This window comes from Ammospiza caudacuta, chromosome 5 (assembly GCF_027887145.1).
Source record: "Ammospiza caudacuta isolate bAmmCau1 chromosome 5, bAmmCau1.pri, whole genome shotgun sequence".
NCBI lineage: Eukaryota > Metazoa > Chordata > Aves > Passeriformes > Passerellidae > Ammospiza > Ammospiza caudacuta.
The window spans coordinates 7,305,920-7,594,277 of NC_080597.1; the positions used below are offsets into that span (position 1 = coordinate 7,305,920).

Sequence of the window (288,358 nt, forward strand, 5' to 3'; positions counted from 1 at the left end):
CAGGCTGCTCCCAGCCCCATCCAGCCTGGCCTTGGGCACTGCCAGGGCTGGGGCAGCCACAGCTGCTCTGGGCACCCTGTGCCAGGGCCTCACCACCCTCACAGGGAAGAATTTCCTCCTAATATCTAATTTAAACCTCTTTCAGTTTGAAGCCATTCCCCCTTGTCCTGTCACACCATGTTCTTGTGAATAGTCTCTCTCCATGCAAGTCCAAGCTGAAAGTGTCTTAACAAAAAAAGTTGAAATAACCCCTGCAGATCAAGGCACTGTGGCAGAGAAGTAGGTTTTTACTTCAGCAGTGATTTTAAAGGAGAAATAAACCAAATTCTGAAATTGTTATTAAACCACTTACAAAACCACATTTTCGCAGACATGGGATGTAGAGTGGCTGATATTTCTGTTCCTTGCCCCCTTTATTCTGCACCATGCATTTCTTTTCTTATGAACATCACAGGCTATGCCTACTTTTGATTAGAAGTGAGGCTGATTTACATACACAAGGGGGAAAAAAGGCAGTGTTATGTGTGCAATAAATAGGAAAACATTGATAAGGAAATAATAGATGAAAATGGCCAGTTATTTTCTGAGGGTAAAAAGCATCCTTAGTGACTCCTTTGAGGAGCCTCACCCTTAACTTTAAGTCTTCTAAAATGGGCCAGCAGGCTTGAGCACATAATTTCTGCCCCTCACCAAGGGTAAAGTGAGTGCATAACACTGCAACAAATCACCAAGGGATCTTACTAATAGTGTAATTAAAATTACAGCACATCCCTTGTCACTGTAAACATTTGTGTGTCATGTAACTGTTGGCTTCACTCTCTTCTCCTTGTCTTGCAAACTCTTCCTTAGTGGAACTGTTTATTATTACATTTAGACAGACCTTGGCACCTCCAATCAACTGCTCTCTAGGCCAACATTAAATTTTGTTTTAGAAGCAGGTTTTTAAGCCACATATTTTATAAAGTGGTGCAATTCCAGTCTTTGCCCCAAGCCCATGTTTGATGATACCAAGATGTGTCTGGAAGAGTTTCCTCCTCAGTTCTGTGTATTTCTCATTGCCAGGGCTTTTTTTTTCTAAATTGCAGCCATCTGTTGCGAGTCTGCACTGCATGGGTTAAAGTTTATTTTTATATTAAGACAAGCTTTCATTATGTTTTCCCTCTTTCCCCCTTTCTCCCCCCCAGTTTGGAGCTTTAGGCTTTCTAGTGAAGCTTTTATGGTGGCCACAAACAGGTGCGTGCTTCACACAGGGTCTCATTCTGCAGCTCCCACTGGCATCCCTGGCCTCCTGAACTCCCTTTTGCTACCTCCTTCCCCCTCAATAATTTTTTATGAATGATAGCTTTTCAGCACCCTGGGAACAGCCTGTTGGGAAGAGCACTCTTTGTGGGGTGCAGTCAAATCCTACACATTTCTCTGAGGGTTTTCTGTGAAAAGGCTGGCTCTGTGCTGCAGGTATGACGTACGTGTGGACTCCCCCTCCCACCTCCCCCCTCTGTGGTTCACTGTGATAAATCTGCTTTTTAATAAATGCTGGTAGGCTCTCACCACAGGTGCTTCTCAATTAAAATCCACTTTGTTTAAAAACTGCAGCCTTGTTTAACTGAGCCCCTGGGGAGAGTTGTCAGATCCCAGGATAGGTGACACAAATGGATTGGTGACCCTCTGGAGCTGCATTGAAAATACCATATCCTGGGGGACCAGAGGGCAGCACCACTCTGAAAACAAATCCTCACATTTGAGGAACCCTGGGACTTGTCATTTCAGTGTGGGGCCTTTTTAATCCATCTTTTAACATTTTGTTTTGTTCCCTGCTACCCTTCTCACACCCCCTCCCCCCCCCCAAGTACTTTCGCCTTCTTTCTAGTACTGATTTAGCTATTTGGAAAATACAAAGGTAAAAGGAACATTTAGTTTTTTTCCAAGAACAGCCTCTCTTTTCTAAAGATATTTAAAAATTCTAAAGATATTTAAAGTATTCTAAAGATATTTAAAGATTCTAAAGATATTTAAAGTATTCTAAAGATATTTAAAGTATTCTAAAGATATTTGCAAGAAATTAATTGGAATGGCAAAGCAGGGTGTGGAAAAAATATTTGGAAAAAAAAAAAGAAAAGGAAAATTGAAAAATTTTTTTATTTTCTTTTTAAAGAGAAAGGAAAATGTACTCTTGGGTGATCTGAGCTTTTCCCTGCCTTCTTAGACGTGTATTTTTAGCATTTTGAGTGCATGTAATGTTCTCAGATATTGCTTACCAGAGCACTTTGCAATAACTATAGAGGGTGGATGGGATGACTCAGGGGACGGGTAATTGAATGCGGAGCCTTTTCACCTCCAAGTGCCCAGCTTGAATCGAGCCCAGGCTGAGAGGGACCTCGTGGTTACCCTCAGATGGGTGTTTAGTGGCCTGTCTGAAGTGAGTTGGTGGTCTCAGTCCAGCTCCTGGCAAGCAGCTCCCACATCACAGCAACCACGGCGCGGTCGGTGCCAATTATCAGCCGGGCTGGCAGCGAGGGCAGGGATGGAATTAGTGAGGGCTGTGCTGCTGTCAGAGGTGGTCCTGCTGCTCCTGGAGCCCTGCAGCAGCAGCAGCAGCTGGGCTTGGTGCTGTTGGCCCTGTGGGACGCGTGTTCCTGCTCTCTGGGGTGATGGCAGCTCCCGAGTGCCGAGCTGGGTTTGGTTTTACTTTGTCTCTGCAGGTTGTCGGTCCCTCGGTTCAAGGGCATCTCCGTGCGTGGGGATTTCCTACACACCCTCTGACATCTCTGCGAAGTGTGCCAAAAAGGAGATTGTTCACATTTGTGAGTCCAGAGAAAGGGATGGAACTGGGGAAAGGGCCTGGAGTGCCAGGAACAGCTGAGAGAGCTGGGGGGGCTCAGCCTGGAGAAAAGGAGGCTCAGGGGGGGCCTTGTGGCTCTGCGCAGCTCCCTGACTGGAGTGGGGTGGTCAGGGTCTGCTCCCAGGGAACAAGGGACAGGACATGCAGAAATGGCCCCAAGCTGTGCCAGGGGAGGTGCAGGTTGGGCATCAGGAGGAATTTCTTCACCAAAAGGGCGGCCAGGCATTGGCAGGGATGGCCCAGGGAGGTGCTGGAGCGCCCATCTCTGGAGGTGTGCAAGGAATGTGTGGGCATGGAATTCAGTGCTCTGCTCTGGGTGACAGGGTGGGGATCAGTCACAGGCTGGGCTCCATGGCCTTGGAGGCCTTTCCCAACCATGAGTCTGGGATTTCAGTCCCTTTGTTTAATAACAGCAGTCACACTTCTGGTAACTCTCAGCTCCCAAAATTTCCATACCACCCCATTAGTTTGCAGTACTCTTACTGGAGTTGTTTTACATTTTATCTAAAGTTTTCTTTTTTTTCTAAATCTAAACTAAAATTTAGTCATTTTGAAAGTGTGAGGACAAAATAGATAATTCTTACCCTTTAAAATCCCTTATAGCTGAAAAAAATCTTGCATGAATTTCTTGCATTTTGGGAGTTTTAGAGTATAACCCTCACAGAGATTCTGGATGGAGCTTTAATGGATTCCAAAGGCCACAGAGGATCCCTCTGCTGACAGTAAGATTTTGGGTTGATAAACAAATCTTATCTGTGGCAATCTGTCTGCAAAATCATGACAATTTTCACATGTTAAAGAAAAGTTGAAGTAAATATGGTTTGCAACGTTTTATGCTGAGAGACAATTCTTTCCAAAAATGGGGAGTTCATTTTTCACACTCTACATTTCATTCAAGGGAAGGAGAGTAACACAATTCTAATCAAAATAGAGTGGGTTTTCCCCAAGTGCTAAACTAAGTCCCTTAGAAACCCATTTTTTATTTTTTGCTCCTGACTCTTTATGTTAACTGTGGTTTCTGTAAAAATAAACATTTCCTCAAGGTATTGGCAGCCCAAATAGAGATGCTGAAACCGAATGTAACAAGAGTGACCTTATGAGGATTTTTTACCTCTAAATTGAGACAGATGACTCAAGTGAATAGCACAAACAGAAACAATGAAGATTTTAAAGCTTTTGATTAAGCTTAAAAATTTAAGCTGGTATTGATAAAATGGTAAGGAGGATTTTGTATAAAAGGAGATATAAGTATTGGCTGTTGAGGAGGACAGGGATGGAACTTTTGGAATCTGTAGTTTAGGTTGGGGTAACTCCTGCTGTACACATCCAAGTAACCAGTTAGGTTGATTTCCTCATTTCTGGTCACTCACTGACAGATCATTTGGCCAGGCTTCACTGGGAGGGGATGGATTTGGGCTATCTTTGCAGAATATGGCTTATTTTTATCCAAGAGTAGGATTTAAGGAAGCAGGTGGGAGGCCAGCTTTCTGGCTGGGAACAGCACTGCTGGAGATGAAGGCAAGCCTGGCTCAGGGCTTTCTCTTGTCTTTTGGACAAGCTCAGGAAATTACCTCTAGGAAGGGTCTACGAGGATAATCCCATGCTTGGTGTCTTGAGCAGTCCAGAAAGGAGGCAAAAATAATTGCTCTTTGCAGGTTGAGATTAGTGGGCAAAGCCAAGAAGTTGTTGTGAGTGATTTGCCTCAGTTGAGAAACAGACGTCTCCCTCACCTGGAGCTGATGGTGGCTGAGCTTTCCCTCTTTAAAGCTCAGGCAGGAAGGAGGACTGTGCATAAAACTGCCCTGAAAACTTGTCTTGGAGCACGTGTTCATGGTGAAAGTGCTGTAAGTCTGGAGGAGATGAAGTCTTCTAAATAATGATGGTTTTATGGAGGAGATGATGCTTTCTTCCCAAAAGGAAGGACATGGAAAAAGCTGAAGTGGAAACAATTGGCAAGGTTACTCTGTCTTGTCTCAGAATATCAGGAAGGAGGCCTCCAAACAAGCCAAAGCCCTAGGAGTGGGGCTATCACCATTTCTTCCTGCTCAAACAGAATTCTTGTTCAAGGCATTTCCAAATAAGGGTGAGGAGCTGAGCACTGCGACCGCAAGATGACAGTGCAAGGCTGTTAAAGCCAAGTCTCCTTTTTCTTTCTACTGAAAATAATCCATGTCCAGCCATGAATCAAAGTGCCTCTGTAACCTGCCTTGCTCCAAAACAGACTGACAGAGACATATACAAATCCTCCTGGAAAAATAAATGATGAGAAAAGCTTTAGTTGGAAACTCCGGAGTAAGAATGATTAGCAAGTTGCATTGTTGACTTAATGTGATTTTAATCATGGGCTAATTGTTCGTCTCAAGGCTAAAAATGCCATGATGTATGAGGTGAGAACAAGGCACATAGAAATTACATGGCAAAAGTTTGCATAATATGGTAACAGTAGAAGCAAAAGAAAAAAAAAAGAACAAGGGGCAGAATTTCCTGGCTGGTATGAATTAGCCTGAAATCAGTGGAGCTTTACTAATCCACACCTTTGAAACCCTCCCCTTCAGCATGCCAGTGCTACAGCAGCAGTGAGCCATGGGATGGTTGTTGAGATGCCTCACTGAAGCAAGAATCAAACCACTGTGCCACTGAGGGAAGGAAGGAAAGAACAATTTTAGCATGTAAGATTAGGGCAGTGCTCAGGGTGGGACCAGCCTGGGGTTTGCCAGTGCTTGAGCCCACTTACACTTTGAATAAACTTCTAAATATCCGGGAAATCTTTCCATGATGTTTTGATTTCAAAAGCTATCTGGCAGCCTGAGTACCCATACCTAACAATTACACCAATAAATTCAGAGGCCAGTCTTTAAAGTGCAGAGCTTCAAATGCTCTCACTAGTGCATTATTCATGGGCTTGGTTTTTTCCTTTGATATCTCTCTATGGTGTGATCTGTATGGCAGAAGGGAACCCACATCTGTCTGTTTACACCACCCTGGAAATTCTTGTGGGCAAACAAAAAAGCCAACCACAAATAACTGCTGGGCTACCAACAAACAGAGTATCTGGAGAGCCTCCACCCACCTGCCATCAGGCAGACTTCTAAATCTCATTTGAAATGGGAAAAGTCAGATCAGGGTGGGAGGGAGAAGTAGAGGGACGGCTGGGGGGAAAAAGAAAACCAGGAATTTTGGTTGTTTTTTTTTTTTTGTTTTTTTTTTTAACATGCAGTAGGTCACATGTGGGCCCTGAGCTGAGCATCAAGGCATGGCACAGTGGATGTCCTTCAGTCAGATCCTTTGGCTCATTGTGGGTTGAGGACTGAACCCATTTGTGCTAAAAGGTGACAGGTTCTTCTGAGCTGTGTCTTGAGGAAAGGTGAACAGAAAAGGTAAACCATTTTAAAATTCATGAAAGATTCTCCAATAGGATGCTGGGAAAAGCTGCAAATTCCTGTTTTGTTTGAGCCACCGGGGACTCTGGTCATTCCCACTATATCTGCAGAGTCTCTTTACGTTGCTGTGGGTCTTATTGGAGGGAGTTACAATTTCCATTGGCTTGCAAAGCTTCCCAAAGCTTCCAGTGATGACTTCCTTACCAAGGCTTTCACCTACCCAAATATTTTCATGTACCTGAACTGAAGCATTGGGGTAGTGTTCTCAAAATCAATGGAAGTAGTTACATGCTTAAAAGTAGACATCCACAAAGCTGGATCTCATCCTATGACCCTTTAATTCTTGAGAAGTATGGAAGAGACTGATTTATTAAGCTGATCCTACATGATGCTTCTCGATTTGCAGCATTCAGAGAGTTTTAATTGTTATTTATCTCACACTAATATCCAATGACTTGGACGTTTCACCTTAACTTGATTTATGACCAAAAAATTAAAGCCATGGTGGACATGAGGATTTCATTGTCCATAAATAGCTTTTCAGTCAGGGGTTACATCTATTTCTGAGGCTTTAATTCTTGGTGAGGTAATTTCTCCCCAGTGCAGATCATCTCATTGTGCTGGAGTACACCACACTGATGTTGACTCCCCTGCTTGGAAGTTTGTTCACCTTACAGCTTTTATTTTCTGAATCTGTGGAACAGTTTTTCCCCTTCCAGTTGTGTTCATTTTCTGAGAAAGGGGTGCTTTTTTGACTTGTCCTGACTTTCTCCCTTGTTCTGTTTATCCTTGCTGCAGAAGATGGCCTCAATTCCTCCATTTCGTGCAAGCTGGAGGTAGTGCTGGGGTCCCTGGCAAGTTCCCAATACAGGTCTCAGATGACTTAAATGCTTCCCATGGGTACATTGACACATTATTGAGCAATTACATTCTCTTGTGGCAGTCATCTGTGGAATAAGCAAACTGCCTGTGTGAGCCCCACGGTGATATCATGCACCATAAATGCATGCTTGGCCTCCATTGTGTCAACAATCCCTCACGTTCTCAAAGGCAGAAATGCCAGTATAATTCTCAAACTACACTGGCTAATAAACAGGTTAGTTTTATTACTTGTTTCTACCTTGAAGGGCAAGATTAAATTTAATTTATAAGGCTACCATAAAAGGAGAAGGCATAAGGGTAAGCATGAAGTGATTGTTTGTTTATTCGCTCTAAATTTATTAATTTGGGGTTTGGGGAGTGAAAAGGGAGGCCAGCAGAAGAAAGTGACTTGCATTTAAGTCTGATTTTTTTTCTTCTGGCTAGGGGAAGGTTGGTCATGAAGATCATTTCCTCATCAATAACTTTGGCAAGACTATGGCATACATTACCGATAACTCCCAGATCTGCTTGCAATATTTATGCAACAAGATGTCAAGTAACGCTCTCCTGAAAATTAGGATGTCTTTGATTACACAGTGTAGTGTAAAGATAGTGGTGTAAGGAGTCTTTTTATTCCCTTCCCTTCAAAAAACTTGTGTCTAAATATTTTGTAAAACTGAAAATTCCCAAGGACAAAGTGTAACTAAAAAGGTGTCATAGCTGCCTTTGTACTCATTAATAGCTATCATTAAGGAGCTAGCCTGTGCTTTGGTGCTTTCTCCAGCCTTTAGTGTGTCATTCAGTGATGTGTGGTTGAGGCTGATCACGCTCAGCCCAGCACAAGGGGAGTTTGGGGTCCCAGCACTCACAGCTGGGGCACATCCAGCTCTCACCCATTACCACCCCCCAGTCCTTCCCTAAGGGCTGCTCTGCATGACACTGTCCTCAGATAAATTTTATGGCTACCAGGATTCCCTCTTTCCAAAAGGGAAGCCCAGCTCTCCTGCCTGAATCGCCCTGAGGTGGATGTGCCAGCACAGGGTGTCCTACACACGAGGCCAGTCGGGTTGTTTCCCGTGGATCTTTGTTGTGGCTGGGGACAGAGCGCAGATCCCAGTGTGCTTTTCAGGGTTGTGCAGAATTATTCAGTCTGGTTGAATGACTACCCTCTGCTTTGTCATCAGAGAATATTTATGACCATCGAAGGAAGGCCGGGTTCCTGGAGACGGGATAACGCACGGCTTCCTGCTGCCAGACACAGAGTTCCTTTCCGTGGTCACACCAATGTTTGTTCATACTCCCACGGACACCACAACTTTTTTGGATAAGGAAGACGATGATGGAACACAGATGAGGGAGAGAAATGGCCTCAGAGAACTTGGATACGTGGGGGTATTTTTACCCTTTGGGGTTTTTTCTTCCTGAATTTCAATGAGTGACTTATTGGAAACTTCTTCGGGCTTGAAGTGTTTTTTCTTTCTTGTTCCACACACACGAAACTGTTTTGGGTTGTTTTGTTTGTCTTTGTTTATAATGCAGCTGAGATAGGGTGACTTGATATTTTTAAAATAGAAAACTGATGCCTTCTGAGGGAATAGGCGGAAGAGAGGAGGACTTCACTAGCTGGAAAAGTCCTGTGGGTCATACCAAGGACAGCTTGCTACTGTGAAGGTTGTGCTGGATGTGGCAGGGAGGATTTGGTGAGAGCTGGTGAGGAGGCAAGAATAATGCTACTTCTCCTTGGGTGCCAAATCCACTGCTGGTTCTCCAAATGCCAGATCACAAGGATCCCTGCACCACAGCCACATATCTCTTTGATTTATTAACTGGTTTTGCCCTCTTTTGATTTATTAACTGTTTTTTCCCCTCTTTCTTTTAAAGTAAATTCTAGATTAAACTTTTCCAACCCATGGCATTAGAAACTATCAGGCACTGAATGCCAAGCAGGTGCCTTCAGTTTCCCTCACTGACATCCTGCTATTCTCAATCATTCAATGAAAATAAACCTAAAATAAAAAATATCTTGTCTTATTGGTGAGGTAAATGAGTGGGATTACAGATCCAGTTTTTTAATTGCTAAGATGCAGAACCATCACAGAAAATGCTCAGCATCTTGTCCCTTCTCATTTTGATCATTGCCAAAGCCTACAAGGCACTGGGAGTTCAGGAGCATCTTCTGGAGCTTGTTATGTGCTGGAGGCTGCTCAGCACACCCTGATGTGAAAGCAGGTATTCAGAGAAAGAAATAATCAGTGAACAGGAATGTATGGCAATGACAAAGTGTCTTCCAGGGATTACCAATCAAATGAACAGTGTGAGTCTCCACAAGAGCCCCTCCACTTGATGCCTGTTGGGAAAAGCACTGTGCTGTTTTCCATGTTGTGCAATTAAATTAGTGAATAGTATAAGGTATTTCACTTTTTCAAAGCCATCACCCTGGGGATAACTTAATATTTTGAAAATAATATTTCATATTTCCTTGTCATTTCCATGGATATGTTAGAAGTATTATGCATATGCTAATATTGGCAAGTGATCACTGTAGGGTTAGTCCCTGTGATGGTAATCCTCTTTCCCTTCTCTGCTGTCATTGCCATTTCAAAGCTTCCAGAGCTTGCTGTGGGAATTATTCCAGCTGGAGACAGGGGCTAGAAATTAATGAAATAAATGCTGTTGTTCTGAGATTTCTTAAAAATATATTTGCACTGCTGCTGATGGGTTCAACCCCAAATTTGGATATGCTTTGCTGACTCCTGCAGGTGGACTGGGAGAGAGGGAGAAGGTGGCTTTGGTTTTGCATATCTATTATCACCTAATTTTGACTTTGTTGTTCTGAAATACTTGAGGGTTCGTATATTTTGAGAAGTTCAGCAAAGGTCCACTTTGTGCAGATGCACTTCAAGCATCAGCAGATGAGCTCCAGGAAATCATGTTGGACAGGGCACTGTTACAGTCATCCTTTCTACCACTTCCTCTCAAGCTGATATAAACAGATGCATGTTTTTATGTCCTTTCCCTTGGGAAAGGGAGAACTCAGAGCACAAATGATCAATATGTGGCTTTTCCGTGGTCACTCGGGAAACTTCACCCCTGAAAACATTTTTTAATCACAGGACAGAATCCAGCTTTTTGTTTTTCATCTGCTGTAAGTTATAGAATCTGGACAAGAGGAACAAAGCTGAATGAGCTGGTTTATGCAACAATAAAACCAGGTATGTGTGGTTGTGAAAACTAAGGAAGTGTAAAAAGGGAAATAATCACTGCTTTTAAAATAGTGATTAATTTTAGATTTTTGATGTACTGTAGACTTCCATATTCATTTACTGCTCCTTCCAAACATTTTTCCTTCAGCATTTTTAGCAGATTTATGGGAGTTGGATTTGATGGCTTCTAGAACACCATGATTTATCTTCACTTAGGAGGGCCCTAAGTGAGGCAGTCCTGTGTGAACATGAGGTGCAGTGGCTCTTCTGTGGTGATCAGTGCCAAGACACAATGGTGTGCAATTCCTAGACTGTATTTCTGGTTGTATTGCAGCTCTGGACAAATCACACCTGAGGAGTTTTGGAGGGCACATTTCTGGTATTTATTTCCCACTGACATGCAGTAACATGAGTGGTTAACAGCTGGTTCAATTTTTCTGAATCCCTCCCATACAGCCTTTCAGTTTCCATGTTCTCAGTTATCCCAAATAAAAGGTGAAGGCTTTGGGGTTATCTTCTCTGGAAATGAAGCTCTGCAAAAATATACTTGCAAAAGTCCCTCCAAGAGCAGCAGCAGCTCATTCCTACAGCTGGAGCTGCAGGGCACCAGGTGAGCATGGGCATCCCAGAGTGGATGTGAAAGGGGCTCCTGAGCCACAGTGCCAGTGAGGACAAGCACTTTTACAGGTACAAAATAACAGCACTAGTCAAAAGGCACAATAATTACCCTGTGGTGCACACAATGGAGAGGAGCTGGGAGCTCTTGGATCAGTTTTTGGCTTTGCCACAGAGCTCCAGTGTTACTTTCAGGCAGTCCCTTCATCTCTGCATCCACGCTCTGTGAACCAGCCAGGCTTGGAACAGTTTGTGTCTCTGGAAGCATGGATCTAATTCAGCTGTTATTGTCAAAGTTAAATATTAAAGAATTCTTGTGTTATCATAGGATAAAGCCATGCCACACCATTTTCACTGTGAACTTTGTTCTTTTGCTATTACATTTTCTTTACATTACATTTTTCAGGAAAAAAAATGTTTTCACTGCATGAAAGTAAATTAGGCAGAAATTCATGATGCACGTTGTGCAAGCTAGATTGTAGATTTTATGTCTGACACTAAAATAAGAGATGCTTGTTAAATGCCACTAGGAAGACTTCAGGGCTGATTGTTCAATAAAATGAAGCACAAGTCTGGGCATTGAAAGTAAACAAATAATATAGGAATTGGTAGAGATCAGCCTTCCAAAGCTGTTTGGAAAGTTCCATAGCCTGGGTCTCACTGTAGGCACTCCTCATCCCCTTGGTGACAGGCATGCTGCTCTGAATTTGTTGCTCAAACTTCCACTAATATTCTGTGTCAGACAAGGAAATAACTTAGATAAGATCAATTCTCAAACATGTTTCTTCAGGAAGGAACTAAAGAGCAGTCCTGAAAAATATCTGCTGGAATGGAAAAATTCTGATCTTTGGGAAAATAAAGGAACTGGTGTGTGAGAGGAAAAATGTCAATACCTTAGGAGGACAGGTGAGTTTTTTTGCCAAACAACCTTCAAGTCTGTCTTTGAAAGTGCATGGTCAGTTTATGAGGAGATGCTTTCAGTTTTAGGAAGCACTGGTAAATGTCAAAACTATTTACATTTTTAATTTAATGGAACACGGAAGCTTCCTGTGACAATTGGCAATTTGTCCATGTGGGGGAGAGGACGAATGGCAATTTTTGAGAAATTAATTTTGGGATTAGTTGTGTTTTTCAGTATTCATTGACACTATGCAAGGTGGTAATTGCCTAGCTGAAGTCTGGCTAGTGTAACTCCCCAGCAGACACCTGCAGCACTGTCCCATGCACCCAGACAGGGAGGGATTTGGCCAATTTGGGCCATCCATGTGCTCTTCTACCCCAGTCCCACCCTGCAGTGTCTTTGTTGTAGCTGATGAGAGGTTTTACAGCATAACAGCAGCTCCTGAGGGATGGAACCCTGAAAGCCACATCTTTTCTCACCCCTCCAGCCCTCAGCAGAGTGTAATAATAACCCAGAGGTTTTTACAGAATTTCAAATGTTTCACCTGTGTTGTATCTACATTGCCACATGCGCCATCCCTGAAACATTTCTACTGCCCTGTTAAGCATCCTGCTTCTGCTATCTCAAAACACCTTTTTTTTTTTTCTTTTAAACCACTTAGTATTTAAAATGATCCACAGACTATTTCAGATTGGTTGTGAACATCTCCAGAACAATTTTTTGAGCAACATTTTTTTTTTTGTGTTATTGTGGTTAAATCAGCACATCTGGCTGTGCTTTGTATCATTCAGTGTCAACTTGAGTCTTTGAAATCTAAAATCCTTGGGGATGTCTTTTCTTTCTTTCAGTGAAATTGTCAGGAAGAAAACACTGTTAAAAAGGAGGCATAATTTAAATTTAAGGCTGCAGCTGAGGTGTGCTGCACTGCAGTTTTTCATGTTGAGTTGCACAGCCATTTCAGCCACACAGAGCCCTGCAACAAGTTAGACAAGGAGCACTGAGGCCTCTCCTGCAGAAATCCCATTGCAGAGAAGCAGGAACCTCCCAAAGATGTAGCAAAGTCACTACTCGTTGGTAAGGGCCTGCTAGACTTTATGTGGTAGGAGTGTAATAGGCCTTGGAAATACATATTATACTGTATTATATAATTATAATATAATGTATAATTATAACAAAGTTATAACATTATGTATAATATAATTATAATATAATTATAAATATATATGGATCATGTGTGATCTAGTAGGTCCTTTCTGCCTCTTTTCCCTTATACATGTGCTGAACCTTAAATACCACATGACACTTTATCAACCCTATCAGGCAGAAGGCTTCCTTTTATGTTACTCATTTGAAGATCAAACTATTTTTGTGCCTGATAGTGTCTCTGACAGTGAAAGGTCACAGAATAATTTAATTAAAAAGCTAAAGCAAAGCACTAATAATACATGGTATTTCACCAAACCCACAGTCACCTCCCCTGCAGCTGCTGGATTTGCAAAAAACAAATAAAAAGCCATCAGATAATGAATTAAGGATGCTTTCCAGGCTGAAAGGTTTAAGTAATACGCCAATATATGATTCTTAATAGGAATATCATCATCTAGAAACCCAGCCAGCCAGCATTGGATGAATCTGTTTGTGTTGTTATCCTTGCAGGCTGGCAGTTCTTCTCTCCAGATGTACCATTTGGCACATTAAGCAATTCTTTTCTTAGAAGGGGAACCTATGTTTTTGCCATGTAATGCAAAACACCAATGGAATCACTACATAAGCAAAATGCCAGTAATGGTACAGTGGTCCAGCCACAAACATTGCTATGTTAATTTTGTTTTATTTTTCCTAGTGTGTCATCTGTAGTACTGTATTTTGTATCAGGACTATGGCTGGGCTGTTTAGTATCAGATTTTAAAGTGTGTTTTCAGCAAGAGATTTAAGCTAGGAAACTAATGGTTGGGGGGGTTTTTTATACTTAATATGAATGTAACTATAATTTTTGCTTGATCTTTGAGACCAGGCCAAAATTTCCCCTCGATTATAGCTGTTCTATCATTCAGCTGTATGCATCCACTTTTGATAATGGTACCCAAACACACTGGAAAGCAAGCAGGCTACACTAAGGCTGTGGCTTATATTTGCCATTGCTTCCTTAGATTAGCTAGGCCTTAAATTTTTTTCTCAATTCATTTGTAAGAAGATTATTTAAATTCTGTAATTTAAATAGTTAGCAGGTTTCTTTCTGGTTGATATGACAGGTGCTTATTTTTTTCCTGCCATCCACCAGAAATCTCACCTTTATTCCTCCCATGTTAAATAAATCAGTTCTGGCTTTTGCCTGTCATGCAGTCAGAAAATGGGACTTTCTGATTACTCTCCCCCTGCCTAAAAGCAACAGTGAAAAAAAAAAGGAGTGGTTTCTCTCCAAGTTTCTAATTAAATGGGGTTGTGTGGTCTCTCTAGTTTGATTAACTCTGTAATTAATAATGACCAGATGAGGCAGGGAAGTTATTTTTCTTTGGGTTTTTTCTGCCCCATGAATGCTGGGGAAGAGCCCAAGGAAGGCACACAGTTGTGAGAACGCTTTCCCTCTCCTGTTGGTACAATTCCTAAAATCTGGCCATGTTTTAAACCCCTGTGAAAAACAGAATTTCATTCTTTCTCCTCTAGAGGATTTCTGCGAAGAAGTTAGTCCTTGGTCCTGCTCAGCCCCTGAAGGGAAAGGGACAGTGTTAATGCTGTGCCCTGTTTTGGTTTTTCTATTTTTTTATTACTCTTTGAAGCAAGCAACCCAGGGCAAAATAAGGTTTTGAAGGTTTGCAGCCACCCTTGGGGCTGAAGTGGAGAGAGCAGCTGCATTTTTAAAAGATCCTGGCTAAATGTTTCAATGTGTATTTAGTCTTTTCCCACTCCTATTTCTGGAAGTGATCCTTGCTACCTCTGGGGTACCTGGGCTGGGGGGATTGAGGTAGACTATGGGATTACCACGGGACTGTTTCTTCTTTAAGGAAAATATGTTAAAGTTTGAACTGGTGTGTGAGTGTAACTCACCAGTATGTTATCATTAGGAGTCCGCGAAAGAAATGTGGATTAGGCAATCAGCCTGTGTAAGGCTTTTCCCTGTGGCACACCAGCTGCTCTTCATGTTTGCTGCGTTTTCATAATAACTGTGCTTCACATGCTCTCCATTCCAAAGTTCATTCCATTTCTTAGTGCTTTTCTGTTAGAGGTGGCTTTTCACACCTGGCTGTCATCCAAATTGCATGTTGAAGGCATTTTTGAGGAAACTTGAAGCTTTAGAGCGTTAATAAAGTGCTGCCTGCTAAAATAAAGTCAGATTGGTTCAATGTTAATGTAAAAGAGTGGGTAAATAGTAAATACAGAAACATCAAAACAAATATAGATAATTAAGAAATATCAAAACAAATAGAGATAATTTTAAAACATCACCCTGTGCTCAAGGTAGGTTGGTGACATTTCATGACCTATTTTATTATTTTTCACTTAAAAATTATTCACTGCCACATGCTGAATATATTAAGCTGCCCTTCTACTGCTGCTGTTCGTATATTAGAGGATTCTTCTGTAGTTTCAAAATGTCTTGAAGCACATATAAAATTCAACTTCACATCAGTTTTAATATGCTTTTATACTACCAGACTCCACTTTAAGTCAAAAGCAGCTCTTGGGTGAAGTTGGATTTGATGTAAAGAATAACATTATGTAATCACATAGGAAAGTGCTGCTTAACCACCAAAATATATTTAAAATACTTTTCTGAGTAGATTTGTTGCTAATTATACTATATAAGTTTAAGAGTGGAAACTTTGTTTCTCCATCACCATGGCTTGCATGTCCAATATTTTGCACTGAGCTTTGGAGTGCAGCTGAAGTGCAGCTCTCCTTGTAAATCTGTTTTTGATCTAATCCCATTTTCTAGTTAAACATTCCAAATGAAATAGACTGAGCAAGAAAAAGAGGGCTAATTTGTTTGGGGTATTCTATAGGCAGAAGATTGCCTGAGGACTTCCTTGTTGACTGTACCTTATCTTGCTGTGTATCCACTAACAGATCAAGTTGAAGTGTGGGTACCTCAAGCTCTGTTTAATTTTCTTTTTCCTTTTTCCTTTTTTTTCATCTCTAAGTACATGGATTAGAGCTATAAAGATGTTGGTCTAAGTCACAAGAGTTTTGGAGACCGGAAATGCTTGATTTCAGTAGTTGAATTTAAAGTTATCTGAAGGTAAATATTTCTTATCTAGATGGTGTGTAAATTGTGTATTCATCTGATTTCCTTTCCTCACTGGTTATCATTTTCCTCTGGTGAGTGGTTCGTTTGGCTTCCTAAGCAGAACTAGACAAACTCCTAAATCACTCCAAGCTTTCAGTGAGCTGTGTCACCTTTCTTTTTTTTTTTTTTTTTTTTTTTTTTTTAATTTTCTTTAATCATTCTTTTCATGCTTCCGGAACGAGCTGAAGTGTTGTGAAAGATTTCCTATCATCTTCTGTGTGCCTGTCTCACACCTCATACCTCAATATTCGGTGTGTTTGATATTCAGCTACCTTCTCTGTAATATTGCATGCATGGGGGGTTGGGATTTCCAACATGACTGCAAATTTCACCTTTCCAATGATTTTTTGTGTTGGATTAAAAGGTGCAAACACATAACCCCAGTATTCACAATTCTGGAGTTATGTGCCCTTACCACTCTGGGGACCTGTAACCTCCTGCTGGAAATTCTTTTTCAGGTTTCCCAAAGATAATACCTTGCTGGAATTCTCTGATAAATGGCTATTGGGTGTTGCTAAATAGTTTGTGTAGAGCCCAAATCTGACTAAATTCCAGTGATAGTTCCAGTTTTCAAAAAGGATGTGTGTGATGGATACTGTAACTGTGTGGGCATTTTTGCAAGTACCATATGTGGATATTTGTTCTAATACCAAGTAATTATAGCAATAAATTCCATTAATAGATTAGTTAATTCAATGCTTTCTGCTCTGAGAAGTCATTTGGAAAAAATGTCACCTTTCCTCTATACCATTATCGCTCCACAACACACCATTATCAGCAAATACCTGATAATATATCCCTACATGCTTGCTGTTGTGAAAGAAATTAATATTTGTACTTTATTGCCTGCCAGAGTGTGTGGATGTCTCAGTTTTCTATATGTCTTGGCATTTTAAACTATTTTGCTACTGTGGATGCAAATCCTGCCTTTAGCTTAGCATTGTTCTGCCTTGTGGGAAACAGGGAGTTGTCCCCATTGAGCTGAAAGCAGGGTTTGACTCCTGGAATTTCTGTTCCCAGTGGTGCCATGTAGGCAAAATGGAAACCAGCTTGGCTCCTGTCAGTGTCCAGGTGAGCTTTTCTCAGCTTGGCAAAACATCAGGGCTGTGTTGCACAACAGATTGGCATGAGGAAGGATTGATGCACTAATGTCTCTAGATTGTATACTTTATGGTCATACAATTAAAAATGTTTTTTAAAAGAAGAATATTCTCCCAGAAACACTAACTGGATCTTCTTACAATCCCTACCTGGTCCCTGCCTGTGCAAACCTGGTGATTCTGCATTTATCCCAGCAAGTCCTGTATGGAGACACTTGTTTTCATCTCAACTCTTGATGTCCTTCCAGAGATATTAAATTAAGGGGCTGACCTGGTCTCCTTTGAATACCCAAGTGAGACATGGAGGAAGGAGGTGCAAGTTTGGTACCATCCACATACATCTCAAATCATTTAAAAGCCATTTTGGAGGGATTATAGCAGCAAAGAATGTAGGTGCAGTCTTGAAGTCACGTGCAAATACCACTGCTTTATAGATCTCTCTCAAAACTCTGACCATGCTGAAGTATTAATTTACTGGCTGAGAAGCTTTGAAAAACCTCAATTTCTATGTCAGCTACATAAAAAGAAAAATAGGGTCTTGTCCTCTGGTTCTGTGGCCTTTTGTGCTATTTTTTCTACATGTTATGGATGGTCTCCACTGCTGCATGACCTTCCTGAGCAGGAATATTGATGCACTTCCAGTTAGGCTGAGGTAGTGATTCACTTTCTGGTGGCATTTTTGCATTCTCCCCTGCCAAAGCTGTGCAGCTGCTTTGCATTTCATCTGGGGAGCAGCGTTTCCTTGAAACCAGCCTTGAGGAATCCAGTGTGTAACTTGGAGAGGGGGAGGGTATCCTCAATTTCATCAAAATTATATCCAGGACTTCTGTGGAGGAAAAGTCTCGGAGAAAGGGAAGAAGCCAGCATGCTATTAATGAAACATTAGATTCCTTGCAGAACACCACTTTCCTTGCAAGGCAAACCCCAAAAAGCGGAAGAAGTCCTCCTTGAGTTTCTGATTTCTGTGGCCCTTTGAGCTGATTTGCAGCACTGAGAAAAGGTGCCAATATCTCTGTATTGTTTGGCAGAGAAAAGATTGCCTTGTAACTCATCTTGTCTGGCTATGGCCTGGCACTGGATCACGACCAGGTTGATGGCAGCGGGACAGTTTTAAAAGAATATGTTGGCATTTTATGAAAAGGGAAGTTATTACACTTGAAAGGAAGTAAAAACAAAACCAGAAAACCTATGCTTGTCAGTTTTATGGCAGAGGGGCTGTGAAAATTCTGGCGTGTTACTTCAGCCAATCCCTGCAACAAATTACTGAACTAAATTGATTACAAAATCAAAGATGGATTTACATAAGCATTTGTGTTTTAGTTACCCTGCTCTTAAAATGTGTCAGACGCTCAAAAGAGTCAACCCATGCCCCTAACAGTTAAAATTAGTTTACAGCCTAAATTTAGATGTGTAGCAGCAAGAAGGGAGCATGGAGAGAAAAGAAGAGCATGGGAAGGGATGAGACCTCCTGGGTCACTGGCTCCAATCCCTCCCAGTCTCAGGAAACCACATTGTCTTACCCTCTTTCAGGCTGTGTTATGGTCTTCTGACATTCTGTTAGATAACACAAAAGATGGGGAGTTAAATTTACAGATTTGTCCCAGCTCAGTATAGTTTTTGTCTGTTTTTAACTGCAGGATTGGACCCACACTGAGACTTATCACAAGTTTCTGCTGGTGGGCTCTGTTTTACTGCAGGAGATGTGCCAGGGAGCTGGGGACTGTGGAGACAAAGGCAGCAGCAAAGTGTGAAGAACAAGGAGGATTCAGGGTAGCTCTTCCAGCAGCCATGAAGAGCATAAACTTGGGAAATAAAGTTTCCAAACATTTTCATTTCTCTTTCTGTTCCCAAGCTGCTGTTGGAGTAGTGAAGCAGATCACTTCACCTTGGGGTGAGCCAAGGAGGTTTTGGTGCTGTGGACAGGCTGAAGAGATGCCTGAGGAGACACATCTGGGTGGTATTCCATTCCCATGCTAGCTCAGGTATTCCTGTATTCTGCACTACAGGTCCCTGGAAATTCCTCCTCATGCCATCCTTTAAAACCCTTTATTGATCATCTTCATGCTCTTGAGGGAGTTCCCTGTGTAAGTGAGGGCTGCAAAGAGGGCTTGCTTGGTGAGTGCCATGGTCTCAAAAGGAGTTCTGAGTTATTTTGCTTTGTCAGTCAGAACTGCAAAGTGCAACTGCGTGACTTTAGCTCCAGAGAGGGCTGCATGGAGCTCCTAGCATTATAGCATGCTTGTAGCCAGGCCACGTAGCCAAAGAAAACGATGAAACCAGACTTCTTCTTGTGGTCAGAAAGAAACAAACAATTTGTTTTGATTGAAGGCTCGGTGCTGTGGAGAGGCCTGGAGCTCTGAGCAGCTGCACAGGAATTACAGAGATATGGGCTGGTGGTTGAGAGCACAACTCACCTCTGTCACAGCTGAGCCCACGGCACGACACGGGGATGGAGAGCTGAGAGACACAGAGAGAGCTGAGAGCAAGGCTTGGAACTGAGTGACACAGATTTCTCACTTCTGGCAAGGGAGGTCTTGGCCAAAGTGATCTGCTCTTCTTAATGCCAATCGAGATTTTTGTGTACCGAATGCAATTGCCTGAGTAGATGCAAATAATCTGGGGGGAATTTTCTGCAGGAGTTCTGGCTCCTGTGTTGGGAAGGAGCATCCTGATGGAGGGAGCTTTGGGTCAGTAACATGTGCTATTACACCTGTCTGTGGCCAGAGAATCTTTCTTCTGTCACTTATGGCTCCATCCCTACAGTGCCTGTATCTCCTGGGCAATGCAGCCTTGTGTGCTGAGGCTTGCAGATTTTTTTTTCTTCAGCTCAATGCAGTTCTTGCCCCATCACAGTTATTCAACCCATTAATTCCAATGTCTCCTGTTCAGATAAAACTGAACAAATTTGAATATTATTTGAGCAATATTTTGAATAATAATAATCATTGAATAAATATTTGTATATTTATTTGAACAAATTTTCTTTAGATACTGAAGACAAAGTTGGTGGGTTTTGGGATTGAACTCAATATAGCAAGGACATTTTTGGTATGCTCAGATTCCTTGCAGGTTTTTTTTTTTCTTCAGCTCAATGTAATTCTTGCCCCATCACAATTATTCAACCCAAGTAGGTCCAATGTCTCCTGTTCAGATAAAACTGAACAAATTTGAATACATTTTCTTTAGATGCTGAAAACAAACTAAGTTTGGTTTGGGATTGAACTCAGTATAGGAAGCATGTTTTTGGTATGCTCAGATTCCTTCAAGGATTTTAGACCTTAAGACTCCTCCTAGTATGTAGCTCCCAAACAGGTTTTTCCATGAGATAAGAATAAAACCTATTTTTCCTGCGGTTTCAGAAAGTTTTCACTCTTGTGCAAGTGTAGTGGGAAAACCTAATTATTACTTAATAATTATTACTCATACTTACTTATTACCTATATTACTTATTTATTGGTTTTTTACTGAAAAACATTTTGTCTAGAAAATGTGTTTGAGAAAGATGTGCTCAAATTTAGAGTCCACATTTCACCTTGAGGACATTGGATGCTGATGTTCAGACTTTGCCTTTTATTGTGGGTTTGTTGAGGAAGGTTTCCTAATTCCTGTTTTACAGATGGGAAATACAAAATGCCTCTTAACCATTCAGGGGTATTGTTAAGATAAATATTTGAGAGAAAAAAAATGGCATGGTAATATAGAGTCACAGCTGACATATGGTGAGCACCCCAATGTCAATTGTCAAAATCTCTAGTTGCTCCAAGCAAAGGTGAGTAGAAGAATGAGAGCTGCCATTTAAAAATGAGATTTGCATAAAGCTGTGTTGAAACTGCATCTTGGAGATTTGTGCAAAAGGAATTTCTGCAGAGCTTGTTGTTAAGGAAATCTTGTGAGAAAATGTGATAATTTTTGCTTTGAAGGCCTTGAGAAGAACTAAACCATGAAAAAATGAAGTTTAGAGTCTGGGTTTACTTTCAGAGCTCCACCATCCACCAGCCATCTGTCTGTAAGTCTGTCAGGCAGCTTTCTGTCTATGCCCGTGAATTTATGTGGTGAAATATGGCCAAGACCAGCAAGAGCTTGGTGGTCTGTGGATGAGGATGGGAATTGCCTGGCAGGGCTGCCTTGGTGCTCCAGAAATCCATCCAGAATACCATTTGAACATCAAGCTGTTCAAATAGACATGAGCTGGGACAATGTCACAGCTGCCCAAGATGAGCATGGGAAAGAAAATTATGGTGACAGAAGATACACAAGTGACTGACTGTGCTGGCATTCCTTTCTTTTCAGGGTAAAAACATGTGAAAGGGCTTGTCACTTACAGAAAGACCCTCTCACATTCTGTTGTGGTAAAACTTTCATCTTCTAAATAACACCACGAGTTGTATGTTTCAAGGTGTAATTTGTGTACATGTATTCTTACACCATGGAATTCAGCATTGTCTCCTCACCCCACAGCCTCAGCAACTCAGAAATCTGCTGGTTTATTTGGGCAAAGGGTTGGGGTTTTGCTTATTTTTTGTTTTTTAATACATATGTGGTAAATTGCATTTCCTTCTAATGTTAAACTCTACGCAGGCTGAGATCCTTCTATTGTGCTTGATTAACTGAAACTCACAGATAAATCTTTAAAAGGAGGAGGTTTTCTAATTTCCATGGAGTGATTGCACTAGGGGATTAGGAATCTCATCTTCCACCTCTAAGCCTCTAAGCTCAAACTTTCAAGTTAGTGTAAATGACGCTAATCCTGAGAAAAATTGAAACTGAGGAAGAAAATAATAGTATTTCTAAGGAAAAAAATGCAATATACAGTGGGGGAGTTTATCCATCTGTATTCAACATGAAACCCTGTGTTGATTAGGGGCTTTGTGAAAAGTTGATTTTCCAGTTCAGCAAAACTTATAGAAAAAACATTTGCTTCAGGTCAACTGCAGCTAGTTGCCCTCCCTCTCACTCATTAAAATGAAAAGCAAGTGCTCTCACTTCATTCAACCTTTTTGATCTAAAGCAGAGCTTTAGGGCAGAGCTTCTCCCAGAGCTTGGTCCTGGCCACTGGACTCAGGAGGATCCTGAATTTCTGTGGTTACAATGGACCTTGAGGTCACACATAACCAGGCCCCCAAAACAAGGAACAAAATCCAGGGTCCCAGCCCCTGGTGGATGTCCAACCAATGGAATGTCATGGCTTGAGGAAAAAGTTTTCATGAGTTCCTTCATGAGAGGAAGAGCTTCATTTTGTTTGAGATGGAGAGATGAGAGGATGTTGATCTGTAGCCGATGGAAAGGGAAAGTGTCGCTGTGCTGGCACTGCTGGGACCCTGCAAATCCCGTGGGCAGCTCTGGGCTCCCCACTGCAGGAAAGGCACTGAGGGGCTGGGGAGTGTCCAGAGAAGGGAATGGAGCTGGGGAAGGGGCTGGAACACCAGGAGCGGCTGAGGGAGCTGGGAAAGGGGCTCAGCCTGCAGAAAAGGAGGCTCAGGGGGACCCTTCTGGCTCTCCACAACTCCCTGACAGGAGGGAGTAGCCAGGTTGGGATTGGTCTGTTATCCCAAATAACAGGAGACAGGACATGGGGAAATGTGGAAACCCAGGAAATTCCTCTGGCTGCCCTGGAGAGACCTTGGCACAGAGCCCAAGACCCCTGTGCCTTTGATTTAGCCCTTGGAAAAAACAATTACCAACCTTTTATGAAGAATTACAAGCTGCGAAAGTTTAAGTAGAGTGATAGTGAATTTATCACGGGGTGAAAAATAGATTTTTGGGGTTTTTAGAATGGGGGTTCAGGGGGCAAGATGGAGGGATCTGTGCATGTCCAGCCTTTCTCCTTCTTCCTCCTGGCCTCCATCTTCTGGGTCATGTTGGCACTTTTAGATTGGTTTAGAGAAGAAGCTCACTGTCTAACATAGGTGATAGGTATTGGGAAGTTATTGTAGATAATGTACACGTAGGTTTTAGTACAAAAAGATAACACCACCCAGGGGCAGGCAGAGTGTCTCTGTCTGTCCTGCTGAACAGACCTCGGCAGGTCAGGAGAAAGAATTTTATAGATAAGATACAACAAACCACCTTGAGACCATGAAATGAAGAGTTCTGACTCCTCCTTTGACCACCAGGCTGGGAAAAGAGACTTTCTAACACATCTTGGGGTCACTCTGAGCAGCTAGAGAACCCAAGACGGAAATGACCTCAGGCTGTGCCAGGGGAGGTTCAGTTGGCCATTAAGGAAAATTTCTTCATAGAAAGGGTTTTCAAGGATTGGAAAAGGCTGGCTAGAGAATGGTGAAGTCATTATCCCTGGAACATTTAAAAGTCATGGATATGGCACTTGGGATCATGGTTTAGTGGTGGCCTTGGCAGTGTTTGGTTAACAAATGGTCTTGATGTTTTTAGAGATCTTCTCCGGCCTAAATGATTTTGTGATTTATAGAACAGACCATTGCCAGATAGCACTGAGATGCTGTATTAGCTTCTGAATTGGTAGGAAGCAGCAGTAGACTGGATTGGCTGTTGGTGGAATAACTTTTCCACATGGCCATAAATTGACAGTTTAATCACAGTGTTAAGGAGAGTTTATTTTTTCAGTAATAACTTTGGTTAATTTTATCATGTGTTTCACTTTTCAGTCCAGCAATCTTCAATGCAAAAAAGAGTGGCTTCAAAAATAGAAGGGAGAAGGGGCAGTGTATAGCGAAGTGTGGAATAGTGTCCTGCAGTGTCAGATCTTACAGAGCAGGCCAACCAACATTTTTATGGTTGTTTTTGCAAAACCTGCCTTCTGCAAGTTTGGGAAAGAGCTCTGCTCATCCTCACGGTGAAGCAGTGGTGCTGAGATGGCCTTGTCACATGCAGATCCTTTTCTCTGTGTGCTTTGGGGTTTGATGCTGTGCCTGAGAAGGTATGAGATCATAGCCTGACCTCATACCATCTGTGCAGCAGATGGGTGTGCATGGCAAGGCTAATGGTTAAAAACCTGGCTCCACTTAGGTCAGTGGTATCAACATCTTACCCACGATTGGAGGGGGAGGAAGAAAAAAGTGTTCAAAATAGGTCTCCTAAATCACTGCTGGGAAAGCCTGTAGGCTTTAGAGCCTTTTTTATTTACCCTGCTGTCTTTGGCTGATAGTTATTTGTGCTTGGCCCTTGGACAGAGGATTTGATCTTTATGTCTGTGTGTTTGTTGGTGCAGACTATTAATACATGTAACTGCTGAAAGATATGGAAAAAAGTGCAGATTTTATTTCTAATCAAACTGAAAATTATAAACTTAGCTGGTATTGATCAGAATCCTGTTTGTCCATAGTGTTGTGTAATGAAAGTAGCCCAAGTATCAATCATGTTTATTGGTAATGCTGGGTGTTCTGTTTGCTGCACCAGACCAGGTGATTAGGTTGTTTTCTTCTTAGCTGAATTGCCCTCTTTTTTATTTTTTTTCTTTATTTTCTTCTCTTTAAACACCCAACACCACATAGATCATCCCTGGATTTCTTTAACCCACAGAATACAATTTTTCTGCCCTCACTGAAATGTTAAAAGCCTGTGGACTGGAACATGGCTGGGTGGGGCACTATTCAGTTTCCAGCCTAAAATACAGCCCCTGACAGATTGAACCCAGCTGCTGCACAGGTGCACTGAGGCTGTAGAGCAAGGAAGCTTGCCCACTTATAAACTTCTGCCTGTGTGCGTCATTAAACCAAGATATTTTTGGATCTCAACTATATACTTTTTGTTTCTTTTTTTTTTTTTTGATTAGGCAAGGCAAGTGGTCTTCATTAAAGCCACAGACAGCGGGATGGTTTCATCTAAATTCTCCCCTGTAATTGCAGAAAGACAAACACAAGTCTCATAACGCTCCAGTTCTTCCCCATCCGGCTCATTCAGCCATTTCTATAATTGGGAGTAAAGCCCACAGAATCTTAATTGTTTGTCTAATCTGACACTTCAGCATCCAGTCTGAACTGAAATAGTGCAGAAATACATGGAGTTATATTTTAAAGATTTTTCTCACTGATTCTGAAAGAGCTGTGATATCCCAGTAGGAATATAGTAAAGGAGCAGAATTAGTACTATATGGAGCAAGTCAGGGAGCTGGGGGGGCTCAGGGTGAAGAAAAGGAGTCTCAGGGAACCTTCTGGCTCTCCACAGCTCCCTGACAGGAGGGTGCACCAGGGGTGTCAGGCTCTGCTCTCAGGGAAGAAGGGACAAGACAAAAGGAAATGGCCCCGAACTGTGCCAGGGGAGGTGCAGGTTGGGCATCAGAAGGAATTTCTTCACTGAAAGGGTGGCCAGGCATTGGCAGGGACTATGCAGGGAGGTGGTGGAGTCCCTGTCCCTGGTGGTGTCCAAGGAAGAGCTGGACATGGCACTCAGTGCTCTGCTCTGGGTGACAAGGTGGGATCAGTCACAGGCTGGGCTCAATGGCCTTGGAGGTCTTTTCCAACCTGAATGAATCTGTGATTCCATGGAATGGCCCAGGGGGTAAATGTAGTAGAAAAGTTGTTTTGAAGAAGTAGCACGGTGTATTTATCTGAGTGAATTCATGTGCAGAGCCAGACTTCCCTTGCCTTTGCAGAATTCTGTAAATAATCTGCAATAAACAACTGCCCTGCAGGCAGGAAAATGTGACCACAGTGTGTGACTTACCCATGCTGGCTGCTGGGGGAGCCCCAAGTAGTGACAATCCCATTTGTTCCTACTGATTCCAGCTGCAGGTGGGACTGATAGGCAAGGGGAAGAAAAACCAATTAGTGCCCATATATTTTTGTTTTATAAAGACAATTCTGCTAATGTGTGCAGCCAGTAATGATGGGGCTAATTGTAATCTCTGCCATAACCTTTCCTGGCTTGAAGACAAAGCTTGTCACTTGCAGTGACCCTTCCTCAGGTGACAGCTATGGTCTGGAGGCAAAAAGTTTAGCATTTCCATAATGATTAAGAAAGGAGAGAGGCTGCAATTTTATGCAACTCTTTCCATACCACAGTGTGCTGCCTTTCTGATTCTTGACTTGCTCCTGAACAGGCCAGGAGGAAAACCAGCATGTCTCTGCACAGGAATCCCCTTGAAATTTTGCATTTTACTTTAAAAACTTCTCTTGGTGCTTCTCCTGGCCAGAGGTTCAGTCTGCACTCCTGTTTTTATAGCTACTGACATATACATTGTCATTGTGCTTCTCTGATGGGATTTTTTATCTCAATCCCAAAGCCTCCTGTATCAGTGAGGTCTACAATTTAATTATGTGTTTTGGAAGAAAGCATTTCCTCTGTGTTTTTGATCTTATTATCTGATCATTGCATTAGATCTACATTTGTACTGTATTTGGAAGCAGGCTGCCCTTGTAAGTTTGACTTTAATGGGCTCCAAACAGAAGATTACCATGCTGATTCCATTACTGCATGCTACAGAACGTTGCAGGTCCTGAATGCTCAAGAACATTTTGCAGCTCCTGAAATGTCTACTTCCAAGCTGAAAATGGCAGCACAGCAAGGCATTGGCAATAACATTTCAACCCAAAATTACACCTAAGTGTTCAAGCTGCTATTGTCTGAAATGGAATTTGGTGCAGAAATCCCATCTGGTAATTTGTATTCTTGTAGAAAAAGGCACCATGAGGAACTGAATGCTTCAAAGAATCGAGGCTCCTATTACTTTTCATTCAAAAATAAATGCTTTAAATGTGGTTATGGAGCAGGAGCTCACTGCTGGGGTCAATCCTCTCCTGGAAAGCTTGAGGCCTGATTAGATTCAGGCTCTGAAATTGTGCACACAGCTGATACAGCAATTAATGGGATTGTGACCATTGGCTTCAAATGCATCCAGCTGATCCCTGATGTTTCTGAGGTGGACATCAGCAAACATGGAACTTGGGCTGTGTAGAACCTTCACTTTTGCTGTGAAGAGGCTATCAAGAGCCTTTCATTGTAAAGACAGTCCACTTGTTTACCAAGGTCTGCTTTCTTGTGTTTCCATTTTAAATATGTATGTTTTTTAACTCTTGTTACATTTATGTTAATTTTTATTTCACTGTTTGCATAGATCCATCAGTCTTATTGCTGAAAATGCAAACTCTTTTACCTCTCCTCAGCTGATATGTGGTTGAATATCTGTTGTCCCCTTCATAAGGGACTGCAGAATTGAATTTTGATCCAGTCCCACAGCTGACAATCTGCTATGGGCTGTGGGTGTCAATAATTTAGAATTTAAAAAGTAGATGAAAACTATTGTAAGAACATGTTTGTTAGGGTTACTGTATGATGCAGTAGATTTCACTGTATGAGAAAGCTGCTGTCAAGGTGGAATGTATTTTGAACTTGAATTCTTCAGAAAATAACCTATAGATAAAGCTGTGATAGCACCAGAAAAATAGATACTTTGAATTCATTTTTGTAAATGAATGCTAAAATCAGTGCCATAGTTCTCATAGGGATTTTTTTCATGTTTTCAATCAAATAATGATTGAAAGATGATGTGGGTCACTCTAGCTTCCCTCTTATGGCTGATATTCTGGTGAGATGCATGTGACTTTTCACATGACTCCAGTCTCACTTTAGGCACACCACAAACTCCAGAAAACATTTTTTTTACTTATTTATGGTGTCCTCTAAATCACAGAATCATAAAATGGTTCAACCTTAAAGATCTGAATGATTATATACTTTCAATCCCCTGCCATGGTGGATATAAGCATCTAGTGCAACTGTGGTAGAAAAAAAAAAAAGAAAAAAAGCACAATTTTTCTGGGTTTTTTCTATTAAAAGCTGCAAGGTCCAGCACAGGTGAGTGAATTATTGAATTCCCAGCCTTCTGCCAGTGCCTGAAGTGACATCCACACTCACAGCAAAAAACTGTTCATTTCTATTTGGTTTTTCCTCAGATACTCCTATGGGGAGAAGAAACTCACCATCTCTAGTCCAAAAGCACTTGAGAACTTTTTTGAAAGCTGGTGGAAAATCCTCTTAGTCCTTTGGGTCACAGGACAGAGAGCTCTTTCACAGCTTTGGAACACCTGAGCTGGGAAACCTGTGCTTGGCATCTGCCTATAAACAAGAGTGCTTCTACTTCTTTTTGTGTCCATGTGTTTGCAGAGCAGCTGAGAAGGGCTTCTGTCTTTCTGTGTGTGTGTGACTGAAGGAGAAAAGGGCAACTTGGAGTAAAAGGTAAGGAAGATATTATTTGCAATTTTTTATTTTACTTTAGGCTTATTTTTTTTTAGTATGGTAAATGTAAAATCCATACTCTGATCTACAACTCACCATTTTCTATGATCTCCCTTATTTTTTGTATTTCCCTTGAGATCAACGGTATAAAACTTTTAAATTTCATACAGAAACTTTTTTGTTCAACAAATCATTTCTCTAGCAGCTATTTTCTGTGGGGATGATGGTAAAGCACATTCCAAGCCATTTGATTTAAAGTGCAGTGCCTGAGATTGCTTTCCTTGTCACCATTGCTCAGTATGAGGTTCTCATCAGATTTTTTTGAATAACAGGTAAAGTTATTGTTTCAAAATGAGTTTGACAAACTCATTGAGTTTGGAAAAATGATAAATATGTCTCAGTGTAAGCCAGCAATGAATTTATAGTGCTTGTCCCTGGGCTTCTTTGTGTCAGGTACTGTTCCCAATTCTCCATGCAGTTTTGGCATTACCCTTTTATCCTGACTTTTAAGGACCTCTGATATTCCAGTCCAGGCTTTCTCTTCAGCAGAGCTTTCCAGTGGTGCAGGATTGTATGGTGGTTTTTCACTGTTGACAGAAGTCCTCTAGGATGCAAACCACCAAACTCTCATTCTCACTGTGACCTAAACCAGGATTTAAACTGAAGTCTCTGGAGGTGCAAAACCAGGATACCAACAAGTGATGGGAGAGCCTTACATAGCTTGGTTCAGATAAAAATCTTAATGTTTAGCTTTTCTGAAACCATTCTGGTCCAGAAAGCAGCATTTCAGTCCCATGAGAGTAGCTTGCCTTTTCTGACTTATTGCATAATGAGATTGGCACTCCATCTCTGAAACACCAACAAAACCACCTTTTTTTATTTTTTTTCATAACAATTTTGACTAAAACCAGTGAGAAAAGACATGCATGCAAACATTAAAACAAAGAAATAAACATTCAGAAGGCCTCGTGTTTTGCAATCTCAAACACTGGGTTTGTTTTCTGGAAAACAGTCTGGAAATGTTTCCTCTTACTTGAAATTTTGTTTTACCATAGTAGGAAGTCTCAATGGGAGAAGCAAAACTGGTGGTTATGCCAGAGGGGTCTGGAAGAAGGACTGGATTTAAATAGACATTAGAAAAAGAAATTAATGGTAAGAATCTGAATCTCTGGGACCAGACTGCCTAGGAAATGGGTGTCATTTCTATCACTCAGTATGAGGGGCTAGATAAAGGTTTTGGAGAACTGAAAAATTTAGGGCTGCTCCTAGGACAGGAGTGTGCATTATAAATTGTCTTCAGGTGGCTTCCAGGTTTGTGATTCTGCAATTATTTGTCTTTAGGAACATTATTTCAAGATAATTAAAAGTAACCACCAGTTAGTTATGGTTACTATAACACAGCATGGAAAAAAATCATTCACATTTCCCTAATAAAATAATTATACTTTGAAGGTTCACCAATTCTCAAATCATGGCATCCTGGAAAACCAGTAACATCCAAGTTTCAGTCCATCTTTGTGAATGCGGATTTCATTTTGATATAAATCATGCATAACAAATATCAACCCATCAAGAACTACATTGTCCTGTATAAGAGGATATACCCACCATCCCAATAAATACCAAGTTCCTCCTTTTCTTTCTAGTCACAAACAATAAAATAGGATTTAATCTTAAAATATTCTATTAGCTGTAGAGTCTAGGTCCTTCAGCAAATACTTTTAACAGCTATAAAATGTGCTGCTGTTACTGTTGTCTTTATGTGAAAACATCATACTGAAAAATCCCTATATTTTAAAGATCATTAATAATATACTTTATTTGGCATAACTTAGCAAAGACTTCCCTGTTAAAATCATGGCGGCCTTTGGTTGCTGGGGCTTCATTTTGGTCTTCCAGAAAACCTTTGCACAAAGCACCTGGGAGATGCTAATTGACCAGTAACTATATCCTGAAATTGCTGTTCTGATTTTAACCCCAAAAGAGTGGTTTATTTTGTATCCTGAAATGAATAGGGTGTTTTCACTTCCCTTATTCTTGATACTCAGAAGTTTAAATATGTGTGGGAGAGACAGGCAGAGGAAGAACTGATGATGTGAGAAGTGCTAGATACAACTACTGGAAACAGTGGTTCCAGTAGATGAGACCCACTCAGATAATAAAAATGTGAGTCAGCTCTCACTCATGTGCTAACAGAGAAGTCAAATTTTCTCTAACCAACTGTTTTTAAATTTTCTACATAAACACAATGATGCATCAGGACGTGTCCAAAAATAGTTCCTCCTCCCATGAGGGATATATCCACAAACCCTGCACAAAACCACTTGTGCTTCTCAAACACAACTACTGTGCTGTGAAGCCGTGGGTGAGTGAATGGGCTTGGTTATGATGAGTTTCAATCAAACTTTAGTTAAAGATAAGAAAAAAAAAATTTATAGAATGTCTGTTCTGAAGGCAAGCAATGAGCTGAATGTGCTACCATGGTTTCTCCATTTAAGTGGGTTTGTCAAGTCTCACACTGCTCATTGGTGTGATGAGCTTCTCTGAGTTTCTCCTATTTTTGCTAGTTTCTGGAAGTGCTGTGTCCTTTTTAGCAGAGCTTTTTGCCTTCCCAAGAACTATTAAAAGTGCCCCTCATCCGAGCTGCATAGTTTCATACAAAAATTTAATTCAGCTGAATTGACAAATGGCAAAAAAGAGCTGTTAGTTCTGCTGTGGTCAGCTCGAGTAGGAGCTGGCTGAAAGGGCAAGATAATATTTGAATGGGATGTAGGGAAAGTCGTGTAACACTGGAAGGCAGGAAACAAGTTCATTTTTACATTTCTGCTTTTGCTTTTTAGAAGTCAGCTCATAAACCTGTATTGATCTGCTATCAGATCAACCTTTATCTATCTATCTGTGATCTTTAAGATATAGGGATTTTTTTCAGTATATTTTCACATGATGATTAATACACTTGAGAATTTTGTTGCATCAGACAAGTAATTACAGAATCATAAACCTGGAAGCCACCTGAAGACAATTTATAATGCACACTCCTATACTAGGATCAGCCCTAAATTTTTCAGTTCTCTGAAATATTTTATCTGCTCTGTTATATTGAGCAGCTGGTATGTAGCTTGGTGAGAGATGTTTTGATGTTCTGTCCCCTCTTTCTGTTGCAATGTTAGCTGATTGAAATGCACACAGGTGGTGATGCTGCTGTTGGGGACTGTGTGGCCAGGAGTTTTAGGGTTGGCTCTGGAGCTGGACACACACGTGGGAGACACAAGGATGGAGAGGATGTGACAGGGCAGCAGGGAGGTTTGTCATGGTGTGGAAATTCTGCTTTCTGTGAATCACTGGAGTCAGTGACAGGCCTCATGCTCTCCTCTCTAGGAGTTCCTTCTGGGAACCATCAGGATATCAAAATCATGGAATCACAGAATGGTTTGGCTTGGAAGAGACATTAAACTCTTCTCATCCCACCCTCTGCCGTGGATAGGGGCACTCCCTGTCCATGGTTGCTCCCAGCCCTGTCCACCCTGGCTTTGGGCACTTCCAGGGGTGGGGCAGCCACAGCTTCTCCAGGCAACCTGAGCCAGGGCCTCACCACCCTCACAGGGAAGAATTGCCTCCTAATATCTAATCTAAGCCTATTTTCTTTCGGTTTGAAGCTATCCCTCCTTGTCTTGCCATTCCAGGCCCTTGTCAATAGTTTCTTTCCATCTTTGTACCAGGTTCCCTTCAGGTACTGGAAGGCCAAAATGAGGTCACCCCTCAGCTTCTTTTCTGCAGGTTGCAAACACCAAATTCTCTCAGCCTTTCCTCACAGCAGAGCTGCTCCATCCCTCTGGTCATCTTGGTGCCTCCTCTGGACTGGTTCCAGCAGCTCCCTGTCCTTCCTGTGCTGGGGCCCAGGGCTGGAGGCAGCTCTGCAGGTGAGGTCCCACCTAAGGGTACCAACTGCCCCTGAGTGACATAAACCACTTAGTAAATGATAGAGATAAATCTGTAAATAATAGAGGTTCTTCTAAGCCTGACACAAGGAGCTCAGCTGCCATAGCTTCACTGAAATTTATGTCTCAGAGGAGCTGTGTTTTTTACACGTGCTCAAAACCTGCCTTGTGAGCTCCAAAGCACCAGGCATCTGTCCTGCAGCTGGTCTCTCACACACAGACCTGGGTGAAAGCCCCAATGTTTCTGGGCTTTCATAAATCCAGATGTCAAAGTTCCATCTTAGGTTCCTCTTGAGTAATGGAAAGCTGCAGTCTTAAGAGGGTTAGTTCAGTACCCTGCAAAAAAATGAGTTGTTGTGGTCTAAATTAAGTAAAAATGGACATCAATTTTGGACTTTCAAATGTCTTCTGAAATTACATAATCCTGCTCCCATTTAAGCCACTATTGGGATTGAGCTGGACTAAAGTTAGATGCAAAAAAAGTGCTTTCAGAAATCCCATCCTAAGTACAGAAGAAGAGTTAGGGGTGTCAATGTGATGCATTCTTGAAAAGAAATAAAATACAAAGAAACCCATTTGAAGTATGACTTCAACAAATCCTGTCATTTTATGCAAAGAGGTGTTTCACAGATATGCACAGTTCCTAAAAAGATAACTTCAGCTTTAAAATTTGAAAGATTAACAGTAATCTTTTACAAGTTAAAAAAAATTCTGGCTGGGCTTTTCAAAGCAGTTCTAAATTTTAAATATAAAATAGTAAGTTTGCATGGGCTGTATTTTGCCTTAATCCTCAAGTGCATAATCCTGAAATAAATTTTGAGCTAAGTCCCCTGTGAGCAGAAATATTCCTTTAAACTCTAGGGACTGAGCAAGGCTATAGTTTCATTTTATGCCAACTAGCCAGATGTATTTTAAAGAAATAAAATTCTATTCTAAGAAAAATAAATTCAAAACTCTTTACCATAAAGTCTAAAAAATAAAGCTGAAAAACAACATAGACTTTATTTCCACAACAGCTTAGAATAAATATGAACAAAATCTGTGTCACATGGGATAAGAATTGATGTTTGTGCATTGCAGGGGCATTGCCTGGGCAAGGACCAGGGCAATTGCCTGGAAAGAAATTGCTGCAGGGGTTTTTTTATATTTGATAGTGACATCTTTCTTATAAAGCACTGAAACCTTTTGACCAAAAACCATGGAAATTTTTGCAACTTTATTGCTTGGCTGAGTTTCAAGGAGCTTTGCTTTGACTGAAAAGCTCTAAATAATGAAAGAGAAGTGCAGGACTGGGCAGGGTCTGATTCTTAGAGCAGTGAATCTGAGTGCAGGGAGGCTCCCCTGGGTATTGGGATCACACACACAGCTGACTCCTTGTAGGAATTTACAAACTGGGGCTTGGAACTGTTCTGAAGTTGCACCCTCAAATGCATGCTGGTGTCCTGGTTTTCTCCCACTCTCCTCCACCATCCTTTCCTTGCATTCCCTTTACTGCACTCCTCTGTTGTGAATATTCCTCCATTCACAACGCCTGCTGCCTTTTTTTCCCTATTTGCTGCCATTTAGCATTACACCAACAGAAAATTACTGCAGGAGGGACTTCCATAAAGCAGCAAGTAGAGTTGAAATCAAGGAACACTTTCAAAGATGGGGCTGTAGTGTTCCTGTGAACATATCATAACTGTAATGATGGTTTGCAATACTTTGACATGTGCCATAGGAGTAAGCTCATGGTTACCCACCCAGAGTGACTCTGATCTTGAGTGATCTCATTCCATACCCTCAGCACAGTTCTGGCATGTTCCCTCTCTATGGAGGGGGGAATACAGAGTGACCTTCCTTTGAAATCCTAGATGTATTTACACGAGACCGTGCCAAATGCCTTAACAAGTGGTGGAGTGGAAACCCTGAGTGAGTAAACATGGGCAGCCCATAGGTAAATACATCTAAAATTTTGCAGCATATCATGCTTTGTTTTACACCACAAACTATTGGAGGAAATTCCAGGCCAGTGAGAATCTGCTCAGTTAATTTATTTTTAATTGGTATTTGGTCATGGCATAACACGTCACACCCTCAGGGGACTTTTAAATCTCCTCTTTGCAAAGTAGACTTGGTTCAGGTGACAACCCTGTTTTGTTGTGACTGACATGGCATTTCCTCACACACAGCAGCAGCTCCTGGTGGTGGTTATCACTCTCATATCCCTCTTTATCTGCTGCACTCCTGCTCAGAGAAAAAAAGAAAGCTGCTGCTAAGCTTGGGGTAGAGATTTGGCCGAGTGCTTCCCTGGTTTTGGACAGGCGTTCCTCCTTGGAGCAGCATGCCTGGGCTTTGAGAGGCACGTTGTGATGAGTGAACAGCTATATGAGGAATTTTCAAACTTTAAATTGTATCCAAGGAACCTCCAGTAATAAGGGCTTCAGCTTCTACCCACAAGTGGTCCTGCGGGAAAACTGGTCTTTGGGTTTTATTTCCTGAAAGGAAGGATTGTATGGCAGGGCTGGGGCTTCTGGGTCTGTGTAATCAAGGCTAGGCATGATGAATTTGATGTACTGGCATCTCTTCTGTGTGCTTTGTAAGGCTTCCAATAAAATATGAATTAAAAAGAAATATGCTTCATATGCCTATATGGGACATATGGCAGTTCAAGCTTTAGATATGGCATTTTTTTGAGTTAAAAAGGATGTGTTAGAACACACATAAGTTGCACAGTGCTTAAAAAAAAACCAGAGAGGCAGGGAAAGTTTAGGAAGCCAGTCAATGCAGACATGACCTTCAGTGTGGGGGAATTTTCTGGGGTGCCAGGGTTTGCTTCAAGCTTAATGTACCTTTGAAAGCTGAGGCTGCAGACTGCATATAATCCTTCAAAGAGGGCAAGGTGTGAAAACAAGCTAATAAATGTATAAGGGCTAAAGGAGGAATTTTACTGATCAGAGTCGAGGTTGCCAACCTTTCCCCACCACAAAACCCCAACATCCCTCTCCAGGAACTCAACCCAGAATATTAGTTTTGGATGACTGCCTTTGCAAGTCAGTACAGTGCAGATGAGGACCCTCCCCCATTATCAACTTCCAGCCCTTCTATAAGTGCAGAAAAGGCAAAAATAAAAAACGAAGCTGCAGTTTGGGTGATTTTGGTCTGGGATTGATTATTCAGCACTGTCAATGTGCCCTGTCTTCCCATTGTGATAATTAGAAACATGATTAGGTAAATCAGTTGTTTCCTATCTTGCTTGTGCAAAAGCAAAACCAAACAGTCACTTTTTCTTCCTTGAGCTTTTTTCTTCAGCTCCTTCCCCTGGCTCCTCCTCAGGGCTGCCTGCCAGAGCTGCAGCCCAGCCCTGATGTGGTGCAGACCAGAGAAGGAGCCCTGGAGTCGTGCCAGGAGCCTCCCCAAGCTGGTCAAGGGTGACATCTCAGCCCAGCCCTCACCCTGGTGTCACGGCTGTGGGCACTGCTGTGCTAATGCCTGATCCCTGTCTGGGAACAGGGAAAGTTTTGGCAGCCCCTCTGAGAATTCCTTTGAAATGTTGGGGTTACACCCCTAAAGCAGAGGGTTCTTAGATCTTGCTGCACTTGAGTTCCTCCAGATGCTGTTTGTAGGTTTCTGAAGGAGCTACAGAGCTGAAAAAGAGAGTGCTCTTCCCTGGGAGGTGATCCAAGGGAATATTTGTGGAAGATACTTCACAAGCAATGGGTAGCTTATGAATCCCCTGCCTCAAATTTATGAGAGGCACTGAGCAGAAGATGAAATGCTTTGTAACCTGATTTGGTTTCAGTCATTCAAGCTGATCATGAGCTACCCACTGTTCAGATTGGCTGCTTGCAAGGGGAAGATATTGCCCTTGAAGAGTTTTTAAGTTCAGTGCACTGGACTGACAGAAAACAATTTATCCTCATCCTGTGCCATGTCCTTGGAGAGCTTTCTCTGGTCCCAGCACCATGTGGTCTCTTCCACGTGGTGTCTGTGTTTCTGCTCTTCCTGAATACCCCAAAATGGTGAAACATCTGTGTTTGCTCTGTTTTTCTCCTGGCCCAGAAATGTCCTTTCCTGCACCTCACCTGGGACATAACTCAGCATAGCAGCACTAACCCATATTCCACAATTGGGAACAGTCTCCTGGGGACCAAGACCAAAGGCTGCTTCTGCTTCTCAATCTTCTTCAGCATATGGGTGGGCTGGAGCCAGAGACCTTTGAGGGAAAATGTCTGAGATGGGAAAATGTTTGAGAAGGACCTGAGGCCTCTGCTGGATAAGCTGAGCCAGCCCTGGGGGACAAGAGGGGCAGTGGAACCCTGGGGTGCATCAGGAAGAGCAGTGCCAGCAGGTCAGGAGTGATCCTGCCCCTCTGCCCAGCCCTGTGAGGCACATCTGGACAGCTGTGTCCACTCTGGGATCAGCAGCACAGGAGGGACATGGAGCTCCTGGATTGGGGCCAGCAGAGGCTGCAGAGATGATTTCTGTATGTTGATATGAGGACGATGAGAATGGATAAAGCGAATGATCCTAAGTAAGCTTTGATTAGGCCGGAGATACTAGGTATCTCCCCTAGGTATCTCCCTGGAGATACTAGGCCCAGAAGGGTCTAGATACTATACCTGGATAGGCCCAGATACTATACCTGGAGCATCTCCCTGGCAGGGAAAGGCTGAGGGAGCTGGGGCTGTGCAGGCTGGAGAGGAGCCCCAGCTGAGAGGGGCCCTCAGCCCTGGGTGTCCCTGTGTGCAGGAGGCTCAGAGCAGGGCCCAGGCTCTGCTCCAGGGCCCAGCAATGGCACCAGAGCCACGGGCAGGGACCGAGCCCAGGAGGTTCCACCTGGACATGAAGCAGAACTTCTGTCCTGGGCAGGGCCCAGGCACTGAACGGATTGTCCAGAGAGGGTGTGGAGTCTCCTCACTGCAGATATTCCTGACCCTCTGGACACAGTCCTGTGCTCTGGGATGGCCCTGCTGGAGCAGGGAGGTGGGACCAGATGAGATCCCTTCCAACCTCACCCAGCCTGTGATTCAGTGTTAAAAGAAAGTAAACAAAGAAAGTGCAACGACTTTCTAATAGTGCAGATGTAATTTATGGCAATGAAATTTCTGTTTTATATCTGTAAACAGAGAAGTGAAAAGCTGCGTGAGGTGAACACGAACTCCACATGAAGGAGATTAGAAGATGCTTCAGACTGCTAAATATCAAGGCAGAATTTTGGGGGTATGTATATATTTTGGGTGCCTGATGAGAGGCATGTGGATGCCATCACAGTGCATAAATTGTTATATATTATTATTTAATGCACACACATTTATTACCTGTTCTTTCCCTGGGACAGCTCTCCTCCCTGCAACCTTCTTGCCAGAGGATATGGTAGCAATGACTCCAGGCCTTGCCAGGCACAGCTCACTATTGCATACATATGACCCCATGAAACCAAAACATACTCTCAAAGAGCTCTTGTACTCCAGGCCTTCCATTTCAGGAAGGATATTCAATTTCAAAGTATATTTACATATTTACTATAGCACTTCCAAGAGCAAGGGTTTTTTTAAAAGGTTATAGCAACATCTGTTTGCCTTTGATGGAGACAATTCCTCTTGCTTATATTCCCTATGTTGTTGAACTTCTGAATCTTACAGAAATCTTCAGCATTTTAAATTATCTAAAGGTTTGATAAGTTTTGGAGTAAATGGTTGGGAGCTAGTTGGCTTCAGACTATCCATAGGTGAAACTAATGGTACAGCACTTTTAAGGCCCTGTGCTTCTTAAGTGTGTTGCATTTGCTAAAGTTAAAGAAAAAGGCAAATCTGACTCTATCTGTGGCTCATACAATGTAGTGTGTGATACATGGCAGCACAAAAGTGAGTTTTCTGGTTGCTCCATAGCAATGAAGTGGGTGGAAGGTGGGGAAGAAATTCAACAGTCAAGGAGCTTTGTGAATCCTTTGTGGAACCTTTAGTGTTCAGGACTCATGAGTCTAACAATAATAAGATGATTGGATTAAAAATGTGAAATGAAAAGTATGAAACTGGCAGGGTTGAACCTTGGACATAAACACTGGCTACACTTTTTAGCTATTTTTTGCTCCTGTCTGGTTTGGCAATACATTTTTCTCTAAAAATTCCTAGTGGCTGTAAAATGTATCGATATCAAATACTGTGAGATGTGTCAGTGCAATTCCATAGAAACAGGGTAATGCCAATTAATTTTGTTTGTTTGACTGTCAGCTATGCAGTTGGTGTCCACCTGAGTATAGGAACACAATTTATTGGAGTATGCTAAAATGAGAGATGATATTTCTATGTGATTAAAGAGTTACAGTAATAAAACCGGACTCTAGTCCCAGTCCTGACTCTAACTGCAGATGCCCAGAGGATGGATTAAGGCTCTGCTCTTCACTTTAATGAGAATACCTTGGTATAAAAGTATGATCTAGACTCATGATTCCTCAGGCTTTCCCAGCTTTAAAAAGCATATGGCTACCAGACCTCAGGGCTCCTCCTAGTTTGTTCTTCAGGCAAGTGTAAAAAGACTTAAATATTTTGTTTATTTGTTTTGCAAATTCTTTCAGTGAACATGGAAGAATGTAAAAATTGGAGAAATGCAGAGAATTAAGCTAAGTCCTCCCAAATATTAACCCATTAGTGAAATTGCAAGTATGTTGGTATGAGCTAGAGTGAAAGCATAGGTAGAAGTGGAGACAACAACCATGATTTTAGGTTTATTCCTGAAATACTTGTGTTTTCAAGAGGCAGTCTAGAGCCAAGGATTATGTTTACTCCAAGATAAATGTTGGAGGACCATCCCTACCACACAAAGAGCATCTCCCTGGGTTGCATGTTTTAGCTTGCTGGCTGGGCAGTTGGATCACTAGCTATCAGCTAATTAAAAAATTGGGGTAAAAAAAATTAATAAAAGGCCTATTCTCAAAAGGCAGCTCATCCAGGCCTATTAATACACTTATCTAAGGAGAAGGAGGATGATGATGTTCTCCTCTTACTTGTTCAAGGCATCTCTTTTTGTTTCTTCCTGTATCCTTGAAGGCAGTACAGGTGATCCTGTGTCTTCCAGAGAGCTGTAATATCTACAATTAAGATTTGCTGGACTTCTTTGTCTTTGTAATCATCTCTCTCTTCTAAAAGGAATGAAGGGGAGAAGCAATTTCTGGCAATATCTGAATGAAGATCATTTGGTACAGTGAAAGTTCTTTATCCCACAGCTGCAATTAGCTTAAATAAACAAAACCTTGTGGGTTTGTCCCATAAAAAGGATTTTTCTGATTTTCTGTGTGCTAAACCATCTCATTTGAATTATACCAGGGATTAGCCTGGGAAATGTAATGCAAATGGCTGATTTTTTTTTTAATAGATCAAAACGCCTTTTCAGTTTATGAAAGCCTTTTTCCCATAATTGATATTATTCCTTCTATTTTTTCTAAGTCCTTAGAGGATTATGAATGTCAGTATTAGAATAAAAGAAAGATTGCTTTAGATAATTTTATGTTCAGGGCTCCGTTCCAAAGGAACCAAACTCACATGGAGATCTTTGAGAACACGATTAAAAGGACATGATGAAAATAAGGTGGGGGTGAAGAAGAAAAATCTACAAATCAGACTCAGCGTAGATTTCTAGTACAGCTGACTGTCAGAACAGCTGCACTTTGGGTCATTACAATCCATCTGGAGCAGCTTGATGCTGTAGCACAACATTGATTCAATATTGTTTCCACTTAACACTGGTGATTCTTTTCCTGACTTCTGTGAAGCTTTCCAGTAATTACCATGTAAGTAATTCCAAGTATCATGATCTTGTCCTGGATTTACACAGGACATGGCTGCAGGGAACCAAAGGCATGGAGACCATGTCCCTTGGCTGCAATTTGTAGCACCACAGTTGGTTTTGGACTCAGGAGCAGAAGATGCAGCTTTGAAGGACAATTCTTGGGGTATAAAGCCATATTACTCCAGTTCCTATGGGAGAAAGTGTTATTCCATATCATAGAGATAATAGCAAACCTCTCACCTACAGCTCAGACAGAAGAGAGCAGTGGCTCTTTTAAAAGTAAAGTTTTCTTTTCTTTTTCTATTATGTAAATGTTAATTAATTAATTTTAAATGTAAATGTAATTATGCAAATGTTAATTAATTAATTAATTTTGATATTAAATACAATATGGTTTGAAATCACAGCTCGCATCAAAAAACCACAGTGAATATGCCTGTAGAAGAGCTTTTGCCATTAATTTTAGTAGGCATATGGGAAATGTCCTAAACTTGTACCAGTCAGCCTACAAGTTTTTGTTGGCAGGCAGAGATCAAGATTAACATTTCCACCAGATTCTTTGTGCATTGGCCTTAGATTAACAAGGAGAAAGGTAGGGATGTGAAGGAAATCTAATCAGCTTAATGCAGCTTTCTAACAACTTAGAGCCTTCATCATAGATTATGACAGGGTTACCCCCCAGGGTAAATTTTTGGGGGTGTTTGCAAAGTTTCTGCTTTTTGTGGGGAAAGTTGTCAGGTTCTTATGTCTAGTTTTATGTAAGTTCAAGACTGAGTGACAACAGTAGCACAAAAAAAACCCCACAAGATTTGAGTCTGTTGACATTAATTTAGGCTTTGGCTGCAAGGCTGCACTGCACTGGAGGAGTGGACCAGGCACACAGTGCTTGCTGGACTCCAAAGGAATGTTCCTTTTCCTGGTTGATGTTGCCCAGTAGGACCTTTAGGAGGGCAAGCCTCTGTTTGGGGTCCAGTTAGAAAGTGAGAGAGTTGGGTGGGAGCATCTCAGTTCCCATCCTTATAAAGGCTCTGCTGGCTGCATCAGGAGCCCTGGAGCTGCAGGACGTGGTGCTGTGCAGGAGGAGATTAGAGGAAGGATAGATCAGAAAGGAGGACACTGGCTAAGAAGTGACATAGGTGGTCTCCAATCATTACAAATTTATTCTGTAATCCCAAAAGTCCTTATCAAGGTACAGTAGTCAGGTTAGTCCAGGGAATTATCTCCTAAATTAATATAGTCCAGGAGGAGCATTTCCACAGCAAAGCTTTTGCCTGCTGCTACCCTATGAGTACTGGGCCATTTTTTATTTTTCCCTAAATGTCCATAGAGGAAATTGTGCCTCAATAAGGCTCAGATGATTTAGCCACTTCAAGTTTTGATACCATTAAATCTGTGGAATACCATTGGGTTTAGAAGCTGGAGAACTGCCAATACAAAAGAGGAATGAGTTTTGCTCTACAGCCAGGTTAACAATCCAGGCTAACTCTAAAAGTTAGTGTTTCACAGAGTTAATGGCAAATATATGAAATATTTTAAAAAAGATCTTATGGTGGTGAAACACACAGATGAATGAAAGTTTGGAATCCCACTCTAAAGCAATTTGCTGCAGTCCAGAAATACTTAGAAACTGAATGAAGTTATGGAACTGTGATGTGGCACTCACCTACTTCTGGTATCATTTAGAGGTCTTGTAACTCTATTTATTAGCTTTGTGGACTCCTCTTCACATCTTGGTCCTGCACCATCTGATTTTACCCAGCTACTTGCTTTCCAATGAGCAAATTATGTGACTGGTGAAAATTTAAACTGCTCGTGGCAACTTGAGTAATTGCTGCCAAATGATGTGGATTGCCAAATGATGTGGGTCATAAACAGTGGATAGGCATTCCTGTCAAGATCTTTGAGCCCACAAATGAAAACCTGTAATTCTAATGTGCTATTTAGGAACATGAAATCAACATCTATGTTTTCCATAAAGCTGGGCTTGCACCTGAAAGCTCCTGTCAGAAGAAACCTTTTACTCCACATCTTTGAAAACCAAAAAACCAAAGTGCTCAAATAAGAATTTAGGAAAGGAGAATTGGGCACCACTTGGGGAATTTCATCTCTGAGCAGAAGGAGCTTGGCATAAAACCACACTTCCAATGACTCAGTGCAGTCTTTCCCAAATGAAGTGAAGGATGGCATGGAAGCTGGCCAATGTGAGATCAAAGCAGCCATAGCAAGGCTGCACAGAAGTCAGCTGCAGATGAAAAGCAGAGATAAAAAGCTTTGCATATTTCTTGTCTGAAGTCCTATGAGCTTGCATTTATGTGGGTGGGTATCACTGATTTTATAATGAGTCACTAGAGCAGCTGAAGGAAATTATTAAATGAGGAGTAATTGTGTGTTGCAACTAGAGTCTGAAGGAAGTGGTGTGTCCCCAGTCTCCTGGTGCCTTCAGACAAAGCTTCTCCTGAAGGTGAGCACTGAGAAGATGTAAGTTACAGATGCAGGTGCTGAGCATTTCAGGGGTGTTTGCTGTGCCCTCTGGCCTTGTCCAAACAGCTCTTCCACAATTTTTCTGATCGTAGAACAAGCTTGGATAGACTGTTACAGCCACCAACTGGATGTTTTCCAAAGCTATGTTGAATTAAAATTCTACAGGACTCACCTAGGTGGTGGACACCCTCTAAGACTTCCAGTTTTACCCCAGATGAGTGAATGGGCTCTGTTGCTTCAGAGGGTTGTTTTCATGTTCATTTGCTTTCCTGTAGCACAGCATAAGTGACTTCCCCTGCAAATCTGTCAAAAGTCTGACAAAATTCAGAGTATATCAGTCGGCACTTACTTTATCCCACTGGTAGAATTGGTTCCCATTTTATTCAAGCACTTTATTTCAAAGTAGTTTTGCAGCAGTTTGACTGGTCTGTACTTCAGTATGTGCATTTCTTCAGTAAGGAGAAATCCTGAATAATCTACAGGTGTTTCATTACTGTACCTTTACATGCAAGGAAAATTGGATAAATCTGCAGGGTTGTGGGTGAGAGGTTGTTTTCTTTTATATGCAGCTTTCAGCAAATTAAAAATGAAATTCACTTGAGGACTTTTTCATCTCCTCTTGTTGAATAGTGATATTCATTTTGGCAACTGGAAAAACTTAGATTCAGTGCCACCATGTAGATTTTCAGTTGGACAAAATGATGCCATTGCCTTGTACATTATTATAAAACAACCACATCAAACTATGCAAGTGTCCTGTAATGTCATGATTACAGTGTTAGGCTCATACCAATTGAAAATATGACTAATTGAATATTCCTTCAATTATATATTTGGTTGTCCACATAGATATAGGCAATCTGTGAAATTACTATGTCAATTTGTATTATGGCAAGCTTGGAAGTTTCCTGAGAAGGGAAGGAGAGGATGGAAGTGCAGGTTTTAGCATGTATTGTGGTATCACCTAATCCTGCCACCTCATCAGAGCCTGCTCATGGGGAAAACTATGGAAAAAAATCCCAAAGAACATTCAGAGTGATGCTGGTGATCATCAGGGACATGGCTGCTTTTCCAGGGGCATGGAGTGGCATCCTGTGGCAAGAGGAGCCAATTTTGGATGATGGGAAAAACTATGGAGAAACACGGCATGGCTTCTGTAAGTGTCTTTTTGTGAGAACTTCTAAAATCATAGAATCATTTGGGTTGGAAAAGACCTCTAAAATCATCAAGTCCAACCATTAATACATCATTGCCAAATCTACCAGTAGACAATGGCTGTAAGTGTCCCACCCACACATTTACAGGGACAGTGATTCCACCACCTCCAATGCTTGATAACGCTATCATTGAAGCAATTTTTCATTATATCCAAGACAAACATTCCTGGCACTACTTTAGGCCATTTTTTCTTGTCCCTTGCTACCAACCTCTCACCTTGCTGTAACCTCCTTCCAGCCTCTCTCTGCAGAGCACCCAACACTCCCTCAGTACCCCTGGGTGATCCCATCTGGCCCCATGGCCTTGAAATTCTTTTTGAAAGAGTGTGATTTCTACTGCTAAATTGCAGCCTCTATAATTATATTCTGGTTGCCTCCAGCAATCCTGCTATTTCAATTAAATGCATAAATAAATAAATAACGTGCTTTAAAAATACTAACTGGACAGAATGGCAGGAGGCTCAGGGGTGTGGCCGTTTTGTTTGAAAAAGCATGCTTTATTTTTTGATACTTTTGCCTGAAATAGCCTCGTATTTTCAGGTCAACTTACGGCCAAGAAAAACACAAGTCAGACCAAAGCCCACAGGAAACTCTAAAAACTCTAAGAAACGCCAGCTAATGAAGGTTGTAGAAGAATCACTGTGAATGATATCATTGACCACTGGCAGTGGGAAAGTCTGAGGACTTGTAGCTGATCATGAACAGGGATTGGGAAATGAAATGTTAAAATATTCTGAATTTTTTATTTATTTGTCTTCTGTTTTCTAAGAATCCTGGGAAAAACAACTTTGTTATGATTACCACCCATTGCTTTCTGACTTTTAAGGTCCCACAAATGCAATTTATGCCTCTGAGTTGCTATAGATACAGGACATTAAATCTGTTCCTGGCCTTGCTAAAGTTGCTGGGAGTTTTGCCATTCAGTAGGGGACAGATTTCACCATAGATTTTCCGTGCTACAACCTTAGCTCCTGACAGAGTCAAAATGCTGCCCCTTTGGAGAGCAGCACTTTGCAAAAGAAAGAAGCCCCCATGCAAATGTTTGTAGAATTCCTTCTGTGACTTTATTGGCATGGTGTGTGCTGGCACAATGTGAAGAAAGTGCATGGGATAAGAATTTAGGTGGCTCATTTGAAACAGCTTTTCTCAGGTTTTATGTGGACCTCTTGCTAGAAAGCAAAAGTGAGGAAGCACAGAGGCAAATCGAGAGTGCTCCAGGTGATATTGAGCTGAACTTATTAGATAACAATCATCTTCTGATGCCACAAAAGGGCTTTGTGCTCAAGTATCTTTGTGTGACTGGCCCTAATCTTTTGTGAATGCATCTGAATGCCCTGGTTTGTGGGCTAGGGTTGTATCACTCTCCTCTCCTATCTTTCAGAGACTTGATTGCATTCGTGTGGTGGACTACATTTTCACACAAAGCTTGTATCACAGATCACCTTTCCTGCTGCTTCTGAGCACAGACTGTGCTTCTGTAGTATCTGTTGCAATGATTTTAACGGAAATGTGATACTGGGAGAGCAGGAAAGATATTGTATATATGGTTTCCACTGCTCAGAACTCAAGAAGCAAATGCCACATGATGAGGCAACTCTCAGCAGACCTCAGCCTGGGGAATATGGAGTGTAGCTGCACTAGCCTGATGCTTTCCCTGTAGGAGAGGTGGGAGTTGGTTTCTGAGCTATTCCTGTGCTTTGGCGTGAGGGTTTCCTCTGAGCAGTTCATGGCACAGCCTGTCTGGTGCTTTGCTGCTGCTGTTGGCGTTCAGGGCTGCAACACACACCAGCCCCAGCCTGCCCCTGCAGCTGCAGAAAGTCCTACAAAACTGTGCTGAGAGATCACCAAAGCTAAAACTGGAGCAGAGGCAAAGTGAACCAGGGCCAGGAGTGAGTGAGCCCAGGACAAATCCATAGCTCTGAGTCCCAGCTCAATGTCCCAGTTCAATCCATAGCTCTGTGACCCAGTTCAATGCCTTTTTCCACCCCACTCGGTGGCTTGGGGCACCTTTCCAAGCTCCAGCATCTGGCCAACACTGGAATTACCTGGCTGAATTTCAGTCCAAACAAACTGAAGGTGACATAGGCAGGTGTTGGTGTGGTTCATCTCATGGTGAAGGAGCAGAGTCAAATACCACAGTTTCCACAGTTGTCTCCCTGTCATTGTTCCCCAGAGTCCAAAATACTTTGCAATGTTAAATTATCTGTATTAAAACAGTCTCTCCAATGCAACTGGAGACCACCCAGAACTGATCCTAGATACTACAGCATTCTCTCCAAGGAGATAGGCTGAAATTATTTGGAGTTCACTGCCCATAGGGCATACTCTGAGCTGGATTTATGCACGCAGGCAGTGCTCAGGGGACTTGTCTCAGAGCACTCTGTTTCTGGCCTGCTTTGTTTCCATTTGTGTAATGGAACCATTTAAAAAATAAATAGCAGTTTAAAAATAAGTGAGTGATCTTCATAGCTAATGTTTATCTAGGATAACTGGCATCCATGTCCATGCTAAAAAACCTTTGCTGCCTTCATGAATCTGTTTATTTAAGTATCTGTATTTGAAATGAGGCTTATAATATTTGCATGTTGAGTAGCTTAGAATTTCTTTTATCAAGGAAGCTTCTTCCCTATATAATTCTATGCTGAAAAGAGGAAGTTGTGCTTTATAGCAAAACTTACTGACATAACAAAGAAAATGAGACCTGTCAGATTCTCAGCAGCATCGGTTGCTCCAGTTTAGTTTTGCTCTGCCTTAGTCTTTTGTCATAGATTCCAGATGTGGTGTTAAATCGAATCAAGAGCCTGAATTGGAATTATTTTGTTCAGCTGTACCTGAAAAAAGTGTGTGAGACTGTCAGCAGAGGACTTTAGAGAGAGTTTTCTGTGTGATTTTTAGCTGAAAGACAAATGACTTATCACACATTGATTCTGTATACGCAGGTTTTATGGTTGAAGGCAATGTGGAATGTTAGAGGAGGGTTAATAACAAATTAAGAAGGTAAGAAGATGTGAGACTTTTATCACCTGTCTGTTTTGTATATCTCTATATGGATTGTCCTTCAATTTTAGATTAGCCATTTTATGAATTTCCCATATAGTCCCAAATGTTCACTTCCTCAATGGAACTGGCTCCATCCAGGTCCCCTTTTGGGCTGTGAGTGTTAAATGTCCTCCCGCTGAAATGTACCTGACACTCATTTCAGCTGTGTTAGCTGGTGTCCATGGTGCTAATAGGAAATACAACAGCACAAGTGATGTAATTTCATTATCTAAAGCCATTTTGAAAAAGCTTGGATCTTTCTTAACCAGCCCTAGTGTGAGTTACATTGGAGTGAGCTTACTGAGGGGATTTGAAAGACAGTCACAGGGATCAGACACCGAGAGTTCATAGCCCTACCAAAGGAACAGAAGAATTACAATGCTCTGTGGAGCTTTGATTAACTGTCTCCAGAGTAAATACAACCTCTGGAAACAAAAGCTTTCTCTCACACCAGGCCCCAGAATTGGCAACTTTAGCACATTCTCTTTGTTCACCTCCAGGATGGCTGGCAGGTTCAGCCAAAGGAGAGGGACTGTAAATTACAACAAAAAGGGAATTAGAAGATGTTATTTTAATCAGACTACTGAATGACTTAACTGCCGAGCTAGTGCACGGTGTGCACAGTAATCAGACTTCTGTGGGCCCAGGCAGGAGCTTTCTCTGTGGGGCTGTGCTGGAGGAGGCTCAGAAAGAAATCTTTCAGCACACCCTTACGGTTGAATGATCAGGCAAGTCCTGTATCCCTTCCCTTGTACTTCTATTGTATCTGCTTCAGACCACTCTTGCATAAACAATAAGGCTGGATTGTTTTAGCTGGCATATCAGGCACCAATTTTGCAAAACATGATCTACTTATGTAGACCTGAATGCCCACAAAGAGTCCAGCACCATTCCGGAATGATTCAGGGGATCCTTGCTAGGAGCTGCTGTTGAATGATTAACTCTCACCCAAGCCCCTGCATTATTTTGAACTCTACCCTTGTTCTTATAGATAAATGCAAAATGTTAGAAAGTTCCTTGTGCTGTGCTTTATGTTGTCAGAGCTATAATCTCACTGTTAATTACTGTGTGTTTAGCATCCTGGTCTGACATAGCTCTCCCATGAAGGCAAGCTGAATTTCCTTGCAGTATTTCAAGTGAGATATTTACTGCCAGTGCTAACCAAATAAAGGATTTTTGAATGCTCCATTATTTTGAATTATTTTCTCTTTTCTTTGAATACTAGGCTACAAACAGCTCTCAGCAAAACAACCTGCCTTTCCCACAGCAAAGTTCAGGAGTTGTTCCCCAGACTCTGTTCCTGAGAGCTGGCATGCTTGAAGCAATACCAAACTGCAGGATTGGATTTTTCCAAGGGAAGATACCTGCCATTATTCAAAAGAAAAGCAAGTTTTCCATTGAACATTGCCATCACGTAGCTGGCAGCTGCATGAGCAAGAGGGAGCAGGACTAACAGACTGTGCCATACTTAAAAACATGGTTGAATTTAAATTGGCAATTGTGAATCTGTTTAACAGGATCTTTTACAGAAGAGCATTAGTCACCTAAATGTTTCTGCAGAGCTTAGTGGAGTGGGTAACATGACTATTTGAATTTCTCTTACAGGAAGGAGCAACTGGTGGTGCAAATTTGGAATATTCTTCATTGTAAGGCTGTGTTTTTGGGGAAAATGTGTGTGCACTCCAGGTGAAGATGCACACCACTGTCACCAGAGGAGGTCCATATTGCCTCACTCAATTTTCTAAAAGCTTCTCTGCTCAGAGCAATCTCCACGTTTGTACCTCTGTCATCCACTTCCTTTTCCTAAAACCACTGACACATGTCCTTGCCCTCAAACTTCCCCAGTTCTCTTTGTGTCACGAGGCAGGGCAAGGATAATTTCACAAAATTCAGCCTCAGCATGTGCAGGTGTGTGCTGGGGTGCCCTGTGTGATAGAGTGACCACCTGAGGCTGTGCATGTGCAGGTGTGCATGTACAGATGTGCATTTGCTGTGCCTGGGCAGCAGTCGGGGTTTGGAGGCTCCTCCATCGCTTCTCCAAAGACAGCATAAACATTCCCCCTGCCTGGTCTTTTGGGGCTGTGTAGAGAAAGTCTGGAAAATTCCAGATAGTTTTGTTGGATTATGTTTAACCCACTCACTGGATGAAGGCTGGGACTTCCCCTATGCTGATTGTCCTTCAGCACCTTAAAGCCAGGCCAGTTGTCTCAGACATTAGGAATTCTTGTTTTACCCCTTCAAAACTCACCCGGGCAGCCATCTCTTGCAGCACATAGTTTGCTATTGCAGGCATCATGCTAGAATAAAAAAAAAAAAAACACTATAAGAAAAATAAAATACTACATAAAAGAAAACCCAAACCAGAATTCAAGATTGTTCCTTAAATATGTGACTTTCTGTTTCTTGTATGAGAGAAATTGGGGACCTCGGTTTGTTCCCTCTCCCTTGGCCCTCTTGAAAGTAAGTGAGACTTCTGCTCCTAAATTACTCCAGCCTTTTGGAGCGCTGCTCAGAGTCTTTGCCATCTGTTTGTCCTCCCACCTCTCCTCCTTGCTCATGCTGCTCTCTGGAGCACTGCTGCTTCTTGCTGCTGCTCCTGTGCATGTTCCTTTGGACTAAATGGTGGGATCCTGGTCACAGCTCACGGTGACAGCACCTCAGAGCAAATAAGTGCAGGACCAAACTGGAGCTCCCTGTGGATGAATCTAAAATCTAGGCTGGAATTACCTGAGCAGGGGATGTTGATATTAAATGTTCCTCTCTGTTAATCAGTTATGTATGGTGGCCTGAGTAAATGGGTGTATACAGGGCTGGGTGCAGCAGTTTAACTTCCAGGAGGCTATGTCTGCAGGCTGGGGTCACAAACAACGAGGGTGGAGGAACCAGGAGCCTTCAGCAAGCCCAGAAGATGTGGATGAGTCCAACACACATGGACAGGGCAGCAGCTGCTCCTCAGGGCTTGCAGACTCCACACATCCAGGTAAAAGCCCTGATCCAGACAGGCAAAGCAACGCTGCTACAGCCACCCCCAGAGCAAGGAATCAGCAGCAGAGGCCCTTTAGCTGCCCTTGATACATCTGTGCTCTGCTGTAATGTAAAGGAAGGTGTGGGTGAGACTGCAGCCTAGCACAGTTGTTTGAATTTCTTTTTAAATCTCATTTTGGTTGAGGAAACAGAAAATTCTGTTCTGTAAAATATGAAAAAACATTATTTATTTTTAAAAAAGCCCCAAACCAATAGAAATTGACAGGGAGTTTATTCCTCCAGCATATTCATGTAAAAGTTAAGATATCTAAATCAATGTTTTAAAGAGAGGAATTTAAAGCAGGAAAACCCAAGACATAAGTTTACCTAATTTAAAGCAGAAAAGCCAATATAAGTTCACCTAAATGAATGACAAGCCTGCATCAGTTCCATCAGAGGTTGATGTGAGGTGCACAGAGATACTCTTGGATAGTGGGAGTTGTTACTCACTGGGCTGTGTCTTTGCAAGTGGGAGTTTGGGGTCACAACTTTATGGCTCTAAATCCGGTATCACATTGCCCAGTGGAAAATGTTACAGCCTCTGCACACTGAAAGTATTCTGTGCCACAAGCCTCAAACTTTCACCACTTGACTGTTGCACCACCTGGGTGTAATTAGCAGTTTGGCATCAGATGGCAACTAGAAAGATTAAAATGGAGAACCTAAGCAACCTGATTTCCAGTTTTCACTTTATGCAGATAAGAACAGACACCACAAATGTATAGTCCCTTCTGTGCACTGATTCTCTCAAACACTTCAGAGGCTTTTTTCTTTTAACCAAGGATGTAGCTGGCTGAATGCACACGAAATACATTGTTATTAATGCAAATATATTCAAATTAGAAGCTATTGTGGTATATTTTACAGAAGCTGTTTCAGTGTCAGCACAGCACAGCCACATGAAACCCACCTGGCCACCTGTGAGGTTTCTGGTTTCAGAGCCAGCTCCACTGAACCTGGCCCTCGTTGCAGAGCTAATTGGAAATATTTGTCCAGGGAACTCGCCTGGCAGATTTTGTGTGTTGTTTGATTTCCTCATTCTTGGTGTTTAATCTGTCATATCACAATGTGTGGTTTGGTGCAGTTGGTTGGTACCGTCCAGAGGAGGGGATGGAGCCAGAGCAGCTCCTGCTCCTGCGGATCCCCAGCAGAGGGTGAAGAGGAGAGGGACAAAATTGAGGGCAGGGAATTTGGAGGAGGAGGAGGAGGAGGGCTGATGGACAGCTGCCTGCTGATAGCAGGCTCAGGCTGGATCTTTGGCACTCAGCACAATGCCCTCCTTAGGGCAGAAGTGATAGCAGTAGGATATCTCTGTGCAGGATCGCTGGCTGAGTACCCCACTGTAATTGCCAACTAATCCTAATTGTGTTTGTTCTTTAATCCAAAATTAATCTCACCTAAGTCATCTGGACTCTTAAAAGTAAAAGCATTTGTTTCATTACTTCTCTAAGAATCGGTAAATATCTTCTTCCTTGCTCTTTTTAAACTTTTGAGAAATACCTTGCCTTTTTTAAGCCCTTTGGCCAATTTTTTTTTTTTCTTAAACACCAGTGACAAGAATATGAAAGGAATTAGAAAATTTTTATGGGATTAAGACTCATGTACAAAAGACATGTTGATTCCTTGTCCTCCAAAGAGGGCAGCATGGGTTTTGCAATCAAACCTGGGGGGTTCACCAGGGGTTCATGTGCCATAATGTACGTGGTAGGTAGGAAAGTAATTAACGGAATTATCTTTGATGAAAAAACCAAACACCTCCCTCCCCTTGACAGGGTAAAAGGGGATAGTCAAAAACCTCTTTCAATTTTTAGAACTGGAAAAAAAAAAACGTATTCTTCACTTTTGGGAAAAAATGTTATCTGTCAGTGGTAAATAGCAAAGTGGGCACACTTCTGACTTTACTGATTTTGTAATATGTTATTTCTATCCCTTTCTCATCAGCAAAGAGATGCTTTGCTGCATGGACAGATTTTTTTTCTAATTCCGTATTAAGTTCCCATATAGAGTAAAATTAGATGGGATACAAAAATTATTTATTTGATATTTATTTGAGAATTTTCCTCCCCATCTGCTTTTCAGCAAATGGAAATGTCACCATCTATATCCTCTTCTTTCTAACCACAGATATGCCAACAGTTTTCATAACAATGCTGAGAGGCGGAAAAGTGGTTTTTGAGGAAATTTATATACAACTCTCTGTATGCCTGTTTGTTACAAGAAATAATCACTTTAAAACTTTACGGTCTGGACTTTGGGCTCTTTGGAACTCCCAGCTAACTGAGGGCCAGTCTTAAACCATGAACTCTAAGCTTAGTGCTTGGAAACCATAAGGGTAACATCATTGGGAATTTTGCACCAGTGAGGGCTTCAGGATGTGGCTGTGTGCCTTTCCCTGTACCTTACCCCAGTTCCTGTTTTCTTCTCCCTTTGAAAGCCCTGTTTGAAGTTGCTCCTTAATCTCCTCAGTTGTTGACTTGAAAATGCAGCAGACCTCCTAAGCATGAGTCATGCCAGCCCTCAATCATCAGCATTGTCCAGAAATGCTCTGTTTCCCTTTTCATCTCCTCTTACCCCTTAACTAAGGGCAGCGATGATTCATAGCGTAAAAGGACTTGATTTGCATTTGATATGAGGCAACAACTAATTCAAGATGAAGAAACAGCATCAAACAGGCCTTGTAAAAAAAGGAAAGGAAACTTTCTTATTTAATGTGGCCAAATCAAAAGTACAAGCATAGATATTATTCTTGAAAAATCAAAATATATATTACACTGGCTTGAAAATTCCCTCATTCAGATTCTGCAAATGTTTGAAAAAATCAATGTGTGGTAAAATATACTGTGTTCCAAACAAATCAAAATCTTGTTTCTCTTTTAGACATCTTTGCAATGAAACACTTCTGCTTTTTTGTTTGTTTGCTTCTTTTTTAACAGAAATTTTTGTGCTAGGCACTTTACAGGAGAGCAGAGCAAGATGAAAAAAAATCTCCCTTAAGAAATCTTTTTAGGAATGCACTTTAAGTGCACAAATCTCATCTTTATTTTAGACATAAGTAATTATGTGCTTACCTGCTATTGATGTCTTTAGGCATTAATCCCATCTTTAATGTTAAGTATATTTCTAAATTATTTTCCTCCATTGAGGTCTAAATACACAAAACAGGGGGAAAATCTACGGAGGGATCAAGACAAAATGGCTATAATATCACATGCTGCTAATATTGATCAGCTCTGGGTGAGTAATGCAGCTGAGCAGGAGCAGACTTTGCAGGACAGCTGCACCCCAAAGTCTTGGGGCAGTTTCCTGTGAAGCAAATTATTATTTATACTACAAATATTACATGTCTCTTGCCCTGTCTTTTGCAGAACTCAGTTTGCCCAGAAGATGGCCTGTTTCTTTAAACTGCCTTGAAAAATTCTCTGGTGGAGATGGAAATGGAAAATTTTGGTAACATACTGAAGGAATGAGATGGTTTCCTTTCCCTCTGCCTGTCTCTTGACATTCAGCTTCTGTTGCTTCCCTTTTCCCATCTACCATCCTTATGGTTGTCTACCTGAACTCCAAGTTCTATGAGGCTCATCCTTTGTCTTCAGCTGGTGGCCAGAAAAATCAAAAAATCACTTGGCATTTCAAAGTAAGCTAACAGCTGCTCGAAGGAAGAGTTTGGGGAAAAGGAGATGGCACCCAGAGCAAGGTCAGGCTGCTTACATTGGGAGGTGTAAACTAAAATAAGGTCTTGGACCTCACTGAGGACTTAAATTTCTCCACAAAGAGGGGACAAAATTTACCTGATGATGCAGCGAATTCTTCAGAGCTGTCCACTGGACTGAGCTGGTGCTCCTTTGGTTGGAGCTCTCCACAATGCTTTGTTCACTTCTCAGACTGGTGTTGGCCAGTCCCCTCTCCATTTCTAGTCTGCTCTGATTAGGATCTTGGAGCCTCAGGATGTCTGCTTGCCCTCTGTCTTTTGTGCAGCTTTAAAGGGGGCACTATTTGTGTGGACCTTCTTAGTAATCTCAGAGAAATGAATGAACTTGTTTTACAGGACACGAGTGATTTTCATAACTGTGTTTGCTGTCAAATATTTTCAGTGTGTTATTGCATGCATAAAAAGACTTGTAGTCATGTGATATATGCCATAGTGTCTTCTGTATCAGTTTGTTTCAATATATGTATACAAATTTACAAAAAATGCATTAATACCATCTTTGGTTCTCCAAGGCAAGTGACTTCTATGCAAACAGAGATTTTGTATGGGTGGTCGCAAATTTCACAGTTGAGTATGAATATGATCATTGACCTTCAATGATCATATTTCTGGAAATTAGGAATAACCATATAATCACAGAATTCTTAAGATTGGAAAAGACCAATATCATTGAGTCCAGCCTGTGCCTGATCCCTATCATGTCACCCAGACCAAGCACTGAGTGTCACATCCAGCAATTCCTTGGACACCTCCAGGGGTGGAGACTCCTCCACCTCCCTGGGCAGCCCCTTCCAATGATTAACATCCCTGTAGGTGAATAAAATCTTCCTGATGTTCAACCTAAACTTTCTCTGGCACATCTCGAGTCTCCATCTGCTTGTCCTTCCAACCAAAACATGAATTTTTATTTGTCTATGTACGTAAAGGTCTAGGGGTCTTATGTTGTTTAAAATTACAGTTTAGCCCCCACCCTTCTAGTTTCTGAATATTCCTATTTTTGGCATTTGCTATTGTATTGTTAGGGCTTTATTCTCCCCTGAATCTGCATTAATTTGGAATCAAACACCTTATGATTTTAAACCCTCCATTCTTGGTGTCCACAGACCTTGCATGTACTCACTTTTGTATTTCCTACGTTACAATTTTACGCACCAATGATAGAACCTCTGAGCAGAGTGCTGTGTGCCACATAAATTTCTCCTTCTAAGTTGTTAAGAGGAGTAGGTTTACACTCAGAAGTCAGCCTTAATCACTGGCATTACCTTTGGCAAAGTCTCATTTTTGCATTTTTGTCTCTTGCAGTGACCGATCACATCCTGCCTGAGACCCAGAAAATTTCTTGAACCCATTTACATGAGCAACATCAGACTCTGGTGTTTGCACTGCCTCTCTTTTACTGAAAACTCAGACAGAGTGTCTGCTGACACAAGATCTTTTCCAGGTTTATATTCTGGCTGTAAATCATCCATCTGCAATTGAAATCACTTTTTCTGTTTGTGAAACTCTTTTCTCCACCACTGGCACAAGCGGTTTACAGCCTGCTTTGGCAAATGAGGAGCTGGAGGGTTGTGCATGCATAAGCACTGGAAGTTTTAATTATTCTGTCCATATTTGCTGGCATTCATCTTTTTTTAGGTTTCCTGCAGCATTACCTACAGCCTCTGATGATTTCTGTAGTTGTAAAAATGTTGTTGCAAGACCACATGTAACAGGTCCAGATTCTGTATAGCAATTACCACCAGACAATAAAAGGAAGAGTGTCTTCTTCATAAGCTGCTCCTAGGCTTATTCTTATTATTCTTATTCTTATTCTTATTCTTATTCTTATTCTTATTCTTATTCTTATTCTTATTCTTATTCTTATTCATTACTACTACTACTATTACTATTACTATTACTATTGTGTTTTGTACATATTTTTTGCAGATTAAGGTTTTTTAGATCAAAGTTATGGCAGTGAAATTGGATATAATTTTTTTCCAGCCAAATTTATCATTCATGTGTACTTTCCTTCTCTGTAAGTAAAGAAATATTGATAGCCATCTCTAACCCCCCCAAGGCCTAGCAGGGCCCCTAGATCAGTCCTGGTTTTCCTATAGAAGTTAATTATTCACTTCTACCTTCACATTGCTGTCTGTTATGTTCCAAGCTCACAGCCCCAACTCCCTGCCCATGATACCCTTCTAATGTTTATACTCACAGCAAAATACCATCCCTAAACTTCAGTGTATTCCCATGTCTGGATATCCTTTCAGGAAATTATATGGGTGCAGAGCACAGCCTAATATTTACAGGGAAGCACTGTATTTAGAGGGTCTAAGTTAAAATTTCACAGACTCTAATTTTCTTTCTAAAGAAATTTTCCACCACCCCACTGAACTTACTAGGGTGAGATGAGAGGAAGAAGGGGAAAATGCATTTATTAAGAAACGCTCTTCCTGGTAGATATGTGGAGATCTGTACAGGCTTGGTCCCTTAGGGGATGTGTAGAACATGAAATCACAGAAGGGTTTGTGTTGGAAGTGGCATTAAATCTCCTCTCATTCCACCCCCTGACATGGACAGAGGCACCTCCCAGGTTGTTCCAAGCCTTTTCCAGCCTGGCCTTGAACACTTCAGGGATGGGGCAGCCTCAGCTTCTCTGGGCACCCTGTGCCAGGGCCTCACCACCCTCACAGGGAACAATTTCTTTCAAATATCCAATCTAAATCTACTGTCTTTCAGTGTGAAGCCATTCCCCTTATTCTGTCACTCCATTCTCTTGTAAAAAGTCCCTCTCCTTCTGTCTTTTAAGCTCAAAGTGTGGGTAAAAGGTTTCTGCTTCCTCTTTTGGAGCTGGTAGACAAAAGACCCATTCTAAAAGTGTATCAGTATTCTTCTGGATTCGGAGCAATAAGTCTAATTTCTTCCTTAAGTTTTCATCTAAGTGTGCTTCTAAGTATGTGTTGGCACACGTGCAAGAGGGAATTTGAATTCTGCTAACTCTATTCTGTGTTCTGTTGATAGCATTTCTATGCCATTAAAAACATCTGAGAATATATTTTTTAGCTTTTAATGGCTTCTGTCCTCCTACTGTATTCACTTTCTTAACAGCATAATATCTGGCATTTTCACCCCTTGAGTAAGTACTCCTTTTCCTGAAAATGTTTTATAAGAAAGCAATTACAAATGTTATTTCTTCTAGATTTTGTTTTACTTTCACATGAAGTTCACATTCACATGGTATGGTTTGATTTTACCCTAGTGTCATCAAAGAAAGATTTTATCAATGCTTTCCCTATAAATAAGTTTTCCTTTCAAAATTATTTTGGTAACTAAGCTGACTAGTATCCTGTACACACTCTCTGGGTGTGAGAATCACTTATGCACCCAAATCTAACCTAGAAAAACCTGTAGAAGGAAAAGATTGAAAAGAGTACGATAACATTTTATTCTTTTTTATTTCTCCCAGTATTGGCGTGCACAATCTCTTGCTTTTTGTCTTGGTACTTGGCTAAGGCTATGGCTAAAGTTTTGGTTCTGTGATCCACAGAGCTAAATCAGCATCTGATTACAGCTTTAATCAGTCACAGTGAAAAAAATGGTGCTAAATACATCAGTGGTTTTTACATCTTTTTGTCTCTTCTAGGAAATTGCTATCCCCATAGCTTGATTGTCCCCAAAACTGCAGCATTATGATTTTTGTAATTTAGAATGGCAACTAGTTTGCTCTTCTCTTAATAAATGGAGTGTTTCTGACCTAGTTCTATGTAATAATAGCTTCAATGTCTTCACAAAGAGGAAAATATTGCTTGGACCTCTTCCAGTTGTGTACAGATGTAGTGGAGCAGTGCTGTGGTTGACGAGAGCCCTGCCCTTATCCCCTTATCTTCTCCTCAGGTTCTGGATGTTGCCTCCAAATTAATGGCACCACATAATGCTCATTCACCACCCCAGGGAGAACCTTGCATTGCTTACAAGCCATGGATGGTCTTTTATGGAATAAGCTAACTGTGAAAAGAGGGAATTAGTGAGAAACCCAGGCAGAGGGGCTCTCCACAAAGTCAGCAAACATCTAAGGACAGGATGAAATGAAATTAAATGCTCCATGACTTTTAGATGGCCAGTTCTCTTGCAGCTTGTGTCCTCTTTTGCCCTAAGCCACAAAAAACATTGCCATCATGCTCACAGGAGCAATAACATGGGGTTTTTTTATCATGTTCCAGTTGCTCTTATGCATGATCTGGAAAGGAAAATACCTGAGGCCAATACTTGGGAAACTCTTTTTGTGTAGCAGCTAAGATTAAATAAATCTACTACTGAGCTAATAATCAGAGCAAATTTATACCCTAAACCATTTCTGAAAATATTTATTCATTAAAAAAAATTCAAACTAACTTTCCTTCCATAATTTTTCAAAGAAACTAAAGAAATATTATAAAATACAAAGAAATAAGAAGGATTATCTACAGTGCATAGATTACATTTTTCATGTTTTTTGGGGCATACATTCTGAAAATTATTTTATTCCAGTATTGAAGATTTTAGAAATTAATATTTTCCCAAAACACTTCATTGAATTACTCAAAAGAACAATTGAGTAAAACTCAATTTAGCATTTCTAACAAGTTATTTACTGTTTATCTCAACCACTTCTGCAGTGGAGAAAAGGAGAGGCTTCAGGTAAAGCCAAGAACCTGTAAAAATTCATCTTTTACTCATATAGGATGATTTAGATTCCATTCAGTTTCAGAGGAATGACACAGAATGGGTTTTGCATAGTTTGTTAGAGTCAGACTGATTTTAAGTCAAATAAATACAAAGGAGAGCAGGTTGAAGAAGGAGATCAGGGAAACTCAGAGCAGGATTCAGGATTTGCAGTATATATCTGTTCTGATGGCTATGGAGTTATGATTATGCATATCCTCACAATCTCTTTGGTCTTCCCACTCTAAGGAAGTTTACAGTAAAGATTTGGGTTATTAAAATACTCCTAAGGTAAACTAATACCTTGAAAAGCACCAGGTGAAATAGCACTTTCCATGCTCACAGTTGATTTTCCTGTGTTTTGGAGTGGTGTAACTCTAAGCCAGGATGTCACAGTACATGAAGTTCCTGTGAAAGTTGGTTGGGATATATCCTGAAGGATTGTTATGGAGCATGCAAGCATGAAATATGGATCCAAAATATAAAAATGGACACAGAAATCTGCAGCTAGTTTGGCATATGCAAGATAATGAAAAAAAACTGCATGAGATTTGTTTAGTTTGAGGATTTTTTTGAAAATTCAGAATAAAAACTGTGTTTGTCTGAAGCTTTATTCAAGTCCACTAGCTTGTCTACTGATTCTGAATTCTTCTTTCAGATAAATCTGGGCTGATTTATAAATTGGTATCAAAATCTCACTAAACCTGTGGTTTGGAGCAGTTTAAACTGGCCATGCTATAAAATCGAGGTAGCAGCCAGTGGTTTTGGCCGGGTTTTCAGTGGCTATTTTGAGTTCAGCAGAGCCCCAGGCTCAAGATGGAAAACCTGGAGGTGCCAAACCTGTCCTGCTCCCTGCCATGAGCTTTGGCAGGGCTGCAGGGGCACACAGGGGAGCTGGGCCTGCTGCTGCATAAAGGACTCCAAGTGGAGGAGTCTGCCCTTTCTCCCGCAGCAAATCTCCCCCAGCATTCTGAGATGTGCTCAGCCACAGAATAAAGTGTGAGACTGTGTCTGCAAAAGGCTGAAAAGCTGGCCTGGGCAGGGAGCACTCAGGAAGAAGAGTAACTGCTGCAAGTTCAAGACTTTTGTCCAGTTGTGAGTGGAGAGTGTTTCTACTTGTGTTATTATGTCTATTATTATTAACCTCTTTCTTCAGCTCATGCTGGATTTTGTCAGCAATGTGTGTTTTGAGAGGCAAACAGCTCCTTTTGGAATGGGGCTTGTGCTTCTGTGACCACTTGTTTTGCATCTGTCGTGGATGATTCAGGAGCAAATTCATCCACTTGTCTCCTCTGCAGTATAACCCTGCTGTGCTTCTATTACGTGCACGATTTCACATATTAAATTTATTTCTTCTGCTGCATTTATTTTAAAACTTTATTCAGCCATGTGCCTCTCGGTGCATTTAAAAGGAGCCACAAATATTTATGAGGCAATTTTAACACTTACCAATTACTTTTGCGGTGTTTGGTACTTTAATAGCTGTAGCTGTATCAGCCTCGGCTGATATTTCCTAATTATTCATATCCTGACATGTTATCAGCCATCATAGAGCATTACCAGCATCATTTTAAGCTCTCTTCACCTTCTTCAGTCTGGGTTTTATTTGAAAAGCAGACATGCAGTCCCCAGTGAGAATTAAAGTAGAAGCATTAGCTTGCAAAATATATGCCAATGACCTAATGATTCTGACATTTCCACAATACAAGCTTTACAAGAAGGCATGCAGACAGCAAAGTCTGTTTTTCTATCTCATATTTTTTTAATGGCTAAATGTTTGGAGGAAACAAAATGGATTTATTCTGCTCAATCCAGGGTATAATATCAGGACTTATCCGGTTCCGGGCCCCAGGGCTTCAGACAACTAACAAAACACATCTTACTTCTGCTCTGCTAGCTCTCTGTTATGCTTTTCACATGCAGGAAGAAAGAGTAAAAGCATAACCCAATTGAATAAAGCAGCATGGCCTGCTATTCTTTGCTTATGAAGCATCACATGATAGACACCAAATTAAGAAGAACCCCCCCACCTGTGGTTAAGTATGTATGCAACTGTCAAGTTGTTTTATCTAATACAGAGGGAATTTCACCATTCCCTTCACTGCCAGAGCACAAGAATATGTTTAAAATGTTAATGCCTTACCAAAGCATGCTTCATTGTTTTTGAATAATCCAGTGATTTTACATAATTTAAATAAAAATCAAAGCTGCTCCCTGATCTATTTTTGAAATGCTCCCACCTTTCAAAGCCTTTGCTCTGATATATGGAGAGAAGGCTAATCTGACATGGTTCTCCTTACAGAGTTTAAGTTGCAATTTGTTTTTTTGGCTCTTCCGTCGCTGTTTATGTAAGGATGTATTGGGATAGGGCTGTCTGCCATGATATGGCAAAAAAAACAAAACCATCTTTCCTAATAAAAATAAGATGCTATTTAAACAAGAGGCTAAAGGAAATCTATCCTCTCTGTTGACCTTTCAGACTGTGGTAAGCACAGAACACACAGTGCCAATTTTATGACACAGTCATGTCAAATAGATTGTATGTGACACATTTGAGCTGTGCTTTCAAAGAAGGTTTAGATGTAAGAGTCAGGAGGGAAAACCCATTCAAATATGTTCTTGTTGCTTTTTGTGCAGTGACTTCATGGACCAACCACCTAATGACTAAGACATGCCGTTTGCAAGAACATTCCCTTAACCACAGATTTTTCTGGTTCATTTGCTTGAAGAACTCCAAAATTTTCCTGTCATTGCCCAGGAAATCACAAGCAAACCTGGTGGTGATGTCAAAGACTTAGAGGTGCCTGGCATTGGTTGGGGTACTGGGCTGCTCATTTCCTCCTTTGTGTTTTTCCTTTCTCTCTTTTGCAGCCTTTACCTTCTCAGGCAATGAGCTGGTTACAGGAATTTCTCACACCTGCAGAGATTGGGATCCTTGCAGCAATAGGGCTTAAATGTCAGAGGTGGGTTTTGGACATTAAAACCATGTAAACCTGGGTTGCTTTCTTGTGATGCAGTGTTCAGAAAACAAGCCCCAAAAGAATAATTTCAAATTCAGCAGAAGGAGTCACACTGCAGTTCTCATTGCTGAATTCTGTGACAGAATTATTCCAAATACCTGTCTGTAGACCAAGGACTTGCAAGTCTCAGAAGTGTCTTCTCACTGGGTGCAAAACCCCTCAGCAGTCCTTGCTGAGCATAAGAATCATTAGCTGCTTTCAAATAATTCAGGATTTAGCCTGGAATTTACATGACTCCTTTTCTTCCCACATTTTTTCCCTGCAGTTGCTGATTCTCTCTGTGCACTGGTAGGGTTGTCATTAATGTACAGTACCTCTTTTCTTCTTAACATTGGCTTCTCTTTACTGCAGAGGTGAAAGCTGTGGAAGCCTTCTGCCTTTGAAGAACTACTTAAGATGAAATGGTTCTGAAGTGCATTTAAGGGTGTTTACTTTAGGCACTTTATTTTTTTTCTTTATTTTTATTCCTATTGGAACGGGCTAATGTTATTCATTAAACTAACAATTTCTCCCCTGCCTGTTCTTAAGTGTGACTTGTGACCTTGCAATCTGTGTATTTTGTCATCACAATGTGTTACCATGGAACTGATTTTGATGTCATGAATAAGGGCATTGTGAGTTTCCACGTTCCCAAGCATATTTGAGACACAGGTTTGGAAACAAAAATGACTTCACCAGTTAAATATTGTTAGATCCTATAGTATATCAAAGGTAAGAACACTTGTGCCCTATATTCCTTTACATAGAAGAATCTGAGGTTAGGAATTTCAAAGCAGGTATATACAAGAATGACACTACAAATAGCATTTCACAAGATTAAATATTTTGTGAGAGTATTGAACTCTAACCCCTTTATGTTACTGTAGACAAAAATCTTTCATATTGTTCATGGAGCCTCCTCAGACTGTCTAGTAGGGATTCTGTCTAAAGAGGAAGAAATGCAGTGTGCTGAACAGCTCCAGGATGCTGCTGGGACTTAACTCCTTCAAGACAATAGTGGCTGAAGGGAATTTTCCACCCAAGATCACTCACAGGCAGGCAGAGGGCAATGCGCCATTGCTGCTTTTGAAGGAGTAGTAGGATTTTTTCAGAAAAGAGCCTTACACAATCCACAAAGGGAAAATACACTTTTGTTGTGCGGCAGAATACATGTATTGCATGCTTTAAATTGAAAAAAAGCAAGTTCCCTCAGTGATCTACCTACCCACATGAGGTTAAAAGTGTTCAATGGAATCTCTTGTCAAGCTGTTCCCTAGGGTGTTTAATTCATCACATTTAAAGTCTTGATAGCATTCTCTTATAATGGAGAAGTTTGAAAAGCCTCAAGTGGGGTTAAAGTCATGGGTTGCAAAAAAATCTAGTTTAGCAGGAACCACATCTATAGTTCTGTTTACTTCATCTGCAGGGTTTTTTTTCCAGATGAGGCTTACCCATCCATTGCATTTTTCAATCTATCTCAGCAGCATTTTTCTCCTGGCACCAGGCAAATATGTCCTCATTAAGTAAAATTTATGCTAATACCATTCTGATTAGCAGCAGTCATTGATATTCACTCTCATTAGCTAAATTGGTTCACTGGAAGACATCCCGTTGAGGGGATTTTTTCTGTTTTAAATGGAATATAAAATGTATGGATTCACAGAGAAGACAGATGATGATAATTATACCCTGTGTTTACTTCAGCCATTTTTTTATCCTAAAGCCTCCTGAAGTACTTTGCAGCATTTAGATCTGCAAGGAGGGAGAAGATATTTTTTCCCCCTTAGAGAAAAATCTCTGTCAGATATAAAGAAGCCATTCTGGTTTTACTGTTCTTAGCACAGATGACACAAAGGAGTGAATGTAGGTGCACTTTTTGATGACACAAAATGCAGGACATTTCATAGGAAATCTAGCCTGATTATAAGCTCAATTCATGGAGTAATGGGACTTTCTCCATGCAGTCTTTTTGGAGTAACCTTGTGATTCTGAATTACCATCTCTTTGAGTTGGGCCTGCACTGATATTGCAAAATTATCAGTGTGAACCTTTTGCCAAAAATACAAAGATCCTCATCTTTATAAATCTGTTCCTCTTTATAAATCTTGGTTGAAGGAAATGATGATTTCAGCTGAGAATTTTATTCTATTTTCTCATGTTAAAACACACATGATCAGCTCAAGCCATGGTTTGATGCAGTCTGGTGTGATGTTGTGATGAATTACTGTTTTCTCTTAACTCTCCTGAAGGGCTCTTATTGGGCAGAAAAGACCAAGTTGGAAGCTGTTATTGCCAAGGTGTGATAATCTTGCCATTAACACTGTTAGGTCCAAAACAGATTTCTTTGTATCATAGCCTCCAATTCAAGTGCAAGAAGGAAAACAGTGCTCTTAATGCCTTATATTCTTACTCATATTAACAAAAAAACCCCAGTTAATGTCTCTCTCTATATGCAGACCTATCTGTCCTTTACAAACTCTGCCTCTATAGTAGTTTGATAAAGTTCTGTTTACCTTTAAATATTGACTCTGCACATACTCCATTCTCTTTAACGAGGAAAAACATTTCTCTGGTCCGTCCAACCCTTGACCTTCCTAGAAGGATTATAAACAAGGATGTCTCTTTTTGCTAATTTTTTACCTTTTGGATCTGCAATCAATCCTGCTGCTTCATGAGGCTGCTGAGCAGCAAACAGATGGCAGCAACCACTGACCACTGGCAATGGTGAGATGGGAAACACTGGCCTACAGTGACCTTTGACCGGGCTTGAAATTCCTCAGTTTGCCTTTGAATTCCCATCCCTGAATAGCTCACATCACTCCTGAGCAATAATTGCAGCCTTTTCACGTGTGCGCTTCTGCTTCAAACCTCTTATATTGATCTAATCTTTCTCCTTTAATCAAAACTAGTTCCACATCCAAAAGATGCTTTGGAGGGGAGATCTGTGGCCACAAGCAGCAATGTGAAACCACCCAGATGCAGATAAATTGCCATTCTCTCCCACTGCACAGAGAAATTGGGTACTAATGGTGTAGCAATTACTTTGTTTCCATGGTAACATGTGTGAGCGCTGTAAATAATGTTTGCTGTTTATAAACAATTCAGTTTACACTGAATTATATACACTATTTGTATGCTAATATATGGGATGCACTTCTAGTTGTTTCACAGCAATAGGGGAGCAAATAGAAAGCGGTGAGTTTGGTGAGCACTGCACTGAGCCATGTGATTATTATTTTTTCCCATGTCTATGTCCAAAGGAAAAACTGCATGAGCTGAATGTATTTCCTTTCATAATGTATACACTCAATAATGGAAAAAATCCTGGAAAGAAAAACTTACAGAATTAGCAGATGGTTTTGCTCCCCATCATCATTACTGTACTGGAGGTTTGTCCCAGAAGGTAAAAACTATTTAGGTTGCAATTCAGCAAAATGCTTCTGTGCATGCTTATTTTTAAGCTTGTGAAGTGATAAAATATCTTAGTTTGATGTTTTAAAATTGCTTTCTTTTTTCCACCTTTTATTATGTAACAGCAAAATATTTTCTCTGTTTAAGATTTGGCTATGAATTTTCACCTTTTTTCACAAAACCAATAGGGAGCTGCTGGTATTTGTTCAAATAACATATAAATTCACTGCATTAGCAGTTTATTTGCTAGTCACAGGTAGTGGTCAGGGGGGAAAAAGGGCTACTACAAGTATTTAATGGGGTTGCAGAGAAGGCAAATTTTAAGAAGGGGCACGTGAACGTCCACTGGCAGCTGGAAACCCCAGCACAGAGGCACAGCTCTGGAAGGATGGGAGGCAGGAAGGGAATTCCTGCTCCCTCCTCCTGCCTGGCTGGGGAAGCAGAGCTCCCTGGAGCAGCTCCCTGGCCAGGGGCCAGCCTGGCTGGAGCTCTGCTCCTACCTGGGCGAGCTCTAATTGCTGCTGCTCACTCTCTGAGCTCTGTTTGTACTTGTTTGGCTTGGGAGCTGGGATAGGCTTTAGCAGCCAGGCTGGAAGAGGGAAGCAAACAGGAGCAAAGAGATTTATGTTAGCAGGCTGTGAGTGCTCACAGGGCACAGCACCTGTGGGCAGACACGTAGACAGCAGTGGGTACGCCTCTGGAACAGCAAGAGAGTGCCATTTACCCATTGTTAAGCAGTAAATGAAACACACTGCATTAAATTTGTTCCTTGGCAGCCATCCCAGTTTAACTGCCATGCTGGTTAGCTGTTGGATACCCCTGTATTTACATTAAAATAGCTCAGAAAATTTCACCTTTATTCATGCCCTGAGTATGCAAACTCAGTCTCTTCAGGCAAAGCATGGAAGTGTGCTGGAGGCTGAGATCTCACCTCTCTGGTTCCTGGTTCCATGCCATGGCTCTTTGCAGGTGGCAGGGCAGCAATTCCAGCCCATTCCCCTGAGCAGATGATTCCCCTCTGCCTTTGATTTCCTGACACAAGCCACAGTCAAAATGACACCAATGGAATATTTGCTTTGTCATCTGGGCAAGACTCGTTTGTTTGCGTCACCCGCGCTCAGAGTGACTCCTCAGCCTGCGCTGAAGCTGTCTAGCAACAGGCAGCATGTTTATTTTGCACTGTTTGGTTGCTGGTCTGGAAAAGAAAGACACTTGGCTTTTGGGAAAACACCAAGAAAACAAATATGAGCCAAATAATAAGGTTAAATAATGTGGGATTCAGTCAAGGGCTGTTATCATTGTGACAGGGCTGCAGGGTCACTCGGGAAGCTCTGCTTGGGCACTGACTGCATCCTGTCCCTCCCTGTCTTAAATAACTTCTCCAACACTGGCCTCCAAGTGTTCTCCTGAGCTGGTTCCATGATGAAGAAACAACCACGCCAAGTTTCCCATCAGTTTTCCTGTAGCTCTCAAAGTCTTGCCCTCTGCCCTGCTCTCCCCCAGAGGATGCAGAAGCAGTCATTAACCAAGAAGTGCAGAGAAGCCAAACATCTTCCACTTGGAAATATTGAAAATGACTGAAAATAGCTCCAGCCATAGATTGCCTGTGGTGTGGCTGCTGGTAGGAGTGTTCCTGCGTTCCACAAATAGCTGTGGGGAGGTTTTCAAGCCCTGCTGAGTCTGAGCCTTGCTGCACCTACCGTGTGCTCCCTGACCTCCATGCTCAGTTTGATCTCTCCAAGGTGTCCTCTGCTACCCCTGACCTTAGCACTGAATTTTACTGGGGTCTGCTGAATGAAGGAAAGGGGAAACTACCCCAGGCTTTGGGGAATGTTTCACCAATGACATCCCAGGTCAGGCCAGTAAACTCCTATTTAATCACTTGTATTTATTATAAAACTATGACAGAATATGATAGCCTGGCTTTGTTTTAATGGTAGAATTTGACTATTTAAATTTTGGTTTCTGTGTTTTGGAGTTATCTTAATATCTTTTTAAAATACTTTTAACACCTTTAGGCTTCATATATTTCTCTAAGATAAAGATGGTGGTATACTCCAATTTTGTTTGATTTGCATGTTTCCATTTGGAAGAATAACAATAACAGAATATATCTGAGAAAGCTTAGAGAGAGGGGAAAAATACAGGACTATCTTCTTTTGGAACTGAAATATGAAACTCCATACCGTCACCCAGTCAAGGTTTTTACAAAATTTGGAGGAAATTAAGATTATCAACTGCATTGGGACAGAAATGTTCAAAAAGCTAACTTGCTCTTTAACTAGGAGTACAATGATTTCCCCATCAAAAATATAAACACACATACGCACAAGAGAATCCTGAAAATTATTCTCTTTCCAAGGAAGCACGAAAATTTATAGTTCCCTTGATTTAAGACAAGGTCTGGTTTGGACCAGCCAACTAATTTCAGTTTGATATTTGTGAAATCCTTCTCTATCTTGTTTCTAATGTTTTTTCAAGGTTTTAGATTAAATATATTAAAATAATGCAAAAACTAGGACACTGAGGAAGCCTGCCTTAAAAATGTCCTCACTCCCTAGTCTTCTAGCTTTATATTGAATTTGAGAGATGCATCATAACTCTATTTTGGTCTTGATTAATCTGTCTTTTGTCCCCAAATAATTTTTTTGCGAAGTTTGAGAGGCACACCAGACTTAGAAGATTTCCTTGTTTAGTTCATAGCATCCTCTAGTCTGGCTTTGCTTAGTGTAGAGTCAGAGCTGGATTTGGTGAAAACCATCACCTTGGAGAGGTTTCAGGCCAGGAGCTGAAGCTGATTTGATTTATTGCTCCTCAGGCTGCTGTGTCTCACCTTGCAGTCCTGCAGAGTGGAAGGGGAAGCTCAGCTCCCTCCTCTTTCAGCTGGAGATGATGGGAGCAGGCAAACACTTCAGTGCTTTGAAGTGCCAGCAGAAAAGCTTTCAGGATGGTGGCCAACACCCTCTGCAAGAGCCTTTTGGATCTGTCTCAGCTTGAGTAGAGACTTTTGAACAGGTATCAGGCTGGGAGGGAGTGTAGCCAACTAAAAAGCTGAAGTGGAAAAAAGAAGCTCAAGTGAACCCACCTAGGGAAAAGAGGCAGCTCTTGAAGGCAAAAGGCTTTAAACAGAAAACTGAGGGTACTGTTTTTAAAGGAAAGCAAATGCAGGTCCTTGGGAAAGCATTCATTTAGCTGGGTTTTGAAAAATTTTATAAATCTGTTTATTCTCTTTGCTAGTGGGTAGTTAAGGATAGGGAGAATGTTTCAGGGATTTTCAAACCCAAAAATTGACAATGCTGATACTTTCACTAAATGTGTTTGAAGTATACATGACTTTCTAATGCAGAATCAAAAACTACAAAAATGGTTCAAGTACTAGTAGAAGGCATTCAATTCACTAAATCTTAACTTCCATTTCAGGAAAACATCCCCAAAGGGATGTATTGACATTATCTGCTTGTAAAATTGCAAATAATCACAAAGAGTTCTAGCTCTCACTTTAATAAATAATATTATTTGAAAAATATGCACTGATTAAAAATTAACATTTTCCGCATCTATCTTCTCATTTTAAATTTACAAATACAGCCAAAGCATAAAGTGGCATCACTGGGGATTGTTAAAGGTTCATTGCTTCTTCTTCCAGGTCTTTGGAACTGAAAGTTGATATTTACAGATAAAATGGGGATACCTCTGGATAAGTTAATGGGAGCATTACAAACCCAGGAGTTTCTAGTTTATGATCCTGAAGGCTAGAGAAGCTGAATTTGAATAAGATACTTGGGAACAAAGAAATTTGATGTTGTGGCCTGATTGTCCTTTTTGCTACATTTTTTCCCTTTTCTAAAATTATCTTTATAACTCTTATTGAGAATCTCAGTGATGATTTCTATTTCATGGAAGCATTTCAGCAGAGACTGTAGGAAGTGTTGCAAAGAGTTTGGAGATGTAGAGTGCTAGGAATGTAGTTAGCCAAAATTAGTACTGTTGAAAAAGTCCAAGATATTCAACTTCTGTAAAAAGACCTTCAGCTTGAATAAAAAACCAGAGGCTTATACCAGGAACATTAATGCTTAGGAGTGGCTCTGTTTGACTAAGAAAATGCCATCAGAACCAAGTATTTATGACTAAACACACTTGAATAGAAAGCATGCAGAGAAAACCCTTGGTAGTTCTTTTGTCAAAAGCGGGCTGAACTGTAGCCCTGTAATAATTATGTACTGGATATCACAGCCAGAGGAGCTGGTAACCACAAACTGACTTCCTCATTCCTTCTCCTTCCTCCAGGAGTGGTTTGGGCCAGGTAGTCAGCTGAAATTTCCAAAGCACGTATTTTCTTACCGTGCTGCTGAGACCCATCTCCAGGTACTTCTCGCTTGGATTATCCCTAACACCTTCTTCTTTTGTTTCTTTCATGAAAAGTAAAGTTTATTGATGCATTGGCTCAGTAAATCTTTCCCAAGTCCCTCTGCATGTGTGCACATGCACAGAGAGTAAAGCAATTTACCCACTAAAAAAAGACAACTGGGCACTGTTGAACACAATCCAACAACTCTGTGGTTCCTCGTCCTGAACAACAGACATTCTATATCACCTAATATTAACAAACAAAAGACTTTTTCCCACGCCATTATATATTTACTTTACCCTACTCTTCAAGCTTGGCATGTTGGCTTCCTTAGACTGTTTCATCCCAGATGCAGCTCAGTGCCAGAATTGCTGGAACAAAATGCAGTGGGTGGACAAACCTGTCCTGCTGCATTGCTTCTGGCCTTTTAAAAACAGAAAGCATTCATCTGACTCATTACTGTAAATGTGCTAACAGAGCATACCAGTGATGGTTTTCTGACTGAAAGTGCCTGCATCTGCTCAAAAGGTTAACACGGGTGCAGATCAAGTGCATATCATGACACATTTGTTGATATCAGCCAGGGGCAAATATTAAGTAGCTTATCTCTTAAGGAGAGAGATAAGGAGGAAGGGTTGTGAGGTGCTTGCCAATAAATGTATATTCATCACAACTGTCGCTCCTGTGCGCTGCAGGAGCCACGGCAGGTGGGGCCAGCAATAGCCCTGGAAAACAGGAGCTCTGAATTCAGCCCTCACTCTTGGCCTTTGCAGGGCCTTTGGCAAGGGATTTAGAATGGAATTAGGCTGCCTTCTGTTCCTGACTGGGTGTAGGGAGAGTGGTTTCACACACATCCCCTTTTAGCAAGTGCACAAGCATAGAATCACAGCACAGTTTTGATTAGAAAAGGCTCATAAAAATCATCTAGATCCAATTCCCCTTCTGCTTTCCATCAAGACCTACTAATAAAAAAAAAATCTACAAATAAAAGAAGGAGGTATTATCAGAAGTTACTGGGTGCTGATGACACAGATATATGGAAGACAATATAGAAAATTTGTATCCCTATATTTCAGTAGGAGGCAACAAAATCCACTCCCCTTGAAAAAGGAAAATTGGGGAAGGAGCTTATAGAAATTCTTCTGAATATCTGCAGTATTTTTAGATATGCACACACATATGTATTTTTATGCATTTATATGTATCTGTACGTGTGTATGGAAATACATGGATAATGTACATGCATTTTAGGCTTTTTATTTGGGCTACAAGATGCAATTTGAGGATTATCTTTTCTCTCTCTCTCTGGGTATGCTAATTCCTTCAAGTATTATAGAATCATGCACAGACACCCCAACAATCCCACCCTGTGCATCCCTGAGAGCATTTTCCAAACCCTCCTGGAGCTCTGGCAGCCTTGGGGCTGCGACCATTCCCTGGGGAGCCTGGGCAGTGCCCAAACAGGAGGAACAACTTTTCCCTCATATCCAGCCTAAACCTCCTGTTCTGTGTATATTTCTGTCTTAAAAGAATGTAATATTTACCTCAGCAAAGTGCTGAGATGATGTTTAACACTGTGGAAAATTCTGTGTTATGTCTAGCGCTACTGAAAATACATGATTGTTAAATTTCACTGCCCTTTGAACAAGCCTAACCTGGAAGCTGGACTCAGCTGGGTGCAATGGCAGGGTGCAATAACTGGGATGCTGTTGCTGTGATATCCTTTCAGTGCAGCCTGGACCCACTCTGGTGAAAGAACCAGGAGAAGACTCCTATGAACATCCATTCGGATTGTCCACAACCAGTATCATGGCACTATTAAATGTACACCCCTTGAATAAGCGTTCTCTGGACAGGTTATATGTTTAGAAGAATTCAAAATCATAAATAAGATGCTTTGTAGGAAACTGCTTACAATTCTCTTTGAAATAATTTCTGCGGGGAGATTGTCCATGCATTAAACCAGGAGTTGGAGATTGGTTGGAAGAGAGGAGAGGGTGGCAGTAAAAAGCAAAAGCAAAGCAAATTTCACTGATGGAGCATCTATTCCATAACATATAAAATAAAAAAGCTTGCACTGAAGAAAACCCTTGGGAAAATGGAATTGGTGCCCAAGAGCCATTAAGGCAAATGGTAGAGCGGAAACGGAAATTCATTCCCGTGATACAATTTTTGCTGTTTAATTTCAGCAGTTAAATTATCCAGCGTTGTCTTCCTAGAGTTTTTCTCCAGATGAGAGGGAGAAGGTCTGTCAGAGATGAACTGAGGCCCCCCTGGAACAAGATTGCTCTCCCTATTGTAGAGGGACTCCGGAGAGGCTGTCACTTCCCTCAGCCTGTCTTTTAGTCCTTTAAGTTGAGTGGTGTGAATAGCCTTCAAAATGCCTTTGGGTTTCCCTTTACCCAAAGATTGAGGGAATGCTCCTTTTCATTCTCAGCCACAGGAATTAAACAATAAGATCAAAATCTTGTAATCTTCTTGGGAATTCCTTTTAGTTGTATGGGACCTAAAATGCAGGGTTTTCCCTAAATTGCTGGGCAAATGAAGGCAGAGGCTAATCATACAGCTGGCTTTAGATGCAAACATTTCCAATGTCTGGTGTGGTTGCCAGTTGTTTGGGATGCCTATGAAACAAATATCGCAATCGTTTTTATGACCTATGCAAGTTTAAGTCTCATTAAACTGTTTTTTTATTGATCTGAGGATCTGTTTGCATCAAGAATAAGAGGACCTGGAAACAAAGCAAACTTTAATATTGCAATTTTTTGGTCTTTCATACCACTAACTTCTGAAAAAGATGATCAAAATAGACTCACACGGGGGTCTCCAAACAGCTAATAATTAATATATTGCTTTTAGTAAAAAGAGCAGGACTAAAGATTTTGAGTTTACAGTAGTACTATTCCCTCTGTCTTTATGCTCTATGGAACACATTGCAAACAATTACCATGTATTACGTGAACTGCCATTCTTCACTGAACAAATCTTTTAAAGTAAACATATCTGTTCTGCAGCATTGTGCAGGGGGGAAAAGACTTAAATCTTCATTTTAAAAATGAGATGCAAATTTTAAATTTGCGGCTATACATTCCCTGCCAGAAAATGATCCCCTACCATTTCCTAATAGCAGATTAAACACGAAAAAGGAAATACTTGCCAACCTTTGGGTAAGCTTGTTGAAGTCTGAATGTGTAGACATGCAGACAGGGACTTTGGATTTGAGGGGAAATGAGCCGTGGGTGAAGTTCAGCCTACAATGCGGTTTGTTTAGCACACAGGAGGTTTCTTACAATATCAGTAACACAAACTGAAATTGCTTACAACTTCCCCTGCCTTTCCAACTTTGATGGGTTTTTTTTCTTAGGCATAGTTTTTTGTTTGTATATCCCACATCTTGTTGTGGCCATCACTCAGAGAGAAGAATGTTGGGTCTTTGCTGTACCATTTACTGCACCGCCTTCGCTGTGGGAACTGTCACTGCAACAAAAGCTCTGAAGGGCTGGAAAGGAGATGTGCAGTCATTCTTGTCCAGTTATGAAAATTGCTATGAATGCAAATCAGCTTTATAGAAAGCATTTTCTGCTGTATGCCAATTTTGCCTTCAAGAATGAAAGCCACACTGAGTTATTTGCAAGGGAAAGCTGCTATAAGGGAAGGTCTTGATTTGTTATCTTCTGTCTCACTTTGGGGTTTTAGTCTTCAACTAACAAAGAGACCCAAGGAAATATGTTTAAAACTTTAGGTGACCTGCTTACAACATGCTTTAGATTTGTTAAAAAGATTTGCAAAGCTTTTGATGAGTTTCATCTAGTTTCCAGATGTCATCGTAGAAACAAATGTAATATTACCATGTGCTATAAAAACTTCCTGCAGCTCTACTAACAAGTTTCCCATGATGTAATTAGAAAGAAGGTGCAGTGTTTTCTTTGGCATGTGTGGGTAAAATACTGTACATACTTATGCTACTGTAAAACCCAGGCCAACTTAGTTCCTTTTAATGAAGTTATTTTGGACTCAGTTCATGTAGAATTTCACTATAGCACTATCTGTATCTGGATACCTTCCCTGAGGGGTAAATACAGCAAAAGTTGTATAGTTTCTTTAGATTTTGTATAGGAAGACAGAATTCTCAATATCAAAGAGGTGGTAACTATTCTAGCCAAAGTAAATGCAGTAGAATCCTTCAGATTCAGGTAGGGTTTTCACATGTGTCCATAGCTGGCTTAAGTAAGCTGGAACTTCTTCAAGTGCCCAAGTCAGGACCTTCAACCTTGTCCTCTACAGCTCTTATTCCTCTCTGTTTGCTGATCTGTTATGTGAGGTTCATGGTCAAGAACCATTTTTGGGTTAGATGCCAAATTTCTATCACAAAACATTTATTTTCTTCCACCAAAAAATTCATTTTTTACTGTAGCCAGCTAAAGTCTCTGGTAGCAGCATTGTCAGGGCTGGTGTCTCTGCAGCACTGGTGTAGGTAGATGGCCAAAGACTGATACCACACATAGTCATGTTCATTACTATTTTTCCTGAAACACAAAAACTGTTTAGGACTTGGAATTCACCTATCATTTCTCACGTGGAGGAGCCTGTACACAAATGGTCTTTTCATGAGGCCCTGTTGCCTTTTTTTTTCCCCTTAACAAAGAACAAATAAAAGGAAAAGGAACTGGAAGGGGAAAAATTAAGTTTTAATGGAAACACATTTCATCTTTTGTTTTCTGCTCGTCACAAAACATTAACATAGTAAACAAGTTGATCTTTGCTCTTTAGTTCTTTAATAACATAAAGTATTTTGAGTTTTGTCATGGCTAAGGTATGGTTAAACCACATGTGTCTGGTCGTGTTCCAACCTCTATTGTCACAGGTCTTTGACACCAAACTACATTTTTAAAAATAAAAGCTGTGTGTAACCCACTTCTATTCACAGACACCTTCGTTAGAAGTCGTCACTTTGGGGAGTGTTTTGTAATATTAGTGGTAGGTAGTGGTATTTTCTGACCAGAACTGCTTTTCCATGGGACATCTTTCAAAGTCCAAGCATTCCCACTGCCAGCCCCTGCTTTGTGCCATACAGCACCTTTTGGAATGCTGCACCTCCTCATGAGCAAAGCTTCTGCAGGATGCTGTGAAACTTTACATTCTAGACTGCTCACCAGTCATGGGACTGTTACAGTGGTCTCACAGTAGCAGACAGAGCTACTTCAACTAGGGCTGTGGAAGAGAGAAAGTGTCACTTTGGTCCACTTTTTGGAGTGGTTGGTGTTATTATATATAACCTTTTTTCCTTTTTTTCTTTTCTCTAACGCAGTGTAGTTCGCAATAATTTAAAATACTCTATAGACATTTAAACGATATACAATATTATAACTTAATTGGATTCCTCAATTGTACTTAACAAATACTATTCTAATAAATTTACAGTATCTAGTACCATAAGACTGTGCATTACTGTGTTTGGGAGCTTTATTTGCTTCCTGTCAAGAATGTAGTGAAAGTACAGTATCATCACTATAATTCAACAACAATACCCATGAGTCCAAGGGACTTTAAATTACATGGAGTGAATCGAGTATTTTGGGGGCCCCTGTTGATTTCTGTGAAGTTGCACTCATTCATGCCAAGGCTGGTATTTAGAAATTAACAGCAAAATCAAAAGAAAAAAAAAAAGGCAATTTTACATTGCTCTGTGAGTCATCAAAGGGGTATGATTTTTAGAGGATAAGTGCTTGGGGTCAGAAAGTGTTCAAATGAAGGTCCCCAAATCATTAGTTACTTTTGATAATACAGGTCCACAAACTGCAGAGGTAATTCTGGCTCATTCACATATCCAGCACGGGAGTTGGTGGAGCTCCAGGTCCCCCTTGCCCCAAGAGCACCATGTGGATGGACAAGTGCTTCCATGTTAGGTGGGGAGGGCTCATGGCTCTGCAGCCCCTCAAAATAAGGAACAAAAATTAAACAAAAGCTAAAAATGTAGATATGCAGATGTAAGGAAATTTTTAATCCAACTTTTCAGAAAATCAGGCAGGGACCCTTGGGACAAGCAAACAATTACATGGTTAAATGGGCTGTGTTCTAAGTGGGCATATCTGGGCTCTTGGGGTTAAAACACTAGATTTTACAGCAGTAAAATATCTGAGGCTGTTTTTAAAATCTCTCATAGGGAAAAGGTGTGGGAATTAGGATTGAGTGCTTTAAGTGAGCTTCTTTCTTTTAACATTCATGTGCTTACCAGGAGGTACTCTATTGCCAACCTTAAAATAATGGTGACACAGACTAACCCAAATTTTGGCTTTCTTATGCTCTTGAAGCCATGACAGCTCAGAGGTTGCAGCAACCTAGAGCTCAGCTGCCTGGCTTTTATCGTCTTCTGAGTGCATACTGAGCATAAGTTTCTTAAAAGTCTTGTAAATACTAACTTTCAACCATTAAAGGGAAAACAAAATGCCTGGAAGACCCTGCCAGTGCATTCATTGTCAAAGCAAAACCTTTGATACTTGTTGAAGCACACCTTTCTATCCTAAAACTCCCTATGAGGAGCTGTGAGCAGGTGCTCCACACCTCAGGCCTGAGTCTGAAAAAGTCATTCTTATTCAGGAGGCAAGTGGTAAAAGTCAATATCAAACATTGGTAACCAAAGTTTCATGTTTTTGCTCAGTTCTGGCAATTGCTTAAGGCCTACAGTAATTCAGCTCTCTAATAGTGGAGTGACAACAGATCAGTAGCATTGAAGAACTTAGGCAGAACCAAATACAAAAGTCATACAGTCAGAGTTCCAATAAGTTTACATTTAGTACAGAATTAAGACATAGCTACCCGTTAGTGCTTAGAATTTTTTGATACTATTAAAACCATAAATAATTCTTTTTAATGTTCATTCAAAGAGTTCCAGTGTCACTGGCAGCTGATGTAATTTTGTGAATGCTTGTTGGGATTTTATTCCAAACTGATAGTGGAGTATTTCTGACATACATTTTGCTCCCTACCTGTTGTTTTCTCTCTCTCTGCTTTTTTAGAAATTTTGGTTTTTGCAGAGAGAACGCTGTGTTCTAGGCAGTGAAGATTTCATTTCCTTAAAAAGTCTTTGTTTGCACAGGGCCAGACAGTTTTGTTGCTGCAAAATAGGAGAAAATGTTGTTTTCTTTTAAATGTCATGGGAGCTGCAATGCAATCAGCTTCTCTGATATGTATAATTTAAAACACTAAGAGAACTCTACAACATCCAGATTGTAGTTTCAAAAAAAAAAAAAAAAAAGAGAGAGAGACAGAGAGAAAGTTTCATGTGGTTGTCAACATCACCTTAATCCTGTTGCCCTTGTTTCCAAAGCAGTTACAACAGCCAGCCAGCCAAAATGCACCATCCTTAGAAGAATAGGTAGTTGTGGGGAGGGAGTGGTTGTTGTGGTGTTGGCTGGGGTTCTTTCCCCCAAGAGGATCAGATGTGCAAAATGATGCTGTCGTTGTTTGTTGTACTCCACTTTCCTCGCTCGCGGCGCTTCGCTCTGCGCGCACGGCGCCGCTATTTGCAGGTGAACACCTCTGTCCTCTCGCTGCACGTGTTGCACTTGACAAAGCAGCACCAGTGGAATTTGCAATTGCACTGCCACACCTTGGTGTACTGGTGTGTGTTGTAGCCCCTGCCGCAGCACATCATGTCGCACCCGTCCGCGTTGGGAGAGGTGCGGTTGCACAGCCGTCCCTGGGTACCGACGCTCCCCGTGGAAGCGTCCTCCTCACAGTAGTTGGGTGACTTTTCAATGTACACTAAATCCGTTTCCATGGGTTTCTGGTAGCTCTTAATCTGCTTGATCTTCAGGAAGGTTGGCTGCCTCAGTCTACTGGCTCTTACCACCTCCACTTGCACTGCAGCGTTGTATTTCTCTTTCAAAATATATCCAATCTCTCTGAATTTAGGGAGTGTGGTCCAGCAGGTCTTGGTTGTACAGGAACCTGAAACTCCATGACACTTGCACTCCAATTTCATTCTCTCTTCAAGAACCTATGTGTACAGACATTTGCATATTGTTACTGCAGGAAAATAATGTTGCAAGTCTGCCTAAACCTCAGTCTGTTTAGTTCATATGAATACTCGTTACTGCTGGTTGAAATTTTTCAAATGCTTCTAAATATGCTTTATAATGCTTATATATGCTTTCTAATTCTTTATAATGCTTATAAATCCTCTCACCTCCCAGCACAATGCTCATAACATTTTGTTTCAAGTGGCACCTTGTTGGAAATACAGTGTTTTGTCTTTTTTTGGGGAAAACGTTTCCATTCTTTTTCCAAATGCTGGAGAATATTTACTTACGTTTTAGGAGACATATCTTTAGAGCCACAGGGGACTTCAAATTTTTTTCAAATCATTTTCATTTTGAAAACAGAAAACAAGAATGGGTTTGGGGGTTAAGTGGTATAAGATTCAAAATATTTAATTGCTTTAAGTAATGATGAAAGAATGCTTAAGAAGAACAGTATCTACTGTGTGACCAAACAAGCCTACATGCAGAGAGCTGGAAACTAGATGATCTCTAAGGTCACCTACAACCCAAACCATTTTATGATCCTATATTCACTGCACAATTAAAGATTTTTCCTATGTACCTATAGCAACACCACCAGTGGTAAACTTACCGACTATTCCACACACAGAATGTCTCATCTCCTTAAAAAGCAGCACTTATTTTTGCTGTATTTAGTCCAACTATTCAGCAAACAATCAGCCACAGATACATTATTTTTCCACCAGGGCAATGATAACACAGCATTAGAGGGAAAAAAATTCACTGAAGAAGTGAAAGCAATGCATTTCTCTTCTCTCCTGCTCAACAGAGTACTGTTAACCAGGAGAGAAGAGAAATGCATTGCTGTTGTAGAGGAGGTTCAGCCAGAGGGGTTTAATTCAGAGTCAGAGGAGACACACACTTGGGGGTGGCAGCTCAGGTTGATGCTCCGCTGTCACACTGCTGTTTCTGCTGCAGCCCAGCTGTGCCACGCCCAGCACATCCCTCCTTCCAGGTGTCCTAGGTTGACTATATGATGCTTTTATCCCCAATTGTCTTGTTCTGTGCTAAATAATAAGTTTTGCACCTTTAAGACTTGTTCCAGAGAGTGAAGGGGCCAGAGAAGAAGCACACAGATTGTTTTCAGACACTGCACTCGCTCCTCCACAACCCTGCCCCTGGACTGTGTTGTCTGCGGATGGACAGACAGCAGGACAGAGCTCTCCTTTGCTTTTAGTTAGTTTTAGCTAGCTGAGGCAAAGAAGTTCCTTGGACTGTGGTTTTTTCCTTTTTCCCTTTTCTTTGGACCTGTTTAACCCTGCTCTGGACAGAACACCCAGCAGAGCACCGGCAGCTCCAGCTGTGGGCACCGGGCCGGGCCTGGGCCGGGGCATTTCCAGCCCTGGAGGGACTGACAGAGACTGAGTGAGCTGAGCTGCAACCCGGGGAGGGGACTTTCTGAGTTTGTCATCTCTTTTGGAGCAGCAAGGGGTTTATTCATTAAGTTTTATTGTTTAATAAACGGGTTTTTTTCCACTTTTCTCCAAGGAGGTATTTTCTCCCGGACCGGTTGCGAGGAGGGGCCAATTGAATCTGCTTTCCTAGAGGAGCCCCTTTGGGTGTTCTCTCCCAAATTTGCCCTGAACTGAAAAATCCACAGGGCCAGGTTGTGTGGGGGAAAGCAGCGGTGTCCTCCCGCCCCGTGTGTGCAGCAGGGGGAAGCCAGCCCCACGGAAGCGCCTCTCTGTTTTCCTGCCCTTGCGTTACCACTTAAGGCTGACCATAATTACACCCACAGTCATCATTAGCTTATGAAAATCAGGGCCTAAGAGCAAAGCAGGCTGATCTTTCCCCTTCGCAACGGGATGCTAACAAAGAAACATGAGCCAGGGAGCTTGTCTGAAAGCATTACTGATGCTGCAGACCATCTCCTGTAGCGGTTTCGCTGCAGATCCCAGAACATGACTGAAATGGGCAAGGGATAAAAGGGCCGAAATCTGAGTACAATGGCATAATGAAGTAGGAGGGAGTAAAAAATGCTTACTGCTTCAGAAACTGGCCTTAAAATAAAAGCTGTGCAGATCTGGTTATCCCTGCAAATAGAGGGCACCCTCCTGAGTTGTTTGAGTTTCACTTAAATTGTATGGTTTGTTTTTTCCCAAATTTCTGGGGTTTCAGTATTAAAGAGAATATTTGGATTTGATTCTCCCTTACCAACATACGGTAGCAAATATGAGATAGCTGAGCAACCTATGCATGAATCATAAAACATCCTGAGCTGGAAGGGGCTCTTCGAGTCCAGCTCAGGACAATTCCAAAATCCCACCCTGTGCATCCCTGAGAGCATTTTCCAAATGCTTCTGGCAGCCTTGGGGCCGTGACCATTCCCTGGGGAGCCTGACAGTGCCTGAACAGGAGGAAGAACCTTTCCCTGATCTCCAGTCTGACCCTGCCCTGACCCAGCTCCAGCCGTTCCCTGGCTCCTGTCCCTGGTCCCAGAGAGCAGAGCTCAGGGCCTGCCCCTCCTGCTCCCCTCAGGATGAGCTGCAGCCCCTGATGAGGTCTGACCCCAGCCTGGTCATACCTTAGACCTTCTGGAACCACAGGCTTTACCAGGGTGAAAGTCAAATTATCCTATCAGGGGCAGAAAAGGTGTTTCCCAGGAAGGGAAACTGAGTTGGGGAAGAAATTCCCGTAGCTGCAACTGCCCTAAGAGAAGAAAATCAGCAAGGCTGTGATGAGCTGGGTTTTTTGTAGACACTGGAATGCACTGCATCACCTTCCTGTCTCACCTACTGACAGAAGAGAAAACTTGCCACCTTCTTCTGCAGCAGCAGCAGCATTTCAGTGGCAGTGAGGAGATGGGTGCACTGTGACACACTCTGGGGTGTTTTAGGGGTCTCCAGGGTTCCTCTTTATCCATTTCTGGCCTATGGAGAAGGCCTTTCTCCAAAGACCCCTAAGTAAGATTTCAATCCCATTGCATAAATCTGGGTACAAATAATCTATTGATATTTAGACGCGTTTGTGTATATATATATATGTATTAAAACATGCTTAGAAGTTGTGCTCAACATGAAGCTGCGCTGAAAAATGTTTGGTTTTGTTGAAACCAACCCATTCCTACCGCTTTCTCAACATGCAGCTGTAAGAACTGCAGCAAAATCCATGACAAGAGGTGGATGGATGCAACTTTTACACCTCCAGCAAAGAGCACAAGGATCTGAGGATTTCCAGGAAAGCACTGACAATGGGATCTGTCATCCCTGAGTTTTACTCCTCCCTGAGCAGTAAATATTGCTGAAGGGTCTGTATTTTGTCATGCCCTACATATGTTTCTGGAGTCTACATTTTGGTTGAAAAAGCCAAGTCAGTAACTTGCAAAGAGTGGGAGGAGACGAAGTTCATGAGGCTCCTTATCCTTTTATGGGTTCAACACTGTCCCAAGGAGCCTCTGATGTCCTTCCCTGATACACTAGACAGTGTCATTGCTCCTGAAAGACAGACATCACCCATTTTGGTGTCCTGGGTGACATCTTTGGAAATGTGTATTTTAATTTTATATATATATATATATATATATATATATGCCTGTCTGTCTATATAATAATTGTTTGCCTGCGTGTATTTGGTTGAGATGCTGATGCTTATATACATTATTAAATACATTATATATATATTATTTATAGACACTACATCACAGCCTCTATAGTACAATCTCCAGCAACTTTATCCTAAGTCTTGATATTTTTTTTCTTTTTTGCCGTTCTCTTTCTGAAGGTCCAGTTTTGTGATTCATTTTGGTGAGCAGAAACCTGATTTCACTGCTGTGTTTTTTCAAAGATTCCCACTATTTTTGAAGGTGGGAGGATTTGCAAATGCAAGCCATGCAGGCTCAAAAAAATCAGAAGTTTCAAAAAGTATTAATTCATGCTCCTGAGGCCAATCTTGCAGGTTTTTTAAATTTTTTTGGAGGCTTCTCTCATGAATGTGGAATGCTTGGGGTTACAACACTCAGCAGAGGCCCAATCATCAGGTAGTTAAATTCCTGAATGCTATAATTTGTGTGCCCACAGTCAGCTGTGGGTATAAAATTGTGCCCAAAGACTTGGAGGTTCAGGGAATACGAGGCCCAACCTAAGCAGATTCTGAGCAGCATTTTTCCCCTCTTTCCATCCAGAGTGCCCTTCCTTGCTGACAGGCCAGCATGTTCTGGCCCTCCAAAGGAATTTATTTCTCTCTGTGTGGTGCCTTGAGCAGCTTCCCACTAGCCAGGGAGGTGCCATGGGGACCTGGAAAAGGTGTCAGGATCTGACCCTGTTTGCTCAAGGCTCTGAATGAAGAGTAACTAACATTTGGCTTCCTAAAAGTCCCTCCAGCTCAGCTTTCCTCAGCAAAATTCCCATCAAAGCTCTGACCCCGAGCCCTGAAGGTACTTATTTACTCAAATCTAAGACACTGTGCCAAGCTAGGTGCTTAATTAAAGACTGAAAATCATTAGCTCCAATGAGCCACTCTCTCAGCAGTTTCATTTGTCATATGTCAGTGCCTCGTATCTAATCTTGAATGGTTTACAGCAACATCTACCTCCCAAAGAGGAAATTCCCATCGTTGGGCTGTGCTGCCTCAGATTAATCATAGGAACATTTCTCAAGTCCCTTTTCCACATACAGGCCCACTCCCACCCAGTATGATCTTGCCAAGTAAAATTTTCTAACTACTGCTACTTTGTTAAATGAATTATGAAATAGAATGCTAAAGCTTTCTTAATCCCACATTTTTTTATACCTATATAAATCATACATTTAAAATGCAATTTGAGGGCTGCCTGCTGCCAGTTAAGTAGAAAAAGACTTGTGAAGACCAAAATGAAACAAAATTATGTGCATTAAAGAAATTTTCTAATTCAAGCTCCATATCTAGACCCAACTGCATAACATCAGATACAGTTTCTGTACATGGTAAAAATCCTATTTGGATAAAACATATACATACATGTACATATACATATACATATACATATACATATACATATACATGTATGTATATATAGTAATTTTACATATATATGTAAAAACAATAGTTACATTTTGTGTGTGTATGTGTTTTGGTTTACCCCTGCTGGTTTTTGTTTTCCTTAATGGAAATGCACATTGTTCGACCAAGTGTTGAATGTAACTTTTGAATGTAATTTTTTGACTGAAGCATCAAAAAGAAATAAAAGACTTGAGGAGTTTTGCCTCATCAAATATGCAAGTGACCAACTTTTGTTTTGGGTAATAACTACCAAATTCTGGTCACAAGATGTCACCACTTCTTTGGTGCTCATGCAGCTGCAGCCAGGAGAGCTGATCTTCTAATACAAATGTCCTGAAATTATTCTTTGTTAATAGTAGCTCACAGAGCCCAAAATTGAGCAGTTCATGGTGTGTCTCCTTGAGTTGTGTTCCTTTCCTGTGAAGAGGGAGCATGGAGCCAGTAGGAGAGGAATAAGGGAAGTTCAGCTGCATGGCTTTCTTTCTGCTCCTCTGTGAAGCTGTTCCATCAAGCATCACAACAGAATTTATGTTCTGTGGGATGGGGAACTGAGTTACTGTGTTTATTCCTCTTGTCACATCCTTGCTTTCCTTGTTGTTTAGTTTAATGGGACCAGGGAGCCTCTGCTTTTCTGTCCAGACACAGCATGAACTGGATTTTCCCTGCCACTTGCCAGAGTGAGCAGGGCTGGGGACCATCAGGGGTGCCTGGAGGTATCAATTCGCCTCCTCCTGCCCTCCAGTGGCCTCCCTGTTCCATAAGTCCCCACTTAATGTGTTGAAAAAGCTGAGGAAAGCCCGCTGCTCTCCTTACACAAGTTCTCCTCTTGGCCACCAGGAAAATTAACCCAGCATTTTGGGACCTGCTGCCCATTTGATGGATGTCCCTGCTGTTATGAGGCTCAACAATAGCTTAATCCATCAGTGTTTCTTCTCTACTTTCTAGGAGGAGAAAATAAATTTTTGAGCAACAAACTGCTGCAATTGGTTAAAACATTCTAAATATTATTTTTACAGTGAAATGTTGCAAAGCAGTTTCTTTCAGAAGCATCCTCCCCATCGTCCCCAAAGCGTGCTTGCAGTGTTGCACTCTGTTTTCTAAGGAATTTGTTGTAAACATTAAAGGTAAAATATCACCTGAAATAGTTAAAACTATTTCCCTGGTAGTTTTATTCTGTCAGGCAGAACAGATGTGTCAGGTTTGAGGTCGTGCAGTGATATTTCACTGGATGTTTGATACATGCCTTGCATGCATTACATGGTATGCATGGGCATGCACATTTCTTGAATAAAACCATTTAGCAAGTCCTAAAATATTTGGCTATTGCCCCCTCTAATTTTAAAGCAAATTGTTCAAAAAGCAGGGTAGTACCAGATGTAGCTGCTGGCAGTCTGTGTTAGGGTGTGTTTCTGGAAGAAAAAAATGAGCTAACAAATCCAGCCCAACTGGAAGCAGGAGATCTATCCTCATGAGATTTTGAGCCAAAGCTTGCATGCTCAGGACCTGTGGATAAGTCCTTAGTTATCCATCTAACCCACCCAAGCTGTAACACCAAAATTTTTGAAATTGGATTTATGTAACTGACTGCAAATCACTTTAAGTGGGAAGACTGAAAATACGGCACGAAGCACAACTATTGAAAACTTTTCTTTTGTGAAAGAAAAGTTCTCACAAGGGATGTGTAGTGAAATAATTTGTCACTTTTAGAGAAAGAAACTTTCAGCAAATGATAGACCGGAGGCTGTAAAACCTGGAAAGTAACATTCTTTGCATCCCTGAAATGACTTAGGAAACAAAGTCACATTTTAAAGAATACTTTAGGCTTATAACAGCATAAAATTAGTTGGCTTTCACGTTTGAAACTGGGATTCAGCCTTCACTGTGACTTTAGAACATTTTATTCAGAGTCTTTTTCTGGGCATTGCTTCTTATCGTTACATCCTGTCAGGTGACAGTGGGGGCAGCCTGCAGCAAATTAGGCACTGTTCATCTTGCAGGAGTGAGCTGACTAATTATGGTGCTTCACATGAGGTGAAGGGAGCAAACACTGTCTTATACAAAGTATGCACAGACCATATACATAAATATGTATAAATATCCATAATTATGTGCACACACTATATATATTTATTTATATATTTTATATAGTTATTTATATTTATATTTATAGGTATCATTGTATTTATATTTATATTTATAAATGTTTATGTAAATATAACATAACATAACATAACATAACATAATATAATGTAACATTATATTACATTACATTATCTTATATTATATATATAATATATATATTATAATATATTATATATATTATATTATATTATATTATATTATATTATATTATATTATATTATATTATATTATATTATATTATATTAATGTTGTATTATTTTAATTTATTTTATATTATATTATATTATTATAAATTTTGTATCTTTATATATGTATATATGTAATTAATGGTAATCAACAAATCACCTCATTAGCTGTTCTACAGCCAAAGCAAGTGAGCAAAAGAACCCCTTCCCAGTACCACAGGCCTATTGCACCAGAAACTATGAGAAAAGGCCATATCTTAGGTAGAAATGTCCCAAATAATTGAAAAATCTCTTCTGAAGAGAGCCTGAATTATTTGTTTTTTCCCCACACTCTTATTGTTTCATATGTAAAATAAGCTGTTGTCATCTTGCAAGCATTCAAAAAAAATTAGGAAAACCCCATTGGTGTAACAAAGGAGTAAATATTGGGATGGTGTCAGGCAGAGCTGCTGGCAGTCAGAGTGATGGGTGTGTTTCTGGAAAGCCGATTTTTTCTACACATAACCACAGTCACTGTCTGTTGTAAGAGCCTAATTGATTGATAAACTGTTAGAAACATTTCTACTTTTTGGTAAAAGCTGCAATCTGCTACCAATTTGTCAGTTTGTTCTTTTAACTCACCCCATAAAAACAAAGAGAAACCTCCATTTTTATAAATGAGATTTCCCGTGAGAGACAGTCATTGTTTTGAAACTTTCAACAAAAAGTTAAGCTTAATCATATGTGTTCCCAGATGTTACTCTAAGTTCATTTATCCCAGAATAAAGATGCTTATTTCTAAAAATACATGGTAGAAAGCTGCTTCATAAAACAGCATCAAAGCTGACTTGGTTTGTTGGTATTTAATTTTTCATTACTCTGTCAAAGTTTTGCCCACAGATCTCTCTGTAATCTTTCAGATTTGCAACAAAACGTTCTTTCAGTAACATTTGTCTTAGACTTACACTAGTCCTCTTTGGGGGCTTGTTTTCATGTACCACACTTGTTCTTTTCATCCCAAATCACAGCAGATGTTTAGGAACTGACAGGGAATTTTGTTCCTCTGCTCTCTCACACCATGCGGTGCCGCTTTGCCACCAAACATAAATCTTCCATCAGGAGAGCCTTGTGCCACCAGGAATCCCTGAGCATTTATTCATTCCAAATTACACCAATGACAAGATTATGATTTTTTTCACTGGTGCTTCCTATTGCAAATTTAGCAAAAACTTTGCAAACCTGCCATTAGCTGAAACAATTCTTAGAAATTCAGTGCAGAGCCATACAGGATGCAGGGTGGGGCAATTAGGGTATTCATTCATTCCACAGTCATCAGAAATTCCCTGAGAAGTCTAAATGTCTTTTTTTTCCAATGAGATCATTTATTAGAGGGTTGTATTGAACATCTCAACCCTAGACAGAAGTAAAAGACCCCCCCAAGACTGTTTTTCCCTCATCAGTTTGCAAAGTTTGTGCAATTATTTTTACAGCATGCTGCTTGTTCCACAAAGAGAAATTCCTCTGGGCTCTGGTTTTAGCAGTAGTGAAGTACCAGCAGGTCAGGTTTGAGAGCATCCCAACAAAGGGAAATTATTAAAGCCACACTGCTGTACTTACAAACCCCTCTGACACCCAGGCATGTGTGGGACAAGTGCTGGAAGAGATGGAGAATGAGCAAGATTTCTCAGAGCACATGAGAAAGTCCTTGTGGTGGTATAAAAGAATATTCAAATAATTGCTCGAGGGGCAAAACTGGTGGCCACAGTCTTGACTAATGATCCTTGCAATGAACCTCTGGCCACCTGGTAGATGTTCAATGGGGTCATCAAGGGCCCACCACTGACTTCAGAGCAAGCTGGAAACAATTTGATGTGGGGTTGGGACATTTTTGTGCCCTTTTTTCCTCATGTTTCTGACTTGGAAGGCTCTGAGATTCAAAAAGAAGAATACAAGAAAGGTGGCATATTTGCTGGCTAAAAGTTGTTCTTAGCTAACTCAAAAAGTCAATTTGGAATGACTAAAAAAAGAACTGCAGGCCTTACCATTACAGATGTGAATGCAGGGTATTTTAAATGGTGAAAAGTGCTGTGACATCTCTGTAGGAAACTACACCAAATCCTTTCAGTCATTCTTAGCTTTTGAAAGCAATATAATGAAACAGCTATGGGTATAAATAACTACTGAAAAATGCAACAGATTGTCCAGAGAGTCAGTCAGACTTGAATTCAAAATGTCTAATTTATACAAGCAGCAAATTATCTCAGAAGAACCAAAATCACTAAATATTATTTACTGTACAACTCTGAATATTCAATTAAAGGGAATATATATCACAACACCAACATTATTTCTAAATGTGACCCCCAAACCATATTTTATATTAGCACATTACTCTGGATTTTATGGATTATACTTAAAACCAAAAAACTACATCAAATCCTTTCAGTCATTCTTAGCTTTTGAAAGCAATACAATGAATTAATGAATGGCTATGGGTATAAATAACTACTGAAAAATGCAACAGAAAGTTAATAAATTCCAAAATACTATTTATATTTTTAAAAATGAGAAAAAATATATTGTTGGTATTGCAAGCCCTTGAATTCCTTTCTTAAAACATGAAAGTATTATAATTTGTTTTTTGCAAGAACATTTGAAAAAAAATTTAGAATTGTTAAATAAAATTTATTTGCATGAATTCTGCTACCAGAAGTATCTGTAAAAACATGCACTTATTTGGTTTGGTTATGTCCCTCTGTTTATGAAATTCTGATGAAAAGTAAAATATAATGTGCTTAATAAGAATCAGCAATGTGATCTGGTGGTTACTGTGCTGTATTTAGAATTGGGGGACCCATGATCAGTGCCTGGTTCACATAATGAGCTCTTTCTGTCCTTGGGACTGTTCTCCATCTCAGTATCTGCTTTTGCTCTTTTGTCCCCCTTTCCCATCTAGAGCGTGGCCTGTTCCAAGCAGGACCTGCCTCAGGATCTCCATGGGGGTGGCACACACACACCACAGAGGATGCCAGTTTCAGCAGGGATGGGAATGCATCCATCAGTAATAAATCCTCCCTGGCAAGTTTAAGAGTTGACTTACATCTTGTTTTGCCTCCAAATGCAATTTGTGATGCTGAGCTGAAATTCCCGGCCTAAGTGAGGTGATCACACCTGGAGCTGGTCTTCCAATGTCAATTGCTGAATGAAGTTCTCTTATATCTATGGCAGCAATTTTTAGGAAAAAAGACTGCGGCCCTCAAGGCTGTTTCAGTGTGAATTATCACTGAAGTACCCATCCTCTCCCTACACTTGAGATTGTGCCTCTCTCACCACACTGAATTTATGTAGCATTTCCATCCCAGTGAACCCCTGCCCATACAAAACCCTCTGTTTCAGAGCATGGCCAATGCAACTGTGCTAGCAAACAAGATCCAGGCTGTAAAATAATTGCATTGCTTCTGTCACCACCAATTCTACTCTCTCTGCTCAGTGCTCAGTACAGAACTGAAAGCACACATGGTTTTGGAGGAGCAAAATTCAGTCTTACTTCAGGGACTAGAGAAGGAGGCAGATTTTATTGGATTGCTACATTGGTATATTGGATTTTTCTGCAACACAGGGTACAATCTCTCCTGAGGTAAGTATATATGATGCAGAAAGATTTGTTGCACTTCTTAAAGGACAAGCTTTGACAGCTATGAGTATTGGTGAAAACAAATCAGCATAGCTCCATGCATGATGTTTATTGTTATCATGAGAAGCAATTCCATCATGGTTGTAGACAGGAAACTGCTTCTTCTTCTTCTGAAGCTCTTTGTAGTTACAAAGAGACAGTTGTGCATGAGCTAAGAAGTGCATTGTGTATTACTATGTATATTTAACTAGAGCTGGGGTCAAATAAGTGATTTGGGGTTCACTGGAATAAATATCTGGAAGTGCTGTGGAAGTTGAGCAATGCAGTTGTGTCCCATCATAAGCCCAGACATCCCTTGTTAGATTTTTGCAAATTGGATGAAAAACTGATCTTCAGCTAACCAGATCCAGCAAGGTCCTCTCTGTTATCAGGGCTGGAAAGAAGGCTTAGGAAGCACAAATTTTTACAGGAGTACCTATAATACATGGTACTATAGGTATCATATATACATGGCCAGCTCTGAATAAAAATAAATGGGGGAAAATGGTGAACAACAGATGAGTTGATGTGGGTGTGGGATAACATCAGAGAGAGGGATGAGCTCTCAGGAAATGCCTCCTGCCACCAAGCCAGCCTCCCCCCCATCCTCCAGCACACAAGATCCCATCCCTCATCCTTTCTGGAATACCTTTCTTCCAGCCTCATTGTTGTGCAAGTTCATCAGCCTCCGTGCATTCTTTTTGATTTCTCGGGCATCAACAAACCTCCGGGAGAACTCAATGCCGTATCTGATATCCGCAGAGCAGCCTCCCCACTTCCAGCCCTCCTCCTGGTTGTAGTAGCCCTGTTTCTCTCGGTCACAGCCACAATTGCTGAGGTTGCCCTGGCTGCAGGCGGCCGTGACAGCGTGCGCGACCCCAGCAGCGGTAATGGCATAGGTGAACGCGGCCTCCCTGCTTCCTGTGGAGAGAAGCCAAAAGCTGATGGGTTGGCAGAAAGGCAGCTGAAGAAAGCACACACACACATCATCTACAGCAAGGGGGGTCAGGCAGCAACGTGAGGTGAGGAGGGGCATCGTTCCTCAGCGTGGATTTCTCATCTTACGGAATTCCGCGCGTGTTTGAGACGCTTGGCTCAGCTCGGGGCAAATTACCCCAGGTATGCAGGCATGGGATAGTCCCAGCAAACCCCTTCACCAGAGGGGAACTTGGCAGTGAATCTGGACAGTGCTGAGGTGAGGCCACAGGATTTGTTTTCATACTGTCTAGTCAGGTTTGCAAGCTTGACGTTTATCTGTTTCAGATTAATAAAAAGTGAGTTGACAGCTACCTCTAACCATGGGCACTGCAATTGGAAAAAGAGAACTATTCAGATAACAACAAACAAAAAAAAACCCTTGGACAAAAATGAGACTGATTATTAATCTAACTTTGGATTATTATTAATCTAACACTAATGGATGCTCCAGTAGCATCCATTAGTGATGCTGAGTGTAAAGTACTGCAAGAGAGACCTATAGAGACAAGAACTGGGTAGGGCTCATTTTCTTTCAAGGCAGAGGTTACTCCTTTCCCTTGCAGACCTCTCCTGTGCATTAGTTTTGCTGAAGTGACCCTTTCCCACTCCCACTCTGACCCAAACCTCTGCATTACCATGGCTATTGAGCATACAAAGGGCACAGAAGTGCTGTGGCAGCACTATTTTCTCTCCAAATTAGGTGAGTACTGTCATGGAAGCACAGAGTTATTTTTTAAATAATAGCTGGTTTAGAAAAGGAGTTATTTTGGGGGGGTTTGGGGGGTTTTATTTGGTCTGTGATGCTGCTACTTGCAAAGGTTCCTGGTTGCCAATTCCATGCAATAGCTGTCGATAATGAATGTATGAGGAGAGGTGAATAAGGTGAATATGAGGAGAGGTGAATAAGGTGAATATGAGGAGAGGTGAATAAGGCTCCTTTCTACATGACTGCCTGAGGTGCCTGTGAGGTGCAAGGAGGCAGAATGATGGCAGGGGAAGATGCAGCCCATCCCTGCTCTTGTGTGAGACCACTCTGTCACCGACTGTACACAGGGCTGGATCGAGGTGTTTTGCTGCTGTTATTTATGACACTTCCACACAAGTTCCCTTCTCAATGCTTCCCCCATAAGTTCCCTTCTCATTGATTTCCTCAGTGTGTTTCTCTGGTAATAAACAGACAATCCTGTAGTGCTGCAGCCAAAGAATTACTATAAAGGATTTGCAGGAAGTTGTTGAAATGCTTTAATGACCACACACAGAGCTCTAGCATCATTAGTGGATTTGGGAAGGGAAAAAAAGCAACACATTTTCCAGAGGAGGAAAAAAAAATAAAACCAACTTAGAAGCTAGTTTTAATTTTTTAATATTTGGATTCATAGATCTCATAATGATTCTGGAATGATAACTCCACAGTGTGGGGGGAATTTATATTTCTTATTTTCATAGTTAGCTTCCTGAAAGATTACACCATTGCCAGATATGAGGAAGATCCTACAAGAAACAATCAGAAACGGAGGTTTGGCACCATTCGCTTGTTTCTCCAAAGAAATAAAAAATGAACTTTGGGTAGGGAAGAAAACAAAAGGGTTTTGTGTTGTTCAGCTCCCAAGAAGGTTGAGCTGGCATGTGCATTATTTGAGTAGATGGTGCAGTTGCAGGAGCTGTGCCTCTGTTTCAGACCCAGCCGTATTTTGTTGGGGTGTACGATGTGTGCAGTCTGGTTCAGTGCTTCCCAAAAATGCTCTGCAGAACACTGGTGGTCCAGGAGGCCACGCTAAAGGGTTCACAGCTAACCCACAGAGCCATGTTAAACACTATTTTAAATAGTGTTTTCAATTAAAAGTTTGATGATAACGATACCTGGTGGTCGGTAAGAAATTTCTGAGGGTTTATAGCAATCCAAACCAGCTATGGGACCACTGTTCTAGCTCCTAGTGTGATCTTCACATGTTGATATCCACTCCTCTCCTCTCTGCCTGCCAGCTAAATTCAAATCTGGGACTCTTGTTTTAAAATTATTAATTAAAATAATAATGTGTTAAAAATTATAATGTGTTTACAGTTATTAATGTGTTCTGTTGACCTGCATGATTACTTTCTTTCTTCTTTAAAAAAAATTCTATTTCTAATCTATAAATGGAAATATTGGAAGTATGAGATGTAATAGAAGCTACATTTATAGATACAGTTGGCTTTTCTTCAGGATGAAGGTAAACAACAAAGCAAAACCAGACCCAGGGAAATTTTTGGTCAGATACCTTTGAAGTATATGTAGAAAGGTTTATTAACAAGATGAAATTAATTCCTGTGAGGGAATATGGCAGCTGTGACCTACAGTTCAGGAGATTTACTCAGAGATTTGGTGACAGTTGCTCATATTTTGTGTTTAGCTCAATATATTCCCCATGTCTCCAGAGCACATGGTAAGACATTTTATTACAGCCACTGTGTCTGTGCCTTCTTTTTCAATTTTCACACATTGCTTCCCTTGGTCAGTTATATAAAATGAAAGAAACTCATGTCTTTATCTTCCTTTCTCTCTCCCTCATTCCCATTATACCCCTGACTACCATCAACAATAAAGGAAAATATCTTTCCTTTATCCATTTGAGAGCTAGCAGCAGTGATGGAATTTTCTCAAGTCATGGGATAATATCCAATGGAAACCACACTGACTCTCTGAAGAGATTACTCTCCTGTTTCAATGCAGCTCTAAAATAAGAAGGTCTCAGAAATTAGCAAGTTAAGTTGTCCTGCTAAGAATTAAAGTTTTGGGGGTATTTTTAAACTAGAATAAGTTTTAAAACTTCACTAGTGTTCCTGGACAGTTCACTAAGGTCCCAGGATCAGTGGAGTCTACCAGAAACTGCTGATGGAGGCGGGAAGGGAACCTCTGTGCTCAAATAATGTCTGCTCTACACAAAGCTTTTCATTAGCATGTCATCACTTGGAATCAGTTCTAAGCAACTCTTTGTCAGGCAGCTAAAAATATTTAAGTAATGATTGCTGTGATACCTTAATGGAGAACAATAATCTCATTTTGCGGAATTTTCTGAGATTTCAAAAATATTCTTAGTCTGCAACAAAAAGGAGACAGGCCTTTCCAGAAATGTTCATGAAATGAAGATATAAGTAGCAGCAGATTTGGGATTTGACCCAAATTTGGGGCTAGATATTTCTTTTCCCAGTGAATATCCTGATTATCTAGTTGTTTGGCAATGCATACACTCAGTTTTTCAGTCTCAGAAGAAAAAATCTTGTCTGACTTCCAAAGTTTTCTGTCCCATAGACCAGAAAAATTCTGTTGAGATTTTTATTTTGGTGGAAAAGACACTGCTTTGGCTTTATTGCAACCCTTGGATTTGTCCATTTCTCTGTTAGAAATTCCTGTCTTGGTGTCAAAGACGACAGTTCTGACTTTATTCCCAAAACATAGAAGGGATGTTTTCATGAATATAACATGAACTAATAACTATCTGATCTGATAACTGTCTAATCTAATAACTCCAAAAGGAGATGACAGGCAGTATTAATTAAAATTAAGCCTTTTTTCTTTGGTGAAGGTGCTCAAGGCCACTTCTAGCAATCTGCCAGGCTATCAGAGGAGTCTGTCATTTGCCAATCTGAGTTACTGCCATTTTCTTGAGTTTATTTGCATTCTAACAGAACTTTAAAAGTGTTCTAAGAGCCAGCAATGCAGGCAGCTGCTGCTCAGACAGATTTTGAACCACTGATTCCTTGGCACTTCTCTTCCATCAGAGAGGAGCCTTTATCTGTCCTTGGAGCCATGGAGTAGCCTGTGTTTTACCCCTCTTTTAGATGTCATTTCTGGCCAAATTTTAGACTTCTAACTGAGCACTTAACTTAGCATGGTTTGATGTGGAAATTCTGACAAGTTCCACAATTGCTGTAGTTTACCAGACTCCAACGTGCACAGATTCAGCAGAGAATTTCCAGCCTGGAGCCACAATCAGCTGAGAATCACACAGGCTAAATACATATTCAATTATCCAGCTGTGAGCACAGGGTTAAAGATTGAACTGTTCCATAGCTGTTTGCAAGACATCTATTTTGTCAGAGTAATTAGATGAGAATTCTGCTATTGCACACACCATCCCTGAAATTACTCATGTCAGCAGCTGGATGAATCAGGCTGCCACTGAATGTCAGCCATTAGAACTGTAATTTAACTTGAAATATTTAACTGCAGAACATACAGTGTTTGGCCAGCAATTTCCTAGATCTTGCATCAGCAATGATAGAAGAAAATACTACACACTGTTATTAAACAAAACAAATTCTTCATGCACTCGCACAAGACAAAAGATTGATTATATGAAACAATACAACATAGGTCAATGGGAAAAAGAAATGAACCACAGCAAAACTAAAAGTTTTTTTGACAAACCTACCCTTTTTAACAAGTCTGGTAAGCTGATGACAGATTGAGTCATTTTTTATGGCAAAGGACCATAGATACATCCAGATGAGTAAACTGAAATTCGGACAACAGCATCTTAAGTAGTGCTGGATGAAGACCTTTACAGACAAGTTTATTTCCTTTGTAATTTTGTATTTTATTCAACACACATATTAACAATTGCCAAGGAAAATAGTGCAGGCTCTGCATTTTGGGTTTGATCCTAGGACAGTACAAGTCACAGGGAGTTTTCTCACTGTCTGGAACAGATCCTTTATTTGCATTTTCAGTGTAATTAACTTTGGTTTATAAAGTAGGGACTAATTAAATTCAATTTAATTTCTCTGTCCCTCTAAATTTCTGTACCCAGTGCTACATGTCAGAACTAGCGGCTACTGAAATCACTTCGTACAGGCAGAAAAATTAAGGCAGAGGAGCAGAAAACTCAAGAGGGTCTCTGCTCTGTCAACCCTAACATAGGCTAATAAGACAGATGTTCCTCACAACAGCTTTTATTGTTGAACAATCTTTATTTTTCCTGTTCTTAAGGATCTTCAGTAGAGGATGTTCCATGGTCTAGCCCAGAACCTTAGGACCCCTCCTGGTATGTATTTCACTAATATTAACCTGAAACTTCTTTCTGAGTGCAAACCCACTGCTTCTTTCTCTAGAGCTTCCACAAACAGATTATTCCCCCCTCCAGCAGCAGCCTTGAAATATGTAAAGGCTTCCACCCCTTCCCGGATGTGCTGCACCATTTCTTGCCCAGCACCCCCAAGGGCTCTGCCCCTTGCCCTGCTCTCCCGGCTGGCTGGTTGGAATTGCAGTGCTGGAGAGGTGACAGGGTGCCCCAGCTGAGGTCAAAGCAGAAGGAGCCCTTCATGTGCCTTGTGTGCTGTAGTCCTGTTTGTTCCTGCCAGCATTCCTCATCTCACAGCAGCAGGACACTTTTGACTCTTACTCAATTTGCAGCTGTCCTCTGTGCAGCTGCTCTGCCACCAGATGTTTGTCATCTTGCATTTGTGCAGATGATCATTCCCATGTACAGATCTTTGCCTTCCTGATTTGCCTCCTCTTTCCTTGTTTTAAGGCTTTTCTCCTTCTTTTCTGGATCACTTATCCATGATCATGTCCAGTTTTGACCCAAACTTCCTCCAGTTTCCTTGTACTCCTTCCCAACATAATATAATTCACAAATGCAATGTGCACATTCTCTTGCAAATGCAATGTCCATATTCTCTTGCTCAAGTCAAGAGTATAATCCTGACTGGTACCAGCTCCAGCACAGGTCACAAGAAACCCAGTCAGCACACCTTTCCACTTTGATAACTACCCTCCAAGATATTTCCAGATGGTCTGTAACCATCTGGCAAGTTCTTATTTTTCTTCTGTGAATGTCATATAAAGCAGGGTCAAAAGCTCCCTTTAAGTCCAAGATGTATGGTATAAACTGCTTCTGCCCTGCCTCTGAGGCCCTGGGTGGCCCAAGATGGAAGGAAATTAGTTTGGTTTAATGTGATTTGTTCTTGACAGTTCCTGGTTGACTCTTACTCATGTCCCTGCTCTTAGTTATGAGCTTACAAATGGAAGTTTGTTCCCATATTTTTTCATTTACTGAAGTTAATCTGATTGGTCCTACAATTCTTTTCTTTTAGGTTTTTGGTGGTTTTGTTTTGCTTTTTTCACAGAGGCAACACATTTGTCTTTTCAATTCTTCTTAATTATAGCTCTTCACTAGTTTTCAGCACTAGTGGCTGCAAGGACAACCACTCACTCCATTAAATGTTCTGAGATGAGGGACATCTAACTGGAAAGCAATCAAAATAGACAAATTCTGCTCTCTAAAGCTCAGAGGGTTCCTCTGTTGCTGGTGTAAGTTTGTAACATCTGCTCATCATTCACCTGCTTAGGGAAGTCTGAGGCAAGAAGTGCTTGGACTTCTTCATATTATCCTTGGTTTGTACTCTCCTCTGGAGTCCACTCCACTGGGCAGTGGATCAGCTTTTGTTCTACATCTCCTACTCACTGACAAATTAGTGCTAACTCATTGATTTCTGTGTAGCCTCCAGTAAATAAAAAAAAAAATAGATATAGCCATCCATGGTTGTGACGTTCCTTTGAAGCACCCGTGCTCAGAAGTGCTCCTGAGCAATGAATGTGGTGCTGGCTGAATGTCCCAGGACTTTCTGGGATGGAGCCTGCTGATGGTCATGTTCAGTAATGTTCTCTTTACAGTGTTCATTCATTTCACTTTTCCTCCTTAACCCCCTTATTTTCTACTACAGTCTAATTAAAATAATCTTGTTTAATTTTGTTTGATTCATATAGGTCTAGAGCTGGAGCAGGGCTGATTACAGCAGCTTCTTCCTAGGCTCCTGTGGTATCTATTTTCAATTACACATGGCCAGGACAGAGAAAATTGCAGATCTCAAGGCTGAGCGTGTGTAGTGATATGACATAATGGTTTATTTACAGATTCTTCTCTTACTCAGCATTTTTCATCTCCAGGCTCCCACTAAGTTTTTATGGCTGGAGGTGCCAGGATCTTGGCCATCAGTTTAGAATTGCTCTGTCAACTGGATTCTTTTCTGTTGCTCATGTGGGTTTGTCAAATCTTATTTTAGAAATGGGCTGTGCATGAGCCAGAATTATTTCACATTAGCCTTATTGCAGTTTCTTGCTGTCACTCTTATATACTTTTGAAAGCATGTCTATTAAAAAGAGATACTCTGCCTCTCCTTTTCACATTTTTTCAAACATTTTTGGAACGTCATGGGTATTTTCTAAAGGCTTGGTGTTACTTTCCACAGTGATTTCTGTAATGAGTCTTCCAAGGATTTACAGGGATTTTAAAGTTAATTAACTCCCTCATTTATTCAGTTAAGTCCTGGCAACCTTAAACAATAGTCAGCATTTCTGTTCTAGTGAACATAATTCTATTATGTTTTTGACTGTCTTTTGGCAACATGTCCCTTGGTGAAGTTTTCTGAGACAATTTCTGTGAGGTTAGTGAGTTTGCTGTAATCTCTGAAAAGATCTTTAGCAGTGCCCAGAGAAATATGAAATTTTTGTGCTCTCTGCCGCAAAACTACATTTGCCATAATAAATATTTCTTACCAGCTCAGCCCTAAGAACTTAGCATTCTCAGAGAAAATGGTGAAATGGAGTGTTGGTCCCAAAGCACCACAGCTTATTTTTGTCTAAGCTAAATGAGAACATGGTGCTGAGCACACATTTAAAGAGTGCAGGAGAGCATGGCCTGAGGAGCACGAGGGGGGAGTTCCCAGATGCTCTGTGCCTTTCAGAGGAGCCTCTGTGTGTCACACACGGCTGTGTTTCCACAAAGCTGCTGCTAATGCTATCAAAGTAGCATGTGGGAAACAAGGGCTGGAGCAGAGGGATTGTCTCCTGCTTGTGCTCTCTTCTGGACCTGCTGGTGTCCCACTGTGGCGCTCAATGGTTCCCTGATGAATGTTTGGTGCCTTTTCTTTTCAGTGATGACAAGAGGTTTGATATGTCACAGTGTGTGAAAGCTCAGCTGGAGACATCTTCCAGTGCACTGGGGTTTAAAAAAGATCTTTGCACCCCTTGCCAGAAAGCATGGAATCCTGAAGGCACCCAGAGAAACTGTGCTCTGAAGTGTACCAAAGTCCTTAAATTAAATGAGTCTGTGAGGAACCAGATGTGTTATACACTCTATTCTATTCTATTCTACTCTATTCTATTCCATTCCATTCCATTCCATTCCATTCCATTCCATTCCATTCCATTCCAATCTCATCCTTTCCTTTCCTTTCCTTTCCTTTCCTTTCCTTTCCTTTCCTTTCCTTTCCTTTCCTTTCCTTTCCTTTCCTTTCCTTTCCTTTCCTTTCCTTTCCTTTCCTTTCCTTTCCTTTCCTTTCCTTTCCTTTCCTTTCCTTTCCTTTCCTTTCTCATCTATTCTATTCTATTCAAATAATTCTACTGCATCAACCTGTTCACAACAGTTTTATGTAGGATTTGACAATGCATTACAGTCTCTCTTTTAAAGGACATTTCACAGAGAAAAATAAGTCCAATATTTAGAAAAAAAGGGAAGGGAATCTATAACTATGTGGGCACATATTTTATCTTTTTTTTAGGTTTGCTCTTGATAGTATTCTTGCACTCTAATATGGCTTGTTAAAGGTTTCTGAGGTACCTGTGTGGGGCTCAGCGAGGAAAACATTGTCCACTTGGATTTAAGAAGTAGAAAAGAAGGAAAAAAGCAACCAGAAAAGAAACCTCCACTCTGAACCTGAGAAGAAAAACAGGACAGTGCTACCAATCACACTTTTAAAGTACATTTGCTTTCAAGTCAACTTCATGCTTAGTTTGAGGAGATACAAGAGCAGAGGAGGTGGCTGCCAGAATCACTGAGATTTTCATGTGCACAGATTTTAGAGGCTTGAGCCTTTCATGAGTGGATCAGTTCAGAATGAATGCACTCAAAGTAGGATCCTACCAACCTAAGTAATTCTGTGATTTTGTGACTCTATTTGATTTTGCTGTGGACCCCATTTCACAAATACTCTGTCTATATTCCTTCTATTATGAGTATCAAAATCCACTACCATGCAGCACCAGACCTTCTCAGTGGATTTTTTGCTGGGTCAGTATTTTAATTAATTTAAATAATCTCAGTGATCTGACATAATAGCACTGTGTTGAAGAGCACCGCTATAAAAATAAATCTGCAGTGCCATTTGCATCATGTCATTTTTTCCTCTGTTACCTTGTGTCATTTCTAGCCCAGATAACAAATCCCCAGGGACAGTGGTCATGTCTGTATTCTTTTTTAAATCACTGTGCATACCTGTCCTTTGCTGTAGGAACATGTTAAATAATCCTCTAAAGGGTCTACTGAATTATGGGTTGTTGTAAGCACCAAACTCCTGTACCTGGGCATGCCAGAGTGTCTGTGGATGGGCTTCTGTATATTCTGCAGATAAAATTTCTGATCTTGCTTCCTGAGATAGTTTAGTTGAATGATGAATATTACCTGAATGTTCTGTGCAGAGCCTATGAATAGGCCAGAGCCACTTTGCCAGAATTGTTGAATTACAAATATCTGAGTGATACCTAGATGAAATTGGTGTTAGACACAAACCTGTTTCTGCAAGAGGCAGTCCTTGCTTTAAGGAGACACATCTTTCAGCTGGAGAGGGCAAGAGAAGGGAGAGATAATTACCTCTTTTTCACAGAGGCATGAGGAGGGTAAGGTATGTATCTAGAGGACAGAAGGACCTGCTCTTGCTGGATTCTTTTTGTGAGGAGATAGCAGTAATTCAGTTGGAATCATCTCAAGAGACAACTGAAATACAAATTCAAGCCGGGGAGAATATCCATGTAGGAGCAGTAGTTATGGGAGTGTGAATCCTCTGCTCTGCTTCTCCACTGTTCAATACAGTATTGACCTGCACATCTACTGGCAGAGACACAGGGGGATCTGGCACAGCAATGCTCAGCATCCCAGTGCCTGCCAGAGAAAGCCATGGCTGTAGGAGTCCACTCCTTACATTCACACCCACACACATCCTCACATGCCACACCTGCTTAGCTTGGATCCACACCCTGCCTTTACTTTTAATTTGGAAAAAAAACCTGGCCAAAAAATACCTAATATGTCTTCCCATAATAATTGCTGAGGTTCTATTTGTTCTGCTTCAGAGAGATACCAAGGGATCCCACATCCCCATTTGGAATTGACATTTCTTGACTACTAGAGAGATAGGTACAACCTCAAGCTGGATATTTTGGATATTTTGTTTGTCAGTGTAGACTTTTTTCTTGTACTCAATTTTTATGTTAACCCACACAAATGTTTGAGATGGATGGATGGATGGATGGATGGATGGATGGATGGATGGATGGATAGATAGATAGATAGATAGATAGATAGATAGATAGATAGATAGATAGATAGATAGATAGATAGATGCATGCCTCCTTTTGGGAGCACATACAAAGCAAGCATAGCCCAGGACATTTATCAAATATGAGATACTGCTTTCAGACTAATGTGTATGGGATACAAACTAATTTACATCTACAGGGAGCTAATCACCCAGAGCTAAATCTGCAACAGGGTGTTGGCTCTAAAAGCCCATCTTTTAGATGTTCTTCCACATAGCATTTTCCATGTGGCTGGCACAAAAATCCAGCCTCACCAAGAGCTGAGAGAGTTAGAAACCAAAAAAGCAAGGCTCCCAGAAGGTATCAAGCTGCATGGCGAAGCCCCGAAACTGGCAGCAGAAAATGCAAGGAAAGGGAGAGTCTAAACTTATCCCATCAGAGCTAAGCCAGATTTCCCTGCACAGTGAGCCTTTCCAACTTTGCTGGCAGCAATCATCTTAGTGTAATTGCTGGAGGGACATGGTGGTTTTAGAAAAGGAGAGCCCACTCTTAAAATATTCCGACTGGGGAAAAAAGATTTCTTTAAATGAAAAGCAAGGAGATTACTTTCTTGCTTTCACTGATTAGAAAAAAAAATATTCTTCTGAACATACTTTCTTGTAGTGTATTTTTTTAGGTTTGTTTTTTTTTTCAGTATCATTTAACTTGGTTCTGTCAAGTACAAAATTAGGATGAGTTTATATAAAGTACTAATTCTACTTTGTCGTGACATTTCTAAAGTAAGCATTTATGAAGAGCAGCTGTATCTTTTATTAAACTGAATCACATACACCAGGCATCTATGTGACCTAGGAAGGGTCTAATAAATAAATAAATAAATAGATAGATAGATAAATAAATAAATAAATAAATATGTGTTTAAATTCTCTTTCAGACTTTCAATCTAAATCCAGACAAATATCATGAAATGGAACAACCACTGACCTTTTAGTTTGCACTGCAACAGCAACACAAGATGCGCATTATGTCAAACAACTGTGAAATAATGACCTCTGGAAGTACCTTGCTCTACACAACATTTCATGGTAAGAGCAGTGAGTATGGAGGACATCCTGCTCAAACTGAGAAATGGTGACAGCCAGACTGGGAGGTCTGAAAAATATTTCAGGTCATGGAGAAGCAGCTCCTGTGTGCCCAGGACAGCACTTTCCAGGCACAGAGAGTGTTATGCTTTCCTGTCTGGTGACTCTGCTCTTCAAGGTGGCCTTCTTCTCAAGGAGTGCATAGACATAGAAAAAGACTTATGTTTGACCAAAAAAAGGAAAAAATAATTTGTGTCAAATAGTGTACCAGAATGTTTTCTTCTTCTGTATGAATTCTGCACAGGAGCAGAGCAGAGAGGTTCTTGCTGCATTTTCTGGGAATTCCTGTTGGATTATCTCCTGAAGGATGAAGGTATGTAGGCTGTCCTACAAATCTGTAGCTCACATAAATTCCTGTCATGGTTTCTAATGGCTGGCAGGACACCTTAGAGGACCAACTCAGCAAGTCAAATTCCACAAGCAAGCCACTTGCACTGTCACAGGTGACCCTTCCTGTGGGTGTGGGGGCTTTCATGGGTTTGGTGCACTCTTGGCAGGGCAGAGTGTGGAAGGGGAGGCAGCAGTGAGTGCTGTGTGGCTGTTGGGGGTGTGCTCACTCTGGATATCTCCCATGGCAGCAGGTGTGCCTCACTGGCTTCAGCCCACTCCACCCAGCCCTTCCAGCCCTGGGGCTGGGCTGGCAGCCCCAGCTTGTGTCTGTGCTCTGCTGTTTCTGCTCAGGGGTCACATCCCCTGGGCTGCAGCAGACCCTGCAAGCCACTGCAGTCCTCCCTCCAGGCTCAGAGCTTGTGGAAAGCAAATGAGAAAATTCTGGTGGGAGGGCTGGGTTGAGACTTGCTTTTGAATTTGCTTAAATATTTTCCAAATGCTCTTTCACACTGCTTGTGTGGCTGCATTCACCTCTCTGATACATCTGCCTTGCCTGTGCATCTTGCTGGGAGGAGAGACAGGGTCAAGAAATGATGTCCACCCTTCTTGGTGTTTAATTTGTAGTCCCATTTGTAACCCCAGGGAGCAAGACACAGCACAGATCACACATATGAAAGAGATTTAAAAGAGTAAAGAGCTCAGAGAAGTTGGGATAAATACACAAAGTTTAGATTCTGATCCAAACCTCTCTGGTTTGCAAAATGAGTTTGGAAGCATCACAAGAGCAAAGTCTGTTTTTTCAGCTCTGGAGCTTCTGGTCCTTACAAGAGTTGGGAAGTGACAAGATTCACATAAACAAGCAAGGTTTATCTGAATCTTCTGAGGACTTACAACAGATACTGAATCAATGTTTCATCTGAGCCTCTCCAGCTGACCCCACTGGGTCAGGTTATCTGATCTAGCAGACAAGTGGTGGCTGTTTATTATTTGTGTTGTGTTAAGTTTGTGTCTTGCCATGGACTGAGAGAGCTCACCCTAAAATGGGGATCCAAACCTGCAAGAGATTGACAAATGGCAGATGCCATAACAACCCTGCAAGCTACCTGCTGAAAAAACTAAAATTTATGAGAATAAAATGATACAATTTCTAGCCCACAGTCAATTGGTTTTAAGCAGTATACCCTGGAAAGGAATTATGAGTTTTAAACAAAGACAAGAAGAAAAATTTCTAGGTTTTTAAGGTACTCCAGCCTCAGACCAGGCTTTGTGACCAGAAAAGGAGGAACAAGGCCCTTTCTGCTGCACATGAGTATTTCAATAGATAGATTGATATTAATACCAGTCTTTGAGATGCTGCTTATGTAAAACTGCTCCTAAAACCCACGAGCAATGTCTCTACTGCAAATTCCCCATGAATTTAGTGAGACCCATGAGAAATGGGTCTCACTAAATAATCTTTGCAGCCCCCCACTTTCCAGCAGCTCCTTTCCAGATCTGAACTTTGGAGCTGACCCCTGTCTTTGTGATGGGCCAAACCAAAAGCCAGATCTGAACACCGCTGAACTCTGGGAAAGTTCAAATCTATCGTTTGTGGTTCAGGTTCAGCTCTAATTAAAATGGACCAGTTAGAAAGGCAAATGTCTTCAAACCAAACCAAAACAAATGCTTCACGTGAAAAGTTCTGGGTTGGGCTATATGGTACCAAGCAGTGTTTTTGTCTATCACATGATGTCATGTCCTTCTGGTTAATTTAACACAAACTGACAGCATGCACATGCTGCTGTGTGAGATATTCCATGCAGACACTTTGAATCCAGCTTCAATAAGAAGACAGTATTCATGGAAATGCTTTCATGATGTGCAAAACCCAACAGCAATCTCCCTGCCACTCAGCTCTGAGGGTAGGCTGCCACCTTTCAAACTTTCCATGCCCATCCCTTCTAGTCCAGGGTCTCCCAAAACAGTGTCCTGCCTCCTCTGAGTGAAGCTTATGCCTCATTATGTCACCAGTATGTGGATTATTGCCTCTAATCCCTGAAAACAAACAGGAAGGGGGTGCTGCAGAACCTTAGGTTGCATAAGAGGGCAGGGGAAACCCAGCTAAATCCCTGCTCAGTGGTTCTGTTTATACTATAGTTAATACTAAAGGGTAATAATCAAGATGGTTGATCAGTAGACATGGGGAAAGCAAACAAAAGGGAAAGGAGCTTGGTTTCAGCATTACTGAACTGCTGAAGAGAAAGAAAATGGGAGACAGCAAGGAGAAAGAGAAAGGGAAAGGGGGGGAAAGTGTTAATGCTCCATCTCTGGTGTCAGGATGTGCTCCAGTAGCTAGAAAAAGAGGGAACGCAGACAGGAAGATTTAGTCAAAGAATCACAGCACACATATAATAAGTAACCAGAATTTACTCTCCCTGTGGGCTTTATTCTGTCGCTTTTATGTTACATGTAAGTACTGAACATCAGTTCAGTATTTTCTCTTTGTGAAATTTGAGTGGACAATTACCTAAGGTTTTCAAACTTCCTTCTCCTGCAAACTAAGCTAATAATCCTACTAGGCCTCTTCTACTGAGATTTTTCACTTTGCTGGGTTTTTTTCAGGCCTGGACTAATTTTTTAGAAGACCATATTCCTCCATGATATTTCCTTCTTTTCCTTTTTTTTTTCCTCTTTAAGTAAGAAGACTTTACCAGCAACCAGTTTTGTTTGAGGATATATCTCAAATGTTTAAATGGAGGCTGGTCTCTAATAATTTCAATTCCTCACTGAAATTAGTCATTGTTAGTTTCCAGAGAGTGAGATATGAAGTGTCCAAGGTGACACAAAAAAGCACAGCTGGGAGCAGAGAACAAGTCCATTATCTCCTGGTCCATGCTTTCACCATAAAATGATTATTCTTACACTAAACTAGGAGACACAGGTATGTGAAAAAGGATGGGAAGGGAATGGTATTGAGCTTCTCAACGTGATTCCTCCTCTTAGCTTAGATAAAGAGAATAAAAAATTATTTTATCTATTCTGCATGAATACTTCTCGAGCTAAAGAATATTCCAATGTTTTCTCTCAGAAAATTTTCAGTTCATTTTCACTGGTGAAGTTGTAACTAAAAGAACAATCTAATTAATCATTCTTAGCAATATACTAAATTCTAATTATGGCATAATTTTAAAGACACCATGACAACATAAAGCAGTAAAAGATGCACCTAAGTAAAAGAATGAGACACAATATTTTTTTATGCATAAGTTTTGTGATTTTCATGAAATAGCATTACCAGGAACCTAGTTATTACTTTGGAATTTTCTTTAAAGCAAGAAGTAGAGTGGAATGGAAATAGATACCAGCTCATGTTCTACACATCATAAAGTATTGATGGCTGAAAGAATTATGTGGTATTTTGTCATTGTGACAAACATGGCAGAAAATGGCAAAATATTCTTGTTGATTTGTGCTAATCCTGCTCTGAGTATGGAGGACCCAAATGCTTAGGAATGAGAAGCAGTCAGAGAATAAAACCCACCTGACTGTTTAGGAAAGTTCACCACCTTTACTATGCCCTGAATGAAATATCCTGTCTGATTCTGCCTGGGGTACTGGCATTAGCAACTTTCCAAAATACAGACATAAAGATTATTCTTCAAAAATGCACTGTCAGGTGCCCACCACTGATAGCCAGAACTGCCTCAGCTAAAAACAGGAATGCACCAGTGCTCTGTGCTGGATCCACCTTGGATTTTGGATCCTGCCATTGCCCTTCACCATTACTGATTTTTCCTGCTTCTGGCCCATCCCTTTTCCTTTCCCTCTCCCTTCATATGCATTTATAGGTCTGCTTCACTCTTTCCCACTTCCTCACGTCCCTAGCCAGAGAGCTGAAAGGCTTCCATTACAAAGATTGAAAACACACTCCATATTAGTGTAACAGGATAGTATGACCAGCAGGTCCACGTTTCAAACACATTCAATTTATGTCACAGCTGAGAATAAAGAGCAGGGGAAGCTACTTGGTGGGTTGCTGGAGGCTGTGGCTTCCATTTTTTTGTGGAGCATGTCTCTGTCACTTGCTAAATAGGTGCACCATCTGGTGGTAATTTTGGACTCCCAATTCTTAAATTTCCAAAGAGCAGCGGTGGAGCTACGCCTGTGGTTGCAGCATTCGTTTTTGGGTTTTGCCACTATCTGTCTAAAAGTCCTCAGCTAAGACAACTTCTGCAGGTACTACTGGTGATTGAGTACTGAGAATTGGTAGGATTTTAAATAGGGATCAAGTTTCCATGTCTGCCATTTGGGAGAGCAGATTTGGCTTTATGGGAGGACCAAATGCTTCCCTGAGGAAATATATACATAGAGATGGAAAAATTTCAAACACAAAGAGAATTTAGGTATTTAGGGAGTCTAAACCCCCAGGATAGGCAACAGGGACCATTGTGCAGTCAAATTAAGATGCAAATCACCCTGTGGAAGTGTTTCTCCCTGTTCTTTGACCATACAAGGAAAACAGCCTGACTAGGTTCCTATCTCGGACATCTCAAGCAAATGCCTGGAGCTGTGTGATGTGGAACTGGGCCAAAGAAAAGAAGTGAGGAAGGGGCTCCTCATTTTTCTGCCTTTGTTGTCTGAAACCCTTTAATTCAGCAGCAGAGAGAAACCACTTGAGCCTCTTGTGCCATTCCCCTCAGGAACTACAAAGTTGCACTGACCCTGTCTGATGGGACTGAAAATGGAGATCTCTTCTGAACAAGGTAGCTGGAGGCGGAACCAGACAGAATAAGAGGTTCCACAGTTTGGTGAAGAAATGAGTGCACAGGTAAAAATAGTCATGATCCATGAGTAAATTTGTTTGTTTGTTTTAGCAATGTGAATAAATCTGCAAAGTCTACAGCAGTTCCGTGCATGTCTGTTGAGCTTCCATCCAGAGAGAGCAGAGCCTTCTCCCAGTGCACCAGCGAGAGATGTCTGGGGTGAGAGCAAACCAAAAAGACACCTCAGTAATTCAATCCCATTTAACTAACACCAGCTAAGCCTTAGGAATTATCCTTCTCACACAATTCCAGAAGAGGAGTTTGAACCTCTGCAGTGGAGAGAGCATTGGAGATAGCAGCAAACTACACTTGTGGCTAAAAGCAGTCTCCATCATCCACTCCAAGTGGATCTGGGATGGGCAGAAGGACCCATCCTCTGCTTGTTCTTTCACTATGACTTCTGTATTCTGCAAACCATTTGGTTCTGCCTTTAAAAAGAGGCTTTCAAAGCCTCTTTAATAGCACTTACAATGAAAGGTTTAAAGTTAAGCTTGTATTGTGTAAAAAAAAGCACTGCTGGAGTCAGTTCCCCGCTTGAATACTGAGAGATTGACTACTTTAAAATGCTAGATTCGCTTTTTCAAGTCTCTAAATAACAGATTATAGAGTCCTCTTGCTTGCTTGCTTTATTTCTCTTTTTAATTTTCCTCTTCTATCAGTAACAAAAATATTATTCTTCACAGTCTGAACATCAGTAAGAAATAAACTACAGTCATGCACAATTTAATCCAATGCTAAAAGGTCAGGCATGATACGCACGAAGGAAATTTTGTCAATTAGAAAATGAGGTATTTGTCAGATGTAATATTTTGCAATACACCAGCCAGTTTGTTAGGAAAAGAAATTGCTCGTGACTGGAGGCACGATGGCAAACTGCGTGGATCAGTGGTCTAATCCTGAATGCTAAAATATTTGTTTGCAAACCAAAATGTGCAGATAACAAACGCTGTGTTTTTTGTAATGTTTGTACACGCCTCTCTCTGCATTTCAAGTTTTCAGTTTAGAAACAGATCGTTTACCAAACAGAACCTATCCCTAAGAACAGAGGAGGAAAGGGAGGGATGCTGCTACACATGTAACTCTGGAGCCTAATGTTATGTTTAGCCTGTCCTGCTTGGTGTAGAGGTTGGACTAGATGACCAAACCTATCATCTGTAATTCTAGGGAAGAGATTTTGACAACACACTTAACCGCAGTAGTAAAGCTCAGGGAATCTCCAGAGCCATTGGAACCCTGAGTTATTAAGGCATCACACACCAGCAGGTGCTGTCCTGCACTCCCTGTCACCCTCCACAAAGAATTTCCCCTCTCATGGCAAGGCTTGGCAGCACCTGCCTCTTTGCAAAGTTGCTCTGTACTTAAAAAGTCAGATGTTGTATGGTTGATTGTCATTTAACTAATTGGGGTTTAGCTGAATCCCTCTGTGAAGTTCAGCTTCACTTTCAACTTCTGCTCACAACCAAAAGCCAGGAGACTTTTTAGTGGTTCTGGTGAAACCAGTGGCAAAATTTCTACTGACAGCAATAGGACAAGAACTTGGCCCCTGTCCTTTTGGATGGAGCCCAGCCCCACTTTATTTGACTTTTAATGTCATTTGCCTTCCTGTCTTAAGCATGCATTGCATTCTAAGTCATTGACCAATAGGATTGGGATGCAGAAGTAACTAATGAATCAGCATGCTATGGAACAATTATACTCAGCAATAAAAATATTTAAAAATGACACTAAATGAGCATTAATGTTCCTTGGAGGCATTTGGAAGTAAGGAAATGCCAAGCTTAAAGCTGTTATGCAAAGTTAGCCCTGTGTCCAAATCTTGGTACAGAACTCAACTAAACCATAGCCTAGAATTTGTACACTATCTTTTCCACAGGACCTCTGACTGACTCATCCCAAGGGAAACCAGAAAAGCAATATGGAAAATGTTACCCTGAATAGCTACAGACAAAGCTAAAAGAGAAAAGGAAGATTTTTGTGCTGAGCAGGAAATGATCATCACAGACCCAAGGCCCCATCACCTGTTCCTGCCCCCTTTCCACCACACCCAAGCACACAAGTAGGATGATCAAATTCCAAAACTTATGAGTACCCACCCCTCTCCCCCCAAAAATGTTTATTTTCCATACTGGCACTTAAATGGAGCAATTGCAAACAATAAAAAGGTCCATTTAGATTTGGACCATGGAAACAATGTGTTAAACCCCATGCCCATGCCAGTCCATTGGTTTTTCAGGAGATCTGAGGTTTAGGGTCATAGGAAGACAGGGTGTTGTTCCATATGATGTTTCCTACCAAGCTGTGCAGGGTAATGGGCCCTTACATCCCAGAAAACCCATGGAAGCATGTGAGAGCAGTGATCCAGAGACTTGAGTCTCCCAAGTTACAGTTCTTGGCATTAATTTACATCAATGCATGGAGCAAATTTAAAATTAAGTGCTCTGAAAACAAAAATGGAATCCTTCACAGTCAGATATGTCAGTGTATTTAAATTTGAAAATGTCTACAGAAAAGCACCTGTTCCAAGAAAATCTTCACTTTTATATGAAACAGAATGAAACAAAAGCCCTCTCCTTAGAATGGAAATTCCAGATTTCATTCAGATCAGTAACCACCATTCCCCATCCAGCTGCAAGCCACACACAGTTCACCAAGTAATTGTATTACCATATTAGTGCTGTGTTTGGAATAAGGATGTCTGCCTTTTAAAGAAAGTCTGCTGCCAAATAGGTAAATATTTAAATGGCAACAAGAACATTTTAATTTAAGAGAATTTATACTATTCTTCACACATAGGGCCCTTGAGGGAAGAGAAAATACAATTGAGCTATACTTGAACTGAACAGTAAAACCTTACAAAAAGACAAGGAAGTGGAGAAGATAATTTGAGATATATAAACATCTGTCTGTTCATGGCTGGAAATTATATGCTGTAGACTATATATGCTTTTATTTCTTGTATAGGGAGGCAAAGAAATAAAGGTTATAAAATTAATGTGGCAAACTGACAGTTTTTCTAGTAAAGTAAAACAAAATTTATTTCGGTCAACTCATAATTTACAAATGGTACCGTCCATTAATGTTTGTCTTTTCTCTTATGATTTACAATGTACTTTGAAAACATTACTAAGGCCTCCCTGAATCATTTTTAGGTTCTGACATCTAAGAAATTTTTAAAACACAGAGAAATTATCATCCACAAATGTTCAAATTGATTCACCAAGCTGGGAATCCTCTATCCTGTCAAAATAGGATGTTTCATTAATACAACAGTACTTTCTTAGAATAAAAAGATATTTTTCTTTTTCTAAAAATATCCAAGTGACAGACATTAAGACATTAACCTACCACTCCCACAATAACCTGTCTCCTCAGTTTAAAATGTAAAATTCTTAGCACCTTCAGGGTTTCATAACCTTTTTACTGCTCCTTCACAACCTCAACTACCGCCAGCTGGGAGGGTTTATTTTCCTTTTCTGGTTTGGGTTACTGTCTTACCTTGTTACTTGTGATAGTGAAAAGCTTATCCAACATTCAACAGTAAGAAAGTATGAACAGTTTGAACCAACTCCTCAATTTCCCTCAAAGATGATAATGCAAACTGAAATGCCCTCTCACATGCTTTGCCTTGTTATTGCTGCATTATCGCACCTTTTCCCCAGTGCTCAGCTTTCAGCTGAGAAGAAATGCACTGAGGAAACTGTTCTGCTAAGGCAGCTGCCTCTGAGCACTTTTCTCACTGCCTGTAGAATAACTCAGACCAGCACACAGGGCTTTGGGTGGAGCAGCTCAGCTCCAGCATGGCCTTTCTACCTCTGTAAGGCAACTTGTGGGACAGCCCCTGACGCACCAGAATCCTTCTAACATAAGGAATATATAATACTATATAATAGCAGTATACTATTATACTATATATATAATATTCTGTGTATTATTATACTTACTAGCTATATATATTACTATATATAGCTAATAACTGAGAACAAATAGATTGGACCTCCTTAAGGTCAAATATATTTTAGTTTCTTCTTCCAGCAACAACATGCCACTTGTGAAAATAAAGGTGCTGTTTGGGACATTTTAAGGGGAGGCTTTGCAGTGACTGTTTGCAGGGTGGTAAATCTTTCCTGCAAAATGAACATGCAGAGGAATTCCACAGATTTTGGGGGTTTTGTCTCTTTACTGCCTGCCAATTATCTAGCTGCTAGGGGTGGAGATTCATCATGCATGTCTTTTTAGTTTTGGGGTTTTTTTTTCCATTTAGGCTAATAATGAGAAAACTCTCCTTCTCCAAATAACCAAGAAATATCCAACTTATTATGCACCACTGTGCTTCTATTAAGAGTCATGCTTGCTTAAGCCACAGATCATTGTTTGCCATGGTATTCATAGTTTAACTAAATCAAACAGGCAAATGCAATGACTCCACGTGGAAAATGGACACCAGCAGTCACTCCAAGTTGGCGACATGAGCAATGAAGACACAGTTTGTGTTGGTCATACATCACCTTCTGGAGCTGCACACATCCTCAGTACAGACTGCAGCCTATTGAATGCATCCTGTGCACCTCTGTCCTGGAATCCCAGACAGCCTGCTGCACCAGGAGCTGAAAGTTGATGCCGTGCCCTCAGAAGCCACCCCTCACACTGGAAGGGTTTTACTACATCCTAGCACCGACAGAGAAATCCAGTTCAAATTACTGAAAACAGATTTATTTCTGCTCTGTTGCTTGAATGCTCAAAGAACATTGTTGTCCGGGCCCGTGCTATACGACAACAACAAAAAACCCCAAATTTTTCCACTTTAGGTCCAAAAGCCACTGTGCAATTGAGGTTCCCATAGCTGACAAATGCCTAAACCAATCATAGCACCTACTGCTATGACAAAGATAATTACGGCCTTTCCGTCGGTGAAGTGTGTACCCTGCTCTGTATCATATTTAAAATAATCTAATTCCAACTCATTTTCCCCCTCCAAATTGTTTCCAGCTGTACAATTCCTCTTTTTCCCCCATATTGTTTTTATTGGATATAGTGCAAGTTCATAAAGATAGATTTTCCCGTAATAAATACGCAGATGTTAGAATAATAAACATACAGTCAACCTGATATATGAATATTACTAAGCCTTAACAAACATATAACAAACAACATAAATCGATTTTAAAAAATTGAAAATGAGAATATAAAGTAGCAGAGAAAGAAATGGCAGGAGAAAATAAAGGCAAAAAATGAGCTAGCAATGTACTTACTTTAGCAAGCTGTCTGGATTCATTTATGGCTCCCTTTATTGACTTGCTGATAGCATTAAAGCACAGCTATGGTTGTAAAGCATTCCTAAGAATGCCGCCTGTCTTCATGTGTCCCAAGTTTTCTGCTCACACTGAAAGCCAAGCTTCCCAAGTTGGCCAACTCATACCACACTAGACACTACTGTGCTAGATTAATCCATCTGCTTGGACCCAAATATCCATTTTTGGAGAATAATGAGCCTCCCTACTCCTCCCATTTTTGGTAGGAAGTTTTTATGAACATTTGGCATCTCGGTTAAACCATCATCGTAGCCCAGAATAAAAATTACTGGATTCATATGTGGATTCCAAATTTAATTTAGCCTATATATGGCCTGAACAAAGAATAATTAACTGGCTGACACCCCCTCAGCATGTATGATAAGATGCCAACTGCTCCTCCATGACTCCATCACTCAGATATCCTCCATGCCCAATTCCCATGGTTTTCCAGGCCTGCAGCTGAAGCATGGTATCAAGAGGGGACTGACAATGTTATCTGTTTCCAGCACAAAGAGAGCAGGAATCTCTGTTGTTTATGAGTATCTCTCCTTCAGAAGATGTCCCCCTGCCTTTCCCAGTGTTCTGTTTGGAATTATCCATCCTTTTCCCGGTTTATGTGTGCATATGTACAAGTGCATGCTTGTAGAGAGCTGTGAAATTGAACTTTATGTTCTGATTGTGTTTGCCAAAAGTCTCCTTCACCTGGGAGTTAATAAAATCCATGCACAGATTTTGTTGGTTGCTTAAACTGTGGGGTTTTTCTTTCTCCCATCCCTCCCCCTTTCTGCCTGGAGAGTGGATCAAAAGTTAAATTAATGGGAAGAGACAGGAAACTACTCAAGATGTTCTTCTCCTAAACCTCCCCTGGCAAGCAGAGCTGTAACTTCCCTTCAGATGCCTCCTTTCAACACACCAGAAAACTACAGATCAAAACAAAGGGTAAAACATATAACTAAAAAAAAAAAATCCTAACAACAACAACAAAAAACAAACAACAAAATCAACTTCAGAACTCCCTTAGGTTTGGTCTACTTGTTAATATTTCCCTGTCAGGTGTCCAATATAATGATTTTCCAAACCACTGCACCAGTGACACAACCAAATATTGCTAAATCATGCTCGTTTTCCACATCATGAGTTTCAGAAAGGAGACGGGTACAGATCACTTTAGATATCTTGACAGATATATTTTCCAAAACACCAGAACAGCTCAGTTTTGCCCTGGATTTAGCACTGGTAAGAGCTGCCTGTTCACAAGCACTTCAGTTTAAAGCATTCCAGTGGAAAGGGTCAATGCACAAATAATTAGCCACAATAATCCACTGTCAGCATAAGAAAGTGACAAATACAAAAATGTACAAGGACAGCATGAATAAAGTAAGAGCAGGACTGACTTTCTTTGGGGATGGCATGACTATGGAAGAGTTCCCAGCTATAAATATATCAAAATAAGCTATGCATACACAATGCTTGGCAAATTCATCCCATGCTACAGCCTTTGTTCATGCTAGTAATTTAAATTTCTCTGTCACTTTTATGTCTGGCTGCTATAAATCTTTCACATCAACATGAATGCCCCATGATTTCTGCAACTGTTGTTCCATCCCCTGGACTATTTAAATTGTTTTTAATATAGATTCCATGTACTGTATTGGTGGTGCAGCCCTCATTCACTGAAGTACCTCTGTGAATAAATAACTCCTCACTGATCCATGTTAGAGCTTAGCTAATACACTGAGAGCTTCTCCTGGCACAGCAGGATCCCTGGAAATCACCAGGGGGGACATGTGTCCCTGTGTCAGGTCTTCTGGCTTGGTGGTGGGTGGAAGACATGCATGGTTAGAACATAAAGGCACCCAAGAGGTGATGGTAGAAAGAGATGTACATCTGTTGGAGAAACCTCATGTTAGATGAGTCTGAGTGTTGGCTTTGATTTTTGAAGGGGGAGTGTTGCACCAAAATACAAGTTAGAATAACCATAACTCCATGCTTGTCAGTGTGGTGGTAGAGGCTTGGTCAGTAGCTAAAGAGCAGGTCCTCTCCTTCCCATGCAGCAAGAGAATGATTAATATGTTATCACTGATTACTTTCCCTCCCGACCTGAGACCTGAATAACTCACCTTCAGTGTTCATCTCCCCCAGGGGGTTCTGGGACAAAGCTTTCCTTTGGGGTGAAGTGAAAAACGTGCCTGTCTTTTTTAGTTTTAGTCCTTTCTCCAGTGTGTTCAGGAAGAACCAAATGGCTGGTTTAGTGTTTCTGCGTCAGACACATGTTTTGTTACACATGTGAATATTTGTACTTTTAAGTAGTTGGGTTTTTTAATTCTTTGTCCATTTTTTACCTTTTCCCCCCTTGCTAGTGTAATAACACTGCTTCCTAAACCCTATCCTTTTCCTAGGTAATGACCTCATAATCTCTGGGTGCTACCCCAGTAATAAAAGAAATAAAGACTTGTGAATTATAGGTTCCTTTACAGACCTGCATGGAGCTCATCTGGCTCGGCTGGAAGGGGTCATGTAAACCTTCTGCAACTCTTAGAGTCTGTGTGGTTTCACACCCAACAAATGTCAGAGCAGAACTCAGCTGCAACTGCCAAGTTTCATCTGCATTTGGGTTAACCCATAAAAGAACCCACCAAATTCCACTTCAGTCATTTCAGACTTGCAAGGAACCACCCAGGTTCAGTGAACAGGGCAAGAATCTGGTAAATATTTTGGTAAATATGGCTTGAACGGTGGCTCAAGAAAACCCTCGTTTTTTCCAACTTTGTATAGTCTGACCAGCCTGATAGCTGGTCCATCCTAATGACAAAAAATTTCTGTTCCTTGTAGCTCTTACATTGCATAGAAACATTGAGACTGAAAGCACAACTACAGCTTATCCTCTTTAGGCATTTGAAGTGCCCTCATTTGCAAAGTCTTGGAGGATGAAAGGAGTCTCTGGTGAAGAGGGTTGCTACCCACAAACACAGTGATGAAGATGGTGAGGCAGCACAAGATCCTCAGCTTGAAGAGGAGAGCAGAAGTGGTGGAAGCCTTTTCACTGGAAAGCTTTGAGATGACACCCATCCTTGTACAACCCTCCAGAGTGGCCCTTCTCAGGCCATAAGGGATCTCACAGAAGGTAAGACAACTCACTTATCTAAGGTCAGGGCGTGCCTGCAAGCTTTGGCAGATGAAAACAGAGCATGAAGAAGCACAGAATGCTTGGCAGATGCACATTTTCTGACAGCAAGGTAATTCTGGTTACCAACCAAAATTAAACAAACATAATACCAGCCAAGGAGGACCAGACCATGCTTCTAACAGTCAAGACAAGTCACTAGATTTTTCTTTCTGGCTCATTTAAATTTGAAGGTAGAAGTCAAAAGTTAGGTTAATCGCTGAATATGATGCCTTGAGAATGTAATGTAAAGCTCACAAAATATGACAGACCCTCTGCAAATTTAAGTCAATAGCCCAATGCCAATGGATTTATTCCCTTACAACACTTTGCAGATGAACCACTGTGTCCTTAACACAACCAGACCTCAGCCAGACTCTCAGATTTGGATGTTCTTTCAAAAAATATTCCATTCCTTTGTTGACCCAAACTTACTTCAGTTTTTGGCATTCATTTCACAAGGGTGTCAGACAAAAACCCTGACACTTTGACCACCACTAAGCATCACCATGTGAGTCAACACCTCCTTGCACAGATGAAACTAAATGTTATGCCTTTTTTCATACAGTATTAATGAGATCTTATGTCTGACCACACTCAGCTGTATTGGAAGCACAAGACTCACCCAAACCATTGAATGTAAGAGGTATCACCCAAAGAAAAATGGGATACAAGAAGTATAGGCTACAACCCCACTGAGAAGCTGGATGGTATGACTTTGAGTGCCCTTGAGAGAGCCACACAGCACAATATGTTATCCCAACCCAGAACAGCAGACAGGAGAGTGGACAGCCCTTGGGGGAGAGAGGAAAGGTCAGGAATATGTTAAGGATACCCAGCTGGGTGATGAGGAAAATAGTGACCTCAGTGCTGGAAAAAAATTTACATAATCTCCCCTGTGAAATAATACCAGACATAGGGTAAATGAAAAGGTATTGATCTAACTTCTGCCAGCTAGCAGCTTGCCAGGCCAAGGCCATGTATTATTTTCTTTGACTATGTTTCCTGCTTCAAATCACTTGCAGTATTTTCTTTGCAGTATGATAGCAACACTAAAATGTATCATTGCCATATATTGGAAGGCCTGTGTTGCACGCACAGTACTTCCATCAACTATTTGGGACTCTCCCATTACTTAAACTTCTGGGAAGTCTGAACAAAGAATAATTTACTGGCTGACACCCCTTCAGCATGTATGATGAGATGCCAACTGCTCCTCCATGACTTAGATATCTTTCATACTCAATTCCCATGTTTTTTCAGGCCTGCAGCTGAAACACGGGATCAAGAGGGGACTGACAATTTTACCTGTTTCCAGTACAAAGAGAGCAAGAATCACTGTTGTTTGTGTTGTCCCCCACCCTTTCCCAGTCTTCGGTTTGAAATTATCCATCCAGTGGGATTTTTCTTAGCTGCTTTTTGTGAATTTTTGATTGGCCATAATATTCACCACAGGTATCACAACAACGTGTAACATTTTCATGGGCTGTGACCTCGGATGGCTCTGCAGGCACTGAGGCCATTGCTGGGCCTAAATTTGCACAGATATGAGTGACTCCATCTACAGACCACTGGAGACTCCATGTCTCTTGCCAGTGACTTTTCACTGAGTGGAAACACACAATTGTCCTGTTGAACTCCAAGTTATGAACGTTTGCAGGAAAGGTAAGAGCAAACCATCCCAAACAGATCCCCACAGCACTGCAGGGACAGAGACACCCTTACCTACTCGAAGCTCTTGTCCAAAGACCGTTTTCTCTCCCAGAGCAGAGCAGTTCCACCTCCCGTAGCGGAACTGGTACTGGCACTCATTGATTCCCATCTGTGCCCCTTCGCCGATCACAATGATGGCATCAGGGCGGCTCTGGCAGATGGCGCGCTGCCGAGGGGCCAGGCCTGGGATTTTGTTGCAGATTATGTTAGCTCCTAAAGCCACCACGGATGACAAAGCTCTGAAGAGAAAAGCAGAAAGACACGTTATAACCAAATTGAGGTGAGCAGGAGCTGCTGTGTGGCTGGCAGGGCGCTGTGCAAAAGGGGAAGGGTCGGAGGTTGAGTTCCTATAATTATGCCAACTTGGCACAGTCTGGTATAGCAGCCTGGAAATCTTGCAGTAATTCCTGGTCTGGTTTGTGCCAGAAGAAACAAAGAAATTTAATTTTGGCGCTTTTGTTTCCAGACATCAGCTTGTGAGATGTGGAAAGACAGACTTATTTAAAATCGAAATATAGTGATAAGCGATCATCCACAAATCTCTGAAATTACTTTGAATTCAGTTTCAGAATTAGTGTTTTAGTTACTGCAGCCAGTTCATTCACCCCTCATTTGAAAAAGTTAAGCACAATTTAGAAAATTACTTGACCCTACCAACTCTCTTGCCCATTATTACGCTCAGGTTATTGAATGATTAATGAAGTTCTCCAGCACAACTGTGCTTTTAGATCTGGCAAACATAATGGAGCGCATAGAAGTTGTCCTTAATATGTGCCATCCAGGCTAGAAACATTTGCACCTCTCATTCTTAAAGTATATTTTCAGAATTCATTAGGAAGTTTGCATATAACTTGCACCTGCCATATGTTTTCACTTGAGAACATTTATTTTTCATTTTCCAGCTCACTTTTCAACATCTTCACAGGCTCATTTTTCAACATATTTACAGCCTACTTTTTAAATGGTAATATCTTGAACAAAATAGGACAAGATGGGTAGATGTTCAGTGATGCCTCTGGTCACTGAGTACCCTCCAGGCCCATGGAGATGCTTCAGCTGGCTCTGGACAGACAGACAGACTGCCCATGATCCTGCTTCCCACCTTGAACACCAGCCCAGGCCTTTCATCTTAGTGTTAAAAATTTCCCACTGGAAATGCTCCCTTGGGGAAATGCTGACTAAAATTAAAGGCTAATTATAAAAGAATTTGTCAACTTCATCACAAGGTAACTGCAAAGTTACATAAATGCTGCATTTCAATTAAATCAGTGTTTAATTTTATCATTTCAATAGGATACAGTAAAGCCAGAGCAAGGAGGGTGAAATACTGCTATTCCTGTGGAATGGATATTCCATGATGATCCACTCTGCCTTTAGTAGGTATTTTTGCACTTTTTCCAAAGTTAACAGTCCATGAGAAATTCACCACTGGTGGGTTTTTGTTTATGGCAGCGCAGGGGGGTTGTGGATACAGAAATAAGGGATCACCCAGCAGGTGCATGCCTTGTTGTTCTGCCTATTAAACAGAAGTAAGAACAAAAAGTAGTTTCAGTCTGACCACTCCCAGTGTTGGAGCAGGAGTGCTCAGATCTGCAGCTTTAATTTGTGTTCCTCTGGATGCTGAGCAACAAAGCTGGAGCACCAACTGGAGTAAGAGAGTCCCTGAGATTCATGCAGGTTTTGAGCTAAGGGGTTTTTTCCTGGCAAAAAGTATTTCTCCTCTTAAAAATTAAAAAAAATAATAAATTTAAATAATTATGTCTTTAAATTGGGACTTTCCAAGAGATGCGATAATCTTAAAAAAGTATTATGTTTGATACAAGGACAAGATTCGCTTTACAGTGGCTTATGACCTTTATGTTATGGCTTCAAAAGCTAATGAAAATCACAGAGGAAAGTATCAGTACTTTTTTTTTTTTAATCACACACTTTTCAATATTGAGAAGTAAAAGTGTTATTTTCTTTGAAAGGTCATGGAGCTTTTCTCTCTCTGACTTCATCCACTTTCCACACAAAGTAGGATGGACATTCTGAAAATATTCATTAAAATACAAAGGAAAGCATTTTACCTTAACAAATGATGTGTCAAATTCAGAATCATAGACTCTTTGAGGATACTAAAATGCTGTGCCCCGTTCTTGCCCCATCCCCTCCACCTGGCTTTGCCCATTTCCCTGGGACAGACCAGGTGCCCAGGCTTCCTGCAAGACCTTCCCACCTGGAATCCCATTTCCACTGCTGCTTCAGACACTGACCCTTCCAGGAAAATCTAGCCCTGAGCAAATCCGTGGTTGTCTCCTAAGAAAGAGACATGCACAAGGCATTCAAAATTCCATCTGATGCTTGGCACATGCACAAGACACCCAGTTCTGGTCTTGTAGCTGCCTGATGGTCACCAAGTTACTGAGGCCATGCCACCAACTTACTAGCAAAACTTACACCTAAAAATTATTTGTATGTTATAGAAATACTTTTTTAAAAATTAAAAAATGTATAAAACTGTGCCATAACTTCCTGACAATATTTTTTGAACTGCTGGGTTTCCACAGTTTCCACTAACTATTCTCAAGTTGAGCAGCAAAATCCTTACGACTTTCAAAACAAAGGAAAGCAAGAATTGGCCACAGCATCTAAACATATAATTTTCAGTTAAGTTGCTTCCTTCATACATGTCCCTGCTGTCTCATAATTAGGTTAAAGAATATATTCTTTGGGCTCCCATTGTTTTTTGGAGCAGGCTTTGGTCAAAATATTTTAATACAGTGGGTCAGTTTATTCATCCAGAAAATAAGCACAGTCATACCTGCTTCAGAAGGTATTGTGAGGGTATTATGTTATTATAATTATAATTATTGTGTGCTTGTGAAATGTATTATAACAATTAAACTACAATTATTGGGGGTGGAAGGGGTCTTGGTTTTTCTATTACTTCCAGAAACTTCCCCCTCTCTGGCCTGAACTTACCAACATACTCCCTCAGACTTGTTTAGCCTACTTTTAAATTGTTACACTGCCAAAAGAAATGCTGAATCATGAAACTGAGGTTTTGGAAAGCTTTATTTTTATTAAAGAAATGCACCCAACAGCATTTCAAGCTTCCTCTCCTCCATTTCTTGTGGCGTCCCTCAGTTTGTGCATCCATCACACATTCGGGAGGGTTGTGATGAGCTCCTGCCCCTTGGCAGGTTGAAGGCTAAATTACTTTTATTCAATTTATAGCTGTCAAAAGGCAGATCCTCCATGCCACATTTTGGCATCCTCTTTCATCTAATCTTTCTCTGTGGCGCAAATTGCCTTGATCCTTATCACCAGAAACTCCTGAGCGTGGCATTTTGTTAAGATTTCTGATGCAGTTTACAGTAATTGCAACCATCCTGCACCACAACAGTCTCCACACAGCTCAGAGTGTTCTGCTGGGTCACCCACATGGGCTGTTCCATTAAACACCATCCACATGCCTTATCCAGACAAACAGAGTGAGTGGAATAATGGCACATTTCCTAAGGAATCAGCACCAGGGCCTGGCATATGGAGAGCTTTGACATTTCTTCATGCCTATGCCATTAATGCAAGAGAAACAGCAGCACTGAAATTGAGCAATATCTATAAACAGAATTATGCCCAAATTTAAAAGAACAACAACAATCCCCCCCCCCCCCCCCCCCAAAAAAAAAAAACACAGGAAAAACCCAAACAACCCAACAAAAACAAACAGAAAACCCACACAGAAATAAACAGAAAAACCCATCAGATCTGGGCTTGGATTGGACCTTGCAGTTCAAACTTCCATCAAATTACACCTGATGAACACGATTTTGGAAGGCTTGGTTTCTGCATAAGAATTCTGAAACATCAGGGGTTTTATCATTTGAGAAAATAACTACAACTGTGTCACAGCAAGCAGAAAAACAGGGCGGTGGGACAAAAGTTTCAGCCTATTTTCTGAAATACTGCTGGCTTACTGGTGCAAAGACAGATGAATCCTGTCACAAAAAGAGAAATTTCTCTTTCCAAATGTATTTCCTGTTACAGTTGTATCTCCTCTGTAGCACCTAAGCAACTCCAGCTCCCCTTTTCACAAAGTGAAATGGAAATTATTAGATATTCTAAGCCAGTCATAAAAGTAAACGTCTTTGAAATGCTTCAGAAATTAAGCACTAAGGCCACTTGAGTTTCAAGAACTGCTTGTTGGAAGAGAAATGTACTCCTCATTCCTGGCTGGCTTGCTGGAGTCTCCATTTTATGTTTGCAAAAGCGAGCATTCACCTAACTTGAGCACGAGTAATATCATTCATTTCAAATATTATCATGTCCTTGCAACTTCTGATTAATTTTACATATAAGAAGATCATCATCATGTGAACTGCAGTTTACAGTCTTTGCATGAGTGGAAAATATATAAAGTAAATCTTTATAATGGACAGCTGTACAAGCACATGAGAGGAAAAAAATTTAAATTTTATTATTGTTAAAAGAATCTGAATTTTGATAAAATTATAAAAGAGAACTGTCTATTTATAGATGAAGAGCAGTAACTGACCAATCTTAGGAGTTGTCCCCAAGCTCCTGCACAGGCACAGGTGAGTACTGAGATTTCTTCTAGGAGCTTAATATGCTATTCTGACAAATACACGACAAAAGATGTAAAATAAGAGATTAAACCAACAACACATTGCATATAGGTGAAACAATCAAGTTGATTTTAACCTTTTGGTTAAAAAAACTAAAAAGTTGCCTTAAAAATTCTCTGCCAGTCTGTGCTCCCTGGGCAAATTACATTTTATTGGAGCTCAGGACTGGTGTCAAGAACTTCTTCTCCTCCAGCACCATCCCTCACTTGCATTCCTGACTGCACAACAGCCCAGCACACACTTCCCACCAAACCAGCCCTGCTGCAAGACCTTGGGTAGACAATTGTAGGGTCACTGTGATCCCACCCCAGCTCCGCTTTCTGACATTCACCTGAAACTGCTCTTGGGCAGGGGGTTTGTTTTCAGCAAGGAATGAAGGCATTTAGCCACACGAACCCCATTAACAGCAGAGGAGTTGTGCAGCTTTTTGGCACACTGTACAGAAAACTTACCCCACCACCTCTGACAAAAAAAAAAAAAGAAAAAAAATCCACACAGAGTATTCTTTGTTAGCAGGAGCCACCGAGGTATTTTGTGGTGACATTGCGACACATCTGAAACCGAACACCACTACCAAATGGTTGACTTAATTAAGAATTCCTAAGTAAATATTTTGAGTGCGTATCAGTTGCAGAAATTGGCAGGAGTGTCCTGGGCTCTGAATGCCATATGCATTTGTTTAGGCTTTCAGTTTTGCTTTCCACCCTGGCTTCGGGAAATCGCTGTTGGGCACATGTGGGATTGAAGAGGAAACGCAGCAAGGCTGCGTGGCTCAGCCCTGTGTGCCCTTCCCTCTGCTGGGCTCCAGACTGGGGGCTGTCAGAGCCCAGGACATCCCTCTGGCTGCCCTGGAGGATGAGAGACCCTGGCACAGAGTCAAAAACACCTGTGCCTTCGATTTACCAATTACCAACTTTGTGTGAAGATTTACAAGCCACGAGAGTTTGAGTAGAAAGATGGTCAATTTATCACCAGGTGAAAATGTAGAATTTTGGGGGTTTTAGAATGAGGGTTCAGGAGGCAAGATGGAGGAATCTGGGCATGTCCTGTCCTTCTCCTTCTTCTTGTCCTCCATCCTCAGCTATGATGGTGACAGCTCTGAATTGGTTTAGAGTACAGACAGACTGTCTAACATAAGCGATAGGTATTGGAAAATTATTGCAAGTAATGTACACGTAGTTTTTAGTATAAAAAGATAACACGACCCCAAAGGCATTCAGTGTGCCATGAACCAATGTGCTGGACAGATCTCAGCAGGTCACAAAGACAATGTATTAAATAAGAGCAAATAAACAACCTTGAGAAGGAGAGCCAGGCAATCCCATCTTCTTTTTCACTCTTGGGACTGGGAAAAAGAGACTTTCTAACACCTTGGGGTCATCTCGAAACCAGAGACCCCGTCAGGGGGCTGCACACAGACCTGTTCACTCCCACCAAATGAAAGGCAGAGATTTCTCTGTGGATCTCACCCAAAAAAGTGCCTGATATCCCATGCAGTATGCGTGCTGGCACGGCCAGGAGGAATGGGTGAGTTGAGGGATGACCAACACAAGGGCTGAGCCTGCCTTGGGGTGAATGCCTGCTTGAGAGAGGAGTGGGGCATGCCCCCCATCCCTCTGTGCCACAGTGATCAGGGAACACCAGCAAAGCCTTGGATCACACCCTCCCAGCTGGATGGCTGCTGTGAACCATTGGGCTTCAGCAGAAGGAGGGGAGACACTGCCTGGGATGCCATTCACAGATCAGCACCAGCCTCCTGAACATTCCTGCTGTTCACTCAGCAAGAGAAAGCTGATTTTGACACATATCTTGTTTGCTGTATGACTGGTCCACTGCAATAATTTTTAATAATTTTTCAGTGAGGCAACACTTGATACGTAACAGCAGGGTGTCTTGAAGACTGTTACATCTGTAGGTTACCTGTATTCAACTTTTTCACACCAACACAAGGCTCATGGAGAACAGAAATGCCTCATAGGCCTCATGTGTCCTATTGTAAAAGCTGCACTAGCAAAATTACATTTCCATTTGACATTCACTGTCCTCCAGAATTTTTATGGCAAACTACTGTATAATGGGGGTTTTCTTTCTTGTCTCAAATCACTTTACTCTGGGGGCATCTTGTTATATGGTGGAAAACACATCCTGTGGATATAAAAATTTATAAAAATAAAATTGGGTGTTAAAATACCTGAAGTGCGGCAAATAATTCCAAAGGAATTTGTGTTTCAATAACTGATGGGTTTGCTAAACCAAAGAAAATTGATAGGCCAGTGTCTGAAAGCTGCAGGAAGGTAGCAATTCTAGCATTCTCCTGGGCAATTCATGGAAGGCTGGAATATTCCTGCTTTGGTCTTGTCAGTGATGAAGGTGGTGACATACATGGTGCAATTGAACTTATCTGAATAAGCTTAATGAAAAATGATGTTGATATAAAATTATTTGATTCCTTTTACAAACAGAGCTTTATCAGATTAAGAAATCAAACTGAAACACTTTGTTTCAAACAGTTTTTTTCTTTTTTTCTCTATAAGGAGTGTTAGCAGGACCTACCAGTCCAGCTCTGCAAAAATGCACATGCCTCACCTTGCAGAGTACCAAGCAGCTTCCACCCTCAGTAACAACAAAATCCATTCCTCAGTGCCAAGATGCCCCTTTAAGCACTTACAGCTGGTATTGATGTCTAGCACTATAATTTGCCTTCCACCCCATTTCTGGCTCTCTTCAGTACTAGAAAGACCCACAACAATATCTGGTGGGCAGGCACAGAGCTGTTTGCTGGGCAGCAACACCACTGCAGAATAACCAAGGTGGGATATTGCAGTTCTCCTGGCATGGAATGCAGCTTTGAGATACCAAAGTGGCTGGAAGGGATAACTCACAGATTTTCTGTGTCTATGCAGAAACAGTTCAGTACCATAGAAAAATGAAAATTTCTATGTGAAGTGCCCTGCTGCCTTGACAATAGTCCCAGTTTGGTTGTGCAACCCTGAGCCCTTGTGTTTTTCCTCCTCACTTAACCACCTTCACCTTTCCCTCAAACTACAGTGGCTGGGGGACACCCATTCACAGTGAACACATTTGTGTTGTTCTCACGATGTGGGAAAAACTGGAAAAGAAACGCAAAGTCCCACAGGCAGAAACCACGGACCTCTCCAGGTTTAGCATGAACAGGTAAGAATGAGGAAGACTGTGGGGTTTTAAATTTCTTTTTTTTTATATATATTTTTTATGTCAGAGTTTATTCCTTCACAGGAGAACTGCAATATCCCAGCAGACGTGGGTGGTGAGCCTGCATGAGGCTGGGTGGTGCTGCAGAGGTGCCTCTGTCAGAGACATGCACTGAATTACAGCTACTCTGCATCTCCAGCACCAAGGACGGGAGGGAGGATGCACCTTCCACATCACCTCGCAAAGAAACAGATTCTGCTCCTCGGAATCATGGAAGAGTTTGGGTTGGAAGGGACCTCAAAGCTCATCCAGTCTCACCCCCTGCCATGAGCAAGGACACCTTCCACTATCCCAGGCTGCTCCCAGCCCCATCCAGCCTGGCCTTGGGCACTGCCAGGGCTGGGGCAGCCACCGCTGCTCTGCCAGGGCCTCCCTTTCCACTGGAGCAGCTTGCTCAGGTTGGCACAGGTTGGGTACAGGTTCTGCTCCCAGGACAGGCTTGTGCTAGGGCTGGACACCCAGCTTTAAATTACCTCCCTGGGCTGGCTGCAACTCCAAGCAAAAGTGCCCTGAAAGTTCCTTTCAGCCTGCATTGCTCAGCTAAGCTCCTGCAAAGCCTTGATTTAGGAAGGAAAATTATTTTAGGACCACCTTACTAAACACAAGAGGTCTATCAGAGATTTCAAGGTGCTGACACCCTTTGTGTTTTCCTGGTCATGCAGTTCTATTTGCTTCCATGGAAAATTTGTTGTCAACTGCAAGTCAGCCCAAGTCAATGTACCAGAATATGGCCCTGTACAAAGACCTCATGCTGAATGCCTGATCCCAAAATAAATTAAGAAGGTAGAGGTGTTACACTAAGGAAGTTGCAAAGGAAATGCAGAGTGCATAAATGCTTCACTTGGTAGGTTTTCTATACTTTTAATTAATAGTATTAGAAAGAAAAAATATGTAACCCATTTTTAAGCAAATAGCAAATGGCTCTTGGAAATATTTTTTTAATAGTCTCTTAGTGTGTTAACTAATTTTGTCTCTCAGTTTCTGAGTCTGTTCCCCTATAAGAAAATTATTTACAGCCTTTCTTGTACCTTCACACCAGCTGTAAGAAAAACTGCTTGGCACTTCCATGGAGCAGGTCTACATTCTCTCAACCCAGCAAAACTCCCCACTGGCTATTGGTGATCATGGAAAGAGAAATTCTGATCCATCGGATAGATAATTTATTATTAACTCCTTTCAGGAATTACCCTACTGAAGTTATGAGACAGTTTGTCCATTTGAGATTATACATGTTGGTTAGACACGGAAATAGAGTTTGATCAGACCTTCAAATCTGTACCTAAAAGTTGGATATTACTATAAAATAGCTTCAGTCTGAGAAAGTCTCAAGTGTGGATAAAAAGGGGGGCACTCCTCAGAAACTGCAAAATATAAAAGTTTATTTCCTATGCAGATTTCCAAGCATTTAAAACATTATTGTATGCTCCATGTGGGCTTTGTGTGAACAACTCATCTCTGTTTTATAATCTGAACTGTCAACACTGGCACAAAATAATGTGACACCAAACATGGCTATCTATGAATGTCTAAGGTTTCTTTCAGCTACTTATTTCAAAATTTTAATTCTGAGTGATATAAGAGGCCTGCTAAACCACACAGTAACTTTTCTAGTTCCCTGGCTTGTTGAGCCTATTCCAGGTGTTCAGAAGGATTAGCAAAAGTCACTTTGAGTTGTTTTTCTAGAGGGAGTTTCTAAATTTGGTGTGCAGCCATAAAAGTCTTGCATCTGTGTTATTATCCCAGTGGCCCGTGCTGGGTGTGCCCTTGGTGTTTTGAAAATCACTGTAAGCTTGTGAAAGCAGCTGGATGGAATACTTCTCCTTCTGAAAGCCTCTCTCAAGAGATCCCACACACACTGTCAGTCAGACACACCCAGGCATTTACCTGCCTTTTTGTAAGGTGGCATATTGACCCCAATTTAGCTGCTTCTTGCCTTAAAACTGAAGATGCTGCTGACTATGAGCATCTTGAATTCCTTTTTCCTGCAGTTCTCTTTCTGAATTTGATAATTTGAAAAAATCTCTTTATGGCCACGCAATTCAAAGAATGAAGAGGTTTAAAGAGGTAGGTGATGAGGACTCTCTGGAGTTCACAGCTGAGCCTGCAGAGGTGATGCTAAAACAGCTCTACCAAAGTGAGCCACGTGCAATCTGTAGGGGCTATGGGCAGCTGATGGCACACACAGCATCAGCCAGTGAGCACCCAGAGCAGGTTAAGCCTGGCTTAACAGCCACATCTGAGCCACAGTCCAGTCTCCATCATCAGCCAGCCCCACACTCACAGAAATCTCCTTTCACTACCAACAAATACTCTCATTTTTCTCCCTGATGCTACCATTCTTTTGCCACTGATCTTTTTAACTTTTTACCCCTAGGTAAAAATTGATACAGAAGCCAGCTTTCTGTCTGAATTACATTTATCTGTTCCACAGAAGAAAAACTTAAGCTAACAGAAGCATCACAGACTATTAGGAAGCTCAGAAATCATCAAATTTTCCTACAACTCTATGACTTAAATATCTTTTAAGAACTATAGTGTGGTGGTACCAGGCATTGGTTTCTCTGGGTCTGGATTGAAGGCACTTGAGACAATAGTTCATGTTTGGACTCAGGTGTTTATTATTTCTTATCAGTAAAACAGTCTCACTACTCTGAGTTTGGTACCTTTTCATTAACAAAGCACAAAATGGCCAACAATCTCTTGTTACAAGGTCTTTTAAGACTAAATTATCCAATTAAGAACTGGCACCTGGATTATTTTCCCTTTTAACCCAACAACTGATCCCACAGAGCTGCAATGCAGACTTTTCTGCCCAATTACAAAATGCCACCCAAACCCATGAAGAAGAAGAAGGAAGAAGCAGCATGAAGAAGAAACCCAGGATGACACCCTGTGCCCTCCATCTTGCTTCCATCCACAACACACTAAAAATTCCAAAACCTAAATTTCTCCCCAAGTGATCACCTACACTACTCTCTATAATCTGTTTCACACTTTTGTGGATTCCAGTCTATCTTGAAGTCCAGGAAACTTTCTCCATGAATGAGGGTCAGAGTCAGTGCTGCCCTGGGGGTCAGGGCACCCCAGAGCAGACAGAGAAATATTCCCAGTGCCCTGGGTTTCCACATCATACCATGCTCAGAAGATTAATTTGTTTTAAAAGGGTTGTGGCCATAGACAAGGACAGCCATGGACATTCTCTAAGATCTGAAGCCTGCAACCTGCCCCCTCCATTCCCCCAGTGAGCATTTGAACAACACTCAGGCACAGGGTAAGATGCTTGAGGTTCTCCTGTGCAGGGCCAGGAGTTGGACTTGATGATCCCTGTGGGTCCCTTCCAACTCAGAATATTTCAGTGTTTCTATTCTATGATTCTAGGAAATTTCTGCAATTAAAGATCAGGGTTTCTTCTCTGATACCCAATGGGAACAGAATATTTTGTCCCCAGAGGCCTTGCACAGCCCTTTAAGTTGTTTATAAACCTTCTGCAGAATAAAACAGCCCTCATTCAAATTTTCCTCTCATGCATGAGACCTCTGATCATTTCTATCCCCCTTTTCAATGTTCTCTTCCACTGATCCAAGCTTTTCTGCACGAGAAGATAAACCACACATCATGACTGGAATTACAGTCCCTTCTTCTCCTCTCAGGGAAACAAAAACAAGATAACTGCTTTTGCCATTCCACATATTTAGCTCCACTTATTAAAATAGAGTTGAGACCTAAAGTGGCTCTTCAGTCCTTATTCTACAGTGAATTACCATTGCTTCTGACTTCTTCTGTTCCTGCATGGGCTGCACTGCAGCTGTGTAAAACAGGCCCAAAATTATTTTGACTCCTTGTGCCTCACCCCCTCATTAGTGGAACAGCAGCAGTTCAGCAATCAATGTCCAGTTATGAGCACTCCTTTGATTTGCAGCATCTGACTTTGGGAACATGGGGCAGCTGGAGGGGAAGTATGGTTAAAAGCATAGAAAACACATTTGCTTAGATTGTGCTTAATATTTGCATTAGAGGTTTTACTGTCTGAGACAGATCAAGTAAAAGTATCTTCACTAAGTACCTAAAACACACAAAGCTTGTGTTTTAAAAGCACCTATATTAAGAGTCTTAAAAATATTGGATATATTGCTTCCCATTGATACACAGCCTGAATAAATCTACATCAAGTTTTGGTGCAGTATTGAGTGGAATTATGGCATAGGAATCAATTTTTCTAGCAAACAGTATCCAAAGTAGGCTTGATGTGTTTCGGTTTCATTGCACTTCTGAGAGTCAGAGCAACTGCTCAGGAGAATGAGAATTGCTCCAGCTGGAACTGAGAAGATGAGATGAGGTGGTATCACCTCCAGCCTTACTAAGAAGTGAGAAGCCTCACTTCTCTCTTGTCTCCAAAGCCAGAGAAGTTTTTCTTGTAAGGAGCTACATGTGCTGGTGGGAAAGTATCTTTCAGTTGCAGGCTTCAATGCTGTCACCCTTTGTTTAATTTCTAGGCCAGTCTCTACGTTCAAGAGACCCTAGGAGTTAAGAGCTACAGTTCAAATCATTCAGTGCTTCTGAATTTTCTGTAATTCATGGCTTTTCTATAAAGTATGGATGATATAAAACTTTCTATCCAGTAACACTTCTAGAATTAAGTGTTTTCATCCAGCTTCTGAGCATTTCATCCCTAGTAAAAATCAAAGTGCCTGATATTATTGGATTACCATTGCATTATGCCATTACCGTGAATCATTAGACTCTGGTTTCTCTACCTCACACATAAAGCATTTATGCCATATCCTCAAGTTTTCCCAGCACAGCCTATATGATCCAGGATGAAAGTTTACTGCCACGGCAGAACAAACATGCAGTATTGGAAGGACATTACTATAAAATAAAACTGAGTGGAAGCTGAAAGCCCAGAGTAACTTTGAGAGCTCGGTTTTGGCTTTCCCCAGAATGGCTCCTTTTTTTTTTTTTTTTTTTTTTTTTTTGTCCAAATTGTTCACCCAGGTCTAATGACCATTGAACAGTCTGGCAGGCACTACACATGAGATAGGATTAGGAGGTCATGGGTTCAGTCTGTAAGTAGGACCACTCACCCCTCTCACAAATCTACTCAGTTGACAGACAATTCTTTGTGATGAGTTGGCCACCCATTTGGAGGGTAAACAGAATTCTCACCGATTTTGAAAATTTGACCATGAGACACAATATGCCTTTCTGCGTGGGGAAGCCCACCCCACAGAAAGGGGGAAAAAATCACAGCTCATGCTGTTCAAAATCCATCTTCCCTAAGGCTCTTCCTGGGCTGACCAGTGTTTCCCAAGCTGAGTCTTTTATTCTGTCTTCCAGTGTGTTCTAAAAAATACTTACAAGATGCTAAAAATATTTATTTTAAAGGAAAAACTAATTGCACTAATGGAACAACATATGTATTTGTTCAGTTACTTTTATGAAGAGAATGTTTTGCATGCTTTCAGGAAAAAAAGAATTATAAATAATACCTTAATGCCATGTCTTAAAGTATGCTTCAGAACTCTCCTAAGCATCTTGTTTGTTATGCTTCAAAACTTTCTGTCACCAGAAATGGAAAAAAAAAAAAATCAACAGCATTCCTTCTGTCTTACAGAAAGATGAGAGTAAGAAAATCACCCCTTTGGGGATTCTTAGTTGATGTAGGAAAAACTGTAACTTCATAAAGGATCTGATAACTAACCCATATGGTGCATGATCCTGATAATACAATCCAAACATCACAAACCAACTCCCAAAAGCCAACAAGAATCAGCGTCTTTGTTGTAGAACAAAACTATGAGATCTCATGCTGACCCAAAATCCAGTTCCTCTGGAGATACCAAATGCCTCATTCACAAGGAAAATAGATGGTCACAGATGATGATGATGCATGTCCCACAGTTTGTTGTTGCCTCCCACAGATGAAACAGAGGGCTTGGTCTCTTGTGGTGCTAAAAATCCTCTGGCATTTTTGGAATCAAAGAACTGACAGAAAATCAGATAATTAAAATTGCCTGCTTAGAATTCCTGTAAGTATTAACTATATGTTGTATTCTTCTGCTCTTTCTGTTTAGACAGTTTTTCTGCATTTTTTCTGTATAAAAACCATCCTAGCTTTTTATTTCTGGGGGGCAAGAAACCTGCTGATTATTCAAGTAAAAGGGCCTAAGTAAAGAGCTGATATTTTCCAGTTCAGATTCAAATGATTCAACCTAGAAGCTCAGACACAATATTTAATTTTATGGCCCAAGAGGACAATCCCATGAATGTAAAATTGAGTACACATCTCAGAGGTCTGCCACTGTTTTGAGCTTCATTTGGGGACATAAATATTGTATAGTTATTACTTATCTGCATGTATTGCATACAAAGTACAGGTGAATGTGGGTTTACCTCAAAAAGAAAAGGCATAACATTTTATGTTTCTTAGGGTTCTCTCTGGCTGGAGAAGTCAAGTGATGCCAGGATAGATTTTGGCCATAACTTACCAAAGAAGAATTTTGGGTGGCAAAAGAGCCAAACTTATGAACTAGGCTTTCTAGAAATGGCAATGAACGAATCCACAATGCACAGAAGAGATTATCCTCCTTGTTTTACTAACAGAGGAAAATGTGATTCACAGCTCTAGAGACTTCAGATGGGAAACTTGACCTTATAATGATTTTTATACCGTGGACTATTTTTGAATCATAACTGTCATGGTAAGTTCCCTATCCAGTTTGGTTATTTTGCTCAAAAACCCCCATTGTGCTATTTCAGTGAAAGGCAAACACTGACAGCCAGTTTCTAGGTGAAGGGATCTCAGTTCTGCCAAATATTCAGCAGTGTATCATCATGTGTGTCCAAACGACAGCACTGCACAAAACTCCAACACAGAGAAAAGTTCATCATTAATAAAAATGTCTCCCATGCCAAAAAAAATCACTCAGGAGGAAAATGTAAACCCAAAAGAGAGATCAAATAGCTTGTAGTATAAGGTCCTAATACACTGCAGCCAACTGAAGTCATGTCAGTTTTAGTGACTGAATCTGCAGCAAGGCTGAAATGGTAATAAATTCTAGGGCAGACCAGAGAGAACTGGAAACACTGGGAGAAAGGAGTCCCACAGAGTGACCCTTCTGCTCCCCAGTGTCCCTCTGTCCATGACGCGGTCCCAGCTGTGACAGCAGCAGGAGAAGCTCTGCCCAGGAAGGGGAAGGTGACACGGTGTGGCCTGAAGGAGCTGCTGGTCCAGGCCAGGCACCACTGCCAGCACTGCCAGGGGCACCCGAGCCAAGCTGGGCCTGGCAGTGCCAACAGCTGCCAAGGCTGATCCCAGAAAAGATGGGCACTACAGCAGAGAGGACTGAGCTGCTTGACCTCAGATGACTCAGTGTGACAAATACAGGGCTTGCAGAGAAAAATAAAACTCTGCATAGCCAACATTTAAAAAAAAAAAAAAAAAGTGATAATTCAGTGTTTGCCTGATGGCTTTTTATCCAGTTATAAAAAGGTTCTTGTTCAGCTTTTACGAGATATAGCTGGTGTGTTCTTTTTTTATGCAAGAACGAAAGGAGAGAAAAAAAAATTCTGGCACACTTCTTCTGGTAAGTTTCTAGAAACTGATATTCTCCCTCCCTTATTTCCCTACCCACATGCAAGGATTGCTATATTCACTGCTGAACTGGAAAAAACTTCTCTGAGGATGAAGAGAGAGTTCCTGTTCTACAACCAGTAAATCCTTGAATTCTATGTAGAGACTATCAATAAGGCAATGACAGATAACAGCCATGTGATGTTCTGAGTTCTGGAAATTATCCCAAAGCTTGCCAAACTCAGATCATTCCAAACTACAAGTTCCATCATGATGTGAATCAAAAATGTGAAAATAAAAAGCTCTATTATATTTGCCTATAATAACTTTTCTCACTGGCCACCAATTCTTTGCATCTTCATGAGTTTCAAATTCTGCACAAAATACCAAAATTCCACCCACATTCCACCCGCTTCACTAAATTTGGTGAACTCACACAGGAGTAAGCTAATACTTTCAAACTGCTGTTACTCCAAGCTAGAGGGGGTCAAAATAAATATCCCTGAATATGCATGGTAAACTGGTGGGCAGCTTTTATTTTTGTCTTATTGACAGGCTGTGTTCCTGGTGGCTGAGATCCTTGGGTTTGATTGCAAGCTGTTGACTTGCAAGCTTACAGCTGCCCTGGCCTGGATATAGTTATAAGGAAAGCTGTGTAGAAAGCTGCCAAATTGTAACCTGACACTGACTAAAAAGAAAACATGAAGAAATAGGTCTCTGAGAAGATCTTGTGAGCTACTGAAGCCAGGAATCAAAGCTGGACTCTACAGTTTGTGTACGGCAACTTTGTCAAGGAATTAAGCGGTGCTGCAGGAATTCTACTCCTGTCCTGGCTACAATGTGTTAGTTTCCATCATTTCTTCTTAATTGGCATCAGTTGATGGTGGGATCCAAAACATTCCAAACCTTCCTTTGAGCATGGTGAGACACTGTACAGGCAAACAAAATAATCTTCAAAACTATCCTGTGTGAAAGAAAAGCCTGGAGTCTTAAAAAATCAGAGATTGAAATTCCCAGCAATAGCAATAGATGAGAAGTGGCACTCTAAGATGTGAATACTGAAGCACAGAAACATGCAAAAAGCTAGGGTTTGGAATTTGAATGTGGCAGTTAATCCAAAACATCTTCTGGTTTGCAAAGGTTTTAATGAATTTTAATGAAAAAGCTGGTGAAAAGTATCTTAATTGGCTCCCTACCATCCTAACTTAGTGACATCTTCCACATGCAATATCTTTGTCAACCAACCTCTTGCTCAGCTCCTTGGTGATTACCGAAACTTAAAGAATCATCCATTCCTTTTTGGAGAGAATTCCAACCATTATAGCACAATATAAAAGGAAGGGATTGAAGACCCACACAGGAGCTTGTAGAAAATTGTTAGAGTTTCCAGCAGATGTACATCTTTACAGGATCAAGCCCAAGCAGTTGCTGGACATGGGATTGCTGGTTTTAGTTGTCTGCACCAGTATTTCCCACATTTCAGAGGCTTGCTGCTTCTAAATGGCATGAGAAATCTCCATGGCACACACTGAGGGCAGTATTTCACAACATTTACATCCTTCTGAATGAAAGGACTATAATATCAACCTTAGGACTATAATGTCAGCTCATGGGAGTGATAGACCAGTTCATCCCATAGGTTAGAATTTGAAATGAAAATCCGAGATTTTCCTCTGGAGTCACAGACTCATAGAAAATCAGATAACCTGACTCAGGCCTTACTCTGCTCTGTTCATACCTAGAACTTCAGTTCACTTCCCATGTCTGCAAGCTAAGGCAGGTTGTGGGAAGGATGAACCCAGTAGGTGCCGGATATTGAGAGTCTTTGGTCATGAGGAGCAGCCTAAACTTGCTCTCCTTTTTCCCCTATTCTTCAGAAGATCCACAGATAAGGAGTGGAGAGCCACTTCTCCAGTGGCTCCAATAGAGGATCAAAGTGGCAAGACCTGGTGCTGCTCTTGGCTCTGATTTTCTGTGCTGGTTTGAGTGAGCCACCTCCTTGTAGGGTGCTGCTTTCCTGCTTCTTTGCAGTTTTACCTTCCTAGACAGAGTGTGAGCCAGGACAGTGACTTGCCTGTACTTGCATTCTCTTCCACTCTACAGACTGAGTGCTAGGCATTAATTTATTTGGAAAAATTAATTAGAATATATATATATATATATATATATATATCAACTGATTCTCACATAGGTACCACCAGTAACAAGCAGGCTGACAGCAAAAAGGAGAGGCATTAAAAATTTAAATACCATCAGTTTTAGTGCTTCCCTCTGCCATCCAAATCACCCTTTTCAAACTCTTTTAAATGATCCATTTTGCTGTAGATGCTCTTATTCATCTGCACAGAAGAAAGATGTTGGGTTGGAATCTGGTCTTACCTCTCCAGCTGCCCATAGATTTTGCCTAGCTGAGCTGGTGTTGTTACCAAAGCAGTAATTCTAAAACAAACCATTCTCCTCACTCCTGCCAAACTTGTGTCAGTGCTTTCCAGCTCCAGAGAAGGTACATGAGTGTAGGCACAGCAAATCTTAAATATCTCTTTCAGGCTGCCCAGGAGTACCATCTAAAGGACAATTTTCAAATTCAGCCATGTTAAACAGACAAACACTAACTAGCAGGTTAGTTACATACCTAGGATGCTAATACTAGTTTGTGGATCAAATATCTCCCACTAAGGACAAGGAGGATATCCTGAATATATTAAATCTCAAATTCTTAACGTAGACGAACCAAGTATAAACCCAGCACAAGTTTTGTGGCCTTTTAGGTGCTGACTCCACACTTGGCAATAACACACCTCCTCTGCTCCACTGTCCTTGCCTATTCCTGCACATTCCACAGGTCTGAAGGAGCCGAGTTCCTACAGCACACTGAATTCATGGTGCTGTGCCTTGGCTGGTGCAAGTACAGGACACCCATGTCTGCACTGCCTCTCTCTCAGGAGCCAAGGGGCTGCACAATGCCACACAACACTTTGTAGCATCACCCAAATCCTCTTGTGACCCCTGAAGAGGTCACGAATCACTCATCTGAGAAACCCAGCTTTAAAGCACATGCTGGAGTGGATTTTGATTTTTCATGAGCACTTTCCAAAATGAACAGCCCATCACTTCCCATAGCATTTGCTCTAGCAATTCCAGTTGAAACACAAAAATAATAATTTTTCAGTTTTCTGCCTCCAGTCATTGATTCAGACACACATATTTGCCACAGAAGAGCAAATGACAGCCAAAACCAAAACTGAAACATCTGCAGTACAAAATTCAGTTCTGCTCTATGACTCTGACAATGGCATCCTAAGATATAGATGCTTTCTCTTTCTTCACTAACCAATCTCAGTGCTTTTCCCTGGGTTAGTTAAATAGCAAGAGAGAAAGTTTAACCCATCTCTTTCCCCACCTTAGGTTCTTCCCAGCTGTCCGCTCTCTTTGTGTGCTCAAAGAATACTACAATGCTCACTGTACAAGTTTAGCCACAACCCAGGGGCCTCTCAGAGGGAGAGCTCTCACCTTTCCAGGCCTGCCCATGGCCATGGAGCTGACACTGGAAATAGGGGTGTTAATTACTACTGGTTACAGAAGTGGCCTGGTGGGTCCCATGGGGGAGCTGCTGCGAAGCCACAACATCTCTTTTCTCCTCAGCCACCCAGCAGCTGTGGTGTGGGGATGTCTCCCAGCTAATGCTGCTCCAGACAGAGTTTGGGCAGCTCATTGCGAAGCTGGGAGATCTCTGTTCAATGGACTTTGGTCAACCATGCTTCTATCCAGATAGGTGCCTCAATATCCTGCTTCTACTGCCTACCACCTTTCTTCACTTACCCTGGGAAACACAGCCAAGCTGCTTTGCAGGCTGTATCTTTTACAAGGGATTTTTTCTTTAAAAAAAAATTCCAAAGCAAATCCAGAAGTTGCTGAGGTTGATTTTCTTCTTTCAACTGAGACCCAGCTCCACCTTGTTTCAGATACTGGCACACAGGTACACACGTAGCTGTGCTCATACACACCCAGCCCTTCACCTGCCTCCCCTGCTCCTGCAGAGTGCAATCAGCCATAGAAATTACAGTGTGTTCCAACATCTCTATCTAAAAATACATCTTGTTTTAATTAGATCAAGGGTTTAGGAGCTAGGATGGATTTAATCAAGAGTTTGTAAGCAGGGTGCAAGCACTTAGCGGTTTTCCATGTAGCAAAGTTTTCTTTTGCCCTGTGAATGCTTCTGTTTCTTTGGCAATACACAAAATAGTTCTTTTTCTTTTTTAATTTTTTTATTTTTTTGTTCCCTGCAAAAGCATCCAGATATGTCTCTTTGTTTACTGAGTTGTTGGCACAAAGGAGTCCAGTGTAAGAGGCCAAGTCGATGTATCCCTTCACTGTGAGCAGGACTAGCAGGATTAGCCTTCCAAAATGAAAGGGGTGCAATAAGCCAAATACCAATGTCATTAGAGCAATATGATGGATGAATTTGAGCAATGCCTCTACATTGCCAAACTGCTAAACTCTAGGATTTAATAGGCTTCAATTAACTTGGTAATTTAAAAATGAGTGAGCCAATATATTATGATACAGTTAAAGCCTCAGAAAATTCAGTATGAAAAGAACTGTTGCTTAAAAAAAAAAAAAAAAAAAAAAAAAAAAAAAAAAAAAAACATTTACATCACATTTACATCAGGGTTTTATGTCCTAGCTCATTCTGCCAGTCTTTCCATTCAAACCCCTCTAAGCATACATAATACCAAGTGATAGAAAGCAACTCTACACTAACATTTTCAGGTCGTGAGGTCAAGCACTTGCAAGTCAGAAAATGCCAGGACAAGGATTGACAGTGAAACTTGAATTCACCTGTCTCCTGTGCATGCACAGGAATGCAGCTTGCAGTTCTACAGCAGCACAACTTTTTTTTTTCCACAGGACCCCCTCATCCACTTGGTGCACAGGGTGGATGCACTCTCTTGATGAGGAATTGGATTGTCTTGCTTTCTCCTTTTTCACTGTGCAGACCCAGGCTTTACAAGCATTTCAAACTCCATTTTATTGAAAGAGTCTAACCTTACCTTCTGTATGGTGATGTTCATTACAACATGTGAGAGAATGACAGAAAAATTATCCCATAATACCCCTTTGAGGACAGGAGACATGAATCCTCCCACCTTAGAAATTCAGCAAGATTTCTCTATCAAGTATTCACTGGTCCAAGGAGTTGAGTTTGACAACTCTTAGGACTTCAGCCTTCAAAACATTTTTTGTTGTCTGATCCTTCTGACTGCTTCTGCAGCTGGGATCATTCCCCATTTCATAAAGCCACATTCTGGGAACAAGCAACCAAATACAGGCAATACCTACTTCTCATTAAAAAAACAAAAACTTTCATACAGCAACACTCAAATATTTGACTCAGAGGAGACTTCTGCTCCCCCTGCACAGCCCCTGGAGGAAAGCCTACAGCACAAAGCCACTTTACTGAAGTAAATGCCCAGAGGCAGAAATGCTGTAGAAATATGTGACTGAACTAGAGAACAGACACTAATGCACACTTGGGTGGGAGCCACATTCAAGATCCATTGGCAGTTGCCAGAAAAAAAAAGAAATAATTGCTAGACTGAAATTTTAACCCAAATGGCAACTTTCAAATACTAAACCTGGACACAACTTGGATACCAACTGCAACTCCCTGTTCAAAAGGACATTATGACAGAAACATGAAGGTCAGGGTAGCCTCACTTTCTGCAGCCTCTTTTCTAAGCATCTTCTGCACCACTTCATCTGAAATCACTGAGGCAGAAATTTCATGTCACGGAACAGGAAAAGCCTTGATACCATATCAAATGCATAACAATCCCTCCTATAATTTCAGATAAAAATTCTTTCTCTCTGCTTCTCTCTGCTCTGGTTTGCATGCACAGCCCTCACTTACATCTGTGGCTGAGTTTCCCATGCTTACATCCATTCTGAGTAGTGGAATACTTCACCTGAAAATTGATACAGTTGAAATGGCTTAGGTGCATTATTGACAATTTAATTTTAAAATCACTGCATTCTGTCCTTCAGAAAACAGGGAAAAAACCCACTTCTGAATTTTGGGAATGCTCAAAATTCAGGCTTTATAAAATTGTAAAAGGGTTGGAGAAAACTCTGCATTGTCCCACACATTGTTTTTCTGTCTTAGCTTCAAAAATGCACTTCTATCTTTTTTATTTCACAATGTCTGTTTTGTTATTAAAATCTAAAACCTGAGTAAAAATATTGTTATAATGCTTATTCACCTCTCAATGCAGAAAGATCCCATCAGATACCTTCTTTCTTCTAAAGAAAGAAGATAAATGAATCACTGATAGATTATTGTACCCTGCAGTGCAGGCCTTTGCAAGGGATAATGTTGCAAGCAGTAAACAGTGATCTCTGCATTGACATAACTCCCAAAAAGAAACTTCAAGAGTTAAAAATGTTTCTGCAGACTGCCTCACATTGAGTGCCACCTGAAAACCAAAGCAAGAAAGACACATGGCGCTGAAATGAAGCAGCACTAGGAAAAAAATAGTGTCCTGCAACACTTTATGGGCAAAACTTACTTAGTTATGGAAAAAAGAACCACTAGAATAAGGGGTTTTCTTGTATTGTTCATGCATTCTAGCACCCATTTAATAAGAGATTACTGGGAAAAACAGCACAACATCTTTCTGGTAAAGCTAATCATCCGGTCTTGTGCCCATGCCACATAATTGCTGCTAATCCGTGCTCCATTATGTCATCCCCCGCAATGCTCCTTCCCTTGCCTTCACAGCCCTGGTACCTCCTCTTCCTCCACTCACATCATCCTCTCTGGTCCTTCTAACCACAGGAAACAGTTTTCTTTTATTACTTTCTGAAAACTGTGGCTGCTAAAACCTCTTTGGTATTTATGATAACTATTAGTATCCATAGGGTTCGATTGACTCACACAGCAGCCCTTTGCTCTTTCATGGTAATTGCCTTCCACCCACACTCTCTACCTTCCCAGATCCGAGCTCCCTTCTCTTTCTCTCTCTCCCTGTCCCTCCCTGTGACTCACCCTCGCTGCCTGGAAGTCCCAAGCACATGCTGGCAGCTCCAGAGATTGTGTTCCCTCTGCCCAAAGCGCTGCCGAGCCCCTAACCTGTTTGAGAAACCTTTGCTCTGCTTCCTTCTCCCTTGGACACTGATAAACCAAAACAAAGCTGGAGAAGCTGTTTTGCCTCAGGAGCAGGAGTGGGTTGGTATGAGTGGAAGCTGTGTCAGAGGAGGTTCGGGCTGGATATCAGGGAAAGGTTCTTTACCCAGAGGGTGTCGGGCACTGAACAGGCTTCCCAGGGAACAGTCAGGTTCCAGAGCTCCAGGAGCATTTGGCCAATGCTCTCAGCACAGGGTGGGATTGTTGGGGGGCTCTACTCAATGATCCTTGTCTGTTCTTTCCAACTCAGTATGATACACAATCCCACTTTCAAAGAACTGTAGCTCTCTGTCAATGCTGTCACTCTCCTCAGCCCAGCAGCCTAAAGAGGGATGCCACTGGTGCAGCACCTCAGGACTATTTCAATTTATGAGGGGCTGTTACAGCTCCAGTTTAGCAATCTAAAAATCCATGCAGCACAAAGACTGCCATTGCTGAATTTCCCCCAACACTGCTTGGGTTCCTTGGATGTGATGGATCACAGGCACAGAGCAGAGTTTGGTCCTCTGCCTCTTTAGCATCCCATTCGCTCCCTTTTAATTCTCTTTCAGCTCAGCATTCAGGCAACTAGGCTAGGTTTAATTAATTTTAATGGGAATTAAAAAGAGATTTCTTACAGAACTATAGAACATCCTGCATTTTGGTAGACTTTTTCACTGGGTCCTGTTTCTTCTCCATTCACAGTGCTACTAGATGTAGCACTACTTCCCTACCTGAGGGAAGCCACCAGGTGCACCAGGTTCCCTCTACCATCCCCAGACACCTCCCAGGATGATTCAGAGCAGAGGTAGATTGAATTACCCCATGGACCTGCCTGTCTCTCCATTAACTAAGAAGACACCCAGGGAGACTGGACTCCTAACTTGAGAACCTCTCCTCATTGCCTAAATCTGGCTGTGTGAATCCACCTCTGCGTGTTGCTGCAGATAAACATTCAAATAGATTGCAACATGCCACTGCCTTTCACAGCTCCTTTTGTTCTTCTCTTTGTTTACCCCTCTCTTATCACAGAGCAATTGTGGTTTCCGCAGATTGAATTTTTCAAAGTAAAAATCCAACACACAAATATGTATTCCAGTTGACTTTGAAAACAACTCTGGATTTTAACACCCAGGCCAATTTTCTGTCACTCCATAGCAAGTCATCTCTGAGGAGACACTCTGGTATGCTTTGGCTCTAACAGGAGCTGCCAAACATTAGCAGCAATGTCTGCTGTCCTTGCGGGCCACGCAGGAGCACGCAGTGCGCGTTATCAGCCACTCCTGGGCTTGATCTAAAGCTCATTGAAAACAGCAGGAGTCTTTTCACTGGGTTAATTAGACTGGGAAGTCAGTTCTCATAGCAAAATGATTCCTTTACATGTTCATCAGCACATAACAGACAGGTGGGGTTCTAATTTTTCATGATACAGGGGCCTGAGCTATGGCTGGATTGAGGTGTCAGCTCCCCACAGATCAGGGGCCATGTGGGTCTGGTGCCACAGTCTCTTGTGTCCAGGCCTTTTAATCCTGATGGTGTGCACTAATCTTCCTTTGCCAGGCTGGGGATGGCTTCTCATGCACACGGGGGGGGGGTTACAAGTGAAGATAAGTGCCTTTTCCAACACTAAGTTCCTCTATCTGCTCCATCCAGCATTCTGCATTTGAATAACAGGGTGTCAAGTAATCTCAGACTTGCACTCCAGTTTATGGCTTAGCTTTTCATTTTTATGCAATTAGAAGAAGTGGTAACATTTATCTGCTTTCAAAGGAGACTATTCCCTCTTCCTCCCTCTTACTGCAATTCCACACCCTCCCCTTCAACCAGCTGTGTCTCAAACTGGAAGGGAACTGGACTAATTTCACTCTCATTGTTAAAGCAAATTATTGTATCATAAAAAAGGCAACCTGACAAAGTCCATTTAAGTCCACAAGTCTCTGGGGATTTCAAAGAAATTACTGTGCTCACTGGCAATGAGTATACTAGGAAGCCAGGATTAGTATCCATGCTCATGATTGCTGCCTTAGTGTTCCTGTCTTGTGCAGGACCTTGCCTGTGCATGTTTCCCCTTTCCTTCCCTGCTAGACCAGGGAATGTGGGGTAGATGATGCCCCCATGGGTGCTGATGATTGAGCCTGCTAGAAGATTGAAATCTGGGCAGCTGCAGAGCCCAGCTTAAAATAAATAAATAGCAAATGTTGAAATGGCAGTGAATGGGAAAGGACAAGGCTGGGGTGACCACCCCTAGAGCAGAGATGGAGAAGACCACCACATCCTTGTGTATGGATGGGGTGGTGAGGCAGCCCTGAGGGCATTTCTGTGAAAAGAGGCACTGGGATGGGACCCAGGCTATAGCCAGAGTCAGGGAATGTGTGCATCTTTGGCTGAGTGTACTGGCAATAGCACAGACATGCAAGGCAATGAATGTTCTTCAGGCCTTCAGAGAAGGTGAGCACCTTCACAAAGCTTTTAGCCGTGCCAGGAATGGCTTCAGAGAATGACAATTAAAAGGCAATCTGTCTAGCAGCCAAATTTTCCAAGGAGTTGAAAGCCTCATATCCAGCACAGGAGCAGCCTGATTTCCTGAAGAGCTCCTATCTCCCTTGGACAGTGCATGACGCTACACGTTCAGCACATTCCACATGCAGATTTGTCACTTCCGATTCTGCTGATTGCAGGCAGATTCCCTAGAGGCCTGAGCTCCTGTGCTAAAGGCAGCTCTTAAAAAGAGCTACACAACTGTACAAGCAAAGAGGAAAGGGACAAACAAAGCATTCCTGGTCAGGGAAAAATAATGTAACTGGAAACAGTGTGGTAAAGCAACCACCCACCCGGGGGAGCAGGCTGTGACTGAAGCACACACGTCACTGGTGGCCGCTGGTGACACTCAGCCTCTGGTGCTGGCCCCATGGAGCACACCAGGCATGGGCTGTTGACACACTCTAAAGTGTGTGTGGAAAGTTTTAAACACACATATGCTCCCTCTGAGCTCAAAGCAGAGCCAGTGGGATACTCCCAGACTTCAGTGTTTTGGTGAAATTAGGCCAGAAGTGACCCTGGATGGGAACCCAGCACAGCAGATTGCTTTGTTCAGCAAGGCTCTGATATCACTTACACTGTGGTGATATCAGCTGCTAAGCTGTGGAAATCCTCCTACAGTATTTACCCTGCACCTCTTGTACCCATCAATCCAGGCTCCCTGGAGCCACCTCAGAAGCCCCAAACCTAAGCAGCAGTTATAAAACCACCAGCACATACATAAACATATTTCCCCCCAGAATCAGCATTTCCTACGTCAGGCACAATGGTCAGCCTTGCATGACCAACAGGATTCATGTGTAATTCTCATAAGTCATTCTGGCTGGAAATGAGCATGCTGCACCCCTGAGGAGCTAGGGATTGTCTTCTGTCCATTTCTAGGCCTTGCAGGATCATATGACTCTAAAGCAATCCACAATTTTACATAGCTTATGGACTCAGGCCTAAAAAGCACCCCTGGTCCAACACATTCTCATTCACCCTGTGGTCTACAGGTTATGAGGTTTTTTATACTTTCAAAACTACAATTGTGTTTTCTCCTGGTTGCAAATTGCTACACTAGACAACAAAATGGCCCCAGAGCTGAATGGGATGAAGTGAGAGGATATGATCATAGAACCATTAAGGTTGTAAAAACCTCCCAGATCATCAAGTCCAGTCTGTGACCAATTCCTACCATATTAACCAAGGTGTTCCTCAGACACCTCCAGGGATGGAGACTCCACCACCTCTCTAGGCAGTAAATGCCTACAACCCTTTCCATGAAGAAGTTCTTCTTGACTTCCAACCTGAACCTCCCCTGGCACAGCTTAAGCTGATGCCCTCTTGTCCTGTCAAACTGAAGTTGAGCTTCAATTTCCAGATCTGCACCAAAAGTCAAGCCGTCAGAGCCGTGCCAGCCAAAAGGATTTTGCACAACTGGGCACTCTCACACCCTCTCAGTGCCAGTTCTGTGTTACAGACAAGAACCTGAACTGTCACTATTAGAGACACCTGGCTTAGGAGGGAGGTGAGCATGACCAGCAGTAAAAATAAAGTTTCATAGCTCTCTCAGGTATTTCCAGGATTAAAAAAGAAAACTTTTTTCTGCACAGAGAGCAAGAGAAGAACACAGAAGGCAGGTAGAGAACTGGTCTGGGTGCAGCAATCTCAATCCCAGCAAACAGGAGCACACACAGGGTCTCCATGTGGGGCTCCAAGAAAGCTATCCCTGGGACACGTGATGACAGAGGCAGCAAGGCTTTGCTGCCAGCAGCTGCTCACCCCCAGCAGCACTTTGCACATGCTGGCAGGCTGTCCCAGACAGGAATCAGGGCCAGCTACATGAGCATGTCCTCACTCACTGTGGATCTGCAGCCCCGCTTTGGCCGCGAGTGCTTCCACAAGGAGCCTGAAACCTTAAGTCCAAGAGAAACATCACAAATCTGCTTTTCCTGAAAACTGGCAGAAATGGTGATTAGTGTGCTTAATCATTTCACTCCCAGTAATGCAACCAAAAGCTTTTAGGCAATGTGCTCATGGATCACTTTGGGTTGAAGTAGCATTTCAAAAGGATGCAGCATGAAGAAGATTCCTCAGTCATTGCTGATGTGGGATTTAAGGAAGGAATTCAATCTCTGCATCTTTGCACGCAGCCCTGCTCCACCTCCTGTCTAAAAGATATCCCAAGGGCTCAAACTACCAAAACCCATTCCTGTGCAAACTTTCCAAGTTTCAAAGGTGCCAGCTTTCAGATCCTTGTGTCCAACTCCCTACTTCTCTTCTGATAGACTCCTGCATCAAGGAAACAAGGGGAAAGGATTCATCTTGTAAAATTAAAATTTGGAGCAACAAAAAATGCCATGCATCTTATCAGAACATACAAAAGCACAAAATAAGGCTTTTAACAGTCAAGAGGTCATGCTCAACCAGATATAATTTAAATGCAATCCTGATGTGATATATTTTGCTGGCATAGGTTATATGGGAACAGCTCCATTTACTTTCTCTCTCTTAAAACTCAAACTTGTTTCCAAAATCTCAGCTCTAATGAGATGTGAGATTTTGAAGAGTATTTAAGTTAGTCCTTGGAGCCAGTCCAGCTTGAGATGGTGCAATGTAGAGGAGGAGAGCAAGAAAACACTAAGGATAATGCATTAGGATCTTGAAGAAAGAGGGGCACATGAGTATCATTCTGACATTACTTTCCCTCTTTACACTCCAGGATCATTAGCAGCACAGTCTAACACCTTTCTGTCTGCTCAAACATGCCAGCATACTGCCAGACAATTTTTGAGAATTCCCTGCTCCTCAGTGGTTAAATTTTTGTCCTTTGCAATTTCCAGATTTCTGAGAGAACTCCTAGTGACAGTTGTAATAATATTCTGCAAAATGTTGTGGTGGTGATTCTTTGAATGCCTTTGTGGTTTGCTGTCCAGAGTTATAATAACCTATGCTTGCCCAGATACGTGTTCTCAACTTGGAAACACTGGAGCCAGCATTCGCTCTTCTGCCTGGGCAGCTGCACATGTGTGCCTGCATGTGTCTGAGCATGGGAGTAAATCTCTCTCCAGGTATTTGCCAGGTGCTTCCTGGTCCCTTGGAAGTGTATTTTGGGGTTCACATCTTCAGGAAAGTGACTGACTTGAGGTTTATTCTAAATAGAAGGACACACCAAAGGGAATCAGAGGTGGTTTCTGAGCCTCCTTGGAGTTTCATGTGTTTCTCTGTCAGTTATCTCCTTCCTTAAGCATTTTATTTTAGAAACAACAATAGAGGGAAGACAGGAGGGGGAGAAAAAGAAAATACAGCTCTCTGACTGTGTGGAAGACTGAAACGGCATAGCTGCACTGAGACAAGCCTTGATAAGATAACTTCAGATACCAATCTTCATCTCAAGGAGTTACTGAGAAGGATGAAATTCAACAGCCACCTGATGTTAACATTTGTCTGGTCTCAGGTGTACACATACATGCCCTTGGTGAAAACTGCTGAGTGAAACCCTGAGGATCAGGCTTGGACACACACCAAAATCATATAGGTATGGATGAGGCACCAATTTCAACTAAAATGGTGTGTAACTTTGAATAGAGGACTCTAAGAAAAGCTAAAAGGATTACCTCAAAACCACTCAGTCAGACCTTCTCTGGAGTTTTTCTACACCTTATAAATATTTTATAAATATTTGTATCCATGAAGAAAACAACAGAGAAGAGAGATGTGCAATATGAATTGTTCTGAACTTAGTTTTACATAAAAAGATATGTCCCAAAAACACTTTACAAAGTAATAAACTAGATCCTTGTAGTGCATGAATGCTATAAAATCCAAGGTCTCTATTCTGTGCCAAGCAAAGGCTCATATATATATTTTTAAAAACTGGATCCCAGTCAGCTGAAATATTGAAAATAGTTCTAAAGGTGGCAAGGAAAGAGCTGAATTTAATTTGGGGGGGAAAAAAATCCCTTATGGTTTGGCTGCACACAAGCAATGCTATACTCCCTGAAAGCTGGCTTTTGAAATTAATTCATGCTCTAGAGGAAGGCAAAGCTGAGCATCCACACACAGTGACTGTGTGAGTTCCACCTCACACACCAGTGTCACACCAAGGATTTGTGTTCCCAGTACACACTGCAGCTGCAAACTCTCAGGTAAAAAAAAAAAAAAAAAAAAAAAAAAAAAAAAAAAAAAACTGTGAAGACAGCCCTTATTCCACATCTCTTTTGACCATCAGTGTTAGAGCATTTCTGAATTTCTAAGTTTAAAAGAGCACAATTTATGTGGAGCAGCCATGCATAAAGTCTTCTTCAAATACCAAATTCTCTTATTGATGTAAACTGTGCTTTGGCTCTTCTCTTACATTCCCTCTCCTGTACTTCTCCCCTGAAAAAGGGGATCGTGCTCTGATCTAGCTGAAACCAGCCAGCTGTGACCTGCACTCTGTCTGTGCTCTCTCCCTGGCCAGCAATTGTCACTCACATCCTGTCTGGGGACAAACAAGCCACAGCAGCATACATAAACTTATATGTCCCAAACTGAGATTTCTCTGACAAAGTTCATTTTCAGTTCTCTTTTCATGGGTTTGGAAGGGGAAAAGTAAAATTGAGACGCCGCTCAAATTTAGAGCTTGTTTCAGGAAAGAGTTAAGCATGTCTTAGAATTCCTTTCTACTGAGGGAACATAAAGGGTGCTGGGCACTGGGTATATCCTGTTTTCCACATGTGTGACATGGTCTGTTTAAATATGTGATGTAACTGCAAACTCTCCAAAGCCTGTATGCTTACAACTCTCCATGAACTTAAGCCTCAGTTGTCACTAAAAGGGAAGCTTCTACTCTGGAAAGATAAATTATAAATAAAGGGCTCCAAATAAGCAGAGAAACTTCTAAAAGAGAAGATACACACTTAGAATAATTCTTTAATCTTTTTTTACATTTTCTATATGTATCTATATGGCTATATGTAATCTTTCAAGCACAATTTCTTCAATACTCTTTATCTTCCTCTATTTCTCTTAACAGGGATAACTTTTCACAGCAGACAGATACATAAAATATTTTCATTTTCTTTTTAACAAAATAAAAGGAAATCCAAGATATACGCTTCACGGTCCAAGACTAATAAACCACAGGTAAGGATGCCTCTGACACTTCACCTGTGTGTGAGAAAGCAGGTTCTACTACAGCCTCACAATACCAGCAATAAATACCATTTTTTCCTCTATTTGTTGCTTCTGAATACCCACAGCTGCAAATGGATTTTGCTCAGAATTCTCTATCATCTTTACAGCCACTCCTTTATTATCCCAGCAGCGTCACCTCCATGTGTAACAGAGAGGAGACAGGTGACTCACTGTTCCAAGGAACTCAAGCAATCAAAGCAGTGCCCTCCTGCCAGCTTCAATGGAAATTACCCCTAGAAAAACAAACCCAGTTACCCTTCAGGAATTGCTTCAGCTCAAGGGAGGGATGGTGGCAGCGCTGCATGGTTATACATTACCTGAGAAAGGCTGGAACATTTCACTTGGCATGCTGAAAATGCGCCGCTCACCTTCAGAGCTCTCTGGGGCTGGGTCTCTTCTGGGCAGGAGCTACAGCCCCAGGAAGCAATGTAATTTATTGCCAACAAAACTATTTCAGCTGGCCCTAATTCCTCTCTCAGGTGTGCTGAAGAGAGGAACTTATGCTTTGGGGGTAAAGCTGGAACTCTGCTCCATTTCTGTGCCCGGCTGGGCCATGCAATCCAATAGAAACCTTGGATTTTATAGCATTCAGCAAAAATATTTAGTCTCTATCTCTGAGAAATAAATCACCTCCCAACAACTCAGAGCACTAGAGGGCATGCACAGAGACCAACAGGGGCCACTGACAATAGGAACAGCTGCTGGAAATGCTGCCAGATCTGACACACAACTAGGTAGCTCTGAAAGAACAAGAGCAACAGAGAATCTGATCTCCAATTTTAATGGCAATTTTTCTCCTGAGGGATAGTGAGATAAATTTCAAGGTGCAAAATCAATTTTAGGTCAAAATATAAGGTAAGCTGGGGTGCCAGTGTGTAACCACTATCTCTGAGAGCTTATTTTAGATCACACCACATGGGTCTGCCACCTGCCATCTTCCAAAACGCTTCCCATCATCTGAGCCCTCTACAATCAAGTAATGAAAATTATGTGTCTTAAAGTGCCAATATGCACATTAAACATCAGCAGATCAAAGTAGAACCTAGGACAAAAAATAATGTTTTCCTTCTTTAAAAAAATTATTTCGGGAAACTGTATGGCTCAGGGGCTTGGTACTGGGATATGGAGCCTTTCATCGCTGATCCAAACATGACCCAAGTCAGTAGTGACCAAAAAAATGGTTACTGGTTGGCAGGAGCTTTGTGGCCTAGAGTATTTGAAAGGAGTCGATGGTCCTAATCCAGTTCCCAGTGGATGGCTCTCCACATCACAGAAACCACCACCACAATTGGCACCCTCTCCAGCAGCCTTGGCAGGTTGGCCCAGGATTAAATGAGAACAGAGACTGAGCCACCCGCCTGTGCCTAGCTAGAGGTTGCCCCTCTAGGTCATGGAAGAGACATGAGCATGGGGTGGAGGGGGGAAGCTCACACACCCTCTGCTTGTGCTGTCCTGGTTTTGTGGGTAAGAAGAGGAATTCATTTTCCAGGGCTGTGCTTCAGGCACCCTTCACAAGCAGTATGTTCATATACATCTGTTTAATTTTTAAAAGAGTTAGAAACTGAGAGAATTTTGATATTTTTTTCTAAAAAATAAGGTGCCAATTTCTGGGCTATTCATCCAAGTCAGGGTAGTTATGCCTGGGCTGCATTTAACAAAACACACACAGCCAACCTGTAAAGTGGCTTCACTTCAAGAAACATTCCTTTTGCTGTGCTGTGTTTTCAGTCAACGCTTTAATTATCTCACAAGATGTCTTACAGTGTACATAATCTGTGCCAGCTATTGTCAGAAAGCTAAAGCTGATTTCTAATTAGGTATACAATGGCAACTATCATGTAAAAAAAAATCTGATACACCTCAAAAATTCCTATCTTAGCATAACAAAGAAAAGCGGGATTTTGATTAGTGCTGAAAGAGGTTTTCAATTTTAGAGAGGTAAAATGCACCAGCCTCTCTTTCCAAAAAACAGCACTGTCCTAACAAAATACTTTCACCTAAATCCTGAAGTTATTCAGGCGATGTTTGTGTGGAACCAAAGTTTAAACTTCAACTTTAGGCAGTAGCCAGATGCAGTGAGAAGGGCAAATAGCAGAAGCCTTGCATGTGCTTCCCTGCATGAAGGCACAGAGCCATCCTCCCCTGCTTGCAGGCCAGGCAGGCAGTGCTGGAAGAACTTTTCTGTGCACTGTCAGTAAAGGCTTCCCCAAAGCTGGAGCAAGACTTGGCAGCACCTCAAGCCACTTCTTGGCTGTCTCATTTCTTGCCTCCTACAGCACTGCAGCAAACATGGCAAGCAGTGACAGCGCTGCCCAAGGAAAGACACAGAGAAGGAACACTGCAATTCACTGGAGACCCCCCTTTCCTGTTCACCTCCATGACAGCCAGAGCACTTCATTTTCTGTTGGGCTTTGCTACACCAAGACTTTAATAAGAAGCTGTGACTGATTCAACCTCTAGCGTCCACACCAGGAGTAAGACAGCAAGGCACTTTCAAATTACAAAAAGGGAACTGTCATTTGGTCTGTCCTGCTGCATGGCCCTCATATGTCTAAGATTTAAAAGAACTTCTTGCAAAATGGAAATCCCAGGAAGCAAAAGTGGCAAACTCTTAAAACTTTCCTCATCTGTTGCACACGAAATGGAGCAGCATCTTGTCCAAAGGAGCCATTTCGTTATTTGCACCTGAATCAATGCTCGGATTAGTGGCTCTTCATGAAGGGAAGGTCCAGATTTGGACATAAGCGAGATCAAAGTGGTGAGAAGTAGGATTTCTTCCCTGTTCATTGGAAGAACACCCCTCAGCCTTATGCTCCTGACCCTGGACATCCACACGTTTCTCCATGCCAACACATGTTAGGTGTGAAGAGCACCCTAAAAGAAGCACTTGACCCAAACTGAACAAATTTCCTAATTGCAGTAGGACAGCACTTGAGGGTGTGGTTACCACAGAAAATCACACCCATGGAAGGATCAGGAGCACCTGGCTGCACCTCATGACTCCGAATGTCCCAGGGGCACAATTATCTCATCAGGTGCCACCTGCCAAGTCTTGTTGCTGAGGAACTGGCTTTGGCACACTGCATAACTGGGGTGGGGAAAGGAGAGGAGCATACAGGGCCAGGCACACATGCTTGTTTTAAGTGCATTCCTTAAAAGTGAGTATTTACACCAAGGGGAGACCTTGGCTCTGCTCTGAAGCGTGCCAGCATTTGGGGGTTACAAACAAAGGAGCATGCTGTTGTTTCTGAATCCTGTCCTGCACCTCCACACCCTTGGCACAGCTTGCATTCTGTGTTCCTGGTTAATGGACATCCCTGAACTTGCAACTCTCCATCCACAGCTTTTCCAACCACCCAGTGCAGCCTACAAGAGTCCCAAAGAGACAGACAAGCCTGGAAAACTTCCTGGCTGTCAATTTTCAAAATGTTTTGCCCTTTTTCTCCAAAGAGAGCACAAAGCCACAGTGAGGTGCAGACTTTATGGCTTCCAGAGTGCTCTGACCATGAATACAGCATAGGGACATTAAAGTCAGTGTCCAGGTGAGGCTATGCCACACACATCACCTCTGCATCTCTCCTGGCCTTCTCACCTCCCCTGCTCTCTTTCATCCTCAGTTCAAGGTGTCAAACCTGACCTCAACACAACAATTAGTGGATCATGGCCTAGCAAGAGAAGGCAGAACAAGCCTCTGCCTCAGCTGCAGAGCTTGTCTGGAACAATGGAGATCACAAACCACATTACAAAGCTCTGTGCCTAGAAGTAAGTTACTCTCGGTCGAAAGGATCTGTCTAGGGGACAAATTTTTAGAGATTAGCCTAATCCAGAGTCTGATGACCTGTAGGTCATAGTGCAAGAACTTCCTCTTTGATACATCTTTTACAACATAACCAGAGTGACATTAACAACAATAACCTGACCCCATCTCTCCCCTCAGGAGCACCTACCCTGGGCAGAGCTCCCCAGAGACAGAGCAGGCAGAGGAACAAAAGACTCCAGGGAGTCTACTATGGATGTGCCAGTCTGATTATTGTGGGCAGTGCCAATGAAAAAAAGCTAACCAAAAACTGTTAAGCTAGTTGATATACCCTTTAGGCCATGGGAGTGGAGAAAAAGGAATTCTCTGTGAATCAGAAGCCATATTTATTTGTGCTTCCACCCTCAGCCCTCTTGATAGCGCCAAAGTCCACTGGGTTTGAAGCTACCCTGGGAGCTTTAGCAGCAGTCCACAGCAGCAGGGAAGGGATTTAAGTCTCATCCTTTACTTCTTGCTCACTGTGCTGCAGCAGAGCTGTTCTCCATCCAGCAAAATCATCTTCTTCTTTAAGGCCCAGCACAACAGATCTGATTCAGGAATGCTTCCCTTCCTCTTCATTCCCCTTGAATTTCTCACCCTGAGTCACCGGACTACAATATAACTTTAATGTGGAAAGTTTTGTGGGTACGTTTTGTTTTCTTTTTAACTTCAGAAAAGAAAAGGTACAACCAGAGGGGGAAAAAAAGTGTCCCATGGTTGAGAGGACTCTTTTGACCAAGGAGTCACATGGCTCCCTGGCCAGCAGCCAAAGGAGTCATGAGAGATGCAGCCATTCTCCTCAGCACTCCCTTAACCGTGTCCTGTCTGTGCCCAGCACTCCAGCCCCGAGGCCAGCAGCTCTCCATGCTGCCCACAGTGGCTGTCTGGAAGGAGGAGGCGCTGTCAGAAGTGATGCTCCTGACTTTGGTGAGCAGCCCTGAGCTCTCCCCAAGGCCATGCTGGTGGTGAAGAGGGCGATGGTGACGCCGCGTTTCGGTGAGTGCAGCAGCATCGCCTTTGTGCTTGTGGTCAGAGAGAGAGTCACTGAAAGTCATGACGCAGCACTTACGCTGCGTTTTCTCTTTCCAAAGTGCTGCGGCAGCTCTTGCTCTCCTGCCCCTCCCCTACTTTCAAGCCTTGCCAGTGCTGTTATTGCCCTATTAAAGCTGTGGGAAACTGAGGCAGGCAGCAGTCACGATACTGCTATTCAGCATCTCAGACATCGGCTCACTCTCGGACCGCTCCTATCTTCATCTCAGAGCGAAACCCACCATGGGAAAGTGCAGTGTTTAGAGGGACTGGCCCTGGCCGGGGTCCAGATCAATCAGAGATGTGCTTGGGCTTTTTCAGATGCTTTCCTGCCTAGCTGCCAGGAATGCCAGGACTGGTGCTGGCCCTGCACGTCCGTACGGCTCTGCTGGGTGCTGCAACTGCTGCACTCTGCCCCACGAGTGAGGGAAATTATCCTTGCCCAATTCACTTGCATACTGGTAGGATTAATTCACTTACAACCCCTGATGAAAGAAATTATTATTAAATAGTAGTCACATTTGATAATTATGTCTCACTTCAACCAGACTAGTAAGGTGCGTATTACATCCGGTCCCAGTGTTGCAGCACTTCAAAATTTTTAATTGGATACAAGTCAAAACATTTCTCAGGTCCTGCCTGCATGCAGACAGTGGTTTATATCTTTCTAGCTCATGCTTACTTCCAGCTTTGGGCTTCTCTGCAATACTTCACATGCAACAGCAAATGCTTCAAGGCTTTTAATTTATTTCTCTCCTCAAAAAATTAAATAAGGTTTTGAATTTATGTCTGGTCTTGCTGATTCCAAAAGCCATAATTCTTTCAGTGGCCCATGGAACTGATTTGGGGGTTTGTCTGGCATGGCCTCCTACTAATATTGTCTTCACTGTATGTTCTTGCTAACCATGGCCAGATTCCCTACAAATTGCATAAAACAGCAGCCTGGGTCAAGGCTAAATTCAAATGGATACTGTAAGGACAAGGCTGGTGCTGACTTTCTGTTTGGTACTCTTTTTGATTGCACTGGAGTCACTCCCTTGACTGCAGCAGAGTCACTCCTGCTTTATTAGCTTGCTGAGCTGTGGATATGGCCTCAGGGCAGAGAAGTTTTAGGCCCATAAAGCTTAAAAGACAAAAGGTAAGATCTTCCCAAAATTCTACACAGTGATGGCCATCCAGAAAGAAATTATTTTGAATACCTTTGCTGTGCATTCCAAGTAAGTGCTGGTGGAGACCCAGCTTACCTGCATTACTTTTTGCATCACAAATCAGTAAAGTCCATACAGTTCCATCACCTTTGAAAATGGTGTCACTGCCTGTAACAGTGTGGCCCTACCTCAGATAAAACATTTGGGATGTGCAGGGACCAGTGGACCTGGTGCCACTACACAGGGGAAATTCTTCTGTCACTTATCAAACTCCTAACCCTCACTTTTTCCCTCACTTGCACACTTGCCTTACCACTGGATGTCTTTTTTCTCCTTATTAGGAACTCAGGGTGAAATCTGACCCTTGGACAAAGAGCTGGAACAAAGACTGTCACCACGATGATTAAGTGGGATTTTTGCATAAACACGAAGTTTATCCTTTTTCAAGGGAAATCTGATCCACAGGCATAGGCTGAAACAAAAATAAATGTTCAAAACTGTAACAGTGATACGGGTACAAACTGTATGCGCTATTAAAATTATTTCCAGAAAAGAAAGATACAATAACTCTCTGATTTACTCTGTCTTGAGATTTTCTAGAGGAGATATGATTTGCTGAAAAATAATTAGTAGGTGATAATCATCTTATTATCAGATCCCAGTGGAATAAATATGTTTTTATGATGAGAGCAACTATTTGGCCTTAACTTCAGTAAAACTGCCCATACTCTATTAGAACTGAATAAGGCAGCAAACTTTCAGCTCCATCCAGAAAACTGACTTTTAGAAAGAAAGCCCAAGAGGGAAGCATAGGAAAAAAGCTCAGTTTGTTATCTAAAGGTTTGTCCTAAAAACATTTTGGCAGTAACGGAAGGGAGAAGTCACAGAAATGCATATGGACAGAAAAACCTACTGCTCAAATGTTTAAGTCTCTGTATCTAGAATTTTTTTCCATTTCTACTAATGCAGAATTTGCTATGTTCCTTAGGCATGTATTGTAGCAAATGCAAATACATAGGAATTGTCTTAGCAAGAAGTTAACAGCAAGTCCTATGCAGCTATCCACAATGGAGAGAAAATAAATCTTTCTACATTTGGGGGAGGATTGAAAGGATGGCAAAAGAGGAGAGGGTTCTAACAACCCTTACAAGGCTGAAATACATTCTCCAGAAGCCAATTCCTTGGCTTTTCTTCCAGAGTACTCCTGTGCCTACACTCCTGGACTTTTCTTACCCTCCTGCATAATTCTGGGCTTGTAAATTCTGAAGCTTTTGGTGGCAAGTTTCTTTAGCTCATTGACAGGGTGTTCACATGTGCGTGGCACAATTCCAGAATAAAAAAGTCATGGAGATCTTGCTTTTCTGTCATGGTTCTCACTGAGAGAGGCCTGTCTGATTCTCATAGACCCCTTCCACACAAAGTTTTACTGTGCCACTATGCAAGTTCCATACCTGGGGGAGGTTGGAGAGATGCTCTACAGAAAGGCAGTGGAGCATCAAGGGGGAAAGAGCAAAAATAATGAGAAGAACCAAACAGACAGGTGAACCTGTATTGCAAAAATTCATCTCTCAGGTAATTAACAGGCAGACATGCTTTGCCAGCAGCCATGAAAGGCACTGGTGAGAGTCCACTGAGGGTAGAGCAACATGCAAAAGTTGTGGGCTGAAGAAACTGGGCTTGCAACATTAACCAATTCTGTAACTCTTCGTGTCAGCATACCTGTAGAACTCCTTTGATCTACAGCTGGTCCTAGGTTTTTGTTGCTTGGGGTAACTTGGGAGGACTAGAGGGTCAAACTGTGTTTTGGGGTCAGGAGGCTCTCTCACTGCATTTCAGCCCCAATTACACAATCCCAAGCACTGACAAAGTGGATGCCACCATTCTACCCTCAGCATGCCACATTGCCAGGTATACAAGGTGCTTTTCCCATTGCAAAAAAAGGGTTTTGTCAGTCTAACTGTATAATTGCTCCTCATTTTGTTTAGCTCTTTAACACCTTATTTGAAAGACTCTCTTCTGAGGGATTAGCCTTGTTGGGTGTTTAATATGCATTAAATCTGCATTCATCCTTACCTATTCATCTGAACATTTCATATTGCTTTTTACCTACTTTTTATTCTATGTTAGTAATATAATATATGTAGTAATTCCATGCTGTCATCCTACACATTCTGGATGCTGCCACTTTTCCTTATAATTTCTAAAGTAATTATTTTTCTTGCAACTTCAAGGTGTATTAAACATCTGATTATTCCTGGAACTGATTGTTGCAAAGGATTGAGAGAGTTTCTTTCATCCAAATGCATTTGGATTCAAGGATATTCAGGACTTCAGTGCTAGATCTAGACCTTGGCAGGAAAGGAGTGGCCAGTCCCAGATTCACCAGGCTCTCTGATTTTAGACAGGGAATTTTATTCTGGGTCTCACAGTGAAATGCTGGACTTTGCCTCCTAGACCTACCAAGAAATCATATCACAATCACTCTCCCATCTTTGTGTAGCTGCTTCAATACATGGAAATTTCCTGTGCCAGGCACATAAGCCAAGCTTATGGCAGTCCAGCATAAAAATATCCTTTATCTTTCTCTTTTCTGCTGAGCAAAAGCATTAGCTTTAGATGAGCCTGAAAATACTTGATACTCTTTGAAGATTGACCTGTTCTTTCTATATGCAAACACATCTTTGAGGGATGGTAAAGTGGAAGGAAGTCCTATTACAAATCCTCTTACAGACAATCATTATTACAGTATCACATAAAAGGAGAATATAACAGCAGAGCTCTCTTTGGGCATTGTACACTGCATAACTAGAGGCTGAGAGAGCAAGCTTCCCCTGAAGCCTCAGTTATAAAATGAACAAGGTGCAAAAGCAGGGAAATGATTTACGCTGCAGCTCAGTGACTGAGCCAGAGACAACCCCATCCCCACAACGGGCAGCCTAATCACAGAATTTGATCCTGCCCTGCTCTAACCAGGATGGGAAGAGTGGGCCAGCCTGTGTAACTGTGACTGCACCAGCTAAAGGGGGAGCATCAGTCAGGCTGGCTGGCATTGCTATGAAGCTGTGCCCACTATGCCCTTGAAGGCTCTGCCTCCTAGAGCAGCTGGGTTTTTCTCTGCATGTGCAGCTCCCTCCAGCACTGATGGATTAAGAAGCAAACTCCAGGGACTCTCTCCAGCAGTCCTAATCTTTAGGGATTAGGCATGACCACTTTCCTGTAGGCATATGAACAATCTGCATCCCTTATAATCTGCTTCCCACAAGTGCTGAGGAGCCCTGTTGTTAAGGATACGGAATTGTAAGGATGTGGAAGCACCAGCAGAACAAACACAAAACTTGCAGAGGATTTTACTTCCTCTACATTTCCTAACCAAGCAGTGATAGCTACTCACCAATATAAATGATTTGCTGTGCTATGCTGTTAGAAAATGTATCTGCTTTGAACATTTGTGCTGCTATTACTACATACACACACACTCTCTTAAGAGTTGTTCCAAATCACTTCATAGCAAATAACTGAATTAACTGTATCTATGTGCCAGCAGATAATTCCCAAATAAGCTTTTTCAGAACTGTCTCTCATGTTGCTGGTGAATGCAACCTGCACTAAATAAGATGAACAGTGAAAGGGGAGCACCAATGGAAAACCAATGAGCACCATCTTTAGAAGCAGCTGAATATGTGAATGTGTACAGACACTGGCACACTCTCACATGCACTGCAAGAAACAGTGCCAGTGTTCTGCACAATCCTGGCATTTAGACATTTATGCTAATTACACTGATATTATTTAATGGCAGCTTTATACTTTAAATATTTCATTGGATTACCAAAATAAGTCCAGCATTTAAATGCATCTGCTATTGGAGCCACACTCAGTTTTCTTTTTCAGAGAGGCAGACACTAATTTCTTCTGGCTGTAAAAATGTTCACAGTGCCTCATCAGGCCAGAGGTTACCAGGCAAGCACACTGAAGAAGATGACTTTATCAGATAGCACACTTACAATACAGAAATCAATTTTATAAAGGAATCGGATTTTAAATTAAGTTTGGATGTAGCTGACCATAACTTAACCTCCTTTCCAGCTATTGCACAAAAAAAACCTGAGGCGTGGTGCCCATTTCATTTCATTTCACCATTGCCTTTTCCATTCAGAAAAATCTGATGGGATTTTTGCTTGACGAGTTTTCTCACAGAATAACCGGGCATTATCCCATCTCCCCCGGCCTGCATTCCCTGCACCAAGAGAGACGGAGCACTCCACTTGCTTGCCCGCTGAAACTCACCCCCTCTGTCCCTGAAGGAGCAGCAATGCAGAAGCCAAGGAGTCGTTCCCACAGCTAAAAGATGATGGAGATCTCGGGGAAAATTAACATAACCATTGGCAATCCCTGAGAGCTCACCAAAGAGCAGCTTGGGAAGTATCCTCCCCTCCGGAGAGCGAGGCTAGCAGAGACACCAGCAGATAATGCTCCAACAAGACTCTACCATGCTTTAATCTTCAAAAGCTACCATTAGTAAGCCAGAGAAGTATATTTCCCCACCAGACAAACACCGCAAGTAGCTACTCTCCATTAAGCGCTGCAATAACTCCTCTTTCTTTTCACTTCGTACGGGGAGTGAGGCAGCGCCGCGGCTCTCCCGCCTGTCCCCGCTCTCTGGGAGGGATGGGGGGACACTCTGGAAAAGGAGCAAGTGTTGCTGGTGCCAGGGGTGGCACGGAGGAGAAGCAGAGGGGGGGTCGGGTCCCGGGCACCCTGATCCCAGCGGAGCACGCTGTTTTCCCCCCGGGAAAGCAGCCGGCTCCGTCCCTCCGGAGTGATGGATGGAGGGAGGTGGGCGTCGCTTTGGGGGCTCCGCTTTGTTGCGTTTCACCTCCTGATCCCTTTCGCTTCTGCTCTGCTGGGCTGCAATAGCCACCTCGGCTCCAGCCCCGCGGGTCCAGCTCCCCGTGACCTGCCGCGGAGGGGATGAACCGGGGACGGCCCAGGGAAAGGCGAGAGAGCATTATTTATCCACCACAACTTCTCATTGTCGCGGGGCAGCGCTCAAAAGATCCACAAGCAGTTGGCTTTAAATAAAGCAGGCATTGCTTCCCTTGTATTTCCCCTCAGCAGTCGCCTTAGTATTATTATTATACTTCTATAGCTTTTGCTTTCGGACCTTATAATTATGTCACACAGCAAGGGAAACCGCCAGCATCCCAGCATCTGGTGTGCGGTTGCAAACTTTTGTTTTAAGATTTGAACTATTTATAGAAGGAAAACTTTGTAGGATAGTAATTTCCTACGGTTTTGAGAAAAATATGGCTACGCTTATATTAAAAGGGTGTATTTATTTATTTATTACGACTCCTTCCTCCTGTATAAAAAAAATAATAACCACAAAAAAAACCCCAACCAACCAAAGATAGCACGGCGAGCTTTTTTACAAGCCATCGGTCACCTACGCAGCAGACATTTCCCTCCTGTGAACAGAACCAGGCAGCTCTGGTTGAATCAATCTAACGTGCTTCCATAAATCTGAGCGCTTTTAAAAATCGGTGGCCAAGACATGTGCATTTCATTAAGAATTAAGAATGTAGAAATAGGCTTTTAGTTTCTTTTTATGGGCGTGTTTATTCCCACTTTTCTCCCACAGCAGTGGGATATGTTTTTTTCCACAGCCCACAGAAAGCAGACGGACACACACAGGGAGGAACACACGCACACGTGCTTGTTCCTGTGCATGTGCTCCTGTGAGCACGTACAGAGGAAAAAAATCCCAAATATATATAAATCCACGTACAGTTTGGGGATAGAACCTCAAAATCGCATCCTTCGGGGCACAAAAAACTGAGGTCGGCTTGAGGGTAGGAGAGTAGGGAAATCCGTCCGGCCCCGGCAGCCGAGATAAACGCGGGGCCGGGGATGCCGGGCCGGGGTTCCCCACCCCCGAGCGGGGTGCACCCCTGTGCCGCAGCCCCGGCAGCCCGGGCAGGCTCCGAACCGCCCCGGAGCGCCCCCGGGCCCGACCCCCGCGTCCCGGCACTCTTGCCCCGGGGCTGGGGGGATGCCCAAGGGAGGGAGGGAGAGAGAAGGCTCCCCGATTTCACAGCGGCTCCCTCCGCCGGGTACCTGCCGCCGCAGCGCCCTCCTCTCCGCACGGCTCTGCTCCGGAGCGCAGGAGAACAGAAGCCCTTGGCGGGTCCCCGGCAGCCCCTCCGGGCTCCGGCTGCGCTCCCGGACGGGACCCCGGCCCAGCACCCCCGCCAACCTGCCCCGGAGGCACTGAGACCTGCCGGGGACCTGCAGCTGAACGGCGGCGGACACTCTCTGCGCAGCCCTCACGGACTAGCCCAGCCGCTTCTTATCCCCCGCAACGATAGATACAGATATAGATATTAAAAAAAGAGACCGAAATTCCTCGCAGTCCCACCCACCGACTCTCATTTCCCCCACCCCTACCTCCACCCCCTTCCTCACAAGGAAAAAGTCCTGGAGCCAGCTCTAACTGCGGCGCTGGAGATCCCTCCGGAGCGAAAGCAGCCGGCCGGCGAGCAGGGCACGGCTGCGGCAGCCCCGCGCTCCCCGGGACCTCCGCGCACGAACAGCCTTCCCCCGGCGGGCGCGAAGCGATGCCCATCTCCGGTTTGGCGGGAGGAGGAGTCGGGGTCGGAGTCCCCAGGGGAGACGCCGGCCGCTCCGCGTCCCGTTGCCCCGCCGCCCTCCCAGGTGCGCCGCCCCCGCTGCGGGCACGCCGGGCCCCGGCCTCGCCGGCGGGGCAGCCCCGGGAGTTACCTGGCGGTGCGTCCCTTCCCCCGGCGGGGTCCGACCAGCAGCGCCAGCACCGCCACCGGCGCGGCGTCTCCTCCTCCTCCTCCTCCGCCGCCACCGCCACCACGCACCTCACCACCACGCACCGCACGGAGCTGCCGCCCGTGCTGGCTTCTCCCGGCTCCCTCTGCTCGCTCTGCGCATTGCCCCTAGGTAGCTGCTAGCGGGGGCATTGCAAACAGTATTTGGAAAAAAAAAAAAAAAAATCTGGATCACTTACAGGTAACTCCCACTGGTAAGGATGAGGAAAATCTGAGGGTAATACACTGAGAGTAACACACTGCGAGATGAAAAAAGGATCATGGCTGAATCCCGTTTACACTCTTGAGTTCGCTTCCTTGATTATTCCTTTCTGGCCCCCCCTGGTCGTAATTCCCCACCCTTTTTGGTGTCAGCTGTGGCTTGAATCTGAGTTGGAATCCAGTCCCTTGGGCTTGGGGGGGCTTTGTCTGTTTGTTTGTTTGTTTGTTTGTATTGTTGTGTGTAGTATTCCCCTGGTGCTAATGCTGCTCCCTGTGCAGAGTGTGTGCTGCTGCTGTTGCTGCTCTCGCTGCTGCTGCTGCCTCTGGGCTCCTGCCTGTCATGTCTCAGTGGTTGGAAGTTGTTACAGTGGGTTCTCGTGTCGGAATGAGGATGGTTTAAGGGATTTGGATGGCAGAAAGTGCCTCTCTCTCTCTCTCACCCTCTCTCTCTGTAACTCTCCTGAGGCCCGGGGCTGCCATTGGGCAGTCAGTCACTGCAATCCGCCTACTTTTTTCTCTCCCTCTCCTTTTTTTTTTTTTTTCTAGGGGAGGATGACAATGGAAAGACACTGATCTAGCCGGGGCTGCAATGAATCCGTGCTCCCTGGCTGAGCCCTCTCCGTACGCCTCGCCCGACAAGGGCTCATTCCTCGCCCCGTGGGGCATTTTTAACTCCCCCTTACCAGCTCTCGGCGGGCTGAGAGCTCCCTGCTTCTGCCGTGGCACCCTTAGCTCGCCCTGTGAGAGGCTGAACGAGCCTCCAGCCCCACTCTCGGCTAATTGCTTTATTGCTGTCCCGGTTCCACCGAAGGGTTCCGCCTTCCCTCCAGCCTCGGCGGGGCTTTGGCTCTTGTCGTCCCCCCGATGTTAAAAGTTAGGCTTCGATTTCAGGAGCAACGTCAAGAAAAAAGGGAACATATATGTAGTCATAGCCTGGCTGAGTGAGAAATAAAGACATGCACACACACTCGCGGCTTCCTGGCGAGATTGGGTTTCGGGAAAGGACCAGCGCGGAGCAGCCGCTGTAGGGAGCGAGCGGGGGGCGGCTGCCGGCGGCTCCCGGCTCCCCACACCTCTCGCCTCCCCCGCAGGAAGAGCTTTCCTCTCCGCTCTTCCCTCTGCTTCTCTCGTTTCCGAGAAGATGCCAGTCCGGAGAGGCGTTTCCCGGCAGGTTTGTCGCCTCTCCCCCGCCTTCCCCCTGAGCCGAGCGATTCCTGCCCCTTGGCACCGCGGCAAAGAGATGCTCGACCCTTCCCGCTCCGGCGGGCCCGAGCCCTGAGCCCTGAGCAGCCCCGGGCGTGCAGGAGACATCGCTTTTCCTCTGCATTGTTGGGTGTCTGTCCTTGATTTCGGAAGTGCTGAGAGCGATGGTGAAATACGTGCGCTGCGGATACCGGGGCTGGGCGTTGAAAACGAACCCCGAAAAATAAGCGGCCACAGAAGACGCTTGAACTGAAATGCAGCTGAAACGAACAAGAACCAGACTCCGAAGTGTCCTCGGTCTGTAAATGTTCGTCTCAGGTTAATTGGCTATTGACCGAAGGAGATGTCTTGGTGTTACCGAACGCCCTGGTAACACCTCCTCCAGTTAACCAGCCCCAGAACATGGGTGCAGCTGTCCCAGCGACACAACGAAATATGCCCTCAGATGGACTGGGAATGGCAGAACTGGTGCCAAAACGTTGTATGCCGCTCGATATGCGATAAAAATCTTCTCGGGGTTTGGTTGCTTTAACCACTCATCTGCAAGCTCAGCACAGATGTTGGGGCAGTCAATGTCCTTTCGAGAAACGCTGATCTCGATTAACAAGAGACCGAAGCTTAATCCTTTCAACGATTATTTACATCCCCGAACCGTCTTGTTTATAATTATTTCAGATTCTAAAATGGACGTATTTATACTTCTCTAAGTGTGCATACAAGTCTATATATAGAGTTAGAGATGTATATCTCCTCAGTGCCCTTTTCCCTGCTAGACATGCGGCTGGGGCAACTCTGCTGAGCGTGAAAGCAGGAGAACGAGAAGCCACTTGGAATGTTTTATTTCTAGCATTTGTCCCGCCTCGGATAGGTGTTTTAAATGTGAGTCTGCTTTTAAAGATGTGCCTGGGAGGGAAAGGAGAGGGACAGCGAACTGTAAAAATGCAAATAAAAGTTGGCACCGGAAAACTTCGGACTGGTGCTGGCAGAGTTTGACCCACTCCACCTGAAATGAAGATGGTTTGCCAATTTCCATCATTTTCAGGTCGAAACTGACTTTATCCACAGATGCGCTGTGTAGAGGAAGAAAAGTCGTATAAAGAAATCAAACCGTGCAGTTTTCTTTTCCAGGAGTTAATTTTTATTCTAAAACCACGGGCCGGTTATTATGGCGAAAAATTATTGATGCTGAATGATGATGATGAGGAGGAGGATGAAGATTATGACGATGATGATGAGAATAACGTTGCAAATTCCATCCAAATGGTTTCTATACATATATCAGCGAGTACCACACTCATTTTGTTGATTGAAGACGGAAATATTCCCTTCAATAAAACGTCACGCTGGAAAGGAGGTGTTGTCGGCAACGTCTTAGACGGGCACTTCAGCATCTGTCGCTCCTTTTCCCAGAAACAGCTGTGTTTTGGACAAAATGGGGCAGAATTACACTGAAATAGTTGCCGACACTATAGTCGGGCGGGCACTAATAAAGTATTTGCTTTATTGTTGTTGTTCTTTAATCCCCTATTATCTGTCTATTCCCAGCCCCGGATTCTTTTTTACCCCAAGCCTGGGGAGCGCCCGGCTGAAGGGCACGTCGGAAGCCGGGAAGATGCGCCAGGTGAAGAACACACCGGGTCCTTTCTGGGCGGAACCGGGCGTTTGTTGTATCTCATCGAGCCCAGTGCCGGGGGAAAGAAGGCAACAACGAGTCCCAGAATGAGCGGTGTCGGGGCGATGGGAGAGCAGGGAATGGGGCGGCGGCAGCACAACGACACCTGTCCATGGAGGGGCCGGGGAGCGATGTTCCCTCCTGCGGGACGGTGCCCGGCAGCGGCGCTCCGGGCGGGAATCCCGGGGTCTCCTGCCGGGGCCTCGCCGCCGCTCCCGGCGCTCCACGTGCTGCCGCCGTCGAGGCTGAGCTCCGGTCAATGCCTGCCCAGGGCCGGGGGGACAGGGCAGGCTCGGGCGGGCTCCCCGCGGCCGGACAGCCCCGCCGATGCCGAGGGCAGCAGGATTTCGTTGGCCTGTACCGCAAACGTCGCAAAGGCAAGGCGAACTTGGCCGCGGGGGAGGCGAGCGGGACCGGCTCTCACGCTCCCCGCCGCAGCATCCCCGGGAGCCCCGGGAAGCGGAGCGCCCCGGCCTTCCCAGAACCCCTTCCCAGAACGGGCCGGGGTCCCCGATGTCCGCATCCCTGCGCGCCCTCGGCTCGGATGGGCACGAAAGAAGCGTTCCTACCTCCCCTCAAAGGGTTGCCGACACCTTTCGCTGCTCCCTCGGGCAGCATCAGCTCCCGCCGCCAGCATCCCTCTAATGTCATAGTGACCCTCTCTCCGCTGGAAAACGGGGATCTTCCCCGCTCCCTTTGGAGCTGCCCGGCTGTCACCTTTCTTTTCCTCCAGAATAAAGAGGAAAAGGGTGGGGATTGCCCCCATATTCTGGGTATTGCCCACGACTTCATCTTTCCTCATCACTCATACCCAGAGCTTCCGCTGTTATTTGCATCTGTAGCACTGTAAATTTTTACTGCGGTAATTTTTAATTTCTGATGTATTTTATAATTAAAACGGTATCCGAATTAAGCGGTATCCGAATGCTCTGTGATCCTGGCAGGAAATATTTCTGTTTCAATCCTGCCTGAGGTCAATGTTTGATGTGACCTGCTGTCGCGGGGGGTTACATGAAGTCAGCAAGGCTGCAGATACTTAATGGTTCAGTGCCTGGAAACGTCTTCGACAGAAATATTAAGGGATGTTTCACCTCATCCCTGTTTCTCCAGCAATCTGGGGGACCGGAAATAGAAACGGGAACGACGGAAGATCCCCAGATCCCCTAGAGGAAGGACTGCTTGAGTGGGACCTGCTCTCTCCTCCTAACTGGAGGAGATAGTGGCTTCTTTATGGGATCCTGCATGCATCACCCCGGCCCGTCCAACAGCTTATGTATTGCGTTACTTTCTCTCCCATCGGTGTCATGTTTGCCACCGAAAATGGAGCTTTTAGCACGTTTTATTGAGACACGAAGACGTGCTCAGCAGCAAAAAAAAAAAAAAAAAAAAACAAAAAAAAAAAAAACCACCAAAAAACAAAAAACCCCCAACAACAACAACAAACAACCCTGCCAAGACTCCCGTTCTTGCCGTGGTTGACACGACGGCTCTCTCCTCCTTCCCGCTGAAAATCAACAGAATGTCCTGGAAGACATTTTATCCACCTTCACCTCCCCCTTTTCAAAGCAAAGAGTTCACCAGAAAAGGCATCATTACACCCAAAGGATATGGTTTCAACAAAATGGTAGTTCCAGTGGGTGATGAAAGAGGAAATAATTGCATCCCACATGCCTAGCCTAGAAGTAGCCCTGGATCTCAGAGCAAATTTCTCTGCTATTGTTCAGAGAAAGTGAAGTATCCTCATCGCCTTACAGGCATGGTGATGGATCTGATAGGGTTTCCGCAAGGGCTTTTACTGTTCCTGATGTCCGCTCAGTTTCACTTCCAGGCTCAGTGCGACAGCATTCTTGTGATTTTTGCTCTGAATCTCCTTCTAAAACAGCCAAAACCAATTTCGAAGACAGATCTGCCTTTCAGACTGCCCAATCCCCAGTTCCCTTCAGCCCCAGGGAAAGCAATAGCTGCACCATTGCCCTCATTTTGCAAAGCGTTTTCCTTGAGCTCGCCTGCCTCTGTGTGAAGGGTGTGCTCTACAAAGTCCTCACGCTATTGAAGTAGATTGGGTACCCTGTCATCCCTTCATTTATGGATACACAGCCCCAACAATTCACCACACATCTACACTCCCGGCAATCCGAGCCCAGAGGGGGACAGAGCCGACATCGCTACCACAGAGAGCGGCGCAGGTTCCCGGCCCCGCAAAGGTCAGAGCGCTGAAAGGACCTGTCTGCAGCAGGCAGGATTTGGGGCTATCCCCGGGCTCAGCCGCGCCAGGGGCAGACAAGGCCTGCCCACGGGCTCAGGGCAGGGGCAGCGCGCAGGCCGTGCCCCCTCCGCACCCGCGCATCCCCCGCGGGCCAGCGCCCCGCTCCGCCGGCCACCGCGGCGGCACCTGCGGCTGCAGGGGCGGGCCGAGAGCCGTGCCAAAAACACCTAAATGAGCAAACGCAAAGGGATGCGATTCCCGAGAAACCCGCTGGGAACCCTCCGGGAAGCAGCCGGCTTCTTTCCAGGGTCTCGCCGGCACCCTGAAAACGGGACAGCTCTGCCCTTGCTGAGAGCCCCTGGAGGGCTGCACAGAGCCTGCCGCTCCTTTCTCACCGCCGAGGAGCCCAGTTTAATTCCTTCCCCGCGCTGTTTAACCTTAATCCTCGGCTCTGGCGCGCTCCCTCCCGCAGATTCCCTTCCTCTGGTCTCCCCCTCCTCCCGGCGCTGCTGACAGCGGGGACGTGGCCGCTCCCGCCGCGCATCGTGCGCGGAGCAGCGCCCGCGGCTGCGGCTCCCGGCGGGCAGGGCCGGGCCGCTCCTCGCTGCCCTCCCGCTCCGCTGCCCCGGCCGAGCTCCAGCCTGCCCCTTCTCTGGGGAATTCTCCCGTTCTCCTGCCTTTGGGAGCTGCCCTTTGGCTTCCCCGTATTGATTTCAAGGTGGGGAGCGAGCGTTTTTGGATTGCAACTCACCTTAAGTATTCTTGATCATTAAAAAAAAAAAGCATAAAAAATCCCGCAAAGACAGGATCTTTAAAGAGTTTGTAGTTCGACAGGTAAGGACTCGGCTGGGGCTCAGGAATGTGGAAATTCAACTCAAGTCAGCCTACTGCGACGAGCAATATTAATAAGGGCATACAGGCACTGGGGGGAGAGACAGAGGGAAAGAGGGCGAAACTTGGCAGCCAAAATAACCGCGTGCACCGATTGCGGTGATCAAACAGCGTGGAGCAAACAGCGGGCTCCCCGGAGCCCCCGCCGCACCCTGCAGGGCCCCGGGCCGGTCCCTGCGCCCGAGCCCGCTCGGCTTCCCGGGAGCCCCAGAGCAGAGGCAGCCGGACCAGTTGTCAAGTTAATTTCAACACGTCCTTGTGATGGATAGAAACGCAAATTGTGTCTAGGCCTGCATAAACCAAATCCCTGAGCGCAGGTTCAGAGCAGGGATTCCCCTCCTCCCGCCCCTTTCGCCTAATACCTCAGCCCTGCTCTATTGTCCCAGCAGCAGCGCCTGAGTTAACTCTGTCAGGCTGCCTTTTCTTTCTCTTTTTTTTTTTTTTTTCCTCCGAGGGTACTGTAAGCCAGAGATAATATTTAAGTTCGCTTAAGCAGTACAAAATAAAAGGATCCGTCATCACCAGCGAGCGGCTCCCTGCAGGCTCGGGGCGGGCGGAGCGCCCCGGCCCGGGACCGGGGGAGACGGGACAGCCGTGCTTCGGGGGGCTGCCGGCGCTGGGACACCCGCAGGCGGAGAGACAAACAATATTCACATATTTTCCTTTTTTTTCTTTTTTTTTTTTTTTTTTTTTTTTTTTTTAGCTCCTCTGCAGTATTTTGCTCCCAACTCCGCACTTAACGTGACCCAAAAGGCAAGGAGATTTGTCGTGCAGAAGGACTTACCCTAGCTTGACATAGATGACTCCAAAGCATAGAAACACGTAGAAAATCCACTTCCGAAAGTTTCTGTGCATGATCTAGAAAATGGACTGAGCCATAAAAATTGCACAAAAAGTCGAACTGATCTTGTCGATTAAATCCCAGTCAAGAGCATTGCTGAAGCTACCCAGGAGCAAAGCCGGCCGAGCTGCAAAAAGTCAACTCCGCGCAGATAGGCAGCTCTTCCCAGAGCCATGGTGACCGAAACCGGCTCCGATATTAAAGCTAAAGAGGAAGAAAAAACGGAAAGGGCCGCTCAAAACAGTAAAACAAAACCCCAAGACAGACAGTCTGAGGGAGAGAATGAGCAAGCACTGATCTTGATCAACTGCCTCATAGAGCCCTGAAGTTCAATCTGTTTTTACTTGTTCTGACTTCCTCAGGTAACACTACGTATCTTGCAATCTATGGCTCCAGGTAGGAGGATCTCTCTTTCTCCTTCTCTCTCTCTCTCTCTCTCTCTCTCTCTCTCTCTCTCTCTCTCTCTCTCTCCCGCTCTTCCCTCCACCCCGCATGTGTCAGGATCTAATACATATCTTATCTGTGTGTGCGTGTGCGAGCTGTGCGTGTGTTTGTGTTTCAAAAGGCATGTCCTTAAGCCGGGGTGTTGGGGAAAACACATGAAACGTATTCAATAAGGGAAATAAAGGACTCGTCCTCTCAAACCGAAGCATTTTTTCATTTCCTTTAGTATGGTAACGCGGCTGGATTTGCAATGTACGGACTTCACAAAAGAAACTGTTAAACTTTTCTAATTTTTTTCTTCGTCTTTTTTTTTTTTTTTTTTTTTTTTTTTTTTTTTTTTTTTCTTTCTAAACAAACAGAGGCAGGCTTTAATCCCCACTTGCTGGCAGCTGTATCCTAAAAAGCAACATGTGTCCAGACTACTTCTTCGGCCATTTGACCCTGCTGGACACAAATGTCTGCCACCAAATTTGATATAATTTTCCGCAGTAAGAGAATATGCTTCCTCCTTTGAGCAACTGATACACTTAGCTTGTAACACTAGCTTAGGATAGTCAGTTTGCTGCTCCTAGAGAGATTAATCGGTGGGACAAAACCTCACTTTGTGTTCAGACACTAACAATGAAGCAAGGCTTCCTTTTCTTTCTGATTTTTGGGGTTTTTTCCTTTCATTTCTTCCTCTCTGTTTTTTTTTTTTTTTTTCTATTTTTCTTCCTCCCTGATTTCTGAGCTGCTCCGTTTATTCCTGCATTCTGCGGAATTATCTGTTCCAGCCTACTACACAATGTGTGCCTGTCCGGAGGCACAGATCTGCATGCATATGCACGCTTAAATAGCACTCCGATGCAAGTCTGTGGGCTGCAGGGAGCTACACAGATACGGAAAAACTCGTGCACCTCTGCCCTCTCCTACACACACATTCATATACGTGTAGCAACAGTCAGCACAGATGGCTCTAGGCATCTCTCAGAGAGAATCGGCCAAACACACACCAGGAAAGCCTGAAAGGAAAGCAGGCAGTGACAAGCAAGCAGAAGAGGCTGAACATAGAACTTCATGGTAAAAAGTATCTATCCCGACGGAGAAAACAAAGGATTTTTTTAAAGGCCAGCCAGGCTGTCGTGGTTGAAGAGGCGCAGTGTGAAATCGCAGGTCACATTCAGACTGCCGCAGTAAAGGCTGCCCGCACCTTGTCACCATCCACTGTGCCCACAGGAACGGGGCAGAGACCCCAGGCCAGTCCCTGGGAGCGAAGCGGGACAGAGAAGGGCCGTGCTGGGGATGGGGGGCTCAGGGCAAGTCCCCCGGTAGCGACGAAGGCGGCCGAGACTTCCCAGTGCACCGCCAGCTCCGATTCCTCTGCTGCGGATCGGTTTGGCTCTTTTCCCCCGCATTCCTCAGTCTCATTCTTTAACAATCAGCACCCCGGCTCTCGGAGGCAGCCAGCTCTCCTCCAGTCCGCTCGGCTACACTGTCATCAATACTCAACTACAGACAATTTGTCCTTTAAAAATGCCGAGTCTTCCCTTCACACTCATTTCCTTGTATTTAAATGTCATTTTTTATTATTTTTTTTCCGGACCCAACATAAGGATTATTTTGTTCTTCACCCCCATTATTTTTTGAGCAGTGTTTGGTAAGATGAGGCCGTGTTTCACAGAATCACAGGAATCCCAGGCACATGGTGCCATTCTTGGGACTGTCCTGTGCAAGTCCATGGGTTGGACTTTGAGGATCCTTGTGGGGCCCTTCCAACTCAGAATATTCCATCACACTTTGATTCTATATTTCACTTTTGCAGAACCATGTCTCGGACAGCCTCCTAACTTTACCCACAGCTGCCTCCCAAACTCTTCGACCAACGCCAAAAACTCATTCACGATACAGCCCCACCACCACCCGCCACCTGTGAATCTTTTTGCCGGTTTTTGAAACTTTTTGGAAAAGAAGTGTTATGTGTCACTCATGATAGTCGCGGGGATGCGGTGGCGGGTACAGAAAGATGTTTCCTGCGGGGCGGGACGAGGCGGGCGGCAGGGCCGGGAGCGGGCGGGTGCCGCGGGGATGCAGCCTAGGGATGTGCCCCGTCTGTCTGTCCGGAGCGCTGTCCGGGGGATGTGCCCCGTCTGTCTGTCCGGAGCGCTGTCCCGGGGATGTGCCCCGTCTGTCTGTCCGGAGCGCTGTCCCAGGGATGTGCCCCGTCTGTCTGTCCGGAGCGCTGTCCGGGGGATGTGCCCCGTCTGTCTGTCCGGAGCGCTGTCCCGGGGATGTGCCCCGTCTGTCTGTCCGGAGCGCTGTCCCAGGGATGTGCCCCGTCTGTCTGTCCGGAGCGCTGTCCCGGGGATGTGCCCCGTCTGTCTGTCCGGAGCGCTGCCCGGGGGATGTGCCCCGTCTGTCTGTCCGGAGCGCTGCCCGGGGGATGTGCCCCGTCTGTCTGTCCGGAGCGCTGCCCGGGGGATGTGCCCCGTCTGTCTGTCCGGAGCGCTGCCCGGGGGATGTGCCCCGTCTGTCTGTCCGGAGCGCTGTCCCAGGGATGTGCCCCTCTGTCTGTCCGGAGCGCTGCCCCGGGGATGTGCCCCGTCTGTCTGTCCGGAGCGCTGTCCCGGGGATGTGCCCCGTCTGTCTGTCCGGAGCGCTGCCCCGTCTGTCTGTCCGGAGCGCTGTCCCGGGGATGTGCCCCGTCTGTCTGTCCGGAGCGCTGCCCCGTCTGTCTGTCCGGAGCGCTGTCCCGTCTGTCTGTCCGGAGCGCTGTCCCGGGGATGTGCCCCGTCTGTCTGTCCGGAGCGCTGCCCCGTCTGTCTGTCCGCAGCGCTGTCCCGTCTGTCTGTCCGGAGCGCTGCCCCGGGGATGTGCCCCGTCTGTCTGTCCGGAGCGCTGCCCCGTCTGTCTGTCCGCAGCGCTGTCCCGTCTGTCTGTCCGGAGCGCTGCCCCGTCTGTCTGTCCGCAGCGCTGCCCCGGCCCGGCGGCCCCGGGCGGTCCCGCGGGGTCACAGCGCCACCCTGCGGCGGTGCTCCGGGCCCGGGGCGTGCGGAGCGGCTCCGTCCCGTGGGGCCGGGATGCGCTCAGGAGCCCCGGGATGTACAGCCCGCTCCCCCCGGTCTGCAGGAGCGCCGCGCCTGGGAGCTGCCCGTGAGCTGCTTCCCTTTGCCCCCGCACCCGAGCACAAATCCAGCCTGCCCTTTCAGGTCTGTTCCGCACCCACGCCTGGCCGTGTGCGAGGCCGTGAGCAGGAACTGGGCATTCACTGCCCAGGGAGGTTAGGAGGAGCCAGGGGCTCCGCATCGCAGCTATTTGTTGTCACAGGTCTCCTGTACAGACCCCTCGTGCCTGTTTTGTCGCAAACCCCACGGATATGGGAATACAACTCACATTGTCTCAGTCTCCTCAATGACAATCAGGCTAGCACACCCCACTCGCTTCTGCAAACTAGTGAGTATTCTTCATGAAAACCCAAGAAGTTTCAACAAAACTAGACTATGTTGTAGTCTATGTGTAGCATTGTTCAGAGGGCAAAATTTTTCTGTATTTTTGACCCTTACTCCACTGCTATCTTCAGCTAATTGATTTGAAGATCCTAGACTGAGGGAAAATGATATATTTTCTTACATTCAAATATCAGTTTGACTATTCCTGAAAACTTAGGCTGAGGATAAGAAGATTTAATGAAGCTTAATAATTCTGTGATTTAAGGAAAAAACCTCGGTAGAATATTAAAATGCTTAATTCTCATTCACATTAGTACTCAGAGATTCACCTGATTACTTTATGTGCAAAATATATAAAGCCTGTTGAATTACTTTAAACAAATACCACCTTAATAATGCTAAAATACTTTCTGGATGCAAGGTAATATTCCTAAATAGAAAAGCATTGGTAGATGTGGGTTGAAATCATTTGCTGAATGGTCTTCTAGTACACAATTCTTATTTATTAGTCATCCAAAATAACTGGCATAGTAGGAGATATAGTCAATAAAAAATTCAGTAATTCAGTTTCTCTTGCACTTTCTGCTGACAAAGCTCAACATTCACACCTCCAAAACATGCCAAAGCAAAGGTCACCTACACACACTGCTGCTGGTCACTACACCTTTCCCACACCTCCCCACAGCCTTCTGATAAAGTGGCTCCTGTGGTAAAATATTTCAAAGCCCTATTGAGCTTCAGCTTTCCCAATCCATCACAAATGCATTTACCCCCACTCCAACTGGAGAGCCTTTTCCTTCACCTAGGGAGGAGAATCCAAGTGACCTTCAGAAGTCTCCTGTCAGGCTGTGAAAGCTTGGACAACGGGAGGTAACTATCAGGTGCAGGTACTCGAGGGCAACCTAGGTGTGCATCTCTTTAGAAAATGAAGATGATGGGGGAATCAGAGTCACTGGCCCATGCACGGGTCCCATTTATTCCAGGATGTGCCACAAGGGACACAGTGCTGTTTGTCTGACCTGGGGCTTACATGTTTTCATGAACAAGGAGCTCTGCCCAAGCAGGAGGAGCAATCTCCACAGTATGGGAACAGCTTGCAGCCTGTGCAACTCTGTAAATGGAAGTATGAGCAAGCAGGACCAAAGGGAAAGGAACTGTTGGTCAGAGCTCATATCATCTTTCCCAGCATTTTTCCAAGAATAGTGTACAAAATCAGAGTAAATCACATGAAATTTCTAGGGAATGCAGACAGAATAGATAATTACTCTGTGACAGGCCACTTTACATGCCTTCCTCTTCTTCCTGTACTGCCCAGATCAACCACTGGACCAGGAGCTGGACTTCGACGATCCTTGGGTTCCCTTCCAGCTCAGCATATTCTATGATTCTGTGTCCTTGTTCTAAGTCCCAAAGGCTTAACTACAAGGCAAATCCAGCTGCATTTATCCCAGCCAGCCACTCTCTGGCACTGTTGCTCCACTATTGTAGTTGTAGATGAAGGCCCCATCTATCACTCACAAAACAATTGCACAAAATCATTCCTATGGGGAAACACCCAGAGAATATGGGACTAAAAAAGAAAGAGAGAAAAAGAACTAAAAGAAGAAAAATGAAAAAAAAAAAGAAGAACAGAAAGATAGGTATCTTGCATCTGATCAGGATTTTACACACAATTCATGCACATTCTTAACAAATGTACACATTAAGCATATGCACATACTAGTAGTCTTTAATATTTTGTACATGTGTTACCATGCTTTTGTACATGAAATCTTTTCTTAAATCACACTACTGCATTTACCCACCTGCTTCCTATGTCTATGATATCCCTTCTTTCTAAGAGACAACCAAACGCACTCTCTGATGCCAGAGTTTTTTCTGGCTTGGGATGTCCTTCAGTGAGCTTCTGATGCTGAGATGTGTTCTCAATCATCGGGTCTTTGAGCTTTGATTCAGCAGAAGAATACCAAACTGGTAAAAGATTATGCTTTTGGCATGTGCATCAGGCATGGTAATGACTTAATGGCAATAGCATGACTTAATGGCAATAAAACCTTCACCATAGTCCAGGTTTGAATCTGTTCTTACATAGTAACTGACCTGTCCACTGCCCTCTTAGTTCTTCTCTCACTTGGTGTTGTGCAAAAGAGAATCTGGGCACATCTTTGATCACCACTGGCTTTAATCTCAGTTCCTTCCCTCTTTTTCTTTCCTCTCTTTTACATCTCATAACCTGGAATACGTTCCACTTTCTCAAGCTATCAGTCTTCCTGTAATTCCCAAGCTTGTTAAGCTTCCACCAGTTTAGCAGACAGCAAATTTGATTAATAAGTAACAGAGTTGTCCATGCTCAGTTTTTTCAGGTGTTTCATATATACAGGTAAATTCTGGCTTGAAAATTTCTGTTTACTTGTCTCATCCAAGCTCAGAGTCAGTGTTCAAGCAGAGGTACTGTACACATCTTTATAGCAGCATGAAATGGAATTTACAGACTTTCTCACAAACTCCTCCCTTGATAACTTAAGCTTTCCTGGCTTTGTTGCACTGGATTTAATATAATTTTAGATTCTTTCTTCTGTTCTTCATGAACTGATTTCTTACATTGTTGACTGCATTACTTTGAAAAATTCTCTGCAGAAGAAAGTTGGGCAGTTAAAAAGGAATATGAGCAATAACATATGTTGCAAAAAAGGAGAAATACTATGAATAAACAGGAATGTTGGATGGGAATGAACATGACATATTCTGTTACTCTGCAGCAGTAGGAAGTCCAGACTCATGTATGAAATTGTATTCTGGGTAGTGAACTTCAGTAAGTACACAGACCAGCTAGAGATGACCCAGAGGTGAACAACAGGAAGATGATCCACTACAACAATGAAATACAGGATCCATGAGGAAAGGTTGTGTTGCTTTATTTTACAGAAACACAAAATGAGCAGGGAGAGTGTAATAGTCTTCAAATGTGCAAAAACACATTGCAAAGACAGCAAGGTAAGGAATTGTACTTGTGATTAATGGACTTGAGTAGCATTTACACAAAATTAATGGCAAATATTGCCATTAATGGCAAATATTGCCAAGATTTAAGATCAGGTTAAATAATCATCTACAGAAATTTAGTAGTACAGGATCCTACCACAGGCTAAAAATATCCAGGTTCCTTTTAGACATGAGACCTTTGATTCTGTGAGTCTGCTTTCAACCACTGTGCTGTCAAAATTCCTTTCACCTTTATAAAGCATGGTGAGATGCCTTCTGACTTCTTCTGAAAGTGTTTCAGAAAGCATCTAGCTTGACCAGAGGAGATGGAGTTTGCATCCAGGAGTTTAGAGGAACACCCAGAGCAGTTATCTCTAGGCTGTATTTCATGCAGCAAGTCCTTTCATCCTCTCTTGCAGAAACAAACATTCTCCCTGGTCCTCATGAAGCAAATGTCCAATGAAAGGAGCCTTTGCACATTTCTAATCAGTGCAGCAACTCAGAGACTTAAGATTTGAGACTGTAGATTCTAAAGTTCTGTGAATAAATTTTATTCCATGCTTCAGACAATACAGTGAGACATCATCATTGAACCCAAGTCCATGATTTGCCTAAAGTAGCCCTACTAAAGAAGCTTTATACCAAATGAATGCAAACTAAATACTGAGTTTAGCAAAATTTCTAGATAAAATATTTTAGATTAGTAATTTAATCTATAATCAGCAAGCCTCTAAGCCCTACAACTACATATGATGCAACAAAAGGAAAAATCAGAACTCGGAAGTGATTTTTGCTGAGATTTACATGCTCATTCCTATTTTCTTATTATATTCTCAGACATGTCTAGATGGGCAAACACATTTTCAGTTATCTGTGGTTTTGAAAGATGACTACAAAAGATACCATGGTGGGGTCAGATTACACTTAACCTTTAAAATCATCTTTCAAAAGCTAAGGGACTGAATAGTTTTATGTGATATACTGATTCTGTTTTGCCTGCCTATTGAGTGCTGCAATTTTTGTAAATATTACAAGGGAAGCGGCACATTGTTAAGCAGTTTTTTCTTCCTAACATCTTCTCTATCCAGTGCAAAATGCCTTTTAGCTTCTGAGTTGCAAACCAATAAGCATTGATACTCAGCCTAAGACTAAAGCTCTAACTCTTCTGTGTGTTTGGCCTGATGTTCTGTCCCAGTGAAATTGCATCACTGTATATCTCAAACACATCTAAGAACTACAGTTTGCATCACAGGGTTCTTTGTTGACTGCATTACTTTGAAAAATTCTCTGCAGAAGAAAGTTGGGAAGTTAAAAAGGAAGGTGAGCAATAACCTATGGTTGCAAAAAAAGAGAAATATTATGAATAAACAGGCATGTTTATTCCTTTATTCCTATTTAGACCTGGAAATCTCACTGAGGCAAGCAACATATTCCCCTTGGCTCAGAGACAGTGAGACCCACAGAGTGTTTGTCACCAGGGCAGCATCCCAGTGTGAGGCCAAAGTGGCCACAGTGCCAAATGTGGAGATGAGCTTGCAGATATGGAGCATGGCACTCTTCTATCAATGCTTCTATCAAGGGAAGATTGCTTCTTAGCAGAATTATGACAGAAACCTTCCTACCCTTTAATTGACAAAGAGAAAAGTCTACCAGTGTCGCCATCATATTTCTGGAAAAATCCCCTTGCCCAGGGTTCTTCTCCTGGGAAGCTTAGAAGCCTCAGGGAAAAAGGAAAACAATAATTATCTCATTTGCTTCTCCTGTGTTTTGCTGCTTTGGAATGTGTTTGGAGATTGTTTATCCAACAGGTGATTGTCTCATTGGATTCTTGTGTGTTTTCACTCATTGGCCAATCAGTGCCAGCTGTGTTGAGGCTCTGGAAAGAGTCAGAAGCTTTTCTTCAGTATCTTTTAGCCTTCTGTAAGTACCCTTTCTGTATTCTTTAGTATAGTATAGTATTCCTTATTATAATATAGTATCTTTAATAAATTATTTAAAATAATAATTTATTTAATAATAAATTATTTTTATACTCCTCCTAAGAACATGGAGTCAGATTCATCACTCCTTCCCTTGTCTGGGAACCCTGTAAATACAAGATACCAGGTCCTGCTGTAGGTTTTTCACCACTGCAGCTGTCCCCTTACCAGATATTGGTTTTGATATTGTATGTAGAGAGATTGTGAGTCTAGAGTTGCAGGGTCCTTTGGAGTCCTTCCTCAGGTAACCCTCCAGAGATGAACTTTTCATTGTAAGACAAGGCGCCTTAGTAAGAGTAAGCAAGAGAAATAATAAGGGGGAAGGAGCATTAATTGACAAATAAAATGTGACAATGGTTCTCTCTTCCAGTCGAGCCAGACATCAACATTTGGAGCTCCAAGGTATCAGGAGGTTTCCACTTACACTGCCTCATCTCCATCCATTCACGTTCTGGCTTCATTGCCACACACTGAGAGAAAATGTACTTGCTTCTAATTTGAGCAGTGTGGAAATTACTCACTTACCACTGGCTTGACCACAACATGGATGAGCTTACCTCTTTTTTCATTTGTCATTACATCACTGGTGATACAGCTTAATCATGTGAATCTCCTTTAGCAATTCATCTTACTGCTTTCAAAGGCATTGCTTATAATCTCTCAGATATATGCTTAAATGCATTTCTGTCATCAGAAATGTGATTGCCCGCAGACCAGAACAGCATCACTGCATGTAACCACACAAAAATCTTGCATTTTCACTAAATGCAAATACAAAATCTTGTAGATTCATTAATTGCAAAATTAAAAACTTTGTCATTCCAATAACTGCAAATAACCATCTATAAAAGAGAAAAAAAACCTGTGTTTTTGGTGTTTTGTTGTTTTTTTTTTTTTTTTTTTTCTTTCTGATTTCTAAACTACACTTTCCAGAAATCTCAGGTCTAAAGTCAAAATGCCTATTTGTGTCTTGCTACCTGGTGCAGTCTCCTGTCAGGGAAACATCCTGAAAGGCAAATAGTGCAGATGTAAGAGTATATTTTTTTCCCTCTCATATCAAGAAAATATCCCATTTATTTCAGCAACCAGTAAGAAACTCTGTAATTGCAGACCTATGCTTAGGTCATATTCGTTATCTTGTAATTGAGCCTTTAAACATTCATTTTTCTCCTAAGAATAACTCATTAACAGACTTGATAACCATCTCTTCATAAAAATAAAGGACTTTATGGGCTTTATTCATATTGAAATTATTAATTTGTTTTATTGTATACTGCTTACTATTTTGAGATAAATCTGTGTGAATATGAACGCTCCTGTTTGGAATAAAAATATCATCTCTCAATTTTATGCATGGTTGTTTTTAAAAATTACTCTGATGATCTGTATTTATATACATCTGACAGTACATTATTTCTAGATTTCAAAAGCTAATCACATGCCTTCCAATGCTTGACATTTTAAAATTACAAACTAAAACCTCTGGATTATTTTATTCCATACGTGTGAGATGCCAAGAAAAACTCCTAAATGGGATTTTTTTTTCCACTGCTCACAGAAACTATGGCCTTCTAAGAAAACCAAGCATATCTAGAATTGCAATATTTAAAATTATCCTGATTTTTAAAGTAAATCTAATAATGGAACTGGGGGGAGGGAGAGTCCAGACATTATTTTTGAAAGCACAGGATTGATGATATTAATGCTGCCAACATAAACATGAGAACATTGGTTTGTTTAGCTTGCTGTCTTTTCCACCAGCCACTATTTAAAAACATCTACTGCTCTTACTGAGTAGAGTCTGCAATTTATTTACAGCTACAGTAAAGTCAATGGAAAAAAATGTCCATTCATAGGCTGCTACTTAGGAGTTAGAAATATTTCTAGTGTCTTAAATCAAAAATAAATGCCCCAGTAAAGAGGTTTTCAGGTGAAGATGACTTCTAGGGAGTAGTTTTCTAAGGATGTGCCCAATGAAGCTTACTCTTCATTTAACTCTTTGCTTGACTCCAGTGTCTCCTTAAACTCAGTACAAGATATCTGCAGAAATCAGGGTTTAAATCTCACATGGTGTTGACAGCCTCTACTCTTTCATCACCTCCTTTGGGGCTGAAAGTTCTCTGCAGATTGCTTGGATGCAGCCCTAACATGCCTCACATGTGTTATAAAAATCATTAAAAAATGCTTTCCAAACCAAGCACAGGTGGGATTCCACACACAGGCTCCCTGAGCAAGGGCCCAAAAGAGGAGGAGATTCCTCATTAAACCTTTCTGGCATGAAACCTGCACTCCTGGTCTGGGTTTGGGCTAGGTCACCCTTAAAGGTCCCTTCTAATCCAAACTATTCCACAATCCCACGTTTATCTGAAATCATCGTGTGGCCACCGCAGTGCCTGCCTCTCCCCGCACTGAGTATCTGCCTGAAAGCTGCCAGGATGTGGACAGTCACCTAAGGGAGCACCCCAAAGCAGCCCTGTAGGACACTGGGCTGGCAGGCGCTGGCTCCTGCCATGCCCACCACTCCTGAGAGCAAAACAAGTCAAGTACAGAGCTGAGACCAGTTATGGAGCATCTTCAGCCATGGCCTTGCCATAGCAAGTCTTCAGTTCTCTGTGGTTTCTAGAATCAATTTATCTTTCTGCTTTTTTAAAAGAAGGAAGGAACTCAGAATAGGTGCTACTGTGCTTGTACCTGCACACCCCTACCTGTGCTTTCAGAAAAGGGAAGAATTGAAGAATCTTTGAGGAAGTACAAACAGTTCCTGTAGGATGAACATGTCTCATCCCAGCGTATTAATTAATTTTTTCATTCTCTGGGTGCAGACAATGACTTTTTGCTACAAGTTCGTATGAGGGTTAGAAAATTGGAGCCTAGCTTTGTGTGTTTCACATAACTGAACTAAAATTTCTGATTACTGAATGTAAATTATTAATTCCCAACATTCTTCCAAATGCAGAGCATAGCTCCAACCCAATATCACTCTTGGGAATGTTCCTCAGTAATTCACATTGTCCCTGGGGTCTCTAGGTGCAGAGTGAACAAATTATTTTATACTGGGTTAATTATTCCCTCTAGAGTGACCAAAAGCTTTATTCACAGAATCATTCTGGACTTGTTCATGTGCATGCCACAGCTAAAATAATCTTTTGCCCTTTGCTATTTGGGACCTTTCAAACTCCAGTTGATTGTTATGAATTGTCTGTGGAGCCTCCATGAGTCATAAAGTGAGAACATATTTATTGCCTTGATTAAATACAGTCTCTTGGCTAACTGTCTTTTTAATGTATCTTTTCACTACATTTCTTCTTCTTTTCAAAAGTTTTAACTTGGATTGACTCAGCAATGGCCCATGGACAGCATCTTCCACAATCATGAGGCATGAATGTAGGGAGAAAAAAAAAAAACATACATATAAAACCTCTTTTGGCTTAAGGCATCCCCTGACTTTTGGCAATTAAGAACTAAGAAAAGCAATTTCCTAGAAGTTTCCTTCCAACTACCATATTGCTGTATGGGTACTTCTCCTTTGTAATGTGAAAATCAAAACTTGTCTTTTTTAGAACAGCACTGTGTCAGGTCTTGGAAAGCTTGCCCTGTTAAAAAATCTTACTTTTATTCCTGTCATAACACAGAATAATCTATTTTCAATATGTAGCATAATTATATGTTTTGGAAGAATCAGATTAGGACAATAAATATTTAGAATGCTTTAAGGATGGCTCTTATTTCTGCTTACATACTGGCCAAGAAACAGGGTCTGCAAGAGAACAGAAAATGGAAGGTAGAATTGAAGAACGGTGATATAAGAGAAAAATGGTGTGCAGAAGAGAATCAGCAAATAAAGTAAAGAGGACTGGAGGAAATAGGAGTTAACTGAAATAGGAGTAAAGGAAAGAAAGATTCTGAAACAAAAAAAAAATCAAGCACTTTGATAAAATGAATCATTGTATTAAATATATAGAGGAAATACAGCATTTCTTGGTATTTCTAGGAATTTGTTGTAAATCAACAACTAAATTTTGAAAATCAAAAGGAAATCTGGGTTCAGGAGTGTAATCTAATAGAAAATGTAGTATTTCTAGAATCCACAAGATGCTGTTTCTTTTACAATTTCCATGGCTAGAGCTCCCTTTTTGAAATTAGAACACTACCTCCCCTTCAACTGGCTTTTCTGGTCTTCCTGTTAGATGCTGACAGACCAATGCATCTCAGCTCCAGCTCAGCCATTTAAAGTGTATTACATTGTTAGTCTGTCAAGTGACACTGCTGATAATGCAGTAAAACAATACAACCATAGAAATCAAACAACAGGCAAGTGGGTGCCTTCTGCCTTCTGATCCTTTGTCACAGATTACTTCAGCTCATCATTGTTCCTGTGGTTTGTCATGACTTCAGGAAGGCTGAGGATGCTGAATTTGACATGCCTGGGCCACAGTCTGCACTGAATCACTGCATTACTAAATGACTGAACGTCACTTCCATCACAGTGCCTCCTGCCTCAGCAAGGAGATGGAGACTTTCCTGCCAGTTCCCTCTCTACAGGCTTGAAGGAATGAAGAATCTGAGCTAGAAAAGCAAGATATCAGCAGGGGTATCAATATTGGGGAAAGCTAAACAGGTGGCACTAGGTTTGGGTGATATGACAGAAGTGATAAAAAAGCAAAAGGATATAAATATTCCACAGTCTTTGGATGTGTGAGCTAGTTTTGCCAAACGCCAAACCCGCGACCTAGGCCTTTGCATTCATGGCTTGCAAAAAGCAACATTAATGTTTTGGTGTTATTACTGAGAAAATTGTTAGCACTTTTCTACATAAAGGGCAGGGTATTGGTCACTTCAGCACAATTTGTAATGAAGGCACTGCTACAGAAAGCATCTGTGAATGCCAGTGACTGCATCAGTTGTTGCTCATTACAGGCAATTAAGCTGTTGATATTCTCACCTAAGAGGTCTTCCATAAATTATCTGTTTAATTACTAATATGGGTGAAACAAGGGAAAATTACCACTGCCTCCCACGGGGAGAAACCATCCAGGAGATCAGGGGTACTTTATTGAAGACAACACATGTATTTTATGAGATCTCCTGATACTCCTGAATCACTCTTGGTTTGTACAGGGTGCTTTTTGAAAGTACAAGGACTCTGATTTCTGTAGCTACTTCTACTCCCTTAAGATACTAAAAAAATAATTTACCTGTCATTCCTGAAAGCATTGAAGTTTCCAAAGACACTGGAAAACCCTTTCTAGAGAGATGATCAATGATCAAACCCAGACTTTAAGACATTTGGACAATTATAACATGTTTTAACTTTTGGTCAGCCCTGAAGTGGTCAGGTAGTTAGACTAGATGATTTTTGCGGCTCCTTTCCAATTGAAAATATTCTATTCTATTCTATTCTATTCTATTCTATTCTATTCTATTCATTTCTCAGTTTGCAAACAGTTTGGATGAAAAAAATACTTTTCTTTCCCAGTTACTTAGAGAAAATGCATAATGCTCAATTCAAACAAGATAATGGTGATACTGGCATGTAGACATATATTGAAGGAAAGAATTAAGGATGATAAAAGCATAGTGCTGGTGCAGAAACAATTTTCACACTTCTGCCAAAAGGCCCACTGTGTGTGTGTTGCACTAAGCACAAAAAAGTAAAAAACCATACATATTAAACCAAGCTTCCTTAGACCTTAACATATACAGAGAATCTCTCATTTTACTCCATTCCAAATCAGTGCTTTAAGAGTAAACCTTTATTCACAAGTAAGAGCAAGGAACTGGACACAGAGTTTCAAAACACACTCAGTTTTATGGACCATTCTGGGTTTTGGTGGTGAGTTGTTTGAGCATGAATCATTAAATAACTTCACACACAGTAAGAATTCTCATAACTTAAGGCATATCTTCACCTGTGTAAATCTCATGGACTCATTTAAAGGAACTCCCTTGTATTTCTTTTGAGAGGTCTGTGAATTTCTATTTCTCTTCTTCCAATTTTTATTGTTTTACCACTCTTTATGTCCTACATCTGGGTCTACAAGATGCTACTGACCACACATAATTTAACATTCTGTCTTTGGTTTCCTACCAAACCACCAGACCATATATCCTATTTACTTTCTCATTTTCCAGTCCTTTTTTTTTCCTTTTATGTAATTCTCAGTCTCATATGAACAAGCCTAACTCTCTCTGTTGTTGCACTAATGTTACTGAAACTCAGATCTACCTTTTGGAAATTGACACTCAGTTTCTTCTATTGACACCAATAATATTTTTTCCGTAAACTTCCTCATTATCCCATTATTGTTTAATGTTACAGCAGAATATTATTCTAATCCAGTCATTTTCAACCAATCTAATATAGCCCCAAAGTGGATTAGCCAGCAGGCACTGGTAGGCTGCGCATCCATCAGCTGACAGCTATAAAATCCCAGGATAATTAAATACAGACGGATATCCAGAAAGGGAAGGGAAAATTAATTTGCCTCCTACTTTTCCATCTGTTGCTGTTCACTCTATACAATGAGGACCGGCTCCTTGCCCTTTCTTCTTCCATTCACCTAAAGCTGGAAGTGGCAAACAATGCTCTGAGAAACTGAACTAAGGGTGTAAGGTTTTCTGTGAGCTGTTTAGGTGGCCTGGAAAGGCCCAGGGATGGCCTTGAAGAGCCGACGCTTCAAAGGACGAGGAGAGACTTCTGATCTTGTCTCGGTCTTGGTGTTTATTAATTGTTTATCTAAAAGATTTTCTTTCAGCCCGACAGAGGTCTGCACAGCAAGTCAGCCATGGGCACACTGCGAGCCCCCGGGGCGGTCACTTATCTTTATACCCTAAGTTACGTGTACAATATTTATCATTTCTCCCCAATACCTTCTACCCTTATTAACCGGTGCACTTTTAGTAATGACCAATCCCAAAGTGCCACCATCACCACAGAAGATGGAGGCCAAGAAGAAGAAGAAGAAGGACAGGACACGCCCCAATTCCTCCATCTTACTTCTTTAGACCCCCCAAAATCCTAAACTCTGTGTTTTACACTTTAACTAACTTATCCCTTCACCATTCACCCAGTGAATTCCTCCCAGTCCTCATACAGGTCTCATCTCCTGTGTAGGATCAAAATCCTGCCACCAGACACTTCTGGCAACATTCCAGGATTCCCGAGCCCCCCAAGGGTGGTCTCGGCCTCTCTGCACCTCCATCCTGAGGTGCTGAGATCCCACATAAGGGCACTGACGAGATGTCTGATCCCCCCACCCTGTTCCTAGGCAGCAAGTTTCTGCAGCAGTCCCACCAACACCAGGGAACCTACAGCGGGTTTGCACCATGATGGGTTCATCAGTGTCAGTACAGTGAAGCATCCAACCCCATGGCTGGCATGTCCTGAGGGTGAGCACTCTGTAAATCACCTGTAAACTGCCCCGAAAGCCGGACATTATATGATACCCCTGAAAGCTGAATATTATATGATTCCTTAGCGTCATAATCCCATTTTTAAGTGCTGATTCCTTTGTGTGCATGGGCTTTTTCTCCATGTTCACATTTAATCATAGGACAAAATAAGGGAGTGAATCAGATTTTTTTTTTGTGAGTTCAATTTGTCTCTTTCTCTCAGCCCACCTTTTTTTTCTTAAGTACATGTCACCAGAACATGCAAGTTTGCACATTCTATAGTCATGACTTTTTTTATTCATGTTCCTCTGCTCAGCAATTATTTTTCTTACATTGCAAAACTTATCTTCAGAACAAAAAAGGAGCTTGAACTTTTATGTTTTGTTCATAACAAGGTGTCTTCCTTCAAGCTGGCTAAACCCCACTATCCCAATGCTAATGCCAATAGTGATCAATATGAGCACTACTATTTCCACTCTTTGAGGTTACTCCTATTTGCAAGGAGTAAATTTATATTTGCTATAAATATCTCCTGTAGCATTTTCCATGTAATTAATTGCATTGTGATATTCATCTAACTGAATGTAACTGGATGTCAAGCATGCAGACTTTTCCCCTGCTGTATCAGCATCCTCCAACCCCATCTTCTCCTTCTGACGTTGTCACAGCCACTACACTGCTGCTGCTTAGCTACCACTCTCATCAGTGAGTCAAAAAAGTAAAATTTCAAAGCAAGTAAGAGGTCCATTTCTCCTTTTGGCTATCTACCAGCAGTGTAGTTGGTGAGGATTAGTGTTTGAGGCTTTTTTCCCTCCTGCTTTAAGGAGTGGCTATTGAAAGCTGCCTGAGGAAACTACTTTGGCAGGGAGAAGCTAAAAGGTTTTGTTAGCTGCTCTGTGTATGAGGTGGACACTGTAGCACATTTTTGTCAGTCTGAAATAAAATAACCTTTTTAATGTTGTGGCCTCCTCCCTGCTGCCCAGAAGGTGCCTTAAAAGACTGCAATGGAATGGGAGTTCTGGGGAGGGAGGAAGATAAAATGAGTCATGAGGCCTCCAAAAGACTCAGGCTGCCCCATTCCACAGACCCTTCACTCTTGTCCTAACATTTGAAAATATTCCTCTGATGTATAAAAAAGTCTCATTTTCTGAATAAGATAATTCTCCTTGGGCAACGAATAAGATAATATTACTCCTTACTTCTGCAGATCCAGCTGTTTTGACACAGGTCAAACAGCTTCCTCCAACACCAAAAAAGCCTTGTGTAGACTATGGCTTTATTTCCAAAATGATCAAAAGGGACTCATAATTAAGCAGCATCCAAAGCAGGCCAATCCTCAAATCTTGGCTTTCTAACTTGACATGCCTTAAAGCCAGAAGCACTGAAGTGATCAACAGCTTGTAAGAGACCCTTGAAACAGCTGGAGCTGGGTCAGGGCAGGCTCAGGCTGGAGATCAGGGAAAGTTCTTCCCCCAGAGGGTGTCGGGCACTGCCCAGGCTCCCCAGGGAATGGCCACGGCCCCAAGGCTGCCAGAGCTGTGGGAGCGTTTGGACACCGCTCTCAGGGATGCACAGGGTGGGGTTGTTGGGGTGTCTGTGCAGGGATTGTCGGGGTGTCTGTGCAGGGCAAGAGGCTGGACTGGATGATTCTTGTGGGTCCCTTTCTACTTTGAATATTCTATGATTCTGTGAGAAGAAAGGGGATGATGAACACTTGGTCCTGAGGAAGGAGATAATTCTCTCTCACAGGATAGCAAGACATACAGCAAGAATTGTGTTCCTTAGCTTATGCAAGGCTGTGCATAAACTAAGGAACACAATTCACTTCTACCCCTTCTACTTCCATGAAATCCCAAACTGCTATCATACCTTACATGAGTATTTCAGTGCACCAGCCTACTGTCAGCAACACTGTACATAGTATCAGCCAATCTGCTTTTCAAAAGTAAACATAGAACAAAACCTTGATTACCTGCATAATTAATCCCTGTTCACAGTCATTTGCATGCCTGAATAATTAAAGAATTATGTTCTAAAAATGAAAAGCGAGCAAATCCTGGATTTTTGTACTTGAAAAGCTGCAGCAGCAATCATGATAGTTCATAGCGCATAAATAATTCAAACTGAGCTTCCTTGCCTTTATTTTTTTTCCTTGCAGAAATCCGCTTAGCACTTCCTAATTAAATGAAAATATTTTATAAGCCATCACTTTCTGACATCACAAGAATATTTTAAACTCCAGATTAGACAAACCGGATTTACATTTTTTCAGCATTTGCGATCTGATATTCAGGGCCATTTAAAGGAACCATAAACCACCATAAAGGGGTGATAAAATGGGCACGTACTTTTAAAGGAAAAAAAAAGGTAAAAGAAACTGCATTGCACTGGTCAGCTGAGTTTAACTCAACCTTCATTTTACTTGGCCACTCTGCACTTTCAATTTACATTGCTAAATTAAAAAATTGACAAAATCCTGACACAAATTATACACTCAGCAGGTGGGCGGAGAAGGAGGGGGGGAGGAGGCGGGGGTAGGCGTATGTGCTGCAGGATGCCAAGCGTTAAAAAATGACGTTTTCCCCACAGAATTACTAATTTTTACATGTTTTACTGTCCCAGCAGCCCTGGGACAGCAGCGTGAGGGCAGCAGGGGGCGGCCTCGGCCCGCCATGCCGAGCTGGCAGAGCCCGCGCGCGGGGAACGTTCTGGAATGGCCCCAGGGCCGCCTGGAGGAGCCGAGCCGTGAGAGGCCGAGCGGTGTCCGGAGCCCGGGGAGCATCGGGCAGTGTGTCGCTGTCGTGTCCCGGTTAAGCCCAGACGGGCGGGGGAAGCTCACTCGCTCCCCCTCAGTATGAAGCTCGGACCGCCCCGCTGCCGCCATGCAACCACTCAGCGATACGATCCCGCCTGCCTCCATTTTCTCTGGGCTCCCCCCGCAGGCAGCCGTCCTCAGCTACCGCCCCCGCCGCCCTTAGCCCGCCCTTTCCTGCGGGCCGAGCGAGCTGGCACGGCTGGGAGGGTGCGGGACGGGTGCCGGGCAGCGGGACCTCGGCTGGCAAGGCGCAGAGCCCTCTCCGCCGTGAGGGGCAGCACCTTCAGACATCTTCCTTTCGATCGCCCCTTCGTGTTCGCTTGGAGGGCCGTGCGTGGAAACACAAACTGGAAGAGTTCGCCGGCTCTCCTCCCTTTTTTGTAAATCTCGGGCTCTCTGGAAGCAGCGCTGAAGGGGCGCGGTGGGCGCAGGGCTCCGTCTGCTCGCATGCCCCTCCGGGGGTTTCTTGGCTCCTCCGCGGCCCCGGATTAAGGCTTGTGCCGCTGTTGGATCCCAGCCCGTCCTCCGCTGTCCCGTTTAATGCGCAGGAGCGGTGGCTGTGTAAAATGGCGAGGCTGTCTGCGTGGTGCTGTGTGCAGGGACCGCCTGCTGCCCCCCGGGGCTCCTGTCCTTGGATTGAACAAAAATTCCCCTAAATAGAACATCCCCAGCGTCCCCGTCTGTCCTTTCCCTCCCGAGTACCGAGCACGTCATCCGGGCCCCCGAAGTGTATTCCAAAGACAAGGTTGCTGAAATCATACTAGCCCTTTTAAGAAAACCATACCGATTGTTCATAATTTTAACATGAGAGCGTATCACTACACCTGATTTTTTTTTTTTTCTTTTTTAGCCGTTCGTGAAGAGGACAGTGAATCCTGGCATTTAAAACTTTCTCCGGGTGCGATGGTGGATTTTAATTCCCGCACCCAGCGCCCCGGCCGGTATTCGCGAGCAGAGGGATAACCGGGGATGTGGCACCGTAAAACAGCCCCGAGGTGTCCGCAGAGAGTGGCACGGGCATATTTTAGCACTGCGGTTTGTCACGCTGCTCGGGATCACCCGGGGATCGTCCTGATTAATCCGGCTAGTTTAGACTGAGCGCTGTCTGACGCAGACATGGAGACAAAGCCTGTCAGAGCCGAGAAAAGCTGCTCCTGTTACTGACTTTGCATTACCTCGAGTCTGAGTTTTTCCCGATGTATTGAAAAAGGCCTGGGGGAGCTTAGATATATATTTATACATGCGCATATAAACACATAATATGTACTTTATATATTTTATAATAAATGCCAATCAGGATATCTCAATCCCGGGTTTACCTTTTATTAAACTGTTTTGGGAGATTCTGCAAGGCCTAGTGCGCAGGGTCGGGGTTGCTGCTTCGTACAGAAAAAAGAAGGGACATTGAAGGGGGGAAAACAATCAAATAAATAAAAAACAAACTAAAAACCCAAATCAACAACAACAAAAAGATCCAAAACAACAAAAAAAAGAAGGAAGGTTCCTTCCATTCGTGGTTGGAGCGTCCGGAGGGTAATCCGAGCAGCAGCAGCTCGGTCTCCGGGAGCCAGCACTGCTGTGCTGCTGCCCGCCTGTCCTAAACTGGTATTTGGGGGTATATTTTTGTTACTTTTAAATTTTCTTTCTTTGCTTTACTGAGATCTCGGCAATATTTCGGGTTTAGGTAGTTAACTCTTTTTGTTGCTAATTTACGGTCAGGGCAGGCAGCGTGGGGCCCGATGTCACAGCCCAGCTCGCTCCCGGTGGCGGGCTCCGTGTGTCCCTGCGAGCCCGGCTGAGTTCCGAGGGTGCTTTTCTATCGCAGCGAATATCTGATGGCTTGGAAAGGCCGGACGTGGATAAAAATAACTGGTGGGACTCGGGGACACGCTTGGCTCTCCCCCGTGGCGATTTTGGTTCTCAGCATCCCCCGCGGGTGGGAGCCGGGGCAGCGGCACTCACAGCCCGGCGGTCGGTGCGCGCTGGCTCTGCTTCCCCACGGAGCAGACGAGTCCTGCTCCAGACTGTCACATACCCTAAAAGTATTTTTCGGTTATGAGAACCCATTAAAAAAAAAAAAAAAACAAACAAACAAACAAAAAAAAAACACTTTTTTTTTTTTTTTAAATTCCTGTTTTCCACAATGTTTCTGTACTGCTCACATTGTTTACGGCATCCTTTGAATTTGGGTGAATTTGGGATTGAAACGACATCGTAGGGTTTATTGCTTGTTAAGTCCATAGTTAGGCCTTTGTCAAAAGGTAGCCTGTTTTCTCCTAAGGCTTCGGCGCCCAGCACCTGCCAGAGAAATCCACGGTAATAGTAAGGAGGAAAATAAAACAATAGGTGCTCAGCACGGAGGAAAATAATTTTCTTTGTATTAAAAATAAAACTAGTAGCCCCAGTGGCGTCTCCGTCTTGCAAAATGAGGGACTAACTCTGCGTTTTCCTGTTTGAGAGCCCTCTCGCTTTCTTTGAGTAGTGCATGCTATGTGGAGAGCAACTGGAAATCGCAAAGAATTTTCAAATAAATAATAACTTTCACGGAGCAGTGATGAATAAGTAACACTGGTCATAATAGCAGTTAATGGATTATTAGAGTAATTTTTTTGAGGCGTGAATGGAAGCTAAATATTGTACTTGATAATTCAGTGTAATCCCTTTTCGCTGCTCTTTGGAAGGGAATATTTGCCAAGCCCCTGGCTTGGTTCTGGCTCCCGCTGCCGCGCCGATGCTTGGAGCAGGGCAGCAGCCGCCTGGCACTCGTGTGCCCTTCCTGTGCAAAGGCAGGGATCCGTGGGGACGTGGGGAGGGATCCCGGAGAGATTCGGGAGCCTCTCCGTGTCCCTTGGGCCGGAGCAGCCCTGCCCCGGGATGGGCGGCGGTGGGGCATTGTCCCCTCGTCCCTGAGGCTGAGGAGAGGAAGGAAAATACACCTGACTCCTGTCGTGGTTCTCACAGGGCCTCGTTCCCTTCCACCCTAAGTCAAGAGAAATTTTGTCTTTCCGTTAATTAAAATTGTACAGTAGGGCCCTACTCGTCGCCTCCATAGTTTTGGGTTTGCTTTTGTTTCTTCTGGAATTTTTTAGTAATGGACTAATGTAATAAACATGGATACAAAGTGGATACCGCAAAACAAAAGCAAACAACAATAAAAGCTCAACATAAAATAAAATAATAAAATAAAATACAACCAGCCAAAAATCCAGCACCTCCTGAACTCTACATTTTTACTGCTTGTGAAGAGGAAGGTCAATACAAGCAAAAATACTGAAATCTTGTTTTGTGAAGTCACTTTTGTAAAAAAAATCTTTTAAAACCCCATTAATTCCTAATTAGGGAAAATGAATCGCTATCAGAGTCCTTTTTACCTAAAATACTTAGTTCTTAAATCGGCAGGGTCATGTTTTAAATGTTCCGTACGTCTGAGATCGTCTGTAACTTACTGAGATCTTTAGTGCGGTGTCAGCCAATATTTTAACCACAATAGCAACAATTAGGCGAGCGGGATTTTTAGAAACGTATTGCGTGTTTCCTCCTAAACGCGGCGACACTGGGGCTCGGGAGGTGTCCTAGATTTTGTTTGCTTGTTGTGTGTGGGTTTTTTGTAAATTTGTTTGCTTCGGGATTTTTGTTTGGTTTTTTTTTTTCTGCCCACTATCAGTCCTTCAGCATCAACAGGCTTCCCTGAAAGGTACTGACAGTTTCGGGAATACTCTGTTGCTTTCCCGTCATTTCCAGGTAAACTCCGATGTGGTCTCAGAATTATTTCCTGTATTTATATGTTTATGATTTAAAACCAATTGCGGCAAAGTAGCCCTTAACAGTAGAATGTTTACTGTCTATAATGTTGATTAGCTTCCCACGGGGAGCTGTCGTCTGGATACAGTTTTTTTTTTTTTCTCTCCATTTTAAATGCTTCCAAATAATCCCGCATCCTTCCAGCAGAAAACCCGGGGGAGCGTCTTTAAGATGTTATTTAGCGCGAAATAACGACGCGTTTGAACGTCCACAAAGCGCTGATTTCGTGTCTGCTCTCAATCTATTACCTCAAATAACATCCCACGCTGTGTTCAGGGCAGGCGTTTGCTCTCCCGGCTCTTCCTGTGTCCTATTAATAGGACAAATCCGCCCGCGCATGACCCTTCCTACAAGAATTCGGCTACAGTTTGCTTTGACTTATCGCTGCCTGTAAAATGGGTCCTATAATTAAAAAAATACGAATATCTTTTCTCTTTCACAGCACTTCGATGGAGAGCTTGGGGTGGAAGAGCACCACATGTGTATACCTACAAACCAAGATAGATGCCGAGCCTTGCCTGCATCGTGACAGAAATCTGCTGGCTTTTACTAAATAAATTGTGTTTAGTTTAGCATTTTTTATCCCAAGGAAGTGTGCTGTGGTTGGTATGCAAAGAGCAGAGCGGCAGTCAGGGACTTGCCGCTAATATCCTTGAACTTTGTCAAGCGTTGTCGGACCAGGACGTGAAATCACTTGTATAAGGAGCTTCCTTTTAAAAAGAGAAAAAAAACCCCACTAAATAAACACGCAAAAACAAACGATTTTTTTTTTTCTTTAAGAAAAGGTAATAAAACAGACCTATTATTTGTTTTTAAGGCCAATTTGTGCTCAGCTGAGGGAGAAGCCCAGCGGCTGCTGCCCGCATGGAGCTGCAGTGCAGGGCCGGCTGAATCCCCGCCACCATCCCCGCGATGGGGACATTGTCCCACCTGGGCACCCCGGGGCCGCACCTGCAGCCGAGGGCACCCACGCGGGACCACCCCCTCTCAAAAAGCCGCTCCTGCCAAAAATCCAAAAATCCCGTCTCCTGGGAGGGGCTGGGAGGTACATCTGCTGGAAGATGCTAGGAATGAAGGAAAAACAGCTGGTGAAGATGAGCTGGAAAGCTCTGTGTATTTGTCTCCAATCAGCATAAACACCGCGCCTCACCCCTCTTTTAATTTTAGAGGTTAAAATCAGAGTGTATTTCCTCAGCAGGTACCTAAAGGAAGAACCCTGATGTTTGCTCTACCGTCTGTCGGTCCCTTTGCACTTACAAATGGGCTTTTGTGCATTTGTTTCTCACAAGAAGCTAATATCGCTGTTAATGATTGTAAAAATGTAAAAAAAAGATGTTTAAAAATGTGAATTCATAGCCTGCTAGCAGAGGGTGCTTCTCACTCTCCTGGCAATTAAAATAAGGGTGTCGATTTGGGTTAGGGAGCATCCTTCAATTTTAAGGGAGAGGTGCTTGAAGTCAAGAATGCCTTTTCTGTTTTGTTGTTTGTTGCGCTTTCCCCCCCCCCCCCCCTTTTCTTTCTTTTTTTTTTTTTTCTTTTTCTTTTTCCCCGAAGGCTTTTCCCTTTTAGTATTTAAGTCTTGTTGAAAAACACATTTCTCCTCCGTGCTCGTTTAGGCTCTCTCTCCCTTGGAAACTCCAGACAGGAGGGAAATAGGCGCGCATGATTTGGGAGGTTTTGCTGTTTAATAAAAATGTTTGCCATGCTGCACCCATTATTCCCAGGATCCTGCGAGCTCTTCATTCACCGGCTTTCAGGGCTCCTTTCTTCATATTGCAGCCGGCCCAACTTGAGACTCCGGAGAAGAAATGAAAACCAAGTAAAAATAATAAGAATAAAAATAGAAAGCAGCCTCCCGCCTTTCCTCCCCGTCACCCCAAAACGAAGCTGCGCCCCAAGCCACGCTTCTCTTGGGGGGTCAAATTACCCCTGTTCCCATCGGGACGCTTGAGAGTCATTTTATCAGCCTGAACTTTAGGACAAAGGTGTTTTCCAGAGGAAATTTCCACTCCTGCTGCCGCCTCACACCAGAGGGCGCCAGGAGCCTTCCCAGGCTTTGCTGCCTCAAGCGCTGCTGGAAATTAACTTTTTGGGCGCTCTCCCTGAATGTTTTTCTAACCTTTCCCTTTTAAAATATACAGCTGGATTCCAACTTTTTTTTTTTTTTTCCCCTTATAAAATGCGTGTTGGTTTGTTCTGGTTTGGGTTTGTAAGGTTTTTTTCCCTGTCCTGGTAGTTCCCTTTCCCAGCTCTTCCAGGCCTTCCCTGCAGCAGTCGCCCAGGACTCTCAGGAGATGAACAGCTTTACTCTGTCTATGCTGACTCGATCCTAATGAAGTCACTGGAGCACCTTTGTGTGACATTATCGTGCTGTCCCTCATAAATTTCTGGGATGAAAATTGTCTGGCTATGTTTGAGCATAAAGGGTCACTCAGGGCCCTTCAAGGAGAACAGCAAAACATGGCACTAGAGGAGAAACAGTGTGGTGAGACCCTGGCACAGGTCTCCAACAGAGCTTATAATTCTAAATAAATAACTAAAAATGAAAAGAAATAATAAGAAAAAGAAGAAGAAAGAATAATCTAATATTAGGATATGTCGTTTCCACATTTCCTGTAAACTTTTATCAAGAAGATACATATGATTTTGCTATTCACATCTGAGGATCAGCAGAAATGCAAAATGCATGATCCAAATAATTATTTAAAAAATCTGAGCATAAAACATAAAAACCAACAAAGAAAAACATTTTCATTCTGAGCTGGTGGGAAAGCTCAGTTGATGATAAATGTTTGTCCTTGTTCTATTTAAATTGAAATATAGATATAAAAATTTATGGGCCTGTTTGTTCATTTATATAATTTAATTTAGCATCTGTCAATCATAAAAAAAGAAAATGAATCAAAGGTTGCTGACTTTACCTAAACTCTAATCCCTTTAAAGGATCAGACTGTATCACTCACTTGTTAGTGTTGATTTTTATATTTGAAGTATGTCCATAAGATGACAATCTCGGTCTCAGAGCAAATGGGACGGTGTGTTGGATATTGTGGGAAAATATTTTTAAAGGCAACAGATGCCTTCCAATCCTAAACCTGGAAATACACTGGGTTTCTCTGTGCCCAACATACTGTGTGTGGTGGAACTCTGACATTCAGAGGTCTCGATGGATTTTCATGCCTGGCCATGGCACTGATGGATGCTTGATAACTTGCTTGATTTTTTTTTCTTCTTTTTTTTTTTTTTTAAGGAGTAGACTTCTTGGAGAGACTTCTTGACTCTTGGAACAAAACAGAAAAAAAATCATGTTAAATTCATCTTGGCCCTTATGCCACTTTCATTGAAGCCGAGAGTAACCCCCTCTTTGACTTTACTGGGAACAGGACTGAGCCATTTGAAATGCTATTTTCTAATATAAATCTTTTAAGTTCTAAATATTTCCATGCAGTGGAGCAAAGAAGTCTCAAACGTCATCAGAAAGACTGCTTCTTGTTAGGTGGTTACAATGTGCCATTTCTGTTCAAATAACATTTACAAATAAGAGAGACAAATACATTTGTACAATTTGGCAGTCTGACACTACTAGGGTTGGGTGTTTGCAGCTTTTATACATTATGGTATTTCTGACAATAATTTTAACTCTTTGGGTGCATCAAACAAAGGCCAGATGTTTCTCAGCAGCAGCATCTCCTCATCAGGTCTCTTAGCTGAGCCTTACTGGAGTGTAGGGTTTGGTTACAGCTAAGCTCAAATCTAATTTTTCCATAAGTGTGGAGGGACTGTGTGGCAAGGCAGGGGTGGGAAGAGGGAAGAGGGACACAGAAGGAGGAAACTTCTCCAAATGTGCCAACTCCACACCTGTAGGATCTTGGAGAACTGTTAAATTCTCATCTTTGTAACTTCTTCCCTCATTGTCAGTGGTTTAAAAAGGATTGAAAGAACAGTTGCAGAAAAAGCCCTCAAAATACTACATTTTTGGAAGGTCAGAGAGGCTGCCTTCTCCAGATCTATGGGGGCTCCAGGGTTCAAATATGAATCCTGAGCTGCTGTGATATCCTGCCCAGCACCATGTCTTCTCATTCAGGAATACAACTCCCATGGATTAGTTGTTTGTTTTCCCTCAGCATAAAAAAGTAAGTACAACTGAGCAGCATTCATGTAGTCTTACACATCTTATCAGTGATCTTCTAACAGGGAGGTATTGTCCAAGTGAAAATTTACCTGATTTTTTGCCAAATACCACTACAAGTCTCACTTTTCTTTCTTTTTCTGGGTGTGTTGTCTTTTTCTGGGTGTGTGATGTCTTGCAGTAAGCTTTTCAAGGGAAGAACTGTCTTTATAGCTTGTGTCTTTATAGCATCTTGTGTAGCGGCCCAAGCTTGCAATCACTGAGTGATAAGATGCCCTCATCTGAAGCAAGACAGACTGATCTTTTAAATTCATGTTTTGAAGTAGATGATGATTAACAGAGAGGAAAAAAGAAGGGTGAGGGTGCATATACACTGTGGAGAGAAAAGAGACTTTTGTTGTCTCTGCACTTTTTTTGTCTCAGGAAATACCTGTGGCTCCTTGTAAGATGCACACAGCATAAAAATATTTTAATGCTTGAAGGTGTACTGCAAGGGGAATAAAGGCAAAAATGTCAAGTTATAAACCCATTGGAAGGAAATATATCTTTGGGGGAGAGCTTTAAACTGTGGTCTTTTCAGAGGAGTAAAAAAATTAGAAATACTACCAACAAAGTCATGATAAAAGTAGAGAGAACAGAAAATAGTTCTACAATGGTACTTGTACATTTCATAACAGTTGAGTGACCTTTCCTTCATGCTTTGGGCCTGATCTCGAAGAACATCTTAACTAAATATCTCTGAGGACCATGGTGGTACCACATAGATCAGATCCATGTGCTTGGGTCAAAAGTGGACCCAGCTGTTGGAGGATAACTATCAGCAGAAACCCAAACTCTTTTAAGCCAATAGCAGCAGAGGAGTGAAAATGCTCTGTAATTATATCCTGAAAGTGTTTAGTGATATTTGCCTTTAATCACTGAAAGCAGTTCATTCCCTTGTGCTGCTGATCCAGAGACTTGCAAGGAGATCTAAAAACAGCTTCACATCAAAACACTGGGAAAGCACAGAGATGGACATGGTGAATACCAGAATAGCTCCCAGGGTTACAGCTCTGCACAGAAATGCAAGCATCAAATTGCCCACACATACACCAACAGAGCTCGTTGGGCATATTCTAACTGCACTAGGAAGAGCTATTGTAGTTATTCTTCAAATTAGTGCGGTATGGTCTGTTTTGACTCTAATATCTTCCTTGAAAATAACAAGGGATTCTCTCTGTGGTTAGAGTGAGTAGGACGAAAGTAGAGACCTCAGTGGGATTGTTGGGTAGGGAAGCAGGGTCTATACACACACATTGGCATCAGCAGAGTCTCTGTGCCTATTTCATTGTTACTTTTGTTTAGTCTGACCATGTTTGTGTTTGCAGGAACTCCAAAGCACTGTCAAGTAACACTTGTGCAACAGGAGACTCTATACAATAAACTTTACATATTACCTGGTTTTCACCCAATATACCTCTAAGATTCCTCTTTTCACTAATTCACCGTGGCAAAACTCACTCATTTAATGTCAGTCTTGTATTCCATTTTATTGTTGGTTTATGGCAAATTTATTTTGGATTAAACTTACAAGCACAAATGCCACCACTTAACAACAGTCCTCTGTCTACATTTGTGATACTTTCCAGTGCACTCTAGAGAAGCAAAACGTAAAAGATACGGTAAAACAGCCTCTTGTTTTGATGAAAAATTGCTAGCAGTCATAATGTAATTAACTTAACCAACAAGGCAATAAAAATTAAGTGCCCAGTTTATAAGTGATCCCATAGTAAGGCTAAATTTCCTAGAAGTTATACAGCAAAACATTTTCCATTAGGACATTCATAAAATTTTGTACTCAACAACATCATTTCCTTGAGTCTTTTAGAATCCAACAAGAGGGCTGTGGTTGAGGGAGAAACAGTGATGTACATGACCAAAAGGTTGTGTTCCATCAGTGAGAAAGCTTAGGGAAAATTACAAAAATGCCATAGATTATATTTTTTTCTGACCAGACTTTACTTAAATGCTTAAATGATAGGGTCATTATTTTTTGTATTTCTGAGGAAGTAATATTTTTGCTACTTGTAAGTGACTGTTTGTAATTTTTGCTGTAATAATAAGTACCTATCCAATCCATCTTGATTTTTAAATCTCTTTTAGTCTCTTGAACAAATATGTTTAGAAGAAAAGTCCAGTTTGTTTAGAATCATGCAATGATTTAGATTGCAAGAGACTTTGGAAGTCATCTGGTCCAACCTCCTACTCAGAGCAGACCTAACCTATTAAGATGAGTTGGTTTTCATTTGGTTTTTTTTTCTTCCTTCCTTTCTTTTTTTTTTTTTTTTTTTTTTTTTTTTTGGTAATAACTTCAGTGGCAGTAGTTCTTGCTGAAGAGCTTGTTCTAAACCACTTTCCATTTACTAAATTTCATTTTTTATCTTCTCTGCTATGAACATACCCTGTAGTTACCTTTGGAATCAACAGTCCCTGTTCATTATTTATTCTGCTCTTGCCTCTTGCATTGGAAAAGAACAGAGACTAATCTGAGTATCTAGGGTGAAATACAGTTTGGAAAACGTTCCTTCTTCCATGTTATAAAGATTATAAAACCATATTCTGAAGTATGACCATACCTCAAGGTTAATTCCTTGAATCTAAAGGTAATTAAACCATTCTTATGTTTTTAGGCCCAAAAGAAAATTGTTTTCTATATATTTCCAGAGATGATGAGCTGTTGATTTATGATTCTTTGTAAATTATAGGAGAGCTGAACAAAATATGGAACCTAAAGGCCTGGCTTTACTCTCAGCTGTTCTGGTATAATTCAAGCTCAACTTCTCCAGTGTTGATGAATTTATTCCAGTTCTACGCTGCTGTGACCAAACCAGAATTTATTGTATAGTTTGCACGAAAGAATTGGACCTTCTTCCTGTGATCTTAGATGATGGGCTTTCTCTTAGTTGGTCTATAGCATCTCTTTCTCACCCTTTCCCTATTTTATAATTTAAAAAAGTGTTTCTTTTCAAAAGAAAATGCCAAACTCTACCTGAAAAACTGTATTGCACACACAGTCTTGCAAACTGTTGTCTTTTAAAGGGAAGTTCTTTGCAGACAGACCATGAAACTTGGGAAGGATCCTGTGGAGGATTTGGTCATGTTTAGAAACCATCCAGAGTAGCTATGACAACTTCATATCCAGGGGCCAAGATCGTGTCCACATACCAAATATCTGACACTATCCAAGATCCTTATCCAATGTGAAGAGGAAACTGTAAAACTATAATTGCCTAAAACAACCCCTAGAGAGAGTACTGCTGGTTCTTAAGAAGATTTTTTGACATGTTAAATACAGCTTTTTCTTAAGAGGTCTGAAACAGGAAACTCGTGAAAGAAAAGAAAATAGTGAAATGAATAAGGTATCTATAACTCTGGAAAAACAGGTTTCCATCTGTGTCTCTTCTTTCTTACTTGCTGTGATTTCTCAATGAGCATTTAGTTAAATAAACTAGTGTTCTATAAGCCTCTGAAATATATCAATATCATTTGCTTTGGTTTATATTTTAAGTGGGAGTGGTACCTACTCTGGATTTCAGCTCACTAATGTGGATCAGGTGGGATTAATGCTAAATGCCGTTGAGGAAGGAGCACTGAGAGATGCTGATTGCAGCAAAAGTGGCTGGTCAAGGTCCATTCTATTGCCTGGTCCAGGCAGTTCAGATGCTGACTGTGGTTTTTTGGTATATTACATATGGACATGAAGCTTCTAAAGGATAAAAATCTGCATTTCTATGCAAGGAATATGTTGGCTTCAGCATCTTCAGCCTGTTCTTTTTGGTAAAAGCCAGGCTCTGTGATATTTCTCCTAGTTATTGATTGTTAATATAGTTTCTTCTTCCTGTCCCTGCACAGCAGTGAGATTTTTACATCCCGCTGTATTTAATCCCGTTCTATTTTTTTGGATGTGCAACACAGGTTTTTCTAAAGGAAGAGAGTCCTGGAAAATGCATTACTAAAGGTACTGATCTAAAAAACCAGGTGAATAAATGGTGTTTTGGTTTTGGCAGCCAAGATAAGGTTTTGCATATGGGTTCAGGTAAAATCAAACTCAAACATTTTAATAATGGCACATTAACATAACTGTCTTTGGCAAAATATTTCTGGCTACTTTTCATGAAAATAAAAAGACACTCATATATCTGGATAAATAGGAGCAGATGGTAATTTTCATCATTCTTCCTTTTCCCTCCTTTTACTAGCAGCCCAATGAGGGAGAACTAAAAGACAAAAACTCCTCTTAAGAGAATTTGGATCAGAAACTGCAAAATAGATATCCCAACTTATGACTTAGCCTTTGCCCTGTGGGGTCATGCTCTTGAATGCTCTTCATGTACTTGATTAATAAAGCCAAAGGATTTTCATCACTGAAAAAAAATGTTCAGATGTGTTTGCCAGATTTTACATGAGTTAAGGGCTGCTTTGATTTGTGAAAACTGCATTTTTGGTGAATATGTTCTTATTCAGGAAAAGCTCTCCATCGTGATAATGGTTATCTGCAAGTCAATGTTAACTTGGCAGCCTTCATGGTTTGGCAGCAGATTTTAGCTTTACATAACACTGAGTTATTATTATTGTATCATATTGCAGCTTTTATGAAGTAATCAAGTTTTCAAATGTTGGGGTTTTTTTTAAGTCGGGGAATGCAACAGGCTTTTAACAGGCATGTGACTTTATGCTCTACATATCCTGTACAGTTCATTACATTTCATTTAAAATACAAATCAGATCAGTGCAAGTATCTGGTAATCAAAGATATCTATTACACCATCTGAATACAGAGTCTCATTTTATGTTTCAAGATCTTCTACATTCTCCACATTTATAAAATGCCCAGTGTTAATATTGCACTGGCATATTGTTAATATTGTATTGGGGGTTTTTGTGTTTGACACAAGACTGAGGATATTGGACTGATCTTGATTCAAGCTATCTATAATATGAGGAACAGAATTTCAGTAAAGAGGCTTTGTTTTTAAATCAAGTGAATCAGAAAAAAAAACAACTGTAAAAGGCAAAAAGGTCCTTAAGGATAGTGGAAGATGCACTTGGTGACAACAGTTCATATGGAGTAAGACCTCCAGCTTACATTGGATCTTCATACAGAGAGGTTTTTTTTTGTTCAGCAAGGCTAATGAGGTCCTATAGCAAAAACATACTCAATATTAACAAGTAAACAGCTAATCTGGCATAAATGCTTGATGTCTTGATTCCTTTCTAAATGCATATTAATTTTGTGTAACTTTCCTGTCCCTGTACTGGAATTGAAAGTATGACATCTGTAAGACCAGTAATTAAACCTTTATTTAAAAAGAAAAATAAAAAAAACAAAACAGAAAACAAAAACAAACCAAACAAAACCCCACAAACAAACAAACAAAAACCAAACAACCCCCCAAAAAAAACCCCCAAACAAACAAACAAACAAAACCAGAAAAAAACAAACAAAAAAAACCCAAAAAAAACCCAAAAACAAAAACAAAACCCCTTTGCATGGCAGTGGTCCTATTTCTGTTTTCCAAAGCTGAAGTTGATTCTGCTGTAATGTGTATCCTGATGCCATGTCTCTCACATACCAGCAGTAACAAGAAGATTCACCAATTGCCTTGTTAGTGAATAAATCAAATGCATCTTTCACAGAAAACTCATAAACATTTCTGCCATTCTTGTGATCCATCAGCATCACCAGTTTTCCCACCTCCTTTTTTTGAGGACACAAATTAAGTTTTTTTGTAGTTGGAGTTGAGGGACAAGACAGCTCATTGCTACGTGCAGAGGTAATGGAGTTTTAAAATCAGAGATATTTCTTAGAGGCCTACATTAGAAACTTCTCACATGCTGATGTTAGCCTGGATCTGAAAATAACATAAATCCCACCTGCCCAGTGGAGCTCAGCCAGCAAAGTTCCCGGTGTGGACACAGCTGTGCTGCCAGGAAAAGGCTGCTGCCAGATTAACCTGTGGGGTTTAGAGCCTGGTGTAACCACAATGGCATAAAATCTTCTCTTTCAGCTAGCCAAAGTTGGACTCTGTTGCAGAGCTCTGCTGTTGTGGCTCTGTAATGCTCACAGGGACTGCACCTGCAGACACAGCCCTGGTGGGACAGCAAAGGGGACACAAAGACACCCAGAGTCTGTTATCAGATGTGCCTTTGGACTGTGGGAGCCCCTTTGAAGACTTCCCACTCCATAAATCCATCTTTTCCCCCTGGGAGATACATTTCCTATGGTTGCAGGAACATCTGCTGATGTGACTATCAGACTTTTTTTGCCTCAAAAACACTGAGTATCTATTGCCCTTGCAGCTAAGCATCTGACCCAGGGGGATTGCTCTGTGTAGTAGAAAGGCGTTGGGTCTTCAGCCAGATCTTGTGAGTTCCTTTGGTTCTTAGCAGGTTCTACAGTAAGAACTCTGCCTGCTTCACAGTCACAGCAAGAGGACTGCACAAAACCATAACCCAGCACTGTATCAGGCTCAAAGTGTTTCTTGTGTCATCACATGCACCTGCCTTAGGTTATCAGAAAACCACAGAGAATTACAGCAGTGAGGAAATATTCAAAGATGAGCCCAGGATCAGTCTGAGTGACAGGTGATGATTGTGTTTTTACTAAGCTTTCTGTCCCTGATACCTGTTGATATAGGAATGGTTGGGTTCATGGGGGCCAGCAGCTTCAGGACTCTTTAGTGTATGTGGACTTGTTTGATTACTCTTTCTTCCTCAGATGAATGTGAGAAAGTTTGGATGGGGTGCAGCAGTGGCAGACAAAGAAACGTGACTGTGATGGTCTTTGACCAAAATTAATTGTCCAAAGCCCTTTAGCATGGAAAAAATATCACTGGACAATGACACAATAGGAGTTTGTGGAGTGAAGAAGCTGAAGAGGGAGTGATTGTTCACCTTTTTTTGCAGTATGAGAAGTAGAGGGCATCAAATAGAGTATAAATTACTCAATACTTGGGAAATATCTCTGGTTCCTGAGTAGAGGTGTTTGGAGCTGGATGAGACAAGTACCAGAGCACTGATCTCAAACCCTTGGCCTTTGTATGGCAGCTGTTCCTACTGTTATTTTCCCCTCATCAGGAAATAAAAACCTGAATGCCCTCCTTCTCTGCCCCATGAGGAAGCTGACAAAGAGCTGCTCTGAAGAGAAGGAGGTGAGGCTGCAGACAGGGAGGATACCAAGAATGGGAAGAGGGGACAACTGCTTCCAGAATTCTGGAGGAACTGTAGCTGCAGCCTAGCACATGTGGAGCCTACATGCACACATTTTCCCTTGTATTGAAATATTAAACATATTTTTGGTTGAATATTAGGAACTAGTCATGCTAGTTATTGTTATCAAACAGATTTGATAAGGTGGCTATTTAAAATCCATAGAAGTGTGAAGTTCTGACGTGATTGAAATGAAAGTGTTAGTGAGTGAAACAGAGTAATTTTTTTACAGCAAGCTTCCAGTTTCCCATTCCAATTGAAGAAAAAAACTGAAAACAATTCTTTTATCAGAATTTCTAAATTAACCTTCTGAAAAATCAGTTGCTTCAAACCCTACTATTAAACCTTGCTAAGATACAGCAATCAAACCCTTCTGTTTGATTGCTGTATCTTATGATTTGGATATTGTAATCCAAATCATAAGAGACAGCAATCAAACAGAATATTTTAGTGATTCTCTTATTGAGAGCAACCTGTTTGTTGGCCAGAGACGGACAGGCCACCAAATGTGCCTTTCCCTCACAGTGGTGTTTGGGAATGGGCAGGGAACATGCCTTACACCATGCCTTTCCTTCTCCATTTCCATGGAGGGAATGGTCTAGCACCAGTCTGGAGACAGCAGCACACCCTGGAAGCTCAGAGGTGGAAGAGTGAACCACAGCAGAACATGAAACACTTTTCCAAACTAGAAAAGCCTCTGCCCCAAGTATTTTTATTCCACATATTTCAGAACATGTCGGACAATTGATTAGCAATCTGTTGCTGGAGTGATGTATTTATCTGATGCATGGTTTCACTTAGCAGCTACAACACGTACAGCAAAGAGCTGGAAAAAAAAATGAACTGGAACTCTATACAACATCTTTTATTCAAAACAGATGTATTACTTGGTATATGTTTAACATTCTCCTCATAATCCCAACTTGATCCTTAACCATCATGCATTAGAATGTTGCTTTTAAAGAAGATGAAAATGGGCTGCTAAAATGCTGCCCATATAATCTGAATTATTTTCAGCCCTGTTGTTAAAGCTTAGAGATAAAATTCTCTTTTGAACTAAGGTTGAAGGCATTGTGTTTGATATATTGATATAATTCCTGCAATATAAATACTCATAAATTAAGTTAGTGGTATGGTATGATTTCCTGTAATCTGTTTCCAGAATCAATATTTTATTGAATGAACTTCTTATTTTAACTTCTCACTTACTGACCCAGTGGTGCAGCTGTAATGTGTGCTTGATCGCTCACTCTCCTTTATTTTTTTTTTAAACAGACCTGACTCTGCAGCAGTGTAGATGGGGCAGGTTTTTAGAAGCATTGCACTTAATATTGTGTGGAAAGAGATTGAAAATAACACTATCATGCCCTAATGTGGAGACTCCCATCTTAACATCCTGTAGTAATTTAGAAAATGGCTGTGTAATGTTACCCCAATTCTATGGGCAGGAAGACTGGAGCCATGATTATTTCCTTCTTAAAGCTTGCTTAACTTTAAGCACCTCCTATTATATTTACTTTTCTAAATGTGGATTTTATTTTTTAAAAAATCCTTTATACATAGCAATTGTCATTTAGTTAACTACCTAAGATTTATATTGCAAGCTTCTGCCAATGAGTGTGTGACCTCATGCACAGCAAAAGATTGCTAATTCTGAGCAGGTAGAATTATCTCACCTTTTGGGAATGTGCTAATGAAGATGCTCAGCAGTGGATTTGGTGGCTGGGGTCCATTGGCAGTGGTAGCTCAGCCTTCTGCTCTGGGTTTCAGCCTTGTGACTTCCTGGGCAAGCCAAATTCCAAGCAGTGGGATTGCCATGTGCTGCTCTGGTTTTAGCCTCTTTCACTTTGCATTACAGGAGCAATGAATTATTTATTATTAGTAATCATATTAGTGGGGTTAACCCTTTTGCTGGATATTCCCCTCAGCAGGCAGTCTTTGATCTGCTCGTGAGGCAGGGGTAGTGACAAAGAGAGGTGGCAATTTGAAATTGTTCCCTTTGCTGACTTTTGACAAAACTATGAGTGCAGAGAAGCAGATTTGTGCACTTTCTTCCCATCCCTTGTACAATTATACAATTCCCATACAATTCTCCACAAATCAGCTGTTTCCTAGAGGCACCTGCCCTTCCTCAGTAAAACCCAAAGAGAAATCAGCTTTCTGGTTAAAAATATAGAGAGGAGGAAACAATGGCATGCATTTCAGGAACATTTTAGAGGTTGGCTAAAACAAAATGCAATAAAAATGGAAAACCCTACAATGAACACTTGAAAAAAGCAACCAAAAATATTCAGTGTTTTTGGTCCTTATGCTCTTACATTTGATGGTTTTCTGCATATCCTGTGAAAGAAACCTTGTTCTGAAAGTAAATCACAGCTTTTATCACTTAACCATTCCTGATAATAGAGAGAAACTGGAAATATGAAATCTAACATCTGAAAAAAAAAGAGCATAAAAAGGTTCCAACACTTTTTAAAAAAAAATCTCAAAGTTTCAAATATTATTTTTCCTTCCAGAAAACCCTGTGATTTTTGTAAATTCTTAGGATTAGAATAGTGAAATACTGATTTTTAATAATATTAATGACTTATTTAAGAAATTCTTATATAGCATATTTATATAAAGTAACAGTACCTCAATCAGCTTGGTAGCAATGCATCATTCCTGTACTGTATCCTTTTCAGAAACACAAAAATTAGCAGTAATCAGCATCATTCCACACAGGCCTTAGGTACTCCAGGTCTGCTGGGAGCTTTGGGTTGCTGCAGCAAAACCTGTTGCTGTGTCTCTGAGCTGCAGAGCCAATGATTTTATGATTTCCCTCTCCTCAAACAGATCCTCACTCCCTCTTTTCTTTGCCTTTGCTTGTTCTGTGTCTGTGCTTTATAAGCTACACCATATTTAAGAATGCATTGATCCCACTGTGGGTTTTGGGGGCGGAGGAGGGAATGCAGTGGAAGTACTAACAGAAAAATTGCTCTTTCTGTGGTGGCCAGAACAACTGTATTGAACAAAACTGCCCTTCCCTTTTTTTCTTCTTTCTTTCCTTTTTTTTTTTTTTTTTTTTTTTTTAATCAGCATTTTAAAAGTATTTTCTGATGTGGTAAAATCTGTTACATAGATGGAGTTCAAGAAGGTGGAGGGTATGTGAAAGCACATATTAGAAAAACTGGATTGTTTCATGGTTAGGGGTTCTGTACCTAAAATATCCCCACAGATTAAATTTCCAATTTCTTTGTTCTGGGACATTTTGTTCCAGATGGGCAAACTGAGAATGAACAAGGTTTAAGCTGAAGCCTTAATAGAAGCAGCCTGAATGCTCAAACTTGCACATTCTGGTCTGTAGGTTTACAGGGGGATAATACTGCCATAAAACTCCAAGACAGCACAGATATTCTGCCAACCTGTTTGTAGTCCTGATCCTGATCCTGAGAAATCCCTTGAAAACAGTGAATACTGACCTCATGTGAGGAAGATATGAACCTCATCCCTAGTGTCAGTATCCTTCATAGACTTGTCCAGCATCACTCTGGATGTTTCCAAAGAGTGTAAATTCCATGAAGAGTGCTGTAATTCTTCAGTGGAGATTAAAATGGATTTTGTGAGATCTGATGTTCCAGAGGACAGCCGTGTAGTGCTGCAGCAGGAAGGAAACTGGCCTTCAAAAGATACCACTGTAAGAAAAAAGCAAGGAAAAGCCCAGTCCTGGAAACAAAACAGAACCAAAAAGTGTGGAAGTCTGGTGAAACAATGATTGGGAGCTGAATAATATTATATCAGTTCTGTATGCTTTTAATAAATAGTTGGAAAGTCTTCCATGAGAAGTTTCTGTTCAGTTTTATCTCGGGGACAGAAGTTGCTCTTTCCCTCCATAAAGAGCTGAACTTCCTGAGCTGGCACATGTTGGATTTTTTTTTTTTCATTGGCATAGGAAGCTTTTTTTTTTTTTTTGGTAAATCACTTCACATTTATTTTCTCAGTTCAAACAGCACTGAAGGCATAGGAGCCTGCTCCAGAGCTCTCTGAAGACACTGAGATCTGTACACTGACCTCTACAAGTTTTAGAGCATGCTCTTTTTTTGTGCTACTTTTGTTTTAATTACTTTAATTAATTACATTTATATGAGTCCAAAATTCAACACACACAAAGAATATGCAATTCAGGGTGGAAAGGGAAGGAAACTGTGTCCAGCAAAACCAAAAACCTCTGTGTTCCCTGCTCCAGGCTGAGTGAGCATGAGGAGTTTTCCAGCCCTGCACTGGGAGCTCACTGCTGCTCCTGGTAAACCACTCTTCATCTACTCTGCAATCTACAGAATAAAGGAACCAGATAATCAATGACACTCTCTGTCTGTCCATATTTAAACATTTATGGGAGAGATGCTGACAGATGATCTCACCATCTAAACTCCCTTTGTAGTTGATGGAAGGACAAAGACACTTCTGTCTCATGTTTTTCTGTGCCCATTTGCAAGTAAACAAATGGGTATGCATGTATACAAATGTAAAGGTTATTTTAAATGGTGTCCTGACAAAACTAGAAGAATAGAATTAGGTGCTTTTTCCTGGCCTTGTTTTTCATCTCTTCTGTTTTGCCAGTGCAAAGTGAAGTCAGTGGGTTCTGTGTACCAGAAGAATAAATCTTTTGGAACTCCAGCAGATACAAAAAATATGTACAGCAGATACAAATAAAATTCAGGGAAAGTGGCAGGCACCTCTCTGGGCTTTGTGTGACTGGATATTCTGTTTAAAACCAGCTGTTACAATAAGGATTTAGGAATATCTACAGTTAACACAGCTGAAACTTTGTTTTGGCCACATTAATGAGGTGTTCAGTGTTCTGCTTCTCTTCTGGGCTTTTGCATCACTGACTCAAAAGCTGCGCTGTTGTTAATGCAGAGTTAACAGTTGTCTTTTTTGTCCTGTGTCCATTCGATCAACTTTCCCCCTATGCCTCATCCTGCAGTTTCCCTCTGAGGGAGAGCTGCAACTTGAAGGTCACAGACCCCAAGGAGTGCTTGGTTTACTGAGAAGAGATTAAACTGCTGCTGTGTTTGTACAAAACCATTTATCTCAGTATAAAATCAGTATCTTGTTCAGCCCTAGAAACTTTTCTGACAAGGCTTAGCTGAAGTCTCAGCCCTCCTGCAACACATGTGATTTTGTCCATCATGTTTTGAAGGTTGCAAAAACATCTGTCCTGGCACACAGGGATCCCTGTCTGGGATCACAAGGAGAATGATTAAAAACCTGGAGGACAGACATTTCCCAGTCTGAGCTTTCTGCCATGGAAACAGGCACTATAATGCAAACCTGACTGATCTGTTGCAGGGAAAGAAAAAAAAAAAAAAAAAAACAACAGAAAATGTCTTTGCAGGCAGTTGCTGTTCCCTGGTTGTCTCCTGGGCTCAGAGCCCAGCTGGCCTGGAGCAAGCAGAGCCATCCTGCCTGTTCCTGCAGGGTGCTGTGTCTCTGTGGGTGCAGCTGGGCTCTGCTGCTGCCCACGGTGCTCCTCCCCTGGGCAAGGGAGATGGGAGGATCTGCATCCCACAATTTCACTGCACATCTCCTGGTGGCACACCAAGTGCTGACTGAAAGCCAGGAATTCTCTCCTCTTCCTCATGTCATGAAAAATATTTCATTTCATGTCATATGAAAAATATTTCACCAGTCTTTAAAGAAAGAAAATTGATTGGCATAATTAAAAACTACTAATTTAATACAAAAGTCTTGTACTACACTAAACTGGCTGTTTTATCCACAAAAAAGCCTTTATCCCATTACTGATATTTGTGCTACATTTACATAAAGTTTACTGACGAAGTGTGTCTTTCCTCTTGCATATTTATGTGTTTCATGGTTGAGCACATATGTGGAATTGTTTGGATATCAACAAAACTAATGCAATACAAAAACTCTGATCTCAATGTGGCTTTCTCTCATACTACCTCTGGATATTATGCTTCAATTATTCCTAAAGGTAGGTTTCAGCTCCAGGCTGCTCCCTGCCCTGCTGCCTCATGGGGAGAGGACTAACCTGATGAAGGCATTTGGGATGTCTTCATCGTGACAATGGCATTTAGGTGTCCTGGTCAGCTGCAGGAACAAGTCTGCAAACATGAGGCGGGCAACCTGTTGAGCCCTGCAATTGACACATCCTCATGGAGCTTTATCTTCACAGGAATGCAGAATCTCCTTTTGCAGAGCTTGCAGGCTGTTGTATGAGGATTCCTGGCTGATTGGCATTGATCCTTAATGGGAGATGGGTGTCTCCTGTGCCTCTGAAAAGTCTGACTGGAGAAAGTCACTTTTCTCTGTCTTAGCAGCCAGCTCTTTCATCACATTGTTTCACACCTTCTGTGAGAACATCATGATCCTAATGAGGGAGGAATCTAACACTGGATGGCCCTGGGTGTCATCAGTTTAATGATACTATTCAGATAAGGAAAGAAATGCTACATGATGGTGCTTATCCATGCTTGTGACAAAACTGTGTATCACACCCGCTGTTTTACAAGCTTCCCTGGAAAATTATCTACAGAGTAGCTTTCACAAATGCACACAGGAGATTGGTCAAAAAAAAGTGCTGTATCAAGCAACTAATTCCTAATTTTTAAATCTTCACAGGTGGAGAAGGCACAAATTGATCAGGACAAAGTCCTGAATTGGGAAAAAGAAAAAAGCTCAATATGTATCAGCTGATCAAAGGTGCTTGGGAGCCTCCTGGGCTCTGTTGGCCTGGAACAGCAACATCTGCATTAGTAAACTCCAGGGTGTTTGCATACAAATTGTCAGGTGTTTGAGCTGCCAGACTGTGGCCAGGCTATATTTGGAAGGGTTTTAGTTGGCCCAGGCTAAGCAGTGCCAGTGAAGGTGGTCATGGCACAGTCAGCCCTGTCCCAGGGCACACAAACAGTTCAGGCACTGAATTTATTCACCTGTGAGAAGGTACAAATTTCCAATTTTGGTTCTCAAACCTGCCAAAGCCATGGTGTCACCTGTGGCCCTCAGCCACTGCTGGTGGCCTCTCTGGAGAGATGAACCCCCAGTTCTTTACAGAAGGCCATGGATGAGGTGGACTCAGGCTGTGCAGCCTCCTTGCTCAGAAAATTTCAAAGCCCAGCTGGGTGAAGCCCAGGCCTGACCACACAGCTGTCCCCACACGGAGCAGGAGGCTGGATTTGGGTTTCTTACAGCCTGAATTATTCTCTGGAACAGGGCTGATCCTCTGTGGTTCATCCCCACCAAAAGACACCTGAATGCTCAGGCAGCGTCAGAGAGGGGATGGCTGCTTTACAGCACCATCCATAAAGAACGGCTGTGAACTGATAGCAAATGTGGGCAGGGTTTAAATGGAAAAAACACAAGGATAATAAATATCTCATTTTATGTCAGTGAGCTAATGCTGGGAAGGTAGAAATGAATATCAGATGTTCTGTTTTTCCCCCCAAAGCCTAGTTAACTTCTTAGACAGATTATCATAGAAGCAGTTTATGAATAACCTTTTTCAACAACTGCATTTGTGGCTTGCATATCATTGTGGTAACACCACTGCAGCTGCTCTTTCAGCAGTTTGGCTTGCACCTATGACCTTCACCCAGCAACTAAAATACATGTCCTGAGTAGTGTGGTGTCTCAACATGCAGAATTTCCTGCAAATCCTTAAGTATATCTTTTTGGAAGTCATTGATGTTTCTGAAGCTTTTTGCATAATTGTGGTTCTTACTCTCCTTTCTACCTTACAATGTCTCAACACAGTGTTTTTTTAGAAAGCCAAGAGCTGGGTGGAGTCCCCTGGGAAAAAGAACAAGTGCAAATACTTCTACTCTGTATTCATTCAGTGGCATTGTCCAATACTATATTACACAAGATTAATGATCTAATGTAGCTTGACATCTTACAAGAACATGAAGCATCAGCCAAAAACTGTCATGAGGCATGACACCAGACCTAGAAAGCTCTGCAGAGTGACAACAGGCCAATTAGATGTGTCTGTTTGTGTTACTGGCAGGCAGTGAAAGGCAGCCACTCCATCGTCCCCTCCACATTCACCATCTGAACCTGTTGTGAACGAGAGACCAAAACTGAGTTACCCAGCCTGTTTGTCAACAGCAGAAGGGACAAATTCTGTCCCTTACCTAGCACAAGTCATTATTTATGGACTTAGGAGCTTCTGGACTACTGAATGTATTCTAATTAGCCTGGTGTCTTCTGAAAATAGCTGCCACTATTCCCATTTTGAGGCTGTATACTGATGAAAGGCAGCAATGCTCCTCTGGAGGGGCTATGTAGTTATTAAGAAGTATCCTAAATGTAAAAGATAAACCTTGGCAGCAAGTTTCAATCACCAGCAGCCTGGGCTAAATATGAAAGATGAGCCTAAAGTAAAAATACCATGCATTTCACAGGTCTGTCTTTCCTTTCTTATTTAAACACTGTTTTGTACAGGCCGTTCTTTTTGGGGGTTTTCCATTCAATATGGACAGTTTGCCTCCTTTTCCCAGCTGCTGACCCCACATTTTCCTGAAGAGATGTGGTGTGACCCAGCTGTGCCAGGGCCATGGAGGTGTCAGGGATGAATTCTGCAGACTTTGATTGTGGATTTGAATTTTGAATTTTGCTCTTGTGCAAAATTCACCTGTGACAGGCTCTTGGCACATGACTCTTGCTCTTGGTTCTCTGTTTTTGGTGCAGCCATGTGCTTGAGTACGAATTGATAGCCCACTTGCACCTGATCTAGCATTTGATTTTCCTACTTTCCCCTTTTCCTGTATTAGAATATTTAAAGCTACTTACTGAAATCATGGTATGGAAGGATGCAAATAGAGGTAAGTTGACAGTGATAGCTAAGTGGCCACATCTAGTTATTAAAAACGAGGGAAAAAACTATCATAATTCAGTGTATCTTTTATTTCTCTTCCACATTGTTTCCATCATACATCATATTTCTTGTATCTACTAGCTTTTCAGTAGGAAAAAATTGATTTATCTTCATTGACATCAATCTAACTTAATCATAGGAAAACTAGAGTGCTAAATTAGGTGTACACTTGGGATTTCTGTATCAAAAGCCCTGTAATAATAAATCCTTTTCCACACAGGGTTGCCCTTTCAGAACCAGGTACAATTTATGTAGCATGTGATCCTTGTGTCCTTTTAGAACACCTCCTGTACAATTACACCCAGGCACACAGCTTTAGTTCTTCCCTCTCTGAAGTCAGGAGCAAATCTCTGCTGTCTGTAATAGAGAAGGAACCAGTGCTACTTAAAAGTACATAGATTTTTTTCATCTGGTTTTAGAAAATGCTGGAATAAGCCCCTGTTCTCCCCCTGACACACTGAGTTTGAGCTTTCCCCACAGACATTTCCCTGCAGCTGATATTCAGTTTACAGTGGTTGTGATGTTCTAAATCTTCATTGCTGATTACACAGAGTAGCCTTGCCAGATGAAGAGGCAAAGGAAATGTGGGTGTCTGGTTTTCAGTCCTTCCTCTCAGGATTAAATTAAATATCTTTCTAGTAAAAGAAGGCTTGACCCAAATACTGCTGAAATGGGTGGAAAGGCAGCCACTGAGAAGGGTTTCTCATATTTAGAGGTGCACCATTCTGACAACTGACTCACACACAGCCATTCCTTCCTGACAGAGATTTGCAGCTGGGACTAATAATAATCTTTAATGTTCTTTCTAATAAATCTCCTATCATATGTTCAGCACTTTAAATCAGCAATAAATCTCCTATTGTATGTCCAGTGTTAACTTACATTTGAAGCACTAAATATGTTTATCTCTATTGGGAGTTATCAGACGTAAACACCTCAAAATGCTGTGACTATTTAACCCTTGCAAACTAAGACAATTCTGTAGAATTCAACTCTCTGGATGGAATTATTTCCTCTTTTGATGGAAAGAAATTTATAGTGGCCTTTGAAAATGGTCTTTATCAGGTTCTCTAAGAGACACCATCATTCTAGTTCTTTGGTTTTGCCTTTTTTTTTTTCCTGGAGCACCTCTAAATATCATATTATCTGCCAAAATCACATGTAAATGGGAGTTTTGAGCATGTACTATATATTTCACAATGCAAATTTTCCTTAGAAGTAAATTTCTGAGTGAGTTTTCCATTTCCTATATTCCTCTTGTCTATCTGTTTCTGGCAGAAGCAAAATCCCACTGCTGACTGAGGGACAGGACACAGGGAAGAGGAGGTGGATATGTCACCGGAATCTCTTCCTCCTCCTCCTCTTCCTCCTTGTAAGGAGTCACACTTTGCAGACCTGGTGCCAGCTGTGAAAGCAGAAGAGGTTTCCTTTCAAAGACTCACTGAATTTTGGGCTGAGGGAGGGGTTTGACCCTGGCCCTCTCCCCAGCAGGAACACAATCCTGAAAGTCAAACTGAGAGTCTCCATCTGAAAAGTGCCTTGGCATTGGCGAGCACTCTCCTGTCACTGTGGGATGCAGCACTTTAAATCAGCTATTCCATGGTGGAATTTTCCTCCCCTTCCTCAGAGGCTGTGAACTGTTCAAGCTAAGTCAAGCAGAGCACTGGCAATGCTCAGAGTCCACTTGGCAGGCGAGCAGCAAATGACTCTGGGCTGGGATTGTGTCCCAGAACAACCATCCCTACTGAAAACCTTAGCTCAGATGAGAAGCACCACATCTGTAACCTATACCTTTATTCTGCAGACCTCCTAAAATAAGGACAGATAAATATAGAAACCTGTTGGGGCCAGCACATGGGGGAAAAAAGCTTTTATTTGAAGGGGGAAGAACACACAGATGGCAATGTTCTGGGTTTGAGGTGAATCCCAGCCCTGCTGCTGCAAATCCCAGTCTGCTGTGCAAGCATTTGCACCTTGACAGCTTTTCCCAGTTCCTCTGGGAGGGTTTCCATAGTGGGGAGGGTGTGACACTAGAAGATCTGTCTGTGTCAGTGTTGTCTGTTTTGGTTCATTACCACATCTCTCTGTTGAGGAGCTCACAACACTGAGAGGGAATCCAGGCACTGAAAGTCAATTTTCTGAAGACCAGAGTCCTGCTTCTGCCACATCCCTTGTTTGTGGTTGTAGGGAAGTTGTTTCTCCATCTGGTATCTCCCTCTGCTTGCTGGCCAGTTGGGTGGAGCAAGGAGGGGGGACACAACATGCTGCAGCAAGTCTCCACCTCTGTAATCCCATAAAATATCCCCCATTAATTTGCAGGAAATGATCTGCTGGGGCAGCTCTGGGCAGCATGTGCTGCTCAGGATGGATCAAATGCTCAGGCAGTACTGTTGGATGCAACCAGCTCTGCTGATGGAGAGAGCAGATGAGAAACACATTCACTTGAACAGCAAAGCAGCCTGGCCCCTGCTCAGGGTACATGCACTGATGGGATAGACCTAACAAAAGGGAAGATCCATGTTTGTCTTTTCATTCCCGTCCTCAACTGTAGCATCAGCCCTCAGATAACTTGACCACAATACCAGTGTCAGCATCAGAAAGCAGCACAAAACCCAGCTGACCAGTATGAACATTTCCATAGCCCGGAATGTGGCTTTTTACAACAGGAAAAATCACTCCAAGGGACTCCCAAAACACACAGTGACTCTGCACCGTGCATGAATTGTCTACTTCATCCAGACAAGTGATAGAAAAAAACACCTGCATCGGCATGAATGCTTGTAACATGAGGATAAGTAATGCTTTCTGCAGGGTGAGTGCATGTGTGGCTCCTTGTGAGCCCTCTGAAACTGCAGAGGGAAGGCACAGCAAAAGTACAGCACGTTACCGTGTGAAAAACCAGGAGCTGAACAGATAAAATCCTGGGGACAACAGAGCCCTGGGTGTGCAGTATGGCAACTCTAATCTGCTAAAGTGAGACTTGGCACTTGCAGAGATAATCACTGGAGCTGTGGCAGGGTTAAATGCTGAATTAATATACATGATAGGTCATCATCCTTTCGTCTTTCCTCCTCGGAGGAAGTAAATAAATCTGTCAGCTTAATCTAGCACATTAACCTTAATCCTACAATTTACTTACTAGGGGATTTGTATAATCTACCCGATAAATAAGGACAGTAATTATTCCTGCTACAGAGGGCTCTGAGAAATATTTGCCATGAAGCTTGAAGCTGGATTTAAAAACCGTTTTGGTTTTATTAGAAACACAAAACTCTGGCCAGGTTTCCTGGAAAATTCCACGGGGCCCAATGCAGGTAGAAGCTAATTTTCTCTGTGTATGTGTTTGCTTAGCCAAAGTGTAGAGCCAGGGCTGCATGTGGTCCTGGATATGGGGGAGGAAGGAGCTCTAGGAATATGTTTGCAGTGTTCTGGAGGAACAGCCCTGTGCTTCATGGAGGCCCAGCCACTGCATGATCCCACCAAGAGGTCTCATATGGAGAACAGCAACATAGCCCCTGTCTGCTAACAGCCCTTATTGCCTTCTCCTCACCTCCCTGGATGGCCATCTGTTGTATCAAAGCTATTCCTTTATCCTTCCTGTTGGGAGATAAATTTAAAACATGACTGATCAGAAATCTAATTGAGACAATTAGCAGGGCTGCAGGAGAAAGTCCTGGAGGACTTCAGTGACTCCCTTGAAGAGAAAGCCCTGTTCTTCCCACAGCAATGAGTGATTTTTCATTTCTTCCTGGTGTAGGGGGATACAGTATGGATAAATGAAGGTGGATAGAATGTAATCTTACCTCCTAAAGAGTTGCAGCTGGGTTAATTATTAAGGATTAGGAGCAGGCCTGATGTTAACAGGCCACACCCGTAACCAATAAGAAGAATGTTATAAAAGAGTGGATTGGTGGGAACTGGAGTCAATTGGTTACTGTGAGGACAAGGAAGAGTCAGTGCCCAGAGGAGATGCCTACAAGAAACATCAAGGAGGTATGAAACTCTAGCAATATGGGACCCTTGCAATGAAATGACAGCTGAACTTTTGCACTATAATGACAACATCCTGGAATAGAAAAATGCTTTTCAGCGTTTAGCACAGTGCCCTTTGAGGGCTCAGGACATCAAGAGCACCCTTGGCATTCCCCAAAACTCCTGTTTTCCTGGATTATATGGGAAGGGAAAGCCCTTCACTCTTCCCTGAACACTGGATTTCATGGGCATTGACCAGCACCTGCCCCATTGCAAACACAGCTAAGGTTAGAAATCGAAAATAAACCAGTCCTACTTCCTGAAGAAGTTTTTATTTTTTTTTGCTATTTCTCATTGCCAAAGGTGTATTGGTTGATATGAAAGAGACAGAGAAGTCAGGCTTTATATCTGTGGCTATCCCTAAATGCACTCACACACAAAGCTTGATTTAGGCACTTGGGGTGAAGGGACATTGGGACAACTCCCATTATTGATGTCGCTCCAGGTGTCTGCTCCTGGCTGCCCATGTCCGTCTGTCTGTCCCCATCTGCTCCGATGGCAGCGTGCCCACACTGGCACTTCCTGCACTCTGCTCCCAGGACACAGGAACTCTGCAGCAGGGGGATCACTGAGCCACACTTCAAACAGTGTCAACACCACCTCTGCAGCAGGACAACCTTCCTGGTGGGTAATTAATTGGGTTTCCAGCAGCATCTGTCAGCTGTTTGCAGCCACGGTGACACCGCTCCTGTTTCCTCTGGGGTGTCAGGGTGGGGATTTGGCTGTAGAAGGTGATGATGTAGGAACAAGGCTTTTGAGGGCTCAGTTCCCTTACCTACATGTGAGGCAGACAAGTTTCTGTTAGTGGCATTGTGCAGGTATTTAAGTAATTCTTATTGAAGAGTTAAGGTATTGTGACATTGGGGATGGGAGAGGTGTTGGGTTTGACATACAGAGCACTAAAAAGCCAGTATGGAATGACTTCTTTTGGTGTTTTGAATTGCAAGATATAGGAAAGATTATGCCCTAAAAACTTGACATGAATGATGTGACTGTGTTTTTAAGATACTTTTAAGTCATGCACTTGTCTGGTTTGTTTACATTCATTTTGAAAGTGAGCTGATGTATTTGGAAGGGGAACAAGCAGCATGGATTATTTTTTTTATGTTATTTACCTTGTTCCCAGAAGGGAAAAGACTTTTCTTTCAGACTTTCATTCTCCTGAACTTGTGCAATGTGAGCATGACAAATTAACCAACCTGGAATCTGATAACAGTGCAGTACAGCTGGCTTTCTTAACTCCCTATGATCTTGAAAATTTAATACTCAATTGACAAGAGATGGTTGCTCTGGCCTAGAGAAGGCCTTACTAATACTTTATTGATAGTAAGGACAGACTTGTAGCCTACAGCTCTGTCCTTGTGCCTTGTCTGTCCCTGAGATGCCAAACCTGCCTAATTATGAAAAACGCCAATCACTTGTTTTTAAAATTTTAAAAGCTTAATAGTAATAAAATGGTTATTAAAATAGCAATAAAATTAGAGTAATAATAATTTGGACAATTTGAATTAGGGTGCTATGAGACAATAAAAACAAAGAGTTACGGACAGTCCAGGTACCTTTTTCTGGGCAAAATAAGCCTGAAAAAGGACACACGTTAACAGAGGATTAACCTTTAAAACAACAGCCTGTTGCATATTCATAAACCTCATACATGATGCATAAATTCCATTCAAACACAGGATTCTGTCTGGTCAGTGTCAGCTTCTTCCTCTGAATCCTGACGGTGTCTTCAATCCTGGGCAAGGTGGGAAGAAGTTCCTTTCTTCTGATAAGGGAGCAATAAATTCTTTTCCTCTGAAAGATTTAGGTGTCCTGTGGCTGCTACCTCACTGAGTCCTTTCTTTAAAAAAGTATCCTACATAGCATAGTTTCTATTTTAACATTTTGTTATAACCTAAAATTATATTTAACACACTACTTAAGAGAATTAATACTGCATAACTTTCTAACACAACACATATAATAATAATTTTAATATTTGCAAAAAGCCAATCATAAAATATGCATTTTTTACACTAAGGCAACTACTCTTTTTAAATTTTATTAAACAAAGAAGCTCTTGAGGTGTATTTGAGTCTGAGACCTCACTTACCTGACCAAGTAAACAATGCCATGTGTCCCTTGGGAATAGGCTTTCAGGGGAATTGCTGTGTTACAGCCTCTCCAGCTCCTTTGTGAGGCATTGAAGATTGCACAAATTTTCCTTCTTTTACTCACAGGTGGAGTGGGCTCTGTGCAGTAACCACAGGTATCTCCTGATGGAGCTCCAGCATCTCCAAGTTTGACCCCCATGCCTTCCTGTTTGCTGAATAACTCTGAAAGCTTTTGTTTCAATGGAATAATCTTCTTAAATTGCATACTTTAAAAAAACCTTTTTAAAGCGAGGTTGTTTTTATGGTTTTGCATAAGATGCTACAGTGTAACACCCTGGTTTAGGGTATTGTTGCTATTTTATTTCAGTATAAAGGCCTAGATCCCTCAGAAGGGAAGGAGGTAAAGGGAAGATAATTGTACTTACAGTACTTTGAAATATATGGCTTGTTTATTTCAAATCCAATAGTCTAAAAGCAGAGGTGTCCATGCAGAGACATGGCTAAACTGCAGTAGGAAAAATGCCTGACCATAGATCTTTATGTGAAAAGGCAGCATTTTCATTTAAACTGAGGAAAATCCTCTCTATTTGGGTCATATTTCTGGCTGCATATATTTTAATTTTCCCTTGCTTATTGCAGTGTCCAAATATTTCTCCATAAAGTATTTTTACACACTTTTTTTTACATAAAACATTTTTACTACACTGTGGCTTAGGTAAGGAAGTGCACTTACCTGTGCAGTTCTTGTCCATGCAGTCCCACCTCTCCTAGAAAGGAAAATCCCTCCCAGATTAGAGCCTGGATTGGTTGAAAACGTGATTAAAAGTCAGTCAGTCAAGCAAGTGTTCACAGTAACAAGAAATCTGCCTTACAGTCTGAATCTCTTCAGCAAAAAATTGACTTGGAGGTTGTTCCACTGAATTTCTTACATAATAAACTCCATGCCCTCCTCTTTAGGAGAGTTATTTGAAGTAGTCTTTCATTTAAGGTTATATGCCAAGTGCCTGTTTTTTGTCTCATTCCCCTTAGCTCACAGCCAGTAGATAGCTGTTGACAATCCTGTACCCACATTCATTCTGCAGCTTTGCTGAAACTTTAATATATGAATAAAGTGCCATACTGCAGTATAATGTATGGCAGCTCTTTGTGAGGAGGTTGTGAAGCACCTTATGACAGCAGAGTGTATTTCACCTGAAAAACCTCCTGCAAAGTGATTCCCACTCAACTGCTCAAGTTCTCTGTGCTTGTAGCTCACTCAGTTTGCTGTCTCCAACAAGCAGAGGGAGATGTGCTTGCTGTGGGAAGGCAGCAGCCTTTAGGTCATTTAAAGATTCATCTCAATAGTGGTGGTGGATTTTTTTTTTTTTTTATTGACATCATCCACAGAGAAGTTAAATTCTTTCAGAATTTAACTTGGGAGGCCCTGACCAACTTGAAGGTCAACACAATGTGAAAACAGAACAGGTGATATAGAAGGAAACAAGGGTTTCCATTTCTCAGCAAACTTTATTGTGCAAGAAGTTGCCTTCAAGAGTCCCTGCAGAATGGAAGTGCCATGGTAGAAGAATGCTGTAAATAATGAGTGGGTTTTCCTCTTTTTCAGATCTAGGCTAGTAGTTCACTGTGCAGACTTTATTCATAACTCAGGGAATGGTGCAGCAGTTAGAGCATGGATGTTACTTCTGAAGTAAAGGAAAATTGCTGGGAAGACTCACCTCTTCAATTTCAGTGGGCAGCATGTACAGTTGCATTGGTTTAGCATTAGTGTAACTCCACAGGATCTCCTGTCTAAGCAGCATTAGATGGCAAACACATCTAAACTCCTCAGTCACAGACACACTTAATTAGTATGGATCAAAGCAAACTAATTTCTTAATACTTTTCCCCCTCCCTGTCCTAATTACCCCAAAGTGCAGCACTGGGTGTGTCAGGTGGCAATTTTAGCATGCATGTGAGGAAAGCTAAGGGCAGTCTTGGTTATTTTGCCCAAAAGTTCATTTGGTAGTATGGCATCAAACTGCCAAGTGTTATTGAATAAAAAAAACTTGCTGGGTGTGTTCTGGTTCAGCTGGAGGTTTCTGAGTTCCAGGCAGGAGCAGTTTGGGGTGATCTGACTGCAAGGGTCCCTAAATGACCTGTAGCCCATGTCACCGTGGGTTCAGCAGCCTGACCTGACAGTGGGCCAGAGTGGAAAGTGAATCTGAGCCAGGTGTGAGCACTTTATCACTTTCCTATGGAATTAGGCAGGCAGCAGAATGTGGAGGCTGTGCCACTTGTTGCTTTTGAGCAGCTCCAAGCTGGCTGCAGGACAGCAGGCACCAGAGCCTGTTGATATGTCAATGTTTTGGGAACAAATTGGAGCTGGCAAGGCATTCATAGCAGAAAAATTCATTATATTATGTAGGCTGGAGCACCTTTTTATTTGACAGAAGGAGCCCAAAGCCAGAATTGCTTTATTGTCAGGTCCTGGTCTTGGGGCAGTGAGTAGATAGGTAAACTGAGCCTTGATCTCCCATAGTTACCAGCTGGAAAATTCCTGTGAATTCTCCTTTACTGGGCCTGTCCTGGTCACCAGCAGAGATTCCTTGTGTAGAAAGTCAAAATTGTAACTTGTTCTTGAGCTATTTACTTCTGTTTGAGGAAACACAAGTTCCACCAGAGCTTTATCCTGGAGCAGGGAGTGAGATCCAAGTATCCCCAGACTGTGCACAAATACATAACTCTGTCTTTTCTGGTAGATCCTTCTGGCAAGAACACAAGTGGAAAACAGACTTTAATTTTCAAAGAAGGAATTTTTAATGCAATTTTTTTTTTCTCTAGATTTGTCTGAGCTTTTCTAGTGAAGATGCCCATTGACTAGATCACTCTCAACATTTGTCCAGAAGCTATGGGAATTTGCATGATATTATTATGTTAGACTTACCACACTCTATTTTTTCCCCACTGCTTGCAGGAGGAAGGTTTCCAATCCATAAAGAATGAACTAGTAAGTTTAAGAATCAGTGTTCATCCTGTGCTGTGCTACCACATATTTGTTCCCGTAGTTCCAAACATAGTTAATGTCACTGTCCAATATATTTGTGTAACTGTGGACTAAAGACCCAAACAGCAAAACAGGGAAGTGCTTTAATAAAAAACCCACCAAGATTTAATAAAAATTCTCCCTTCCTGCCTCCTGGATTTCTAGTCCCACATGTGCAGCCCACATAAGAGAATAAGAAGGCTTTTTTATGGATAACATTCAGATTTTTGTAGACTGAGAACTATATATATTTCAGGTATACTCAATGATTCTGACAACTCTCTAAATCCTGGTTTGCTTTGTGGTAGTTTTGTCTATTTTTTTTTTTTTCAAATGGTGCTTGAAACTTAAATTGGTGTTAGTGGCTATGGAGATTTTGGAATTTTTTTCAAGTTTTCAGAAAATGAGCATCCATTTTTTTCTAGTAAGAAACCACCTTAATCTGAATCCTTTGTATATGCAAATTTTTATGAAATCTCTTCTCATCAAAGTATTCCAAAATAAAATGGGAAAGAACATTTCTTCTGTTCAGAAGAGTAAGTACTGAGTTTTAGAAATCAAAGATAGATGTTGGCACCAAAAGTTCATAATGTTTTGGGATTACTCCCTGAATACATTCTATTCTAATGTGTATATATATATGTAATTGTATATATATAATGTGAATATTCTAATAACACTGCATTTAATATAATGTGAATATTCTAATAACACTGCATTTAGGTTTTCTTTCATGTTTTGTCCTTTTTTTTCCCCCTTATTGTTGGAGAGAAGCCCCTAGAAGTTAAAGGAGCAGCAGGAGCATGCCAAATAATAAAAACAACTCTGAACAGAACCTCAGTGGGTTTTTTTGTGCCAAAAAGCCCATTACAGCTCTGGAATTCGTGGTGAAATAACAGTTTATGCTGCACTATTCTCATGCAGCCACTAAAATTCTTGTTCATTTTGAGAGCTTAGCACCTGCTCCACCTTCCATTAGCTTCCAAGATGGTTTTCCAGACACATCTGCTCCAGCAGAGGCAAGGATGGACTGACCTGACTGGGGTTTGAAGCATCCATGAAATGCCTTTTCTGTCATTTTTCCCTGTATAAATTGCTTGTCAAACAACTCCAGGTCTGTGGCAGCTTGTGCTGTGTTTGTGCAGCTGGGCAGATCACCACATGAAAGACAGGAGGGGGAAGGAGCGAGGAGGTTCAAAGTTAACTGAGAGCAGTTCTTGTGAACGTAGATATATGAAGTTGGGCTCCCACATTGGTCTTGATCAGATTTGGCAAATACCTGCTGAGTTTATCGAAATTGTCATTACTTATGTTTGAAAAACATGCCTGTGCTTTGATGCTGATGGTGTATTTGCTATGAAAACCTGGGCCTGTGTTGCTGCCCTTCCCTGGGAGGTGTCAGCGTTAAAAACAGGCCCAGGCTGCTGAAAGGAGCTTTGAGACTCCCTGGGAACAGGGATGTGCTCCTGCTTTTGTGCACATGTGAAATGGGGAGCATGGAATGCAGTGTCCAGCTGGAATATGGACACCCTGCAAAGAGGGGGCAGGTAGAGATCTTGACAGCAGGAATTGAATCACCTGTTTGATCCCGCAGATATCAGGGGTGTGAACATCTGCAAAGGGGTGTCCCATAAGCATCTTTAACAGAATATTGCTGCCACTGGTTTTATTTGGTCTCCTGTCCGGTGCTAGATGGAACAAAATGGGAGTGGAATGATTTGCAGCTGGAAACTGGAGGTATCCAAGGAAGAACAGCAGTTCCTGGGATGGGGTGTAGGTGTCTTGGGGTGTATGGCGCTGACATAAGAGAATAGGAAGGCTTGGGTTGTATGGCATTGACATTTGCCTGTGTGAATTCACATTTGTCTTGACAGCTATCAACCAACTGCACAAGGTGTCTTGACATTGTTTCAATCACTGCTATGACTCATTAGCTTATTCTCTATTTTAGCCAGTTCAGTTCCTCTACCTTACACTCCTCTATATCCATTTTTGGGGGTTTTTTTTCCCAAGAAAACAATGTACCAGTACTTCTGGGAAAAGAACAGAAGGCCTTAAATAGTCATTGGAAAAGCTGAGGTTGGAAAATACCCAGTAGTATAAACATATTGCTCCCATGAATCTGAAGACCTTTTAAACTTGGTAGCTCCAGGTGGGTGCTGAACTTAGCCTTGATTTAGGAATAAGAATTGCAGATCAAATGCGAAGGAAAAAATATTGTTCTTAAAAAGATGCCAGGATTTTTATTTTAAGCAGACTTTGGTGGAAGGGGATGAACAAAGCTGTTTTGTTCTGATGGGTCTCTTGAAATAAAATGTAGGTGGCAATCAGGTAATGCATCTTAAGGGATGGTGATGTCATGACTTGCTTGTGGAAATTGCGAGGTGTCAGTGAATTCAGCTTAAAGATTGTAATCTCCAGTTTGTTCAAAATGAATAAATGAATCCTCATTAACACAATGCCATCCTAAGAACAAACCTTAAACCAGGAGAGGTAATTGCTTCCATTGGTTCAGATGTGCTCTCCCCCTGCTCAGGAGAACTTCTCTGCAGATGCCCACAATGATGCACACAGACTGCTGCAAAGTGAAATATTTCCTAAAAGAAGGGGAACACAGAGGTGACCCTCCATTCCCACTGGTGTCCTGGCTGCCTTAGGGAACACTGTGGAGGTTGTGCTGTCATGAAGTTTGAGAAGAGTACAAAACTCACTGGCTAGTTGGGTAGTTATGAGAATTATTTACTGGAATGATGGAGCCTCTCTTTTTTTTTCTATTGCAAATGGGATATTTCTATCCTGACACTCATTCCAGGACAGGCCCATCTTAAATATTCTTGGTAAAATGGACAGTTAAAAGCTTTTATTCATGCTATGGGATTAATAATGGCTGTGCTTGACCATGTGTGCTGTAATTCTTTTAATAGCTTCATTCCATTATCAACTATTTATTAAAAAGATTTCACCACAGATATGGGTTTTATGGAGATTACTGTGCACTATACTTAATTACCAGATGTTCAGTATGTTTACAGTATATCTGGTATTCAAGTAAACTTCTCCGTGTGAAAACCATCTAAAATGAAAAGTTAAAATACCTCTGTAAAGCTTTGTATTATAATAACTGGAAATGGAAATTCCAGCTGGGCAGTGTTATGAAACTAAAACTACAAATTTTCAGTCCTACTCCAAAACAACACTGTTAAACTCCAGTAAAAATGTGTTTCGCTGTCTGAATTTACCTTATGCACTCAGTCCGTCAGATAAAACATCACCCATGTGTTTTTCATATTCTTTTAGTTAGTTCATTGCTTTCTTTCATCAAAACTATACAAACTCAACTGGATGCTCAACTTTGAAATGAAAATTCAGAGTTTTATGGTTAGGAAGTTCTAAAATTCAGACGTGCTAAAGCCCAGGGCAAGTGCTTTGCATTGTCTCACTGCAATCATGTAGCTTTCTTAAAATTCTGTTTTCCAGGCAATTTTTTATTACTCATTAACTCTGATCTCTTTAAGTTTTTCCCTTTTAGAAACCTATAACTAGTGAAGTTATCTAAGCCCAAGGCCAGTCTGAAATAAGCTCAACTCACCACCTGGAAAGCAGAAATGCTTTTGTGTCTCAAGAAGTTGGCTGATCCAGAATCTTTCTGATTGTGAGTCTACCTTAATTCCTATTTTACATTGCTCTGTGCTGGGCTGACATTGTTTTTCCACATAAATAATCCTTCTCCTTCCCTATTTTTGATTGTGGGCAACTGTAGTATTTTAGACTCCCTGTTGAGTCTTATTTAATCCTAAGCTAAGTAAGTCAAGCTGTTTTCCAGTCTTTCTATTCCTCTGGTAACATGTTTTCTGGTTTTCATCTTTCTATGACCAGAACAGCACACAGATATTCTCATGCACAAAGTCTCTTGAGTACCCTTGCAATAAATCTCATAATTCTTTTTCAGGGAAACATTAATGAATTTCAATCCATCTTTCCATAGCTGCATCATATCAGCAATTCATGGGCAACTTGTGGTCAATTAAAGAAACCAGATGGCTCTGTCCTCCTCACTTCTACCTTAAGAATCCCTAGTTTGAATCCAAAATAGTTATCCCTACAATCTCTGTGGGTGATAGCAGTCTGTATTTCACTGCATTTTCACTGAACACAGCTTTGATTTCCCCCTTCCCAAACGTGCTGCTGTGTCACACTGTTGTTAACATTAAATTAAGTATTTCTGGAATTGCTTTTCTGTTACACTTGCAGCTCTGAAGTTCCAGTGATTTCACGGCAAACACTCTTGTGCTGGGATAACTGAAATATCCACAGCGCTGGTGCTTTCCTCTTATTTTTATCTGCTGCAGAAAGAGCTGGAATGACCCAACTATTAATACAACCTAACTCTATAATAACAATACTGTGTATCCCTGCTGTCATTCAGCTCTGTGCTTCTGTCTCTGGGTGCTCCTGGAAGGAACACAGAGATCCATCCTGCTGCTTCAGTGAAACTTTCCAGTCTGAACCTCACCTGGTTTGGTTTTAAACTTCCTCCAAGCCCAACACACCAGCAGTGACTGGTGCTATCTAACACCTCTTTAAATTCTGTAAATTCAGGTCTGGATCTGCTCTCAGTGGCACAGAGGGAAGTTTTATTGTTGGCATTACAGAGGATGAAGCAGGACCCAGGTGGGCACTGACCCATGACTGATACCCCAAGGCAAACCCTTCAGCCCCAGGTGTGATTAGTCCTTCAAGAGCTGCATGATAAGGACATGAGGGTGAGATTTCATCCTCTTCCTCTTGGCTTCTCATCCACAGAATAGGCTTCTCCCCTTGGCACACTTTATTAAAAGGGCTATCACCCTAGACAGGGCATCTGAAGGGATTATCACACAGAAAATGCAATTACCTATTTCTCAGCATGTTGCCATTATTTGCAAGTGAAACATGATAGGTTTGAGTCCCTGTGTTGAGCATCCTCCACTGTGATGGCTACAAATTTCAAAGGTCTCAAATAATTTGACATAGAAATTATAAACAAATCAAGGTATAGAGACTCAGCTAAATTCTTAGTAGCTTGTGCTTCAAGTATATTAACTTAAGGATTTCTATTTGCTTTGCAATGGATGTGGAAGCAGTGAAACCATCTTTAGAGGAATTATTTGTCTATATCCCAGTAGGATAATTTTGGTTGTATATGATATGTACCAGAACAATTATATCAGGAGTGATGCAATAAAGAAGACCAACAGTGCTATGCACTCCCACCAAAGCTGTTCCATTCAGTTCTTGCCACCAGTAAGTGTTTGAGACTAACCTGGGACTTCAGTCTTTTGAAACAGCAGAATCCAAAGTTTTCACAACCCTTTTTTATAGTGAAAATGATGGATCTCGCACTCACAGAATTTTTCCTCCAAACTCTGGGGAACTGTTTAACCCCAGTTTAAAGTATGGTGCAAGATATCAAAGACAGGTGACAGTATTGTGGTTGTCAGCATTTGTACTTATTCTGTTGGCAGAACTCAGGTTCTATCCCAACAGTATAAAAAAGCAATTTCTATTTCTGAATTATAATATTTTAAAAGAAATATTATAATATTTATTTTTCATATTAGTACTGACAATGCAAATAAACACTGTATGGAGAAAATTAATTACATTTTAAATTAACAAATAAAATAATCCTAATGCTTATGTTTTGGAGAGGGTGAAAAATTCAAGTTGAGGCTCAAGAAAACCCAGGGGAAAAAAAGAAAATGTTCTACAATGGCTTTTTGTTTGTTTTCTGGAAAACCTCTGTATTCCAAGCTACTATGAGGATTGCTTAATGTCTAGGATTGGCAAGTGTTGTTTGTGAAAGGATGCAGGTGAGCTGCTTGCTGTTGAGAAATGAGGTAGTGTGTCTCTCCTGACAGGGGGGCCAGGCAGGGAGGTGTGGGCATGAAATTCTTGGGAAACTGGCAGGAGCAGTGAGTAGAAGCAGTGTTCTGAGAAATTAGGCAGGATATTATGAGAAACTTGGAAGCCGTGCTGGAAGGGAGGGATGGAGACTCATGTACATGCTGGAGTAGATGAAAAGGAAGAAACAAGGTAGAGGACATGACAAGGCACAAAAGGAAAATGGAAAAGGGAGGAAATTGAGGAGAGGAAATGCACAAAAGGAAAATGGGAAGAGGAGGAAACTGGGGAGGAGAGGAAATTGTGAAGGGGAGCCGTCAGGAGATGCGAGGCTGAGGGGAGAGGAGCGTAAGAGAAGTGAACTGGGCAGCTGCTGATTGAGACTGACCAGGCAGGGGGAGAGCAAACAGCAATACCCAACCCTCAGCCCTGAAAGGCTGAAGTGCAGGAGAGTTACATTCATTTATGGCAGCCAGCTGTGTGAATTGATGTGTCACAGAAACACCTTGGGGTTTGTCCTGCACAGTCCCTCTTTGCAGCGCTCTCTCTTGCACACTGGGAAATGTTTTACACAGGGCAGAAGCTTTTCAAACCAAGAACCTCTGTGAGTGCTTCACCTGGAAAGAGACCCCTCTGGGGAGCTCCTTGCCTCCCTGAGGAACAGTGTGAGGCCTGCCCAGCTCTGAGCAGGCTGACAGGGCTGTGGTGACTCGTGTGACACCCAAGGCCAAGCTCCATGTGGCACAAACAGCAGCAGAACGGGCCCTGGAGTGTTTTAGGCTTCACGAGCTGTGAGAGCCCTGACAGTTCTCTCCAAGGGTAATTCAGCCTTTGGTTTCCTTCCAAACTGTCAAACCCGCACTTGTATCTACAGCTCTCTGCTCCCAAGGCTTACAGTGGGGTATTTGAGTTGTATGGCTGCATGGAATAGCAGTTCTTGTGCCTCAGTGGTGCCTCTTGGCTGGGTTTTTCCTACCTGTATCTCTTCTTTTGTCTTGGTGTGCTCTGGTTGTCACTCTGAAGATCTGAGATTCCAGCAGTGCTGATGCAGCCTCTAAGGGGAGCCATGCAGGTTTGGATTCAGGTTTGTCAGCACGATGTGCTTTAACTCAGCTGGATGTGTGAACACGCTCACCGTGTCATGTCACAGTTCACTGTCCTTAAGCTCTCACTCAAAACCAGAGTGTCTAGGAACACCAGGAACAAGGCTGCCCGTTTCCATCTGCTCCATTTTGCAGTCTCTTTTCAGCACAGCATCAGGGCAGACTCACCTGGGCCATGCTTTTGGCTCTTGGCCTTTTCCCAGCACTGCTGAGTGTGAAGGAGCAGTGAGAGCAGAAGGCAGTCTGCACCAATGTAGGTGAAAATGCAGGATGCCAACCAGTTCCTAGACTTTTCCCATTTGCTTTCCACAAATGAAATCTCATTTTTTCATGTGTTATTTCAGTCCTTTGGAAAAACAAGCAAACAGGAAAGCTGGATTGTATTTGCTGATGGTTTGGTGGGGTTTTTCTTTGGAACTTCTGTCCTCTTTCTGTATTTTAAAGCACTGGCTCTCCAGGACAGTGTATTTGGGAGTCTGGTACTCAAAGCTGACCTCTGTAGTGCCTGTTAGTTGGGTGACTGTTACTGAAATACCTGTTAGAGGTATTTCTGTTCTGTGCTCAATGGAATGGGGCTCAGCCAGAGCAGAGCTGCCTCTGCCATGGCAGAGAACATGAAGTTTTGTTCAGAGTTTCCCATGGAATGTCTACAGCTGAAGCCCTGCCTTACATTTGCAAAAAGCATTGAAAAAGTGATGTCTAGCTCTTATTGCTACAATATGTTTATTTCCTGTCAAGCACCTCACATAGCAACTTAAAAAAAAAAAAAGAAATAACAAAGACAAGTGTTTGAGAGTAGAAATGATGGGTATGAAACCCTGAATTCACTGAAACCAATGGAAAATCTGCCTTTGCCTCCTACAGTTGGGCTCTTGTATCAAAAATGTGGTAACAATTAGGAGTAACTGTCCTCTGCCACTTTACAGTTCTTCTTTTCAAGAGGGCATCTCAAACTACTGTCTAACAAATTTCAGTCTAATGCTAATCTTATTTAAAATGTTATTGAATTATACTGACCTTTAAAAAGCCTTCAGGATCCAGTTTTTGTCTTGGATTTAGATACTAACAAACCCTATGTCCATTTTTTACCCTGTGGCCTGGAAAGAACAAAGCTTCCAATTACATTGATAGGCTTGCATATTGAGCAACTCAGTTATTTACATAAAGACATTTCTCCAAAAAGAAATTGTATAAGCTCTGGAACTGCTTTTCCACCCTGTGTACAACAAATCTTCCAATTATTCAGTAACTTAAAGGTGTTATTCCTATAGGAATACAAGTGCCCATGGTCTGATAAAGTGTAGCAAACAAATCTGATTTATCCCGTGACACAGTTTTTTTGAAATATTTTCCTTTTTGTTTTATATGGCAAGATGAAAGAAAACTATGCTAGTAGGTGCCCTGTGAACAGAATTTTTCATGAACATAGTTTAAATGCCTCAAATCCATGCACACATTCAACTCATCAGTCAAGTGTCAAAACAGCTTAATTGCTTTTTTCACAGCTTTGATCGTACTTGTGTTTTATTGGACTGTTCACATTTTCTCTGATAATCACTTGTTATCTTTCCATACAGTTCTAACAAGTACTGTCTTCATCAAGATTTTTGTTGTTCAACTTCCCTATTTCATTTTTAATCTGCTAAATGAGCATTTCCTTTCTTTAGAAAAACAAATAAATCAAAAGGGTCAATTTGCTTTTGTGTCTTGAAACAAAGCTCTTTTTGTTTGATTTCTGCTTGGTCATTTATTATCCACAGCATGTTTGATATTTGTGATAACGAATTTTACAAGGAATGAATTACATGCACATCCTGATGAATAAAGCCCCTGTTACTGTGCAGTTAATAATGCTGGTTGCGAACTTTGTTAATGTCTTACAAATATTTTTGGTAATAACACATCAGGCTTTATTTATATTTCCTAGGAGGAAGCTGTCCTTTAACAAACTCAGCAATTTATAAAGAGGCATGGCTGGTGTTATCCAAGGAGATTTTTAATCTTAAACCCTCCTGTTCTCAATTAAAAGGTCTGACACAATTCTTTGTCCAGCTTGCCTCCTGTTTATGGCATTTACATGAAATATGGCACATTATTTAAAGCTAACAGTATAATTGTGTGTGCTTCATCAGGTCAGAGCACAATAATGCATGTGCAGTGCTCAAGACTCAATTTGCTCTCTAGATGCATTATAACCTATTTGGCATGATTTTTTTTCCCAGCGCATATATTAATGGCCAATGATGGCTCTGATCCAGAAAAGCTTTTAAGCATGCACCTAACCTTAAGTAGGTGATCAGATCCCTGAGACTTGCTGCTCTTTGCTGGTTTGTGCTCTAAACAAACAAACACTCCACTGTCTGCTGCCCCAGGCCTTCTCATTCCTGACATGATCCTCCTTGCTGTAAGGATCAGTCCCAGTGGCACTGGGATCACATCCCAGTGCTCTTGTGTCCTGCTCTGTCACCTTTCATCCCATCCAGGGGAGATTTGAGCCTCTCACAAGGACCAGGGCATGTGGATGTGAAGCAGTCTGAAAATGGATTTCCACCACATCTCCTGTGTTCATCTGCCCTATAATCTTGACCCCAAAGCTCCCAGTGGCTCCCAGTCTGTGCCAGGCACAGCTCCTCACATTTCTGCTGCTCTCATATACTGAGCAACTCCCTCTCCTCATCCTCCCAGCCTGTCCTTCCCACAGATTCTGTATCCAGCCATTGCCACTCCTGTCTGAGCTGTCCCAAAAAGTCTCTGTGATCCCAACCAGACCATAGCCCTGCAATGGCACACACCATTTCCAATTCCTGTGGCTCATTCCCAATGCTGCTCGTGGCAGCTCACAGGCAGCAGCCATAGATGGTCCACAGATACATTAAAAACATATAAATAAATGTATCTGTACATATAAAAAGATCTATGGGGTGGTTTATGAGGTGATGCAAAGTTCCTGCTATCTGAATATGACATTTGGGTCTAGAGCTCAATCTAGAAATTTAAACTGAACTCGATCACTGAGGAAAATGAATCCAAGATACAATCCCTCAGTGAAGGCACTGCCACAATTATTTACATTTGCACTGCTCCTTTCATTCTAGATAAAAATTAACCAAAGTTAACCCAAGTGTCCCCAGCAAGGCCTGGTGTCATGTTGTTTTCATATGAATATTCTCCAGTTTCCATCTTTTACATGTACCATTATAGTCACCTTTTACATATACCATGATAGTCAATTTTTTCAGGCCAGAAGTTATGTTCTCAGGATGCTGGACTTGATGATCCTTATGTATCTCTTCCAACTTGAGATTCTGATACACCCTTTTGCCTTTTGTGTTAACTGTATAAAGACTGTTTTTCTGTTCAGTGCTTTACAATTTAAAAAAATAATTGTTATGGGACAGATAATTTTCAACTTCTTTTTTTACTTTTTCAACTTCTTTTTTCATTTTTTTCTTCCCCCCTCAAGTGGAAAATGGAGCTGTAATACTCATGGTCTTTTCACTGTGCAGCAGAGGCAAGACTTGCCTTGACCATATGATGATCATGACCTACCCCAGCTGAAAGGGAAAAGGATCAACAGTTAGGTGGTCACTTGATTCTTCCTCAGTTTGTTCTCTGTTTCCTCAAAGTTCAGAGGTCACACCTATTTGAGGGATAGCTTTTCTCTTATTTGGAATTGCCTCTGTGTGCTTCTCTGTGATTAAAGTGCCAAGTGGACAAAGGCAAGCATGAGCCCATTTTGTTTGGCTGCAGAGGGAGCCAAATGAGTTGTTCCATGTTAGAGAAATTATGGAAGGAGAAGACAAAAGTGGGTGACCAAAGTCAGGGAAGTTCAGATGCAGAATGCTCTTTTCTTTGATGTATCTTTGCACCATCAGACAGTTCCACCTTTAAACCACTCAGATGGCGAGTGCAGGAATTCAGCTGGTTAGAGGCCAGGTTTGTAAGGTTAGTGTGATCTCAGGCTCAGCTCCCTGTCTGACAACCCAGTTATAAAATAAACCCATCTTCCATACTTTTAAATTGGGTAAATACACTTTTAAAAATGATCCTTGAATCTGATCAAACCCTACAGTTGGGTGTTTACAGCAGCACTGAAGACAGTCTCATGACTGCAATAAAACTAAGAGCCCATTTCAACAACCAGATGTGGGAGATAAACATGCATGGAAGGCCTCACACTTAAAAACCTTCCACATGGCAAGGGAGAGCAGCCCATTGTTCACTATGGGTTTGGGGGTTTTTTCCCCTCTGGATTCCCAGCAGAAAGGGAAGTTAGCTTTATGGGGTATTTTTCTTGTACATTTGCTTGATTTCCTAATGGCAGGGTGCCTCAATCACTCCCCAGATATCAGAAATCTACAAATTGATTCCTTCTACTCCTGGGTTTATAGGAAATAGGAAGGGTGTTCTCTCTAAAATCCTCTTTATTATTACTCTGCTTCAGTCTGGAGGTTGTGGTTACACAGTGCCAGCCTGGGGCATTTGAAGTCTAAAAGTCTGAATTGCTGCAAATACAACTTCTGTGTTCCTTAGGGTAAAGGCTGATTTTATTTATTTTTTTTTAATTCTCTCTGAAAATACCTACAGCACTGTACAATTTGAACAGTTTGAACAGTGGAACAGGCAAGAACAGCTAGAGAGCATTTATTTGAAAGTTGGCATTTCACAAACTGGACCTACACTTTACTTTTTTGGCCAGAAATAAACAGCTCAGCTAAAACAAATGTGGTGGTTTTGTCTGACTTGGGTTTTTCATGATTGCAGTGTATATAGAGGTATTTCAGCACATTGTATAAGGACGTTACTGAGGCAAACTTTATGCATTAAAATTATATCTTTTATTAAATCCCAATCAGAATAGTTGAGAAAAAAACCCAACCAGAAACATTTTCAGACATAAAGTTCTTTTCCAGATCTGAGGATCTCTAAGAGCCCATATACCTTAACCAGATGAAGATGGGTAATTATCTCCTGTAAGTCATCCTGTAGGGTTGCATAACCTCTCTAGAGGTGAGGACATACCCTGATTTTGGACAAAATCCTGTTCTCTTCTGCTGAGGCAGCCACGTGGAGGCAGCAGTGGAAATTGCATCCCTCAGATGAACACACCAGGCCATGAAAGCAGGTGCTCTGGGCTTTGTGCCTTCAGCTACATTGTGCCTTCTGGTCCTGGCAGCTCCTCTGAAGCAAAGGCAGCGGCAACAGAATTAGTCAGTGTGCAAGATGATGATGATGATGATGTCAGTGGAACTAATCTATTTTAGTCTATTTAATTATTGTGTTTAGCAGTCATACAGCAAAGTCTTCCAGTATCAAAAACAAAGATAAAGGCAGACTGACAATTAATTAAAGTCTACCTGCTTTGGAGTATCACTGTATTTATTTTTAGGTTCAGCAATTAAAGTTGCTACATAGACCACATAAAATATCCACATGCAGAAGCAAGAAGTCAAAGCCCAGAGTAAATCTGGGTTCACTAAAGCCTTTGTTCCAAGTAGTGAACAAATACACTGTAAAAAGCCCCAAACCAACTATTTCTTGAGGATCTCTGCAATACCTATTCATGAAGAAAAAGAGCTAAACACAGACTTTTAATTTAGCTCTCCCTATCTCTTAGCTGTCACAGCCCTATTATTTACATTTTTGTACGACTGGGTTATTAAAAATTCAAGCAGAGTTAAAATGACTAGAAGTGATTTATAGTGTCAGTCCAGGAGATCGTTGGTTGTTTTTTGTTTATCCACCTGTTTTCTGACTCCTTGAATAATTTCTCTTTCTTTAATTAAAAAAAAAAAAAAAAAAAAAAAAAAAAAAAAAAAAAAAAAAAAAAAAAAAAGGCCAGCCTGCTGCTACTGAAACAAATAGGTACTGTAGGGCACTTGAGTCCCAGGCTTTGTTTTGCTGCCTGCATTAGGTGGGTTTAGGGGCCAGATGCACTGAACTTTGCAACAGACAGTGCTGGGACCATCTGTGCAGAGTTGGGGGGTGTCAAAGAAAGGCTGTTTGTGTAAGTCGTGGGAAACATAGTGGCCTGCCTGCCAGTGTGCTCCATGAATTGAACTAATTGAAGATTATACTCTAGAGCTTGCCGTAGCTCAGTGAGAGGATAATCCTTCATCAGCTGCAGTCGCAGCCAGTAATTGGTGCTTATTACAGGGAGGAGTTCCCCCGCAGTGCTGCAGAAACTGAGAGGCTTTAGTGTTTAATTACTGTCTTTCAATAGAGATGGGAGGAAGGGGGGGAAAAAAAAAGGTCTGAGTAAGAAAGTCCGGGAATAAGGGGAGGGGCAGCAAGTGTAATGCAATTTCTGATAGTCTAGGCTAGACATTTAACAAGTGAGAGCCCCTTTTGTGTGAGAACACAACGTTCTGGCATGGATAATGAACCTCTGTTGTTTGTAATTAACCCCCGCGTCACCACAAAGTCTTTGTCTGGAATATTGTCTTAAAGGGATTGTTTTCCACACCTCCAGCACAGCTGAAAAGACTTTAAAGGTCTCACTTGCCACATTCAGGACAAACTCACTTTTGAAAAGGTGTTTTGGTGGGTTTGGTTTGGTGGGTCTTATTTATTTATTTGTGTATCGTTTATTGCAGCCCTGACTGTAGGTGACGCCCCCATTTGTCTCTGGTTCCATATTCATACTGGAAGATAATAAACATATACAGCTCTGAAAGGCTGCTGAATGATTCTGAACGTCTAGAAGTGAAAATTTTGATTTAGCTAAAAAGACATGCTGCTAGGGTTTTATTTTTGGGGTTTGGATTTTTACTATATAAAATTCTACCTTAGGTTAAAGCTGATGTAATATGATAGACCTGGAGTCCTCATATGTGCAATTTCTTCCTTTACAGGCACAGTTTTCTCTTACTCCAATTCCTTCAATATTGGTGTTAAATAGATGAGTTTACTGGGGAGCTAAGATGAGCCACTCTGGGCTATAATAATCTGAATTATGGTTTGTGTAAGAGTTTCTAAATGTTAATGGTATTGAAAAATAAGGATGCAAATGCCCATCCCCTGGACACTGCTCTGTGCTATCGTTTATTTGTTATGGCATCCTTGGAACAGGGCAGCACTGCTCACTCATTTCAGCACCAGCATGGGATTTTAAAGCTAACTCCATTTGCCTTTTGCTTGTGAAAATTGCACAAATGGAAGTTTGTTTCTTTCACCTAAGTCTTCTAGGAAAAAACACAACAGGCTAGCATTGTTTGATGTTACAGAAGACAAAAAGCATGCCTGCCACTAGAAAAGTCTTGCAAACCTCATTTTTTATGTTTGTCTGTCCCTTCTCTGCTTATATATAGAAAGGGAAGAAGGTATGTCACAAGAGGGTAAATTAGGACCTAAATGCAACTATTAAGTAAAAGCAATATCCCTGGTTAAATATGTACATCTTCCCAGAGATTACATCTGACACTGTGTATTTGAATTTGTTTAAGTTTTAAGCTTGCATGTTTTTATAATTGTATTTTTTTTCTTCTACACACAGCCAAGTGCTTAACTGTGCACTAAATCCTATGGACTTCATTAGAATGTAAGTATGCATTGGAATTAATTAGATCTCTACAATATCCATTATTTTCCTTATGGCTGGGAAAAGTCACCATGCCATGATAAAAACCCCCACCTTTATTTTATTAACAGCCATAGGGAGGTATAAAAGCTGTCAAAATAAGGAAATGGATCAAGAATTGACAGCACAATTTTTTGTATCAGAAGCAGAAGCACAATCAGCGACCTTTCTGAAAAGAAAGAAGCTCTTTATTTGTCTCTTGTTGCTGAATACAGGCAACAATAATGGCCTAAATGAGACCTGCTGAGTGCAAACAGAAAACAAATGCATGGTGGGTTTCTAGCATCAGCCACTCTCAGATGCTTAATTGCAAATTGTTAAATACACAGAGTTACCAATTCATTTTAACAAAATAGCATTCACAGACTCTTACCAGTTTCAGCCTTGGCACCTGTTGAGTAGCTCCTACCATCAAACAAATAATTTGGCTTTGACACTGAGTAAATATCAGGGCTCAACCATTTTTTGTTAACTACAAATATCCAAACCCATCAGTGTTTGGTACACAGTGTGGTATTGAATATGTCTGGGAGATGCTATTCCTTCAGTAGAGTAAGGTAGAAGGAAAGGAAAATATTCCAGTACACTAGGATCTATTTCTCTTCAATCTTTTCCCCAAAACTCCAGGAAAATCACTGTACAGCTGCAGTTTCACTGTCCAAAAGTCTCTGTAGTAGCAACAGTTATGTAAAGGTTGGAGGAAATGTGACTTCCAACTGATGCCACAAGGAGCCAAAAGAACCAAGCCAAACCAAACCAGAAAAAGTTCCTGAGCAACCTGAATCAGTTTAGCCTGGGAAAAGTGAATAGACAGATAAACCATAACTGGCTAGAAAGGATTAGCAAGAAGGAAACTGAGCTCTGCTCAAACCAAACAGGCTCAGACAATCTCTCACCAGAGACAACCTTCTTGACAGTTTATCCTCCACCTTTTTATCTTTTTACCTTTTCCCTCACACCAGCCAAGAGAATCTGCAAATGTATCTAGATATGTCTGTGTGTGTATGTGACATTTATGTTTATAGCTTGAATTTTGGAAAGAGTTTAATCTAATTACAGCGATAATAAAGGCTAGAAAAATTAGTCTGCTCTCATACCCAAGAAGCATAAATGGTTCCTCAAAAGTATCCACATAGAGATAAAATAAAATAAGTACTTTTACAAGCTATTTAGAGAGTGTAAGCCTTTGGGAAAACAACCTTTTTTTTCAAAGATATTTATCCTGTTTAACAGATATTTGCTTTGCAATTTTTAAATACCTAAATGTTTTTGTTCAGAATCCAGGAAACTTGTAATGGGCAGGTATTGTATAACTTGCAATGCCTTTTTAGACTTCAAAGTTTTAGGAATTATAAGTTGCTGGATGAAAATAATATTTCCAGCTACTAATTTTAAGTATAATAAAGAGCAGTAATGATTCTTGCCCTGCCTCCAGCAGGCCTCAGACCAGTCTTGTTGGAGCAGTTTGTTAAATCCATGGGGATTGCACTCATAAGCTGAGTTACACTCAGGTAAAGAGCAAACATTAAATGAAGGGCATAATTGGAGTTTGTTCCAGTAAAACTGACTGGAATAGGGCAGAGCTTGACAGATTAGCTCATGTAAGCTGCAGTTTGTCCCAGCCCTTCCACTGAAGTGACAAAAGAAGGGAATGCTGCCTTTTTAACCAATGTCCTTTTAATTATGATTTCTAGTTTAGATGGTTGCAGAGAAAAAAGTTGAACCAAACTTTGACTTTTTTCTGAACATAGAGATCGTAATCAAAAAAAAAACCAAAAAACTGTAAGATGTTCATTTTTGCAAATACAACTATTTTAAAGTCATCCTGTTTTGAAGACTGACTGGCACTTTGGAGTACTTACAGCTGGTGATGCCAGAGAGCTCTGAGGCCATGTGGGGCCACTTCAGGAGGTCAGAAACATGCAGGCTATGATAACATGTCAGCCAGGAAGTTCAGTGTGTGGTAATTGGCTTCCTTGGCTCTCTCCCTCATTGTGAACCCTCATGTAGCCCCAGAAGCAGATTCCTTTCTCTGGACACACTCTCATTCCCTTGTCCATGCACTCACAGCTCTCTAGCTGAGAATTGCATTAAATAGGGTTAATGTTACATGATTTTCTACATCTTTTTTTCTTTAAGGCCTTAAAACTGTCTGCTGCATCTTCTTTTAGTGGCACCAAACCTGTGTTTTCATTAATTTCTGATTTCTCCCCTGCATTGTCACACCATACCTGGCCATGAACTACTGCTGCTTAAGGGGCTTCCACAGCACACAAAGAGAAAGAGAAAATCCCTCAAACCTAGTTTAGAGGTTCATAAGAAGCACAACTGCTCTCTGGTAATGCCCTTTGATTCACTTCAAATCTGCAAAAATGCAGTTTAACTTTTTACTGGCAACAGAGCCACAGTTCTGAGAGATTGTCTGACAAATGTAGGGCCTTTTGTGTAAAACCCTTCTATATCAAGGAGCCATGAGTAGTGTCCATAATTTACTATTTATTAATGACCATCTCTTACTGGTCATAAACTCATTTTCTACAAGAAGTCAGAAAACACACAAACAGCACTGCCTGCAATGAAATGCTGATGTGTATGAGGGGAATCTGTCACTACCGGTAAAGCAGCAGTGTATAGGATCAGTCTACCCAAATTTGTTAGCTGGTTTTAAAAGCTTCCTTCACCCTGAAATAATTACTAAAATTGCATGGAAGTCACTGCTTTCTAATAAATATGTTTATTTTCTCATACATACATATATATACATATAGATATACACAATTGAGACATAATATTTGAAATTATTCTGGCTAACTTAATTCTATAAATTTTCTTGGAACATTGCCCTAATCTTCACATTCCCTTTGGCTTACTGACCCCACAGTGAGAGATTTCTGTTTATAGTGACTGCCCTGTTAAAACAATATTTTACTGAGTTTTTGGCCTAATGGTATTTAACAAAGAAGGGTCAGCAAATTACTTTAAATTCTAAAATATCAGGGGAAAAAAAAAGAGAAAAAGGCTTTGGATAACATTTTAGGACTGAACTCTTAGTACAAATTCACCCACAGGGCAGAGAGATATTAATTCCAAGCAGGCTGAAGTCCCTAGCCATGAAGGTTTGGTTGAGCATGGATTCAGACTTCAGCCCAGCAATACAAAGGAAAGTTATACTGAACTTCAGAGGCTCACAGTTTTGATCTCATTGATTGTTTTGACTGGATAAAAGAATCAAGCATTTGGGATTAGAGCACTTAACTCTTTTAAGATTGGTTAAGAATTTACGGCTTATTAACCAATTAATGTTTCTTTAAGCTCTTAGTGCCTTAGCATGGCTGGGCTACTCTGAATTCCTAAGGAGACTTAAGCATCTACAGTGCCTTGGCATAGTTAAGATTTCTTCCCTCACTAAAAAGACTTAGCCATGTTAAGGTTCCTTAAGCATTTAACGAAGTTTATATGCACTGTAGCTGCTGCCAATTTCCTTCTTAATTTCTAAACAAGAAAAATCAGTGTAAAGAATTGTGCAATATGAATTTGAGAGATCAAGCTCTTACCTGAGACACTCAAGGAATGAAGTTAGCCTCCAAGTTAGCTCAGGCATGATGACTGATTGAGCATTTCCTTTGTGGAACAGAAATCTTCATCAAGTAGTTCTGGCTATGCCACCAGAGAGAATTCTTCTGCATTGATAAATCACTACTGCATTGAATTACTGAAGTGCATGACCATAGAGCCCCTAATTTTTTAACTTAGGATTTGTTTTTATTGTGTTCATATATTTATCCTGAATTACTAAAGTATTCATTAGCTTATGAACATATTAATCCTATAGAGTTAAGCAAAAACTAACTTTTACACAGGTCAGTAAAGCTTAGGATTTGTTTTTATTGTGTTCATATATTTATCCTGAATTACTAAAGTATTCATTAGCTTATGAACATACTAATCCTATAGAGTTAAGCAAAAACTAACTTTTACACAGGTCAGTAAAGCCCTTGTATGGAAGAGATCTAAGTCAGGACAGAGTGCTCAATGGCACTGAGTCCTTTCTCCTCTACTTCAGTGTATTTTGTTAAGTCAATAAAAAATGTTTATTTCAAGTTGTTCACATGCAAAACAAAGACTATGAAATGCTTAAATTGTGTAGATCTTTCATGCACTTATGTGAGGAGAAAAAAGAATAAAATTAGATTTTTCATTTTGAGCTAGTTGAGCGGGAAAGAAAACCACTTAAACATATTGTTACCTAGTTTATGCTTAACACTTTTAAGCATCAAGATTGACATGACTGAGAATTGTGCTTGTTCAGATGAAAAATTCTAATTCTACTCCTAATGATTATAACAGAAGTGCAGTAACCTGTATGATTCACTGACAGTTCTTCCAGATGAAAAGATAGGTGTATCTGTCCACAATGCAAAGTAAAATTGGGATGCCTTTCAAAGATGCTCTGATATGAAATACTATTATTGCTGCCAAAAACTATAAAAAACTCCACTCTTTCCTTTGTATGCAGAGTAGGTTTTGAAGGAAGTGAGGGCAAGTTATTTGTGAGGCAGCATTTAATGGAACATGTAGTAAAATGGTTTTCTTCCTTTCTTCAGTTTATTATTCTGGTGTGGGTTTTGTGGTTGGGGTTTTTTTGGTTTTTTGTGATATATGCTGTTACTTTGAGAAGATAAGTTTTTTGAAGATGCTTTCATTCACCCACACAGTCTAACAGTTTCATATAAAGACAAATGCCCATTCTCATACCCAACTAAGACAATGGATGACATAGGTAACAACAGGTCTCTCCTTTACAACACTCATCCTTCCATGGTCCCCCTTAAACTGGTCAGTCTGTCAAACAACCTTGGTAATAGGAATTACCTGAGGCCAAAAACATTCACAAATCTCATAATTTAAGGTTCCTGAGCTTCAAGAGCTCATCACTTTATTACTGCACTTTATATGCCTAAGCTACAATTCCCAGTTGCTGCAGCTCCAGCTGTGACAGCTCAGCAACCCCTCAGATGATGATCTTGGATGTCCAGTCAGAAAAGAAGCACACATGCTTAGGTGTGGAAAGGATAATTATTTTTTTCCCCCACCATACAGAATCTCTACAGCAGAAGCAGATTTAGTCCTTTATCCTCCAATTTCCATCACTTCTCCACAGCAAGTAAATTCTGTGGCTTTGCCCTGAACTCAAGGCCTACAAACTACCCCTCTCCATTCACAGTTTTCTTTTACCACAATACTCCAGACATCTTCAGTTTCTGAATATTGTTGGTGATGGCAGCCAGGTATCTATGACACAGACAACAAAGGCTTTCCATCTGCACCAGAGGCCTCTGAAGGAGAGCAGTCATGCTCTGGACTCTGTTGGACTGATTCTGACTGTATGTTGCCCCTCTGAGGACATCAGAGGCTGCTAGGCACAAAAGGGATTAAAAAGTTTGTCCTGGTTCAGGGCAAATGTGGGAGAAAACGTCCGAAGGGGTTTCTCTAGAAAGCAGAGTCAAGCAGACCCTACCACAACTGGTTTGGGAAAATAATTCCTTGGAGAAAAGTGGAAGAAACCTGTTTATTTAACAGGCAAAGCATTCACCAGGACAAAAAAAAAAAAAAATTATGTTGCAATAAATTCACACAGGCAGCAATTTTTCAAAGGCTTTTAAGTAGTCCATACTCAGTTGATTTTCACAGGGAAAGTAAAAAAGTCTATTTCTAAACAAAATTATCCCTTCCTGCCAATTTCACAGCTCTACAGTGAAAATATCTGATTGTTTGTCCCTTCTCTCCCTCCCTCCCCTCCTGCCCCCTACCCAGTAAAACAGAATGTTTTTCCCCAACACTCATTCTTGGAAATCGTTCTATTTATTTTAGATTAAATTTTCCAACACATCTCAGATTGAGACACAGACATGGCATGGAAAATTTCAGCCCAAGCATTTAGTGTTTGGCAAAGTTACAACCAACTGGGATTTAAAATGGGAAGAGTTTGGCAATTTAGGATGCACTAACAGCCTTCCTTCTAATGAATATTCTTGTTCAAAGGTTATTAATAGACTCAAGAACAAGTCTGAAATTCAGAATAGACCAAAAATAATGCTGGTGTCCTGTCTGAACTTTCTAGTCTTTATGGTAAAGTACTTTGAAAAATCATTGGAAAGCAAAGTTGTGTGACTAAAGCCAGTATAAATCTTAACTATAATTTTCTGGTAGGCTTAAGATTTGAAATATTGTATTTAGCTTCAGTGGTGATATTAACAAAATGCAGTGTAGTGCTAGAAAAGCTACAGAAAAGGAAATTGAGAATGATCTCCAGAGATAAAGAAATGTGCAGGATGGAGTAAATTTGCATAAAAATTGTTATATTGGTATTTAATTGAATGATATTGGATCTTATATTTTTTAGACAATATCAGTTTGAGTTACTATTGTAGGTTATTATAGACTGGTGTATTATTAAAAAATATATATTCTTGAAAAAAGTTTTGACAATGTGCTTACCTGGTAAAGTCACCTGTTTAAAGCACTCATGTTTTCTAATGTAGTGAAATATGATAGCACTAAATAAAACCTATTAAATTGGTGGTTTCTATCATTCTCATTATAAATCTCTCCCACAGGTGCCTGGATTATGTTTGCAGCAAATTCAGCCTTGTGCAGCAGGCCAAGGATGGTACAATTTGGTGAGTATTATTGATTGATGCTGTATCATTATAGTACAGTCAGCCCTTTCTTTCCATGCCCCTGTTCTTGTTGTTCAGCCATTAAAATAATAATTCCAGGTTAAAAATGCCATGGTTCTTAAAGCTTATTGCATGTGAGTAACACTGCTGTGGCGCATTAAAATGCCACAATGCTAAGAAGAGTGCTAAATAATTGAATAAATATTGCTGTGTTTAGGCTGTTCCTGTTTGTGGAAAGAAGTCAAAACCTGAAAGTACATTATTTGCCATAAATCATACAAAATATGTTCTAGCAAATAAAAAATACTGCTGAAACTCCTCTGATGACTATTTAAGCCATGGTGTAGAAGCAAAACTGCCATTTTAATAGCTATACATGTATGGTTTTTAGGTAAAATTTCAGCAATGTCCAATTTTTTTAATCTAGCTGAAAGTTTTGATGTTCAATTCTCTAAGTAGTGATTTCATAATTTTCCTGTTCATTGGTGATTTCCTCAAGAACTGAAACTTGTACTTGAATTGGACCTGTGAGAAATAATATTAATAACTGAGACATTTTAATATGCAAGTGTGATGAACAACCACTGGCCAGTGGTCACTATATTACTGTCCTCTTGCATTAAAAATAAACCCACAGACTGTATGTCTGATTTTAGTCATACTCATGCTTGGTTTCAATCTGGCTCCCCTTGATTCCATAGCAGCACAGATGAAAATCATGCAGATCTTTCTAACTGATGCAGCATTTAAAAATCCGATGCTTTTGGCATATTTTTAATCTCAGCACTCCCAAATAGTGGGTCACAGTATTCTGGTCCCTCCCATAACATGTAGAACATTGAAGTCTATCCCATTATCCTTGCTTTAGTGCTGACTGTTGGGAGTCAAGCCAGATATGTAAAAGTTGATAACTGCATTGATGCTTCTGATTGTTGTGGAAATCTAGTTTATGGTAAGTACTTTTTAATGTTACTATTTACTTGTTTGCAATGGTAGGTGGTTTTTAAAAAGAATAAATTTCAGTTCTGATGTTGTCTCCAAGAATCTTGATATATTGTGGGCTCTACTGGGAAATTTTACTGTGTGGTTCATCCACACCACCAACTTGGACCAATGATTAAAAAATGGGGTTAATTACAAACCTCTGAAGATCTCAGATGGAGATTTGCTGTTATTTGCATTAGTAGATTTCAAAGTGATGCAAGCCTGTGAGGATGAATGAAAGCAGTGCTGGAGAAGTGCAGGTAGTCAGGCTGGAGCCGTGATCCCTGGTCACACAGACCTTCACAGCCTGCTGGAGCCCCTTGGTATTTATTCCGTGGGTTTTCTTCAGAGGGACAGAAATCCCCTGCTTGGCTCAGCTTGCCAAAGGCCCTAAGGGAACAGCAAAGTGTACACAGAGCTGGAGGAACTCAGGAAAGTTAAGAAATTGTATAAACAGGCTGCATTCTGTTCTGCTTGGTCATTTTGGGGATTAGGAACTGATCCTTTCCAAAAATCATAGGTGAGGATTCTGTTATTCCTCCAGAAACTGATAGCAACTCAGGAAAAAAAGAGGCAGAAATCCAAAGAATTGTCTGGGCTATTTTAGGCGACATCAGGTCAAGCTCAGTACAAATGCAGAATTTGCCCTGATTGTTGCTTCAGAAATTTGCAGCATTCTGCTTGCTTAGTTTCCTTGGAAATGCTGGCAGATATGTAGGGAATCAGGGACTCTCTGGAGTAGAGATAGAAAACCCAAGACTGAGAATGACCTCTTAACATGGTGTTGAAGGCTCAGAGAGGGAGCTCTGTATTCTAGTTGGTGGTCAGAGAGCAGCTGCTTTTATTTTAAATGAATATATGATAAAATAATTTCTCTTATGATGGAGTTTAAAAAGGTAAAGCCTGTTTCACTCTTAGCTTAGTCCACAGCACTTTCTTTTTTCTTTGAAGGAGAACATCACTGCTCAAAACCAGTTTGTGACTTTCCTGCTGTCAGGGGTCTAAATCCTGGGTATAGCACCTCTCCAGTTAGTGTTTCTAATAGCAGCCAGGTGAACAAATTCCTGTTCTCTTGTCCCATTCCAAGTAGTCCTGAATTGTGTATAAACTGAGTTGCTCACCTACAGTCAGAGACTCTTGTGTAGCAAGGTGTCAGAAAAATACAAATGAGTGGCAAATAGCCCAGAAGTGCAATACATGATTCCCAATTGCAACAGGAGGTGCTGATGTCTGCTTTCACACATTTGCTTTTAATCAACAAAAACTGTGTGTCTGTGATGAGAAGCTAATCCTGTATGACATGGAGCACCAGATCTTATTGCTATTATCTATTTTAGCTTTCTATCTGTTGTTTGGATCTGAATTTCCTGTTTAATTTGAAGGAAAAAAATTGGAAAATTATTATAAGCTACATTCACGTATGTAATTGTCCATGCCTAAATTACTGTTTTTCAATAGCATGCTTTCTCTAAGTATGGCAATGCAGTTTTGGCATTACACAATGCATAATTCTGATGTGTCTCCTTGTAAAATTCCACTATGGTCATAATTTCCAGCTGATCCTCCAAAAATTTTGCTCTTGGCTCCTATTTTATAATGAAGGCTGTGCCAATAGCTTGTGCTTATCTAGCTTGGTTACAACAGTTACAGTCTGGTTTTCCAGCCTTAGGAAACAACTGAAACAATATTGATTTGCTTCAAGCCTGCCAGTTTGACTGGTGCCATAATCAAGATTCCAGTAGCTTTCTAAATTTGGGTTTTTTCCCCCAGTGTATCTGCCATGTATGAAACTTCATTAAAAATAAGGAAAAACGATGCTGGTTTAAGGTTTTGGTTTTTTTTTAAACATGATTTCAGACTGGAAGATTTGCTTCTGTCAGTGTCATGAACTTTTCCAATTAATTTTTTAAACAGTGCTGTCACATAAGTTCTTGGTGGGAACCTAACACTCCAGCATGGGTTAGGAAGCTACACTTTACTCAAAAAATTCTTTGCTAACTTGAGGTTGTGTTTTCTTTCTTACTGCAGGTTGAAAACACGTCCTGTTCATTGATCTAACTTTGAGATATAAAAATGGAAACTACTAATGTGCACGATTCAACTAAAGCTATACTGAACTTATTCTTACATTTGAAAAAAAAATCACAAATTCATCCTTTATGTGGGATATAAACACAGAAAATGTCAAGCCTAAAGAAATCTTAAAAAGTAGTGATAAAATGAGAAACAGAACTGAAATTTCATTTTAACCATATAGTTTTCTGTTTGTTGTAATGCATGGATAAACATCTAGAACTGATATTAGAAAAGTAGCAAGAATGTGTGCTCACAGCTTAATATTTTACTATGAAATTCCAACTACACCCTTTGTGTATAAGTAAGTAATTACTCAGTTAAGCCAAGTTTGAATGCTCAAGCCAGTTCTTGCTAAAATAGATTGCACCTCACTATTGGAAGGGAGTTAGCAGAATTTGTCGTTTACCATATTAGTTTTTTCAAACAAATGCCTAAAATCTCATTTTTGCAGTCACCAAAAGCACTCCAGAGGCTTATATACATGCTGCTTTCAACAGGCAAAAAGAGGTGGAGACAAACTTTGAATATATGAAAGAAGACACTTTTAAGAGTGATGATGAACGTGACTATAAAATAGGAGGCCTTTCCACAACACATGGCAGAGAATGATTGGTACTGATGTTAAAAAAAGGCAGTGTGGAAATCACACTTATTTGACACTAATGCTTTCAAGCTTCTTCTTTGGCAAGATAGAGAGTCCTAAAATGTAACAATTGAGTATCTTAGGTTTTCATATTGATATGCAAGTGGTGACTAATTTTTATTTTTTATTTATACACCTAATGTGCATGAGCATCTAATCAGCTGAAAGTAAACACTAGTATCTTTAGCACAAAGCATTTATGATGTCTATAAAATTTCTATTAAATTTAAGCTTTAAAAATATTTCTTTTTTCAGTATTTCCCAGTCAGAAATGAAAGCTTTGCTTATACAGTTCTGCCCACATGCAAATACCTAAATCCACTTGAACAGTTTCCTTGTGAATCAGGAATGAAATTTCCCCAGTACAATGAAGGGTTTTACTCCTAGCATTTGATCACTCCAATATAGATACTGAGAAGTTAAATTAATTACTTAATAAATTAAGTAGGTAATAACATAATTTAACTGAAAACAGAGAGTGAAGTTTGATTACTGAAGACACGAACTACATTTCACCCAGACCATCATGGTTTGGAATACTGCAGGGAGTTATGAGGATATCATACCAGCAAGCTGCAACTGGGCCCCAATTTATCAACTGTAACCTCCAGAATCTTTTAAAGTTTGTTTTTCCTTTATTTTAACTAACTGTTTTCAGTTAAGTTCTTTTACAAGTTTAGTGTGTGTGAAAGATCACTTTAAAAAAACTCAATTTGCTGTTTTAATACTTTTTTTTTCTCTTAGATTACCAAACTGATATTTTGAAAAATACTTTAAAAAAAAATTAATGTTAAGAATTGCTGTATGGACTCCGTTCCAAATCCAAAGATCCTGACTCAAGTTTTTACAGTTTTAGGGGAAAGTAATGATAGATGTGTTGGGTTGAAGATGCAAGGTGCATATCACTTCACCACTTCACACCTCCTTGGGACTGGATGCAAAAGGGGATTGAAATGCACAACAAAATATTATTGCTTGATATCTGTACAGAGCTTTAAGTAATTTCATTAATCCTTTAATATGATGCACTGAGAACTGAGGTATCAAGTACTTTCTTGTTTTTTCTCTTTAAGCCTTTTTTTTTTTTTTTTTTTTTTCTTTCCAAATTGGACCAGGGCTGCCTGGCCAAACCACTGCACTCCGTCTGGGTAAGGAGTGAATGTCATTGTCGGGATGTCACCGCTTATCCCGGAGCGGCTGCTCCCAGGTGGGACGCTCTGAACCCTTTGCGAGCACCTGGATGGATCCTGGAAATCCCTGGAGTCCGGGAACGGCACCGCAGGACAGAGCCCGAAGTCAGCACTGTGAACTGCTCTGGGAATAAAGGCGCTGCGTAAACACACTGTTCTTTTTTTAAATGAGTGTCATTGCTTTAATAGGAAATACATTCAAGAGGCTTCCGTGCAAAATACAAAGCAAAACAAAAAACGCGAACAAAAAAAAAACCAAAAAAAAACAAAGGAAAGGAAAGGAAAGGAAAGGAAAGGAAAGGAAAGGAAAGGAAAGGAAAGGAAAGGAAAGGAAAGGAAAGGAAAAAGGAAAGGAAAGGAAAGGAAAGGAAAGGAAAGGAAAGGAAAGGAAAGGAAAGGAAAGGAAAGGAAAGGAAAGGAAAGGAAAGGAAAGGAAAGGAAAAGGAAAAGAAGAAAAAAAAAAAGAAAAAGAACGAGTGCTGTGTGGCGGTGACTCCGCTCGTTCCCCCTCGCTCCCCCGAGGCCGCGCTGAGGGGGCCGCGCTGCCCGCGGCTCGGCGGGGGGAAAGCGCCGCTCAGGACGGCTCTGCCGGGCGCTGTTCCCTCCCTCGGCCGGGATCCCGGCTCACCCGGCCGCCCCCCGGGGCTGGTGCCCCCGGCTCGCCCTGCCGGGGCCGGGCTCAGCCGTGCCCGGGCACAAGCGCCCTCCCTCCGCAGGTGCGCGGGGCCGGGCAGGGGCGGCCGGCGGGGCCGCTCCGCCGCGGGCCGGGAGCGCGGAGCCCACGGCGCTGCCCAGGACGGCCGGCGCTCCGAAGTGGGATTCGGTGAGGGGGTCTCCGGGGGTCGGTGCCCGGCGTGAGGGAAGCGCTGTGCTCTGAGGGGGCCGCGGGCGGACCGGGGGTCCCGGCAGCGTGCGAGGGTGACGGCGGCCGCCGAGGCGTGGAAGGGCCGCCCTGTCCGGCTGGAGCCGCCTGAAGCGGGGGATGCCGGCGGAGCGGGGCTGGAGGGATCTCGGGGAGCCCTCTCCGAACCCCAAACACAAAATGTCCCCTCAGCCAGGAGCCGGCAAAGCCAAGCAGCAGGTGGGTTTTACCCGGCAGCGAGCGGGATGTCCCTGTGTGCCCGCTCTCCCGGGAGGCCATCGGGTGCTCGGGAAGGCGGCTGGGGAAGGTTTCACCGGTGCTAGCTGTGTGTGATTGAGCCAGGTGATGCGATAGAGGTGTGTCATTCTTTACTGTGAAATTAGGGAGCGATAAGGTTGATAGGCAGCACTCAATCTTTCCTTCTGGGTGTACCAGTTGGCTGCTGTGTGAATAAGTTAAGGTTATGTGAGGTGATCAGAAGTAGGACCTTCAGTCTGAGTTTTAACCGGGCAGGGAGGAGAGGGAACAAGGAGATGAGTTAATTGTCAGTGATACTTCACTTTTTTCATCATCTCTCCCTCTTCAGGCAGCCCTTTGAATTAATAAATCTGAATGCATTTGTAACTCTCTCAAGTAGCTGCCAGCAGTGTAGGAGTGATTACTTTTTGAGTCATTCAGTCTTCTTTTTTTTTTTTCTTTAATTTCTTTACTAGAATTTCACCTTGCATTTTGAAGGCTGATTTTGATGTGTTCTTCCTTCTCAATAGAATAGGTTCAACAATAAAAAATATTCAGTAGTGATCTCTCCCTAGCTCCTGCTGACACCTGTTGCTGAATTGGCCTTTATGGTTTCTATCCCTCTCTGTTTGACCAGTCTTTATTTACTCATGTGTAATGGAGAAATGGATGTAAAATTAGGACAACTTAGTAGTTCATAAAACTTCATAAACTTCTGGATGTCGGATTCCTTTGTAAAGTGCTGGTGAACCTCTGTTCATATTCACAGTAGTAGTAGTGATGTATATGCTGTGTACATACAGCTTTAAAATGGTTTTGCTGTAGTGCTAAATATTTACAGGCCTTAAATGTGACTCAGAAGTAAGCTGAGGCTGCTTTGCACATGTTTTCTGAATCTCTTGGTCAAACATTGCTAGCTCAGTTAATTTTACTTTGTACATTGTCTCTGACTTGGTCACATATAAGCATGTTACTGTCTATAAAGCCTTTATTTTGAGTTGACTGGCCCTGCTACAGCTGCCTCAGCAAAGCCCACATCAGCTCTCCTTTAACAAAACACTGGCACAGGACAGCCTGAATGCTGACCCTCTACTTGTGGGGAGGTAGTGCAATGAAACCTTGTTCTCCATGGAGGATTTTATGGCAAAATGACTCTTAAAAAATCAAGTACATGTCAGTGAAGGTGGACACTGGTGCTGGGGACTGAGACCTGAATGCAGTGCTTCCCTCTCCCATGGCAGCTTGGAGAACAGGGCTGCCTGTTTTGAAATCTGTATTTCAAAATACATTATATAATATATTAATATTGTTATAAATTTTATATATATGTATAATATTAATATATTATTGCTTTTCCAAAAGCAATAGGTAACATTGTAAAATTAAATGACCTGAAAATGACTAATGGTTTTTAAAAATAAACTTGCCTGATAATTATTCTTTTGACTGGGCTTTCAGAATTTTCATCATCATGGCTGATGCTTACTTTTAAATGCTCCAGTTTCCAGTGTGTAAGTAAAGCTCACAGAAGAAGTGGAAATCATTAGACTGATGCTGAGTTTCCTTGTTCATGTAAAAAAACAAATCCAAATATACAGGGTATGCTGTATGCCTTTGCCTGCTACATGGCTAAGAGATCCTCTGAGAAAAGTTTTTTTTTTTTTTGTTTTTTTGGGGATTTTTTGGTTTTTTTAGGGAGTTTTTTTTGTTTAATTTTTTTTTGTTTTTCCAAGGATGCAGGATAAAGATAGGATTGGGAGAAAATTGCTTGCTGAACAGCTGTGGAATAAAATACAGGCTAATCAGAGAGTGTAGTTAACTTCATATTCTGCACCAGAAATACATATTTAATTTTTTTTAATGTGAGTCTTAAGGAAGATAAGTAACTTCATGTTACTGAATATTCTGATGGGCAGAGAGGAAGAATCTACCTCTGTCTAAAGTGAAACCTTGATAAATTCATAGCATGAAAAAAGGACATAGAGTGTAATTCCCTCAGAAGGAGCTTACTGCTGCATGTAATTTTACTCTTTTAAGGTGTGGATATTACAATTTACCAAGGGGAAGGATTCCCCATTTCATAACCAGACATATGAAAATGTCCCACCCTGCATGGGAAACTTGGCACAGCCAGCCAGAACCTTTTTTCCATTTCAATAAACTAAGCCAGATTTTAGTATGGATGGAGAGCACATTTTCAGATGCTGCATGATTTTCCTAATCCTGTGACCTGTGTGCCTTAGGGAGATCTTCCAGGAGTGCCCCATGAACCTGCTGTGTGGCTCTTTATTCCACCTTTGGGATTTGGATGTTTACTTGCAAACAGCAATGGCTGGAGGAAAGAGACGTGATGTTTTCACTAGATCAGGGTAGGACAAAGTAAAGCAGTTTGAAACCTGAGTGTTCTGTAACGAGTGTTTGAATATCTGTGTGATTTCTGGCCCTCGCTTACTTTATGCCTCTGTTATGTGTAGGTAGGAAAGTTTTGTTACAAACTTTGAAAAATAGCATGGCCCTGGTGTCAGGCCTATTGAATTGCCTGGATTAACACAGATCTTTGCTGATGAAGTAGTGGATGAGGTAGATGAGTGTTTCTCAGACTTCTTGCAAATATGAGCACTCATCCTTTTTATGCACTTCCTAAGTAAAAAGTTGACATTATAGAATTATAGAATTGTAATAAATAGATTCTAAAAAGTATTTTAGGTTATAAAATTGCAAGGAAGAAGTATACTAGCTGTTACAGCAGTTGGAAAACTTTTCAAGAGTCATAGAAGGAAGACATTTTGCTGTAAAGAAAAACCAGCATTTGTTAATCACCTGTTTGAGTGGTGAGAATGGAGAAAGCTGATGAAGAGGAGAGGCAACAAAAGGGCAGAGGGAGATTTAGGAATGAAAATAATAAAGAGGCATGGGAAGAATTAGGACAAGAAACAGCAACAGTTATGATTGCTTTGGAATAAAGTGTCAATTTCAAGTAATTTCTTTTAATCCTGTAAAAGCTGGGAATTTTATCTGATATGATCATCTTGGTTCCCCTGATAGTCTGCAGAGAAGGTTATTCCAAAGGCTGAGTCCTGTCTTCCCTCAGAGATATAGATTGCTGAGCAGTGTGAATTATAGATGCTTTGTTCTTTCTCTCTTTCAGCAATGATTCTGATGAGAGTTTAAACTGAATGTCAACTTATTTCTTTAGAAAAAGTCACTTGTCAGATACCAGCGTTATCAGAACCTCCATTGTGGCTTGTTACTGTAATTTTACCAAATTATAGTTTGCCTTTCATAAAAGAACTGATTCACAAGTCCATTTCTTTGGCTCAAATTTGATGAAGTGTATTGCTACTAGCATAAGTTATTTCTGCTAGGGTAGGGAGGAGATGTGTGCAGCTGAGCAAGATTGGAGGATTCTTTTTGTAAACAGTTCTTAATTCTAGCCAGCTAATTCTTCTAGTAAAATAAACCTTGAATTTTTTCTCCAAGGTACTTGAAAGTGATGAGGGAAGAGGGAAACTTCTAACTAATAAATTAAATTTCAAAATGCAAACAGCTTGCGTACTTATTTCTCCTTTTATTCCATAATATAATTTGCTGGTGTTTTAACAGTGGAGGAAAGGAAGGTTCTCCCAGTGGAGCTTTGTGACACAGGGTATGGTCCACAGGCTCCTGGCCACAGCTCTTTAGGGTTCCATGCTTACCAACTGATCTCATTGTCAGCTTTGTTCTAGTTTGGTTTGGGAGTAACTTTGCTGAAGACCCCCACCCTTGTACTCTGCAGACACAGCTTCTGTGTGGCTGCTCCAGCCTGGTTGAATCAAAATTGTCTTGGGGAGCTTAAATCAGTGACATTTTAAAAGACAGATGAAGTTTGCTGAGTCCTGCCATTATGAAGACTCACAGTGTCCTTGTTTTGCAATACTGTAATAGTGAATGGTATTTTAATGTACATTTAAGCCTGAATCCCGTCATGTGTAAATTTATCACTTGTGCAACATTTATCATCTTGTGCAACAACAAAATGATCCTGAAAGTGGAGTTTAAACGTGGATAGGAATGTATTGACACTTTTCAGGAGCTAGTTCAGCAAGCAAGACTTGGCTGCACATTTTGGCAATCTGGAGCCTAAATGTGGCCATGGTGTCACATTATTATTTGCTCAGCCCCTCTGTGTGCAGATACAAACAACAAGTGCTGCTTGCTTTCCACACAGTACACTAGAAAAAGATGTTTCTATGTTTCAGGATTAAGAGATGAAAAATTCTTTTAAACTTTTTGGAATTGTCACTCTGCTGAGTTTAAAGTAGTTGTTTTCATTGTATATCATGGCTCCATCAGTCCTTGTCCCATCCTTCTCGGTGGAAGTTGACTCCAGTTTCAGTGTTTTGGCCCTTCTCATTTCCTATAATACCCTTAAATTAAAAAAATCCTTTCAGTGGGAATGTCATACCTGACAATGAATGATTGCTATACTGATAAAGTTCTGCTGTAATCCAGCTCTCAGTTGTCTTACTTATATAACATTTTTCACTTTGGAGAAGCAAGACAGCTCACGAAGGTTGTAAAAACATCATATTTGAATGCTGTGCCAAGAGTGAAGGCTGCCCTCTGCTTGCACAGCTTGGACACAAATGGAGTTATCTACCCTTCTGGTGACACTGGGGAGAAGCATATGAAGAGAGATAAAGTAGGTACAGCTACTCCATTCCCAGGAGCCTTTTTTGCTTTGGAACCACACAAGTGTTGAAGTGTTGAAATAGATATGGAAGCTGAGGGTGTGTTGGCTTCTTAGGAATACACTGTGAATACAGCTTCTCTGGTTTTGCTCTGATCCTGTCACCTTTCAGAAGTGTTAAAACTTTAAGATGCTGAAGTAGCAGATAGCACTGTTATGTATTTTGCTGGCATTTAAGGAAAGTTAGAACTGAATTTCCTTTAACTGGTCTCTACCCATGAGTTGGTAGAATAATTAATGAAATAGATACACAAAAGTTCCTGGAGGTGGCAAGAACATCTTTCAGGAGCACGTGCTGGGTACCAAATGCTGCATCAAAACATGCACTGTGGCTGTATGGAATAAAGTCTATATGTAAACTTGTTTGTCCCCTTCCCTGTGATAGTGAAGTGTGAAGGACAAAGGCAGGAAAATGAGAGACATTTCGAGTGGCCTCTAATGAACATGGCACAGGATTTCATCAGAAACTGCACACACTGCAATTCCAACAGTGCACTGTAGTGTTTCTCAACATCTTCTATGCTATATTTTTTCAATGTCTGGAAAATTCAGGGATAGTTAAGAGATTTTTTTTTTCTCTTTAGTAAAAAACATGCTGAAATGCTATACTTTTAATTCCAGACACATGATTCTTGTAAGCTGGGTTTAATGGCTTTGCCTTCTGAGCTGTGTGGTGGTCATTCCTCTGCATCCAACTCTTTCTCTATGAAATATTTGTACGTCAGTCCTAATTTTTTGCTCTTCCAGGATTGATGTTTGCAATATATTGTACTTCTCCTAAAATAAATGAGAGGAAAAGAATATGGTTCTTTGTCCAACTGGAATGACCATCAGTTATAAAACTGAATGCTTTGCCTTCTCATTTGACTTCTGTATTGTTCAAATTTAAATTCCTCTTCCCCTAAGATTAATTCTGTATGTAAAATGCTGGAGTTTGAGAAGACTGAAAAAGTTGTGTTTTTACCTAAGGGACGATATTAGGTCTTTGTAGGTTTTTCTACAACATTTGATGCTATTATGAGGTATGAAATGTAGTTGCTACCTTCTCTATTTTCTCTGAAATTGCTGCATCTCCTAATTCTCCAGTTTCTGCACAGTTTTAGTTGTATACATGTTTTATGATGCAGAAGTGATGCCTTAAGGAATCCTCACCTTTATTAGTAGGTGTGGGCTCAAAAAGATGCTTAATTCTTTTTCCTCCTCTAGAAGTGAGTTGCTCATGCATCCCTGTTAGTATTCAGCTGCAAATTTGGAAACCCACAGATGGGTTTTATGGGACAGAAGGCATTTGGAAAAGTTTCCTGACTGTGGAGCCAGTGCAGTTATCCATTTTTAATTATACATAATGCATATTACCCTGAATAGGTGATTACTCACTGGCACTCTAGGTTCTGATTTCTGTGCCACAGCCAAGCAGATTGTACAAGTTCTTTTGAAATTAATCAATGCACAGAACAAGATTGCAGGTTTAAAAGAAATCCAATCAAGGCATTGTGACTATATATAACAGCACAAAACTATTGACTCAATATGAAAAGTGTCTTTAAAAGAGTGCTCTGCTGCAGCTAACTAGCAGAATTAATGCTCTAATCCAAATATCAGGCACATTGCACAGGTTCAGTTGCTGTTCTGCACTTGTTACTGTGACCAGACTGATTTGTGAGTTTGGGGAAGGAAGAGAGAAAAATAAAAATCTGTATACTCTCTGCGTATAAAGAGAAATTACAAGTAACAGATAGAAAGTGTTTATTATTAATATAGTTCTTAACCTAATCTTAGGAATCTCTTGATCAGTGCCTTGAAAGAATTCTCTAAGGGAGAATATGAATCTAAATATTTGTAATCATCCAGACTCTCTTGCATTTAAGGACAGCTTATTTAATTAAAAATACAGAAAAATAGGTAACCATTGCTTTAAAAACTTTGTTGTTGAATTTAACATGGCCTGCCTCATACTTAGCATTAACTCTTACTGTATTTATGTAAAAGGCTTAAAAGAAAATCAAATTTTTGGATGCAGCTCTCCTAGGCACTGATTTTTTAAATCAAGTTTAAAGCAATTTGCTTGGTTCTAAGTTAGTTTACTAATTTTTCTATAGAAGTGTTTGTGGAGGGCTTCAGTTATGAGACCTTTTTTTTCAGGGATTTATCACTTTTTCCATAAACACATAGCCCTGATTATACATTGGCAATGTGTTTTCTGTCTGGGAGTGCTTTTTCCCTGATGAAATAGTGAAAAGTAGGCTTTTAAAAATTACACAAAGAAGCCTTTCAGGCTAGAAGGCCTTAATTTAAGATTTTCTTGACTTTAAAAGTGGCGCAATTAAGCTGTATTAACATTTATTCTTTATTTTTAATATAATCTATTCAAACAGAAAGGTCAGGGACTAGTGCTGCAGGTCCTTAAGTCCTAAGGATCCCTAGCTCTGACTAAGGTCAGAATAGACTGTGATCAGTATTTTGTTTGGAGTTCTACTTCAAGGAAAATTAAAATTGCAAAAAAAGAGTGTTTCACTCTTCTAAAATCTAATATGTACCAGTGTTGTGGAATCTAAAGGGATTCCCTGCATGGAAATGCCCAAAAAAAGAGGTCTCACCAGAAAAAGTTTCCCACCAAAGAGAATTACATCTTTAAAAGGAAGAACTGAAAACTTCAGGTTTTCATTATAAAAATAAGCTTACTTGCTCCAGGGTCCCAGTTTCCTAGCTGGATTGCATCTCAGGAAAGCATCCAGAAGCGGATACTTTTCACAAAAAGAAAAAAAGAAAAAGGTTTTATTGAAAATCTGGTTCATTGCTGAGGAGCAGCTTTCATGGAAAAAATTTGACTAGGTCTGTCTCAAGCATAGTAGAATACCAATTTATTCTTGTTTATTCCTGAGGCATCCAGAGTTAGGCATTCTGATATTTCTGAAATCAGCAATATACTGAACTTGAGAGCAGGCAGTAGAATAGATTTCTTGTCCAGAGTCCAGTTGCTGTGTGTTACTCTTGGATCTGTTGGATAACACAAAGTGTGCTTAATCATAAAGCCTGCCAGTTCTCTTCCCCTCTCGGCAGATTACCAGATTTATGTTTGATTTCTTGGATCTTTTTGTTACCTTATTTGCCAAAGAATTTGCTCTGACTGAACTTGCTGGAAAGGAGAAAAGCTGAAGAATGAGTTTCTTGCTCCTCTTTGTCATTAACGGTTCTGGTATTCCCTGCTGACAGCAGTAACCAGTCTGCATGGTTGCTTTACTCCTTCAGAGCATCAGCTATCCCAGAGAGGGGTGCAGTGTTCAGAGAATCCTCAGGGACCCACCAGGATCATCCAGTCCAACCCCTGGCCTGCACAGACACCCCTCAATCCCACCCTGTGCCTGAGAGCATTGTCCAAGCACTCCTGGAGCTCTGGCAGCCTTGGGGCCGTGACCACTCCCTGGGGAGCCTGGGCAGTGCCCAAGCACTTTGTGGGGAAAGAATCCTTCCCTGAAAACCAACCTAAACCTCCCAAGTATTCCAGAGACCAACACCAGGTATGGATGACACAGAACATCAGGCTGTAGCATGTTCCAGCTGCAGCAGTATCTTCATTGTCTCCTTTTCACGGTTAACTTCCAAGTCAAGCATAGTGGTACCACATTCTCTTAGGACAGAATTAGGATATGCCCTTTCAGGTGAAGGGTGAATTATTGTTATCATTACATTGCAAGAGTTCCATATTGCTAGAGTTTCACACCTTCTTGGTGTTTCTTGCAGGCAGCTCCTCTGGGCACTGACTCTTCCAGCACTGACTCTTCCTTGTCCTCACAGCAGCCAACTGACTCCAGTTCCCCCCAATCCACTCTTTTATAACACTCTTTTTATTGGCTACAGGTGTGGCCTGTTAACAGCAGGCCTGCTCTAATCTTTAGTAATTGGTTCAGCTGCAACTCTTTAGGGGGTAAGATTACATTCTATACCACCTTCATGTACCCATACTGCATACCCCTACAAATTATCTCCATGAAAACTCAGTTTTTGCACAAGTGTCAGAATCAGAGCTAGTGCATATCTATTTAATTTACCATTCAATTTTGAAGCCTCTTCTAGACATCCAATGAAATTTTGCATATAATAAAATTTAAAAAAAAAGTGCTGTATGCCTGAGACTGGAAAAAGCAAATGAGATAGCAGACACAGCAGCTTCTCTGCGGGTGTGAAAGAAAAGTGCCAGTGTGGTTCAAATGCTGTTCCCCTTTCCCAGTTACACCTGGTAGAGCTCTAAGAGTTTCTACTGATCTCTGGAGGGTTTTCTCCTGTTTTTTCAGCATTGTAGCATCACTGGTGTGCGTGGATACAGCTCCAGCCAGGCCATTGAAATGCTGCAGGAGGTTCCCCAGTCCCCCCTTCTTTGCTTCCTCGAATAGAAACCTTTCCTTGTAAACTCAGCAACAACAGCAGCAGCAGAGCCCAGACAAAAGAGAGCTTTGGAGCAGTCCCAGAGGGGCACTGCCAGCTGCAGGTCACTCCTTTGTGCTGCCTCCCAGAGGGATGCACGGGCTCTGCTCTGCCAGCTTCAGCTTGGGAAGCCACAGGGTGGTCTGTGCCCCAGTAAGAGCTCGTTTGTCTGTCTTTCCTGTTATGGATAGCAGTGGGTGAGCGTGTTTTGCGTGATTTCAAATCCACTTAAAGTTCATGGGTCTGAAATCAAAACCAGAACTCAAATCTTACGAGGTTTGTGTTCTGTTAGGAGCTGGCCTTTTGCCAGGATGTGTCTGTTCATTTAACTTTTAACCCTGGAATCAAATACATATCAGTTTGCCATACCAGGTCACTTGTATTGCCTTATATTCTCTTCCTTACATTTTTTAACATCTGTTCCATTGCATGCATTTATGGCTATCAGAAAGTTGCTCGCAGAGGTGTTTGCTCTCTCATTGGTATATGAATTTTGTTTTCCATCTTCATCTTGTTTCACAGTTTCTGGGCTCACAGCATGTGCCTTCTGCCTGTTCCTCCGTATATGTAAGACAATAAAGAAAGGCTGAAATCCGTCCTCTTTGAGGGCTGTATTTTAGATCCTGTATGCTTTGAATATGGACTGAAGTAAAGCCCTGAGTGTCTGTGCTCTGTAGTTTGGTTTACTCACCATTGTGTGTTTCTGAGGGGTGACACAGTCACGGCAGCTCTGCAGGGCACTGATGAACAGGATCTTGCCTAGTGCAAATATGAGATTTTTAAGTTTTTTCTTTTATTTTTCTACACCAAGTCTGTCTTGCCTCTAGTGCTGTTCTCTTTTATGCTGCTGTGCTTTTATGTGGGTGCATGGAACCCCAAGCAACCCTGATGTGGAAGATCAAATTTATTGAAAATCATCTGCAGTGTTGTGTTTTGTGGGTGAACCCAGTAGCAGTCTATTGGTTCCATATAGGTTCACTTGCTGATTCTTCTCGGGTTTTTTTCCCCCTGAAATAGTTGCACCTATTAAAAAAAATTCAAGCGTGGGTGTTTCTGTGCATCTATAAAGAAGAGATATATGTGTTTTTGTTACCAGCATATTGTAGTTATGTGTTAGCAGACATTTTTAAGAGGTAATATGTTGATTTAATAAATTATATCCATGCTTTCCTTTGGTGAGCTGGAAAGTGTTTATTTTTCAGTGTTTTATACGGGGAGGTGATTATGGGGACCTGCTGTGATCATAGCTGTTCACTTAAATGTAATCTCTTTGATCATGATTATCTGTAAATCAGATGCAATTTTTTTGAGTTTGTTTGGTTTTTTACAGACATGATCAAAAGCCTATAAATAACTTGGTCTGTCACTTCTGACATAATGTGAAATAGGGGTTATTTGAACTGCAGTGTGAATTTTATGGTGTGTATATGTTCTCTGAGTCTAAGTGCAGGAGATAGGATTTTTAACATCAATGCTTGTGGTTATGAACTTTGAATATGTTTTCTGTGTATATTCTGCATTTTAGCTATTGCTGTTGGAATGAATAAGCTTGTAACTCACTGGAGTGTCTCAGAAAGCAGTGCCCAGCATATCCATGGGAGTACTCTTTTTAATCTAAATATATTTTCAATTTATTCTAAATATATTTTAGTGATTTTTTTTTTTTTAGATTAAAAGAAGCATAAACATTTTATCTTTTTACAGTATCCTCACACTGGATGTTCATTGAAACCATTCTTTGTTTTTCAAAAGACTGTTGTAATAGACTATTTTATTTTAACCTCAGAAAGTAATATAAAGTAATTTGATGTTTTCTGAGAAAAAACCCCAAAAAACAAAACCCAAATCAAAGAGAGTTATTAATTTAATAAGATTGACTATTTCAGCATTAAATATTTCATTTGAATGCTTTTTAAAGTAGATTTAAGCAAAACTTTGTCAATTCTGTATACAGTTGCTTGAGAGTTATTTTTGCTGCCATAAGCAGTGTAACCAAAGTATGTGAGGAGCTGAAACTCTAAACAACAGTATTGGTTCATATTCAGATGTTCATTAAAATTTCCACTGGCATTTTCAGGGGCTGTATTGCAGATTAAAAGTGACTAGAAATAATCTTACCAGCTCATTTTGCTTTTTCTCAAATCCCAGTCATTTAAGACAGAAATGGACGTGAGAGGAGCAACTTAAGAAATTACATTAGCAACATTTTGGGATTGATAGTTTTCTGCTCTAGCTGTGAATGTTTCTGTTCCTTTTTTTCTGTTTTCTGTCCCACTGGTGATGTACTGCACGGGGTCTGTAATCACAAATTCCATCTTAAATTTTAGAGCAAGGTTAAATTGAGTTTTTAGACTTACAGACATCTATGCCACCAAAGGAAGATTTCTCCCTGTGCCTGTTCCCCACCTCCCCTAATGTTTTAGAATTTCACCATGTTTCCTCTAAGGGCTTTGGATCAAATTTTGGATATAGTTACTGGGTTTAAGTAGCAGACTTCTAATAAGAACTATTGTTCACTGTCCTGCCAGCTGTTCTGTACACAGTCTAGGCAATGGATCCCAGTCAGTAGATGTTATAAATCATGTTATTTGTCCTTTGCCAACTTTGCCCCTTCTCAAGAAAGAAGCTGCCAGTCTGAATCTTGAAAGACCCACTGTGAAGAGCAGAAAACTTATGGTAGCTTGAAAAAGGGCTTCTTTTTCTCTTGTAAAGGCAAGTGAGGGGATGAGCAAAAGAATCTGTAAAGATACAGAGAGCACAGAGCACTGCTGAAGCTGTGGCTTTCATCAGCTGCTGTTTATTGTGAGGATGGCTCTTGCTTTATGTGTACATATAAGAATGATGGATATGGAACTGGGATAAGTTCATCTCTTTTTAAATTATGATTAAACAAGCAATTTCAATCACAAATTATGTGTCACCCTGTCTCTAATCTACCCATTCACTTTACAAAGTAAAGGAGGCAGCTGATTAAATTTAGCCAGCGTGTTTTTTTGCCTGCTGTCTAGACAATTGGCTTGGTTCCCACTCCTCTGGTCTTAGCTCTCTTTCTTGCTTGTAGGCCCACTAGGGCACTTAACCATTCTGCTGTCGTTTAACAGTGTGTTCCTCAGGCTGATGAAGAGCATGTGGGCACGGGCTTTTCTCCTTCTTGGGTTGTTAACAGAGAACATGGTACCACTAAACAAACACACACAGGGTCTCTGTTAATGCTGAGTGAGTCCTCTTAGAGTGAAAATTATTCAGCTCTAAAATCAGCTCCCTTTGTCCTTTGCTGCTCCTGGCATTCAGATGAGCCCTTTCATCTGACGTCACTGCAAAGGCAGTGGACAGATTCCAGTGTGCTCTCCTTCCCACTCGGGTTTGTACAGACATAAGAAATCAGCAAAACAAAGAAAAACAACCTGAAAATAAAACCTACAACAAACACTGTCCCCCACCTGACCTGCAGTCAACACCAAAGCCAAACTACCAACAGCCCTGATTTTGGGCACCAACCTCCAGGTTCTTTAGTTATAATCATCCTTTGCATTTACAGACCCAAAAGATACTGATATCACTGGGGCATATTGCCACAATATTGTTCCACTCTAAAATGCCTCAGTGCTTCTGCTCTGCTGGGTTTGTAGTGTCCTGAGGAGCCACACTAACTTTGTTGTACCAATGGTTGTTTTTTCTGGTGTAAGATTGCAGGCTAGAGCTGCAGACTGACCTCTCATTTAGCTGTGGGGTAAAGCGGAGTTCAGTTTTGAGTGAAGTTTGGGATTTAAGTTGACAATTAAAAAAAAATTCACATAGAAAATGCTTCAAAATTTAAACTGCTCTTATGTGCTCTTTTGTACAAGGGGTCAGCCTTGTGGTTGGAGACAAATGGATGCAAAAGAGTTGGGAATTGCCTCAAATCAATGCATGTTGGTGACCCCCTGCAGGTCCCTTCAGCCAGCCAGCAAGCTGGACTTCCTGTGTAGGATGGATACAAAATGGACTGGAAATTGAATTTTTACAAGAGACATAATGATTCAGATGAAGTTGCACTTTCTGTTCAGGCCATCCATAATAAAAAACCTAATTTTTCCTCTAGAAACATAGGTATCCTAGTGGGTATATTTTTAGCTGTAATGTTATCTTCCATTGTGTTTTTTTTTCCCTTTTTTTTCCTTTTAGAAGGTCACATTAGTCCACAATGCTGTGTGGTCTATGCTCTAGTAATGTCATGTGGTTTTTGACGTGACAGTAAGCAAGATACATCTCTCATGCAAATACTTGCTTATTGAAGCATTCAAATATGCAAGCTATCATTCATCACTTTAAAATTGCAGGGATTTGGTAAAGAATCTGTAGCAGCCAATGGTTTCATCCTTTGTGGGTTAATTTTCCTGATTGTCTGCATGGGGTGTGAAGTTTTTGGGGGGTTTTGTTTTGTTTTGCCTTTTTCTGTTTCCAGGATCAGCGGAAGTTTGTGCAGATGCCATCTGTTTTATGTTTAAATTTACTGTACCTGCTGCATTTTTTTCTCTGAATGGGGCAACCTGAAATACCACAGCCATATAATTTAACTCAGAAGCTGGGTTTTTTTCCCTTTTACCCTCCATTGCTGATTGTATTAATCCTGCTGGAAGGGCTGTGTTTTCCCTAGCTCAGCTTGCTGTGCCATTTTGCCTTACCTGTTTCAAAGTGATCTCATACCACAGTTCCTCAGAAAACCATCTGTTTAAATTCTTGGTGATTTGATGGTCTTTTCTGTCCTTTTCCTTACAGTCACACACATTTCTAGTGTTTGGCCTCACAAATGCTTTGCAAAAATACTCTGCACCCTGCCAGAAAGTCTAACCTTTTGTCTTCAACCAACAGTTTAATTGTTTTTAATGCACGTGTCATAGTTATTTTTTCTTTCCTCTCTTTAAAAGGAAAAAGTTAATATTTTTCAGGTGCACTTTGCACTTCCTATTTAAAGGAACTGGCCTCTGCTCTGCCATTTTTTGGTTTCCAAGTTAGACACGAGCTTCCACAGAGGTAGTTCTTTGACTCTTGCTAATAAATAGAAGGCATTGTGTGGCTTCTGGATATTTTCTGCAAATTATATAGGTTCAATTTTATACGGTGGGAAGGAAACACTGAATAGTTAGCTTCTAATTCCAAACAAGGATTAATGCAGTAAGGAAGACAATATCCTCTTTAAAATCTATTTTTGTCTTTCCCTCCAATTTTGCTATACAGTTTCCAGACCTTCCCCCAGACTCATCCTGCCTAGCTTCCTGTTGGAAACGTGAGGAAACATTTGCACGTATCCTCACAAAGAAGCTTTCCTTGTTTGTTGGTCATTGAATATCATTTTCAGAGCATTATTTGCAGCTTAGACCCTCCAGAAAAGAAAAAAAAAATCATTTTTGCTACAGCAAATGAGGTTTTTTTTAATTAATTGCGACTGTTTTGGCTTAGAGGCTAACACAGGCATGCTTCTAGTGAGAATAATGTCTAAAAATGTGTATCATGAGCTAGGAGGAAAGAAAAAAGAGGCTACTCTTGAAACAAATTTCATATTGTGTTGTGTGAGAGATTCCACATGTTGTTACTTCATACAAATGTTTTCTTCCAAGGAGGAGAACAAAGTAGAATATTCAAAAGAACATAACAATAAAACATATGGATTAAAAAAAAAATCTGTCATCTTAAATGAGCAATATCATTCTTTAGCTTGCCTCCAGTGGGTCTGAGATGTTGGTAGGCTGTTAAAATATGAGTTCATTCTAGGACAAAGAAGGTTTTTTGTTTTTTTACGTTTTCCTCTGTAAATCATTGGTGGGGGGGGAAAGAAAAAAGGGTGGAATTATGCTCTGGACGCTGCTGCCTTTGCATTTTTGGCATTATGCCTTCTTACTGTTTTATTGTCTATTTTGGCTGAACTTGAAGTTCCAACCATGCTCCCTGCCAAAAAGAAAAAAATAAAAAGTCAGGTCCTTTAAGGATACTGGAAAATGAAGCCAGTTTTTGAATCCGCCACGTCCTGTAAGCAAATAAAAATGAATCTCTATGGAGCTCAGACGTTACTTCCTGTTCTCCTTAGGATTCCAAGCAGGAATGGAGCAATTTTTCTCTGAATTCAAAAAAAAAGGAGGGGAGAGGGGGAGAATACATGGCTTTAAAGCAGCACAGGAGAAATCTTTGAGAGGCTTCCATGTGGCTAACTTTTAAAATATATGTAAAATGTTTTACACCTCAGTATATGTCTGTACTTAGAAAAATGTGCAGCAGCTTTCCCCTGCCACTCCAGCACTCCTGTTTTGTTAGAGAGTGGACATAATAAAAATACATATAACTTTTTGTTGGGTGTTTCCTTTTCTACTGGTTTTGTAACTTGTAAACTAAGCTTGCAAATGTTTCAGTCTTGATAGCACTTACTGATTGATTAAGGCATGTGAAAGTGTTCAGGAAGATCCCACTTGTGGTTTTCCAAGGTGACCAAAATTAGAGGAGAAGCGGGGCGGGGGGGGCAGTGAAGGAGAGACAGAAATGCTTTTTCAGGTAAGATAATTGGGATTTTGTTATGGTGATCTGTGTGTTGTGATAACTCCACCAGTAAAGATCTCTGTTTTTAGGCACTGCTACTTTACCAATTTTTGAATTGCTGGAGAACGTATTCTGACATAGAAGATAAACTGCAAGCACAAAGTAGACTTCTGGATTTTTGCCACTGTAAAATTAGGAGTAACTGTAACCCAAGCAGACTAGCCAAGCTTGAAATTCACTGTGGACAAATGTTCTTTGTGCATAATTCTAGAGGAAACTATTTTTGGTAGTGAATGAATATATGTAATCATTAACACATGACGGGGCTGCTGTAAAGGCATTAGGCTGAAGCATGAACGCTTCCAGCACCCAAGAGGTGCTGCTGTATTTTATTTAATAAACTGTCTGGAATGTTCTATTACTCTGCCTTTTTTGTTTTCTTATTTCTGAAGTTTGCATTTATAAAGCAACTTTAAAGTTATTTGTAGGAGAAAAGACTTGCTTTTTTTTCTTCAAAAGAGGCAAAACGATGTAGCTCAAAAAAAGTCAGTTATGCTATTGAAAGGAATAGAAAAGAGCACAAAGAAGATTCTCTCAGGATCTCTTAGAGGCAGTGTGTAGTGTGTATATTTATTTGTGTTTGTCTGGGAAAGGTGAATTATCTGAGAGGCACTGGATTTCTGGATAAAAATAGAAGTTATTTCTGCTTTTGCAAAAGGAGTGGCTGTGTTCTGCTTTGGGGTGGGCATTTGGGTGACAGCTTCCTTCTGTCCATTACAGCTTCTCCAGTGGTAGGTGATGCCCTGGGGAAGCTGGGCTGTTTCTCAGAGCTGTGGGAAGGGTCAGGACATCGTCACTGTCTGCCTGAGACTCCCGTTGGCAGTGACTGGGGGAGTCCTGTGGTCCACGCAAGTCAGTGTGAATTTTATCTTCTAAAATGGATGATCTGCAGTTCTTGATTGATGGCCTAGGTCTGTGTTCCCTTCTCTTTGTCAGGGAGTAAGAACTTGTTAACTTTCCAATAGATATGGACTTATTTTTTTACTTCCCTCCCCCCTTTTTTTTTTACTTTAAGGCTGAACTCTGAAGGGTTATACAAACAGTAACTAGTGGGAATAAGATTTACTTCTAGGTGGAGTATTAAATAGAAGCCTTACATCTGGAAGCATTTACTGGATCAGACCCTATCTGGGACTGCAAGTCAACCAAGGAACACAACGGGAAACAAAGAAAATGGCACTAGTAACTCAGAATTATGTCTTAATTAGTAGTTCTGAATTTCATTCATGCAGGTTGGTATTTATGATTTTGCCTAAAATGCATACTTTTCCACACTAGGGTTGGTCTAGCAAAGTTTTCACCTATAATGTTCATTTTAGCCATTCCAGTGTCTAAAACTTGTCTTTTATATTTAGAAACTTTTTGGCCAATGATTCCTGTCTGCTTTCATAAACGCATAAAACCAGAGTTTTACCATGTTTCACCTCCCATGCACCACTGAAGCTTTGTGGTAGTTCTCTCTCAGACTTTCAGACTAAAGATTGCTATGCTGTTATGTTAAACTTCAGACTTAGATTTCGCAGAGAAAAGCTTTAATAGTATCCCAAACTTTTGCTTCAACTGGATTTCCTAATTTGATGAGAATTACTCAGTTGTCCCATGTCTGTCTTTGTGACCTCTAAACTATTGCCGGGCCTGACAGGGATGCCCTGTTAGATTCTGTAGTTTCTTACAAGGCTTTCTCTATGGGCTCATCCCATCCCAGTGCAGCCCTGGGGCAGCAGAACTGCAGACAAACCAATGGGTGGTAGTGGGAAGCACAGGGATTGTTGGCAGGATTTGTGGAGTATTATATGGGGAAGGAGAAGCTTGGTCCATCCCTGATTAAATGAAATTGTCGGAGGATTGTCCACACTCAGCAAGTTTTTAAAAGAAGTTTGCGAAAAGGAAGTGACTGAATAAAGGAAAGAACTGCCTTGTCTTCATCAGAGGCAGCCCAGCCCTGCCCTAGGTGAGTTTGCATTGTCCTGGTGGTGCCTCTGCTGGGGTGATGGAGTCTTGTTCTGCAGAGACAGAGGTCGTGGTATTCCAGTGCTGTTGTGATGTGTTGAGTCTGGAGAGAATTTAAAAAAAAATAAAAAAATTAGTGATCCAAAGATGAAGGAGAAAATTTTACAGGATCTAGGGAGTGCCCTAAATCACTGCAGCAGGTCCTGTGGAAAAGGTCTTTTAGAAGTACCTGTTGGAAAAGCTGTTTTGTCCCTGCTCAGGATGGATGTTTGATGGCAAGCTGAGAGAAAGCAAAGCATGTTTCTGAGTTTGGCCTTCAAAACAGCTGATGATTTATGGCTCCAGCTATGTCTTACACCTTTCAACAGAGAGATCATATTTCTTGTTGGTGTCACCACTGCAGACTCCCTGCTTTCCATGGAAGAGGTCTATTACTAAAACCACCCAGTGGAGCAGCTGCTCGTTTGTACTGCCAGCTCAGACCTGCGCCGGAAAAGATTAATTCTGTACTTAAAATAAGCAGAATCTTACATGAAGTAAATGTGTGATGCAATCCAAGAAACAATTGTGGCATAAGATCATGGGCTTTGCTCAGATCTAAATGAGTGAGCGGAATTCCAGACCTCACTGTTGCAGCCATGTGAAGACTCAGCTATTCCTGCTTTCATCTCTTGGCTGTAAGGGAATGCAGCAGTGGTGTAACCATGTGGGGACATGGAGAATTCAGGCAATGAATTTAGCAAGCAGTTTTTTCCTGCATTTTAGCTGAGAGTACACAAACAGTGTTTCGTGTTCTTTCAATGCTGGATGCTTTGTACAAACAGAAATTATTTTTTTTCTATAATGTCCTGCATTTCAGATTTAATTTAAAGTTTGGCTGATGCAGTTTGTCTGCTCCATATCTACTAGAACAGTAATGCAGGGATTCACTGGAATTTTTATTGTGGTTAGACAGCAGGTTTGCCATGTTAGCTGTTCCACTAAGGAACAAATTGAGGGAAGGAAATTTTGTTAATTTACGTCGAAGGAATTTCATTTTAGGTTCCTAGTCTGGCAGCAATGTGTATGTGTTGGCTGCCATTGACACAATGAACATTTGGGTCCATTGTAAAGTCTTGAGTAGTCTTTGTTTTGCATAATATTTAACATCATTAATAAGATAATTAACACAATCTGTTAATAATGATGTTCCTTGTATTCAGTTCCAATATCTCTTATTGCCTAGGTGGGGACAAAGTAAAACAAAGAATCAATTTATTCAGGAGAGCTGCAGCTCTGAGTTGGAGGATTTTTGTTGAAATAGTAAGTGGATATGTTCATGTGTGAAGGTTTTTAATGGCTGGGATTTTGTGTTATTAGAGTTTAAGTTCTTCAGTGAAACACTGGATGGTGCCTTTGGGAAGGGTCTTAGGGGTGATGTTCAGTATTCTGTTTCTCTTGTGCCCAAGTGGGAATGTGATACTCTCATAAATCAGGTTAACTGCATCAAGAGGTTTGGAATTAACAATGATGTCATAGTGTCTAAGAAGTGCTAAACTAGAACAAATTACACATAAATACTTATCACAAATCCTACTTGATCCTTTTTATATTGCTTGTTATAAACAGGCACGTATCACCATATACACTGATTATAGCTAATATGTTATTATGTGTATTCCCCTACAGAGAAAGCTCAGTCAGTGGGGGATTCAATGTGGCCTTTGCCACAGGTATTTCTAATTACAGCTAGTGACCATGACATGAAGAATCAGCTGGCATTTGCCTAGGTAAAAACTGAGAATTTGCTTTGGTGTTTGTGACCATTTATATTAGTTTTCTGATTTTATATGTCTATAAAATCACTGTACTGATGATTAAAAGACTGATGAACTGAAGGAGGAATTTCACTTGTATCTGGGTTGGCCTGCATTTTGCACAAATGAATTTGAGATCGCTAAAAATTCTTTTGTGTCAAATTGCTTTATTTCTTAATTGAAATTTGACATAAAATTAAAAAAAATAGAGACTATGATGTATTGGAGGTGACTAATCATCACTGTATAACAGCATAATCAAGACCAGTAGTTAACAAAACTCAAACCTCAAAAACCCAAGATGAAACAAGGGAAAAGAGTTTGTAGGCAAAGGCAGATTTGAAAATTGCAGAAATAACAGGCAAAGTGAATGCTTGTAATCACTTACTGTTGCACTAAGTAAATTATAAAGTCAGCTGTAAAGCACAGGGCTTTGTATTCATCCATATCTGAATATGTGCAGAAACCAAAGGACTTAAGCAAAATTTGCTCTTCTGTCCCCCTGCCTTTTCTTGGGGAGTTCAGCAGCCCAGGTTTTGCCAGAGGTTTGAGGTTAAGCCACAATCAAGTCACTTTACTTTGTTGAACCTGTCTGTGGCTAAAGATGAAATCAAAGATGTGCTGGATATTGAGGTTTATGTACATAGATTGAGGAAATGTACAGTTTATTTATTTTGTGGTGATTTCTAAGCCTCAATTAAAAAAACATTGTAAGTGTGAAGCTAACAATGTTATCATCAGAACTAGTGATTCTTATTTCTACTTTAATTCATTCACAGTATTTAGTAGACATATATTTGCAAAGAGCATATTTGTTCTCTTCCAGTTTGGTATTTTGGGTCAGATTCAGTTCCAGAGGGGGCACCAGAGGGTTCAGCACCACTAAATTGGTGTCTGTATGGGGCCTCCCCCCTTTAAATAGCTGTCACTCTTTCAATTTGGAATGGAGTCACTATTCCCCCCTTTATGTGTATGGAAGAATGGCCCTGAAACAGCACTTAATGAGTCATACCATGTAAATAGTATTTGAAAAGCCTATTGATGCTGTATTTTAGCACTGTATAGGAAAGCCAGGATTATTATTTTGATCCCAAAGTGATTAATGTGTCCAAACATGCTGCAGGGAGTTAACAAGTCTTCCTAGCCACACACAGGCCTAGCAGAGCAAGTGTGCATCTTTACAGCTAATTGCAGGTTAGCTGAGCTCCTTTCTACTTTGGGCTTTCCTGCTTGATGCCACCAGCAAGATCTGCCATTCCTTGTGTTTCTTCTCCAATGTTACTGTCCTCTGCTTGGGGATTCTGTTCTGCCCATGTCTCTCTGGCTTCCTTCCATACCATCTTTCTATTATGTCAGTAAACTTTGAGTTTCTCTCCCTCCCCAAAGAGGATTGACAAAAAATATGTGCATATGTTGCACGTGGGTTTTGATACAAGAGAAATCCAGAGTAATAGTGGGAATCTGTGCAAATTGTCATGAGGAATTGCTGCTGTAACTAGGTTTGTAATTTGGGTTTGTTTAGACCATCCCCTTTTACCAGAGTGGGTATTTCTTAGCAGACTTTAGGACTCATAAAAACATGACATGAAAAGTAAAGAAAACAAGCAAACACTGATATCTGATTCTTTGTCCTGGTAGCTATATGAAGTGAAAGCAAATGTGTGAGATAAGTTATTTTATGATAGAAAAGGGTTTGTTGTTTTTTATTTTTTCTGTAGATACTGTGTTGATTAATGACATCATTCTGAACTTTTTAGATAAGATGCAAACATTTGCCACAAAATTTGAGTACAGAGACTTGTAGCAAAGAATATTGAAGAAACTTTTGTTTCCTTAACTGCAGCATCACAATGTTGGAGTCTGGAAAAGGAAGGGGAATAGATGGTTAGAACAACTTTAAGACTTATGGAAAAAGAAGAATAAAAATAATTTAGTAGTGTGGTTCACTGCACACTGCAAAACAGTCCCATTCCATATGCTGATTTTTGTAGAACATATTTACTTGTCACTTCCGTCTAGGCCTGTTACATTTTTGGGATCTCTGCTTCTGTCTGCAGTAGGTCCTGGAATTGACTATTTCCAGCTGTTGCTTCTCATTGAGGTATTTGTTGCCTTGTTGCAGCTGGTCACTGTGAGGGTTTGGGTTGAGTTTGATTTTTTTTTCCCCCCTCATCCTCTCTCCATATATTTATGCAGTTTTCCAGCATGTCTGGCACACAGATTTTGGATCCGTACTTTTCTTTTGTCCTTCAATAAACAATATTTTTCCGTGTGTGAAAGAACACTTCTGGTACTTCAGATGCATGTATATAATTTGGTGCAGCCTTCTTGCATATACAACAAAGATTCCTGATTTCAAAGTTTGGCCTTAATCAAAGTCTGGCATGGCAGGATTTCTGGTTTCTCAAAGGTTATTTAGGTGTGTTGTCATGATCGTGCCGAGGCACCGTCAGAGTCTTACCTGGCAATATCCCTGAAGGTATTTTTCAAGCCTTCATTAGAAATGGTATTAGTAACCACAGAATGGAGGTGTGGATGTCTGTAGAGCATGTTTTTGCTTCCATCAGTGTTACATTTAATGGTATTTTCCAGCTGGCCTTGGGAAAAGCACTGATTTGCAGTATCAATAGAGTCTCAGCCTTTCACACCATTCCTGTGTATTGTCCACATCTGTACTGATGTATTCATTTTTTCCTTTTTGTCCTGGGTATGAATGGCCAAAGGTGCCACATAAAATCTCAAACCCAGCTCATCTCTCACACAGATTTGCAATCACATTTTTGAGAAATGCAGTTCCATTTCAGAACCCCTTTCACAGAGACTCTACCAATGAAATACAGTGCAACTTCAGCACATTTGGAAGGGAGAAGTGCAGCATGGAAATAAACCTATGTACAGGCTTGACTTCCTGTTATGTTTATGTTAATGAACTTGATTGAACTGGATTGATCTCAAGGGCACGGGTTTTATTGTGCCAGTTTGGCAGACTGCATTTTCTGGTGGACTTCACATGAAACTCACCACAGTGGTAATAATTTTCATATGTTTTCATTTTTAGTCTTTAAATTACTCTGTATTTGTTTGTGCCTTCATTCCATATTAAGGAAGAATCCTACAGAGCAGTCAAAACCCTCTCATGTGAAAGGGTAGTCTTTCTTTTCATCACTGTTAGAAGTAATTATTATAGTTGGCTACTTTAAGGCTTATCTAAAATCAGTGTAAGTTTTCCACATTGATTGTAAGTTTTCTACAGGGAACATTGTGTCTCTCTGCCTCATGCTTTCGGCTGGAATGAGTTTTGTTTGGTTTTATTTTTGAATAGTTCAGTCAATGGAATTGCGCTTCTGTAAATTTTCCGTTCATTTTTCTTTCACTATACATCATCTTATTGTCATGAAATGCAAAGGAAGTTTCTAACTTTAAATAACTACATGTAGAGAAGTACCAGGAGAAAATACTGCTGTTCACATGCAGTCTTTTGTGGGGAGGAGCTGGGAATAGGGTTTGACGTGGAAGTGCTTTGGATTTGGTCAATATGTTAAGATTCTCTAATAAAAAGACACGTTTTCAGGAAACCCAGGTCCCTGAGACACAAAGAGAAGTATGAAGCAACAAAAGGTCACTCTTGGTGGAGGAGGATCAGGTTAGGGAACAAACTGGACATCTGTAAGTCCATGGGGCCCAAGGGATCACATCCCTGAGTTCTGTGGGAGCTGGCTGGTGTCATTGCAAGGCTGATCTTGATTATCTCTGAAAAGTTCTTGTATTCAGGAGAGGTTTCTGAAGGCTGAGATAAAGCAGATGCTTTCAGGAAGAGGAACTGTGGGCTGGTCAGCCTCACCTCAGGAGGTGAGTTACTGGAACAACTAATCCTAGAAATGATTTCCAGAAGTGTGAGGGACAGGAAGATTATTAGAAGTTTTCATCCTGGTTTTATGAAGAGGAAATCATGCTTATGAAGCCTGATGGCTTTCTATAATGAGGTGACAAGTTTGGTGGATGAGGGCAGTGTATTCTGCTTAGTTTGGCTCCAGTAAGGCTTTCAACACTACCTGTAATAAACCAGCCAAGGAAGTAAGGGTTGGATAAATGGACACTGAGGGGAGCAGGGGATGGCTGGGCCCGGGCAGTTGTGATGAGTGGCAGAAGTCCAGCCAGACAAAAGTCACTATTGTGATGCCTCAGGAGTCTGTATTATAGCCAGCAACAATTAACATCTTCTTTAATGACCTCGATGGGGCAGTGCACACCCTCATCAAGTTGGTAAATGATACAAAGCTGTGAGGAATGGCTGATGTGCCAGGTGTTTGTGCCACCACCCAGAGGGACCTGGACATGCTGGGGAAATGGCAGAGAAGAACCTCTAGGCTCTCTGTGAGGGGAAATAAAAAATCCTGCTCTTGGGGAGGAGCATCCCATGCACCAGTGTATGCTTGAAGGCAGCTCTGCAGAGAAGGACCTTGGGATCCTGATGGTCACCAAACCAAAGCAACTTGGTCTGCATTAGGAAGAGCGTGGACAGCAGGTTGAGCCCTGGTGAGATGATATCAAGGCTGCTGGGTACTGTCCTGGGGTTTCAAGTACAAGAGAAGCTTGGACATACTGGCATGAATCCGGTGAGGAGCCAAGAAAATTACTAAGGCACTGGAGTATCTTTGCTCTGGAGAGAGGTTAAGAGTTGGGACTCTTCAGCATAGGGAAGGTTTGGAATTCAGGAGGCTCTGGTCTTATCAATGTGTATAAATACCATAAGTGTTTATTCAGAAGATGAAGATGAGGAAGCCTGGGTCTTCATGGTAGTGTACTTTTTCTTGGTAAAGCCCAGTGACAGGCAAGAAACGCCAAAAAAAAAAAAAGGAAACAAAACAACAACAACAACAACAACAAAAAAGCCACCATGAAATTCTGTCTAATCACAAGAAAAAGAACTTTGTTCTTGCAAGGGTAGTCAAAATCCAAAGCAGGCTGCCCAGAGATGTTGTGGAGAGAATCAGGACAAGACTTGACATGACTGTGGGTAGCCTGACCTGGATGACCCTCCAACTCAGAGATTCTGTGATATGCCCTGGAAAAGAAAACAGTCACTTGTGAATTTGTCCTTGCTTTGCACTTCTCTTACAGTACACACAGACAGAGTGTGACATGACATCTCCTTGATAGTGTTGTTCTGCAATTTAGATTGCCTTTGCCTTCCTCTGCCACATCTACTGGCATTGCAGCACTCTTGGTCAGAATTTTTGCATCACCTTCTAATGCCCCTTGGTACTTGCACTGTTTTTCCAAGTATTTTTAATCAAGGCAGTGACTGGGTCCAAATTTTTGTTTTAGGAATTGCAGACAAGCTGCATAAAATGTAATCTTACCAAATACATAACTCTGTGGTATTTCAGTGACCTAGGAGGATTCAGTTTTGTTCCTAAGAGATAGTCAGGTACGTGAGTTGAAATATATTTTTGGCAAACTTGATGAGACATCTTTTTCTGAGGAAGGTAATGTCCTCTTTGGTGTGTGGAGAATATGTTATATTTCTTAGGGTAAAATAAGTACCTTCAGAATAACAGGCTGATTTGTTTCCTCCAGTCAAAGCTGTGAGCTGTAAAAGGGCATATTCAGTAACTTCCTCTTTTTTTCCTGCACTTATGATAAACTTAGCATAGTCCCACTGCTGTGTGCTTTCTAATTAGAGGTGTGAAGGAAAACAAAGAAAAAGGGTGAATTTGGTATTTTTGCATTTCTCCTATCATCCAGAGTAGTGTTTTGTGGTTTGGTTAATGAACTATGCATCAATTTTGCTCTTTAGCAAAAGGTCACTTTGATCTCAGAACTGTGCCGAGTGGCTTTAAGGAGGTGTTAAATAGGAATGATAAATAAAGCAATTTAAAGTACATAAAGTACATTTTGGTCAGAATTCCTCATCGCAGATATCTATCATTTCACTACCTATGTATCCTTGTAACTGAAATCCACTGGGAACACATTCCTGGCTAACCTAAACAAATCTGCTTTCTCTTAGCAGCATTTTGGTAACAGATGTAGTCCAGAGACTGAACTTTGCAGATTGTGTGCTGGAATTGAGATGTTTCAGCTTAATTCAATAAATGTTAACAACAGTTAACTAATTGCACAAAAAACATACCCCAAAATTGTGAGAAACTAAAGTTACTATTTATGGTTTTACATTTTTGTTGGTTTTGACCTGGAACATGTTGGTGTTGTTCATATTTTGAAAGAAGGTGAGGCCATTTGACTTTAATTTTGGTTTTTTGAAATCCAGTTCTTCTAAATCTTGCTGTAGATGGTTAGAAAAAAAGCAGTATACAGATTTGAAGATGGGAATTTTGTTGAATAGACTTAGGCAGTAACTTTATTTTTTCACAACTGCAGCATTTGAAGAAACATTAAAACAGGTTGAAAATTCATATTGACATTGCTCCAGGGTGATGTAAATTATATATCCATCACTTAAGCACTTACCCTTTTCTCATTGACCTTGATAGCAATTACAGAGGCTGCATTTCTCTGTAGCAATTTGAATTCTGAGCAATTTTTACACTATATGAGAGGCAAAGAGGCAAGAACCCTACGCACACACAACTGTGAGTTTTTAGAGCAAAACTTTCTGTGGCCATTGCAAATAAAACCAGTTTTCATTTATATTGAGCTGTTGAGCTCTTCCAAGCCTCGTGAAAGAAAATGCCAAAGCTAAGTTTGTACTTTTTTGTTTTGTCTTTTAACACAATGAAAGTGAATCCTGTTGAAAACTCACAGTTTTACTTTGTGGAGATTAAAGAGGCTTGGGGTTTGGTGGTTTTGGGAGTTTTTTAAAGTTAGCATGTAGGAATAACTGTATTCTGTCATGTGTCACATGTGAAAGGTGAAACAGGTCTGACTGGGCACTGGGCAGAGTATTCCTACTCTGGAATGAATATTAATGAATAATGACAGGGAATTAATTCCCAGCCACAATGGGTGTTTGCTGGCTGCTTTGGGCAAGTATGGTGTGGTCTTTCATGGTGAGATGCTGTAAAGCAAAGGCAGGACCAACCGGGTTTCTGTGTTTTAACTATCTATTCATTTTGTGTTGCTGAACTTGCTTTCTTATATGCAGATGGCTTTAACTGTTAATCAACTGATTAACTGATTTAACTGTATAAAAAACCAATAGCAGTGCCTCCAACTCAGTAATTAAACAGGCCACATAAATTGTCTTTTATTAAGCTGGACACTACCTTGCAACACTCTGTTTTTGATAATATTGATTCTCTCCTTTCCTGTCGTCCTTTCACTTTACCTTCTGTCATGTTTGAAGTACCTTCCTTTATTTTGTGTTTTTCACACTGAAAATATAACGTGAGGAAATGGTGACAAGTGTTGTAATCACAGCTGCCCAGTGCAGTTTTCATGGCAGCAAGGTGAACCAGTGGTGTTTTTTTACAGTGTAGTGTCTCTTTATTGTACAAGTAGAAACTCAAAATGCGTGAAAAGGACTTCCTTCCCTTTCTTTAGGGGCCTTTGTGCAGTTTATTCCTGATAAATGTCCAGGCTTTTCCTTCCAAATGGTTTGCAGTCTGTAGGCACTTCTCTCACAGACCCTCAGGAGATTTTTGAGTATTCTAGCAAAAGGGTTTTAGGTAGCATTGAATATCTTTCACAGGCCATTTGCACAGGTCAGGATTCTTCCTATAATTAGTTTCAACAATTCCTTTGCACTTTATTTTTTTAGTAAAACCACAAATAAGAGAAATGAGCTGGGCTTTTTATCCTGGAGAAGAGAGAAATGGGGGGGATCTTGTGAATGCAATAAAGTATCTGAAAGGTGGGTGTCAGGAGGATGGGACCAGATTCTCTTCAGTGGTACCCAGAAAGGAAGGGGCAGTGGGCATATAAACTGAAACATGACATGTTGCATCTGAATATGAGCTGTCAACTCCCTCAAGGTTTTTCATTCAGATTTATACAGCATGAGAAACCTAGAATGGATTTCTGGTGATAACCTGGAGCCATTCTAGTTCCATCAGCACTCTCATGGTTTATTCATGATACAGAGATGTCTTTGTATCACATGGATATCAGAAGGGGGTGTTTGCCATTACAAAGTGGTTTTGCTTGACAGGTTAAACTATAATAGCTATTAACTTTAGGATTTTCTATTGTGTTGGCCTAGGAAATAACATTTATTTTCTTTAATTAAATGAAGTGAAATGTAAGCTAGCACTTTCTAATTAACTTTGTGCTGGAGAATGACTGCAAGTGGCAATGAGAGATTCTTAGAGAATTTCAGGAGGGTAAAAATGTATTCCACAACTCCTGTTCTGTATGATATAGCATCCAAAAGAGAGGAATTAGTCTGCTGCATTTTAGTGGTTTACACTGAAAAGAACTCATTATCCTGCAAATATCTCAGTAGTTTGTACAAAGTTAATACAGGGCATGTATTTTTTATGACTTATAATGGTACAAATATTTACAGAGGGTTTCATTCAGATGTAGTATCATTTTAGTATTAACTGTTAAGTTCTTATATAAGATCAATATTTAAGAATTGGATTTAGATATTTAATTTTACAGGATACATAGCTTTACCAAATATAAAAATATTCCTGCAGTATATATTTTTCACCTCTAAATTGACTACAAGTTCATTGTCCCTTGGAAGATAAAGTAACATCTTTATTTGGGCTCACAGTACTTTTCACAGGTGGGATCCAAGTGCTTTTTGCCAATTCAAGTGTGTCTTCTAAAATCAAAACAGTTTGGTTTAGAAAAATTAAAAAACTTTCAGCATTTTATTTCAGTAAAATAAAAAAACTTTGAGCAAATACAGCAATCTTAAGTGCTCACCCGGTAAATTCAATTTGAGTAGTCTTCCATTATTTTCATTTAAAATTATTTAAATATTGGTTGCCCATTGTTTAAATTTCCAAGAGTTTGAGGCCAGGTTAAGCAGTGAGCAGTATGTAGTTGCCTTTCCTTTCACTCCATTGTCTAAGAACAACTCTGACTCCTCATCTGAAGCTTTGTCACCACAGATAAATTTTGTGGCATTAGCTTTTCACCCCCTAGGTCAGAATTAAATTATAATACATACTATAATCCATACCAGGCTCTTTCAAGTTTTGAGTTTTTATATTTAGGACTGCTTTTCTTTTAAATAACTACTTTCAACGTATCTGTGTTGCCCTGTTCTTCTGAGTTCTTCTAAGCCTTCTGATGTTTTACATTCCTGTAATGGAGTTTCTCACACACTTTTATATAAATAATGACTGTTTTGCATTCTTTTCTGGAGGAGGAGAAATTTGATGGACTGTTGGTTTGTCCAGTGCCATTGGAGAGGTGGCACTGTCATCCTCCAATGCACTGTCACTTTTGAAAGTCTATAAATATTGGAGACAGAGAATAAACTTCCCTTCTTCTTCTTCTTCTTCTTCCTTCTTATTTTATTATTATTATTATTATTATTATTATTATTATTATTATTATTATTATTACTGCCTTGGAGTTCTAGTGTCCACGTTGTTTTATTTTGTGTCCTATTGCGACATATCTTCATTTTAAAATATCTTAAACTTTGTATAATTTGCTCTAAACTTTAGAGAGACTTACACTTTTGTGCAACAATTGCTCAATTAGTAGTTAATCTCACTTGATAATACCAAGAAGTTATTTTTAGTTTAAATGTTCATAAAACTTCAAACATCATAGTTACAGAACTCCAAATTTATTATTGCTTTGCAAGCATATTTTGCTTGCCTTATTTGTATGGGATTATTTTCTGTTCCATGACAGACGGGTATATTGGCTAGAAATTCCATCTGGAGTATTACACAAAAATACATGGCAGCACAGAGTGCCAGGGTGTTAGATGGAGTTTGGCAGGATGGTACAGTCACACGAGGCTCCATTCCTGTTCACAGATCTCGCTGCTGCACTGGGCAGGCCCGGGTGAGGGTCTGCATGCTCCTGCCTTTCCTGCTGTGGAGCAGCCTGTGACACAGAGCCCTTAGGGGCAGGGCAGGTCACTGTGGGGTGACAGGGAAGAGGCCTCCCTGTGCTCAGACACTGCAGATGTGGATGCTGATGGCTGCTTTTGCTGTTTGTGTTTCTCAGGCCCTGAATGAGGACTGCTCAGTGCCACGCCATCACCAGGAAGCCACGCCTGGATTTTACTGTGATTGCAGGTATGTTCCATATCCCACACACCTGTCCCACAGCCTCATGTCCCCTTACAGCAGTGTGACACCACCATTTCTGCCAGAAATCATCATCCTTGCTGGATGTGGCAATCCTGGAGCAGTGTCACCCAGAGCTTGTCCCTAACCTGGGACTGAATGGCCTTTACAAGAGCTGATGTGTAAACCTACTTATACGCAGAATATTCTTGCTATAATGTTATTATTTGTAGGGAGATAGACCATAAGTAAATAAAAGTAGTGTAGAATGTAATCTTACCCCTTAAAGAGTTGCAACTGAGCCAATTATTACGGGTTAGGAGCAGGCCTGATGTTAACAGGCCACGCCTGTATAGCCAATAAGACAAGTGTTATAAAAGGGTGGATTGGTTGGTTGAGGGGAACTGGAGTCAGTTGGCTGCTGTGAGGAAAGGAAGAGCCAGTGCCCAGAGGAGCTGCCTGCAAGAAACATCAAGGAGGTATGAAACTCTAGCAATAAGGACCTCTTGCAATATATGACAACAATTATTTGGCTTTGAAAAGACTTAATTACTTAGAAAGCTAAATGAGAATCTAAATTTTTTTCTGAAAGTAATCCATTACAATTTAATTCAACGGAGACAGGAAATAAAAAGGAAAGAAAGGTGCCTCAAACACTTGTTTTATTTGTAGAGAAAAAGGGCTCTGCAAACTCAAGCAGATACAAATTTGAGCTAGCTAGAGGAATTGGCTAACACTCACTCACATGCCTACAGACTTTTCATTGCGTTATTTTCTTCTTTTGCCATGAAATTCATGTCTTGTGCCTTTTCTCTAATTATGCATCAGCTTTTGATGGAGTGGCAGTGAAGTATTATCACTTTTTTCTTTTTTTCAATGCCTCATTTAACAGAACTATTTTGTATGCAGTGTCTTAAGGAATTTATTGTAATATAAAATTTCTGTCTTTCTTGTGGTTAATTTCCCTTGTAAAGAAGACATAAAACATCTTTTTCACAAACTACAGTTTTCTCAGAACTTTTATAGTCATGTTTCTCTCCCAGCTGATTTTTTTTTTTTCTGCATGAATATCCCTTTCTAAAATTATGTGCCTGAACAACGAACCAACAACCTAAAGCTCTACTCAGGCCTTAGGAAGTTGTCTACAGAAAGAGGTCGAATGACTGGCTTGAAATAGGTGCCTTATATAAATGAGAATTTATCTGCCCAGCTTTTGGGTGATCCACATAATGAATCCTACTTTGATAATTTTTAGGTTCAGGCGCTCAGTTATGCTTCCACTTGGTTGTTTTAATAAGATAGATATCTCAGTAAAATTGCTTGTACTTACATCTTATCATCCAAAACAACGTTCTCTCCCATTTTTTCCTCTGTATTCTCATATTTGTCCTGCTTTATCCTTAGTCATTTTCCCCAGCTGAAAGAATAGCAGCAATGCAAAATGCAGATTTTGCTTGTAACTGAAATCTACATATGTATACTTGTAAAATCAAGTAAATGTTTGGACATGTTTCAAGCTTCAAGAGTGCCTGGTTTCTGTGGTGATGGAATTCCTATTGGCTGTAGATGCAGCTCAGTGGCATGTATTCAGCCTTGAAGTGTGGACATCCCTTTTGCATTCCAAACTGTCCTGCCATCCATGACTGATTTTGGAGTTACATCCATAGGGTGTTGTGACTGGCTGGTAGGAAGGGTTTCTGGAGGTGGTCACAGACTGACTCCATTGTGCTGTTCTTACCCCAGGAGAAGACCAAAGCTGTTCCCAAGAGCAGGATGAGGGTTGCCTTGGTGCATAGGTGATCCCATGGATAATGAAGTTGGTATTTCATGGTTCCTATTGAATTGAGTGATTCAGGGAGCACTGTGAGCTCTGAGGTCACAGGGTTTGGGCTGTTTGAGATTCCAAGGCAGTAACCCAGGATATTGATGATGGTTTAGAATACACCACACACCTGTTCACCCTTGCCTCATTTTCATGGTGTGTTTCTGGAAGAGTTACATAAAGAATTGTGATAAAATGACAAGGTGGTTGGAATTTCCAGCTAGCCTTCTCTTACTCTGTTTTCTTTTGGACTCGTGCAATTGCTTGCATTGAGGTCAGCTCTTTTAAAGTACATACAGGAACAGATTTTTTTGAGTTACAAGAGTCTTGTGTGCCTCTAAATGTCACTAATTCAATTACTTAGCACTAGGTGATCAACATACACAGGCATTCCCAGGCTAGCTAACTAAAACATGGAAATGGATTAGCTCTTGTGACTGCAGAACAAATAATGTAACAACCGGACACTATTAATTACACATTTCAGCACAAGAAATTTGCAGAGATGTAGCTAATGGATTGCAAGATTGGTTGTTGGGTTAATAAGCATATAAGGAGTGTTGACACCTAGAGACCAGTGAACTGGTAAATTGAAGATGACCTGGTTTTTCCCAATCTCTGGTCATTTTCTCAGCCACATACAATTTAATGGGCTGCTGCTGCTCTTTGTAGGTTCTGCCTTTCTAGGGCAGATGCTGGTTTTCATTTGTTTGGTTTTTAGCAAGTCAAAAGAAAGACATGGTAAAGGCTTTATTGGGCTGTTTATAGAATATGATCATGAGCTGTGATGTTGGTCCTGTCACTTGTTGAGAGATTATCTCTCCTATCTACTCTGTCATAGTGGCAGGCTCGAAGGCCCCAGGGCTTAGGTGGAATAGCCATGGAGCTTAACTTTTGGATAACAGAACTGTTTTGAAAAGCTAAATATCCACAAGACTTAAAAGGGAAAGAAATAAAAAGCTAAGTCTTAGTATCTCTCTATGATGTTGTTTGCTTATCCAAACATGCACATCAAATAAAGCCCAAGTATTATAGTCTGACAACAGGAACTCACAATGGCTGTCCTCTGTGAGAGTGTTGCTTTTCTTTCTTACCAGCATTATTTTAATTGATTAGATTGTGATTGTGAAGTTCAAAAGAAGACAGACACCTGCCTATTTTTAATAGCTGTTGAAATTGATTGACCAGCAACTGGTTAAGCTAATTTTAACTTAGGAAACTGAAAAATCCTTATTCATTAGTAATAGGCATTGTTAAATCCTTGCATTCAGTATTAAAGTCAGTGTTAGCTTCTACTCAATACTAAAAGACATTGTTGCATTTTCTTGTACATTTCAGTGGCTGGTCTGTGATGAATGAAATCCAGCATGATATTTTCTTACCTCCACAGGGATCACGAGTTTCAGGTGCAGAGACCTGTACTCGTAGCTTGCCCAGCAGAAGGGAAATGGTGCTGGCTCTAAAAGTGTGTGGCACCAAGGAGAACTGGGCACTGAGGCCAGTGAATTTTGTCACAGCACCTGGTGTAGCAGAATGACTTAGTTCATACTTCTGTCACAAAGGAGGCTCAACTATCATTTAGTCCAAGTGATCCTTGTTTGATTACGCTGAACATTCTGTAGAAGCTGTGAAGGAAACCAAAGAGGGAAATTCTTTCTATCTCTTTTTTTTTTGAAGTGACCTAAATATAGATCTGATACAATTTGTGAATGTGCACTGTCCTGTAAAAATAGAAGAAAAGGTATTAGCCTTACAATTTTGATTTGGGAGTTTTGAAATATTAATGTTTCTTGGTTTATTTAAGGTACCTATTTGAGAATTCCTACCCATGTTGATAACACCTCCATGCAGTAATGGCACTGGGAGCTGTTTCTACAGATGTTTCTAACCCATTTAATTCTACATAGCTCCCAATTTGTTAACAGAGAATTTCATAGCTATATAAACATACTATTTGTGGTGTGCAGCCTAATGCAGTTAACCATTTCTTTTTAACTTCACATAAAGACACAACATAAAAAGATTAAATAACAGATACTTAACTGAGAGTGAAATGAATGTAGATATTTGCTTGTCCTAGGCTGGAGCATTATGAACTAGAAGTTCAGAATGAAATGAGTAACTATAATGTAACAGAAGTGGTATGTGGTTAAGAGATACAAGGCCCGGCAACTATAGTATCTGAATTACAGTGTTTAATATCCTGTCTTGGCATAACTCCAATGCCTGTTACATGTTTTGTTGCAAATTGTTCATTCCTGACCATTTGAAGTCTACTTCCCTCAGTTTTGGAATATTCTTCTTCTCCCATTTAACTGAAGTTACATGTAAGCACTAAACACAAATCTCAGGACAGCTGGTGATTCAAAAGATAGCACAGCTTTCAAACACTGATGCCCAAGGCTAGAATTTGCAACTAAATCTGCTAATTAGGTTAAGAGCTAAAATACCAGTAAGTGCCTATCTGCATCCTTAGGCACCTAAGTACCTTTAAAATATAGCCCCATAGCCACTCTTCTATTTGTAGCACAGCAGTGATAATCATTCCTTACTTTGCAATTATCCCAGGAAGACAAGACCATGAAGTGTCTCAACAGCACTATAAAAGGGGCCAGAAAGGAGAGGATCCTTCCTGTCTCAATCTCTTTTGCTCCTGGTTAAGGCAGCCTGTCATGCTGACTTTCTGGTGTCTGCACTGAGTTCTGCCCCTGGCAAAGCCTGTTCCCTTCAGCTTGTCCAGAGTGGAATCCATAGAGCAAGTGGTGGCACCAAGATCCAGGGAAGCTTATGGAAGGAGGATGCTGCATTTGGCACTGCATATTTTAAATGGTCAGTGTTTCTTACTCTCTTATAAGCTACCACTTTTACATGAGCTGAGGTGGGAAAATTTGAAGTTTATCTATTGCTCTTAAGCCAGCTGTGGAGAGTTGATGTGGGAAAATTTAAAATCTATTTGTTGCTCTTAAGCCAGCTGTGGAGAGAAGTGGGTTTGTATCATGCTGGATGTATGGATGGTCATTGGGATTTCCTTGTGCTCTGACTATGGCCAGTACTGTGCTTTCTGTCCCATTCCTATTTCTCTGTCCAGAAACACAGGTTCTGTGTGTTTAATGGCAGGGGGAAGCTGTGAGGAATATCTGCTTTACAGCTGACTCTCCTTCAGAACCAGAAGGATCTTTTGTCCAGCAACTCACAAGCCCATATGAAAGAAATAGTGCTTAAAATGAAGCTAAATGGATAATGTCACCTACATGAACAAAAAGTTAAAGTGTTGTAAAAAGAGGTCCTGAAGGATTTATAAATGTGTCCCTGTCTATGGCTCATATGGGAGCATTGACTTTATAAAGGAAATACATTTAGACTGCAGATTTTTATATTTACTGTATGAATTAATGGGTTATTTTAGGAAGAAATGAAACTAAATTCTTCTTCTGTTATAGATCTAGAAGTACTGTTTTGAAGATTTTATTTGCCTCAGATTAATTCTAACATAACTAATATGCATCTGGAAACAGAATGTTTTTAATAGCCCAGCTGAAAAGCAGTTGTGTTTTCACTATGGGAAATAAATTCTTTTGCTTTCCTAGTCATGGGGGTCTTTTTTTTGTTTTAATGTTTTTTTGATGATACTGCATTTAAGTTTTCTACATTTAATCAAACCATTTGAAAGTGGTTGTTAGGTAACTGGCCTTCTTTTATATTTGGAAAGACCCATAACTTTATGGAAGAATTAGTAATTATTTTAATTACAGCAGCTGTGTTGTCAGTTGCAGTAAAGGAGTGGTGCACATTCCCTTACAGATTTACATGCCCACATCTGCATTTTAGAACATACTTCTGCACATGGGTAGTTTGGTTATTACCATTAATAAAAATCATATTCAAGATTTTTAAAAACTGATTTTAAACTTCAAAGCAGGAGTAAATTTTAAAAGCTTTCCGGCAGCAGTCATATAGGTGAAAGAAATACAAAAATTTTTAGTTTGCAACGTCCAAATGAAATTATTAATAAAAAAATACTCTGTGAAAAGATGACCAGGATGCCTATTGTTTTCTAATACACCCAGGGAGAAAACCATTTCCCAAAGGTTTGCAGATCTGACAAGTATTTCGTGCAGAGGATGGACATGAAAAGTAGGATGGGTTCCTGCATGACAGGCTCTACCTTTGAAATATGAGATGACAAATCATTTTGTTAAACTGGTGAGTTGGCAAAGCCTGGGAAATAAGTTTAGAAGTGCATGTAAAAAAATGCAATGTAGAAGTTCTCCAAGTAGGTTCCTAACTGGAGAGCTTTGAGAGGGGGCAGGCAGGTACAATGGGACTTGAGAAATTATGATACTAATCCCAAACACTGAAATGGAAGACAGCAATAGAGTTGGGGCTAAGGTGGAAATAAGAAAAGAAACCTTTTTTAAAATAAGGATTTAAGAAATACTGTATGTTTTCTGTCCTTAATTTGAGTTACATAATATGTGATATACTCTGTCATAGTAGAAGTTTTGTTAGAAAAGCTACTTAGAAAAAGAACACTCTCATTGAAAGTACAGAGAAGCTCCTAAATGAAGACATATAGGAGTGAAAGATATTAGTTATATGAAGTAGGACATAAAGAGGGACAGACATAATAACAAACCCATAAATTATTAGTGGTGTACAGAAGGAACTGAGAGGGTTTTTCCCCTTTCTTCAGAATAAATTTAGCAACGTTCACAATGCAGTGAAGTGTTACAAAAAATCTTTTTTTCCTTTTTGAACAATGTCTGCATTGGTCAAAGCAACATCTGATTACCTGAAGAGGTTCTTGAATTCAAGTGTGCTTCCCAGGACTGGATTCTGGGAGAAGTTTGGCCCTTCTGTTTTCCCATTCAGTGTTTCACAGTGAGTGCAGCTTTGGCTACTTCAAGGCCTCTAAAATACCTCTGGAGTTTGGCAATGGCCCTAGAGAAAGCCCTGGCAGCCAGCTCTCCTCTCTGCTCTGTGCCTTGTGACCTGACCTGCTCCACCCCACCACTGAGGCTTGGGTCTTTTTCTCACCAAACAGAGGGTAACCAGGCTTAAAAGTAACAATTTCCAGGAAAGTAGGTCAGTGTCAAGGTCAGGGGCAGCCTTCATGTAAATGAATACAGCTCCATCAATTCCAGCAGGGAATTGCCTCTCCTGGGTGGATCCCCTCACTTTGCTATGATGTTAGGCACATTTGCTATAATCTCTTTCTCCCCAGAGAGGATTTTCCCATACACACACAGATGTGTGTTCACATAAATAAAATTAGGATCGGTACCTTAAATATCAAGTGACAGTGTACATCCAGTGTGAGTTCAAGATGTAACTACTTAGAGCAGTCATTAAGGATCAGTGTTTGTCAGGAGTATTACCTGACTGGAACAAGTTTGTTTGGAGAGATTTACAGGGTGATATCTGGTGGGGGACAGATCAGGGCAAGGTTATATCCTATACTGAAATATGTGCTTGCCTCTATGTATCCTTAAAAAGAATAAAGGAATTTCCTTTCCAGGGAAAAAGAGAAAAAAAAAAAAACCAAAAAAAAAAAAAAAAACCAAAAAAAAAAAACCTGTAGCTTCCAGGGAATTCAGAGTAGGAAAATTTTAAATCTGTCAGCAATGGTCGTATTTGGAGATTTCTCAAGCAATGCATGAAATAATGTTCACTGAGCTAGAGAACAGCAGTATTGGGTAAAGAACATCCAGCTTGAGCCTTCCAGGCTTTCAGTGGCCTGCTCTCCTTTTCAAAGCTCTGCAGCAAGACTTGAATACTGGTTGGGAAGCGTTTTTCCATTCTCCATTTGCAGAGTATAGCATCACAGAAAGTAGGATTCAAAGAGCCCTCCAGATGTTATGTTGGCCACTCCTTTGCCTCGAGAGAGGATAAACTGTATTTACTTCATTCCCAACAGATGTCTGTCTTACCTGTTCATAAAAACTTCTAATGAGTGAGAACCCACAGTCTCCTGGGAAAATCATGGCAATGCTTCACGCTATTAATCCTTAATTTTTTCTCCCCCCTGCCCGAGTAGCCAAAACCTCCCCACATCATTCATTTTATGTGATGATCTGGAATGCAGTTCTATTTGCTTTTAGAAAACTGCATGAGCCACTTGGCTGCTAGGTAATGCAGTTTGTTTGGCAGTCTCACACTTCAATCCTGCAGTAGGAAATTCCTGCCAGTGCTTTGTGATTTTCATGTCTGTCTCATGATACTTGGTGTTTTTCCTGAAGCTACAGTTACTGAGCCACAGATCTTCACGTTTATTGCAGAATAGGAAAAAAAAAAAAAAAAATCAAGTGATTCTCCACCAGGGAAATGCTTGCAAAGGCTTATTAAACAGAAACAAAGAAATTGGCAACCAATGTTTTCAAGTTTGCCTTATAAATTTTTAGGCTTTTTAAATGCTTGGACTGCAAAGAACTAGAGGATTTGATCCACAAGTGCATAAAGGTCTGGTTACTTGCCTGGATCTGTGCACAGCAATCATCTCAGAAGTGAATCCTAAACTTGATAATCTGTAACTGCAAAAATATCTTTCTGCTGCTTTCAAAATCATCATAGAGGTGATTACTACAATTGCCCTGTAGAATAATGGTTAATAAACTGCATTTTACACAACCATGGTATTGCAATCACAGCATCATACTGATATCAAACCATAGTAAGGAATTTAGCGTTTGGCTTGAAGGAACTGAAGTGGTTTAGAAAGTTTAGTAAACAAAACTGCATTCCTGCAAAAAGGAAAATACTGAGATAAAATGTTTAGATGTGGCAGATCATTTTCAGAAGGAGTATTGGAGGTGTTTTCTTGGTTTGTCACATTTGCATAATTATATATATTATATATATATGTGCAAAAATTTGTTACATCATTTTCAGACTTTTTCACATAGATGTTACTTTTTATGACCAAACCATAACCTGTAAGAAATACTAAGTTATAAGGACCTATGTCTTTTAAAAATATTTAGGACTTTACAGATTTGCATTAAAGTGGAGTTACTTGTTTGAAGAGTCTTGCAAATTTCTTCAGAAAATAGCATTGAAAAAGGGATTGAAGGGAGAGAAATGCCAACTGCCCGCATTTTGTATATTATTAACACATATCAGATGTCTCTTTTACAGAATAGATTAAGTTTTAGTAACAGACCTGTAACTTTTCAAGTCAGTGAAATATTAAATGCTCTGTATATTTTGTCTTGTAGATTGCTACAATGCTGAAGATAGGTTTGGAGGTTTTCTCTTCTCCTCTTGTCCCAAATCAGAATACATCTGGTGTTTGTTGTACTTCTGTGAATGATGGTTGGACTTAGTGGTTTTGACCCTGGTTCGTTTTGATTAAGCTTGTTAATATTTTATGGTTTTAGTATCTGTTTTACAACATTTCCATTACTGTGTATTTTATTAAGGTTCAAGTGGTTTGTATTTTTATGGTTGCATCTGGTCTGCATAAACTCTGCTCCAGTTAAAAAAGCTGCTTGTCTCAGTCCTGGGCATGGGGGATTTTTAAGTATAGTGGGATGTGTATGTGTTAATCACATGTTGGCACCTACAGGACTCTTGCTCCTGGAGTAGCTCACAATAATCTTACTGCCTGAAGTAGGTAGGAGAAGGTTGTGTCCCTGTTCATTCCTTTGTGTTTGTTCATGCTTGCATGGGTATGTTTCATATTGCCACACCTTCAGTATTTTGCCATGTTTTCCTTCAAAACAAGAGTGGTTCTTCTTGAAAGGTGGTTCAGAGTGCTGTCAGGGTAAGTTACATGATCCAAATACACTATTGCACTATTATGTTTTGTTAAGTCTTTAAGAAGAAATCTTATGTCAGAGTCAAGGACTCTTGAGCTTAATTACCCGTGAAGTCAATATGATGTTTTCTCTTGATAATCATACAAATTAGTGACTTGCTGTAGTGTTCAGCTGGCTGCATGTCATGTAAGCTTCTCCTGCATCTATTGTTTGATTTATGTTTGAAAGGGGGGGGTGGAATCTTTCTTTTTTTTAGTCCCATAGATTATTACATTTCTGAAAAATAGGCAAGCATCAAAGCAAATTTAAATAGTACTGTATTAAATAACTAGTTTCTGAGACTGTAAATGCAATGAAAAAATGTTTCCCAAATCTTTCTTGATTTTATTATCATACCCCTTTTAAAGTGTTTGTTCTGGAGTCCTTACCTGCCTTTCTTTAGAGGCATCTGCTCTGTAAAGCATTTGCTGAAGGACTGGAATACTAATGCAGTAGGACGAGTTTGCAGGAGTGCACAGACGCTGAACATGATGAAACATTCAGTGATCCCTCTTTCAGTTCTTTTCCCTAAAATCACATACCTGAGGGTGCAGTCATGGTTCTGCTGTGAGCTGAGATGTAGACTCCTCATGAGCTGCTGTGTCTGAACTTTGCATCCTTTGCTTGGCTCTATCCTGACTCAGAACCAGCTGTTCTGCTCCAGCATTTCAAAGAGGATATTGTTCAAATCTTGTTCCTGTTAAAATGCTTTTGAAAATTGTCTTACTCTTGGTGTACCTCATGACTCCACTGCAATTCTGAAGTTTTTATTTCATGGGTTTTTTTCCTTCTGTTCCTCCAGCACTGACTGCCTATCTCTACCATTAGTCCTACTCACTTTCTCCTACAAGACAAATTTTAATGACTTGAGAGTATTCCAGTGTGTCAGAGGTAGATGAACAGATACATGAACAGATGTATTTGGTGCATGCAAAGTTTTCACAAACTGCAGGGTAAAAGTAAAACATTCATTGGTGCTGATAAAGAAATTAGGCTAACAGGGCTCTCTGGTGGGTTTTAATTTCCACTTTATCTGCTTCTTCATGGCAGTCAGTGATTTCAAGATGGCCTGTCAGAAAAATCTCTATCAGCCTCACAACTCAAAAAAGGACAAAATTACAGATTATTTCTCTGGTGTCTGTCTGTGGCCTGTGGAGTATTAGAGAACTCAGTTTCTCATGTCCTTAGCCAGAGCAGTGAGACTGTGAGGGGACTAGTTTAACACCTCAGCACTGCAAGAGTATTTTTGCATCACAAGGTATGGCAGTTCATTTATGTGCACCTGTGCTTTGAAAAAATTAAGTTAATGTCTGCAGAGTTTCAGTCTTACTGCTACAGAACAGCCCTGCCAATGGAAAAGCAAAATGAAAGCTAAATAAATACATGCTCCTTGAAGAGCTCTGTCAGTGTATCCAACCCCAGCTGGATGTAGCTTCATTCCCCAGCACTCCCTGGGCCCAGACATCCACTTTTACCCAGTGAACAGTGCACGTCCCTGTCCAAGCCATGAGGAAAATGCTGTGAGAAAGTGTCAGAGGCTTTCCTAAAGTCCAGGCAGACGCATCCTCTGAGGGGTCACTCTGCCTAGGAGATCAGGACCCATCAGCCCTGGCTGGCTGGGCTTGCCCTGACTGTCCTGCACGTATTCCATGGTGGCACTCCAGAGGATCTGCTCCATGGCCTTTCCAGCACTGAGGTCAGGCTGGCAGGCCCGGAGCTCCCTGGATCCTCCTTCCAGCCCTTCGTAGAGGAGTGTCACACTGGCCAACTTCCCTTCTCCTGGGACCTCCCTGGTGATCCAGCACTGCTGGGAAGTGATGGCAAGTGGCTCCATGAGCACTGCCACCAGCTCCCTCAGTACCCCTGCATGGATCCCATCTGGCCCCATGGATTTGTGCAGCACGAACCAAATATTTCCCTCAGGATTATATGAGCTTCATTCTGCTCCCTGTCCCTGTCTTCCAGCTCAGGTGGCTGGGTGCCCAGAGAACAACTGGTCTTACCATTCTGAGGCAGAAAAGGCATTTTCCTCATGCTTTTTCATTATAGGATAGTAAAGAATGAAGATTTTCCTTGGCCATCCTTTTATTGCTAATGCATTAATATAAATAATTTTTTGTTGTCTGTGGAAATAAGACATTAAGTTGAAGCTGGGCTTTTCTCCCTGTACAGCCTCACAACATCTTTGCATTTCTCCTGAGCTGCCTGTCCCTTCTTCCAAAGGCCATAAATTTTCTTCTTGCACTCTGAGTTCTAGACAAAGCTCCCTGTTAGCCCGGCTGGTCTTCACTGCTGGCTTTTGTTTGGGCACATGGGGACAGCCTGCTTTAAGATTTCTTTCATGAAAACTGTCCAGCCTTTCCTGGACTCCTTTGTCCTTTAGGACTGCCTGCCCAGGGAGTCTGTCAGTCCATCTCCTAAGCTGGCCAAAATCTGCACTCCAGCAGTCAAAGGTGGCAGTTCTGCTAATCTCTTTCCTTCCTTCTCTGAGAATTGGAAACCCCAGGAACCTCCTGGGCTGTTTCCCTCTGTGTTGAATTTCCAGCGTCTGTTATGTTGAAGGTCTCCATGAGAGCAATGGTAGCAATCATGAGACTTCTCCCTGTTCTAATTTTAATATTATAATATAATAGAATATTTCATCCAGCTCTTTGGCCTGGTTGGGTGCTCTGTAGCAGACTCCCACCAGGTTACCTGCCTTATTGGAATTTGCTGATAAAGCCATAAACCCTCACCTTTGTCATTGCCATCAGTAAGCTCCAGACCATCCAAGCTCCCAATCACACAGGGCTACCCCACCGCCTCCCCTTCCTTGCCTGAACCTCCTGAAGAGTTTGTAGCCACCTATTGCAGCTGTCCTGGTGTGCCAGTCATCCCACCATGTCTCCATGAGGGTAGGTAGCTCTGTCAGCTTTCCTGCTGCACGGTGACTTCCAGCTCCTCCTGGTTGTTGCTCATGCTGTGCATGTGTTGGTGTAACTGAGCTCCAGGCAGGCTGTCCATCCCACCAGGTTTTTGGGGTGGAGAAGCCCTTGAAGTAGCACGTAGCGTTGAAGTAAAACGTTAATTAAAAACTAGTTTGTGTAAAGATAACACATACTAAGCTTGCTTTGAACGAAGTCATGTTGCATTTTATTTATTGCGCTCTTAGGTCAGCGCGGCCGGCAGGTGGCGGCACAGGGGAGACGAGGCCCGCGGGCCGGGATGGATGCGGGGGGATGCAGGAGATGCGGGGGGATGCTTGGGATGCAGGGGTGAACCATGCCCCGCATCCAGTGCGAGACAGGCGTGAGAGGGCTGGAATTCAGAAGGCTTCACTGTGTCGCTGCAAACACCGCGTTCTGTGGGAGCTTTACAGAAAGCTTGTATCTGAGGATATTTACACTAGTGTGTGTCCGCAAAACTTGCGATGTTCTGTGGCTGTGTGGTATGAAGAATTGCGATTTCTTACGTCCTGTGAAAAAAATCACTACAGCGAAGTGAAGTATTAATTGTAATTGGGGCTGTCAGCTTGTGTCCAGTTCAGGAAAGAAGTAAAACCTTAAAGCTGGTTCTCTCTGCACAGATCTTTGTTAACATTTGGTCACCCAGAGCGAGAAATTGCAAATAACTTACATGCTGTGAATGTATTTGGTATTGCTCTTTTCTTGGTGATTTGTGCTGTGAGTGTTCCCAGCAGAGAAACGAGGAGTGAATTTAGGAGGTTTAATTTTCATCTTTATCTTAAAATCTGCTTTAGTACCATCTGCAGCTTAGGAAGCATCTGCAGCATTGTCCTTGTTCTACATACTTTATGGTG

General features: G+C 41.6%; 1 protein-coding gene across 2 annotated transcripts; it reads right to left on the reverse strand.

Moving 5' to 3' along the window:
* Window positions 1–76,473: 76,473 nt before the first annotated feature.
* Window positions 76,474–165,839, reverse strand: WNT7B (Wnt family member 7B). 2 transcript variants are annotated; one of them, XM_058805152.1, is made up of 4 exons: window positions 165,769–165,839; window positions 115,699–115,925; window positions 88,623–88,894; window positions 76,474–76,953 (listed from the first exon to the last, which is right to left on the reverse strand). In XM_058805152.1, the coding sequence occupies exons 1-4, from the start codon at window positions 165,837–165,839 to the stop codon at window positions 76,474–76,476; spliced, it is 1,050 nt and encodes a 349-aa protein (XP_058661135.1). The 2 variants fall into 2 exon arrangements, with proteins under 2 accessions (XP_058661135.1, XP_058661134.1); XM_058805151.1 differs by lacking the exon at window positions 165,769–165,839 and adding an exon at window positions 158,991–159,073.
* Between the last annotated feature and the right edge of the window lie 122,519 nt (window positions 165,840–288,358).

What these genes read in the sequence shown, in the direction of transcription:
- WNT7B (XM_058805151.1), bottom strand. Translation starts at nt 159,073, where the DNA reads ATGATCCTTTTTTCATCTCGCAGTGTGTTACTCTCAGTGTATTACCCT. An exon ending in TGGACAAGAGCTTCGAGTAG is followed by an intron (nt 88,895 to 115,698) that starts GTAAGGGTGTCT and finishes TTCTCTCCACAG; the next exon opens with GAAGCAGGGAGGCCGCGTTC. An exon ending in ACAATGAGGCTGGAAGAAAG is followed by an intron (nt 76,954 to 88,622) that starts GTATTCCAGAAA and finishes CTGTACACATAG; the next exon opens with GTTCTTGAAGAGAGAATGAA.